The following is a 288,358-nucleotide window of genomic DNA, read 5'->3' as shown; positions in this document are numbered from 1 at the left end:
TGCAGCTGGCGTCGCAAGATATTTACAGGCCAGATGTGCTAAAGATTCATATGTCCCTTCATGCTTCATCCAGCATTCCAGAGGACACGCGCCCATGCTGATGACAGGTTCTGCTCAATAACAGTTGAAAGCAGTGCAGACCAATGCATGTTCATTTTCATCATCTGAGTGAGATGCCAGCAGCAGAAGGTTGATTTTCATTTTTGGTGGTTTGAGTTTTGTAGTTTCTGCATTGGAGTGTTGCTCTTTGAATACTTCAGAAAGCATGCTCCTCATCTCGTCCCTCTCAGGTTTCGGACGGCACTCCAGATTCTTAAACCTTGGTTCGAGTGCTGTAGCTATCTTTAGAAATCTTATATTGATACCTTCTTTGCCTTTTGTAAAATCTGTGGTAAAAGTGTTCTTAAAATGAACACCATGTGCTGAGTCATCATCCGAGACTACTATAACATGAAATATAGGGCAGAATGTGTGTAAAACACAGCCAGAGACATACAATTCTCGACCAAAGAGTTCAGTCACAAATTTAATTAATGCATTATTTTTTTAACAAGTGTAATCAGCATGGATGCATGTACTCTGAAATGGTGGTCGAAGCATGAAGGGGCATACGCAATGTTTAGCATATCTGGCATGTAAATACCTTGCAATCTGAACTACAAAAGTCCCATGTGAACGCCTATTCTCACTTTCTGGTGACACTGTAAATAAGAAGTGGGCAGCATTATCTCCTGTAAATGTAAACAAACTTTTTTGTCTTAGCGATTGGTTGAACAAGAAGTAGGACTGAGTGGACTTGCGATTAAAACTGCGATTAATCACAATTAATTTTTTGAGATAACTGCATGAGTTAACTGCGATTAATCGACAGCCCTACTTTTTTCATGTTTTAAACTGTCCCCCTTTACATTTCCAGGTTTTTGTTAGCATTAATGGAAGAAATGATAGTGATGGAAAAATGGTAGTGATAAGTTTAATGCATTCAGAATGTCATAGAGTCCTCCAGTCCTAGAGAATTGATTTGAATCTAGTTTTGGTCATTACTATTTCTTGGCTGATCAGTGTCCTATGTGAAATGGTTGGTCAACTTAGTTCTTAGTGAACAGGTGTCCTAATCGGCAACTTTACCAGCAAAATTATAGCAAAGGAGCCAAGGATTAAATCTCTATGAATAATGAACTGACACCTCACCTGAAGAGGCATGTTTCCCTGTTAAATGTTGAGACCATTTGGATCAATTGAGTATTGTGTGTCCAAGCTATTTAGTAAATACGAATACATTTACAGAGATCATGGCTGATTAATGAATGCTCCACAAACAGAAGAAAGGGATGTTTTAGGAATAGATATTATTTGCAATGAATAATTTGACCACATCTAGTAAATGTGTAATGACTGACACCATTGTGCAATGAGAAATATTAATAATGGGTTCCCTGAAAAGTAAATACCATTTAAACTAAAAACTAAACATTGTTGTGACAAAGTGGTTAGAGGGCTTGGATTTTCCACAATGCTCACCATTGAGCAACCTTTGCTCCCATTGATGTGAATGAGAGTTTTACCATTGATGTGAATGGGAACAGAGCTAGGCAAGCAGTGAGAACTTCTGAAGTGTTCACAATGTCTGAGAATAAAAATCCATTTTCCAAGGAAAGAAGAAAAAGTGAAATTAATATTTTGGATTTAGTATGCTTATAATCTGTCAGAATATTTTTCTAGTTCTTTAGGGTTGCTGACAGCAAAAATCAACAAATGTAGAGAGGTAAAAATACCTAGAATCTCTTTGTATTCTAAGATGTTACTAGATTCATAGATTTTAAGGCCAGAAGTTACCATTATGATGTCTGATCTCCTGTATACCACAAATCCTAGAACTTCCCCAAAATAATTCCTAGAGCAGATATTTTAGAAAAAAAATCCAATCTTGATATTAAAATTGTCAGTGATGGAGAATCCATCACAATCCCAATGTTCCAGTGCTTAATTACTGTCGCCATTAAAAATTATACCTTATTTGCAGTCTGAATTTGCCTCACTTCACCTTATGATCATTGGATCATGTAACATCTTTCTCTGCTAGATTGAAGAACCCATTACTAAATATTTGTTCTATATGCTGATATTTATAGACTGTAATCAAGACATCCCTAAACCTTCTCTTTGTGAAGCTAGAGATAGATTGAGCTCTTTAAGTCTATCACTATAAGCATGTTTCTAATCCTTTAATCATTCTTGTGGCTCTTCTCTGAACCCTTTCCAATTGATCAACATCATTCTGGAATTGTGAGCATCAGAACACAATATTCCAGCAGCAAGTACACCAGTTACAAATACAAAGGTAAAATAACCTCTCTATGATTACTCAAAATTCCCATTTATGCATCCCAGGTTTGCGTTAGTTCTTTTAGCCACAGGTTTGCACTGGGAGCTTATGTTGAGTTGATTATCCACTACAACTGCGAAACCTTTTTCAGAGTCACTGCTTCCAGAGTCCCCCATCCTGTAACTATGGGCTACATTCTTTCATCCTAGATGTAGACATTTACATATAGCCATATTAAAGTGAATATTGTTTGCTTTTGCCCAGTTAACCAAGTGACCCAGATTGTTCTGAATCAGTGACCTGTCCTCTTCATTGTTGAACATTTCACTAATTTTTGTGTCATCAGCAAACACTATCAGTGATAATTTTATATCTTCTTCCAGACCATTGATAAACTTGTTAAATGGCATAGAGCCAAGACCTGATCTCTGTCGGACAGCACTGAAAACAGACCCGCTTCATGATGATTCCCTGTTTTACAGTTACATTTTGAGATCTATCAGTTAGCCAGCACTTAATCCATTTAATATATGCCATTTTTTATATTGTTCTAGTTTTTTAATCAAAATATCATGCAGTACCAAGTCAAATGCCTTACAGAAGTCTAAGTATATTATGTCAACACTAATACCTTTATCAATCAAAGTTGTAATCTCATAAAAATATGTCAGGTTAGTTTGACAAAATCTATTTTCCATAACCCATTTTGATTTGCATTAAGTACATTATTCTCCTGTAGTTCTTCATTAATTGAGACCCTATCAGTCTCTCAGTGATCTTGCTGGGATAAATCTCAGGCTGACAAACAGGTCATCCTGATTTCCCTTTTTAAAAATTGGCACAACATTAGCTTTCTTCTACTCTCCTGGAACTTCCCCAGAGCTCCAAGACTTATTGAAAAAGAAGATTAATAGTTCAGCAAGTTCCTCAGATAGATCTTTTAAAACTTTTGGATGCAAGTTTTCTGGCCCTGCTGATTTTAAAATGTCTAATTTCTGTATCTTCTGTTTAACATCCTCCAGAGTTACTAGTGGAATGAAAAAAGTATTACCATCATAAGTTGACTATATCATTTGTTTTTAGCCCAAATACAGAACAGAAATATTTATTGAACATTTCTGTTTTTTCCCCGTTATTATTGATAGTTCTGGATCAATATAATTGTTAGAATTATTTTCTGTTCCTAATATATTTTAAAAACTCCTTCTTATTGTCTTCAACTTTACTGGTTATAGATTTCTCCTTGTGTCCCTTGGCTTCCCTTATCAATTTTCTACAGTTCTTTAACTTCTGATTTATTGATTACTATCAACTTCCCCTTTCTTCCATTTTTTACAATCATAGCTGCCTTCACTTTCCTGCAAAGTCAGGTTGGTTTTTTTAGTCAGCATAGCCTTCTTCCTTAACTGTGAGGCATCTAGTAACATATTCTTAAATTATTCCCAGTTATGATTACCATTTTTATGATTATTTAAATATTATCCACTTCTAGTAGTAAAGTAGCACACCACCCTGCTTCACCATGTAAATTTTATTCTGCTTAAGTAACAGTAATCTCAGTGTAACATTTAATTCCTTCTCTAACATTTTAGAAAGCTGCACAATTTCATCACAGTGACAATTTTGCAGCATTTTTCTGAACTATAAATACTAAACACTTCTTTGCTATTCTTTTTCCTTAACCATTTATTTTTAAGAGCTGCTACCCTCTAAAATTGGTTAGAACCTGAAAGATGAGGGCCATGAGATGAGTAATTGTGTTCTTTACCATATAATTCTACATTACAAAAACTAAATATTCCAAGTCAGTCATATTTGATTGAATCATAAGGTAAAAACTTCTAATTTTTTTGTTTCTTCTTCTTCTTCTTCAAAAAGTGACTTGAGAAACTGGAACGGGGGAATGAAAAAAACAAACAACTTGTAAGATTTTCTCTAATTCAGTAAGCTCCAGTTGTAATGAATACTTAGGTCTGTCATGCAAGGCAACTCCTAATAGAGTGCATCTAAATATTAAAGCTGGTCAGGACATTTTAAATTATTTTAAATTTCAAGGACAACTGGAAAAAAATCTGTAATTTCCCCCCTTACTTTATTGCCAATTCTTGAGTGGTTCTCTCTCAAAATCTTCAGTTGAAGCTGTTCCATGTGTAGAAATAAATAGTCATTTGAGCTAAGAGTTGGGTCTTCTAACCACTCGTATAAGTGCCCTAACCATCAGGCTACAGAGTCATTCTCGGTCTTGTTCTCTCTCTCTGGCCTAATGACTATTACTGTTGCTTTTTGACCAGTTCTGCAATATACAGCATGCCACTAGTGAAACAGGAATTTTCTAGCCTAAACACTGGAGCTAATGGACAAACTAAAACAGACACAAATGTGCAAAAAAATATTGTCGCATAATGATCTTTTATAGATGAGTGTACATTTGTGTCATAGTGGTAACCTCCCACCAACAACTCTCTCTCATAGTCCAAATGAAATCCCATTGATTTCAAGAACAAGAATTTCATCCCAGTTTTTGAACATATTGTTTTCCTAACTTGTTCATGAAGGACCCTCTCATTTCAATGTTTTTTTTTAAATGTATAAGATCTGAGCAGATAGCACTTGACTGACACTTTTTCTACATAGTGAACATGTTGATTTAGCTGATTACCAACAGGTACAGCAACTGTGTTAGTCAGATATTTCAGCCATACTCCATATCTAGGCAAAACAAAACTGACTCAATGAATAAGAACATGATTTCCATCTATCTTCAAAGACAAGCTAATTCAGCTCTGGTATAGTTTAATATTTCTAGGAAAGTTGATCTTGTAAACCCTTGCAAGTGACAGCTCAAGAAAAGACAAAATTAGCTTGTGTGAGATTATACTAAAAACCTCAGTAAACCTAATGAAAACTGTAGAACAAACGTGAGAATTAGAAAGACTAAAGGTCTTTTGAAGCTGATTTATTGTATCCTCTTGACCCAGTCCTTGCATTAATGTTACTTTTGTGATTTGTAGCGTCTATTAGAACAAAAAAAGAAAGAAAAGCATGATTAGCATCTGTGGCATTAAGAAAATCATCAAAGAGTACAAAGAAATAGAAGAAAGGGAGGAAATGCTGAAGTCTTCAGAGGAAAAAAAAAGTTTTATCTATTTTTCATTTGCTTTCATATTTATGATGAAGTTCTGTCTGCCTGATAGCACTGTAGAATGTTATGTCCTTTCCTGACATTGTAGGTAATCTGTGTTTAAGGGGAAATTATGTTACTAATTCATTTTAAGACTAGGGACCAATCCTGCAGTTCTTTCTCAGGAAAAATATCCAGTGAGTTTAATAGGACTTATTCTGAATAAAGACTTCAGTATAGAAACTGTAGTTATTCAGTAATATTTTAGCTAACTATCCGAAAGGAGAGGGATGATCCTACCATAAAGATCTTCACAATCTACTGTGACATCTCATTTCAGCACTACAGGTGGGTGGCATTTGGGAGAGTACCACCATCTTCCCCCCACACACAGTCAAATGTCACTAGCCCAACATGGTATCAATGTCGTAAGAAGGTGGCAAGCTTAAGGACCCCAGGGTGAAATCGGAACTCCAGGGAGGGGAGGTCATTCCCAAGGAACCTAGCTGAACCACAGGTTCATCCAAACTCTAGTGAGGGAGAACCAAACTTGAAGATCCCAGAGAAGATGTCTGATCATAGTTTGAACATATTCTTTATCTGCTATGAGCAGTATCTTATCTTGGTATCTCAAGTGGGCAAAAAAATCTGTTGTGCCCAGCACTTGGAAGAGTTTCACAAGCTCCATTCCCCAATTCCATCACTGTTTGAAATAGCATGTTTCTGCATTTCTTGGGTACGTATCATGATTGATGAGTCCTTTATTACACAAGTTCTAGTCCCACTCTAATTAGTTGAGGGATCTAGCCCTCTGAATAGTTAAGAACCAAGAGACTTCTTTGCTTTCTGTGGTTGTAGTTAAAAATCACTATTGGCCAACAGTTAATCCAAACGGAGTCTGAGATAGCACCATTTTCCTCTATTTGGAGAATAGTTGTGAGATAACTACTGGCATATGCTGGCTATTTTATAGTAAATATTGTTAACAACATCTACATAGGCATGATTCTCCTCTGTCATTGTAATAGAAGATGTCTGTGTTCACACTAGACTCTATTGTAATAATGTTTGTACAAGGTATGCCTTATGAGTTATTATTTAAAACACTCATAATTTGTTGCTCAATATTGGCTGGTTAAATATGTGTGGCAACATTGTATGTGAAGTTTTAAGATTCCCCTATAAGTTTCCCAAATAGACAGACCTCAGCACATGCCCTGCTCTTCTGAAACTTAATACTTGTTTTCCTCAAGGCAATTGGCTCTCCTCCTGTCCCTCCTGGAGCTCTCTCTCTCTCTCTCTCTCTCTCTTTCTCTCTCTCTCTCTCTCTCTCTCTCTCTCGGCAATCCTTCAGCTTCCCAGTCTTCTTGGGAATTACCTATAATCTTCTTTTGTTCTGGAGCAGTTTTTCCCATTAGTAATTCTTCAGCCTCCAGTCTTCTTAGTCATTGCCTCTACTCCTGTGTCTCTGGAATGACCTGGGCCTGGCTTATATTGACACCAGACCACTTACACACCCAGCAGCCTTGAAAAGGGTAATTAATTGGAGTCTCATAGACTCATAGACATTAAGGTCAGAAGGGATCATTATGATTATCTAGTCTGACCTCCTGCACAACGCAGGCCACAGAATCTCATCCACCCACTCCTACAATAAACCTCTCACCTATGTCTGAGCTACTGAAGTCCTCAAATCATGGTTTAAAGACTTTGAGGTGCAAAAAGAATCCTTCAGCAAGTGACCCATGCCCCATGCTGCAGAGGAAGGAGAAAAAACCCCAGGGCCTCTTCCAATCTGCCCTGGAGGAAAATTCCTTCCCCACCCCAAATATGGCGATCAGCTGAACCCTGAGCATGTGGGTAAAATTCACCAGCCAGACACCCAGTAAATAATTCTCTGTAGTAACTCAGATTCCCACCTTGTCTAACATCCCATCACAGGCCATTGGGCCTATTTACCATGAATAGTTAAAGATCAATTAATTACCAATATCATATTATCCCATCATACCATCTCCTCCAGAAACGTAATGAGTTTAATCTTGAAGCCAGATAGATCTTTTGCTCCCACTGCTTCCCTTGGAAGGCTATTCCAGAACTTTACTCCTCTGATGGTTAAAAACCTTCGTCTAATTTCAAGTCTAAACTTCCTGATGGCCAGTTTATATCCATTTGTTCTTGTGTCCACATTGAGCTTAAATAATTCCTCTCCCTCCCTAGTATTATCAGCTGGTTGGTTATGTTTTGTTTGCTTGGTTCACTGTTTTTTCTCCTCCATGTGACAGTTCCCACTGTCACAGTACCAAGTGTAATTCAGACAGAGGAGACGAAAGGCTGCCCAGGAACCAGTTTCAGGTCCCTGATCTCGTGCTGCCTGGCCCAAAGTAAGCTGCTGAGCACCAACTCTAACTTATGCCACTGGTGTAAGATCCTTATGCAGTGGAAAACTGGGTGTAACAGTTCTGATTCTCTCTGTTATGCCCCTCCCTACACCCACGATAACATGCCATCTCCGTTCCCTTATGCCAGGGATAGAAGGCAACAGCTGGAACAGGAGGTGGCACTTCCACCAGTTTTATGTCAGTTGGAGTTTCCTTTAGCAAAATTCTCTGCTGGCAAGTTCAGTGAGAATATCATTCATTAGAAGAGCCCATTCTCCAGGAGTGCACAATTTCAGTAATGCCAGGGTAAAGGCCTAAATTGCTTACCTTCAAGTTTTCTCCCAATACTGTATCATGAATTGTGATCACCGTTTTCTTTAAATAACACCAGTGACCCAGTATCCCCAAGACGCAAGAATGAATGCCATAACCAGATTCTTTGCTTGAAAAAGTTCTGCCTGTAAGTTTTTAGTCTATTCAATTTTAATTTCATGGCATGTTTCTTACTTTTTTATCTGTGTTAAAGGCCTAATTCACAATTAATAAGACCAAAAAAAGATTGCTTTTCAAGTTAATCCCCACAAGAAATGTGGTTGTGTGACTGAAACGTTCTCTTGATAAAGCCATATTTAACCATTCTGTTTGTTGTAAGACTGACTATACTATCTGTGACAAAATGATATTTTAAAATAAAATTAATTAGAATATTACTAGGAAAATTCTGTCAATCAGACAGTTTTAATTTCTAGGGGATTCTGACTTGTTATAAACCTTCTGTCATGTTCAGCTCTCTGTTTGCTTTGTTTTTTTAAACAACAACAACAAAATAATTTTGTCTAACATTAAAACAATTAACAAAAGATAGTAGTGGCTTTTAGATACTGCCAGTTTTTAGAGTACATCAGTGTATGTTCTTCTAATTTCAATCTGCCCCCTGCTTGAGAGAGACTTGATGACATGTCAGTGTCCTGCACTGGCATCAGGAAAGGGAAAAATATAAAAAAAATCTAATATGTCTTTAAAAGTCATATTCATCTAAACTGTGATCAAAAACACTACAATTTCTTCTTTATAATCAGACAATTATTTCGTGACACCACTGAAAGGACAGAGTGGGGGGAAATAAGGGCTTTTCTTTTTAGCCCATCTAGTCTGACAGATACTTTCCACAACCAAGTAAAACAGATAATGCAGTTGTTCTGGGAAACAAATAAAAATGAATAATAGTCTTTATTTATTACATACATTTGGAGAATGTCCATCACCATGGTACCATTTGCCAATGTCATATATTTTTAGAAGATTTTGTATTTTCTGCACTTAGGAAAAAAACAAGCAGCTTGCTTTTACACTTACGTCAAGCTTCCCTGTGAATACTTCTCAATAGATGGACTTTACGTAACCCATTTTATTTGTGTATGCAGAACTTTTCAGAAGTAATGGCAAATATAAACTGTGTTGGTTATCTTCTAAGGATAACCGGGATAATTGATATATGTCCTTGACTATATAAAATACTATGAATAATTTCTGCAGGTTTCTGGCATAATTGGTACATATGTCTTCATGACCTTCAAAATAGTTTAAAAAATCAGACAAGGAAAAGGGATGAAATATTTGTACTAATTTGGGGAATTTTCTCCGCGTAAACAAGGAGTGTATAAATATACTCTGAGGTTAGCTCATAATCTTTGGATAAGTGAAAATTTGAGCTGCAAGCCTTCTCCCTGAATTAGATAATATATTAACCCTTTCTGTTTGTGCTGATCTATCTTTTACTAATAAACAACAGTTCAGCTGAGTTATTTGATGTCGTATCCATCAATAATCTAAACTGAATCCTCTTACAGTATCAAGGCACAAAATGTACTAAAGTTTGTGCCTGTAAATTCACAAATAGAGGGAAACAAGCAATGAGAACTAGAAGTGTTGCTAAATTATGAAAGTAAATTATAGTAGGCAAAACTGGAACATGGTGGAATGATTCTCATAAATAGAATATGAGAACATGTGGGTTCAGTTTATACAGGAGAGATAGAATAGTAAGAAAAGGTGGAGGAGTGGTTATATGTCAAAAATGTTCACAATTCCAGGGAGCCACAGTTAAGTGATGAAAAGAGTGATTGTGAAATCTCATGATATCCATTCACCTCTCAAATAATCCCCATAGTGGAGTATTGGAGGAAGCTCCATTGCCTGCAACACTTAAAACTCCTGAAGAGAACACTAGAACATGTACCAGAGAGAATAGTCCTACAGTAAAGGAAGGAGGAAAAGCTACTTAGCAGACCTTTTCAGTTCTAAATTCAATGGCTAGGGTGCTGACTATAACCCTACTGAATTCACGGTTTTAGTGAGTACCATCTCTAAACTTTGTTTAAATAAATATCCCTCATTTCGAACGATTGACATGACCTTGAGCAGTGAACAGGTGAAGGAAAAAATAATTCATTAACTTGCAAAGTACATTAGCAAACTTTATCTACCATCAAAGATTCAATCCAGGAAAGCATTTTCTAAAGTCAATGGGATTAAAAAGTGTTTGGTATTGAACAGATTCTGCAAGGGAAGTCAGTAATTGAGTGTTAGGTCCCCATTTTTTAAAATTACATTTTACTTCTTCAGTGATTAATAAACCATTTCATTAAATGACTCATGACTGGAGTACTCTCATAGATGGATATAAACTTTTCAGGAAGGACAGGCAGAGCAGAAAAGGTGGGGGAGTTGCATTGTATGTAAGAGAGCAGTATGACTACTCAGAGATCCAGTATGAAACTGCAAAAAAAACTGAGAGTCTCTGGATTAAGTTTAGAAGTGTGAGCAACAAGGGTGATGTCGTGGTAGGAGTCTGCTATAGACCACCAGACCAGGGGGATGAGGTGGACAAGGCTTTCTTCAGGCAACTAATGGAAGTTACTAGATTGCAGGCCCTGGTTCTCATGGGGGACTTCAATCACCCTGATATCTGCTGGGAGAGCAATACCGCAGTGAACAGACAATCCATGAAGTTTCTGGAAAGTGTAGGGGACAATTTTCTGTTCCAAGTGCTGGAGGAACCGACTAGGGGCAGAGCTCTTCTTGACCTGCTGCTCATAAACTGGGAAGAAGTAGTCGGGGAAGCAAAAGTGGAGGAGAACCTGGGAGGCAGTGACCATGAGATGGTCGAGTTCAGGATCCTGCACAAGGAAGAAAAGAGAGCAGCAGAATATGGACTCTGGACTTCAGAAAAGCAGACTTTGACTCCCTCAGGGAACTGATGGGCAGGATCCCCTGGGAGAATAACATGAGGGGGAAAGGAGTCCAGGAGAGCTGGCTGTATTTTAAAGAATCCTTATTGAGGTTGCAAGAACAAACCATCCCAATGTGTAGAAACAATAGTAAATATGGCAGGTGACCAGCTTGGCTTAACAGTGAAATCCTCGCTGGTCTTAAAAACAAAACAAAAAAAGCTTACAAGAAGTGGAAGATTGGACAGATGACCAGGGAGGAGAATAAAAATATTGCTCAGGCCTGCAGGAGTGAAATCAGGGAGGCCAAATCACACTTGGAGTTATAGCTAGCAAGGGATGTTAAGAGTAACAAGAAAGGTTTCTACAGGTATGTTAGCAACAAGAGGAAGGTCAAGGAAAGTGTGGGCCCCTTACTGAATGAGGGAGGCAACCTAGTGACAGAGGATTTGGAAAAGGCCAATGTACTCAATGATTTTTTGCCTTTGTCTTTACGAACAAGGTCAGCCCCCAGACTACTGCACTGGGCAGCACAGTATGGGGAGGAGGTGACCACCCCTCTGTGGAAAAAGAAGTGGTTCGGGACTATTTAGAAAAACTGGATGAGCACAAGTCCATGGTACTGGATGCACTGCATCCGAGGGAGTTGGCAGATGTTATTGCAGAGCCATTGGCCATTATCTTTGAAAACTCATGGCAATCGGGGGAGGTCCTGATGACTGGAAAAAGGCTAATGTAGTGCCCATCTTTAAAAAAGGGAAGGAGGAGGATCTGGGGAACTACAGGTCAGTCAGCCTCACCTCAGTCCTGGAAAAATCATGGAGCACATTCTCAAGGAATCAATTCTGAAGCACTTAGAGGAGAGGAAAGTGATCAGGAACAGTTAGCATGGATTCACCAAGGGCAAGTCATGCCTGACTAACCAAATTGCCTTCTATGATGAGATAACTGGCTCTGTGGATGAGGGGAAAGCAGTGGACATGTTATTCCTTCGCTTTGGCAAAGCTTTTGATACGGTCTCCCACAGTATTCCTGTCAGCAAGTTAAAGAAGTATGGGCTGGATGAATGGACTATAAGGTAGGCAGAAAGCTGGCTAGATCATCGGGCTTAACGGGTAGTGATCAATGGCTCCATGTCTAGTTGGCAGCCGATATCAAGAAGAGTGCCCCAAGGGTTGGTCCTGTGGCCAGTTTTGTTCAATATCTTCATTAATGATCTGGAGTATGGCGTGGATTGTACCCTCAGCAAGTTTGCAGATGACACTAAACTGGGAGGAGTGGTAGATATGTTGGAGGGTAGGGATAGGATACAGAGGGACCTAGAGATATTTGAGGATTGGGCCAAAAGAAATCTGATGAGGTTCAACAAGGACAAGTGCAGAGTCCTGCACTTAGGACAGAAGAATCCCATGCACTGCTACAGACTAGGGACTGAGTGGCTAGGCAGCAGTTCTGCAGAAAAAGACCTAGGGATTACAGTGGATGAGAAGCTGGATATGAGTCAACAGTGTGCCCTTGTTGCCAAGAAGGCTAACGGCATTTTGGGCTGTATAAGTAGGAGCACTGTCATCAGACAGAGGGATGTGATCATTCCCCTCTATTCGGCATTGATGAGGCCGCATCCAGAGTACTATGTCCAGTTTTGGGCCCCACACTACAAGAAGGATGTGGAAAAATTGGAAAGAGTCCAGTGCAGGGCAACAAAAATTATTAGCGGGCTGGAGTACATGACTTATGAGGAGAGGCTGCGGGAACTGGAATTATTTAGCCTGCAGAAGAGAAGAATGAGGGGGGATTTGATAGCTGCTTTCAACTACCTGAAAGGGGGTTCCAAAGAGGATGGATCTAGACTGTTCTCAGTAGTAGCAGATGATGGAACAAGGAGTAATGGTCTCAAGTTGCAGTGGGGGAGATTTAGGTTGGATATTAGGAAAAACTTTTTCACTAGGAGGGTGGTGAAGCACTGTACGGGGTTATCTAGGGAGGTGGTGGAATCTCCTTCCTTCGAAGTTTTTAAGGTCAGGCTTGACAAAGCTCTGGCTGAGATGATTTAGTTGGGGACTGGTCCTGCTTTGTGCAGGGGGTTGGACTAGTTGACCTCCTGAGGTCCCTTCCAACCCTGATATTCTATGATTCTATGAATTGATCAGAAGCGTCCAATAATGAACAAAAAAATAATTCCTGCCAGCTAAATTTTTGCTATCAAAATAGCAGACTAGTCCATCCACCTTTCTTTAAAAAAATCTTGTGCCATTAAAATACAGCAACAACAAGAAAAAAACACAACAACATTGTTTTCACATGCCAGCTGTTAGGGGACATCAGTTGAGTATAATGATTTTCAGGTGTCATAAGCACTGGGACATGCTGAGGAAAATCAGGTTTATCTTTAAAACTGGCATTTAGGGGGCTTTACTACTCTATAGGGAACATAAGAATGGCCATACTGGGTCAGACCAAAGGTCCATCCAGCCCAGTATCCTGTCCACCGACAGTGGCCAATGCCAGGTGCCCCAGAGGGAGTGAACCTAACAAGCAATGGTCAAGTGATCCCTCTCCTGCCATTTATCTCCACCCTCCAACAAACAGAGGCTAGGGACACCATTCCTTATCCATCCTGGCTAATAGCCATTAATGGACTTAACCTCCATGAATTTATCCAGTTCTCTTTTAAACCCTGTTTTAGTCCCTTCACAGGCTCCTCACGCAAGGAGTTCCACAGGTTGACTGTGTGCTGAGTGAAGAAGAACTTCGTTTTATTTGTTTAAAACCTGCTACCCATTAATTTCATTTGGTGGCCCCTAGTTCTTATATTATGGGAAGTTCTTCACAGTCTGATTTGGTCTTAACTATCTTGAGCAGTCTAGTATCATCTGCAAACTTTGCCACCTCACTGTTTATGATGAATAGGAAACTGAGGATCTGGAATAAAAGTTTTGGGAGAGGAAGTAATAAAGAAATAGGAAAAGAAAAAGAAAAAAAGGAATAAAAATAACTTTAAGGTTAGTATGTGTTTTATTTTATTAATATTTCTACATTGTGAATTATATTTGTGGGAAAAAGAGGAGATGGATGGAAAATGTTGGTTTTAGTTGTTGAAAATCTATTGTGAGCCCTTGATAGAACTGTGTCTTATCTGAAGACATGTTAAGACCCAGCCTTGATTATTAGATGGAAAGAGAGAGGGAAATATTCTAATTCCAATATCCAATTCATATGAAGATTTTTTTGACTAAGTGGTACAACTGTTGAAGCTGTGTCTGACTCTCAGATTGTCTTCTCTCCGATTATGGAAGAATGGGTTCAATTTATTTCTGCAACTTCTTCCAATTATCCTTCACTTAGTTATGTCTTTCACAAATCAAAATGGAATAGATAGACTCTTTCCTCCTACATCTCCCTCCTAAAAACTCACTTCTTCAGTTTTGCTTACAAGAAGTGCATTCATCTGGCAAAAGTTGATGATGAGAAGGTGAAATGTAAGAATAGGAAGAAACACAACTCCAGACCTCCGTCTGAGTTATCATCTGCCCTTATTAATGTAAATCTGTTTTACGGTCATCCCTCCCGTATAACTTACAGTTAATGAAAGGTAACCCAATGCTATGAAGATATAAAGTGCTATAACAGTGCAAATTATTATTATTAAATTCCAGTGGTCCAGTTGTGTAACATTTACTCAGAGTAGTGGGCAAATATGAGAATTCTATGGGGCTGCTTGTGTGAGTGAGAGATCACCAGAGTGAGTAAGGGTTGCAAAATGGGAGCTGGGTCATCATACCCACATTGTATGAATAGGTTTCAGAATAACAGCCATGTTAGTCTGTATTCGCAAAAAGAAAAGGAGTCCTTGTGGCGCCTTAGAAACTAACCAATTTATGAGCCGATGAAGTGAGCTGAAGCTCACAAATGCTTATGCTCAAATAAATTGGTTAGTCTCTAAGGTGCCACAAGTACTCCTTTTCTTTTAGTGTATGAATAGGGATTTTTCCCTGGTCCAAAAGCTGGTACACAGAACTTAATGTCTACATTCCCCACAGTTTGGACTATGGGGTAGTGAATAGCAGTGTACACCAAAATGCTGCTCTGTAACTCCCCCATGTTGATGTTGTGGGCAACAAACTAAAATGTCCCTAGTTTGCTTTAATGTAATTGATTATATTTTAGTTCTCACCTGCAGAGTATACATGGGGGAGTTACAAAAAAGCACTCTGATATGCACTGCTGTTCACACCCCAGTAGTCTCAACTGTGGGGCAGTTTAGCAAACCTTAGACTTCCTAGTCCAGATCTGTTGACTTCAATGGAGCTATGCTGATTTACAACAGCTAAGGGTCTGGCTCCCTGCTTGCCAGGTCAGAGAGAGCACAGCAAAGAGTCTTACAGCTGACCCTGCTTGCAAAAGGAGGTGTTTAAAATTCAGAGCATGAGGACTGAGCTTTCAAAGAAGCTAGGTCTATGAAGACAGTGGATCTGAATGAGGATACTTTAGTTTCATGACACTAGAGGGCACCATCAAATACACAGGTCTCAAAAGACAGTTAACTTTAAAATTTTAACTTTAAAATATTTGTCTTCACCTCTGAAGTGGTGAAAACCAATTGCCTAAAAATGTTATAAGATGTCCAGTTGAGACATTCATGAATCACAGACACCTCATATAAATAAGGGGCTATTGGTATTATTAAAACAAATTGCCAGCTGTTTGACAAAGAGTTCTGACTACTCAATTCACAGCGTAATGAATCAGAGGAAACTGCTCCCCTGCCTTCACCATCCCCTCTATCAGCTCAATTTTAAGTCAATACAACTTTTTTTATGGATTACTTCATTAAAAATAATAGGCAGATTTTTGTGGAGCCAAAGTTGATGTTAGCTTTTTTAAAAAAAATATTGTGCACTCTTGCAGTTTAAGCCATCTGTCTTCCAATCTGGGTAGGATAGACAGAGACTGCATTTAAAGTATAAACTAGAGCAAGAAAAAGTAAAGCAGTCAAAGAGAACTATCCATACATGTTATTTTCTCTTTTTTTGTAATTTTGCAAATTCTGTTAATCTAAAATGATCAGGTTCTGACTTAAGTCCTTAATTTGGATGCCTCTGTTCCTATTAGGAGCTTTGAAAATTTCAGCCGGTACATACACACAAACACAAATTTTCAAAAGTGACTAGAAGTTTTAGAGTCCCTCAGATTTTGGGTACTCAACTCGAGACACTTTATATAGTCTTGATTTTCAGACTATGATTAGCAGCCACCCTCTGGAAATCAGGCCTCAAAACTGACGTACCTAAAATCAACAGATACTTTGACAAATTGGACTATGGAGTATACTTAATGTAATTACAGTAGTTACAGTTTAAAATTTTTCTTTTATTTTTTTACAGGTAGTTAACTCTTAACAATATAATTCCTGAAAACAGAGGTAAACAACACTTAGGGTTTCTCTTCACTACTGGAGTAAGTCGACCTAAGTTGCACTACACCAGCTACGTGAATAATGTAGCTGGATACGACATAGCTTAGGTCAACTTACCCCAGTGACTTCACTGTGCTGCGTCGATGGGAGATGCTCTCCAGTCAACTTCCCTTATTCTTCTCAGAGAGGTGGAGTACTAGAGTCTACCGGAGAGTGTTCTGCCGTCAGTTTAGTGGGTCTTCACTAGACCCGCTAAATTGACAGCTGCTGCATCGACTGCAGCAGCGTTGATCTCCCCAGTAGTGAAGACAAGCCCTTAGTGTAGATTAAAGGACATTATGATACAAACACTGAGCCATAATTCACATTTTCCAGAACTAAACTTTTATGAAACAGAACCAAAGCATATGTCCCCATGACTATTTGGTGTCACTGGAAAGAGTCTTTTAAAATAAATATTGCACTTCAGTTTTTGCAGCCCAAACAATGACATTGTGTGGATAAAATTGGCAAAGAGCCTGACATTAATGGAAATTGACTAGTATCTTGCCAGTTGAAAACAATGCAAAGATGCAATCAAGACATAAATGGTGAAAAGTAGCAACTTTTATTTTTTGTTTGTTTTTATAAAAGGCATCATTTCTGGCATAATTAAGAAGGAGGTTATTTAAAAATATATTGGCCTCCTCCTCCACTTATACCACTTCTGTGCAGGGCAACATCAATGAAGCGATTTCCATATAATAGCAGTGAAATGTTTTTAAACCTGACAGTGTCCCATTAGTGCCACTGGACTGTGCTGGTGTGGTAAAATGAACTGAGAAAGACTATTCAGTATTGACATTGTAAAGGCATTTTGTATTTCTGTGTTGCCTGTGTTCTTTAAAAGATATTTGTGTTCGATTTCCTTTTTTCATGAGTCACAGAGGCCATGCATTAACAATGAGTTGAAAATGGGGTCAGCTTCAGAGGTCACTATTTTATTAATGAGAACACTAAGAAAAATATGGTATAAAGCACATAATGGTTGTGTATTTGTGATAAACCTATGAACCATACAAATTGATTTATGATTAATTGCATTTTGGTTTCTAGAGCTCAGTTTCAAGAATCAAATAGTCTCAAAAATGTGTAAATTGTATTCATCTTAAAATGCTATTTTGATTAATAAGAATCCATAGAAGGGGTAGTGAAAAGCTGCTGTGTCTGAGAAGTTGCATGGAACATGTCATAAATACAAAAGGAAGGCTAACCACCTTTAAATCCCTCCTGGCCAGATGAAAAAAAACCCTTTCACCTGTAAAGGGTTAAGAAGCTAGGATAACCTCGCTGGCACCTGACCAAAATGGCCAATGAGGAGACGAGATACTTTCAAAGCTGGGGGGGGGGGGGAAACAAAGGGTTCTCTCTGTCTGTGTGTTTTTTTTTTGTTTTGTTTTTCTTTGTTTTTTGCCGGGACCAGAGCAGGAATGCAGGTCAGAACTCCTGTAAAGGACTAATATGCTTAGGTGGTTTTTCATGCAGGTCCCCACATCTGTACCCTAGAGTTCAGAGTGGGGAAGGAACCTTGACATGGTGGCAGAGCAGTGGGATTAACTTGAAATCATTTTGAGATCAATTTGAGATTTTTTGAACCAGAAGCACAGATTTTAAAAGAGGACATTTTTTTTTTCCCTTTGGGCTGCTGGAAAGCAGGTTTTAAGCTGAAAGCAGTTAGAGGTTTTTTTTTTGTCTCTGCCTGGGGTCCAGAGCAGAGACAAAGAGGAATTGTCTTTTGTGAGCTGGAGTTTTCTCTACCTAAAGGCAGGGTAGTAAACCTCCTGCAGGGAAATTCATAAGTCTTCACAGACCTGAAGGTGATTTTTTTTTTTTTACCTAAGAGCAACTAGAGGGGTTTTCTGTCTATTTTGCTGGAGACAAAGGTGTTAGGGTTTTTTTTATTATTATTATTTTTCTGTAGGCCTGACAATCACTGTCAGAACACAGGAATCCAGTTACAGCACAACCTATATGTATATATATATTTTGACAAGCCAAGTTTTTTGATTGTTTGTTTGTTTTATTTCTAACTCTTGGGTGTAAATTTAGTTAAAAACAGAGAGGCTAACATGACAGAAACCAAGGCACAACACAAACTGGAGTTAACCGGACTGGAGGCAGCAAAAGAGGCAGAAAAATCCCAAGAGGCTGCCCACAGGAGAGCTATGGAGGCAAAGGACAAAGAAATGGAGGCAAAGGACAAAGCAATAGAGGCAGAAAAATCCCAAGAGGCTGCCCACAGGAGAGCTATGGAGGCAAGGGAAAAAGAACTGGAGGAGAAGGAAAAAGAGAGGAAGCATGCACTGGAGATGGAGAAGGTAAGGGCTGAGCAGAATCTACTGGATAACCCTAACAATCCTTCCCCAACAATCCACAAATGGAAGTGACTATGTCCACAGTATAATGAATCCAGTGATATTGCTGAATATTTTCTCACCTTTGAGAGACTGTGCACTCTCTCTAAAATTTCTGAAGCTCACAAGATGACCACATTGGTCACAAAATTGACTGGAAGAGCTCTGGACATATTCAATAAGATGCCTGTTGATGAGGCTTCTGATGATAATAAGTTCAAGGATTTGGTTTTAAAGCAATTTCAAATTACATCTGAAATGTACAGAGTAAAATTTTGAACACTTAAGAGAGGGTCTGGACTAAGTAATGTGGCTGATCTAAACCAGATGAAGGATCTGTTAGATAAATGGGTCCAAGGAAGGGGTATCACTAGTTTTAACGGAATGTGTGATTTGATAGCTTAGGAGCAATTCCTGAATATGTTCAAGGAGGAAATAAAACAGTGTTTATGGGAAAAGGAAATGGACTCAGCAAAAAGTCTTACTTCTTATGTTGTTCGATATGAGCAGTCCCAGACCACCAGAGAGGTGGGGCAAGCTGGAACAAAATGGGTGGAGGGAGGAGAGAGGAACAACCCTGGTCGCAGTTGGATTGGGTACCAGAAGGAACACCCTCAGACCACACCCTACTACCGGGGGCAGTCCAAGGCCCCAGCTACACACCAAGGAATACTCCAGACACCTTATCGTCCTGTCACACCGTTTTCCAGCAGCCCACCTCGCCCAGTGATCCGTCAACTGGGCGATGTTTTAAATGTAATGTGCCAGGGCATGTGAAGGCCAATTTCCCCAAGAACCCCAACAGATTACAGTTCATTGCACTGGAATCACACTAGAGGTCCTCAGGCCCAGATACCTCCCAGATACCCTTGGAGTGGAGGGAAACTGAGTGTGGGTGGAAAGAAGGTCACCGCATGGAGGGACACCGGAGTGCAAGAAAGGCTATCCATGCTTCCTTAGTGGACCCCAATTTAATCAACCCAGAGGTCCAAGTGACAATTCAACCTTTCAAGTCCAACTCTTTCAATTTGCCTACAGCCAAGTTGCCTGTCCAGTACAAGGGCTGGTCAGGAACGTGGACTTTTGCAGTCTATGATGATTATCCCATCCCCATGCTGTTGGGGGAAGACTTGGCCAATCATGTGAAGCTAGCCAAGAGGGTGGGAATCGTCACCTGCAGATAGCCTAAGCAAGCCGTCATGCCTAGCTGTGTTCTGGAAACTTCTACCAGGACCCGGTCACAGGTGATGAACCCGGAACCCAGGCCAACCTCTGCAACAGCGGTAGTGGCTCCAGTCCCAGAGACCCAGACAGAGCCAGTCCCAGAACCAGAACCGGCGGAACAACCAGCACCAGACCCATTGCCAGCACTGAATCCAGTACTTGCAACCCCAACACCAGAGGGCCCCACTGAACCTGAACCGGCAGTAGCCGATAACCCTACACAAGAGACTCAGCCAGAGCCTGAAATGCAACATAGTGCACCAGTGGTGAGTGGTTCACAGTCAACAGAAACAACACCATCCCCTACATCGCTTCCAGAGGGACCAAGCCTAGGTCCACAGTCCAATGAGGAACTGATGTCTCCAGCATCAAGGGGACAGTTCCAGACCGAACAGGAAGCAGATGAAAGCCTCCAGAGAGCTTGGACGGCAGCACGGAGCAACCCACCGCCTCTCAGCTCTTCTAATCGATCCAGGTTTGTTGTAGAAAGAGGACTTTTATACAAGGAAACACTTTCTCGTGGACACCAGGAAGACTGGCATCCTCAGAGACAGTTGGCAGTCCAACTAAGTACCGGGTAAAGCTCTTGAGCTTGGCCCACGATCATCCTAGTGGCCATGCTGTGGTGAACAGGACCAAAGACCGTTTGGGGAGGTCATTCCACTGGGAGGGAATGGGCAAGGATGTTTCTACCTATGTTATGGATTGTGAGGTATGCCAAAGAGTGGGAAAACCCCAAGACCAGGTCAAAGCCCCTCTCCAGCCACTCCCCATAATTGAAGTTCCATTTCAGCGAGTAGCTGTGGATATTCTGTGTCCTTTTCCGAAAAAGACACCCAGAGGAAAGCAGTACATACTGGCTTTTATGGATTTTATCACCCGATGGCTGGAAGCAGTAGCTCTAAACAACACCAGGTCTAAAAGTGTGTACCAGGCACTAGCAGACATTTTTGCCAGGGTAGGTTGGCCCTCCAACATCCTCACAGATGCAGGGACTAATTTCCTGGCAGGAACTATGGAAAGCCTTTGGGAAGCTCATGGGGTGAATCACTTGGTTTCCACCCCTTACCATCATTAAACAAATGGCCTGGTGGAGAAATTTAATGGGACTTTGGGAATGTAAATTTGTAAATGAGCACTCCAATGATTGCTGCAGCAGTTGCTCTTTGCCTACAGAGCTGTATCACATCCCAGTTTAGGGTTTTCACCATTTGAACTTGTATATGGCTGTGAGATTAAGGGCCTTTACAGTTGGTGAAGCAGCAATGGGAGGGGTTACACCTTCTCCAGGAACTAACATTCTGGACTTTGTAACCCACCTACAACACACCCTCTGAACCTCTTTAGCCCTTGCTAAAGAAAACCTAAAGGATGCTCAAAAAGAGCAACAAGCCTGGTATGATAAACATGTCAGAGAGCGTTCCTTCAAATTGGGGGAACAGGTCATGGTCTAAAAGGCGCTCCAGGCCCATAAAATGGAAGCATCGTGGGAAGGGCCATTCACGGTCCAGGAGTGCCTGAGAGCTGTTAATTATCTCATAGCCTTCCCCATCTCCAACCGAAAGCCTAAGGTGTACCATATGAATTCTCTAAAGCCCTTTTATTCCAGAGAATTAAGGGTTTGTCAGTTTACAGCCCAGGGAAAAGATGACGCTGAGTTGCCTGAAGATGTCTACTACAAAGGGAAATGTGCTGGTGGTGTGGAAGAGGTGAACCTCTCCATGACCTTTGGGCATATGCAGCAACAGCAGATCAAGGAACTGTGCACTAGCTATGTGCCAACATTCTCAGCAACCCCAGGACTGACTGAACGGGCATACCACTCCATTGACACAGGTAACGCTCACCCAATTAAAGTCCAACCTTACTGGGTGTCTCCTCAAGCTAAAACTGCTATAGAATGGGAGATCCAGGATATGCTACAGATGGGGGTAATCCACCCCTCTAGCAGTGCATGGGCATCTCCAGTTGTTCTAGTTCCCAAACCAGATGGGGAGATACGTTTTTGTGTGGACTATCATAAGCTAAATGCTGTCACTCGCCCAGACAACTATCCAATGCCATGCACAGATGAACTATTAAAGGAACTGGGACAGGCCCAGTTCATCTCTACCTTGGACTTAACCAAGGGGTACTGGCAGGTACCGCTAGATGAATCTGCCAAGGAAAGGTCAGCCTTCACCACACATGTCGGGCTGTAAGAATTTAATGTACTCCCTTTCGGGCTGTGGAATGCACCCACCACCTTCCAAAGACTTGTAGATGGTCTCCTAGTGGGATTAGGAGAATATGCAGTTGCCTACCTTGATGATGTGGCCATATTTTTGAATTCCTGGGCAGAACACCTGGAACATCTACAAAAAGTCTTTGAGCGCATAAGGTAGGCAGGACTAACTGTTAAGGCTAAGAAGTGTCAAATAGGCCTGAACAGAGTGACTTACCTTAGACACCAGGTGGGTCAAGGAACTATACAGGCCAAAGTGGATGCTATCCAAAAGTGGCCTGTCCCAAAGTCAAAGAAACAGGTCCAATCCTTCTTAGGCTTGGTCGGTTATTACAGGCGATTTGTACTGCAATACAGCCAAATCGCTGCCCCACTGACAGACCTAACCAAAAAGAAACAGCCAAATGCTGTTCAGTGGACCGAAGAGTGTCAGAAGACCTTTAACCAGCTTAAAGCAACACTCATGTCTGACCCTGTGCTAAGGGCCCCAAACTTTGACAAACCGTTCCTAGTAACCACAGATGTGTCTGAGCGTTGTGTGGGAGCAGTTTTAATGCAGGAAGGACCGGATCAAGAATTCCACCCTGTCGTGTTTCTCAGCAAGAAGCTGTCTGAGAGGGAAAGCAACTGGTCAGTCAGTGAAAAAGAATGTTACGCTATTGTCTATGCTCTGGAAAAGCTAAGCATACATTTGGGGATGGCGTTTCCACCTGCAAACCGCCCATGCTGCGCTACAGTGGCTTCATACCGCCACGGGAAATAACAAAAAACTTATTTGGTGGATTTTAGCTTTCCAAAATTTTGATTTCAACATACAACACATCTCAGGAGCTTCTGACAAAGTGGCTGATGCACACTCCCATGAAAGTTTCCCAGAATCAATTGGTTAAAATCATCCTTGAGATGTGGAAAATATTGTTAGTCTTTATATACTTGCTAGTATATTTAGAGGTGCATGTGTCTTATTAACTCTGTTTTCTCCTAGAGCTCCAGGAAGAAATCACAGCCAGCATTTCACCCTATTTGTGATTTGGGGGGAGGGTCATAAATATAAAGGGAAGGCTAACCACTTTTAAATCCCTCCTGGGCAGAGGAAAAAACCCTTTCATCTGTAAAGGGTTAAGAAGCTAAAGATAATCTCGCTGGCACCTGACCAAAATGACCAATGAGGAGACAAAATACTTTCAAAGCTGGAGGGGGGTGGGGAAACAAAGGGCTGTGTGTGTGTGTGTGTGTGTTTTGCTGGGATCAGAGCAGGAATGCAGGTTAGAACTCCTGTAAAGGGCTAATTAGCTTAGGTGTTTTTTCATGCAGGTCCCCACATCTGTACCCTAGAGTTCAAAGTGGGGAAGGAACCTCGACAGGACAATATTGCATTTCAGTCATCTTCTGCATTTACACAGGCTACACCTTCACTATTACAGCTCTTTGTTAGGGTGCAGCCCGTCCCCCCCACTCACAGCTGGACATCTTTTCTAGCTGAAGCTTGGGGTTACTGAGGTAATGGACTCATCTCCACATCACTCTTTTGGTTTAACACAAATATATAACATATTCTTGACTACTACCAAGAGATTTCCACAAGCACAAACTGAAGTCAGTGATAAAGCTTCCATAGATTTAATTAGGAGCAGAGTTAAGTCAATGCTGAGCACATTTGAAAATCCCACTTTAAGTGAGATGAGACAAGAGTAAATCTCAAAAGCACACAAAGGGAGTTAGATTTTCAAAGGTATTTAGGCGTTAAAGATACAAATATGTGTCTAATGGAATTTTCAAAAACCTCCCAGTGGGAGTTAGGTGGTTTGAATATCCCATAAAGAATCTATGTGCATTTCTAGGTCACTACATAACTTTAAAATCTGACCTGAATTGTCTCTTCCAAAGGTGCAGCACTGTAAACTGTGAGATTTTGAAGGCAGTTCAAAAACCCTGAAAGCCTGGATATGAGGTCAAAGGTTTATAGTTAGTCAGGATTAGGCATAAACTGCTGTTTCTTATATAAGATAACAAAGCAACCTTACCACCTGCCCTAGGAAGAAGATGAGGAGATGTTAGCGGGACTTTGAGGAGTTTCATTCCCCATACAAGTAAGACACCCATTACTATATAGCCCCAAATATGTATATTACAATACACGTAATGCACAATTTTAAGGGTCTTTACTTGATATGGAAGCTTGTTCTGCCAGGGTTTCCTGTTCTGTTTTTTCTTTTTCTCTTGAAAATATTTTTTTCTTATGACTACATCAATCTTCATTTGGATCTGACTAAATCAAAAATTTCTTCTGATTTGAAATATGTACGTTCAAAACTTGGAGGGTTCCTGCATTCCAAGAGTTTCAGTCTAGGGCCATGAATAACACAGAATCATGGAACTGGAAGGGACATTGAGAGGTCATCTAGTCCAGTCCCCTGCACTCAAGGCAGGACTAAGTGTTTTCTAGACCATCCCTGATAGGTGTTTGTCCAACCTGTTCTTAAAAATCCCCAGAGATGGAGATTCCACAACCTTTCTAGGCAGTTTATTCCAGTGCTTAACTACTCTGACAGGATTTTTTTCCTAATGTCCAAACTAAACCGCCCTTGCTGCAATTGAAGCCCATTGCTTCCTGTCCTATCCTCATAGGTTAAGAACAATTTTTCTCCCTCCTCCTTGTAACAACCTTTTGTGTACTTGAAAACGGTTATTATATCCCCTCTCAGTCTTCTCTTCTCCAGACTGAACAAACCCATTTTTTTTTCAATCTTCCCTCATAGGTCATATTTTCTAGACCTTAAATAATTTTTGTTGCTCTTCCCTGGACTTTCTCCAATTTGTCCTCATCTTTCCTGAAATGTGGTGCCCAGAACTGGACACAATACTCCAGTTAAGGCCTAATCAGCGTGGAGTAGAGCAGAAGAATTACTTCTCATGTCTTGCTTAAAATACTCCTGCTAATACATTCCAGAATGATGTTTGCTTTTTTTGCAACAGTGTACACTGTTGACTCATATTTAGCTTGTGATCCACTATGACCCCCAGATACCTTTCCACAGTACTTCTTCCTAGGCAGTCATTTCCCATTTTGTATGTGTGCAACTGATTTTTCCTTCCTAAGTGGAGTACTTTGCATTTGTCCTTATTAAATTTCATCCTATTTACTTCAGACTATTTCTCCAGTTTGTCCGGATCATTTTGAATTTTAATCCTATCCTCCAAAGCACTTGCAACCGCTCCTAGCTTGGTATTGTCTGCAAACTTTATAAATGTACTCTCTATGTTACTGTCTAAATCATTGATGAAGCTATTGAACAGAACAGGATCCAGAACCAATCCCTGTGGGACCCCACTTATTATCCCGTTCCAGCATGACTGTGAACCACTGATAACTACTCTCTGGGAATGATTTTCCAACCAGTTATGAACCCACCTTACAGTAGCTCCATCTAGGCTGTATTTCCCTAGTTCGTTTATGAGAAGGTCATGCAAGACAGTATCAAGAGACTTACTAAAGTCAAGATATACCACATCTACCGCTTCCCCCTGATCCACAAGTCTTGTTACCCTGTCAAAGAAAGCGATCAGCTATCAGCATGGATTCACCACGGGAAAGTCATGCCTGACTAATCTAATTGCCTTCTATGAGGAGATAGCTGGTTCTGTGGATGAAGGGAAAGCAGTGGACTTGTTATTGCTTGACTTTAGCAAAGCTTTTGACATGGTCTCCCACAGTATTCTTGTCAGCAAGTTAAAGAAGTATGGGCTGGATGGATGCACTACAAGGTGGGTAGAAAGTTGGCTAGATTGTCGGGCTCAACGGATAGTGATCAATGGCTCCAAGTCTATTTGGCAGCCGGTATCTAGCGGAGTGCTCCAAGGGTCGGTCCTGGGGCTGGTTTTGTTCAATATCTTCATTAATGATCTGGAGGATGGTGTGGATTGCACCCTCAGCAAGTTTGCGGATGACACTAAACTGGGAGGAGTGGTAGATACGCTGGAGGGTAGGGATAGGCTACAGAGGGATCTAGACAAATTGGAGGATTGGGCCAAAAGAAATCTGATGAGGTTCAACAAGGACAAGTGCAGAGTCCTGCACTTAGGACGGAAGAATCCAATGCACCGCTACAGACTAGGGACCGAATGGCTAGGCAGCAGTTCTGCAGAGAAGGACCTAGGGGTGACAGTGTACGAGAAGCTGGATATGAGTCAACACTATGCCGTTGTTGCCAAGAAGGCCAATGGCATTTTGGGGTGTATAAGTAGGGGCATTGCCAGCAGATCGAGGGACGTGATTGTTCCCCTCTATTCGACATTGGTGAAGCCTCATCTGGAGTACTATGTCCTGTTTTGGGCCCCACACTACAAGAAGGACGTGGATAAATTGGAGAGAGTCCAGCGGAGGGCAACAAAAATGATTAGGGGTCTGGAACACATGAGTTATGAGGAGAGGCTGAGAGAACTGGGATTGTTTAGTCTACGGAAGAGAAGAATGAGGGGGGATTTGATAGCTGCTTTCAACTACCTGAAAGTTGGATCCAAAGAGGATGGATCTAGACTGTTCTCAGTGATAGCAAATGACAGGACAAGGAGTAATGGTCTCAAGTTTCAGTGGGGGAGATTTAGGTTGAATATTAGGAAAAAAATTTTCACTAGGAGGGTGGTGAAACACTGGAATGTGTTACCTAGGGAGGTGGTGGAATCCCCTTCCTTAGAAGTTTTTAAGGTCAGGCTTGACAAAGCCCTGGCTGGGATGATTTAGTTGGGGATTGGTGTTGCTGTGGGCAGGGAGTTGGACTAGATGACCTCCTGAGGTTCCTTCGAACACTGATATTCTATGATTCTATGATGGTTTGACATGATTTGTTCTTGACAAATCCATGCTGACTGTTGCATATCACCTCATTATCTTCTAGGTGTTTGCAAATTGATTTCTTAATTATCTGCTTCATTATCTTTCCGGGTACAGAAGTTAAGCTGACGGGTCTGTAATTCCCTGGGTTGTCCTTGTTTCCCTTTTTATAGATGGGCACTATATTTGCCCTTTTCCAGTCTTCTGGAATATCTTCCATGACTTTTCAAAGATAATCGCTAATGGCTCAGATATCGCCTCAGTCAGATCCTTCAGTATTCTAGGATGCATTTCATCAGGCCCTGGTGATTTGAAGACATCTAATTTAAGTAATATGCCACCTTAGCTTCACTTTAGTTAAGTTTTATGTGCTGGGATGCTCAATGGAGTAGGTTTCCAAAACCCAAACCAGATAACTAGAATAATATATTTTCAAATACCTTTACAATTATGTGTCATTTTTGTGAGAGTGGGAATTTGCATTGATCACTAAAAAACAATGAGTTACAACACTGACCACAAATTCACCTATGAGAAGAATTTCAGAAAAGCCACAATACCTTGCAGCTAGAGATACAACTGAGCTGTTTGTATTAAAACAAAATAAGATATTTTTTCAACCGGTTACATCAATCAAGTATCAATAAGACGCAAGTCCTTTTTCTGTTTTTGTTATTTTAATAATAATTTTCCAATTTGTAGTGTCATCAATCAAGATGCAGTCAACCTGAATATTGTTTCCAGTAGCATGTAGTGCTATGGCATGAGGTGCCTTAAGTTTGTAATATTTAAGCATGAAGTTGCAGTCCCTTCCAAACTAAAGGCTATAATCTCTTGTCAAGGATTCCTGAATATAGTTTTTAAATATACAGCAAATATTCACCATGTGCCAGCAGAGCTGTGGAAGTGATTCTGAATTTTCTTCTTTCAGACCGGAGGACTTGGATATGACAAGGCTTTCTAGATAGATCCACATTCCTAAATATGGGGCATGTTCAAACTAGCACCTCATATATCACTGTAATTCGTAGTAAAATAGGAAAATTGTGAAATACGCATAAAACTTTCCTGAAAAAGAAGAGAATGGAGACAGATAGTAAATTATATCAACAGGTTGATGCCTTAAGTCGATTCACTTTGTGTGACTATATTTATGACTACAGATGCTGCAAAGAAAGAAAATGTAAGATCACATCAAGGAGCTGAAATAATAATTTCCTCTTCAAAGAAACGCATGGACTTTTACATTGTTGAGCAGACACAATGATGGCATTGGGGAAGAGATACATTAATTTACCAGAAGTGTCAGAGGAATACATTTTTTTAAAAAAATGCCATAGCTGTCCTTTAAACAAACAACTAGGCCTATGATAACAGCTGCTTCTCAAATGAAAGTCATCTGGGATAGTGAAGCACCCAATGTTTACTCCAGCTGGTCCTTATGTGTTCTCCTATTGGATTTTGAATGTTATGATTCCTGATGTCAGATTTTTGTCCATTTATTCTTTTTGCGTAGAGAATAAATGGACACAAAAACTGGTAGGAGAACACTTCAACCTCTCTGGCCACTCAATAAAAAAATTAAGGGTGGCAATTTTGCAATGGAAAACCTTCAAAAACAGACTCCAACGAGAAACTGCTGAGCTTGAACTAATATGCAAACTAGATACCATTAACTTGGCTTTGAATAGAGACTGGGAGTGACTGGGTCATTACACATATTGAATCTATTTCCCTGTGTTAAGAATCCTCACACCTTCTTGTCAACTGTCTAAATGAGCCATCTTGATTATCACTACATAAGTTTTTTTCTCCAGCTGATAATAGTCCATCTTAATTAACTAGCCTCTTACTGTTTGTATGGCAACTTCCGCCTTCTCTGTATGTATATATGTCTTCTTACTCTATGTTCCATTCTATGCATCCGATGAAGTGGGCTGTAGCCCATGAAAGCTTATGCTCTAATAAATTTGTTAGTCTCTAAGGTGCCACAAGTACTCTTGTTCTTTTTAATCAAACTGAATTTCAAATAAGACATCTTCTCTAGAGGTTAAACCAGAAGACTGGAAGTCAAGAAATCTTGACTCTATTCCCAATTCTGCCACAAAACCAAATGTAATTATATGGGTTCATAGTTCATTTGTACATCTGAACTAAAGTGAGACTGTTATTCAAAGTTAGATATTTTGAAGCATTCAATTGTCATACAACAGTAATTAATTTAGAGATTGCCATTGAAAAGAAAATATGGAGAAATAGTGTGTAACCAAAAATGCATGTTTTACAAGAAGCGGAAGTACCAAACATGGTGTGTACCTGTGTGAGACAAAGTCTTGGAAAGAAATTAGAAGAGATACAGAAAAGTTTTGCCTTTTTATTGCTTTGAACTATCTTCCTATAGTTTGGGAATATGAAGGGATGTAAGAATTGCAGTGAAAGCAATAAGATAAGGAGTGGCTTTGACACTTCAAAAGGGAATAGAAATACTGTGTGCTGGATCAGTTAGTTTAAGCAAGCGCTCGTATTTAGTAGGGAAAGTATTTTATTTTGTTACTTCAAATATTTGATACCATGGCTGAAATGTGGCATGCAGAGGAGTGCCATGACTTCATCACATTGATTTAGTAACAGTTTTTACCAGTTATGACATTAATTATTAGAAAATGAGATGATCACAATAAGATTGAAAGCCCCTTAGTACAGGGACCATCTTTTTTGTTCTGTGTTTGTACAGCACCTAGCACAATGGGGTCCTGGTCCATGATTAGGGCTCCTAGACATTAAGGTAATACAAATAAATAATAAAAATAATAGTTAAACATAAGGAAAATGGAGTGACTAGTATCAGATTTATAACAAGGCACTGTGTAACCCTTACATTTATAAGTGTTTCATCCTCTGAGGTACCGAGTGCCTCCACCATCAGTGGAAGCCAAGAGGGCTGAACACCTCACAGGAGGTCCTAGAATAAGCCTTCCAGTTATGATATTAATGTCTGTGAATGGTTTGCTGATCTCCTCAGAAATGTTTGCATCTATCAGCTCAACAGTTATATGTTGTGTATATAATGCATGTGCAATATTCAGAATATATGAAATGTGCCATATAGAGTTCATATTTTTCACTAAAATGCTTGTTCATATTTCATACTCCTTCTTCATATTGATTTAGGGCCAGACTGTTCCCTTTACTCATAAATATTCCCAGTAATGTCAATGAGGCTATTTTGGGAGTAAAGTGTACTCAACATATGGTTATCAGAATCTGGCCAAAGTAACTCTCTTCTCTTTAATCAGGGTATAGAACCCTTGCTGATGTTAATGAAGGTTTGGGATGTGGAAGATGAAAAGAATTTCAAAGTCTGTGGAGTGTTCAGCACTAGCTTGTCTGTAGACAGCTTTCAAATTTCCCATGGCTATTTATTTATTTAAATGAATTATAGTTCACACAAATCTCTTACCATTGTTAGTGGGAAATTTGCATCTCGTTCACTGCTCATGATGTTGAAAATATACTGCTTTGTCTTTGGCTCAAAGATGCCTAGTGAAACCAAAAAACAATCAAATTAGTGTAATGAAAGGAAAGTAGATAGTTTCTTTAACTACTGTGGAGCCTTCAGGAAATTTGGTGAATGCCCAGGAAAGAGGCACCTGTATTACCCAAAGGACACAGACTGAATGTCTGAAAATTCCACTGAAGTTTCATGCATGCCAAAAGAATGTCAACGTCTCTGAATGTACATCACACATGACACTTAGGGGACTAAACTACTGAACCCTATTGCATCACTAAAATGTAAGATGATGGGATGATTACAAAAGATAAAGAAGTAACTGTATATATGAACTGCTGTGAGATTCCTGTGGAAATAGCTATAGCATCCACATTAATAACACCAAATTAATTAGTTATGATCACTATTAAAGTGAATACCAAATGTAATGATAATAATGGACACTTAAAATGAAATAGAGACATAATAAAATAAGAAGTCCCAACATTATGATTTCATGTGGTATTCATCTTAGTAGTAATTATCACAATGAATTAATTTGATATTTCAATGGTTGTAACATGTATACTTTCAGAGGAGATCCAGTATAATTTTCAATAAAGTGTCTTTTCTGTTGCTGTCCAATTTTGTCTACACCCAACAGAAAACATACAATTCAGCTGTAAATAGATGATTACAAGAAAGAGGTGAATATGTGAAAAAATAGATGATTATCCAATGTGGAGCCTGGCAAAGTGCGGAAAGGGACAGTTAGGACTGGTCTACACTATGACGTTACGTCAAATTTAGTCGTGTTAGATCAATTTTATAATGAATGCGTCTCCTACGCAGGACGAGATGCTGAGGCTAATGGGGGAGCAAACGGACATGATGAGGCGTCTGCTGCAGGAAAGGCAACTAGACTACAGACCCCTGCTGCAGCCACTGTTGGACCACCTCACCAAGTTCCATATCCTCCTCACCCAGATGCCCAAGAATGCAGGAGTGGGGAGGCTCCGGGCACCCTGCCACTCAACTCCAGGAGATGGTCCAAGCAACAGAAGGTGTCATTCAAACAGCTTTGATTTGTAGTGTGGCTACAATAAGCAATGTGGTCTTTGTCTTTCCCTCCTCCACCACCCCATCCCATTATCAAACCCTTCGTACACCCAGGCTTCCTTTTATTAGTCAGCATTGCCAGTGATCTCAAGGTTTTTTTTTTTAATAAATAAAGAGTGAATGGATTCAGAACAATAGGGACTTTATTTCCTGTGCCAACTGTGGTCAAAGGGGGGAGGATGATTGACTTACAAGGAAGTACATTCATCAAAGGGGGCAGCTTTGCATTAAGGACAAACACACACAACTGTCACACTGTAGTCTGGTCAGTCATGAAGCTGTTTTTCAAAGCCTCTCTGATGTGCAGCACACCTCAGTGTCCTCTTCTAATTGCCCTGGTGTCTGGCTGTTCAAAACTGGCCACCAGGCAATCTGCCTCAACCTTCCACCCTGCCATAAATGTCTCCCCCTTATGCTCACAGATATTATGGAGCACCCAGCAAGCAGCAACAATGGGAATATTGCTTTTGCTGAGGTCTAACCTACTCAGCAACCTGTGCCAGTGCCCTTTTAAATGCCCAAAGGCACATTTTACCAGCTGTCTGCATTTGCTCAGCCTATAGTTGAACTTCTCCTTGCTGCTGTCCAGGCTGCCTGTGTACAGCTTCATAAGCCATGGGAGCAAGGGGTAGGCTGGGTCCACAAGGATAAATATTGGCATTTCAACATCCCCAACAGTAATTTTCCAGTCTGGGAAGAAAGTCCCTTCTTGCAGCTTTCTGAACAGCCCTGAGTTCCAAAAGATGTGAGCGTCACGTGCACCTTTCCCCACCATCCCATGTTGATGTCTGTGAAATGGCTCTTGTGAGCCACCAGTGCTTGCAACACCATTGAGAAGTACCCCTTGCAGTTTATGTACTCTTTGGCAAGGTGGTCCGGTGCCAAGATAGGGATATGCATTCTGTCTATTACCCCACCACAGCAAAGCCATCCACTATGGCCTGCACATTTCCCAGAGTCACTACCCTTCTTAACAGAATGGTATTGATTGCCCTGGCTACTTGGATCACAGCAGCCCCCACCCTAGTTTTGCCCACTCCGAACTGATTCCCAACTGACTGGTAGCAGTCAGGCATTGCAAGCTTCCACAGGGCTATCGCCACTTGCTTCTCAGCTGTCAGGGCAGGTCTCATTTTGGTATTCCTGTGCTTCAGGGCGGAAAGCAACTCACAAAGTTCCATGAAAGTGGCCTTATGCATGTGAAATTTTAACAGCCACTGGGAATCAACCCATACCTGTGACACTATGCAGTCCAGAATCTGCATTCCACAGTATCAACATGCCCCAATGCTGCCATTATATCCCAATTGCCACATCCCATGCTTTCAGGAACGTCTGTGTCCATGTCCTCCTCACAATCTTCCTCGTGCTGGCAGCTCCTAGCTAGGCTTTACACATACTGCAGGATAATGTGTGAGGTGTTTGCAATGCTCACAAAAGCAGTGTACAGCTGAGGGGGCTCCATGCTTGCTGTGCTATGGTGCCTGCCAGGATAACTCAGGAAAAAAAGGCGCAAAATGATTGTTTGCCATTGCTTCCAAGGAGGGAGGGAGGAGGGGAGACTTACGACATGTACCCAAAACCACCCACGACAATGGGCAGAAGGGACTGTGGGATAGCTACGCACAGTGCACCACTCCGTGAGTCAATGCTAGCCATGGCATTGACGACGCATTCCACTGACCTAATGTGCTTAGTGGGGACATGCACAATCGACTGTATAAAATCGGTTGCTAAAGATCGACGTCTATAAAATTAACCTAACTTTGTAGTGTAGACATACCAAGCTCCACTAAAGAGTGTTGTTATTTACACAAAAGATACCCCTGCTTAGTCCCTGTCTGACCAGCATCACTCCGTTGGAAGGCGCAACAACCATGTACTACAGTGAGCTGTTGCAACTGAAAGGAGAGAAAGTATCAGACAAGAAAAAAGCAGTTTGGTATGGATGTTGGGGGGGGAGGGGGATAAATTATGCAAAAAAGTATTAGATCAACCAATGAAGAGATCTTAAAAATATTACTTAACTAAAATATTAATATATTATTTTGTTTTTCATGGGAAAAAGCTGGTCTAAAAACCCTGTGAGTGATTCATAGGGGATAAAATTCATCCGTTGTACAGCTGGCGGTTACAGAGTATATGTACCAATTAAGGATGAAATCCTGGTCCCACTGAAGTCTATGGCAAAACCCCATTGATTTCATTTGAGACAGGATTTGACTCTAAATCCCTAAAAAGAAAAGGAGTACTTGTGGCACCTTAGAGACTAACCAATTTATTTGAGCATAAGCTTTCGTGAGCTACAGCTCACTTCATCGGATGCATGCAGTGGAAAATACAGTGGAGAGATTTTATATACACAGAGAACATGAAACAATGTGTGTTACCATACACACTGTAACAAGAGTGATCAGGTAAGGTAAGCTATTACCAGCAGGACAGTGGGGGCGGGGTGGGGGGTGGGACCTTTTGTAGTGATAATCAAGGTGGGCCATTTCCTGCAGTTGACAAGAACTTGTGAGGAACAGTGGGGGGGGGGGGATAAACAAGAGGAAATAGTTTTACTTTGTGTAATGACACATCCACTCCCAGTCTTTATTCAAGCCTAAATTAATTGTATTCAGTTTGCAAATTAATTCCAATTCAGCAGTCTCTTGTTGGAGTCTGTTTTTGAAGTTTTTTTGTTGAAGAATTGCTACTTTTCTTTTTGTGGATACAGATTAACACAGCTGCTCCTCTAAATCCCTAAAGTAGTACTTAAACGTGACTTAAGTAGTATATAAGCCTTAAAAATTATGCAGGGACCAAATCTGCTAGATTTTGATTATCCTCAACTCCCATGGAAGGGAATTAATCTGATTTTTTGAAGAACATGGCGGGGGGGAGGAAGGGGGTAAACTGTTACCATGGTTCTTAAAACCCAAAGCAGCAAGTCCAATATATTCCCTTCTCAAAAGGTAGAAGAGGGTGGCAGTACCCACTGGCTCATCTGTCAGGGGACTTGTAATTGTCAGAATTTTATGCCAGGTCCAGTATGTCATTAGGCTGGAAAAGAAAAGGAAAAACCACTGCTACGATTTGGAACACCAAAATCGCTAAAATAGGGTGTAGGGCCAAATTCAAGATTCCATGTCAGTGGGGGACCAGCCAAATAATATTTCCCACCAGTGCTGTGCTAAGTCCTGGCCAATAGCCATTTAATTTCAATGGTGTTATGATGCATGGTAACCATGATTCTGCACCCTTCCTGTTTGGCAGTGCAGCTGGTTCTGCAAATCAGGGCGCAGAAGCAATGTTTGTAAAACACTTAAATTCATTCCACAGGGTACAAGTTGTACAGTAGAGTACAAAGTATGTATCACTTTTAACTGATTATATTTCAGTTCAGGCACTTAAAATTCAAAATCACATCCCTGAATCACTACAACATGACAAAAACATTAACTAAATAAGTCATAAAACACAATTAATTATCAAATACTACCACCATGGGACAATGACTTCTAACACAAACACATCCCTTTCCTGCATACACAGCTGACTTTTTTTCAGTGAGAATATCAAACATATATCTTTAGATCCCTCTGGTATTAACATAAAAACATTAATCTCTTTCTTGAAAATTTTGTCCTCATACACACACACCCTAAATTTTCATGGGCAACACTCTGAAATATGTCAATGGTTCTTCATTATTGGTTCTCTTTATATTCCCAGGAGTGATGATCAGCAGAATACATAACCATTTTTTTTATTAACTGGATTCCCATGGGTACCACCAGATATATATCAATAATTAGACTGGGGTGTACAGTTACTACTTATGCCCATAGAACCATTTGATCTTTATGTAGTGCAATGTTTACCAATTTCTACTATGCCAATTTTTATCTTCCCCATTTTGGAACACTTTCCCCCTGCAGCTGTTTATTTCCAAAAGGCAAATTTCCTTGCCTGCCTTCAAATTATTTGAATAACTAACTGCTGACTCATTTTCTGGCTGGTGTACAGGCTAATGCAAAGGACACTTTCCCTTGTATTGTTTCCATCATCCCTGCTAGAAGTAACAAATTCTGTTCACCTTGTTGTAGCCACATTGGCAGTATTTAAGAAATCAATTGTTTTGCCCCGTTCCTAATTTTGGCAAAGATCCATTAATGGGCTTTCCCCATTTCTGTAGTACATTTACTGTCCTGGGTTTCTTTGATCCATTCTAGGGGTTTCATTTCCCTTATATCCCCAGTACGCACATGACAAGGTTCATTGGCACAGTTCCCTAACTCAAAAATTTTTGGCCAGAGGGAATAGTCATTGTACTGGGACTTGATTCCCAGATTTGAAGCAGGTGAGGCTCATTAAATCCCACTGACATCCTCATGTCAATGTCCCTTCCTGGCTGCCAAGCAAATCCAATAACCTTCAGTATTTTACATTGGGGTTGTGTTAGGGCAGCTATATCTTTACTGGGCCTTTACTGTACTGTTCCTTATAGTACACAGAAGATATTGTGGTAGCATCCCTTTTCTTAAATTTAATTCTATACAACACCCTAGTGCCTTCAGCTGACTTACATGCCATAGGTTGATTAAGACTTGCCAATTATTACCGGCTACTATTTGGCAACCAATGTTATAACATACCCTTTTATATTTGATAATTCTACTTGTGCTTAAATGTTTTGTCTTTATCCTTTCATTGCCACCAACAGATAAAATATGCATAGGATGCAAGGTTTATCTTTAAACCTACTTCCACCACCTGTTAACAGACTGATGTTCCTTGGCCTCTGCCCTTCTGCAACATTTGTTTCAAATCAAAGTGCTCACTGATTCTTTTCTTCCCAAAGCAGTATTCCCCTTTTTAAACACCCATTACAACAATACTAGCAACAAGACACAAAGAAAAAAATTTCTACCCCCTTTGGAGGGGGCAGATTAATGCTTAAAATACCCCTTCCTTTTACAAATCTCCTTGCTGACTGCAGGCAAAACAGAGGAATTACCTCCATACTTTCATGAGGTGGTATATCTCAGTGTCCTTTTTTATACAACAAACCAGGTTTGTAATGTTTTCTCTGCTGTGCCATGTTTTAAGGTTATTTACAAGTAGTAGCTGAAAAGCATCATTACCATATAACTTAACATGAGGTATGTTTCCAGTTACCATTTCTAGCATGCTTAAAGCTTTCCCCCCAAAATCATACACATTATACATTGTTACAAGGTTACTCGTTAACATTACATTTATCCCAATGTTTAATATTAACAACAACATTAGCATCAAATCTATTACAAGTATTTATTACAATATCTTCTTTTATTTCGATAATTTGTCTCTGGCACCAATACGTTCAATACTCTTAGAACCCTTGCATAGGCTTTCAATTTAATTATATTCTTGGGGGTTTGGTGAAATAAAGAGGTAGGAGTGTCATGCATATGAGCAGAACCCTTTTATATCTGTCTCCAGATTTCAGCACTGCGCATACACAACTTGTCACGGTTCCTCCCCCACTCTGAACTCTAGGGTACAGATGTGGGGACCTGCATGAAAAACCTCCTAAGCTTATCTTTACCAGCTTAGGTCAAAACTTCCCCAAGGTACAAAATATTACCCCCGTTATCCTTGGACTGGCCGCTACCACCACCAAACTAATACTGGTTACTGGGGAAGAGCTGTTTGGACGCGTCCTTCCCCCCAAAATACTTCCCAAAACCTTGCACCCCACTTCCTGGACAAGGTTTGGTAAAAAGCCTCACCAATTTGCCTAGGTGACTACAGACCCAGACCCTTGGATCTTAAGAACAATGAACAATCCTCCCAACACTTGCACCCCCCCTTTCCTGGGAAATGTTGGATAAAAAGCCTCACCAATTTGCATAGGTGACCACAGACCCAAACCCTTGGATCTGAGAACAATGGAAAAGCATTCAGTGTTTTACAAGAAGACTTTTAATAAAAAAATAGAAGTAAATAGAAATAAAGAAATCCCCCCTGTAAAATCAAGATGGTAGATATCTTACAGGGTAATTAGATTCAAAAACATAGAGAACCCCTCTAGGCAAAACCTTAAGTTACAAAAAAGATACACAGACAGAAATAGTTATTCTATTCAGCACAATTAATTTTCTCAGCCATTTAAAGAAATCATAATCTAACACATACCTAGCTAGATTACTTACTAAAAGTTCTAAGACTCCATTCCTGTTCTGTCCCCGGCCAAGACGACTACAGACAGACACAGACCCTTTGTTTCTCTCCCTCCTCCCAGCTTTTGAAAGTATCTTGTCTCCTCATTGGTCATTTTGGTCAGGTGCCAGCGAGGTTACCTTTAGCTTCTTAACCCTTTACAGGTGAGAGGAGCTTTCCCCTGGCCAGGAGGGATTTCAAAGGGGTTTACCCTTCCCTTTATATTTATGACACAACTATTTTCCCTAACTAGGGTTAACCTGTCCCTCTCAGTATCAGGACTGATTTGTTTCCCACCTTCCTTTCCTGGAGTGTTCAAATCTGAGTCTTTGGGTTTCAAGTAGTTTGCTTGCTGACTAAGTATATCCATTATCTGCAGCAACTTTGTGCTACAATAGATGAGCAGATTTTTCCCTCCCCTGTCAGCTAGATAATTTGCATCAACACAGATGCTTTCTAGCTTGCTTGCACCAGCACAGAGACTGGACTCTGTCTTAAAAGGGACACAATCAATTTCCACCAGAGTTCTGATTATTTTCCATTTTCAACTACTGCTTCCAAAACACAGAGCGATCTGAAAAAAGAAAACAACCTATCATGGCTCCTGTTGGAACCCTAATGGGATTTTAATTAAATAGCATGATATGTTTGCATTTCTTTTACACATTCTACATGATACACTCCATGTTTCATGGAAAAAAAATGCACATTTCTTCTATCAGAGGGGTAGATCTGTTCGCCTGTATCCACACAAAAAAAGAGGAGTCCAGTGGCACCTTAAAGACTAACAGATTTATTTGGGCATAAGCTTTTGTGGGTAAAAAAACCCACTTCAGATGCATGGAGTGAAAATTACAGATACAGGCATAAATATATATTGGCACATGAAAAGAGGGGAGTTACCTTACAAGTGGAGAACCAAGGTTGAAGGCCATTTCAGTCAGGGTGGATGTGGTCCACTCCCAATAATTGATGAGGAAATGTCAATACCAAGAGAGGGAAAATTGCTTCTGTAGTGAGCCAGCCACTCCCAGTCCCTATTCAAGCCCAAATTGATGATGTTAAGATTGCAAATGAATTGTAGCTCTGAAGTTTCTCTTTGAAGTCTCTTTTCAAAGGTTTTTTTTTGTTAAAGAATGGCTACTTTTAAGTCTGTTGTTGAATGTCCAGGGAGATTGAAGTTTTCTCCTACTGGATTTCATATGTCACCACTCCTGATGTCTGATTTGTGTCCATTTATTCTTTTACGTAGAGACTGTCCGATTTGGCTAGTGAATGTGGCAGAGGGGCATTGCTGGCACATGATGGCATATATCACATTAGTATAAATGAGCCCCTGATGGTGTGGGTGATGTGGTTGGGGCCTATGATGTTGGCCAGTGGTATTCTGTCATTTTCCTTGTTGGGTCTGTCCTGTAGTAGGTGACTTCTGGGTACCTGTCTCACTCTGTAAATCTGTTTCCTCACTTCCCCAGGTGGGTATTGTAGTTTTAAGAATGCTTGATAAAGATCTTGTAGGTGTTTGTCTCGGTCTGAAAAGCAGTCTCTGTTATTGTCCTTGTTGAACCTCAAATTCCTTTTGGCCCAATCCTCCAATTTGTCTATGTCATTCTGGACCCAATCCCTACCCTCCAGTGTCTACCATATTCCCCAGGTCAGTGTCACCTGCAAAATTCCTGAGGGTGAAATTAATTCAATCATCCAGATCATTAATAAAGATGTTGAACAAAACCAGCCCCAGGACCGACCCCTGGGACCCTTCGCTTGATACCAGCTGCCACTTAGACATCAAGCTGTTGATCACTACCTGTTAAGCCTGACTATCTAGCCAGCTTTCTATCCACCTTATAGCCCATTCATCCAATCCATACTTCTTTAACTTGCGGGCAAGAATACTGTGGGAGACAGTATCAAAAGCTTTGCTAAAGTCCAGATATATCACATCCACTGTGTGACAGATTTCTGTTACCAATCTGCCTGAGGCATCAGGTGATCAGACTGAGGCCACAGGATCATTAAGGGAGGAGATGACAGAACACACCAAGTGTCTAAGTTTTAAAGATTTATTGATAAAATAATAAAACAGCAGAGAGTGATGGGTGCTCCCCACATCACTCAGAGGAAGGAAGAAAGTGTTAGTGCCCCAAGCCCTAACCCACTTTCATACTGACACCCACACTACCCGAGGCTGGCCAGGCCTGGGTGTAACATAAGAAGAAGAGGGGAGGGGTGGACGGGAGTTCTGTCCTGTGCGCACAGGTCATCCAGGGTTCGCTGCCAATCTCCGAATTGGTCCAGCTCTCAGGAGGGTTTTAAGTCCTGGGCTCCTTTGGAGGCGTTCCATTCCACAACCTCTGTTCCTGGTGCTCTTTGTGCTAGTCTAAACCGGCTTTCTGTGGTCTTCTCCACTTTCCCAAAACACAAAGGCTCCAGGGACGCAAAGTTCTGCTCCCCCCTTGTCGTCTCACCAGTGTTTTCCATCTCTGCATCCCCGGTTCAGTGTACTTTCTGGTTTCTCATGGCTGGCTGTGGCTGGGTGAGAATTTTTTGTCTAGTGCCATGACCTTGGACTGGGGCCAGTGTCTTATTGTCGGACTGAGCCCTGCAGTGTTGAGTTAACCAATTCTTTGCTCTCTTTCTCCTTCCCCCTTTGGCCTTCCGCAGCCTGCAAAAGAATCTTCCTCTCCCCACTCACACCTTAGACCCTCCCCAAAATGCTTTGCAATGCTTGCAACAACATTAGCAACAAGAAGTGCTGATCTGCCTTCCCCAAGGGGAACCCCTGAGGTTGTGACAACTGCTTTCCCCATATCCACAGAGCCAGTTATCTCATCATAGAAGGCAATCAGGTTGGTCAGGCTTGACTTGCCCTTGGTGAATCCATGTTGACTGTTCCTGATCACCTTCCTCTCCTCCGAGTGCTTCAAAATGGATTCCTTGAGGACCTGCTCCATGATTTTGACAGGGACTGAAGTGAGGCTGACCAGTCTGTAATTCTCTTTCTTCCCTTTTTAAAAGATGGGCACTATGTTTTCCTTTTTCAAATTGTCCGGGACCTCCCCCGATCACCACAAATTTTCAAAGATAATGGCCAATGGCTCTGTAATCACATCCACCAACTCCCTCAGCACCCTTGTATGCATCAGATCTGGACCCATGGACTTGTGCATGTCTGGCTTTCTAAATAGTCCTTAACCTGTTCTTTCACCACTGAGGGCTGCTCACCTCCTCCACATACTGTGCTGCCCATTGCAGCAGTCTGGGAGCTGACCTTCTCTGTGAAGACCAAGACAAAAAAAAAAAAAAAGCATTGAGTACTTCAGCTTTTTCCACATCCTGTCACTATGTTGCCTCCCCCATTCAGTAAGGGTCCCACCTTTCCCTGACTACTTCTTGTTGCTAACATACCTGTAGAAACCCTTCTTGTTACCCTTCACATTCCTTGCTAGCTGCAACTCCTATTGTGCCTTGACATTTCTGATTACACCCCTGCATGCTCTAGTAAAATTTTTATACTCCTCCCAAGTCATCTCTCCAAATTTCCATTTCTTCTAAGCTTCCTTTTTGAGTTCAAGCTCACCGAAGATTTCACTGTTAAGACAAGCTGTGCCAATGTCTGCCCAGGCGCTCCTGACCGACCTTACCGAGGCAGCCAGGAGCACCTCGGACATGACGAGGATGGCTACCAGTCGTATTGCACCGTCTGCTGCCACAAGGCAATGGGTTGCTGCTGCTGTGTAGCAATGCACTACCGCATCTGCCAACACCCGGGAGACATACTGTGAGAGTCACCACTGTGAGAAACAGTTCCCAGCTGTTGGGAAAACCGGTTTCTCTGCTTGCTTGCTGTGAGTATCATCTTCCTCGTCCCCAAAACCTGCTTCCGTGTTGCCTCCATCTCCACTGAAGGAGTCAAACAACACAGCTGGGGTACTGGTGGCTGAACCACCTAAAATGGCATGCAGCTTATCATAGAAGCAGTATGTTTGCGGCTCTGACCCGGAGCAGCTGTTTGCCTCTCTGGTAGGCTTGCCTCAGCTCCTTAAGTTTCACGCGGCACTGCTTCGGGTCCCTGTTATGGCCTCTGTCCTTCATGCCCTGGGAGATTTTGACAAAGGTTTTGGCATTACGAAAACTGGAAGGGAATTCTGATAGTACGGATTCCTCTCCCCATACAGTGATCAGATCCTGTACCTCCCATTGGGTCCATGCTGGAGCTCTTTTGTGATTCTGGGACTCCATCATGGTCACCTCTGCTGATGAGCTCTGCATGGTCACCTCTGCTAATGAGCTCTGCACTCACCTGCAGCTTGCCACGCTGGCCAAACAGGAAATTGAAATTCAAAAGTTCGCGGGCCTTTTCCTGTCTACCTGGCCAGTGCATCTGAGTTGAGAGTGCTATCCAGAGCGGTCACAATGGAGCACTCTGGGATAGCTTTTGGAAGCCAATACCGGCTAATTGCATCCACAATACACCAAATTTGACCCAGCCAGGCCGATTTCAGTGCTAGTCCCCTTGTCGGGGGTGGAGTAAGGAAATCGATTTTAAGAGTCCTTTAAGTTGAAAAAAAAGGGCTTTGTCATGTGGACGGGTGCAGGGTTAAATCGATTTAACGCTGCTAAATTTGACCTCAACTCCTAGTGTAGACCAGGGCTTAGTAGTTCTGCTATTTCACATTTGAATTCCTTCAGAACTCTTGGGAGAATACCATCTGGTCCTGGTGACTTATTGCTGTTTAATTGATCGTTTTGTTCCAAAACCTCCTCTAATGATACCTCAATCTGGGACAGTTCCTCAGATCTTTTACCTAAAAACAATGGCTCAGGTTTGGGAATCTCTCACATCCACAGCCATGAAGACAGATGCAAAGAATTCATTTAGTTTCTCTGCAATGGCCTTCTCGTCCATGAGTGCTTCTTTAGCACCTTGATCGTCCAGTGTCCCCACTGGTTGTTTAGCAGGCTTTCTGCTTCTGATGTACTTAAAAAGAAATTGCTATTAATTTTTGAGTCTTTAGCTAACTGTTCCTCAAATTCTTTTTTATCAGTCCTATATTTTTACACTTCATTTGCCAGTGTTTATGCTCCTTTCTATTTTCCTCACTAGAATTTAACTTCCACTTTTTAACGGACACTTTTTTGCCTCTCACTGCTTCTTTTTCTTTGTTGTTTAGCCACGGTGGCTCTTATTTGGTTCTCTTACTATGTTTTTGCTGTTTTTAATTTGGGGTATACATTTAAGTTAGGCCTCTATTATGGTGTCTTTAAAAAGTTTCCATGCAGCTTGCAGAGATGTCACTTTTGGCACTGTTCCCTTTAATTTCTGTTTAACCTATTCATTTTTGTGTAGTTCCCCTGTAATTCCAGGATTGGAATTTATCAATAAATTAACTCATGAACTACAACATGGGCGCTTTTAGGGAGCAACCCCACTCCACCATCTTTTTCCTTTAAGATCTCCCCATACAAATCTACAAGAAGAATTTATGTTAGTCTTATGTGCAGCTATAATACAAAACAAACATCAGATAGATATTTTACTGCCAGCTATCAGTAGAGAGTCTCTAATCTGTACACTAAATACATTATTTTGATACACACAGATGCTAAGAGCCTCTCTTTCTCCCTTAGGAGTCGTGAAAACTTCACTCTTATTTAACATAATAAAATATTGCTACCTCCTCACTTTCCACATTGGTTTCTCAGCTGGCAACTATTCCAGTAATCACACAGGCAAGATTCTGGAGCTAGACATACAATTAAATATAGTTTGACTTAACTAAGCTGTATGGTCATCATGGGCTTAATTCAGATTTTGTCTAAGCAAGAACAACTCCTGTTGACTTCATTATTTCCCATTACACCAGGAACAAATTTGGTCAGAATTCATCTGAAAAGCAGAAATCTGTCCTAATATACAATTCTGGGGTTACAGATAAAGGCCTCACATTAAGCACCACATAATTCACACTGAAGCCCTTACAACAGAATGTTTTTTCCTCTTTGTTTTAAGAGGGAATCTGTAAAAAAAAAGATAGAAACCAAAACAGTATTTGTATGTAACTATTGCTATCTGATTGTCTAACATAGAATAGGACTGTTATCTAAGCCAGGCAGAAAACTTTCAGTAAAATACAATAAACAATTGTCACTCCACTGTATCTACATTTTACCAACAAACTGTGTAAGTTTACATCATCTATTTGTGACTGGTCAGAATGTTTAACTAGCATATCCTGATGGAAACAGAAATGAGCCAATTAAACAACCATCTTAATGATCAGAGATTTACAGGGATATATTTTGCTGGCATACCCTTTTATTCCATAAACTGCTATAAAAATGTCACGTAAAGAGAAGCTGTGAGACATTGTTCAGTTAAAATAAATGTTTAAAATCATTTGATTATTAAAACTGAAAAAAATATCAAATTTTCTTTTCAGCATTACAATGGTTTTCATCCACAAGGACCCCTCTTCTATACCAGGACATCTGAAATGTCCCTCTTATCTGGATGGGATCCTATTGGGACACCCCCCCTCCCCCATTCTGATTCAATAATTTGAGAAAGGCAATGTAGGCCAGGATCCCCCAGTTTGAGAACCTATGAATTAGTATGTTGCAGTTTTACTTAGTTTCTCTCAAACAACAGACTTGAATAGAAACAGACAGACAAGTTGAGTGAAGTAATATCTTTATTTGACCAACTTCCACTGGTTAAATAGGCAAACTTTCAAGCTACACAGTGTTCTCATTCAGGTCAATAGAAATAGACTAACTCGTAGCAAAACAAAAGCAGTATTTGCTAGTCAATATCATTTTCATAACCCTACCAGCTACACAATGTTGCTATATCTGACTTGTTGTCCTTGTAAGGAAAATTTTATTTCCAAATAAAAGTTGTAAATGTTACTTGGTTTTGCAGTTTGGGGTTTTTGTTTTGTTTTTAAGTAATGGAAACATTTTAACTTCAGGTTTTATAGATACTTACTTTTAAAGCCTAAATTTTGGACCCAGTTATGAATAGACTCATTGGAATATTTTAACACATCATTCTCATTTAGAACAGGGAAATAAAAATGAACTGAACAAAGGGTCACAAAGCAGGAAACGTATTTTGGCAAACTGTAAAGCTTTCTAATTAATTACAATGAATAGGCTTTTGGACAACACTAGTTTACCATTTAAGCAGACTAGGTGAGCCATTTAGCCCTTGTTAAAAGTAATTGAATGTATTGTGCTGATTCTGTTTCTTAGCAATTGTCCCAGTTAAGCAGGCATTGTATTTATCAGGATGCCAATTAAAGGTTAAAACCTAGTCCTAATGAAAATCAGTGGGTGCTTTTCAATTCAACCAACATTTTGTCCTAAGTGAATTGTACTGTGCTAGATATAGTGAAATTGAAAAATATTACCTCACAATCAACAGATCCTGTTTTTTAAAATAAAAATCTAAAATCTCTAAATATGAAAATGGTCTCTTAATTTGAGGCCATGACAAAATACTGATATTGATTTGAGTGTAGGTATGAACATGGGTACTCACTTGTTATTTTATTCATATTTAAGTTCAGAGCCATCACAATTTGGAAGATTCAGATAACCCTTGTGTCCTTGATTTTAGTTACTGAGGGAGAAAAGGAAAGATTTTGGCAACAATGGGATAAAATTATTGTCTTGGTGTCAAACAAAAGCATATAGAACTCTTATCCTTTTCATGACTCTACCCCTATATTTTCTACTTAAAGACTCAAACCTCTGATCGTTTTACACCGAGGTTTATTTCTTATAGGCTATACATGGGTTGACAGTGTCATCTTCTATTAGCATGGATCTCCACACATATGCAGATAGTCCTAATTCTGAAAATAGCACAGCAGCTATGATTAGGTTGCCCTAAATGTCCATCCTTGGGTCTGTTCTCCAGGCATGGGGGCAAGAGATCCCCCAAACACTTACCTCGCCTCTCTTCAACAATCTCTTCTCCACTGTCTCTATGGCTAAGGATCTAATACTGACAAGTCTCACTGGGGCTAACTACTCCAAGTTGTTCCTGGATCACTGAAGGTCATGCAGTCAATGCCACTTATGCTTTGCCTGCAGTGTGAGTGAACAAAGATCTTCTCTGCCAAGTACACTTGCTATATGCAGTACAAAGCTTTTCAGCTTGTAGATAATTAAGCAATTACAAATTAAACAAACACAAAGGAAATAAGCAAGAAAATAAAATCAATGTAATTAACATTGAGAACTGATTCTCGACCAAGGAACTAAAAGGGAACATAATGAACAGTTGAAAAGAGTCAATAGGTGGCAGGCAAATGCCACATTTTCTACAAAATGTCATACATTTGTAATTAACGCGGTTTTAATTATGAGCTACTGTATACTTTGCAATAACAAGAAATTCCTTTAAAATGTACAGAACTAAAGATGGTTGATAAAGTTATCTTAATATATTGATCAGCAAACTCAAAAAGCACTTTTTACATTGGTTTTGTAATTAATGAGTGGCATGTTGCAAAAATAGGCTTTTAGATAGCTCAATTTGACAGAAGTGATATAGTAATCATCATATTAATGGGGGGGAGCAAAATTTGACAGAAGTGATATAGTAATCATCATATTAATGGGGGGGGAGCAAAATACCCCAAGCACTGATTTGTTTATTGCATTTATTTATTCTTGGTGCTGTGAGTAGCATATGTCTAGTTTGCCCCCAAAAGAAAATGGAAATGATTTGCTGCAAAGGGGATAACATTAGAGATTTGCTAAAGAGTTAATTCATATAATATAATACTTAGGGCCAAATTCTGCCATTCACCTGGAAAGAGGCCTAATAGCCCCTCCTCCCAACATGGGTGCTCAGATGTGATACGAAAATATTTGTATTCTGTTGAAATTAGGCACCTACTCAATGCATTCCTAATCTATGCATGTAGAGGCCATTGCTGGTTTAGGGAGGATAGGAACATCCATACAAGGAATGTAATAACCGTAGGCCATGTATATTTATATTTATTTATACATACCTACATAGGAAAAACAATGGATCAAGTTTCATGGAAATTCATGACACATTTTTATTGTTTTTTTCCCCTCTTTATTTTTATGTTACAATTTCCTGCCCTGAAGTTACACACATGACAATATTTTCCTTTGAATTTCACTGGTGGATTTTAATTCCCTAAAGCTTCAATGAGAAGCACAGGGGTCTGCCTTTGTGTTTCTTATTGGAGGATGAGGCCAAAGGGAAAGAAATATAATTGAAAAAATATCTTCCCAGCCACATACTCTGTCCCAGAACACACAAATACAGTTACAGAATGGGGTTCTGATAACATTTGTGTTACAGACACTGGAAAGAATGAAAAATTAGCCTATTTGGTTCATCATTAACAAGACATTCAGCTAAAAGCCTACGTTTCTATTGCCCTGCTGTCTGGCAAGCTGCCTAAATAAAAACCCTGTTTAAGCAAATTAATGTTTTAAGAAAAAGTGATATACAGAACAAAAGAAAATGCTTAACTAAGTAGTACCAGACTCTGGCTCTTACTTTGCCCTTCAGACAAAAGCTTGTATCATTTGGCAATTTTCCCACTTTTAACATGAATGTATTTCTTTCAACATGATCTTTCTGGGTATCCAAATTGCAGCATTTCCAAAGTATTGCAGAATATACTCTGTCTCATCTAATTTCTAGTTCTAAATTGGAGACCAAATTCAACTTGAAATGAGAGAGTGGGTAAATATCACTTGCGGCCTCTTTTACTACACTGTTCAAAGTTAAAAAAATCCAGTTGAAAGAGGAGGTGCTTGTGTCTCTCTTATAACTTATAGCCCAGTTGTTGGAGAACTCCCCTGGGATGTGGGAGACCCAGATTCAATTGCTCTTTGCCTGACATGGAAAAAAGAATGCAAACAGGGTTCTCCTACCTTCCAGGAAAAAACCTTCAGCAATGGGCTATGGCATATTCTGAGTTCATAGAATCATAGAATATCACGGTTGGAAGGGATCTCAGGAGGTCATCTAGTCCAACCCCCTGCTCAAAGCAGGACCAATCCCCAATTAAATCATCCCAGCCAGGGCTTTGTCAAGCCTGACCTTAAAAACCTCTAAGGAAGGAGATTCTACCACCTCCCTAGGTAACACATTCCAGTGTTTCACCACCCTCCTAGTGAAAAAGTTTTTCCTAATATCCAACCTAAACCTCCCCCACTGCAACTTGAGACCATTACTCCTTGTCCTGTCATCTTCTACCACTGAGAATAGTCTAGAACCGTCCTCTCTGGAACCACCTCTCAGGTAGTTGAAAGCAGCTATCAAATCCCCCTCATTCTTCTCTTCTGCAGACTAAACAATCCCAGCTCCCTCAGCCTCTCCTCATAAATCATGTGTTCCAGACCCCTAATCATTTTTGTTGCCCTTTGCTGGACTCTCTCCAATTTTTCCACATCCTTCTTGTAGTGTGGGGCCCAAAACTGGACACAGTACTCCAGATGAGGCCTCACCAATGTCGAATAGAGGGGGATGATCATGTCCCTCGATCTGCTGGCTATGCCCCTACTTATACATCCCAAAATGCCACTGGCCTTCTTGACAACAGGGGCATACTGACTCATATCCAGCTTCTCGTCCACTGTAACCCCTTGGTCCTTTTCCGCAGAACTGCTGCCTAGCCATTCGGTCCCTAGTCTGTAGCAGTGCATTGGATTCTTCTGTCCTAAGTGCAGGACCCTGCACTTATCCTTGTTGAACCTCAGATTTCTTTTGGCCCAATCCTCCAATTTTTCAAGGTCCCTCTGTATACTATTCCTACCTGCCACCGTATCTACCACTCCTCCTAGTTTAGTATCATCCTCAAATTTGCTGAGAGTGCAATCCACACCATCCTCCAGATCATTTATGAAGATATTGAAAAAAAACTGGCCCCAGGACCGATCCTTGGGGCACTCCACTTGATACCGGCTGCCATCTAGACATGTAGCCATTGATCACTATCTGTTGAGCCCAACAATCTAGCCAACTTTCTACCCACCTTATAGTGCATTCATCCAGCCCATACTTCTTTAACTTGCTGACAAGAATACTATGAGAGACCGTGTCAAAAACGTTGCTAAAGTCAAGAAACAATACATCCACTGCTTTCCCTTCATCCACAGAACCAGTAATCTCATCATAGAAGGTAATTAGATTAGTCAGGCATGACCTTCCCTTGGTGAATCCATGCTGGCTATTCCTGATCACTTTCCTCTCATCTAAGTGCTTCAGGATTGATTCCTTGAGGACCTGCTCCATGATTTTTCTGGGGACTGAGGTGAGGCAGACTGGCCTGTAGTTCCCAGGATCCTCCTTCTTCCCTTTTTTAAAGATGGGCACTACATTAGCCTTTTTCCGGTCATCCGGGACTTCTTGGGGGCTCTCTCACCCTCTCCTGTTAAAGCTGTTCCTCTTTGTATAAATAAAGAAATAGTTATTGAAGCAGGGGCTGAACATTGGGTCTCCCACATCCCAGGGGAGTGCTCTACTTACCAGTCTACCAAGAGATTCTCAAGCTTGCTCTTTCCACTTTGCACTTTGCTTCTTTGCACTTTGCTTCTCTTTTGAGGACTGCTTCCTATACTGCCTCTGTCAGGCTCCTTCTCCACCATCCTCTGGGCATGCCCTTTCCTCTGGAACAAGCTCCTGACTCTCCCTAGTGTCAGAGAGAATGACTACAGACCACCTCATCCCTGCAATATCTTTCTGCCCTCAGCTAGCTGGCTTTATACAAGCCCTTTCTGTACTGTCCAGATTAGCTTCATCCTTTAATTGATCCACATAGTTCCCAGGCTCTTCCTCCCGATGCACCTTAAGCAGTTAATTTGACACCTAGCCACCTTAACCCCTTCAGGGGCTGGTGTGCGGCGAACACCTCATCACACTTCCCCATTCACTATTCCACACATGAGATAACCAGATAATGGTGTTTCTTGTTTTGCACTAGTGGTATAGAATTGTATTTTTGTGCTGAATGATGTTCCTAAATAGTGTGAAGTAGCGGTCAGCTGCAGTTAGCAGAGTCAATTTAATTCCTCACCGAGTACGGCTACTGAGCTTGAGATGAGAGAGTGGGTAAATATCACTTTAGGGTGTAGTAACGGAGGCCTACAATGTATGAGGAGTTATTATTTAAGAACTGTCCAGGTATTAGGCCTTTTAGAAAAAACAGAACAGAGAGCTAAGCGAATAAACTCATTGTATAACTGCTAGATTTCTTCAGTAGTCTGAGGAAACTCAGAGTTGCAACAGTCTTGTACAAAAGTGTACCACTGGTGCAGCTAAAGTGAATTTCCCTTTTCCCCTCTCTGTGAATTAAAAATAAATGTCAAACATTAAAATATGATATGATGGTCCACATAGAGTAATAAAATAGGGACGTGGATGGAATCTCATATTATACTTAAAATGTGGATAAAAGGGAAGTCAACTGGTTTGTAAATTTTGTAATATGGTAATTTTTATAATTAATTTTCTTAAAGAAACAATAAAAAATCACTTACTACAGTTTGTGTGTGTTATCAAATACCACACATTTCACAAGATATCCAATAAAATTATGCAACTATGCAGCTTACCAACTTGTCAAAGCTGCAAGACCAGACAATACAAAATCAGACAATGTTCCACAGACATAACATCTTGGGGGAGCAGGTGGAAAAACAAAACTCCACACAAACAAAATAGACTGACAAAAATAGACAAAAAAAAAAGAGGAGGGACTGAAAGGAGGGAGAGGAGGGGATGGGGAGAGGAAGTGAAGAGATCAAGTGGAATGGAAGTCTTACATGACTTGAGATCTCAGCATGCTTTATCCAAGTGTATCAAGAAACAAGGTCCAAATAAATATAGTTGCTCTCGAGATCAATAAGCTATAATTTATTTCACTCCTCTCTCAGATGAGTCCAAATATCACTGCTCTATTCTAGGCATAAGCTTGCTCCTCCTTTTTTATAAAATCATGCTGTGACACTCCATACCTTGGGGAACACCCTGCATCCCCATATTCATCCTTCTAAAATGATTGTGTGGTATCCAATGCTAAGTTTGTAACATCGGGTGTCTTCAGAAGGCTCATGTTGCACTAAGCATTGCTATAGTTATGTTATAGGTTGTCATTTCATGTATATAGTTATGAGGCTGAAAATCTGTCCTCATGGCTTAAAACAAGCCCAGGCAAAACTCTCCAAGAGGAGAGGGGCAGTTCACACCTCATCAGGGCATGTATGGGACAAACCCAGCCCAGCCTCACAGAAACAAAAGATACTGGCCTAAGCAGCAATAAATGATCTGTTGGACTCTGCAGTGAGTCACCCCCCTTACCATGGTCAGTTTGGGACTACAACGAGGTAATGCTTACCTGACTCTGAAGGAGACGGGTCAAAGCCAAGAAGGAAGAAAGAACATGATAAAGGGAGAGATGTTTGCCATGCTCTCTCTCTTCATCCTTCATCTACAGACACCACCACCAAGCGACTGAAACACTGATCAAAGGGGAGAGCCTGGCTGAAGGGCAACCAGCAAGCCTGTGGTGAGAAGCATTTAAGTTTGTAAGGGCATTGAAAGTTAAGATCTTAGAATGTGTTTTGCTTTTATTTCATTTGACCAATCTGACTTCTTGTGCTTTGACTTATAATCACTTAAAAAATCTATCTTTGTTGTTAATAAATTCATTTGTTTATTCTACCTGAATCAGTGTGTTTGTTTTGAAGCGTGTCAGAGACTCCCCTTGTGAAAACAAGCCTGGTACACATCAATTTCTGTGTTAAATTGATGAACTCATACAATCTTGCAGCATCCAACAGGCATAACTGGACACTGCAAGCCTGAGGTTCTTAGGGTTGTGTCTGGGACCAGAGATATTGGCTAGTGTCATTCAGTTGCACAATCCAAGTAGCGGCTGGCCAAAAGTGCTCACTCATGTAGCTGGGAGAAGCTTACATGCTAGAGGCTGTGCTTGAACAGCCCAGGAGTGGGGGTTCTCACAGCAGAGCAGGGTAAGGCTGGCTCCCAGAGTCAATGATTGGAGTTATCTAGCAGATCACTGGTTCAGATAACACCAGGGGAATGTCACACATGCCCTTAGTAATCATTATGTCACTGAAGAACCAAAGTTTTTGTGGTTGTGTTAAATGCAGTATAGTAGGTACATATACTAGGATATATTTTTCAGCTGAGGTTTGGTTACTAAAGCCACTATTTTTACCCTTGTTTTCACCTATTTTCACAATTGCCTGATTGTTGCAAGTCCTATAGTATATGCATTAAGGCTCCTTTATATAAAGTACAGCACCAAACAAACATCAGAAGAGAAGGCCCCTCATATTGCACAACTCTTGTGATGTCCAATGCATTTGAATAGAATTTTTTGCTTTATCACACCTAGCCTGAGAGCCAAAGAAGCATCTTTAGCATTCTGTTATATGCTCAGGGTGAAGGCGTCATGTCTTGGGAGACAAGATTAGGGAGGTAAATGACTAGAAACAGAATGTCTATACTAGCTAAAATAAGGGTGAACACCCAGGGAACCATTTACAAGGGGCAAGATCACAATGGATAAGAGATCCTGGAATGTAAAATGAAGAACAGAGTAAGTCATACATGGACAGTGGGTGGACAGAATGTGCTGTGCAAGGATTGGTTCCTACAAAGTGACCAAGCCAATCCTAAAATGTGTTATGCAAAGTATAGAAGATGTGATGTAATGTGTAAATGTCTATAAAGGAAGAGGTTTGTGTGTAACTTTGGACGTATGGTACACACTCTACCCACCCCCTATGATTGAGTCTGATCATCTTAGCTTAGCTTTGTTGTATGCCATATGAAGGAACCTGAGGGATGAGACTGGAGTTGGTCAAAATTCCAGACCAATGTAATTCCTCTTCATTAATAAAATATGTACAGTGAGATTTTATGAAGCAGTTGCAAGGTTGCCAGTAGCTCTGGGGCCTCTGGCAATCCTAGAGCACTAGGATACAATTGATACATTAGCACATGTTTTAGTTGTAAGTACTGCCACTCTCTTGAGGGTGGCAGGTCATATGGTGTTAGAAAAGAGACACAGCTGTCATATCTGACTACTTGGGAAATCCATATGATGCCTTGGCTCAGTCACTTCTTTCTAAAATTATGGTTTACCCCCACCCCAGTTTGCAAGTTTGGCAAGGATGAAAGTGATACCTCTTAGCTAGACTAGCCCAAACATGTTAATGCAACCAGCACTCTAGGGAACTTCTTTTTCTCCATCGGATAAAAGAAAATGCGAAGACCTGCAAGGGGAATTGGCTACATTAACATCTGTTTAGTTTTCACCTTTGTGGGTATACCTGTGTTACCATGCTGGAACCAATTTGACATCTCTGACATCATAAAAGTGTTAGTAATTTTGTATGTCTGGGAGCCTAATCCCCATGCCCCCTCTCAGCTATAGAGAACTGGAGTTTTTAAAGTTATATAGTTATGGACATTGACCTGGGTCCCACAAGAAGGCTCTGATAATGTTATTAAATAAAAAGATAGTTATATACACATAGTCCATGTAGAAGATGGAGAGGCCTAGGCAAAATATTCATTTTTATTGTATTAGCCTTTCTCCACAGGCTTAGGGAGAGGGAATGCCACCTATTTGTATAACTAGTTATTTAAGTAAAGGTGTGACATATGGGGGGAGGGATAGCTCAGTGGTTTGAACGTTGGCTTGCTAAACCCGGGGTTGTGAGTTCAATCCTTGAAGGAACCATTTAGGGATCTGGCGCAAAAATTGGGGATTGGTCCTGCTTTGAGCAGAGGGTTGGACTAGATGACCTCCTGAGGTCCCTTCCAACCCTGATATTTTATGGCTAGAAAGGGTTAAACATCATGCAAAATAACCCACAGAAGACATGTGGGGACATAATGTTTTTGTTTTTTGTATTTACATATGTATGAGTGCGGTAGACAATGTAATCAACAGTCCCAGTCTATACTGCTTTCTGATAATTTAGAGGTCAAAAGAACATCCTATCATGTAAGTGAATTATAAACATGGGATATCTCAATATTCATCTCTTTGAAATGTAGTGTGAATGGTGGTGGAACAAGCAAATTACTTTATATCAATTCATATAGCTTAGTACCAGTGATGGAATTCCTTCAAAGTCATCCTAATTACCCTTTATTCCCTGAGAAATTCCAACTTGTCAAGAGACATGAAATTGTATAAAAGATCCTTGGGTCCTGATTCTGTCATCTCAGATTTCCTTAGACTTCATTAGGGGAGGTTTGAGTCGAAAGATTGAGGTCCCAGTATGCTAATATACCCTGAATATGAGACTTAGACATTGGACTATAAACTATGAACTATTTCTGAAAGAACTCTTTGCAGCCACAAAGCTCACCATCTCTGCAATGAATCTGCAACAAAATGAATTAAACTCATGTCTGTATTTATATTGGTCTTTCAACCATACTTCCTCTTTTGTTTAATACATTTTCGTTTAGTTAATAAGAATTGGCTGTAGCATATATTTGGGTAAGATCTGAAACATTCATTAACCTGGGAGGTAATGTGTCCCATCCTTTGGGACTGGTAGAACCTCTTATTTTATATGATGAAATAAGATTTGCAGAAATCATCATATTTAACATGGGTACCCGGATAGAGGCTGGAAGCTGGATCACTGTATTGTTTGGACTTCTGAGTAACCAGAAGGTAATAAAGAAGCTGTTTCATGCTGGCTTGGTAAATCTAAATACTGGAATATCCACCAGCTTTATGGGAATTGTCTGCCCCATTCTTTGCAGTTACACCTACAAGATCTCTATCAAGCATTCTTACAACTACAATACCCACCTGCTGAAGTGAAGAAACAAATTGACAGAGCCAGAAGAGTACCCAGAAGTCACCTACTACAGGACAGGCCCAACAAAGATAATAACAGAACGTCACTAGCCATCACCTTCAGCCCCCAACTAAAACCTCTCCAATGCATCATCAAGGATCTACAACCTATCCTGAAGGATGACCCAACACTCTCAGATCTTGGGAGACAGGCCAGTCCTTCCCTACAGACAGCCCCCCAACCTGAAGCTAATACTCACCAGCAGCCACACACCACACAACAGAACCACTAACCCAGGAACCTATCTTTGCAACAAAACCTGTTGCCAGCTGTGTCCACATATCTATTCAGGGGACACCATGATAGGGCCTAATCACGTCAGCCACACTATCAGAGGCTCATTCACCTGCATATCTACCAATGTGATATACGCCATCATGTGCCAGCAATGCCCCTCTGACATGTACATTGGTCAAACTGGACAGTCTCTACGTAAAAGAATAAATGGACACAAATCAGATGTCAAGAATTATAACATTCATAAGCCAGTCGGAGAACACTTCAATCTCTTTGGTCACTTGATTACAGACCTAAAGGTCTCAATATTACAACAAATAGACTTTAAAAACAGACTCCAACAAGAGACTGCTGAATTGGAATTAATTTGCAAACTGGATACAATTAACTTCGGCTTGAATAGAGACTGGGAGTGGATGTGTCATTACACAAAGTAAAACTATTTCTCCATGTTTATTTCCCCACCCCCACTGCTCCTCAGACGTTCCTGTTAACTGCTGGCAATGGCCCACCTTGATTATCACTACAAAAGGTTTTCTCCCCCCCCCACGCCCCGCTCTCCCGCTGGTAATAGCTCATCTTAAGTGATCGCTGTCCTTACAATGACAGGTTTCAGAATAGCAGCCATGTTAGTTTGTATTTGCAAAAAGAAAAGGAGTACTAGTGGCACCTTAGAGACTAACCAATTTATTTGAGCATAAGCTTTCGTGAGCTACAGCTCACTTCATCGGATGCATAAAAGTGGAAAATGCAGTGAGGATATTTTTATGTACACAGACCATGAAAAAATGGGTGTTTATCCATTATCTGCTTTATGGACACTTGATCACAAAGTGGAGTAATCAGAAGTGTAGCTGTTTGAATAATAACGCACAGACTCAGTTCAGACATACATACCAAGGTCCCACCATTGTGGTTAAAACAAGAACTGAAATGGAAAATTTATACAGCTGTCCTGGGCTGCTGGAGAATGGCAGTTCTTGAAGTGACTTTGCATTGTATAATGGTCTGTTAAAATAATTTTTAAGAGCATCAAAGAACATGAAGAAATTTTGTATAAATTATATGAACTTTAAGTTGGACATTTCAGCAGCTGGCAGAATGTTGATAAAGAAACTGCAGCTTGAGAAAGCATAATTGCAAAGTTGACTAAGGGATGGACTGCAAAGTGGCTCATGGAATCCAACTTGGGAATGTGAGTTGCAGACTGGACAAAACCTGCTGGTGTTTAAGGTATGTCCCAAGATAGGTCATAGATGTTGGTACACCTAACTTGTTTTATACAAGCTGGCATGAAAAGATGCACAAAGAGATTGGACAATTTCAGCCCCTTTGGCAAGAATTCAAAAAGCTGATGTCTTATTCCCTGATTGGATAGTGAGAGAGGATGATTCTCATTTTGACTGGACATGTCTAATCTTTGGAAGTAGTATGGATCACCATCTAATTGGTTCATGCCAGCATCTCCAAGAAAGGAACCAAGTTAGGCCATTTTTTCCTATTTCTCCTGGGTGATCTGTCTCCTTCAGTACAGTGCTTAGTAAAAGCTGAAGATCCCTGGAAGGGAAAAGACTGAGGTCCTTTCCTGGTCATCTGGGAGTCTTCCTGGTGACATTAAGTACCTATCTCAAGTAGCCACCTTTAACTCACTTTCTATTTTCCAGCAATTTGGGTCTCCCAATTGCACACCATGAAAATACTATAGTTGTGTCCACCTTTTGCTTCATTTGTGGTTGTGTTGTCAACTCCTGCTATGAAGAATAACTGAGCTGAAAACTGATGTCTGAGTAAAAATCTGGTGATAAGTAACAGATACTTTCTCTGGAGTAAGAACCAAAATTGAAAACTATAGAGCCTTTGGGAAGGAGACCTTGGTGAATTGGCATGTAAATAATTGACCAAATTGTCTTGTGATCTAGCTTTGGCTTGTTTTTCCTCTGTTGTGTTAGCAACACCGGAGCTGATAATCAACTGGCACAAGTAAGGCCCTATTCTGAGGAACTCAGTCAAAAATCAAAACAAAGTCACCTTCCCAAGACAGTGATTGAGTATAAGTATTGATTTATATTGTGGTTTTGTGATTTGATTCAGAAAACCTGAATGGTGTTGTCACGGGTCAGGCCCATGGTCGTGCCTGCGCACTCCAGCCAGGGCTGCACAGTTTAGCGGTTGGGTCAAACTCTGCCCCCAGGCTCAGGGCTGTACAGCCTAGCGGCCAGAGTCAGTTACTGTCAGGATGGGCCACCACCTCAGGGTGGGTGGTGGCCAGCATAGGGAGACCCAGGCCCTTTCTCTTCACCAGATCCCAACCCAGGGCCCTGTCAGTGGTGAGGTTGCCTGCCACCAGCTCAGCGGGGATCTGGCCAAAACACGCTGAGCTAGCCTCCGGTTGTCAAACCAACTCACCGCAAAGACTCTCTAGGTTACTTCCTCCCTTCTTCTCCACATCTCATGGCTCCCTAGTTCCTTCTCCCTCAGTCACGTCCAGTTCCTGGGGCTTGAGGGTTGCTGTCAGCTGGCTGGCCTCCACATCATGAAGTAGCATGGCCCTTCAGCATGAGCTAGCAGCCCACCTCCTTCCCCTACAGCTATCTGCCCAGACTGGGCCAGGCTGCTCCCTCTTATACTGGTGTTGCACTTTGACCATGTCCAGTAGGGCTGTGGGGGCGTGGCTTCCTCAGCTCACAGTGAGGGGTTAACCACTGCAGTCCCAGTGTGGGGCATGCATGCCCCGTCACAGGTGTTATCAGGCAAAATTCTAGTTTGTTAGCCAAAGCGTAGTCCAATACTATGTTTGCCTTCTTATATCCTACATTGTTAGTTGCTGTGGTTAAGAATATTTAATAAAATGCTATACAACTAAATTCAACTCTTGAGTCCTTTATTTAAGTAAGCTATCAAAATGAAAAGAACCCTAAGAAAGGTGCTAAGGGTAATCAGTTAATCAGTTGCTTAATTAAGGTTTGTTTTATACCCTATCTTTCTTACAGCATGCCTTTGGATTGGGCCCAGCATGCAAGATAAGCATTAGGATATTGAGATTGAGGCATTTTGCACATATTGAGAGGCTGAAAGTTAGGTACCAAGTTAGAGCAAAAAATTAGGCATAGAGTGAACATAGACAGCTACAGTGTTAGGCAGCAGCCAAGCAGGGGGGTTGTGGATTGCAGTGACATCTAAACTCATTTGTGGATATGGGACTCAGTGTGGTATGAAGCCCATACAACATTATAGAAGAAGCAGCAGCAGCTAATACAGTTAAAGTCATGGAAACATTTCTATTATAATCCCCGGATTTCAATAACATACCTTTCTCAAATTTTCACTCCTCAGGTTGAACTGGAATTTTTTGAACGTTTGAACAAGATTGTGTAGAATTCTCTTTTGATAGGGCACAATCCTGCAAAGTGACATGCACTTTGGCCGCAATCCAAGTTTAATTTGAGCATGTGAGTAGTCCCACTCACTTAATTCGACTACTTGCATGTTCATACAAGTGCTTTGCTGGATCAGGGCCAGAATATTCAGCATCTTGCAGGACTGCATTTTTAATCTGCTAGTCCCAGTCAATTTCTCAAAGGAGGCGTTTCCATTGACAACTATATTTAAAGAATAACAGATTTGTTTCACTGAGCACGACTGTGAATGTGCCATTTAATCTAACCTCTTGATCTATAATCTGTAACTCAGAAATCTACGTGCAGTCCATCATGGAGCCTCAAAAGCTCACACATCCCCGACAATTCCAGAATTGTTTGGCACCTCTACAACCCAGACAGTTCTTTTCTATTTCTAATGGCCTGCATTGACTCAGCTTTAATCAGAGTCAGTTTATGCTATTAATCATCTGACCTAGTTCTGATTTAATCAGAATACATTAACAACTTCTCTTTGGTAAAAATGAGGATTGTGTTATAAGACCAAACTGAACATTTTTTCCTTGTAAATCTTTCATAGTCCTTAATATTATGCTGCTCTCTTTCTTCACTAGCTAAACCTGTACTGCCGCACTGTACTGGGATTTGATTTTCTAAAGATAAAATTAATTAAATATAATCAGCATTAGCAGCCTCTGTTCAAAAAGGGATCAATCGGAAATTGTTTTCACACTTCCTTACAATGGTTAGCTGAGACAAAGTATTCTCTGTTAGGCTTACATTCAATTGTGCTTGCACTGTTTGAATCACAACTCATTTAAGGGCAACAGTTTTGAAATGTATTCCATCATCAGTGGCTAAAACAGGCATTGTGAAAGAAGGTTGCTGATTTGTCATAAAAGATTTGAACTGTTTGGGTGTCTGGTGCTACCTGCACCTCAGCTCAGGCTTAATCATATCCATCAAAGGCGAAATATAGAGTGATTAACACATAGTTTAATTATTTTTAACCTCCAGATTTAAATGTTAGAGATCATAGGAGCCAAACTCCACAAATATGGGGCTGTTTTTAAATCTGTACACGGCTGACTTGACAGGCAACCAGCAACCTAAATCTACAAGTTGAGATTTCACTACAAGCAGCTGCTGCCTGCTGCTACTAGTAGTCATTCTGATAGAGGGATGAAGAAAGATGTGGAGATCAAGGAGTTAGGTGTAATGTTTATAATAAATATCATATGACCTCAGTGTGATATTATACTCCCTGAATGTATAGAGTTAATCAAAGGAGGCTGATGGTGGAAGCGAACAAGAACCAAAACAAGGGCAGAGATAAGGGGCTATCACAGGGAATACCAAAGTCCTTGGGCAAACAGCTGGGAAGCTGTTAGAAGGAAATAACCCCCTACCTGGTTTCTAGGGGTCTGGTAAAGCTTACTCTTCCTAATTCCAACCTGGGATCAAAGAGTATTTAAAAAACCTTAAATATGCTAGCCTAGACTGCAAAGGGGGATGTTAGGGTTGTCAGTAGACTTAAGCTGACACAGACTGAGTTATATACAGAAAGAATTCTGCAGAAGTGCAATTTGTTTGGCCAGTTCAGAGATGGAGGTAATGCGGCGGTGTGCCACTTGCAAAGCTTGCAAGAAAAGGATACGGTAAGTTAAGACCCAGGAATATGGGACTCTGTTGTTTTAACCCATTTTCCTAAATGGTGTGTTCCCTTTGGCAAGGAACATGTACTTTGAAGAAGCTGTTCGTGAGTCATTTTAATCAGCCACTGTTCCAGGCTCCTGAAGTAAAAAGACTTACAGGTGCCAAACCCAATAGGTCCTGTTCTGTTAACACAGTGTGGAAACAGGGGCCTTGTTGTGTTAACATGGTGTGAAAACAGGGAGGCTGTACAGAAAATTGGTCTATGAGTATTTCTTCCCTGAACAGTTAGCCTGGGTGATTGGCACTCAGATCTGAACATTCACTTTAGCCTAGGCTGAGTGTGAGTGTTCCTACAGCACAGCTTCTACCCACAATATTGTGTCTTCACTGTTTCTTCACTTTCCCATGTGTATCTGAGGTCATATCCTCTGGGTCTTTGTGTGTAGAGGTTCTAGGATTCTTTTCCAGGCAGCTGAGCCATTGTGGGAGAACTTGTCCGTCCTTCAGGGTGGAATTGTGGAAAAGGCATTGGGGGACTATCAGCACTCAAGTAACACTACCTGTGTTCTCACTACAAAATGCATGGATTCCAGCCCAATTTAAAGTGGAACTCAGGCTGTAATACTTTCTCTCAGGTCAGGCTTAAAGTACTCCAATCCTGGATCAGATTTGTCATAAAAGATTTGAACTGTTTGGATGTCTGGTGGGTTAAAAGTGCAGTGACCATAACATGTGCGGTGAACATAACATAAGGAGAGCCATACTGGGTTAGAGCAATAGTTCATCTAACCCAGTATCCTGATCATGTTAAGTAATTTGTGTTTTAAAAATTCCATATAGATAGATTCCAGTTCTGTGCTTAAATAAATGCCGTCTCATTTACTAAATCATCCCAACTGTGAAAGGTCAAATTCTGTCCTGACTTGCAGTTCATGGAACATAATCGAGTTCTCTGAAGTTAAATAGAGTAACTCAGGGAAGAATCTGGCCCTACAACACCACATAGAAAAGGAAAGTGTTGTGGTGTAGTAGGTAGGGGATCAGGACACTTTGGTTCTATTGCCTGTTCTGTATCAGAACTGCAGTGTGGCCTCAAATAATCGATTTCACCTCTCTGTGCACTTGTTTCCAGTCACTCTTTGTCTTGTCTATTTAGACTGTAAGCTCTTTGGGAAAAGGACTACCTCTCAATGTGTGTTTGTACACAATGGAGCTCCAGTCTTAGTTGGACCCTCTTGGCAATACCAGAAAATAGATTATTATCTGCAAACTAGTCTTAATTAATAAACAAATCATTGATTGAATTAAGAATCATAAAAAAAACCCCTGAAAGCATGAAGGTACTGTGATTTTGAAAAAGGCCTAGAAAACCTGCTTTATATTTTGTACTTATTTCATTTTCTGGTTCCTCCCAAGAAACAGCTACACAAGTCTACCATGAACCTCAACTTCCTCTTCTGATCAGACAGAGCCTACAACAATGGGAAAAGGGGGGTAAAATATGGCTACCAGCTGGTATAAAATCCACAGTCACATTGACTTCAGTGGAAATACGAAATTTACACTGACTCTCCATCCTTCACTACCCACCCCCAAGACTATGGCTCACTAATAGGATTGCTGCATATAAGAAAAATATGCTTAAAACAGGAAACTTAAGAATCCCACAACACTTCAGATTCCTTTTGTATATGTTTTCTTTTTTCTCCAACAGGCAGAGAAATGGGTGAAAAGGGCTAGTACTTGCATCACTGTGGACCACCAGAATATTACATAGGTTTTCCTGGATAATCTATTGATCTGTTACCTACTGAAGGTACATAATGGACTGAGTACATTAAATCCTTCCAGATTTGTTCTGGTACCACCTATACTGGTATCTCATTCCCATGATATATGAGCAAAGAACTCCCATTTTTGATTCATAATGTTTTAAAGGTGAATTTTGTGACAATTCCTTTTTTCCCTGTACATGTTTAATAGCTTCTAATAACACTGCATCCTGCTTCTGTAGTGCTGGCAAGTCAGTCACTATCTCTGTAATGCTGCCTGCTGTGCTGACCGCTGACATAGACAGAGTTTCTGCAGTATTTACTGGAGGAATCATGGTGCTTATGATTATGTGTGAAAATGTCCATTTCTTGTCCTCTTGTGCACCTTGTTTCACCAGAGAATCAGCAACATAATTTTTCAGGCGAAAAGAAGTTGTTTTACTATGACTTTTCACCTTAAAAACAAAGGGAGGGGAAAAAGGGGTTATGCAAGGGAAGCAATGTAAGAAAGTAGTGAGGCATAAGCCAAAGGAGATCCGTCAGAGGATACAAAGTTGTGAGAATGCCAAAAAGAAAGAAATTCTGTAAGAGCATTACAGGCCCATGCAGAATCAGATAGGAAAAGCAACTGTAAATCAGAGGTAGCAAAACGTTCCAATGCACATGTGTCAAGGTTCCTTCCCCACTCTGAACTCTAGGGTACAGATGTGGAGACCTGCATGAAAAGCCCCCTAAGCTTATTTTTACCAGCTTAGGTTAAAACTTCCCCAAGGTACAAACTATTTTTCCTTTTGTCCCTGGACTTTATTGCTGCCACCACCAAGCATCTAACAAATATATAACAGGGAAAGAGCCCGCTTGGAAACAGTCTTTCCCCCTAAAATCCTCCCAAACCCTACACCCCCTTTCTTGGGGAAGGCTTGATAAATATCTTCACCAATTTGCATAGGTGAACACAGACCCAAACCCTTGGATCTTAAGAACAAGGAAAAAACAATCAGGTTCTTAAAAGAAGAATTATAATTAAAGAAAAAGCAAAAGAATCACTTCTGTAAAATCAGGATGGTAAATGCCTCACAGGGTAATCAGATTCAAAACATAGAGAATCCCTCTAGCAAAACCTAAAGTTACAAAAAGACACAAAAACAGGAATATACATTCCATTCAGCACAACTTATTTTATCAGCCATTTAAACAAAACAGAATCTAACACATATCTAACTAGATTGCTTATTAGCCCTTTACAGGAGTTCTGACCTGCATTCCTGCTGTGGTCCTGGCAAAAACAGAGAGACAGAGAGAACCCTTTGTTCCCCCCCCCCCCCCAGCTTTGAAAGTATCTTGTCTCCTCATTGATCATTTTGGTCAGCTGCCATAGAGGTTATCCTAGCTTCTTAACCCTTTACAGGTGAAAGGGTTTTTTCCTCTGGCCAGGAGGGATTTAAAGGTGGTTAGCCTTCCCTGTATATTTATGACAACATGTCATAGCAGTGAGTTCAGCATATTACACTGAGTGGGGTGTACATGAAAAAGAAAAAGAAAGTGATGGAGAAAAAATGTAGAGGCTGAAACCAGTAAAAGGTTTCCCATCTTTGTAGAATCCATCTGTGAAAGTACACAGGAATGACGATGTGTCAGAGGAAGGAGGTAATGGTTTGAAAAACTGGTGTATAGAAAAGTTTGGTGTCAGCATAGGACACTTGTGAGGGACACCATCATACAAAAGTGCAAAAGGGAGAGGTGAAGGTGTAGACAAAGGGGGAAGAGTTATGTCCTTGTCCTGCAACAGCAGTGACCAGTGAGCTAATCTAGCGTTAGAGACCTGTCCATCCTTGAATGATCGGAAAGAAGAAATTTAGTTGATGTGTGTGTTGTATGTATAATTATGGAAGAGAGACCAATTAAAAAGATAAAATGTTTGATTGCCCAATAAGTAGTTAATAAGTTACATTCACATACAGAATACTTGGGTTCCACTGGTGAAAGTACTTTAGAAGCAAAAGCAATAGGCCTTCTTTTGTCATGGATTTCTTGAGAAAGACAGTGGAGAGCTCTGTTTCTCTTGTGGCAACTTCCAAATAAAAAGGTTTGGTCTGGTCAGGTGTTGCCAGAACTGGAGCCAAGGCTACAGTTTGTTTCAAAGCAGTAACTGCCTTTGTATGTTCCTCTGCCCAGCACCATTGCACTCCCTTTTGAAGAAGGTGGTACAAAGCAGCAGTGACTGATGCAAAATCAGGTATGAAATCTCTATGGTAGCCAGTAAGAACTAGAAGAGATCTTAAGTTAGATGCACTAGTAGGTAGATGCAAACACAAAATTAGGTCTACTTTTTGTTGAGATTGTGTTTATCCTTCCTTAGAAAGAGTAATTCCTAAAAAGGAAACTGACTGAGTGAACAGGTGAGTTTTGGTTGGATTATACTTTAGCAGTTATAGCAGTTTCAGTAGTCCATCTAGCAGCTTGAGATGCTCATCTTGGGTAATTGTAGCAAGGCAAAGTCACCAACATACTGAACAAGATTAGATGGTTTAGAAAAAGGTAACAGTGCACATTTAATTTGCCTATGAAAAATAGAAGGAGAATTTTGAAGTCCCGGGGGGCAAAGATTCCATGTAAATTGTTGCCCTTCAAAGGTAAAAGCCAGTTTATATTGACATTTGGGATCCAATCTCCATTAAAAATATCTAAAACAGAGAACCACTGTGTATCTGGAGAAAAAGATTTCAGCAAATCAGGTGTTATGGCTACATGCAGAGTAACCTGATTCAGTTTGCAATAATCAGTTGTGAGTCTCCAAAACCCACCAGGTTTAACCACTGGCCAAATCGGAGAGTTATTTGTGGAAGTGCAGGAGCAGAGGACACCCTGCTGTGCCAAAGAAACAATAGTTTCTGCAGTAAATGGTTTTGCTTCCTCTGGGTAAAGATATTGGCATTGAGGGGGTGGATCTGGCCCTGTAATTGTTACAGTAACTGCCATCCTGCCACAATCATGTTTGTGTTCAGCAAAAGCTGAAGCATTTGATTCCACGAAAGGTTCCAGAATAGCCCTCGAAGGATGAGTCTCATAAATTACTGATAAATTATATTGTGCAGGTTTCTTAATCATAGCAATTGCATGTGAATCAGGAATGACAATTGGATTAGTTCCACAAAAAGATCCAGTAACAGCACAGGACAAGTGATTAGTAAAATCAACTATGCACCCATATTGAACCATAAAATCACAGCCAAGTATATTTTGAGGTTCAGGCAAACAAGTAAGTGCAAACGCATGCATTTGTTGCATTGGTTCCTATAAGGACAGGCAGTGTCACAGAAAGAGTAGAAGATACAGAATTACTAGCAAAAGTTTCCAAAGCTAAAGGCTTACCAGAAGAAAAGGAAGACACAGAAGGGTTTATTTAGTGCAAAAGATAAATGGAGGCTTAGGTGTCAATTAGAATACTTAATTGGCAGCCTCTTGCCAAAGCTAACACACAAAGGTGACCACAACTATGCAGCTGCAAGTGGCACAAAACTTTACATGAGGCCTGACATCCTCATTGTGAAGAAGACAGTTCTGGAGAAGCAGGGGGTGTTGTCTGTGCTGCTCCTGGGGCTTCATTTGTTTGGTTGTGAATTGTAGTCACTGCATCAATTTGATTATGCAGCCTACTTTCTTTCTTTCTAAGATGTTGATAAGGATCTAGAGGATATATCTTCTGATCCTCCTGATGCAGTGCATGGGATGCATACTGTGTATATTGAGGGGTGTTATAATTTTCTCCCGTGCCTACTCTTTGGTATGGTGCGGGGTTTCATGACCAAGAGGATGATCAATAAGAGTATTTTCCTCTGTCTGTACCCTGAGCATAGTTAAATCATTCCCTGGTTTTATTACACACAGCTGAATTCCATCCAGGGAAATTTTTCTGCTTTTCCTTAAAACCTTGAGTTTGGAGTCTCCTCCTGCTCACGTTTAACCCTTCGGCTCCTTCCACTTTTATTATGTTTGCAGCGGTTTTATTTTTCCCTGCTTCAGCCTTACTGGCCGTGATACTTTGGTTTGCTCTGACCATTAAACCAAAACTTCATTTAGGGAGTGTCTGTTTTTTCTGCTAATTCCATTTTATTTTTGATCCCAGCACTATAATTATTAACCAGCACATTTACATACTGGGGGTCCTGATGCCAATTAACAGTATCATTTATCTTATTCATTTGCCATGCAGAGGACAGCCTCTCATGATAATTTGTAGGATGTTCCCCTGGTGACTGTTTGATATTTGCCACCAGAACAACCCCCGTTTGTCCAGGATTTAAAATTCCCTGTAACTGCATTAAAGTTTTATCAAAGCCCTTTTGGCCAGTTCTAAAACTGTCTGGAAGCACAGTCCATGCTTCCTTGTCAACTGTCATCTGCAATTTTTTAATCAGATCTTCCTGAGTTAAATCATGTAGCTCCTTTTGTTGTTTAATTCTACTCACACGCAGAGAGATAGAATTCCCTTTTTCATATGACCCAGAAGTTGAGCTAAAAATGTAAGTGTTTTAATATTAGTAACAGTCCCTGACTTTTCAGTTTTAGTAAAAGTCTCTAATCTATTTAATTTAGTGTTGGAGGACGACCCTAGTGGCTGCCAAGGCTCTGTCTCCTCTTCCTCAGATTCTGTTTCTTGAGCTTCTTCCTCAGATTTCCCCCCTGAATCAATCAAACTCTGATGACCTGGGGTGGCTGTTTGTTTAGACTGTCTTCTTGTTCTCCCTGCTGCTACAGGAATCTTAACCCTTTCACCACATGCTCTCTCTCACCTCATCTACTCACTGATCTACATACGCATAACCGTACTCCTGACAATCCCAATAAACATAATCTCCTGGGCCTGAATACAGAGGTGCTCTGGGTGGCAGATGATCTGGTCTTAAAGCTGCTATCTGCCCCCTGAAAGCTGTGACCTGTTCCTTTAAATCCTTCTCTCTCAACTTACACTGACTGTGATCTTTCACCATGAGTCTTCCTGCTGCAACCTGTCTCTGCACTATCCTACATGCACTTTTGAAATCCTCAGCTTGCAATTTCCACCTTAATTTCTCCTTTCTCTCCTGACTGATTTATTCCTGGAAGTACCCACTTTTATCCTTTGCCTCCTGCAAATTACAAGACAAGGATGTGTTTAAACCACTGACACCATCCAGTTGTTTTACTTCCTTGTTTTGCTCCTTTTTTGCCTCCATATATCATATTTCAATTCCTTCATTTTCTCCTTCATTTTAATAACCATATTATTTAAAGCCATGAAAGTTACATACAGACATTGTATAGCCATGCATTTTAACTGTTTCTCTTTCCCTTTTCTACCTTTCCTCTCTGTCTCTTCTTCTATCAACTGACACACATATTTCCAAGGATCACGTTCATCAGTTGCTTTTAGTGCAAATAAGTGGTTCTTTGTTCAATAACATAGTTTATTATAAAATTCTCTAGGACAGTCCCCTTGTCAGCCCAACATTTTTCTTATTTAACCGATTTCAAGATTTTATCTTAAACTTTATTATTTTCCGCAGGTACCTTTTACTGCAGAGTGCCTGAATGCGCTATGCATTCAGGCATTAGAACAGTAGAAAAACCCCTCTGTGAGCTGTTCCTTGCCTTTTACCAGAAAACAGAGGTCGCTATCCCAGGTAACCTGGATCCAATTGATACCGTTATTGACAATCACGTCTTGGTCACCAATTTGTTGCGTGTCTGAGTTAACGACTCGAGATTGTCGACATAACAGGCTCAATTGAAATGATTTAATCTAAGGTTATTAGTCAGAGATTAGTACAGCACTATATAGAATTCAGAAATAAATAGATCTATTACCACCCTTTGTTGTCAGACTAGGAGCTGGATATGTGTCTTTCCTGCATCTGGAAGAGACGCACAGTTTTCATTCCCTCAACCTATGTTTTCCTATCACTACAATTATATGGGGTTTCAGTCAAAGGAAACCTAGTTGCCAAGAATTTCTCCCAGAAACTTATGTTTTGATGTCAATTCTATACCGTCTCATGTGACTCATGTGACAAGGCATGATTATTTACAGCTGAGAGGACTAACAATTCTTCAAGTTAATATCTCTCAGTAGGTCTATCTTACTCCACAATCATTCTTCCATGTTGATTTCCCCAATAGAAAACATCTGCTACAACAATAATTTCTTATTAGTTTTCCAAGATTAGATACAGCATAATAAATAAATTCCTGAATAGGGTTACTTATTGGTCAAGACCAGTGTTCTAGGCCTTAAAAATCAGACATACTCTTTGTTGAAGATAAATATTCTAAAGAATAGTTACTATCTATAAATCAAATATACAGAAGGTAAGAACTAAAGGTATTACTGTTTACTAACAGGTACTAACAGACACCATGTAACAATCTTGGGGTTCCTTAAATAACAAACCAGTGAATGAAAAAGGCATAAAACTTTAATAAAAAAACCTAGAGCGCTTCTGTAGTGAGTTGCTGCACACAGCCTTGTGGTGTCCCCAATCCCCACCTCCAGGGCACATCTCCAAATTCCTATGTGCAGAATACTGTCTCTTATGAGGAAGCATCTCTAAATTATAATTTTCTACAAACATACCTCTATAGGACTCATGCATTAAGATGTGGAGGTTCCTACTGAGACTCCCATTGCCAATGATATATTCAGGGTTGTGGAATTATATGAATGACTTTGGATATACCCATTCCTAGTAAAAGGAAATCATACACCTGGTAGAAACTGGCTCCTCTTTTTGTCTGTATTACACTAAACATGATGGGTACCTTTATTTGATTGGGCCATGTGGACAACAGTAATTTAAATATTAAATAATTATTTCAACATAACCAATAGAAATGCGGAGAGCGTGAACAAGTATACATAACAATCACAGATATTCCAGGAGAGACTGAGACAGAGAGTAGGCAAGAAAAAAAAATCTCCATTGTATCTAATTGAGCTGTCAGCTCACAAAGTGATATTGTTTTATAGCATGACATGACATAATTCATAACTACTTCTAACATAGGATGATAGAAGAATTACAAAATGACATAAGACATTGCTGGCAAATTAAAGGGAAAAAGACTTCACTGAAAGACCATTGATTAACTAGGAAAGCATAAGAAAAGTTAGCTGGATACATAAGGGGAAGTACTTATAATAAGGCTAAATATGACAGTTATCAGACTTCTCCTTGCTATATCAAGGACCATATGTACCGCTAGGTGAATATTACAAGAAAGCGTATGTGAACATTCGTTCAAATAATAAATGTGATTTCACGTTGACAATAGTAACAGCCTTCTTAGTAGCTCTCTATGCAAAATTGAATGAACAAATATTTGTTTACCCAACTGTTTGAAGAGAAGAGTTGTTATGGATATGGTACATGTGTCTGATGAGTATTCACATATAGATGTTTAGTGGTCATCTTGAACACTATTTCAGGGGTTTGCCAGGGCCTGTCAAAGACGCAGGCGAGGAGCATCTTTGGCGCCTGCTCCCATGTGTTAAACTTTTGAATACATTATTTTTTATTGCATTTGTAGCCCATTTTATGGCTTTGATACACAATTTGCATTTGTGATTTATCCCTGTCATATAAGACAATATATTTGCTAGGATCTGTAAATTTATATTTCTTCAAGACATAATAAGCAAATAAAAAATCATTTCCTCTAAGTTTATAGAAACTTTTTAATTTTAATAAGAACTGAAATGTTCTAACATTAAGATATTGAATGGTACATAAACATTGGGACAATATTAAATAGTGTTTCAGTAGGTGACAGACTTAGAATGTTAACCCTGGTCCTTTAGTTCAAAAGGTTGCTATTCTTGCCTTTGCCCTCACGAACTGAAGCACAGCATCAGAGGATCCAAAGATTGGCCAATGGTATTTAAAGTGATAAAACAGCAAGCAACATCAGTCTCTCATCAGCCATCATTGATCAAAGAGCCTGAGCTTCGAAAAGCTACACTCATCACTCGTAACTGTGATTGGCAGTGTGTGCAGAATTCTCAAAACTATCCCCACATTAGGAAAAGTGTCCTTCAGCTCTGCATCATGAATGAATTGGAGAACTTAGAATAGAGATTGCTTCCTGTGTGGCAAAATGTGATGGATGTTGTCCAATTCGACAAAGATGGCTTTATCATTGATGTCCCAAAATTCCCCATAAGTAACTGTCCAGTGAAGGTCCGGGCAATTGTTCAAGAGTTTAGGGAATTTATTTTTCTCCATTGGACAAAAAGAGAAACCAAAGAGACTTGCAAAGAGAATTGGATACATTAACATCTGTTCAGTTTCCACCTTTGTGAGTATAAGGCTTTCCACATGCTGGAACCAATTTGACATCTGTGACATGATAAAAGGGTTAGTAATTTTGTATGTCTGGGAGCTCAACCTCCACACCCCCTCTGAGCTACAGGGAGCTGCAGTTTTTAAAGTGATAGTCATGGGCAGTTTTCCTGACAGAGTTCCATACACTGCTGGTTGCATGAGGGTTTTTGGGCTAGTCTAGCTAAGAGCTACCATTTCCATTCTCACCAAACTTGCATATGGAGTAGGGGGGATTATAATTTGGAAGAATTGGCAGAGCAAGGACATCATATGGATTTCCCAAGTAGTCAGAGATGAAAGCTTTGTCTTTTTTCTAACACTAAACTAACAATATGACCTACCACTCTAAAGGGAGTGGCAATACTTACAACTAAAACATGTGCTAATCTATCATCCTAGGGTGCCCCAGGACTGCCAGAGGCCCCAGATCTACTGGCAACTTTGGAACTGCTTCATAAACTCTCCTGGCCCATGCCCACTATGCATATTTTATGAATGAAGAGGAATTTCATTGGTCTGGAGTTTTCCGAAAACATGGGTGTTGTGATTCCCTCAGAGAACTTTTTCCACTTGGTTCCCCAAGAATTCAGTCCGATTCCAGTCTTGTCCCTCAGGTTCCTTTATTTGTCATACAGCAAAGCTAAACTGAGGTTTCAGACTTTTGCATAGAGGGTGGGTAGAGGATGTACCACGCATCCAAAGTTACACAGCAAACCTCTTCCTTTATATACATTTACACATTACATTGCATCTACTATACATTGCATCACATGTTTTAGGAATGGTTTAATCACTTTGTAGGAACCAATCCCTGTTCAGCACGTTTTCTGTCCCCCAACTGTCCATGTATGACTTACTTTGTTCTTCATTTTATATTCCAGGCTTATTTTATCCATTGTGATCTTATCCATTGTATATGGTTCCCTGAGTGTTTGCCCTTATTTTAGCTAGTACAGGCATTCTGTTTCCAGTCTGCTGATCCATTTACCTCCTAATCCTCTCTGCCAAGACATGAAGCCTCCACCCTGAGCATATCACAGACTGCTAAACATGCTTATGTGGCTTTCAGGCTATACCTGCTACAGCAAAAGATTATATTCAAATGTATTGGGCATTACAGAAGTTGTGCAAGATGGTGAGACCTTGTAATCTGATGTTAGTTGGTGCTCTACTAAAAAAAAAAAAAGAGACTTAATGCATATACTGTGGGACTCTCCAATCAGGCAGGTGTGGAAATAGGTGTACACAGGAGTGAAAATAGGGCTTGGCTTCAGCAACCAAACCACAGATTCTGGCAACCAGAGGTTAGGGGCACTTCAGAGCATGATTTTACATCTCTGCCCCTCCTGACTAATAGCCATTGATGGACCTATCCTCCATGAACTTATCTAGTTCTTTTTTCAACCCTGTTATAGTTTTGGCCTTCACAACATCCTCTGGCAAAGAGTTCCACAGGTTGACTGTGTGCTAAGTGAAGAAATCCTTCCTTTTGTTTGTTTTATACCTGCTGCCTACTAATTTCATTTGGTGACCCCTAGTTCTTTTGTTATGAGAGGACCAAATAACACTTCCTTTTTTCCTATCTATTTTGCCCCTTACTGCAAAGTAGATTGCAATTGAGGTTTTTGCTTTCTATACTGAGCTACTAAAGGCTTCTTTCGGGGGAGGAGGGCATCTTTTATTTTCTATGGGGGAAAACAGACAGTAATATGAAGAGCAAAAATCTATGTCAGGCTTGACAAAGCCCTGGCTGGGATGATTTAGTTGGGAATTGGTCCTGCTTTGAGCAGGGGGTTGGACTAGATGACCTTCTGGGGTCCCTTCCAACCCTGATATTCTATGATTCTATGATATTCTGGAATCTTAGAGAGTCATCAAACATTATGTGTTAAGCATGGCCAAAAGAAGTAACAATATTTGTTTTATATTGCTATGTAGATAGGGGTTCCATAGATATCTCTGGCATCTCATTAAATATGTCCTTTATTAGTCACTACTTACCCAGTATAAGTCCTAAAACACAAGTACACTTTCAAAATTACACATTAAATCAAGGTTCACAATATTGCAGCTAGGCTCTCACTTCACTTGTGTTCATTTTTATATTTCACTGACTGACTGGCGATGCTCCACCCCTTATATTTATGCGAGGACATGGCTGACAACATTCTGGGAGATTCGAGGAAAATGTAGTTCTCTGATAGTCTGGAAGGTTCCAGAAGATTCTACAAATATACTGAACATTTTAGGAGGTTAGTGAAAAAAGAATCCACATATGGAATACCTAAAACATTTTACTTTCCCTTTTGTCACTAACAACAAAAACAGCACCCTGAGCCTGGTGCCCCCCAAGCCTAGCTCCCCTTGCTGTGGCCTGGGTTTGCTGCCACTAAATCTGGTGGTGGAGTTAGCAGTCAACTAGTAAGTGTGCAGAAAGAATATCATGTGAGTAAGTTGGCTAAGCAGAGTAGATAGCAGCAAATACTCAAAGCAGTAGTTGCAATTAGTATTCTATTCTGACAGCAGGTATCACCTTACTCTGTGAGTTATCCCACTGGAGACTATTTGCATAAGGATGATTGTATTGTATTCTGAATAAATTGTTCTTGAGACTGGTGTGAAATCAATAATATAGAGAAACAGGTTAGGTTATCTAGTTCATTCCATGGCCAGTACAGGTTTTTTTGCTACAGGATATTTTCTAATTATTGTCTAGTGTCACTAGGTGTATCACACATTGTCTGTGCATGCAACCAGAAGTGCATTGGCCTCTTTTTCTGCTATATGCATTGCAAACTCATACCAAATTACTTAACTACTTGCAAGCATAGATCTCTTTTGATATTATTGCTTTCCAAGTGTCCTCTGAAAATCTGGATATCTGGATTGTGTTGTGCATATGTATTTACTTGAACTATTGTCAAACAGGCTTTCGTCAATCAACACACAGGCTAATTGCAGCAATTGTCAGGTACTGCCAAGCAACAGCTATTATCAGAAAGGGATCCTATAGATAGAAGTATGACTTTATATTTGTATGTAATGAAAATGCAGCTCTGAACTCAGTGACAAGAATAATTTATATCAAAAAAAGCCAAAGAAGACATACCGGAAACTTGGATATATCATGTATACTATGTATATATAGAAAATGCTGTTGGGTCTAATAATGTTTCACCTATCAATTGTACTCTAGATATAGTTCCTAAGCTCTGGAATTATGTACATATGTCATTAGGAACATCTGACCTAATTTTCAGAGGGGCTGAACAACCACAGCTCCCTTTGATACTAATGGAAGCTTTAAGTGCTCACCACAACACTTTAAAAAAACCACGCCATTTTTACTTAGATGAATAAATATGGATTTTATGTGCCTTTGGGCACCTAATGTTGAGCTATCTAACAAAGAAAAGACAAGCAGCACTGGGACTATCAAACATACAGAGCCAAACAAATCACAGTTTCTTCCAAAGTAATGATGTTCATTCAAATAAATAACAGGGCTCAGTGAATTCTCAGAAAAGCTTTCTCCATAAACACACAAAAATGGGAAGTAGGTAAATATGAATGGCATTTTGGGCTGTATAAGAAGGGGCATTGCCAGCAGATAGAGGGACGTGATTGTTCCCCTCTATTCAAGATTAATGAGGCCTCATCTGGAATACTGTGTCCAGTTTTGGGCCCCACACTACAAGAAGGATGTGAAAAAATTGGAAAGCATCCAGCAGAGGACAACAAAATTGATTAGGGGTCTGGAACACATGACTTATGAGGAGAGGCTGAGGGAACTGGGATTGTTTAGTCTGCAGAAGAGAAGAATGAGGGGGGATTTGATAGCTGCTTTCAACTACCTGAGAGGTGGTTCCAAATAGGATGGTTCTAGACTATTCTCAGTGGTAGCAGATGACAGAACAAGGATTAATGGTCTCAAGTTGCAGTGGGGGAGGTTTAGGTTGGATATTAGGAAAAGCTTTTTCACTAGGAGGTGGTGAAGCACTGGAATGCCTTAACTAGGGAGGTGGTGGAATCTCCTTGCTTTGAAGTTTTTAAGGTCAGGCTTGAGAAAGCCCTGGCTGGGATGATTTACTTGGGGATTGGTCCTGCTTTGAGCAGGGGGTTGGACTAGATGACCTCCTGAGGTCCCTTCTGACCCTGATATTCTATGATTCTATGAAGGAGTGGTATAGATGAGATTCAAAGCTTTTACTTTTCATTGGATTCTATTTTTTATATTTTGCTGATTATTATAAGGTCACCTCTCAGGAATCATCACAGTTGTTTACAAAACATTATCATTCAGGGGATCATTAAATGCTTCAGTGATGCACTGACATATAGGAAAGACAATTGAAAATGGAAGAATTCTGCTCTCAGAGTAGTGTTATAAAAGGCATAGAGAGATAAAAACTGATGCCCTGACTTAGTCTATTATTCAGATTCACCTCCCAATGAAGGCAAAGTACTTCAGAATTTGTTCTACAGCGTTTATATAACCAATAAACATGCAAAAGTTAAACATTCTATACCAACCATTTCATTCCTAGTATCCAGCTTATGAATACTGAAATCAGAAACTGAGGGATTGTGTAAGGTCATATGTATAACCTCTCTCGATTTGTGGCCACAACTCTGGAAGAGCAGGGGAAAAAATTACCTTCAGAACATCCTTACACTGAGCATACTGCATGCTGGATCAAGCTGAGAAGAATTTAGTGGATTTGGCTGGATACTGTGCAGATATGTTCAATAGAGTTATAATTATGTACTTCACTGATTGTTTGTCACTGATTTGATTTAAAGTGCAGCCAGTAACCAGGGGCTCATGCAATCATTTCTATTACAGCAATCTGAAACCATCTTTGACATAGAATTGTTCAGGTCTTTGTAAAACGAGAATATAGGCAACAAGAGTGAGAACTATTCAAGATGCATAAAAATCTGCTGCTTCACTAACTTAAGGCTCTTTCCTTGTTCCAAAAACTATATGTGATCTTTTACAAATAATGAGAGACTGTAGAAATCTGACAAATTTCACAAAGGAATTGATGTGCTAATTCTACCAAAATTGCTCCGTTTATTGTCTTCATCCATTTGTTTAATGCAACTTAGGGTGACATAATGGAAAGACAAAACCATTCATAGACAGAGTGCATCTATTTGCTATCTCCATCCTTAGTCCATTTAGTCATGCAGTTTTGATCATAGTTCATCTGGACAATTTGCTAATGAGGTGGAGAATAGTGAGATAATGCAAATAATACACATTTAAAAGTTACTATTTATTTAACTGAACACATAGAGTATTATACATTTATGGTTAAAGCATAATTTATGAGTCCTTTGTAATTAGAATAATATATATTCCAGATTGTTTTGTTTAATATATTACTTTGAAGAAATTGTGCAAACAGTGACAATCAGTGAGATAGTTCATCTTGTGCATGACTCCTATTGAGCTGAGCTACTGGGAATGACAAACATTTACTGTTATCAGCAAAGAAACCTATCAGCAGCAGTTAAGAACTCATGATAAAAGCAGAATTTCTGGCACCTCAGGTTTCCCATTTTAACACTATGGTGGAACCACTACTGCTGCAGAATCAATGATGTGCCCAAGTCTCTCATCTGTAGGTCCTCTTCCCGTGCCTGTACCTATACTCCTTGCTTTTCACAGAAAAGGGCTTGTTATAAAGAAGGACAACATAAAAATATAGTCAGCTGAGGATCTGACACTTTATTCATAAGATAAGTGGGTGTAAACACTTATCAGGAGAGGAGTTCCTAAACACATTGCAACTAGTAAGTGATAATGAAAAACCTGTGTGATTGAGGAGATTAGTTAATATATCCCTAAAAAGTGTTCAAATCATGCTGTCTAAATTGTATTGTGAATAAAGTACAAAATAGCAATGTGGTGTCTTCACACCTTCCTGAGTTTTCAGTCAGTTCAGCCATGATTATAATTTGTAACGATGAGAGGTTGATTTTTGCTATAGCTGAGAATTTCATAATATAAAGCTAATCATTCATGGACTGTTTTCTTAAAAGAAAAAGGCATCAGAAAAGGGGGAGTGTAAGAAGACACCATTATTGATCTTCCATGTTAAAATTAAAATTACACCAAGGTCTCTCTTATTTTTAACTGCGTATCTTGTCAATCTACTCTCTAAAAAAGACTGCAAGTCAAAGGAGGACATGGATGGGGAGAAGAATATAGAAGGAAATCAAAGTAGAGGAATAGATACCCGGGATTCTGGGTGTGAAACTCAGTGACAATGGAGAAGTAGTGCTCCTTGACCAGGAAGATGGCAAAGCTGAAGCAGAAATAATGAGTGAAACCTCAGACACAAAAGGTACAGCCATCTATATTAGGAAAGAATGAATCTGGCACATCATTCAACAGCAAACTAATGAACAGAGTTGGCATTTATGAGGCCATAATTAGGCTACAAAGTGAAGTTCATCTCTCTCTTGGTGGTACGATTGTTTCAGTCTAGCTGCTTGCATATTTAACAAGGAAACAGTGCACTGATTTGCATGTTAAATGCTTTTTCTCTCCACCTAAGGCATAGAGACCTGATGCATTCTGAAAATAAAGTCTTAGATTCATTATACAGTAAAAACTGCCAAAAACCCCTTAATTCTGTGATTTCTGTGGATTTTCTGCTCCTGTGAGTCTCTACAACTCCTGCTCATCCATCAGCCAATGGTCACAATGAAATAGCCTCAATAATGTAATGAGGAGAGAGATGGACTCTTGCTAAATCCGTCATTTTATTAAATCAGGCATGTTCAATTACAAGCACAAAAAATTATGGGTAAATGAATGCCAAATACGAGTACATAGTGACAATTATTGAATATACATCTCACTATTAAGCATATAGTTGGGCATGAGAGGGGAGGAAAGAAAACCAGCGAGAAAGGGCTAAGAGAAGAAGGATCTCTGATGTGTTAGGGCTGGTCTACACTACCACTTAAACCGATGTAATTTACTTCACTCAGGGGTGTGAAAAAGACCTGCCCCCTTAGCGATGTAAGTTACACTGTCCTAAACACTGTCCACGGGCACGATGTAGTCGGAGAGCACCTTCCGTTGACATAGCTTCCACCTCTAGCAGAGGTGGACTAAAGAGGACAGAGCAAGTCAGAATGAAAGTAGGGACACAGGTCCACCTTTCCCACCAACTTGCGGAGCTCTTTGAGAGTGGTGAATGGGACATGCTTGCATGCAGTGCTGGGGTGAGCTGAGGCAGAATTTTGGACACATTGTGCAGTAGTCTTCCAGAGGAATCTGATCGCTGTGTGTCTCTTATATATCCTGTTTAACATAGCTGCTGGTGCTTGGGGGAAAATCATTTGCATCTTGCTTTCAAACAAAATAAGTCATACTAATACTAGTTGAAGTTTTCCATCAAAATGTTCTCGATGGATTAAGGCTATTCTACTAAATAGAAATTTTTGCCCTCCCAAATCAATATTTGTCAAAATGTTTTGGATTTTTTTTAATGAAAAACATTGTTTTGTGCAATCAAAGCCAAACTATTTTAAAAACTGATTTTTTTTTTTTTTTTTTTACAAAATCCCCTCAAAATCGAAATTTTCATTGTAGCTCAGGAGAAAAGGTATCAGTTATATTTAGGATATAGAGATGAAATATAGGTATTAATTAAAGTTGTAACACTGGCTTACGGTCCTGAGGCCTGCAAAATATTTATCTTAGCCAAATTAGGCCTTCAGATTTAGCATAAATTAGCATAAGTAAATTAATAATAAACCTGCTGAGTTTGTCTGTATGTTTTTGATATGCTGATGTTTTGAAAAGAACTGCTGAGTTTGGATAATAATGTCTACCAAAGATAGTAGACAGCATAAGATGACCGTTGGTAGCAGGGGTGAAATATTAGAGACTTCCTTAAGGCCTGTTACTATGGTGACAAGGTGACATAAATGTTAATGAGTACAAGGAGAATTAATGAGTTAGCCTATGAAAAATGGGGCATCCCAAATATATTGGGTATATAAGTTCAAATAAGGAAAATGTATGATCCCCACTGTCCATCAGAGTATCACATTATAAAAGCTATATCCTTGTCTGCAAGTCTTGGTTGCGGGGGGCTGGCCCAGCCTCCGATCATTTTTTTTTTTGCCCTCCGTTGGACAATTGCCAATTTGTCCATATCGTTTCTGTAGGGCCCCAAAACTGGATGCAATATTCCAGATGTGACCTCACCCATGCCAAACAGAGGGGAATGATCATTTCCTTCGATCTTCTGGCAAAGCTCCTACTAATTCAGCCTAATATGCCATTAGCCTTCTTGGCAACAAGGGCACACTGCTGACTCATATCCAACTTCTCATCCACTGTAATCCCCAGGTCGTTTTCTGCAGAACTGCTGCATAGCCAGTCAGTGCCCTGACTGTAGTGGTGCGAGGGATTTTTCCGTCTTTCCGTCCTAAATGCAGGACTCTGCACTTGTCCTTGTTGAAACTCATCCAATTTCTTTTGGCCCAATCCTCCAATTTGTCTAGGTCACTCTGGGCCCTACCCCTATCCTCCCACATATCTACCTCTCCCCCTAGCATAGTGTCATCTGTGAACTTGCTGAGGGTGCAATCTATCCTATCGTCCAGATCATTAATAAAGATGTTGAACAAAACCGGCCCCAGGACTGACCCCTGAGGCACTCCACTTGATATCGGCTGCCAACTAGACATCGAGCCACTGATCACTACCTGTTGAACTCAACAACTTATCCAACTTTCTATCCACCTGATAGTCCATTCATCCAATCTGTACTTTTTTAACTTGCTGGCAAAAATACTGTGGGAGACCATATCAAAAGCTTTGCTAAAGTCCAGATATATCATATCCACCGCCGATTCCCTCAGCACCCTCAGATGCATTAGAACTGGACCCATGGACTTGTGCATGTCCAGCTTTTCTAAACAGTCTTTAACCTATTCTTTCACCAATGAGGGCTGCTCACCTCCTCCCCATACTGTGTTGCCCAGGACAGCAGTGTGGAAGCTGACCTTGTCTGAGAAGACCGAGGCAAAAAAAGCATTGAGTACTTCAGCTTTTTCCAAATCATCTGTCACTAGGTTGTCTCCCCATTCATTAAGGGTCCCACACTTTCCCTGACTTTTTTTCTGGTTGCTAACATACCTGTAGAAACCCTTCTTGTTACTCTTCACGTCCCTTGCTAGCTGCAACTCCAGTTCTATTTTGGCCTTCCTGTTTACACCCCTGCATGGTCAAGCAATATTTTTATACTCCCTAGTCATCTGAAAAAGTTTCCACTTCTTGTAAGCTTACTTTTTGCGTTTAAGCTCTCTGATGATCTCATTGTTAAGCCAACCTGGTCACCTGCCATATTTCTATTCTTTCTGCTCATTGGGATGGTTTGTTTCTCCACCCTCAATAAGGCTTCTTTAAAATACAGCCAGCTTTCCTGGACTCCTTTCCCTCTCATATTAGCCTCCCAGGGTATCCTGCCCATAAGATCCCTAAGGGAGTCAAAGTCTACTTTTCGGAAATCCAGGGGCCGTATTTTGCTACTCTCTTTTCTTCCTTTTGTGAAGATCCTGAACTCAACCATCTCATTGTCACTGCTGCCCAGGTGGCCACCCATTTCTACTTCCCCTACCAATTCTTCCCTGTCTGTGAGCAGCAGGTCAAGAGGACAATGGCCTCTGGTTGGTTCCTCCAGTAGTTGCACCAGGAAGTTGTCCCCAACACTCTCCAAAATCTTCCTGGATTGTCTGTGCAATTCTGTATTGCTCTCCCAGCAGATGTGAGGGTGACTGAAGTTCCCCATTAGAACCAGTGCCTGTGTTCTGGAAACTGCAATTAATTGTCCGAAGAAAGCCTCATCTACCTTATCCTCGTGGTCTGGTGGTCTATAGCACACGCCCACCACAACATCACCCTTGTTGCTCTCGGTTCGAAACTTAACCCAAAGACTCTCGACAGGCTTTTCTCCAGTTTCATGGAGCTCTGAGCAATCATACTGCTGTCTTACATACAGTGCAATCCTCCACCTTTCCTCCCCTGCTTGCCTTCCTGAACAGTTTATACCCATCGATGATAGGAAGTCCTGGCAAAGTCAAGGAATTATGATGTGATTGGAATAACAGAGATTGGTGGGATAACTCACATGGCTGGAGTACTGTCATGGATGGATATAAGCTGTTCAGGAAGGACAGACAGGGCAGAAAAGGTGGGGGAGTTGCACTGTATGTAAGAGAGCAGTATGACTGCTCAGAGCTCAAGTGTGAAACTGCAGAAAAACCTGAGAGTCTCTGGATTAAGTTTAGAAGTGTGAGCAACAAGGGTGATGTCGTGGTGGGAATCTACTATAGACCACCGGACCAGGGGGATGAGGTGGACGAGGCTTTCTTCCGGCAACTCGCAGAAGTTACTAGATCACATGCCCTGGTTCTCATGGGAGACTAAAATCACCCTGATATCTGCTGGGAGAGCAATACAGCGGTGCACAGACAATCCAGAAAGTTTTTGGAAAACGTAGGGGACAATTTCCTGGTGCAAGTGCTGGAGGAACCAACTAGAGGCAGAGCTCTTCTTGACCTGCTGCTCACAAACTGGGAAGAATTAGTAGGGGAAGCAAAAGTGGATGGGAACCTGGGAGGCAGTGACCATGAGATGGTCAAGTTAAGGATCCTGACACAAGGAAGAAAGGAAAGCAGCAGAATACGGACCCTGGACTTCAGAAAAGCAGACTTTGATGCCCTCAGGGAACTAATGGGCAAGATCCCCTGGGAGAATAACATGAGGGGGAAAGGAGTCCAGGAGAGTTGGCTGTATTTTAAAGAATCCTTATTGAGGTTACAGGGACAAACCTTCCCCATGTGTAGAAAGAATAGTAAATATGGCAGGCAACCAGCTTGGCTTAACAGTAAAATCCTTGATGATCTTAAATACAAAAAAGAAGCTTACAAGAAGTGGAAGATTGGACAAATGACCAGGGAGGAGTATAAAAAATATTGCTTGGGGATGCAGGAGTGAAATCAGGAAGGCCAAATCACAGCTGGAGTTGCAGCTAGCAAGAGATGTTAAGAGTAACAAGAAGGGTTTCTTCAGGTATGTTGGCAACAAGAAGAAAGGCAAGGAAAGTGTGGGCCCCTTACTGAATGAGGGAGGCAACCTAGTGACAGAGGATGTGGAAAAAGCTAATGTACTCAATGCTTTTTTTGCCTCTGTCTTTCTTGAACAAGGTCAGCTCCCAGACTACTGCACTGGGCAGCACAGCCTAGGGAGGAGGTCACCAGCCCTCTGTGGAGAAAGAAGTGGTTCAGGACTATTTAGAAAAGCTGGACGTGCACAAGTCCATGGGGCCGGTCGAGTTGCATCCGAGAGTGCTAAAGGAGTTGGCGGATGTGATTGCAGAGCCATTGGCCATTATCTTTGAAAACTCATGGCGATAGGGGGAAGTCCTGGACGACTGGAAAAAGGCTAATGTAGTGCCCATCTTTTAAAAAGGGAAGAAGGAGGATCCTGGGAACTACAAGCCAGTCAGCCTCACCTCAGTCCCCAGAAAAATCATGGAGCACGTCCTCAAGGAATCAATTCTGAAGCACTTAAAGGAGAGGAAAGTGATCAGGAACAGTCAGCATGGATTCACCAAGGGCAAGTCATGCCTGACTAATCTAATTGCCTTCTATGATGAGATAACTGGTTCTGTGGATGAAGGGAAAGCAGTAGACGTGTTGTTCATTGACTTTAGCAAAGCTTTTGACACTGTCTCCCACAGTATTCTTGCCAGCAAGTTAAAGAAGTATGGTCTGGATGAATGGACTATAAGGTGGATAGAAAGCTGGCTAGATTGTCGGGCTCAATGGGTAGTGATCAATGGCTCTATGTCTAGTTGGCAGCGGGTATCAAGTGGAGTGCCCCAGGGGTCGGTCCTGGGGCCGGTTTTGTTCAATATCTTAATAAATGATCTGGAGGACGGTATGGATTGCACCCTCAGCAAGTTTGCAGATGACACTAAACTGGGAGGAGAGGTAGATACGCTGGAGGGTAGTGATAGGATACTGAGGAACCTAGACAAATTGGAGGATTGGGCCAAAAGAAATCTGATGAGGTTCAACAAGGACAAGTGCAGAGTCCTGCACTTAGGACGGAAGAATCCCACGCACTGCTACAGACTAGGGACTGAATGGATCGGCAGCAGTTCTGCAGAAAAGGATGTAGGGGTTACAGTGGACGAGAAGCTGGATATAAGTCAACAGTGTGCCATTGTTGCAAAGAAGGTCAATGGCATTTTGGAATGTATAAGTAGGGGCATTGCCAGCAGATCGAGGGACAAGATCATTCCCCTCTATTCGACACTGGTGAGGCCTCATCTGGAGTACTGTGTCCAGTTTTGGGCCCCACACTACAAGAAGGATGTGAAAAAATTGGAAAGAGTCCATCAGAGGGCAACCAAAATGATTAGGGGACTGGAACACATGAGTTATGAGGAGAGGCTGAGGGAACTGGGGATGTTTAGTCTATGGAAGAGAAGAATGAGGGGGGATTTGATAGCTGTTTTCAACTACCTGAAAGGTGGATCCAAAGAGGATGGATCTAGACTGTTCTCAGTGGTAGCAGATGACAGAACAAGGAGTAATGGTCTCAAGTTGCAGTGGGGGAGGTTTAGGTTGGATATTAGGAAAACCTTTTTCACTAGGAGGGTGGTGAAACACTGGAATGCGTTACCTAGGGAGGTGGTGGAATCTCCTTCCTTAGAAGTTTTTAAGGTCAGGCTTGACAAAGCCCTGGCTGGGATGATTTTAATTGGGGATCAGTCCTGCTTTGAGCAGGGGATTGGACTAGATGACCTCCTGAGGTCCCTTCCAACCCTGATATTCTATGATTCTATGATACTCCAGTCATGTGAGCTACCCCACCAAGTCTCTGTTATTTCAATCACATCATAGTTCTTTGACTATGCCAAGATTTCCAATTCTTCCTGCTTGTTTCCCAGGCTTCTTGCATTTGTGTACAGGCACCTAATATAACTAGCCTATTGCCCTTCTTTCTCAGTATGAATAAGGAGCCTCTCCCCCCGACCCCTCGTTGCAGCCTCTGCCTTGTGTTTCCTCCCAGTATCCCACTTCCCCACTTCCCTCAGGGCTTAGGTTTCTGTCCCCCAGTTTGAATATTTCACAGTGAGTGTACATTAAATTCAGGACTTTATAAATTGTCTAAAATAACCAGATAGAGCTATTTTCTTTAATATGAAAACTTTGGTGAAATCTGAATTTATTTCTGAAACAGGAACATTGGACCAAACCCTGACAGAATAGTGTAAAGCATCAATCAGCTCATCATGTCATGGTCTCATATGCAATTTCACAGTCTGACTACATAAGAGATAATGTAAGAGAAAGCAATACAAAATATTCATACTGAGCTCCTGTTAATTTGTAATTTAACTACTCAATTAACATTCTTGGATTTCTGCAAAGTCAAAGTTTTAAATAGTTCACAGCATACACAAACACTGCAACGTGCATTAATTAGAGTCTTCGCTGTTCCATATGAAAGGAGTTTTTAAAATTGTAAGTTTCTATTCTCCCTCTTTTTGTGATATAGTATTTCACAGTGTGAGCCATAGTTCATTCCTTAAGATTTATTTTATAGGCCTCAGAGTGTAATCTTATAAGAAGGATAAGGACACAACGCAGCATAGCTTGGGGGGAGTGATAGAACAAGAGTGCAGACACCTTCCCTCTATCTTGCACTAATCTGTGCTACACCTGTACAGCTGGTACAGTTTAAAAGAACTCTTGAGGGGTTGTTATGGCACCTGTGGATCATTGTGACAGAGGATATCTTTGAGTTAATTTGCTTGAAGGAGATAATGCAGAAGCTGCAGTATTTAATCATGGAGTAAACTACTATTCAGCATGATAAGTGGATCAGAATATGGCCTTATGTGGTATGGTTACTATCCTTAGTCATACACACACATTCAGATTGCTCTGCTATCTATTTATCTGTGCTACTTATATGCCCCCCCCACACCGTAGTATATGTGCACCTCACCATCTTTAATGTATCTATCCTCCCAATGACCTTGTGAGGTAGGGACATGTTATTTTCCCTGTTTTACAGGTGGGGAACTAAAATACAGACCACCAGCTTTTCAAAGATATTTAGGCATGTAAAGATGCAAATTGATGCCTAGTGGGATTTTCAGATGCGCCTAGTCACCTAGGTATCATGGAAGTTATGTGCCTTGGCGCTTCTGAAAATGTCATTAGGTACTTATCTACATCTTCAGACACCTAAATATCTTTGAAATTGTGGCCCAGAGTAACTTGCCAAGTTCACGCAGGAAGTCTGTGATAAAGCAGGGAATTGAAACTGTATGACTACTTTTAGGAAATGATTAACAAACGGAAACAATGAGGAGTCCGGTTGCACCTTAAAGACTAACAGATTTATTTGGGCATAAGCTTTCATGGGTAAAAACCCCACTTCTTCAGATGCATGGAGTGAAAATTACAGATACAGGCATAAATATATATTGGCATATGAAAAGAGGGGAGTTACCTTACAAGTGGAGAACCAATGTTGAAGGCCAATTCAGTCAGGGTGGATGTGGTCCACTCCCAATAATTGATGAGGAAGTGTCAATACCAAAAGAGGGAAAATTGCTTTTGTAGTGAGCCAGCCACTCCCAGTCCCCATTCAAGCCCAAATTGATGGTGTTAAGTTTGCAAATGAATTGTAGCTCTGAAGTTTCTCTTTGAAGTCTCTTTTCGACGGGTTTTTTTTTTTTTTGTTGAAGAATGGCTACTTTTAAGTCTGTTGTTGAATGTCCAGGGAGATTGAAGTTTTCTCCTACTGGCTTTCATATGTTACCACTCCTGATGTCTGATTTGTGCCCATTTATCCTTTTACATAGAGACTGTCTGGTTTGGCCAGTGTACATGGCAGAGGGGTATTGCTGGCACATGATGGCATATATCACATTAGTAGATGTGCAGGTGAATGAGCCCCTGATGCTGTGGTTGGGTCCTATGATGGTGTTGTTAGAGTAGATATAGTATAGGGGACAGAGAAGGCAACGGGGTTTGTTACAGGGATTGATTTATAGGTTAGTGTTTCTGTACTGTGGTGTGTAGTTGCTGATGAGTATTTGTTTCAGGTTGCAGGGCTGTCTGAAAGTGAGGATTGGCCTGCCTCCCAAGGCCTGTGAGCCTGGGGGATTGTTTTCCAGGATAGGTTGTAGATTGTTGATGCTGTGCTGGAGAGGTTTTACCTGGGGCTGTATGTGATGGCCAGTTGTGTTCTGTTATTTTTCTTTTTGAGTCTGTCCTGTAGTAGGTGCCATCCGGGTACCCATCTCACTCTATCAATCTGTTTCCTCACTTCCCCAGGTGGGTATTGTAGTTTTAGGAATGCTTGATAGAGATCTTGTAGGTGTTTGTCTCTGTGTGAGGGATTGGAGCAAATGCAGTTGTATCTTAGGGCTTGGCTGTAGACAATTGATCATGTGATGTATCCTGGATGGAAGTTGGAGGCACGTAGATAAGTAAAGCCATCAGTAGGTTTCCGGTATAGGGTGGTGTTTATGTGACCATCACTTATTTGCACTGTAGTGTCCAGGAAGTGGTTCTCTTGTGTGGACTTGCCCAGGATGAGGTTGATGGTGGGGTGGAAATTGTTGCAATCCAGGTGAAATTCTTCAAGGGCCTCCTTCCCGTGGGACCATATTGAAGGTGTCATCAATGTAGCATAAGTAGAGGAGGGGCGCTAAGGGATGAAAGCTGAGGAAGCATTATTCTAAGTCAGCCATAAAAATGTTGGCATACTGTGGGGCCATGTGCAGTGCTGCTGACTTGAAGGTATAAGTTGTCCCCAAATCTGAAATGGTTGTGGATGAGGACAAAGTCACAAAGCTCAGCCAACAGGGGTGCTGTGCCCTCATCAGGGATACTGTTCCTGACAGCTTGTAGTCCACCCTTGTGTGGAATATTGGTGTAAAGAGCTTCTACATCCATGGTGGCCAGGATGGTGTTTTCAGGAAGATCACCAATGATTTGTAGTTTCCTCAAGAAGTTGGTGGTGTCTCAAAGATTGCTAGGAGTGCTGGTAGCATAGGGTCTGAGGAGAGAGTCCAAATAGCCAGATAATCCTGCCGTAAGAGTGCTAATGCCTGAGATGATGGGGCATCCAGGATTTCCTGGTTTGTGGATCTTGGGTAGCAGATAGAATACCCCTGGTCAGGGCTTTAGGGGTGCGTCTGTGTAGATTTGTTCCCGCGCCGTAGCAGGGAGTTTCTTGAACAGATAGTGTAATTTCTTTTTGTACTGCTCAGTAGGATCGGAGGATAGTGTCCTGTAGAATGTGGTGTTGGAGAGTTGCCTGGCAGCCTCCTGTTTATAATCTGACCTGTTCACAATGACTACAGCACCTCCTTTGTCAGTCCCTTTGATTATAATGTAAGAGTTGTTTCTGAGGCTATGGATGGCGTTGCATTCTGTACATTCAGGATATGGGGCAAGTGATGCTGTTTGTTCACAATTTCAGCCTGTGCACATCTGCAGAAGCACTCTATGTAGAAGTCCAATCTGTCATTTTGACGATCAGGAGGAGTCCACACAGAATTCTTCTTTCTGTAGTGTTGGTAGGAGGGTTCCTGGAAGTCAGTGCTCTGTTCAGTGGTGTGTTGAAAATATTCCTTGAGTCTTAGATGGCAAAATGGGGTTCCAGATCACCGCAGAACTGTATCATGTGCCAGGGAGTGGTGAGGCAGAAAGAGAGTCCCTGAGATAGGACAGGCTCTTGTGCTGGAGAAGAGAAAAATTCTGGGATGCTTATTACCAGAAATTCATTTAGTCACAGATTTTCAGCTTCAGTTGCAGTGTAAGTGGGTTGATTAATGGTATACTTAAATTCTTTGTTCTGGTAACTGTCATCCACTCCAGACTTCTGGCAAACAGAGGATAGGAACACCTCATTGCATGGTTTTGCATTCCTGCGCATTCTGGCTAATAGCCTGTCATAAATATAAAGGAAAAGGAAACACCTTTAAATCCCTCCTGGTCAGAGGAAAAACCCTTTCACCTGTAAAGGGTTAAGAAGCTAAAACAACAGGCTGGCACCTGAGCAAAAGGACCAATGAAGAGACAAGATACTTTCAAAGCTGGAGGTGGGGGAAACAAAGGGTTCTCTCTGTCTGTGTTGTTTTTTGCCGGGACCAGAGCAGGAATGCAGGTCAGAACTCCTGTAAAGAGTTAATAAGCAATCTACTTAGATATGCGTTAGATTCTGTTTTGTTTAAATGGCTAATAAAATAAGTTGTGCTGAATGGAATGTATATTCCTGTTTTTGTGTCTTTTTGTAACTTAAAGTTTTGCCTAGAGGGATTCTCTATGTTTTGAATCTGATTACCCTGTGAGGCATTTACCATCCTGATTCTACAGAGGTGATTCTTTTACTTTTTCTTTAATTGAAATTATTCTTTTAAGAACCTGATTGTTTTTTCCTTGTTTTTAAGATCCAAGGGTTTGGGTCTGTGTTCTCCTATGCAAACTGGTGAGGATGTGTATCAAGCCTTCCTCAGGTGTAGGGCTTGGGGGGATTTGGGGGGGAAAGACGTTTCCAAGTGGGCTCTTTCCCTGTTATATATTTGTTAGACGCTTGGTGGTGGTAGCAATAAAGTCCAGGGACAAAAGGCAAAATAGTTTGTACCTTGGGGAAGTTTTAACCTAAGCTGGTAAAAATAAGCTTAGGGTTTTTTTCATGCAGGTCCCCACATCTGTACCCTAGAGTTCAGAGTGGGGAAGGAACCTTGACATAGCCATTGATGGACTTAATCTCCATGAAAATATCTCGTTATTTTGAACCCTGTTATAGTTTTGGCCTTCACAGCATCCTCTGGAAAAGAGTTCCATGGGTTAACTGCATTGTGTGAAGAAATATTTCCTTTTGTTTTAAACTTGCTGCCTATTAATTTAATTTTGTGGCCCCTAGTTCTTGTGTTATGAGAAAGAGTAAATAGCACTTCGTTATTTACTTTATCTACACCAGTCATTACTTTATAGACTTCTAGCATATCCCCCCTTAGTCGTCTCTTTTCCAAGGTGAAAAGTCCGATTTTTATTAACCTCTCCTCATATGGAAGCTGTTCCTTACCCCTAATTATTTCTGTTGCCCTTTTCTGTACCTTTTCCAATTCCAATATATTTTTTTGAGATGGGGCGACCACATCTGCACACAGTATTCAAGACATGGGTATACCATGGATTTATGTATAGGCAATATGGTATTTTCTGTCTTTTTATTTATCACTTTTCTAATGATTCCCAGCATTCTGTTCACTTTTTTTGACTGCTGCTGCACATTGAGTGGATGTTTTCAGAGAACTCTCTACAATGACTCCAAGATTTCTTTCTTGAGTGGTAACAGCTAATTTAGACCCCATCATTTTATGTGTATAGTTGGGCTCATGCTTTCCACTGCATTACCTTACATTTATCAATATTGAATTTCATCTGCAATTTTGTTGCCCAGTCACCCAGTTTTGTGAGATCCCTTTGTAACTCTTCGCAGTCTACTTTGGACGTAATGATGTTGAGTAGTTTTCTATCATTTGCAAATTATGCCACCTCACTGTTTACCTGTTTTGCCAAATCATTTTCCAGAAACCTTCCTATTGAAACCTTTGTTGAAACTGATACGTGTCTGCAAATCATTTCAACTTTGATGAAATCACATATTTCAATGAAACTACACTTAGTCAAAAATGGTCTCACCAGCTCCAGAAAGCACACCAAGAGCAACCTTCCATGATTTGCCGTGACAACTGTAACTTTTCTGCTGGAAGGAACCTCTGAAGGAGTCTGTGTCATCATCACTCATTTCCCTAAACACACCGTAGCCTCCATTGGACTTCTGGAATTTGAATACAGGCAGGAGTGGTTGCAGCAGCAGAGTGCACATGGCTGCATTACATTAACAGGTCTACCCATATTTTATAGCTAAAATGTTATAAAATGGTGTATCAGCAAACACACTAACAGTGTATAACTGATATTCAAGCAATTAGCACATGAAATGAAACAATGTGGACAAAAGACAGGTCCCCAAGTGTTTAACATTTCTTGCAAAAGTTACACAAAAAGTAGTGAGACAATCAAATGACAACTTGCAAAAAGGAAAGATTTTGAAATCTTATTTTGTTCTTTGTATCACTCCATTTTGCAACCAAAAAACATGGAAAATCCAAACACTGCTCCATGTTAATAGTCCATATAGTCTTTGTTTTTTGCCATTTCAGTCAGATTTTTATAAAATAAATGTTTAAAGCCTCCATAGAGCTGAAGACATCTGACCCATCTTTAAATATGGTGTCATGATACCTCCACATCATGGTTTGACATTATTTTACCTTTAAGACATAGTAATAAGACATTTATCCATAAGACATAGGAAACACTTACTAACTATAAGGATACTTAAGCACTTGAACAGGTTACCTGGAGAGGTCGTGTAATCCCTGTCACTGGGAGGTTTTTAAGAACAGCTTAGACAAAAACCTGTTAGAGATGGTCTAACTGTACTTACTCTTGCTTCTGTGCAAGAGGATGCACCAGATGACCTCTAAAGGTCCTTTCCAGCCCTACATTTTTGTCATTTTATAATTTTGCTCAACTCATTGATAACTATTATTAATATTTCTATTTTGGGAGGTTATCTGCCTCATAATTTGAGCTTTGAATTAATAAATTAAGATTCTGAAGTGTCACCAACATAAATAATTCATTATTGCCATCGTTGGTTTTCATGTTAGCAAATCTTGGTTTCACGTAAGAAGTAAAATCTTGTAATGGTGAAAACTTAAGAAAACCATTAGAAAGTCCATTAAGTTCAATAAAGTTAACCTCTAATTTGCAGAACATCAGTTAATATTTCATTATTTTCTAATATTTATTCAATACCCGAATCACACTACCCAGGAGAAAGATAGTATGTCACATATTGCAGCTACAACACTAAACGAGGGGTCAGAATGCGAAGGTATAGTTCCATGGAGACATATTGAAGAGTTGGCTCATTGTACTACAAGTGCTGACACTAAAGACAGTGCTATAAATGGCTCATTATTCTAAACTAAGTGTCCTTTATGCATTTAGTGGGTATTATTATATATTAATTAAAACTAATTTTTAACAGCCTGCTTGCCAAAGGGAAACCATTTTATTTTTGGATAGACTATTATTATTATTATTATTTTATTATTGTTGGTCTTTGTGGTAAGGCATAGGCAAGTAGATTATATGCAAGGGCTCATACATTTTTATGACTACTTTGCAAGGCTGCTAAATTAATATGTTTAGTGATACAAAACTTGTTGCATATTCCAATCAATAATCTTGGGGCGAGCTACTCACCCAGCATACATCAATATAGCTTCACTGAAGACAATGTACCTATGTAGATACTCTCCAGCTGACTATCTGGGCCTCTGTTGGTAGGACAATCACTTGTTGCCATTTGCCATTGCAGTCTTGGTGGAAGTGAATCTGTGACTGTTTCTAGAAAGAACCAGAATCATCATTCAGTCAGATCTCGGAGAAATACAGCACCCCTCAGAATTAGCTTACAGGGTTGAATAGCAAATGAAGCTCACAAAGTTGGTTGGATCACTTTATGCATAATCTTAAACATAAACATATAATTAAAAGGAGTGTCAGAAAATTGCACATTTCTTCATTCTGTTTTTAGTGTTTTAGGATGACCCAACAAGACAGCAATACATTTCTGTCCATTGTGAAGGCTATTTTCACATCTAGAAGATCTTGAAATGTCATTTTCTTTTTAAATAAAAGCAAATTCCAGTCCTGTGGGTCCTGGGGTACATAGTCCCCAAGGACATGCTTTTTTCACAATGCTCCAGAAACATTCTGACAGATTTAGTATTCTTTAAGAATTTATGAGTCACTTGATGACATTCACTAAAAAAACTATTTATTACTATTTTTGTATTTTAAACACTTATTCAAGCTATACAGATATATAAAACTATTATTACTTTTCACCAGTGTGTGGAAAACTTGTTTACAATATATATGAATTTGTAATTATGAAATATACACTGACTTTTCATATTGTACTTTAAACCACTTTAAAATACTCATTTCCTGATGCTAAGTATAAATAATTAACCAATTATACATAAGTAGTAATTTCAGTGCTGTTTAATTCTTCACTTTAAATACTATTCTTCTAATAGGTTTTAAATATTTTATTGTGTTAAGTAGAACAAAGTTTTCATAGAACAATCTTTCCCCTGCCCACAGGGCATTGAGTTTCTCTAATTAGCTCAGCAGTTTTATAATATGAGATTTATAAAAATATTTGTCCTTGCCTCATATTTACCACCATATTTTCTTTCATATTTGTTTCAACTTTCTAATTGTTTTCTCCCACAGGCTACTTTTTTGCCAATTTCTCTTCCTTTAATTGAGCACCATCTATCCTTTGGCAGGGGACCGATGGAAAAAAAAATTATGAAATCATGTCATTAAAAGCTGCCTCTTAATTATAGCTGGGTGAATATTTTTTTTTTCAGTTTGGCCACCAAACAATAAAATAAAAGGAAAATATTTGGTTTGAATCCAAAAATGTTTGGAATTCGTAAGCAAATTGGAAAATTCCTTTTCAACAGTGCTGTATCCTTTAACCCAGTGATTAGAGCACTTCCCTGGGATGTGGGACTCCTCAGTTTGAATCCCTCCTCTGGAGAAGGTGTTACCCGGGGTTCTTTCAACCCAAAGCTCTTGGTGACTTTTACTCTGTGAGAGGTGGTGTCAGGAAATAAATCAGGGGAGACACGGCCGTCCGACCAATTAGATGGCTGGCACAAACAGGACAACACAAGAGTGCTTTCACTTAAAGCTAAACTTAGTCTCAAGCACCTATACGCACATCCGCAACAGGTTAGTAAAACACCCTCAACCCTTGATAATTACCAAAGATGAGTGTGACTCTCGAGTGGCACAGCGGCAGCCCGTCTGCCAGTGGGAAACACAAGATGCATCCAGAGAGAGAATCCAGTCCTGAAGAGTCCCACTACCTCAAACTTTTCCCTCTTATTTATACATTAGTAATAGAAGACATGTCCCTTAAAGCAAACTTGTTGAGTAAGCAGTTTCAATGGTCAAGCGAGAGGTTCCTTCTGATTATCGATTAACCAGATGTGGGTTTTTCCAGAGTTTGCAGACTTGAGGCCCCAATAGACATTCCTGGGGAACATCCTGCTCTTCTAAGATGCATGTATCAGCAATGTCAACACAATTCTTATCAGGAAGGATGTGTGGTCAAGCTGCCCTCTCTGTAGCACCCAACCCCCCCGCCCCTCCTGCCTTGGTTAAACTAAGACTGCTGAATGGCCAATTTACAGCCTGCTGACTTGGATGTTTTTAGCAATAAGCCATAGTTGTTTTAGGCACTTTACTGGTTTGCCAAAGTCTCCCCATACAAAGGGACTTGAATTTATAGCTCCTGTCCCCAGCTAAGAATCATGACCATTAGGCAGGGGTGAAAATAACGTAAAGGACTTACCGATACTCCAGAGTCCTGATGAGGGGGCGGGGCCTCAGCCGGAAGAGGTGGGGCCTTTAAATACCCAGGCACTTTAAATCAGGATTTAAAGAGCCTGGGGCTAGGGCTGTGGGAGCAGCAGCTGGGAGCCCCGGGCCCTTTAAATCACCCCTGAGCTCCCAGCTGCAGAGGCAACTGAGAGCCCTGGGGTTTGGGGGCGTACCGAATTACTTGCACTTCTGCCACTAGGCCTACTTTCAGGTCACTTGTTCTCTCATTCCTGTTGAAGTTGTTGTAGTTTATATAAATACTTCAATATTCAGTGGGCCTAGCCCTGTCTCTTCCCGACCCTAGATCCTTATTACAGTCTGCATTTCTCAGGTTGCTTATCCCAGTCTTAGTCTACTTGCTTTCCCAGTCTGATGCCTCTCCCCACCCCCAGGATTCTATCTGATCTGTCTCTTTCACCACACTGGTCTCCAGCTGCCCAAACCCCACTGGCTCTCATCTAATCTCAGTGCTCTGCCCTTGCCACAGTCTCTCTGCACTGTTCTACTCCACACCACAGCTCTTCATCAGACCTTTTCCCCTCCTTCCTCATTCCCCACTAGTGCTCAGTCTTTCCCCCACCCACTGGCTTCCAGTGAGGTCATGATGAGAAACAGGTACATATCTCCATTGTGGGTGGCCTTCCCTGTGCAGTGGAAGTTCCATGTATTAATCTCTGGCCACTTTCAACCCTAATTAATCCCAGTGTTCATCTGCATAGACCTGTTCTTGGAACCAGCCAAGGAATAACCACAAACAAAGGGTGAAGTAGAACAGTACTGAGGGTTTATTTATTGCTTCTGTTATTTGCACAATTATACTCACACACACAATTATACTCAACACTCATTCATGCTGGTAGACTGCAGGTGCGGATGTTGGTTTCGATTTCACAGGTGGCTGAAGATGGCCAGGTTACAGCTGCCCAGAGATTGGCTGCATGATAACAAGAGTCCCTGAAGTCCCTTCGGATCCATGGGACAGCTCTACTGCTTCCAGTCCGGTCCCGAGTTTAGCATGCTGTTACATTTCCTTGTTGGCACCTCTCCTGGCTGCCCATCTCAAGATTTATGAAAGTAATGAATAAGATAACACCATGGTTCTATAAAAGGTGATATTTGCTTCTTTGTTTTGCCATTGGCTGTCACATTCACTCTGCCACTCATTCCTTACATTAATTGCATGAATACAATGGTAATATAGAGCAATGCAGCTTTAAGCAAGCATCTATCATTGGGGAGCTTCCACTGCTTGTGGCTTTGTAACAGCATAACAGGAAACTGTGCAGACTGCACTCAAAAGAGCAAATGTCCTCTCTCAGTCTTCTCTTCTCCAGAAGAGAAACCCATTTTTTTCACTCTTCCCTCATAGGTCATATTTTCTAGACCTTTAATCATATTTGTTGCTCTTCCCTGGGCTTTCTCCAATTTGTCCTCATCTTTCCTGAAATGTGGCACCCAAAACTGGACACAATACTCCAGTTGAGGCCTAATCAGCATGGAGTAGAGTGAAAGAATTACTTCTCATGTCTTGCTTACAATACTCCTGCTAATATATCCCAGGATGATGTTTGCTTTTTTTGCAACAGTGTTACACTGTTGACTCATATTTAGCTTGTGATCCACTATGACCCCCAGATCCCTTTCCACCGTACTCTTTCCTAGGCAGTCATTTCCCATTTTGTATGTGTGCAAATGATTGTTCCTCCCTAAGTGGAATACTTTGCTTTTCTGCTTATTGAATTCCATCCTATTTACTTCAGATGATTTCTCCAATTTGTTGACATCATTTTGAATTTTAATCCTATCCTCCAAAGTACTTGCAACCCCTCCCAGGTTGGTATTATCTGCAAACTTTATAAGTGTACTCTCAATGCCATTATCTAAATGATTGATGAAGATATTGAACAGAACCAGACCCAGAACTGGTCCCTGTGGAATCCCACTTGATATGCCCTTCCAGCTTGACAGCGAACCACTGATAACTATTCTCTGGGAATGGTTTCCCAACCAGTTATGCACACACATTATAGTAGCTCTGTCTAGGTTGTATTTCCCTAGTTTGTTTATGAGAAGGTCATGCAAGACAGTATGAAAAGCCTTACTAACGTCAAGAAATATATCTACCACTGTCCCCCTATCCACAAGGCTTATTACCCTGTCAAGGAAAGATATAGTATTGGTTTGACATGATTTGTTCTTGACAAATCCATGCTGACTGTTACTTATCACCTTATTATCTTCTAGGTGTTTGTAAATTGATTTCTTAATTATTTGCTCCATTCTGGGTACTAATGTTAAGCTGACTGGTCTTAATTCTCCAGTTTGTCCTTATTCCCTGTTTTATAGATTGGCACCATATTTGCCCTTTTCCAGGCCTATGGAATCTCTCTCGTCTTCCATGACTTTTCAAATTGGTAATTGGTATAATAATTGGTAATGCCTCAGATATCACCTCAATCACCTCATTGGGTATTCTAGGATGTATTTCATCAGGCCATGGTGGTTTGAAGACATCTAATTTCTCTAAGTAATTTTTAACTTTGTCTTTCCCTATTTTAGCCTCTGCTCCTACCTCATTTTAACTGGCATTCACTATGTTAGACATCCAATTGCTACTAACCTTTTTGATGAAAATTGAAACAAAAAAGTCATTTAACACTTCTGCCATTTCAACATTTTATTTTATTGTTCCCTCCTCCGCATTGAGTAATAAGCTTACCCTGTCCTGGGTCTTCCTCTTGCTTCTAATATATTTGTATAATGTTTTATTGTTACCCTTTATGTCTCTAGCTAGTTTAATCTCATTTTGTGCCTTGGCCTGTCTAATTTTGTCCCTACATACTTGTGTTATTTGTTTATATTCATCCTTTTTAATTTGGCCTAGTTTCCACTTTTTTTAGGACTCTTTTTTTAAGTTTCAGATAACTGAATATCTCCTGGTTAAGCTAGGATGATCTCTTGCCATACTTCCTATCTTTCCTCTGCAATGGGATAGTTTGCTCTTGTTCCCTTAACAATATCTCTGAAAAACTGCCAACTGTCTTCAGTTGTTTTTTCCCCGTAGACTTTCTTCCCATGGGATCTTACCTACCAACTCTGTGAGTCTGCTAAAGTCTGACTTCTTGAAATCCATTATCTTTATTGTTCTGTTTTCCCTCCTACCATTTCTTAGAATCGTGAACTCTATCATTTCAAGATCACTTTCACCCAAGCTGCCTTCCACTTTCAAATTCTCAACCAGTTTCTCCCTATTTGTCAAAATCAAATCTAGAATATCTTCTCTCCTAGTAGCTTTCTCAACCTTCTGAAATAAAAAATTGTCTCCAATACATTTCAGTACATTATCATCATTGGATAATCTGGCCCTGCTGTGTTATTTTCCCAACAGATGTTGGGTAGTTGAAGTCCCCAATCACCGCCGAGTCCAGTACTTTGGATGATATTGTGAGTTGTTTTAAAAAATCCTCATCCACTCATTCCTAGTTAGGTGATATGTAAAAGACCCCTACCATGACATCACACTTGTTTTTTATTCCTTTTCCTTACCCACAGACTTTCAACAAGGCTGTCTCCTATTCTGATTTCAACTTCAGTACAAGTGTACATATAAGGACACCTCCTCCGTTCTTTCCCTGCCTGTCCTTCCTGAGCATGCTGTACCCTTCTATACCAATATTCCAGTTGTGTATTTTCTCATCAAGTCTCTGTGATGCCAACTGTGCCATAGTTGTTTTTATTAACTGGCATTTCTAGTTCTTCCTACTTATTTCCCATACGTCTCACATTAGTATACAGACATCTAAGATATGGATTTGATTCCCCACTATATTATCTTGTCTCTCTCTTATCTCCACTATAATGGCCCATGCTTCCCCCAGATGCTGAACCTTCTGCCAGGTCTCCATGTTTTTGACTTACCTGTAGGTTTTGGTCTCCTGACCCCATCAAACCTAGTTTAAAGCCCTCCTCAGTTGGTTAGCCAATCTGTATCGAAATATACTCTTCCCCTTCCTTGATAGGTGGACCCCATCTCTGCTTAGCAGTCCTTCTTCCTGGAACAATATTCCATAGTGAAGGAAGCCAAAGCCCATCTGGCAATATCATCTTCACAGCCAGGCATTCACATGCAGGGTGCATCTTTCTCTGCCTGGGCCTCTAACCTTGAAAAGAAGGATTGAAGAAAACACCCCCTGTGCCCCCAGCTCCTTTACCCTTACTCCAAGACCCCTGTAGTCACTTCTAATCTGATCAGAGTCATGCCTTGCAGTAGCATTAGTTGCTACATGGATGAGTAGCACGGGGTAGTAGTCAGCGGACCAGATTATCCTTGACAATCCCTCCATAATATCTCAGATAGCAAATGGTTTGTTTGAATTCTAAGGCCAGAACATTGTTTTTTAACTTTTGAGTGACCTATGTTCAGGAGTTTCATGTGACCAAATATTTGGGCTGTACTTTGTTATGGCTGGTGCCTCCAAGTCTGTGGGAAAATAGATGTCTATGGAAAAGTCCTCTCAAACTACAGAAATATAGTATAAACAGGACTGGGTGATTATAAGATGGCCCTGGGTGATTATAAGATGGCCCCATGATTTAGTTATGATCTTTCATTGGAAGGAGGTACTTGGTTTGCAGATGTTTTCTGTAATGAATAAAATAAGGATCCATTGAAATATGTTTATGTTAATAAGAACTGCCAGCTGTCACAGCTGTCAGTAATAGTGACTGGACTAGAATTCCTTGTGTCTTATCAATCATGTAAGATAAAGATACCATAAAGGAAATTCAATAAGTAATTAATTTAAACAAAAATGTCATAATAAAGTAAAATTACCATAGTAAAGTTAATTGTGGGAAAGTATTTTCCCTCCAAAGTGGAGTTTTTGTCTCATGACCTATAAGAAGATAGGTTTTGGAAGTTAGATTGGGAATGACCACTCTCAACATTCCACCAGGTACAGAGGAGGGAACCTTGTTTTCACCATCTACAGGGAGTGGTAAAGTATGTCTCCTTTCTGTATTCTGTATAGTGCTGTACACAGCTCTCATTGTTCATCTTTGATTGAATAATTCCATTTGATCTTATGAGCCCGCAGCTCCCAATTGGCTGTTCGCGGCCAATGGGAGCTGCAGGAAGTGGTGTCCAGCATGTCCCTGCGGCCCACAGCTTCCAGCAGTTGCCATTGGCCAGGAATGGTGAACTGCGGCCACTGTGAGCTGGGGGAGCCATGCCTGCGGACGGTCAGTGTCAGCACAATGTCTCGTGGCCTGCCAGCGGATTACCCTGATGGGCCACATACGTTATGGATTCTACCATATCTATATATATACCTATCTAATAATGGCATACTGGTTCAAAACACTTACCCATACACATGAATAGGCATGTAATTCAGCAATTTTCAGCATGCTTAGGCTGCTCTTGTACTACATTAAAAGATTTTGTTGGACATCCGTAGAGCTGTGTCTATGAGCATGCTTAGTCAATTACACTGGACTCATTACAAGAAATATAGCAGAGAAATATTTCTAAGGTTTTCCTATATACAATTCATATTTAAGTTTGAATCAATGTTTCCACATTCAAGTATATTTTGCCCTTGGATGTTAATGCAGGTGGATTCCATTTAAAACCAATGAAAGCCATTCATGTGCCTTTCAGGGCACAATTTGCTACAGTTGTGAGCACCTGGCAATATGGTAAAGGCTTGAGAGGTTTTATTTTCTACCTGCAAGCCAGGGGCTTCAATCTGATAGTGGTGTTTCATACTGATATAGTTGTGATGCACAGACATTATCATTAACAAGGTGAACTACAGCATGGTTGGGAGCTGTGCAGGTTTTTTATTTTTATTTGTTTACTTTTTACATTTTGTTTAGTTTATGCATACTCAGCAGCTTATTGTGTCAGAGTGGCATTTGCAGTTGCAGCATCTGTGGCTGTGTGTTTGAATCTGACTTGGCTCTGCCTCTTACAACATTGTGTGATAGTGACACAGAGATCCCGGGAGAACTAAAAATGTTTTGTTTACAAGAAAAGTGTCATTCAACTTGTGACCTTCTGTCAAATCAGCTGAATTTGAAAACAATAATGAAATAGTAATAAAATGATAATATAAATTAATTAAATAAATAAATGGGGGACCCTCTCCTTGAAAATGTTCCCATCTCCCTAAGCCTCAGAATCAGTTTCAAACCCAAGACAGAATCCTGTCAGATCCAAACACTCCACCCACAGTTGTAGCCACTGCAGATGAAATTGCCACTGTGACAAAGAAGCTGCCTGGTAAGGGGGGAAAAAGTAACTTTATTATAACCACTGAAATTAAATTAACTAGTGCTACTTTACTGATAGACCCATATCCGAACCCTAGCTCTAATCCAATTTTGCCACAAGGATCTTTCATAATGAGAGGCAAATGCAAATTTCTAAGCATCCGAAATCCTATCATCCAAAACATTTGGAAAGTTCAGCTATGGATTTTGAAAGACCAGGTTTGTGAGTGTTTGGATTGGCTTTTTGGATCCACTCATTATAGAGATACAGGATCAGATTTACCAGTTTGCTTTTTTTAAATGTTCCTTCATCTCTCTCCAGTGGAAAGAAGTGTGAGAAAGTGTGACTCTTTCCATTTAAAAAAAAATTGTCTGTCATTTTTTTGTTTTAAAATGTTGTAAAAAAGCCTCAGCCTCAGTAAAAGTGACATTTTTCTCTAAAAATTAATTGCTATAGACAGCTCACGGTTAGACTTTTTCTGAGTTGGAGCTTACATAAGAACATAAGAACGGCCATACTGGGTCAGACCAAAGGTCCATTTAACCCGGTATCCTGTTTTCCAACAATGGCCAATGAGAGGTGCACCAGACAGAATGAACAGAACAAGTAATCATCAAGTGATCCATTCCCTGTAAACCATTCCCAGATTCTGGCAAACAGAGGCTAGGGACACTATACCTACCCATCCTGGCTAATAGTCATTAATGGACCTATCCTTCATGAATTTATTTAGTTCTTTTTTGAACCCTTTTATAGTCTTGGCCTCCACAACATCCTCTGGCAAAGAGTTCCACATGTTGACTGTGCACTGTGTGAAGAGATACTTCCTTTTGTTTGTTTTAAACCTACTGCCTATTTATTTAATTTCATGGCCCCTAGTTCTTGTGTTATAAGAAGGATTAAATAACACTTCCTTATTTACTTTCTCTACACCAGTCATGATTTTACAGACTTCTATTATATCCCCCTTAGTTGTCACTTTTCCAGAATAAGAAGTCCATCAAATTTAGATGCCAGGTTTTATTTCTATTTTGAAGCCTATCTCCACTGAATAATTGAAAACTTTCCCAGGTCTTTCAATTTTTAAAAAGAAGACCAATTAAATGACTTGCAGTATACATGCCTGTGATACAATGGAAGGTTATATATATACAAACAGTTTTCTTTGTGCAGCATGGATTTGACACATTTTCCGTACTTCCAACTCCAAGTTTCCAAAAATTATGACTACCCCCCCCAGCATCATGATATTCAATTTAAAAAAACATGAGGGTTTTTAAAAATAATTTATTTCTCTTTTGCTTTTTCAGACTTTAGTGTGCACTCAGTGTGTCACAGTTTCACAACTTTTTTGCTCAACCATAATAGCTAGATACTCTATGTTTTTATGAAAACTGAGATTACCATGTAATCACGTTACTTCAGGAACTGTGCTTTAAGAAAAATCACCATATATAATGAGACGTGTGTAACAGATGGCCTTCCCCTTTAAAGGCCAAGAGGCTCAGTGATAAGCAATCCTGTGTAATTAGCCACATCCTTCAAAGATTCCAGGGCCAGAAGGGACCATCATGGCCATCTAGTGTGACCTCCTGTGTAACACAGGTCATGGAACTCCCCCCAAAATAGTTCCTCAGGCATACCTTTTAAATCAAGATTATATGTTTTTTCTAAAAGATGTCAGTGATGCAGAATCCACCACAACTCTTGGTAAATAGTTCCTATGGTTAATTACTCTCACTGGTGAAAAATTACACCTTATTTCCAGTCTGAATATGTCTAACTACAACTTTCAGAGTATGGATTGTTTTATACCTTTCTCTGCTACAATGAAGAATCCATTAACAAATACTTGTTTCCCACGTAGAGTAGGTACATATAGACTAATCAAATCTTCCCTTAGTTAAGCGAAATAGATTCAAGGAGCTCAATTTATCACTAGAAGGGATATTTTCTAATCTTTTATTCATTCTTGTGGGTCTTCTCTGAAACCTTATCAATATCCTTCTTGAATTGTGGGCACCAGAACTGGACACAGTATTTCAGCAGCAGTCACATCAGTGCCAAATAAGATAAAATAACATCTACTCCAACCCAAGATTCCCCTGTTCATGCATCCAGGGATCACATCAGCCTTAGGGGACATGGAGAAATGTTCAGGAAGGCATGGGAGGCCTGGCTCTCTCACATGGTGGGCGGGGAGGGAGCACCACCCAACCTCGCTTTGCCCCTAGCTCTTCTCAGCCCCTGGCTCCCAGCTTCAGCCCCAGGCTCCTGGCCCAGTTACAGCTCCACACTCATCTGTGGCCACAGCTGTTGGTCCTGACCACAGCCTGGTAATAGTGCCACTCCCAGTCCCACTCCCAGCCACAGCCTCCTGCCCCCAGCCATGGTTCCTGGCTCCCAGTCCAGTCATGGCTCCATCCCCAGCCTCAGCCCCCAACTGCAGGCCCGCTCCCAGCCATAGCTCTGGCTGTTGCAATGGTGCCCTTTCCAGCCCTGGCTTCCAACTGCATTTCCTGGGGGTAGGCATACTGGGGTAAGGGGAGAGGCATAACATAGAAAGTTTGGAGACCCACTACATTAGCCTTTTTGGCCACAGCATCACATTGGCAGCTCATGTACAGCTGATTATCCCACCACAACCTTCAATCTTGTTCAGAGTCACTGCTTTCCAAGATAGTGTCCCCCATCCTATAACTATGGCCTACATTCCTTGTTCCTAAATGTATACATTCACATTTAGCTTTCTGAAAACATATATTGTGCCCACCTTATCAAGCAATCAAGATTGCTCTGAATCAGTGAACAGTCCTCTTTATTTACCACTCACTCAATCTTTGTGTCATCTGCAAACTTTATCTGTGATTGTCATAAATATAAAGGGAAGGGTAAACACCTTTAAAATCCCTCCTGGCCAGAGGAAAAACCCTTTCACCTGTAAAGGGTTAAGAAGCTAGGATAACCTCGCTGGCACCTGACCAAAATGACCAATGAGGAGACAAGATACTTTCAAAGCTGGGGGGGGGGGGGGCAGGGAGGAAGAAAAAAAGGCTCTGTATCTGTTTGTGTGATGCTTTTGCTGGGGACAGAACAGGAATGGAGTCTTAGAACTTAGTAAGTAATTTAGCTAGATATGCATTAGATTCTGTTTTTTTAAATGGCTGAGAAAATAAGCTGTGCTGAACGGAACGTATATTCCTGTTTGTGTCTTTTTGTAACTTAAGTTTTTGCCTAGAGGGATTCTCTATGTTTTCAATCTGATTACCCTGTAAGGTATTTACCATCCTGATTTTACAGAGGTGATTCTTTTTACTTTTTCTTCTATTAAATTTCTTCTTTTAAGAATCTGATTGTTTTTTCATTGTTCTTAAGATCCAAGGGTTTGGGTCTGTGTTCACCTATGCAAATTGGTGAGGATTTTTATCAAATCTTCCCCAGGAAAGGGAGTGTAAGGTTTGGGAGGATTTTTGGGGGAAAGATGTTTCCAAACAGGATCTTTCCCAGTTATATATCAATTAGATGTGTGGTGGTAGCAGCGATAAAGTCCAAGGGCAAAAGGTAAAATAGTTTGTACCTTGGGGAAGTTTTAACCTAAGCTGGTAAAAGTAAGCTTAGGAGGTTTTCATGCAGGTCCCCACATCTCTACCCTAGAGTTCAGAGTGGGGAAGGAACCTTGACAGTGATGATGTTAGGTTTTCTTCTAGGTCATTAATAAAAATGTTAAGGAGTGTAGAGCCAAGAACCAATCTCTTCAAGACCCCACTAGTAACACACACACTCAAGTGATGATTTTCCATTTCCAATTACATTTACAGACCCATCAGTTAGCCAGCTTTAAAGCCATGTAATGTATGCCATGTTAATTTTATATCTTTCTAGTTTAATAAAAAAATATTGTAGTCCCAATCTAATGCTTTACAGAAATCTAAAAATATTACATCATCACTATTATCTTTGTGAACCAGACTTGTAATGTCATTAGTTTTCTTCTAGTTTTCTGGAACTTCCAAGACTTATTGATAATCAACATTAATTGTTCCGAATACTTCTTGGCCAACTCTTTCAAAGCTCTTGAATGCAGTTATCTTAATTGTTGATTTAACGAGGTCTACACCTGTGATGTGGTAGGACTTAAAAAGGGAGGAAGCCAGTGAGTTAGGTAATTGCTGTGCAGGAGAGCGGTTAAGCTGGCTTGTGGCTGGAAAGCCAAGGCACAGGAGTGGAGCTAGCACCTGTGTTGAGCACCTGGAACTAGAGGCCAGACTCTGGGGAGACAGTCCTGGGCCAAGAAGAGGAATAGGGAGCTGAAGAGGAGCTCAAGATGGATAAGAGGCTCAAGCTCTGAGAGGCATTAAAGATGTTTTAGTAATATATATATATATTTTGTAGTTCTGAATTCTATTGAGAAGCCCCAGGGAGAAACTCTGGGACTTGCTACTCTGGAAAGAAGTGTGATTTTGTTTGCTCTGTAGTGATTTGGAAGGGCATTGCTGCCCGTGCAGGGGGAGCTGTGCAAAGTGAATTTGAAGACATTAGCTGGGAGGAGCCAGCTTGGGGCCTGTCCAACTGGACTTGAATAGCCCTGGAACTTAAAATTTTAAGTGACCTGGACAAAGGACTGGGCCATCAAAGGCTCAGATGAAGGCAGCCAGCAGTAGCAAGGAATAACAAGTAAAGCCTTACCACCCAGTCACAGAGGATTACAGAAAATGAATTGCTTCTGTTCACATATAGCTTGCTCTGGGGTGGAAGTCTATAACAAAGTTTAGTAAAATCCTGGAAGTTGGACCCAAAATAGACTATATACAGCATTGTGTGGGGTCATAAAATCCTCTCCTTTTTTCCTTCAATATGACTCTTGTTTAATTAATTTGGGATTGCAAAACAATATCCAAAGACATTTCATAAGGTAATGTAGGGTACGTCATAGGTTCTGTAACTAGCAGTGCTGGGGGTGCAGCAGCAACCGCTGGTCTGAAGTGGTTTCCCTCATTACAGGGTTTACAGTTTTGTTTCATGTCTCTCAGCATCCCCACTATAAAAATTGCTCCAGCACCTATGGGGTACGTGGATGCAGGCATTCTGGGTCTTGGTGAAACTATCCCTCTATTGTCATACCTTACAACACACATACAGCGGTGGGGATGACAACACAGAGATAAATGAAACATTTAATGACCTATGTAGTACACTCCATTTACCAAACGTCAATGTCTCATCCTAGGATATTTGTCCAAAATTCTCTTTCTGTAGCTTTTGAATTAATAACACTATCTAATTTTCTAACATTGGTAACATTAGTATATTTCATAAGAAAAAACCTTGACTTATATTTCAGAGGGTTTTTTTTCAGAAATGATGATGACAGTTTATTTGAATTGTGGTAATCCCTAAACTATTCCACTTCTCATGGCACAGAAAGCTTGTATGTATCAACTGCACTATTTTTATTTAAACATTACATGTGATAGGGACCCATAACAGGCTTCAGCCTGCACTTTTCTTCTGCCCCTTGTTGTGATGACTGGGTACACAAATTTACTTAAGTGCGAGTTTATCTAGGGGAAAGTGGATAAAAGTTTATGAAATATTCCAATCATACAATGATAAATGATCATGGGAAAAGGTACAAAAGTGAGACAGGGCGAACTAATTCAAACAAAAAGGACTAACGCTGCAATTCAAGAATTGTGTTAAGATCACGTTTGGTAAACAAGAGAAATGTGGGGCCAGACATCTGACTGGACACCAAAAGTCCAGTTACCTGAATAATCACCCACAACTGGCTTCCGTTCTGTCACCGGGAGGGCAGGAAGAGTAGTTGCTACTGGAGCTGGAAGAGCACTAGGGAACTGCCTGTCTCTGGCAGAGAGATACCAGCAGCTGGTGCCCAGAAGGAGGGATCCTGAAGTGTGCTGCGTTTGAAGAGCAGGGCCAGTGGCTGGGCTCATAGTCTGGACCCCCTTCTCAGCCTCCTTTGTGTCCCGCTCCGAGGTGCATCCTACTCCAATCCACCCCTGGAGCGCAGCTCTCCTTCCCCATCCTGCCCCAGTAACCCACCCCCAGAGCTTGGCTCTCCCTTGAATGTCCTGCCCCAATCACCCCTCCACTCTTGCAGCCCTGCTCAGCTAGCAGGGGGAGGGAGGAGAGATCAGCGAGTGATGGGGGGAGGGCCTCAAGGGAAAAAGCAGAGCAAGGAGGGGCCTTAAGGGTAAGAGGCAGAGAAGGAACAGAACCTCAGGGGGAAGAGGTGGAGCAGGGAGCAGGGGAGGTTCCGGTGCTCAGTGTCTGGTTTTTACAAATTAGAACGTTGACCACCCTTTATCTGACTGCCACCCCCACCATCTACTGAGACCCTGGGATCCCTGTGACACTGCTGGGCCGTTGTCACTCCAATCTGGAGGGTATTCCTGGCCACCACCACCTCTACTGGCTATGGCAAAATCTCAAACATCTTTCTTTCCTCCCCACCCACTGTGTGTCCTTTGGCTTCCCTACCTTATTTCTTTTTTTTTCCTTTTCCCCTTTTTACTTTCTGTCCAAAAAGAGTCTGTTTTAGTCAGCCAAGGCTGAATTATTTGGCAACAATGCTGTAAGCTTGTGGCCAGAAAGGCAGCTAAAAACAATGCCCAAAACAACTCAATGCTGGTGCAAATTTGCAAGGTCTTGGAGTGGCTGATAAGACTGTGTTCTGTGTCTGTGTTTTTCCAGCAGTGAGTTTGAAGTGAGAGTCAAAACCAGAGACAGAAGCTGCACTTTTTACGTTTGATATTCTTTTCTCTTCCCCTTTAGTGGGTGTTTCCTTCTAGGAAACAAGATTGGACATTAACAACCAAGAAAAGCTCCAGCCCATCAACTAACTTTTTTTCTTTTCCCGCAGTAAAGGACAGTTATTACCATCTTAGATACCATCTAAAAGACTCTCAAACAAAAGAGTTTTCCTTATAAAAAACGCTCTCCAATTAAAGGGAATGGTAAAAAGGGATGTCATTTAAACAAAAGCCCCACTTAATACTTTACATTTCAAATGCTTAATATTTTTTTCTATCTCTTTAATAAAAGGTTAAACAAATTAATGGTATGTTTGCCATTGTTTAATACTGTTTAATGTTGGAGAATTCCAGGGTCATGTTAATACCTTTGACACTTTGGGCCCATGTATTACATCCAACTTAATACAACACCTCTGCAGGCCAGAGTCCCAACTGCCAAAAATAGAAGACAACCTTTGGTTCTCAAAAAGAAAAGGAGTACTTGAGGCACCTTAGAGACTAACCAATTTATCTGAGCATAAGCTTTTGTGAGCTACAGCTCACTTCATCGGATGCACACTGTGGAAAGGGTAGAAGATCTTTTATACACACAAAGCATGAAAAAATACCTCCCCCCACCCCACTCTCCTGCTGGTAATAGCTTATCTAAAGTGATCACTCTCCTTACAATGTGTATGATAATCAAGGTGGGCCATTTCCAGCACAAATCCAGGGTTTAACAAGAATATCTGAGTGGGGTGGGGAGGTAGGAGAAAACAAGGGGAAATAGGTTACCTTGCATAATGACTTAGCCACTCCCAGTCTCTGTTCAAGCCAAAGTTAATTGTATCCAATTTGCAAATGAATTCCAATTCAACAGTTTCTCGCTGGAGTCTGGAAACTACAATCCATGGGTGATCTTCCTGATAACACCATCCTGGCCACTATGGATGTAGAAGCCCTCTACACCAACATTCCACACAAAGATGGACTACAAGCCGTCAAGAACACTATCCCCGATAATGTCACGGCTAAGCTGGTGGCTGAAATTTGTGACTTTGTCCTTACCCATAACTATTTTACATTTGTGGACAATGTATACCTTCAGATCAGCGGCACTGCTATGGGTACCCGCATGGCCCCACAGTATGCCAACATTTTTATAGCTGACTTAGAACAACGCTTCCTCAGCTCTCGTCCCCTAACGCCCTGACTCTACTTGCGCTATATTGATGACATCTTCATCATCTGGACCCATGGAAAAGAAGCCCTTGAGGAATTCCACCCTGATTTCAACAATTTCCTTCCCACCATCAACCACAGCCTGGACCAGTCCACACAAGAGATCCACTTCCTGGACACTACAGTGCTAATAAACGATGGTCACATAAACACCACCCTATACGGGAAACCTACTGACCGCTATTCCTACCTACATGCCTCCAGCTTTCACCCAGACCACACCACACAATCCATCATCTACAGCCAAGCTCTGCGATACAACCGCAATTGCTCCAACCCCTCAGACAAAGACAAACACCTACAAGATCTCTATCAAGCATTCTTACAACTACAGTACCCACCTGCGAAAGTGAAGAAACAGATTGATAGAGCCAGAAGAGTTCCCAGAAGTCACCTACTACAGGACAGGCCCAACAACCAAAATAACAGAACACCACTAGCCGTCACCTTCAGCCCCCAACTAAAACCCCTCCAACCCATTATTAAGGTTCTACAACCTATCCTGAAGGATGACCCTACACTCTCACAAATCTTGGGAGACAGGCCAGTCCTTGCCTACAGACAGCCCCCCAACCTGAAGCAAATACTCACCAGCAACCACATACCACACAACAGAATGACTAACCCAGGAACCTATCCTTGCAACAAACCCCTTGCCAACTGTGCCCACATATCTATTCAGGGGACACCTTCACAGGGCCTAATAACATCAGCCACACTATCAGAGGCTCATTCAGCTGCACATCCACCAATGTGATATATGCCATCATGTGCCAGCAATGCCCCTCTGCCATGTACATTGGTCAAACTGGACAATCTCTACGTAAAAGAATAAATGGACACAAATCAGATGTCAAGAATTATAACATTCATAAACCAGTCGGAGAACACTTCAATCTCTCTGGTCACGTGATTACAGACATGAAGGTCGCTATCTTAAAACAAAAAAACTTCAAATCCAGAGTCCAGCGAGAAACTGCTCTATTGGAATTCATTTGCAAATTGGATACCATTAACTTAGGCTTGAATAGAGACTGGGAGTGGCTAAGTCATTATGCAAGGTAACCTATTTCCCCTTGTTTTCTCCTAGCTCCCCACCCCCCTCAGATATTCTTGTTAAACCCTGGATTTGTGCTGGAAATGGCCCACCTTGATTATCATACACATTGTAAGGAGAGTGATCACTTTAGATAAGCTATTACCAGCAGGAGAGTGGGGTGGGGGGAGGTATTTTTTCATGCTTTGTGTGTATAAAAGATCTTCTACCCTTTCCACAGTATGCATCCGATGAAGTGAGCTGTAGCTCACGAAAGCTTATGCTCAAATAAATTGGTTAGTCTCTAAGGTGCCACAAGTACTCCTTTTCTTTTTGTGAATACAGACTAACATGGCTGTTACTCTGAAACCTTTGGTTCTGTAGCCACCATCACATCCTTACATAGCAATTCCAGTGCCGAAGAATCCAAGGGAAGGAACAGGACCACATTGTGCTAGACACTAAAAAAAAAAAATTAAAAAGCTAGGTCAAAAATAAAATAATAGTTTTTTACAAATCCGATTTTTCAGGGATCTGCTTCATTTTTTAATGTTTGAGGTTGACAGTACTGAATTTTATACTTAGATCATTCTTTAGAAAAGAATGGGCACAGAGGTGAAGGATACTAAGGAGAAAACATCAGTCCAGAGTAAGAATCCCAGAGACGTTAGGTATATAAAGTGTTCAATAGAAAAAAGAAAGTATTGTCAAAATCGTTTGATCCTTCTTTCAAAGGGTAAAACTAATGGCATGTTAGCACTAGAAGAGTGGGAGTCAGCTACTGCTAACATTCACTTGAACTGCAAGAAGTATCTTGCTTTGCTAAACCCTCATTTTGTGAAGGGTCATCAAGATAAAGATTTTGTTCAATCACTCTCTGGACAATAATACAAAGAGTTCCTTTTAAATTTGTAAAGAAACTGTTTGATAGTTTAGGCAGTATGATGTAAAATGACCTGAATATGAAATGATGTCTCCAAACACTGAAGAATCACCTTCACAACAACAATATTCTGAAAAGCTTTCCCATTTTATGCTAGTTAATCTCCTGAAGGTATAACCAAGGATTTAAGAGGGAGAAAAAAAATGTTGCTCTAATAGATTTACTATATTACTGAGATGAACGTAAATTAAAAGCCTTGATTTGAACACTCATGTTTGACACTTTGAGTTCAAATGGGATTCCTGGTCCATGACTGTGGTTCCTACATATAATAACTAAAAACAATAATTTCCACTTTCAGCTATTTCACACACCATAATGAAATGCCACCTATGGAGAGATTCAGGACCCTAATCTCACAGGTCACAAATAAAAATCTCGGTTGGAGTGAATTCCTACAGCACTAGTGTGATCTTAATGGAGCTGTTTCAGATTACACAGCTGGAGAAACTGCCCCCACATGTCTGGGATGTTAGCATAATCTTGAATTTAAAAAAAGGACAAAATACAAAATACATAGAAAAGTATGTTTTGGAGTGTGTGAGGTGAGTGGGCATGTAAAGAAAGTTGAAAGCGAGGGAAGAGAAAATGCAAAGCATGATCTAGATACCATGTACTTTGGGGCCTAAGTTCATCTTTCACATTTGTTTGGGACAAGTTTTGAAGACATTACCGAGGCAAAACTCTTCTTAATGTCACTTTTCACCCATACCTCAGGGTATGTCTACGCTAGAAATGTAGATCGACCTATAGTAGGTCGACTTGTTGCCACAGCAGTAATTACTGCAATGATTGATGTCCACACTTCCCTCCTTGTGCAGTGTGGGCAGTTAAGAGCCCAGTCTTTCAGCTCCGCTGGCAGCTTTAACCTAATGTCTTAACACTGTAAATGGAGAATGATATCTCTACACAGACACTGTATAGCCCTACCTACACCAACATAAGCCTCATGCCTCTTGTGGAGGTGGAATTATTACGTCAATGTAGTAGGGCACTTACATAGGCAGAAGGGAAGGCTGCTTTATGTCAACCAGTGTAGTGTAGACCAGCCCTTAGTTTGCTTTCCTCATTGAGGCTAATTTTAGCAATACAAATGCAAGCTGCATTACTGAGATTGCCTCCACATCACAGGGAGAAAAGCTGGGGAACAGGCACACTAGAGGATGTAAGCAAGCAGGAAACATTTGACTGGGCTTTTATCAGTTTGCACTAGAAAAAAAGTATGCAATCAGATAGTTCCTGAAGTTTGTCTCCCAGTGCCCTGTTGTTTTGAGGGTAATTCACAGCCTATTAAAGGGAAGACTTTCATTAACTTCAAAGGACACTGGCTCAGTTCCTGTTTCAAAATAGCTATGCACTGATCCTTAAATCATAGAACCATAGAAGATTAGGGTTGGAAGAGACCTCAGGAGGTCATCTAGTCCAACCCCCTGCTCAAAGCAAGACCAACCCCAAATAAATCATCCTAGCCAGGGCTTTGAGAAGCTGGGCCTTAAAAACCTCTCAGAATGGAGATTCCACCATCTCCCTAGGTAACCCATTCCAGTGCTTCATCACACTCCTAGTGAAATAGTTTTTCCTAATATCCAACCTAGAGGCTATTTCATTATTATTTATATATTTGTGCTACAATAGTGCCTGGAGGACTCAGTGAAGCTGAGGCCCTTTTGTGCTAGGCCCTGTACAAACATAGCAATTTCTCAGCTGGTGTAACGTATATTAGTGAGAAACTATTATAAAACTTTCCATATTAGCATCAAGTCTTAACACATTTACCATATTCTCACCTAATGTCTTAACACTGTAAATGAAGGATAATATTTCTTCCTGATAATATTAAACAGTGAAAGGCACAATCTCCTCTCCCACACATCTTCAGAAGCAACAGCAACTGGGGAATTGAGATCCTGTATTCATATTTTCCCACACACAGGTCTAATGAACATTTTTCAATTAACAAAATTGACAAACAAGAATCTTTCATTTTCTAAAGAGACTCAAAAGATTTTAAGATTGATCTTGAAGCATCATGCTATGACATGATACTCATGACATTAGCCAGTCCACAGCCACTAATACAGGCAGGGACCTTTTCACATTTTATAGGAATGCCAACTTTTAGATGCTTAATTGAAATTCTGGCTATAGACTACTACCACTGAACTTTTCCCCCCCATTAAAATGAAGCTGAAATTTTGTTTTGAATTAAAATGATATTTCAGTTACATTGATAAGTGGCACCTTAGAGACTAACCAATTTATTTGAGCATAAGATTTCGTGAGTTACAGCTCACTTCATCGGATGTAGCTGTAGCTCACGAAAGCTTAAGCTCAAATAAATTGGTTAGTCTCTAAGGTGCCACAAGTACTCCTTTTCTTTTTGCGAATACAGACTAACATTGATAAGTGATTATATGACCTCCAGTGGTCTGTTAGAATATCCCCAGCTATTTATTTCCTAGAGATTTCCCAAGGGAAAACTAGACATTGAGCATTATATAGAATACAAATGACTGAAAATGGCATATATACCATACTGCACAATATTCTAATAATATGTATGAAATCTTTCAGTCCTTGAAATTAAAGACCTAACCCAAAGGGACAGAAAAAGCAATAAATTTGTATTTATTTATTTTTTGTGTTCTAAACAAGAGGGAGTGTCATTCTTCCTTCATTTTGTACTTTCCTCTGACATCAATGAAAACTCAGCACATAGTGGTTAGGAAGGGAACTGTAACTCTTAAAACACAATATTTTGAAAGGACAGGCATAGTGTTTAATATTTAGAGGTGTAATGCAGGTGTTCTGCTTTTGCAGAATGGCGAGTAAAGTTAATGAAAAGTCCTGGAGAGGTATACAACAGCCAAGTAATTAGCATTCTAAAAAAATATAAGAGATATTACATATTAAGTATACATCTTCTCTAAGGGATATGCAGAGTATATGTTAACTATAATGCTTGTGTAAACTGATAGAGAATCTGATTTTACAGTGCAGATAATAAAATAACTGGACAATGTTGGTTGCACTGAGTAACTACCAGTAAGTAATATACAGTGGTCACCACTAAAAAGTCAGTATTTGTCAACAGCTACCACCCAGTATTGTACCTATACCAGGGCTTAGAAATTACTCTGGTATCTCTGATGTCACAGTATAGTTTCACAAAGCACCTGGGTTATTGGTGAAATAGTGAGATTATTATTGTTTCAATTCGTTTAATTATGTAATTGTACATCATAAAAATAATACTTAGTTCTTACATTCACTCAGATCACAGGATGGGACAGTCTGCCATACAGATTTGTACTGTTGTGATTGTCTGTTTTACATTTTTAAGTTATTGAGGTGTGATGTGTATCTTTTGTTTAAACTACATTCAGTAAAGAAAAAAAATAGATCTCATCAAAGCAAGCTCCTGACAGGTTAGAAAGATAGACAAATATTCTTAGATGAAGATACACATATTCTGGCTACTCAGCAATTAGGTCTCTGGAGCCAGATCCAAAACCAACTGAAGATGAGAGTCTTAACTTCAACTGGCTTTGTATCAGGCCATCATTATTGACTTAAGGTGTGTATGGAATTTAGTTTACCTGGGTAGTATGTGTAAATCTGAGGCATATATATTTTCTTACATGGGCTGAAATAAAAGGCCTAATCCATCAAGCTGGCCACAGGTGGCATTTCCATTTGAGCCAATGGGAGTTCTCTGTACAGAGGGCTCACAGATTTAATTTAAATAAGCGAAATGTACAGACACGGATATTATTTAATAAATGTACTCGTCAAATCTTCTAACTGTGATTATGATATCTTTAAATTAAAGCTATTTTGTGTTGTTTATGTAGAGGACCCTGATTCGCTGTTGTTACATTTATGTACTCATTCCTATTCAGCAAGAGCCTGATGCAAAGTACACAGAACTCAGTGGAAGTCTTTCACTGGCTTTGAATCAAGCTGCAAAGCACTCAAGCACATGCTTAACTTTTACTGTCCCAATCTTGCAAAAACCTATGCATATCCTGCTGTAAGCATATGACTAATGCCATTTTTTTTACAAGTCCATTCACATGGTTAAAACTAAGCATGTGTGTTTACAGGATAGGGACCTTCAGGAACTTTAGTGGAACTTAAACTCATGTTTAAGAGCTGTGCTGAATAGAAATAGTCATATGCTAAAAGAAAAGGAGTACTTGTGGCACCTTAGAGACTAACCAATTTATTTGAGCATGAGCTTTCGTGAGCTACAGCTCACTTCATCAGATGTTTACCGTGGAAACTGCAGCAGACTTTATATACACACAGAAATCATGAAACAATACCTCCTCCCACCCCACTGTCCTGCTGGTAATAGCTTATCTAAAGTGATCAACAGGTGGGCCATTTCCAGCACAAATCCAGGTTTTCTCACCCTCCACCCCCCCACACAAATTCACTCTCCTGCTGGTGCTAGCCCATCCAAAGTGACAACTCTTAACATAATCAAGTCGGGCTATTTCCTGCATAGATCAAGGTTTTCTCACATCCCCCCGCCCCCATACACACACAAACTCACTCTCCTGCTGGTAATAGCTCATCTAAACTGACCATTCTCCAGGTTTAAATCCAAGTTAAACCAGAACATCTGGGGGGGGGGGGTAGGAAAAAACAAGAGGAAACAGGCTTTTTTTTGTTTTTTCCTACCCCCTCCCCCCCCCCAGATGTTCTGGTTTAACTTGGATTTAAACCTGGAGAATGGTCAGTTTAGATGAGCTATTACCAGCAGGAGAGTGAGTTTGTGTGTGTATGGGGGCGGGGGGATGTGAGAAAACCTTGATCTATGCAGGAAATAGCCCGACTTGATTATGTTAAGAGTTGTCACTTTGGATGGGCTAGCACCAGCAGGAGAGTGAATTTGTGTGGGGGGGTGGAGGGTGAGAAAACCTGGATTTGTGCTGGAAATGGCCCACCTGTTGATCACTTTAGATAAGCTATTACCAGCAGGACAGTGGGGTGGGAGGAGGTATTGTTTCATGATTTCTGTGTGTATATAAAGTCTGCTGCAGTTTCCACGGTAAACATCTGATGAAGTGAGCTGTAGCTCACGAAAGCTCATGCTCAAATAAATTGGTTAGTCTCTAAGGTGCCACAAGTACTCCTTTTCTTTTTGCGAATACAGACTAACACGGCTGTTCCTCTGAAACCTGTCATATGCTAAAGTGCTTTGCTGACCTGGGACCTAAATGAGAGCAATATATTCCTTAGTGTAAGAAACAATCATACACACCACTTTTCGTTCCTTATTTAACTATTTAAGTAGAAAACAGTTCATAATGTAATTGATTTAAGTAGCAAAGAAAATTACTTCATAAAGACAGCAATGGCTTTATTAGAACTCCAGTCCTGAAAGCTTTGTTCAATTCATTTCCAAACAAAGAGTAGATTAGGTAATATCTATAGCAGTCTTATCAGCCTTGCTTTAATGCAAGTTAAGCTCTTCTGCAAATGAAACCATTCCAAGCAAATGATGCAGAATAACTCTTAATCTTTTCACTACTCAATTCTTCTGAGCCAGTGATTTGAAACAAATGTAGGTTATACACAAATAAACTCTTGCATACCGCTTCACATAATGACACTGTATAATAAATGTTTTGTGCTATCCTAATTGTAAGTATAAGGGAAGAAGCTTTTAGGAAATCGAATTACAGTTTCTGAAGGACAATGAATTTTGAGATTGCTATTTTCATGTAATCAGTGTGCTGTTAATAAGTAACATTAAATTTATAATTTCAAATATGAAAATGCAGTTTGTACAGAAAGGTAACATTTGGTACTTTGTAGGAAACATTTTTCCCCACTTAATTCTAACACCAGAGGAACATAAAATGGAAATAATTTATTTGTTCTGCAAATCAGAGATGATTGAGATATGTGGAAAGCTCCAGTTTACTGAGCATCTCTCCAGAATACAAAATTTGTTTCTCACATCAGTTGTTGTTGAGAGTTATAGAAATATTTTTAGGAATATTTATGGCAATCCTTCACTGTTTATGATACACTCTGAGAACTTGCTAACCTATATTAAGACTGAGGCAAACATTTTCAAAAGAGACAACTGATTTGGGGTACCTCAAGTTTTGGTAGCCTAATAACTTTATCTTGATTTTCAGAGGTGCTCAGGAGCCATAGGTCCCACTGACTTCAAATGCAGGAGTGGGTGCTCAGAATTACTGAAACGTGATTCAAGATAACTCTCAAGTTGGGCACCAAAGACTCAGTGGATTGGAAACACAGTGGTTGGAAACACAGAACTCTATTTTGCTCCTCCAAGTTGAAGGCTCTCTTTCTACACTAATCAGCAGGTTCCCTCCCTTTATCTCCAAAGCCATCATTAATCTCCTCTCCTCTCTGAATATTAGAGCTGGTTGCAAATTTTCTGACAAAACATGTTAATGAGAAAATGCCGATACATCAAAATCAAAACTGTTTATGGAAACGGAGTGATTTCAAAAAATATTCCAGTTTGAAAAAAAATGTTTTAGTTTGTTTTCTTTTACATAAAATCCAGGCAAAATGTCCTTCCTCGGAGTATGATAAGTTGCCCTGGTGAAGGCCATTCCACCTGAAACATCAGAAGATATGGATTTTATGTAAAGAAAAATATAAGTAGCTGTTTCAATGAGAGAACTACTTCAGGCCTGGATGATTAACAGAGAGGAGCAGAGAGACAGAAAACAGAAGAAGGCAGCATTTTATTTGAAACTGGAGAAGCATTGGGAACCTTTTCTACTATTGTCTGTAAAAACACATAGACTACAAACATTAATGTATTATAAGCAAAGGGCATTGTAGTAAAGTTGCTGCCCCAACACTTCCTCTTCTTGCTGGAGGTAGCATTGCAGCCCTTTGCCTCAGTTTTCTTCCTCTCTCCCCACCATCATTTGGCCTATTTAAGCTGCAGGAATGTCCTGATCTTCCAGCAAGACCACTTTATAGAGTCCTGCCCATTCCCAGGCTACAGAGTCCTTCACCAAATTAACATATACAAACCCCAAAACTTCAGCCCAGCTTGCAGCCCCGTCATTGTAGGCATGCCTGTGTGCTTTACACTGTCCTTCTGAGCCTCAGTCCACCTCACAGTCCAGGGGCTGGTGCACCCTTTCCCTTACTCAGTGGTTCAGGCAGGCTCCAGCCTATCTAATCTTCTCTTTCTCCTTTTCAGCCTTCCTTCAGGCTCCTTCTCGGGGGCCAAGGCAGGTTTTGACTCTGACTCTTGCTCCCCTCTGTCACTGTGCCTCAGTGGGTCACAGCTGAGGATACCCAATTCTGGACAAACTGCTGAGAAACAGGGAAGACTCACCCCAAACTGGTGGTTATTCTGTCATTAGATTATACTAAACCAGGGGTGGGAAAACTTTTTGGCTCGAGGGCCACATCAGGGTTGTGGAATGGTATGGAGGGCGGGGGAGGGCTGTGCCTCCCCATACACCCTGGCCCCCATCCACACTATCTGCCCCCTCTCACTTCCCGCCCCGATTGCTCTCCTCAGATCCCCCGATCCATCGAACCCCCCCTGCTCCTTGTCCCCTAACTTTCCCCTCCCGGGACCCCCATCCCTAACTGGCTGGTCCCTCAGGACTCCATCCCCTATCCACACCCACCCTGCTCCCTCCCCCCCCCCTTCTGGGACCCCCTGGGACCCCACCCCCTATCCTGCCTCCCCCTGCTCCCTGTCTCCTGACCACCCCCACACACACATCCACGCCATCCAGCCGCCCCATGTCCCCTGACTGCCCCCTGGGACCTCCTGCCCCTTATCCAACTCCTCCTTCCACCACCCCCTTACCAGGCCGCTCAAAGCAGCAGGGCAGGCTTATTGGAAAGCCTGGGAGGTGGGTGGGCACAAGCCATGCTGCCAGGCAGGAGCGGCAGGCCAGAGCTCTGCCCATACACTGGCGTGGCTGCAGGGGAGGGGAGACAGCGGGGGAGGGGCTGAGGGCTAGCCTCCCCAGCCAGGAGCTCAGTGGCCCGGCAGGACGGGCCTGCGGGCCAGATGTGGCCCGCGGACCGTAGTTTGCCCATGTCTGTACTAAACCAAGAACAAAAGTAAACATCTGTCTCACCACACCGGTTAACAGGAAGTCAAAAATGCAGTCTCCTTAGCCATTCCAGCCCTTGTCTCACCGCCCAAACACTGGACTCTATGATGAGTGATTACTGAAAACCAATTTAATCAAACATAGGTTTCTTCTAATACCAAGAAATCAGCCACATAGTGAGGTCAATATATAACTCAGCTCTTACCCAACAATCACGCTGATGCCAATCCTTTAGTAACTAAAAACTAAATGTTTAATAATGAAAGAAAAGAATAAGAGAGTTATACATGGTTAATAGATCATATATATACAAATAATTGCAAAGTCCTTATATCACGTTTGTAGCAGTGATTTAATAGACTGCTGGCTTGTAAAGTCTCTCTGGTAACTTCCAACAGATTGGAAGACTCAGTCCATAGTTCAAAAGGTCCTTTTAGGTGTAAATCCACAGAGAATCAGTGCAGGAAAGAGGCAAAATGGAGATATTTCAGGCATCTTTTATAACCTTTGCTATGTGCCTGGAAATCCTTTGCCTCTGTTTGTGGAAAGTTACTGCCTTAAGATGGAGTCCAGGATCACATGAATATAGCACTTGTCCTTACATGCTTTGCTGACTCACAGGGCAACCATTGCCCATATTCTTGCTGAGGCATCCACAGGAAGAGCTATCTGAGTGGTAAGGCAACGCCCATCTTTTCATGTACTGTGTATATATATATATATACCTGCTACTGTATTTCCACTCCATCCATCTGTTGAAGTGGATTCTAGCTCATGAAATCTTATGCCCAAATAAATTTGTTAGTCTCTAAGGTGCCACAAGGACTTCTCATTGTTTTTGCTGATACACACTAACACGGCTACCACTCTGAAACCTGAGTGGAATGAGTTTCTTCTGTAGCCCATTGTTTAAGCTAAGTGTACTTCATGGGCCATCACTACATAGCCGTCTGGCCTTAATGCAAATTTTACCTGCTGGATGTTACCCACGAATACAACACACACACATATATATGTATATATGCCATACATAGCCAATATTCATAACTTCAGATGCAAAAATGATACATGCATATAAACAAGATAATCCTACTTAGCAAATCATAACTTTTCTCTTGCCACGTTGCATGACATACATTGTAAAAGATGTGTTGCAATTGTATGACAATGCCAAAATCTATTATATAAATGGTCAGATTCAATCAGACAACATCACACCTTCCCATGGGCATTTCCTCCCCTCAGCTAGGCTCACCCAGTTCTTTATAAAACTTAGCCCTGTTGTCCCCCAGCTGGACTTTATTTCTAGTTAGACTTGGCTCAAAATTCAGGTGTGATCAGGCCAGTTAATTGGCCTCTCAGACCCATATGAACCTTTTCCCAGAGTTTACGACCCATAACAGATTCATGGCTACAAAAGCTAGTAAGCCCGTCCACCCACTCTCCTGTATGGCCTCCTCAGAATTTGGCTCCAGGTGTGTAGGGCTAATCTCTCCTGAGTAGCAGGACAGCACAGCCACGTGCTACTACTTATACAGGGAAGATTGTAAATATGAAGTTTAGCTCTTCCATTTAAAACTTCCTGCATCAAGCACATTGATTTATGGTTTTTCTAGAGAATCAATGTTTTGAGTGATAGCCAGTCAGATGGCAAAAATAATTTTATTCAGTTTATGTGTTGGTGTGTGTATTATGTATTTATTAAATTGGTTTCATTCCCTTCTCATGCCTTTTATACATACTCCCATTCAAGGCCAATCAGAGGGGGTGGGAGTGAGGGGGGCAGGAGGACTGTTTGGCCTGAGCCTCAAGCTCAAAGGGGGCCTCAAATTTAGACACTTGTACATTTTTTGGCAAATAAGAGATGTGATTTGGTAAAAGACATATATTTTTTGCACAGAAAAAGGCTCGAAAAGCATTTGTTAAAAATATTCAAATTATGTCTCTCTCTTTTTTTGGTGCCTTATTTTTATTATGGTTAGGGGCCTCGAAAGCTGGAAGTGGTGCAGGCCTCTCTGGACCTCTGAGAGGGCCTGCTCCCATTACACATGACACAGGTAACCAGTTGTGTACCTGATGCAAGTATCAGCTAGGTCCACTAGCATCTGAGTCCCAGCTAACTGCTGGACAGATCACAATGGGATTCAAGTATCATGCCCTTAAAAGTAAGGCTGCTCTAAGTCCTACAAGGTGAGTTAAACAAATTGAAAAATCCAATGCTATCTTCAGTTGAACCAATTATGTTTTTACTCATGTGTAAAACTCAAACCTGCAGCCTCTGAGTTTCTCCTGGCCATTTGCCATGCGTGTGATGCACGTAAATAATCCTGCCACATGGTCAGCCCATTGAAACTCAGGATTACGAGTGGAGAAATTGAATGTCATAAGTCACTCAAACATTTTGTTATGCATCCTGACCATTACTGCTATTAGAATCTGAATCATTTACATCCCACTATGTAATAGAAATTCTTCCCGAAGCCTCAAAAAAATAGTTTGAATGAGAAAACTGGGAATTACCTATGTGGGGATAGAAGTAGAGGAAAAAAATGAGGAAGGACAGACTGATGGTTCTGCAAAATAGTGAATAATTACATGATGTATGTTATGAGAAACACTGGTAGCTTAGTTTGAGTCATGCTCAAAAAGTATAACTGAGGTTAACATTCAGTATTCTGGCTGCATCTATATTGCATATGATACCTCAGGAGCAGGGTTTTATACACGATAAATGAGCATCAGTTCCAATATAGATAGATAGATAGATAGATAGATAGATAGATAGATACTCTGCTCAGATTTTCTTCAGTGGAGCACAAAGTAGGGAGTGGGAGCTAATTGTACCTTTCTGTACCTCTGCCCAAGACTTGGCCTGTGCACAGTTTAATGCAGCTTGGGTGCGGCTCTAAAGTGCACCAGCTGACAGTGACTCCTAAGGGACTGTCCACCAGCTAAGCATAGTAGGAGCACAATGCTCTCCAGCCAATACTAGTCCCCAGTACTACTTTGGTTGTGACATCTTGTGCTCCAGAGGTTCTAGGGAGGTAGATGTAGTAGCTGGCACCGTAGGAGCAGCAAAAAGGAGATGAGCAGAGCAAGGGACAAAGCTGATAGCGTTTACTATAAAGACTGAGTCAATTCTTAGATCTTTATTTTGCTTATATATATATATATGTAGATTACATGGAAAATCACTCTACTTGCTCTTTTTTCTACAACACATTTCCACAGAAATCCATTCTATGCATGCTTAGGGACATATTTAGTCACTGCAATGTAAATTGAAGACAACTGGACCACATACAATGAAATTCTTTTAGGACTGTGGATTTTTACATCTGGAAGTAATATTCACTGAAACACTGCTGTCATGCTTCTGTTTGTATTCATATCCTTATGAACAGCAGCAAGAATGATCAGTACCTATAAGCATTATCACTGCTTCAGTTCCCCATAACAATCTGATTATTGCTGGCTCAAACTATTGAAAAAACTCAGAAACAGAATTATTTATTTATTTTGCTGTTTGCTGTTTCAGGTAAAGTGGCAGAAAATGTATCATTTGATATAGCTCATTTCATGACACATTAACGCACCAAATACATCTGATACACAATATTTTATAATTAATAATGTGTTTTCTTCCCATTGTCCAATATTTCTTAGGCTTGCTATTTCCTTTGTGCTATATTTTTGATAAGCAGAGCTGACCTTTGAGATTCATAAAACCAGCTGTGATAGCCCTAGCCCTGATTGAGTTGATCTCAGCTCTCTCACTCCTCCCCGCCTCCAAAGCTTCATGAGGAGGGCCCTACCAAAATCATAGTCCATTTTGGTCAATTTCACAGTCAGCGGATTTTATAAATCATTAATTTCATGATTTCAGCTATTTAAATCTGAAATTTCACAGTGTTGTAACTGTAGGGGTCCTGACTGAAGGGAGCTTTAGCGGGGGGTCACAAGGTTATTGTAGGAGGGTCACAATATTACCATCCTTCTGTGCTGCTATTCGCCTACAGAGCTGGGCAGCCAGAGAATGGTGGCTGCTAGCTGAGAGCCCAGCTCTGATTGCAGTACCACTGCCAGCAGCAGCACAGAAGTAAGGCAGTACAGATGGCATGGTATGGTATTGCGACCCTTATTTCTGAGCTGCTACCTTCAGAGCTGTGCCCTTGGCCAGCAACTGCCACTCTCCAGCTGCCCAGCTCTGTAGGCGAATAGCAGCACAGAAGAAATGTGCATTTCTGTGCCGCCGCTGGCAGTGGTGCTACCTTCATGGCTGGGCTCCCAGCTGGCAACCAGCGCTCTAAGGCTGTCCAGCTCTGAAGGCAGCGCAGAAGTAAGGGTGGCAATACTGTGACCCCCCTACAATAACCTTGTGACTCCGCCTCCCCTTTTTGAGTCAGCACCCCCAGTTTTGGAAACTCTGGTCTTCCTCACAAAATATGTATAATATAGGGTAAAAGTACACAAAAGATCAGATTTCATGTGGGGAGACCAGATTTCACAGTCCATGAGGTGTTTTTCGCAGCCGTGAATTTGGTAGGCCCTACTCATGCAGATAGCCTGGGAAATGCACACACATGCAAACCAATCACTTGACTTCACTGGTTGTCACTAATTTAGTTTAAAGATCATTGCTTATTCATGACACCTTCTCTACACTCATCTGGGGCTGTCCCTTTAAATCCACCGAGCAGCCTGACTTCTAACACACAGCAACTTGATCCCATTACACTGGGTGTTTGACCCCTTCTTCTGTTTTGTGGTCCAGTTCAGGTCCAATTTAAGATCCTGAATTTGATTTTCCAGATCATTAATCGGTTGAACCTCAAATATATCATTAACCCTCTTATCAGGGCCACAAATTGACAATGTCTTATATGGTAAAACTTAAAGTTATTGGGCAAAGCTGGACAAAGGAATTATTTATTCAATAATTTATACCAATGTATTCAACAGTTGAGAAAAAAAATAATTCATCAGATAAATTATTGATTGCCTGTTACACAGCCATCCACAGAGCTGGTTGCAAAATGAAAAACAAATAATATATATTTTGGGAATTAATTATTAAAAGAAACATTGCCAGCATTCTATGGAAATAATTCAGTTGATCATTCTCTCAGGCAATCTCATCAGCTAATGCATAGGCATGGACGTGGAAATGCCATGTGTCACACTACCTTCAGAACTAAGTGTGATGCCCACCCTTGTTTACATAAGTATTTATATGATAACCACCCTGAAGATGGAAAATGAGAAAAAGCATGCAAGTAAGCAAACAATAACAAACAAAATATCAGTGTTTCAAAAGACAAAATAGAGAATTTAGAGTTTCTGATAATTTGGTTGATATTAGAGTTTTTGGTATGCTCTCATGCAGTGGTTCTCAAAGCCGGTCCACCGCTTGTTCAGGGAAAGCCCGTGGTGTGCTGGACCAGTTTGTTTACCTGCCACGACCTCAGGTTTGGCTGATTGCAGCTCCCACTGGCCGCCGTTTGCTGCTCCAGGCCAATGGGGGCTGCAGGAAGTGGCACGGGCCAAGGGACGTATGTATACAGTCTCTGTATGTATATAAAGTCTGCTGCAGTTTCCACGGTATGCATCCGATGAAGTGAGCTGTAGCTCACGAAAGCTCATGCTCAAATAAATTGGTTAGTCTCTAAGGTGCCACAAGTACTCCTTTTCTTTTTGCGAATACAGACTAACACGGCTGTTACTCTGAAACCTGCTCTAATGGATACATTATGAACACTAGATTAGATTAGATTTAGATTAGATTAGAGCCAGGGAATATTTATACATTGAAAATCTTCACCCCATCTGAAGAACCACATAGACAGTGGAAATTCCACCTCCAGAGGAACAACATGTTAATTTAAAATCCAGATCTTCTCAAATTTACATGGGTATAAATCCAGAGTTACAAATGTAATTTTACTCTATATTTAGACCAGTACAAAAGAGGAAAACCTGACCTATAGTTCTTTGCTATATTTCTGACTCAACTATAAATCAAAGTTTTATTCTTTAAAAACTTATCTATTAACCAATCAAACAAATAACACAAAAATATCTGCAGTGACATTCAGATTCTAGTGGCCAAGTAGTAACTGCAGAAATGATGGAATCACAAAAGAATTAAACTCATTAAACAAATGTGTGTAGTAATAGGTCAGGGAAGTGAGGAGGATTTACTCATTCGCCAAACATTATTCTTCCTATGACATTATGCTGAGTTTAGTTTAAATACTGAGATAAACTAGAAGTAAAATAGATTAGATAGAATTTTACATTCTATTTCTATTTGATTTGGAAAATATTGTATATTATTTGTAACTTAACAAAAGATAAAAAGAAGGGAAAAAATGATCAAGCAGATAGATTGGTCTTGAATATTTAAATATATCATTTGTTATTAGAGAAACTTTAATGTCTAATTATCATCATCTCATTGCACATGGTTCTCTCACACAACAAATATGGTAATACTATTTGCATTTAAGACCTTCAATTATTATAATCAATTGTGGGGGAGGGGGGCAGGAAACAGTTTTTATTGTCTGAATGAGTGGAATGAGTAGGGGCTAGATTCTCTACTCTCCCTGCTGTGAATCGTGAGTAACTTCAGCGAAGTCAATGGAGTTTGGCTGGAGAACAACCAGGCCTGTTGTTTGCAAAGTGTTATTCTTGTTAGGCTTTGAAATCTGATCTCACACTGTGATGGTGGACATCAGGAGTTACGCCCCTCACCCTCAGTGAAGTCCCTAAAGTTACACCAATGTGAAAATGGTGTGGCTCAGATCAGAAGCAGACCTTTATACTGAAAATATTAAGACTTCAAAATCAATCAACTATTTCAGATTCTTCTATTATGATGTTACCTACAAAATATGTTTGCCATAGATAAATGATAGATTTAAACTCATTAAAATTACATTGGCTACCCCTAAGGCCAGACTGCATATAATTTTCAGTGTTCATTATTTATACACTGATAAGGGTAAAAATGACTGTGTAAAATTTCTTCAGGCTTGCAGGCATATCTGGGGTGAATGTTATAATGTTATAATGATAGGATAATCAAAATGTTAATAAAATAAAACTGGATAAAATATCAATTATTAAGTGAAAAATCATTAAATGAAACCACGCTGGCTGATTTCAGAAGAATCTGTGTAAATGTAAACAATGTTAAATATACTATGATTATTCTAAGAAGTATATTTTCCCAAAGGTACCAAAAATTTCCAATAGATGTTCATGCAAAATACCAATCATTCTATGGTGTTTAAAAATTATGACAGATCTACAGGCTGTAAGTCTAAGATCTTCTAAAGGGAGCATATGAGTTGACTGAAATAACTCAGGAGGATTTGGTCCAACATACAGAAAATGAAACTAGATAATAAAATGAGACTGGATGGTAGAACATGAAGCTAGATTTTAGAATAACGCTGGAATATAAAAAAGTACACAATGGAAAAACTGAATATAGAACACGCTGTGGAATGGTGTGTTCATACTGTACCAGGAGACTTTGGCAAACCAGTAAAGTGCCTGAAACCACTATGGCTTATTGCTAAAAGCAGCCAAGTCAGCAGGCTTAGTGTAAAGGGACTGTTGCCCCCTTACTAACATTTAGTGGGGTGTTTTAGTTGCTAGCTCCCAGTACTAAAAAGGGGGAAGGGTCTATGGGGAATCAGGACCCTGAGACTGACAATCCCCCAGGAACAATGGGGAGAGGCCAATGCTCCAGGTTAGCCTGAATGACAGGGTGGGCAGGCTAATCAGGGAGTCAGGAGGCCAGGGAGATCCCATCCTCCGTGTGAGCTGGGTTTGTCTGGGTCAGACAGAGTGGGGCTGAGATAAAGAGAAAGCAGGGGCCCAAACTAAGCTGGGGAGCAGAGCTGTGCCAGATCCAGAGGGACCAGAAAAGCTGCCCAGAGAGAGCAGACCCTGTCCTGGGAGCAGAGCTGCAGCAACCAGAGCCAGAGGGGCCAGAAAAGCAGCCCAGGAAGCAGGTCAGTGCTGGGAGCAGAGTCACAGAAGCAGCCAGCAGAGCAGACCTGTCCTGGGAGCAGAGCTGGTGCAACCAGAGGGGCCAAAGAAGCAGCCCAGGGAGCTGGAGGCAGAGCAGCAGCAGCAGTGCAGAGACAGAGTGGTGGAGCTGGGGCTGGAGCAGTCTGGAGCTGGGTGCGGTGAGCAGCTCGGGAGAGTGAGAAGGACCCTGGGCAGCGGGCCCAGCACAGGGAGACGCCTCAGCCAAGAGGCTCTGCAGACCAGGCTTGGATCGTAACCCTGACAGGGCGGGGGCGCCACTGGGAAGAAGGGTCCTACCACTTAGAGCCTGATAGCATGTGGCCACCACCAGAGTAAGTGTCCAACCCACAGCATCCCTGCAGCCCAGCCAGGGCCTGAGAAGGAGGCTGGGACTTACAAGAAACAGACTGTGAACTGCCCTGACATTCCAGAGACACTGTTTGTAATGTTCCCTGCCACAGAGCAGGTTGATGTGTTTTCTTTAACCTTTTCCATTTTTCCTTATTCTTTTTAAAATTAATTGTTGATTAAATAACTTGCATTTGCTTTAAATTGTATGTAATGATCAGTGGGTCAGAGAAGTGCCCAGTGCAGAGAGAGTAACCCGGAGTGGGGACATCTTAGCCCCTGGCCTAGGTGACCACAGCACGGTTGGGGTTCGAGCCCCCCAGGAATCCTGGGCTCAGCCTTGTTGGGGTTACGAGGACTCTGCCAGACAGGAGAGTGGAAGGGGAGTCCTCAAGGGCAGGAAGGCCACTGGGTAAAGGAAGTGGGAGCGAGGACTCGGATCCTTTTGCTAGCCCACTTCACCGGGGTAGGGCAGAAGCCAGGAAAGTTCCCCACAGTAGCAGGACTATTCCCCCGCTTACATTAGTTTAACCAGGGCAGGAGAGGAGGAGGGGTTTTGGGTGCCACAGAAGGGGCAGCTTGACCCCGCATCCTTCCTGATAAGAATTGTGTTGAAGTTGCTGATACATGCATCTTAGAAGAGTAGGATGTGCCCCAGGAATGTCTGTTGGGGCCTCAAGACTGCAAACTCTGGAAAAACCCACACCTGGTTAATCGATAATCAGAAGAAACCTCTCGTTTGACCATTGAAAATGCTTACTTAACAAGTTTGCTTTAGGGACATGTCATTCTATTACTAATGTATAAATAAGGGGGAAAAGTTTGAGGTAGGGGGACTCTTCAGGACTGGACTCTCTCTCTGGATGCATCTTGTGTTTCCCACCGGCAGAGGGGCTGCCGCTGTGCCACTCAAGAGTCACACTCATCTTTGGTAATTATCAAGGGTTGAGGGTGTTTTACTAACCTGTTGCAGACGTGTGTATAGGTGCTTGAGACTAAGTAAAGTTTAGCTTTAAGTGAAAGCACTCTTGTGTTGTCCTGTTTGTGCCAGCCATCTAATCGGTCGGACGGCCGTGTCTCCCCTGATTTATTTCCTGACACCACCTCGCACAGAGTAAAAGTTACCAAGAGCTTGGGCTGAAAGAACCCGTGTAACAATATGTATTGTAAAACTGAAGCAGCTGGAGATGATGTTAATGGCCTTCAGTGAATTCAAGACAACAGTATGAAAAATGTAGGGCAATGTTTTGTTTGTAATACAACAAAATGTCATATTTGCATTAGTGTATGATCTTTTGCATGATTACTGTTGAAATATCGTACTGTGTATCCTATACTGACCTGACACAAGATGTGCAATTGTAGCTGCTGATAGTATTTGTTTGGAACATGCTACCCTGTCACTGAGTTTTTGATCTCACTGGAAAATGTTCTGATGATTCACTGATGGAGATGGTAGTGCCTTTTTAGAAAGACGAATTAGGAGGTCTAAGCAAATATGAGGTAGGGGCTGCTCAGCCTAGGAAAAAGGCTTGATCTGAACTTTATATCACTTCTCCTTTCTTTCTTAATCACCCCAGTAAATGGATGATTTTGACCCCTAAAAAATGCATAAATTTGTTTCAGAGCATTTTGGGCAAATCACCCGTCTACAGGGTATGATAGGGTCTACCCCACACTCACCCTGCAGGGTTTAATGTGGGCCAGATGAGCCAATTAAACCAATTTTACTGCTAATGAAGGAGGCTCAACTGGGCAGGAATAGGCAGAGCCTGGCAGGAGCTGCCAGGAAAAGGCAGATATTCCTAGGAGAAAGGGAGGAGTGAGTGGAGACTGCAGGCTGCAGTTACTCAGTGGGAAGAAGTTTTGGGAACTGGTAGGCCCAGGAAGAAAAGGGGAACAGCCCAGGGACAGACTAATGAGGCCAGAGAGAAAAGGCCCAGACTGCTGAGCTGAGAGTTCTTGGGCTGGAACCAGAAGAAGAGGCTTGGCCCGGGTTCCCCTACCAGCCACTGTGTGAGTGGCACTGAGGCAATGAGCAAGAAGACTGCCTCAGACTATTGAGGAGCTAAACCTCTCCCGGAAGTAGGGAATGAGGCTGGAGGGCTGAACCATGATGTAGCTCATGAAAGCTTATGCTCAAATAAGCTTATGCTCAGGTAGTAGAGGGAATCAGGCATTAATGATTTAATGAAGACAGATATTAATATTCAAAAAAGTTAATAAAATTAATACAAATTGTCAACTTCACATGTCAGTGTATACAAGGTAAATATCCTTAACTCAAACTCTAATAAGTTCTCAAGCAGCATTTTTCTTATTTTACCAATGTGTAAATTTTGAATATTATTGATGGAAGTATTTTTTTTCCGTTAGTTTCTGTTTTTATGGTGCAACCAATGTTTACCAACGTTTACCAGTATAAATCTAATCCTTCCAAACCGACAGGTAAGTAATATCCCCTAAAATGAAAGATACTCTTTAAAATAAGGAATAAATCATCAGTCTGGCTGTGTCTAGGACATGTTTTCCAGTAAAAGTGCTCTTCAAACAAGTGGAGACTTAGCAGTTCATAAATTCAACTGGGAAGTGATATTCACTAAAGGGAAGATCTTGAGAGAGGGGCTGAACATGAGGTAACAGCTTGGAGAGCCAGATTACCCAGGACACACTTATACTGGAGGCACATCTGTTATAGGCAGTTGATTTGTTATGATAATGTATGCTTTTAATCATTTTGTAAATATGCCTAGAGGCAATGCAATGGATACATAGTTACAAACACAAAAATAAATTAATGTGGGTGTGGAAACAGAAATTTAGTCTGTCCTCCAGTTTTTTGGGCACTCAACCATGTATTCTTTTTTGCAGCCAAAACCCTCGTTTAAGGCACTGAGATTTTTGCATACACTGTGAATGAGGGATCAGCTATCATTTTGGTATAACTAACATAAGTTTCACTATTCTTGAATATGTGACTGACCTAATTCTTTAAGTGTTGCTAATGTATCCAAATACACTTGTTTTTTCTTTACTCTAATGAAATGTATTCATATATTTACATAATGGACACAAAGAAGGATCATAGAATCATAGAATATCAGGGTTGGAAGGGACCCCAGAAGGTCATCTAGTCCAACCCCCTGCTCAAAGCAGGACCAATTCCCAGTTAAATCATCCCAGCCAGGGCTTTGTCAAGCCTGACCTTAAAAACCTCTAAGGAAGGAGATTCTACCACCTCCCTAGGTAACGCATTCCAGTGTTTCACCACTCTCTTAGTGAAAATTTTTTTCCTAATATCCAATCTAAACCTCCCCCACTGCAACTTGACCTAATATCCAATCTAAACCTCCCCCACTGCAACTTGATAATTTGCTTAAGTCAGATCCTGATATTGTGCTGGCTAGATTTTCAACAGTTATGGTTATAATTATTTTAGCATTGCTTTATACTAGGGCTGGCAAGTGATTAAAATTAATTTTTATTAATTGTGGTTAATAATAATAGAATAATAATAATTATTATTTAATAGAATATCATTTATTTAAATATTTTTGGATGTTTTCTACATTTTCAAGTATATAGATTTTAATTACAACACAGAATACAAAGTGTACAGTACTCACTTTACATTTATTTTGATTACAAATATTTGCACTATAAAACAAAATAAATAATATTTTTCAATTCATCTAATACAAGTACTGTAGTGCAATCTCTTTACCATGAAAGTTGAACTTACAAATATAGACTTATGTACAAAAAATAACTGCATTCAACAATAAAATAATGTAAAACTTTGGAGCCTACAAATCCACTCAGTCCTACTTCAGCTAATGGCTCAGACAAACAAGTTTGGTTACAATTTGAAGGAGATAATGCTGCCTGCTTCTTATTTACAATGTCATGTGAAAGTGAGGGAAGGCATTCACATAGCACTGTTGTATCTGGCATCGTAAGATATTTACGCGCCAGATGTGGTAAAGATTCATATGTCCCTTTCTGCTTCAACCACCACTCCAGAGGACATGCATCCAAGCTGATGATGGGTTCTGCTCAATAATGATCCAAAGCAGAGCAGACCAGTGCACATTCATTTTCGTCATCTGAGTCAGATGTCACCAACTGAAGGTTGATTTTTTTTTTTGGTGCTTCGGGTTCTGTAGTTTCCGCATCTGAGTTTTGCTCTTTTAACACTTCTGAAAGCATGCCCCACAGCATGTCCCTCTCAGATTTTGGACAGCACTTCAGATTCTTAAACCTCGGGTCCCGTGCTGTAGCTATTTTTAGAAATCTCACATCGGTACCTTCTTTACGTTTTGTAAATTCAGCTGTGAAAGGTGGTCTTAAACAGAACATGTGCTAGGTCATCATTTGAGACTGCTAATACCTGAAATAGATGGCAGAATGTGGGTAAAACACAGAGAAGGAGACATTCAATTCTTCCCGAAGGAGTTCAGTCACAAATGTCATTAATGCATTATTTTTAACAAGCATCAACATCATGGAAGCATGTCCTCTGGAATGGTGGCCAAAGCCTGAATGGGTATACGAATGGTTAGCATATCTGGCATGTAAATACCTTGCAATGCTGGCTACAAAAGTGTCACCTGAATGCCTGTTCTCACCTTCTGATGACATTGTAAATAAGAAGTGGGCAGCATTATCTCCTGTAAATGTAAACAAACTTGTTTGTCTTAGTGACTGGCTGAACAAGAAGTAGGACTGAGTGAACTTGTAGGCTCTAAAGTTTTACATTGTTTTGTGTTTGAGTGCAGTTATGTAACAAAACAAATCTACATGTGTAAGTTACACTTTCACAATAAGGAGATTGAACTACAGTACTTTTATGAGGAGAATTGAAAGATACTATTTCTTTTATCATTTTTACAGAGCAAATATTTGTAACCAGAAATAATAATATAAAATTGAGCACTGTACACTTTGTATTCTGTCTTGAAATAGAAATCAATATATTTCAAAAATGTAGAAGAACATCCAAAAATATTTAATAAATTTCAATTGGTATTCTATTGTTTAACAGTGCGATTAATTGCAATTAATTTTTTTCGTTAACTCACATGATTAATCAACAACCCTATTATATAATCATTTTGATAAATGTTAACACTAGTGTCGTTTAGCTTAGCTGGATCTGCTTTTTTGAGGTTCAGGTTGTTCAATGAGTCCATAGTCCATTATCCAGAGCTCTTTGACCAAAGATTATACTAGCACTTGGAAAATTGAATAAGACTTGCAATTCTATGTTCAAGTGATTGGCTACTTAATACTGGGAAAATATAGACACATTTTGGAGGGAGCTCAGAAGAGAGAGAGAAAAATAAAAGATTAGATAAATGGAAAGATTGCTTATGCTGAATGTATGAGATGGGAAGCAGATGTCCTTGCATTCATAAATATAGACATAGTTAAAATTTCATTTTAAAGTAAAATGAAATAAATATAATGTTTATATGTATGAAAAGTTGCGAAGAGACTCATTAATATCAAAACCCTTCATTTACATGTTGTTTCATTCTGTGTAATTTCCACTTTAGGCTATTTTCCCAGTGTCTATTGTGTGGCATTAATATTTTGGTAGGTTTTTTTATTATTGCAAATAACATGTTAGATATTTGGTACAGCTTCTGGCTTTCTATTTTCAGCTATTAGTGTGTTTTAATTTTTCCAAAATTTTTGAACTGTTCAATGTTTTTTATGACTGAGAGATTATCTACTGTACTTATGAAATAATTAAAAATAACATAAAAGCTTTCCACTTTTTATTCATGTATTATGTATTTATTTAAAATATGCCTAACGAGGTCAACAATACACTTTTTCCAGGCACTTAGACACTTTTCTGGACCCTTGCTCATAATTGCCAGGCCATTTACATGTGACCTCTGCTCTCAAGTCATAATGTTAATGCATTTTCAGGGTGAAATCAAATTTCTCTTTAATTAGGTGTGAAAATACAAAATCATGTTTTATGCTGAATATAACCTCAGTCCAATTTTTTATATTTTTTTATTTGAATGGTAGAATTACTGTGCAGAATCATTAAAAATATTTTAGTAAGAATTCTATGCATCACATATAATGCCAATGGAATTTCAAAAGGTCCATGTCATCAAGTACCTGCTTTTATTTTGACTGGGTTGAAAAAGCAATAGAGAGAGAAAGCTACTGAATTTATAAGACAAGTTGGAACACCAATGATAGCTCTTAAATTACCATTTCATGGGGCAATCCTGTCTCCCTAATTTGAGTTTGGATCTTGTCTTCTCATATGGAACGGAACTCAACACCTGAGCAAAATTCTTCCCCCTTTTTTGGAATCTGAGGAGGTCCCTGAAGTTCATTTATCTTTGCAGGGGGAGGATACAATGAACTGAAAAAGGAATGCATAAGCTGAAGCTGGAATGGGGAGATTTCCTTTTGCATTCCTTACTGATCCCAAACTTCATGGAGTTTAAGTGGAAGAGATGATGTAGCCTTTTCTCTCTCTCTCTCTCTGCAGGACAGCTGTGTCCAGGGAGCAAACAGTGGGGTAGGGGAGGTTGTTAGGGCCCATAACTGCAGCAGAGGCATAGTTTTTCAATGTGGAAGGGGATCTGCATAGTTTCTAGATGGGCCATTTCTATAGGGAACTATTTCTACCCCACAACAGAAGAACATAGGGAAATTCTACAAAGTGGTCCTTTGAGTTTTCGATGCTCTGAGCTCCCACTGGTTTTTACCAGGGTAGTTGGCAATCTGGCTGTATATGATTATTTTCTCAATATTCTCCTAATAGTCTGACAGTCTTGATGATCAGCACCAATCAGAGACTGAAATTAAATGTAAATGTAAAAGCAAATTTAAGTTATATCCTGAGCTTGTGAGCAATGTCGCCTAATTGAATGTGTTATGGGTTTTACCATTAAAGAAAAAATGTATATCTGGTATTCTCTTTTTGACACAGGTATCTTTTTGAGGACCAGGCCACCACCATCTTGAACCTACAAAGTTTTGCCCATAGGTGGATTCCTGCAGCTGAAAATTAAGCATCTGCCTGACAGTCTTTCAGTGTCTGAAAACCCTTCTACTATAATGTATTAAAGCAGTGGTGGGCAATCCAGGGTAATCCAAAGCAGGGTAATCGCTAGAGGGCCACAAGACTGTTTGTTTACATTGACTGTACAGGCACAGCTCCCTGCAGCTCCCAGTGGCCGTGGTTCACCATTCCTGGCCAAGGGGAGGTGCAGGAAGTGGCAGGACACTGGACGTGCTGGATGCTGCTTTCCGCAGCTCCCATTGGCCGGGAATGGCAAACCATGGCCACTGGGCACTACAGGCGGCTGTGCCTTCGGACAATCAATGTAAACAAACTGTCTTGCTGCCTGTCAGCGGATTACCCACAGGTTGCCCACCACTGTATTAAAGACTGTAGATCACCAGACAGGAGAGAAGCATTAATGAACATGAAATACTAGTTTGCCAAAGGAGGTGTTTATATCCTGCCCATCAATACCTGACAAACTATTGTGGAACTTCAGAAGATGAAACACTTTGTTGATTGCTCCTCCATCCCCATGAAGAGGAGACTTTCAAGTGAATTCCTCTCAACAGCAAAATGTTCAACTCAAAGCAGAAGGAGGGAAGGAATAAAAAAGCCCTAACAAGGAGGAGCTATATCTTTTATGCTGCTTAGACTGCGAGCGGCAAGGATTACTAAGCATAAGCAAAAGATCCCTAGTGCTTTGCCTGAGTTAGCTGTGTAGCATATATAGAGCTTACTTATTATAGAAGCTTCCATTACTTTTTGAAACTTCAGATTGGAACTCATTTGTTTGTGTATATATGTTTACCTATTTTAACCATGTAAATAACTCTCATTTCCTTTTCCCAATTAATAAGTCTATAGTTTATTATAAGACTGGCTACAAGCATTGTTATGTATATGAGAGATCTAAGGTGCACTTGGTCTGGGGTTAGGGACTGGTCCCTTGGGACTGGGAATGACATGAATATTATTGTGATTTTTGGTGTAAGGTACCATCTATTAAGTCAAGTTTGCCTAGGTGACAAGATAGGGCAGAGCACCAAAGGGGGCCATCTGTGACTTCATGATGAAGCTGTTATAATGCCTGAGGGGTTTACTCTTGATACCTGATTGGTGAAATTTAAGGATAGTACACACACTCCACTTGGGATTTGTGCCCTGCCTCTTAAAGGTGCCAAGCAGTTACATATAAATAATGACACTTGGTTGGTAATTATCATTTCATCTGTAGTTCTCAAAAGACTTTATAGAAGTAGGTAAGCTTTATTATCTCCCTTTTCACAAATGGGAAAACTGAGCTACACATTGTTGCAGTGACTTCTTCAAGGCCAGCACAGAGACCAATAGCAAAGCTGGGAAACCCTTTATAAGGACTTAGAATGCAGTGTCCAAATTGTTTTAGTGCATTGAAATGTGCATTGCATTTTTTCAACACAAGACAGGTTGCAGTGAGCCTCTGCTTATTGTGAAGTTGTTCAGTGAAAGAAGATTTCCTTCTAAAAGAAGATTTAAATATACAGCTATGAAAATGAGCATTGACTAAGCTGAAAGGTATTTAAAAGCAGGTTCTCAAGGGTGAAATTTAAGCTGGACTGATTTAAGCTAAATTAATTTAAGCCAGTTGTAGATTGATTTAAGTGTGTCCACACATGAGTTTGTACTGGTTTTACTAAATCAGTTTAAAAAGTTTTTTTTTAAATTGTTTCAATGTTAACATGACAATCAAGTCTAATTTTATGCAAAGCATGCTTAGTTTTTACCATTTCTTACATCGTGCAACGTGCAGTCAACTGATGGGATATAACTCAAGATGTACCACTAAAAGTATACATGACATTACCCAGATATCTTTTGACTCTTCCACCTTTCTCCCAGACTGACAGAAATGCTTGCACCTATGGTGACTGGAGATGACGCATTAGTGCTATTTTAACAAGTCTTGTGCGGCAGAACAACAATGGTTTGGCTGGTACTAGAATAAAATTCCACTGAGAACAGATAGTTTAAAAAGTTCCTGAATAATGACAGGTTTCAGAGTAGCAGCCATGTTAGTCTGTATCCGCAAAAAGAAAAGCAATACTTGTGGCAACTTAGAGACTAACAAATTTACTTGAGCATAAGTTTTCATGAGCTACAGCTCACTTCATCGGGGAGATTTTATATACATAGAGAACATGAAAAAATGGGTGTTACCATACAGACTGTAACAAGAGTGATCAGGTAAGATGAGCTATTACCAGCAGGAGAGCTGGGGGCGGGGGGACCTTTTGTAGTGATAATCAAGGTGGGCCATTTCCAGCTGTTGAAAAGAATGTCTGAGAAATAGTAGGGGGTGGGGGGAAATAAACATGGGGAAATAGTTTTACTCTGTGTAATGATACATCCACTCCCAGTTTTTATTCAAGCCTAAGTTAATTGTATCCAGTTTGTATCCAGTTTAATTCCCATTCAGCAGTCTCTCGTTGGAGTCTGTTTTTGAAGTTTTTTTGTTGAAGAATTGCCACTTTTAGGTCTGTAATCGAGTGACCAAAGAGATTGAAGTGTTCTCCGACTGGTTTTTGAATGTTATAATTCTTGACGTCTGATTTGTGTCCGTTTATTCTTTTACGTAGAGACTGTCTATGTAAAAGACATAGAGACTGGTTTCCCACCCTCCTTCTCAATGGAAAAGCAGCAGGTTAAAGATGGATTCCAGTTTAGGTGACATGATCACATGTCACTGTAAGACTTCATTACCCACTTGCCAGCACACATGTGTACAGGAAGACTTACAAGTAAAACAGAGCCATCTACAGTCAATTGTCCTGGTTCATGGGAGCCATTAAGATTCCAAACCACCATTAATGACCCACACTTTGCATAACTATAAAAGGACCTATTTCTAGTTTCAGTTACAAGAGTGATACATTTATACAAATAGGATGACCACGCTCAGAAGATCATAAGCTTTGTAATGATACCTTACAAGAGACCTTTTGCATATTTTACTTACATTATATTCACACTCATCAGCCTACTTTCATAAAGTCATATAGAGTGCAACATCACAATATTGTGCGTAAGGAAACAAAAAATCTATGAAATCAAAAATCAGTGAACCAAAATCGGTGTGTCAGAAATTAAGCCTAATTGTGGCCCAAAAAAGAAAAAAAAAGCGGGGCTGGGCGGACTGACTATTCCACCTACTTGTTGGGTCCTTAAAGAAAGAGAATTTGGGGAGAAAAATTAGCTACTGGAGTAAGCTTTACCATCATGGCTGCCACCCCCACCATTTTCTGTGACCCCAGACCTTCTTTGTTCTAATCCTGGCAGGTTCAGTTCAGAGACAGGGACCCAGATGACATCACTTCCTCTACTAGCTCCAGCTAAATTCAGAATACCACCTTGATTCTGATTAAATGAAAGTTTCATTTGTCTCATTTAAATTATACTATATTGTTATAGTTACCTGTGGAACTTGTCATGCATGTTATAATTCACTCCAGCTACATGGGGGAAGACAATTGAATCAGAGTTATAGAAAAGACAAGAGAGGATCATCTGAGGGGATCTCCCTTCCTCTTGATATTAGTACATTCAGTAGTTCCTAATAAAACTCCTAGAAATCATGTGTGAACATCAAAGGGAGATTATATCTCTTTATAGATCAGGTTACTAAAGTTGTGATGCATTTCCCATCACAGACAATTTTTAAATCAAGACTGGATGTTTTTCTAAAAGATCTGCTCTAGGAATTATTTTGGGGAAGTTCTATGGCCTATGTTATACAGGAGGTCAGAGTAGATTATCACAATGGTCCCTTCTGGTCTTGCAATCAATGTATCATTTATTTGATAAAAATAGTAGTAAGCATAGAGGAGAAAAGATTCTGCCATGCTAACATATTCTCAAGCTCTTGGCCTCATGCAGTACTCATGTCTTTGGCTGAAGGATGTCACCTGGGAAGCTCAACCATTATGAGGAACTAATCTCAGCAGTACATTCAGTGGATAACCAAATCTACCCAAAGCAGGCAGCTGTTGGTAGCTTTAGTCACAAGTTCAGTTATGAATGTACTGAACTTATATTTGTCCACATCTGAGGGGAAGAATGTTTTATTGAAACAAAAATAAATACATCAACTATTATTGAAATCTAAAATTAGAAGCAGCCGACAGAGGCCTACCTCTCTAAAACAGTTTCATTTTGTTTATTGATTGAGACATCAGCTGGTTAAGCTCAGATCTGGTTTATTAAATCAGGTTGTCTTGTCTAAAGAAATGACAGCATGTTAGACAAAGGTCATACATACCAAAATAGCCTGGGGTACCCATTCTGCCCACCCACACTGGTCAGTATTATAACAGCTTCAATGGACTTTTATAGACAAGATGTTTATCCCATATTATAATGTGTGATTAGCAATGTGATGGTTCTGTTTAATCCCTGGCAAAAGTCAATATTGTTAAAAATGGCTTATCTATTCTGTTTGCTCTAAATTTCCAGCATAACAAAGTAGTATAACAGTTTAATCCAGAGCCTAGCATGGGTTTAAAACAAGAGTTTTAATGAATCAGACATTACAGTTACCTTTCTAATCAATATTTCCTATGCACCTGCAAGACAAGCTATGTTCCTCATACACTCCTTTCTTATGGTTTGTTATAATCAGAATTAAGCACAAAACATGTTTTTTTTACAAGATATTGCCAATTATATGTTTTTAAATAGCTATGAGTTAAGTTTCCACTTAACTTACAGTTTAGTGTCTATTTGCTAATAACTCTATCATCCTTTTTTTCCCTAGAATTACTTTTTTGCAAAACTTTATGGGCATTCTTTAGCATAGCCATGATAAATGTGTAGGTTTTATGCCTTACTTGTGAAAACATGGGATGTCATTATTTCATTACTTCCTTTGTTTGAATCTTCAAACTGTTTGTAGATGTGTTGCTGTTGTCTCTCAAGTTGTAACTAATTTTCTGGTCACATTAAGAATGTAGCTGCTGTAAGACCTGTAAAGAGGGGATTGTCACAATTATCCATGGTCCAGCTTTTTTAATAACAGGCCTGGGATGCAGGGTTGTCATCACCTCTGGCAAAAAATGGAAACGTTACCCGTAGAAAGTAGCAAGAGAAATTATAAATGTTTCCTTGACGTACATTTTTAGACAAGTACATAAATACAAAGGGCGAGATTATCAGTGTAAACCAGCCTAGCTCAGTAATTGGCTTCAGGTATGGCCTTGAAGTGTTTCTTAAGAACCCCCCTTTAGATCAGTTTGTTCATATATGTATAATGTAATATATGTATAATGAAATATCTATCTATCTATATTTCTCAAAGTAGCTCAGGGTTAATGAAACTGGTACTGAGAACTTCATTCTTTCATTGTACATGTGCACACCTGTTCATCTATTGACGTCACTTCAGTATTTTCTCAGCAGCAAAAAGTAATACCCTTGTGTACCAATTGTTCTCCATTTTGCAAGAAAACTAACTTTTCTTCTTGGTTTATATACAAATAAATAGTAAATGCAAAACTAAGTGCTTAAATCACTTTTGAAATGGGACATAGACTCCTATATCTTTTAGCTGCTAATGCTTCTTTAGCTTCATAATAATAAAAAGGAATGTTTTCTTTTTTCCACAGAAAGTGGAAGCAACTTATGTTCTAGAAGCCACAGAAGCTGGATTTGGTACTGCTACAGTGACAAACTAATTTTCTTGCTCACAAATCTTCTTGAATTTCGTACAATTCAAGTTTAGTAAATGTTCATGGCCCATATTTATGGGAAGCAAGCTAATACCCATTTAACATATGGAAATCATAGATTCATAGATTAATGGATTCCAATGCCATTGTGATCATCTAGTGTGACCTTGTCTATAACACAGATCATAGAACTTCTCCAAAATAATTCCTGGGGCAGGTATTTTAGTAAAACTTCCAATCTCAATTTAAAAAAAAAAAGTCAGTGATAGACAATCCAACACCACCCTTGGTAAGTTGTTCCAGTGGTTAATCACTCTCACCATAAAAAAAGTATGCCTTATTTCCTGTCTGAATTTGTCAAGCTTCAGCTTCAGCCATTGGCTTATGTTATAACTTTCTCTGATAGATTGAAGAGTCCATTATTAAATATTTGGTCCCCATATGGATTCTTATAGACTGTAATCAAGTCACCCCTTAACCTCCTCTTTGTTCAATAAAATATATTGAGCCTATGTGTGTACCACTACAAGGCATGTTTCCTAATCCTTTCATTATTTTCATAGTTGTTCTCTGAACCTCTCCAATTAATCAACATTCTTCTTGAATTGTGCACAGAAGAATTATACACACTATTCCAGCAGCAGCCACACCAGTGCCAAATACAGACAAAAAATAACTTCTACTCCTACGCCTGAGTTTCCCCGGTTGTACTTGGATGTTATATTAATAGACATGATGCAATGATTAGTCAAATTACATAATTAAAGTTGCTCTAAGAAAAGACATCTCCAGTGACTTGACTTGATTTACCCAGCACCCTGATCAACAGCTTGGAAATCTCATTCAAGGACAGGTTGAATGATCTGCCCAAGGTCACACACTGAGATCACACAGCAGCATAGCCAGAAATAGAACCCAGAAGTTGTCTTCCAGCCCACTGCTCTTCAACACACTGTCTCCTGAATAAATCTAAGAGTTCAAACTGCTTAAATTTCTGATGGCAATGTTTCATGGCAAAACTATGTATTAAACGGCAGAAAGAAAGACACCGAGACACAATATGAGACTTCATATCTCCTCTCAGACACACTTGCACAATTCTGATTTTACTTCAGCTGTGTATATGGCTGTAGCTGAAATCCGTTCATTAAAAACATCTTAAATATAGTAAAAGAGCAAGAAATGTTAATTTAAGAGATATTAACTAATCAATGTTTACTTCAGTAAATTTTTCAGCACCGCTACCCTACCGGAAAAAAGACCAACAATTCTAATTGTTTTCTTTCCAGAAATAAATGCCACAACAGTCTGTCACAAGAACAGCCATGATAACAAATTATCTTTTATGCTACTTTTAAAAATGCATTGCAAATAAGTGCCTTAATCTACATGTTGATTTAAGATAAAATAGACAATGCATTAATCACTAATGTTTATCTGGCTGAAACAAGGTTTGTAACTATCCTTAAAAGACAAATTGGAAAATGGTTTTTGTTTTGTTTTTGTCCCCTGGGAGAGGGGGATTATTATTTCTGTTGGAAAAAGTGACGTAAAATGCATTTTTATAATGCTGTCTATTAAAATATTCAGTGAGTGCCTCAAATTGTTAATAGCTATGAATTAAGGAATCAAACAATATCCGGCTGTCTTTAAAAAAAATTTCCCTTTCTACAAATATACAATTAAAAATCTTTAAGACTACAAATATATTAAACATAGAACCATACTTGAGCAATGTATTCCTATTAAGTTATTCAATGTATTCCTAGATGCTATCAAATCAAAATACTCAGTTCTACTAGAATTAATAACAGAACAATATTCTTCAGTATGCAGTGAAGAGATTTTATGAAACATACACTTTCTATGTTTACCACAAGATGTCCTCCTAACTTTGACAAATTCAATTTTCTTGAATTTAAAAGATTACTACCATGATTGTACTCTCATACTTATAAATTGTCAGATTGTATATTTAATTGTTTAAAATGGCTTAACAGATATTTTTATCTGTATTTCTCTTGTGTTTTCTGCATGTGGATTCCAATTAACTGTAAGCTTTCCCCCAAAACTATGATGGTTTTAATAGAGAAAAATAAAAACGAATTCATTAAGCATTTAATATACGTTTTGTTTGATTTAATCACTGGTCAAGACACATTCAGCTGGGCTGAAATTAGAAAGAGCAAATAATAGCTTTGCACAGAACAATATTTAACAAAGACAACTATTTTGTTGAGTTGTCTAAAAGGAGAGATAATACCTTGTTTCTGAAATGGATTTAATAATAAAATGAGAAAGAAGAAGCTTTTATTTTTAAGTAGTTAAATAATACAATCTGTTGCCATTGATATGAAATGCGGCTATTTCTTAGGACATTTTCAAACACTTCTCATTAGCATAAAACAACATTTTTGAATAAATAAGCTATTTTGGAGCAAGGGATCTTTGGCATTCCCCTTATACCTAATTTTAATCCTCCTTGTATCACTTCCTTTGTAGATTTAGAATCATGTCAAACCTCCCTTTGGCCACACCTGGCTCATTGTGACTCCATCAATACACTCTAACAATCAGCCAGCAAATGGGTAGTTTGAGACTGTTACATGGCACTCTGTCCTCTTACCCATTTGCTGAATATACTGTCTCTAAACTATTCAATGAAGCTGTCCTGAATAAATATGTGGGTCAGTCTAGAAATATGTGGACAATTATATTTTAAAAACATCAGAAATTGTGTGCTATTAGCAGATCTAAAATCAGAAAAAAAAGCTACCTTTTACTAAGAAGCTTTACCATGTCTAATCCACAAGGATTCTGCTCCTATTTTCTTTTTTTTAATTTAAAAATGCATCCTTCCCTTCTCAAGAATGAGTCCAAGAGCTGGTCAAAAATTGATTACTTTTTCTTTGTGTGTGTGTTTGGGGGTGGCGGGGGAGATTTGACAAAAAATGAGGCCTTTTTCTACTACAGAATGTTTGGAATTTTAAAGTTTTCAACCAGTTCTATTGAGAACTTTCATACTGACCACTCTCATAGCAGAATGTTAATGACAAAAACCAGTGAAAGGAAATAGTGCTTTCCTAGATTAAATAGACAGTGGTACGTTTAGGGCAGGGCAACTGCACCTGTATTCTCCCTCTGTGGTCCAGCAAGGGCCTCCACTTTTAGGCTTCTGGCTCTTCTGCTATTACCTCTCTCTTGCTCCCTCCTGAACAAGGTTTTTCCAGGATTCACAGTTTCCTGCCTACATTGTGAGTTCCCCAGGAAGTCAGACTGTTGAAGCAGGCCTGCTTTGTTTTCTCCTCAAAGGCTATAAACAGTATAACTGTCCAAAGTTATATGGTGAAACACAACTTTTTCTAAGCAAGCACATTTATTCTTAAAGTGAGAGGATTATGGAAAAAAAGCATATAAAATAAAAGACTCTTTAGCAAGGTCTGTGGTAGGAGTCAATCCTTAAAGCCCCACACAAGGGGTATTATGTGGTTACAAGTTCACAACATCTTTTTGCTCAGAAGAACACCATGAATCTGTGGACAGCAATAAATATCCAGTCGTGCCTATTAACCTATCCACAATTTTCTTAGTTCAAATTCTAAACCAATAAATCTTAATTTTACAGGCAAAGCTGGTAGCGCCTCTATAGTTAAGGTACATGACACACACTATAAGACTCTATTTTTAGTTGCTTGTATTTTTGCCAAACTTTAACTATTTGGGCTGAAATTTTCCATAATGTGTCTCCCTCAGGCTATTTTTTTCAAAGTTTAAGCAAAAATGGTTCAGTTAATTCCAAGAATGGGATTACAGTGAGAACAACATATTTTTGTTTAAAAAAAAAAACCTTTAAAAAAAATCCTTACAGCCATTTTATGGAGAAGCTCTAGCAACTCCATGCTTTGAAGCAGGGATTTGAATTTATCATGGGGGTTGCCCTGGGGTCAGATCCTCAACTTGTGTAAATTGTCTTTTCACCAGCAATATATGAAGTGAAGAACTACTGCCCATTCACAGATAGAGTGCATTTCTCAGTTCCCTAGTACTTCAAGTTAAGTGAATCAATTTTAGTAGAATACGAGTTCAGGGAAAGAGGCTTAACTCTTTCATTGGTTTCAGTGGACCATCTGACATTCAGGTGGCATGCTTTTTCCCCCTAGTTCTGAGACAGTCTCAGAATTCTATGAACTAGTATTGCAAAATGTGTCTCTTTGGCCACTCTTAGTCCATTCTCACCTCTATCTTTGCTAAAATTCAAAGCTTATTCATCCACCCAGATAACCAGGTATCACAAGATGGTTCTTGTCCTCTGTATGCTAACTCTGTTTCAAAGAGCAAGAAAAAGGATAATCTAGTGGCACTAGTTCTGGTGCTTAGTATTTTAATATTTTACATAGGGCAATGATAGGTTTTAGTTTTTTCTTGATTTGGATAAATGGATAAATAAATAAATAAAAAATAAATAAATGAATAAATAACAGATCTAAGCAACACCTTACAATTTATGAAAGGTGTTTTCCAAAAAATAAATCTGGTTATTGTGAGGCTTAAACTCCATCTCTCTTTGTGAAAAAGTTACAGCAATAATCTCTCATGTTGACATACAACAGCTCTACACTACAAACACTCAGAGCTGTACCATGAGAGGAATAACACCATGTCCCAGAGCAGAACACATTTGACTCCTTTATTTATCAGGAATATTATGGTACAGTTCCATATCTTCACATGACACATTTGCTGTCTGTGTGTTACTAATGCATAATGCTGGCTTCATAAGAGGTCTGAGTACTGGGAATCTGGTAATAATCTTTCTTAAACTAGTTGAATGTTTCATGATACTTCTTATAGAGGCAGCTAGAAACCAGAACAAGATATCCTGTTCTAATCTCCTACTAGTACTCAGTTGAATTTTGGATTTTAAAAATTTGGATTGAGATAAGATTTGGCTAGTCCAGATCCTGGTAAGCATTTGATAATTTACAAAAATAAAACTGATCAGCTAATTTTATAATTTGTATTAGACTCCATGAGGAAGCTCAGAAGTTGCCAGGTGAGCTCCAAATGTGGGCAGAACTCAGTCCAGACAAAAGAACAAAGTTTCTGCCCTTCTTCTGGGCAGGCCTCGACTTCAGGATTCCTGTGGAGTCCCAGCTGAAATTTAAAGATGGCCTCCCTCAAGAGAATCTCTGAGTAAGTAACACAGTATTGACATCACTACCATCTTGCCTAGTGATAAGTGCCCACTACACGGTACCTACCCCTTACGGCACAGTGTGTGTGTATGGAAATTGTGGCCATGGAAGTGAAATCTATCACTACCTTAATTTAAATATATCTGAACTGCAAGATAACAGACAAAATGAAACATTGCAAAGTTTAGGGAAATACGTTTTTCATTTCATTTAAATTAAATTGAAATCCCTTTCTTATATCAGCTCCCTACCTTACTCTGATGTAGTCTTGTTCAAAATAATTTTGAAAATTCATATTTTCATGTATTTTCCATATATGATTTATTGAAGGGAAATTTTGCTATTCCCAGCAGGAAAGCACAGTTTAGCACTGTAAATATAACCAAGGCAAATAGTCATTCAATGGAAGGTCACCAATTCTTCTAGTGCTAAACTCATACTTATAGTAAAACTGTAAAAAATGTCAAAATTCTGTGAAATTTCACCATTTTTGTAATGTGATAACAGTCATTCATTGGTTGAAGCACCCCTTTTCATGGCAACAATAGCTGTTTGAAGTGTTGCCGTATTTGCCAAAATGTAATTCAAAGAATGTTATAGTATGAGATAAGAGAATCCATAATCAAGCACCATAAAGATTTTAACAATATGAGTGTGGGTTGACCACTTTAATCATGAGTGGTGAAGCCGGGAGTGAATTATGTGGGTCAGCTCAAATAAGGGTCTGTGAATCTTTATACCACGCCATCATATTTTCTCTATATGCCATACATGGTACAGAAAAGCTATGGTAGAATGTGAGGGAGGAAAGTATTATCCTTAGTTCAAGAGACTGGGCATGTACATATCATCATTTGAATGATCATATAGGGGCTTTAGTGGAAATTAGGAGTCATGGGTATTATTAGTCATTATTACTACTATTTGTTACCGCTGTAATAGTAATGCCTGGAAGCCCTAACTGAGAGTGAGACCCCATTGTGGTAGGTACTGTATAAACACGTAGTGAGACAGACAAAATGTGGGAGAAAAGATATGCTTCTCTCCCCTTCTCTTCTTCCCCTTTCCCCCATTTTAAGGATAGGAGAATTGAGAGAGAGAAGACTTGATCCAAAGAATGCTTAAGTCGATAATTTTTCAGGGTGCACGTGCATCAGACTGTAAGTAACATGACCAAAAGAATGCAGGAAATCTGTGGGAAAGCCAGGAATTAAACCCAGATCTGAAGTCCCATTTCAGTATCTTAGTTAAAAGACCATCCTTTCTCTCAGTATTCAAAGCTAATGTTTGGCCATACTGAATTGTTGGAGCATCCAGAAATTAGAATATTCCAAAGGATTGTGGAAGACTAACACATAAGCATACAAGGATTCTATGCCATGATGAATTTCCCAATAGCAATGGACACTGTAGTTGGTACATATATCCCTCTGAGGGGAAGACAAGCAGACAATTAATCATATAGAAATAGAAAACATACCTCTCCCACAAACACAATGGGATAATGCAACACAAATATGGTGTTCATGGCTGTGGTGGCTCAATATCCAGGGTCATGCCATAACTCCTGTGCCTAGCTATTACCCACTTCAACATTTACCAGATTTTCAATCTGGTCCCCAGCCTCTCCTTTCTTCTGGCACAGAGAGTACATGTCCAGGAGCTCCTCTTCATGGGTCTGGGAGAAGTAATTTTGCATGGTACCACTTCCTGGGGCTTTGTAATCAGGCTTCCTTTTGTGCTCACTACCACCCTCTCCCCCTCTTATAAATCTAGGTTCCTTAGATACCAATAGCCCAACTCCCAATGCACAGTCCTCACAGAGAGCCATAAAAACCTCGAACATATCATAAAATAGTTTTTCTATAACTAAAAATGTCAGACTTTAAAGTCTATCAACTTAGAATCTTCCAGAGCTAGATCAAGAGATGCATGCCCCATAGGGAAGTGGAGAATCTCTCCTTTCTAATGGTAAAAAGTTCTTGTTTTCTGTCTCAGTGGTCTACAACTTTAACATAATGACACCTCTATGTCTAGTAAAGCTGAATATTGATGAATTTGGGTCTAGTGGAACAGTAATTCTACATTTGGAGGAAAGATAACACTTATTTGTGCTCGGTTGACTAAAAAAAAAAAAAGAACTGTTTGGATCTATAGAGAGGACCCTTGGAGAGGATCTCTTCTCCCCTTCCTCTTCAGGGGTTTTATGAATCTTAATTCATTAGAGCCAAATTCTGCCCTCAAATATTTATGTGCAATGCTATTGATTTGACTTGAACATCATTATCTGATGGCAGAATGTGTTTGTAATGTGCAAAGTATTAATACTTTTCCAATCTTACAGAAAACCAAAGTGCTCTCTGTGGATCATAGAGATATGCAGAAAAAGCATGGCATTGAGAACTTAAATGTTAGACAGGCAGGCAAAAATTTTCTGTGGGGAAGCATTTTTTTAATATACTTTTGCTAAAACCCAGTACTTCTGCATGGGGTAAGCAGAACTTACCACACTTATTCACTCTACCTTGCCCCTTTAATTTTTTTGTTTGTTCTCTTGATTTTTTATTTTGTTTAATGTTGAGGGGTTTTTTATAGTCTTTTAGGTAAGGATGCCTTAAATGTTATCAAGGGCTTGTCTACAGGGTCAGTTAGTGCGCAGCAAGCTGGGATATAAATCTTCAGCTCTCTAGCCTGCTGCACACTAATTTGCCTTGAGCACCTTGCTACCATACACTAAAAGTTCTGTGGTGCCCTTTGACTCATGTTTCAAACAGCAGTATGTCAAAATGCACTCAAGAACTTTTAGTGCACAGCAGCAGGTTCCACGCCGACAGTTAGTATGGGGCAGGCTAGAATGTTGTACATTCAAGTCCTGATTTAACACACACTAAGTCTCCATGTGAAAAAGCCCCAAAGCTACCAGATGAGAAAAAAATGCATAGGACTAAATTCAGCTGAGAGTCTAAGCTGGTGTAACCTACAAACTTAGGCTACTACAAAAAACATGCTAGCTAACACATGTTAAAATACTTGTGTAGACAATGCAGTTGTATTTGTAAAATATTAGATGGTAAAGGTAAACCCAAATGGGGGAACTGAGCGTATAACTCAGCTCAGCCACGTGTTAAAACTACATCTGCCTTCTTTGCACTATTGTTTGCAGTGTTGTGGTAGTTGTGCTGGTCCCACGATATGAGACAGACAAGGTGGGTGAGGTAATATCTTATATTGGACCAACTTAAGTTGGTGAAAGATGCAAGCTCCATGGAGCTCTTCTTCAGGTCTGGAAATTTAACATGTGTTTTAAAATACATTCTCTCTTTCTAGTCATGAGAAGTCCTTAGATCCATGTCCTGGGCTCTGTGTTCACCTCAACCAGCTAACATGTATTAAAATACAACTTGCTATGTCTACACTAGAGTTTTTAAATTTAGTTAAAATGTATTCATAGATATTAAGGTCTGAAGGGACCATTATGATCATTTAGTCTGACCTCCTGCACAACGCAGGCCACAGAATCTCACCCACCCACTCCTGCGAAAAACCTCTCACCTATGTCTGAGCTATTGAAGTCCTCAAATTGTGGTTTAAAGACTTCAATGAGCAGAGAATCCTCCAGCAAGTGACCCGTGCCCCATGCTACAGAGGAAAGCAAAAAACCTCCAGGGCCTCTTCCAATCTGCCCGGGAGGAAAATTCCTTCCCCACCCCAAATATGGCAAATCAGCTAAACCCTAAGCATACGGGCAAGATTCACCGGCCACATACCCAGGAAAGAATTCTCTGTAGTAACTCAGATCCTACCCCATCTAACATCCCATCACAGGCCATTGGGCCTATTTACCATGAATATTTAAAGATCAATTAATTGCCAAAGTCATGTTATCCCATCATACCATCTCCTCCAGAAACTTATCAAGTGTAATCTTAAAGCCAGATAGGTCTTTTGCCCCCGCTGCTTCCCTGGGAAGGCTATTCCAAAACTTCACTCCTCTGATGGTTAGAAACATTTATCTAATTTCAAGTCTAAACTTCCCAATGACCAGTTTATATCCATTTGTTCTTGTGTCCACATTGGTACGGAGCTTAAATAATACCTCTCCCTCTGCAGTATTTATCCCTCTGATATATTTATAGAGAGCAATCATATCTCCCCTCAACCTTCTTTTAGTTAGGCTAAACAAGCTAAGCTCCTTGAGTCTCCTTTCATAAGACAAGTTTTCCATTCCTCGGATCATTCTAGTAGCTCTTCTCTATACCTGTTCCAGTTTGAATTCATCCTTCTTAAATATGGGAGACCAGAACTGCACACAGTATTCCAGGTGAGGTCTCTCCAGTACCTTATATAATGGTACTAACACCTCCTTATCTCTACTGGAAATACCTCGCCTGATGCATCCCAAGACCACATTAGCTTTTTTCATGGCCATATCACATTGGCGGCTCATAGTCATCCTGTGATCAACCAATACTCCAAGGTCCTTCTCCTCCTCCGTTACTTCTAATTGATGCGTCCCCAACTTATAACTAAAATTTTTGTTATTAATCCCTAAATGCATGGCCTTACACTTCTCACTATTAAATTTCATCCTATTACTATTACTCCAGTTTACAAGTTCATCCAAATCTTCCTGTATGATATCCCGGTCTTTCTCTAAATTGGCAATACCTCCCAGCTTTGAATCATCTGCAAACTTTATTAGCAAACTCCCACTCTTTTGTTCTGAGGTCAGTAATAAAAAGATTAAATAAGATTGGTCTCAAAACTGATCCCCGAGGAACTCCACTGATAACCTCCCTCCAGCTTGACAGTTCACCTTTCAGTAGGACCCGCTGCAGTCTCCCCGTTAACCATTTCCTTATCCACTTTCAATTTTCATATTGATCCCCATCTTTTCCAATTTAACTAATCATTCCCCATGTGGCACGGTATCAAATGCCTTACTGAAATCTACGTAAATTAGATCCACTGAGTTTCCTTTGTCTAAAAAATCTGTTACTTTCTCAAAGAAGGAGTTCAGGTTGGTTTGGCACGATCTCCCTTTTGTAAAACCATGTTGTATTTTGTCCCATTTACCATTGACTTCAATGTCCTTAACTACTTTCTCCTTCAAAATTTTTGTCCAAGACCTTGCATACTACAGATGTCAAACTAACAGGCCTGTAGTTACCTGGATCACTTTTTTTTTTCTTTCTTAAAAATAGGAACTATGTTAGCAATTCTCCAATCATACGGAACAACCCCTGAGTTTACAGACTCATTAAAAATTCTTGCTAATGGGCTTGCAATTTTGTGTGCCAATTCCTTTAATATTCTTGGATGAAGATTATCTGGGCCCCCCGATTTAGTCCCATTAAGCTGTTTGAGTTTCGCTTCTACCTCAGATATGGTAATATCTACCTCCATATCTTCATTCTCATTTGTCATGCTACCATTATCCCTAAGATCCTCTTTAGCCTTATTAAAGGCTGAGGCAAAATATTTGTTTAGATATTGGGCCATGCCTAGATTATCCTTGACCTCCACTCCATCCTCGGTGTTTAGCGGTAACATGTTTTCAAAAATCACACCTGCTAGCCCAGTATGGACAGGCACTAATGCTGGCCTTTAAAGTCATAAATATTGCATGAATATATTAAGGACATAAAAAAAATCTTGGCATGCAAATGCAACACTGTTTTCTTTATACTTACGCAGCATGACCTACGAAACATTCCTCACATACCAGGAGTCTGAGAGATAGTACACAGTATTGTTTTCCATCACATCAAATCAAAGTTGTGCTTGTTATGTCAGTTCTGTGTCCCTAATGGAAGGTATAAAGGTCTCGATTTAATATATTATGCCATTATTATTAATATTATATATAAATTCCAATGTATCATAGTTAGGTCTTGGTTAGGTCTTGGTAAGATAAGGTATGAATAAATCTGAATGTTAGATCACTTAATCTGAATGCCAGGGCCCTGGCCTGCCTCTGCTAGCCAAGAGCACAATTCATAATTCATGACATGTCACATTGTCTATAAATACAAAAAATCATTAATTATAATTAGAACTGTTGGTTAAATTTCATAAATTGATAAATAGTGAATAAGAACATCTTTAATATATTACGGTTCAAAAAAGGTCTACTTATTACCTTTTTGATTAATCTGCCCCATTGAAAGATAACCTTCAAGAACTCAACATAAACTTAATCTAGTTTTGTTCTACTATTTATTAGGTTTTGAAGAAAGAGGATACTGTTTTTTAATTAACTATTCTCTTAATTCCACTGAATAGAGTTTTCTGACTCAGAACTTGCTTTTTGCAAATAAGAATAGTTGGTTATTTCTTTTTTCAATGTGGATTTTGTAAATAATGTTTTTGAAGGTGCGTGGCATCATATTTTATATAAACATCTTAAAAATAATGAATATTTTCCAAAGTACCTGAAAATCAAAAGGAATTGTCCTCCTACATCACTTGGCTGCTTTTGAAAATCTGTCTCAATGGCTACATTTAAGTGATCCTTAGATTGTGACAAAATCATAATAAATATGGAATTCAGTATTAAGACAGACCTTTTGGCTTTAGTTGATCCTGTTTTCTCTTGAAATGTATATTGTACATAACATAATGGACTAGTGATTCAAACTGCCATGGTGCATTAAGGATGGAGTCTCAGTGCAGTGGTACTTTCAGGGAATTTTACCCTGTGAATTTTTAAATGGTGTCACCCACAAGGTAGCAAGCCCATGTGAGTCCTGTGTGTCACTTAGTCTCTTAACATGAATCATAGAATAATCATAGAATAACAGAGTTGGAAGGGAGCTCTGGAGGCCATCTAGTCCAACCCCCAGCCCAGAGCAGGACCAATCCCCAGTAAATCATCCCAGCCAGGGCTTTGTCAAGCCTGACCTTAACAAGCTTCTAAGGAAGGGGATTCCACCACCTCCCTAGGTAACACATTCCAGTGTTTCACCACCCTCTTAATTCAATTTATTTCAATATATATTCACAATTTCAGTAGCACAAAATTAAAAACCCTAAGTACATGTAATTCAAGACCTTTGCTTGTGAATGAGGGGAAGCCTTCTAAAGTGCAGCTCTGATGTTTGGCACCTTCCTATGTCTATCAATAAACCAGAAAACAAATTTCATTTTTTAAAGTAAATTCTTCTATAGAGGACTTGGAAACAAGGTGATTCAACTGGGAGGAGTTATCTGAAGAGATTGCTTCAGAGAAGGCTAGGAAGCTAACCTTGTAAAAATTGTGGGGATGGGGGCCCAGATTTGAGTCTTTTAACTGGGTCTAGAATACCCTTGGCATGGCACTGCTCAGCAGGGTTTGAGTACTCCATGTTTGAGTACTCCATGTTTGCAAAAAATGATATTTGCTTCTGTCACCACCTAACAAGGATCTGACATGTAGATGTATTAATAATAAATTGTACTTTTTCTTACAAAGTGACATGACTTTGTCACATGGGCAGCAGTCAGTGCCTACTGAAACTAACAACTACTATTACACTCCCCAGTTACGGTACCATGTATGAAGGGTTATTTCATCCTTAGAGCAGATAATAGTAATTTGTGCTGCCTGTCTAGTCCTAATGTAAGGAAAAGCAAGGAAAGCAAGGAGCTCATTTACAAGACCTCCTTTCTCCCTGAGCGGCTCAGCAATTCTTCAGCATGTACGGATGCTCTTCTATCCATCCTAGAGATGGATTTTCCATGGATAGATAGGCCTGTTGGATACCCAGAATAAATAGTCTTCCAGGACATACTTGGTCAACAAGGCCTAGATAATGGTATCTGATAGGGGTCTTACAACCACTAGAATCTATCATATAAATATTTAAAATCAAGTTTATCTTCTGTAAATATTCTCTGAGAGAGAGACAGATTTTAAAATGTGGATCACTGTAGATTGTAACAGCTCATTCAGAATGGTTTTGGTCTATATGTAATCCCAATTTATGGACTTTTACTTTATGTACTCTGGTATAAAAAGCATGAGAAGTCCTTAGTATATCAATTTTTCCAAAATGGTAAAACAAAAAATCTGTCTGAAATCAAATACAGGCTGTTATTTCAGTGTAGAAGATACACACACAATTCTCAAACAATCACACATTCTGAGTATATACAACAGAAAATATTACCATAAATAAAGACAGGTTTCACAGTAACAGCTGTGTTAGTCTGTATTCGCAAGGAGAAAAGGAGTACTTGTGGCACCTTAGAGACTAACCAATTTATTTGAGCATAAGCTTTCATGAGCTACAGATCACTTCATCGGATGCATACTGTGGAAAATACAGAGATGTTTTTATACACACAGACCATGAAAAAATGGGTGTTTATCACTACAAAAGGTTTTCTCTCCCCCCCACCCCACTCTCCTGCTGGTAATAGCTTATCTAAAGTGATCACTCTCCTTACAATGTGTATGATAATCAAGGTGGGCCATTTCCAGCATGAATCCAGGGTTTAACAAGAACGTCTGAGATACAGTGGGGGTGGGCGGAAGGAATAAACAAGGCGACATAGGTTACTTTTTATAATGAATCAACCACTCCCAGTCTCTATTCAAGCCTAAATTAATTGTATCCAATTTGCAAATTAATTCCAATTCAGCAGTCTCTCGTTGGAGTCTGTTTTTGAAGTTTTTTTGTTGAAGGATAGTCACTTTGAGATCAGAAATCGAGTGACCAGAGATATTGAAGTGTTCTCTGACTAGTTTATGAATGTCATAATTCTTGACATCTGATTTATGTCCATTTATTCTTTTACGTAGAGACTGTCCAGTTTGACCAATGTACATGGCAGAGGGGCATTGCTGGCACATGATGGCTTATATCACATTGGTAGATGTGCAGGTGAACGAGCTTCTGATAGTGTGACTGATGTTATTAGGCCCTATGATAGTGTCCCCTGAATAGATATGTGGGCACAGTTGGCAATGGGCTTTGTTGCAAGGATAGGTTCCTGGGTTAGTGGTTCTGTTGTGTGGTATGTGATTGCTGGTGAGTATTCACTTCAGGTTGGGGGGCTGTCTGCAGGCAAGGACTGGCCTGTCTCCCAGGATTTGTGAGAGTGTAGGGTCGTCCTTCAGGATAGGTTGTAGATCCTTGATAATGCGTTGGTGGGGTTTTAGTTGGGGGCTGAAGGTGATGGCTAGTGGCATTCTGTTATTTTCTTTGTTAGGCCTGTCCTGTAGTAGGTGACTTCTGGGAACTCTTCTGGCTCTATCAGTCTGTTTCTTCACTTCCACAGGTGGGTATTGTAGTTGTAAGAATGCTTGATAGAGATCTTGTAGGTGTTTGTTTCTGTCCGAGGGGTTGGAGCAAATGCAGTTGTATCGCAGAGCTTGGCTGTAGACAATGGATCATGTGGTGTGGTCAGGGTGAAAGCTGGAGGCATGTAGGTAGGAATAGTGATCAGTAGGTTTCCGGTATAGGGTGATGTTTATGTGACCATCGTTTATTAGCACTGTAGTGTCCAGGAAGTGGATCTCATGTGTGGACTGGTCCAGGCTGTGGTTGATGGTGGGATGGAAATTGTTGAAATCATGGTGGAATTCCTCAAGGGCTTCTTTTCCATGGGTCCAGATGATGAAGATGTCATGAATATAGTGCAAGTAGAGTAGGGGCGTTAGGGGACGAGAGCTGAAGAAGCGTTGTTCTAAGTCAGCCATAAAAATGTGGCATACTGTGGGGCCATGCGGGTACCCATAGCAGTGCCGCTGATTTGAAGGTATACATTGTCCCCAAATGTAAAATAGTTATGGGTAAGGACAAAGTCACAAAGTTCAGCCACCAGGTTAGCCGTGACATTATTAGGGATAGTGTTCTTGACTGCTTGTAGTCCATCTTTGTGTGGAATGTTGGTGTAGAGGGCTTCTACATCCATAGTGTCCAGGATGGTGTTTTCAGGAAGATCACCGATGGATTGTAGTTTCCTCAGGAAGTCAGTGGTGTCTCGAAGGTAGCTGGGAGTGCTGGTAGCGTACGGCCTGAGGAGGGAGTCTACATGGCCAGACAATCCTGCTGTCAGGGTGCCAATGCCTGAGATGATTGGGCGCCCAGGATTTCCAGGTTTATGGATCTTGGGTAGTAGATAGAATATCCCAGGTCGGGGTTCCAGGAGTGTGTCTGTGCGGATTTGATCTTGTGCTTTTTCAGGGAGTTTCTTGAGCAAATGCTATAGTTTCTTTTGGTAACTCTCAGTGGGATCAGAGAGTAATGGCTTGTAGAAAGTGGTATTGGAGAGCTGCTGAGCAGCCTCTTGTTCATATTCTGACCTATTCATGATGACAACAGCACCTCCTTTGTCAGCCTTTTTGATTATGATGTCAGAGTTGTTTCTGAGGCTGTGGATGGCATTGTATTCTGCACAGCTGAGGTTGTGGGGCAAGTGATGCTGCTTTTCCACAATTTCAGCCCGTGCACGTCAGCGGAAGCACTCTATGTAGAAGTCCAGTCTGCTGTCTCAACCTTCAAGAGGAGTCCACCTGGAATCCTTCTTTTTGTAGTGTTGGTAGGGAGGTCTCTGTGGATTAGTATGTTGTTCAGAGGTGTGTTGGAAATATTCCTTGAGTTGGAGATGTCGAAAATAGGATCCTAGGTCACCATAGAACTGTATCATGTTCGTGGGGGTGGAAGGGCAGATGTTTTTATAGATGGAAATGGCCCACCTTGATTATCACACATTGTAAGGAGATTGATCACTTTAGATAAGCTATTACCAGCAGGAGAGTGGGATGGGGGGAGAGAAAATCTTTTGTAGTGATAAACACCCATTTTTTCATGGTCTGTGTGTATAAAAACATCTTCTGTATTTTCCACAGTATGCTGTAGCTCACAAAAGCTTATGTTCAAATAAATTGGTTAGTCTCTAAGGTGCCACAAGTACTCCTTTTCTTTTTTCATAAATAAAGAGTTTAGCAATACAAGTTTAGTATTCAGCAAGAAAATTTGATATTACCACTATAATAATAATACTTAGCATGATTACAGTATATTTAATGTTCAAAAATCTTTACAAATATTAACAATCAAGACCTTCATGATATTAAAAAATGGAAAATAATTATTTAATTATTATACATCTGCATCCCTCCTAGTATATTACTTTTCTCCTGGAAAACATTGTCCTATCTATTGGCTCAGTCCAGAGATGCAGACATGGCTTGACGATAACACAAAGTAAGCAGATAACAAATACTTATCTGTTCCCAATACCATGATTAGGAATAAAGATAATTTTGCTTGCAGACCAAGTTAGAGAAACTGAAATTGAGAGGTTTACTGTTAAAGTGTCAGGCAGCCACGTTTAGGGGTCCTTTCATTAGTGACCCTCCCTACTTCATGCAGAATATCAGAAAATATTAGTAAGAAATACGGATTCTTATGGCCTTAGTTCACAGAGTGAGTTTTCTCATGCAGTACATTTTGGGTGTTAATATATTCCTAGGGCAGATAATATGGTATTTGCAAACCAGAACAAGCTATACCATAAAATACAGGGACAGATTTTTATTTACAGTAAGGCCCCTTTACATCATCCTGGCAGTATAAACAAGCCCTTAAAGTGAGTCCACTGCCAGAGTGACATAAAGGGGCCTTAATTTAAATGACCATCAGGCTTGTTAAACTGTAAGAGTGGCGTACATGTTCTTTAGTGTAAATGAGATTAGTGTCTTCAATGGAACCAGTATCAATTTAGACCAACTGTAGATTGGCCCATTGTATTTTAGTTCAACATAAAATTTGTTTCTGTCTTTTAATTCTGACCAAATAATTTAACAACATAGTAGATTTTAAATTAAAAAAAAAAACGACGTACAAAATAAAGACATTTTTTGCATTCTGAAACTCTACTGATCCTTTTAAGGATTAACCAACAATCACTACTTAGTTTTCTTATCTGTTTACTAAATGTATCTTCTATGTTATGTAACAAGGAATTTGAAACAAAGCTGTGAAAAGCTACATTAAGAATTTAGCAAGGCTTTTTTGAAAATGCCCAAAATAGTTACCCAAAATGTTCCTTCCTGTACTCTTGCAGCCAGTGCCAGGATTATATGGTTCTTCCTATTGCCTAGTGGCTTATGTCTGTTTCCTCACAGCATCAACATGAGGGAAAGGGTTCTGCAAGTCTTTCACTTTTGACTGAATGTTCAGCCAGTAATCCCTCTCCAATTTCACCTCCTTGGAGATCAGAAGTCAAGGGGGGAAGATCCTCATCAGGTGCAAATTGTCACAGCTTCATTGACTTCTAATTATGTATTTTGGTATCAATATATCATTGCCTTCAGTGGAGCTATGACAATTTGCACCTGATGAGGATCTATCCCAGGGTTTTTTTGACATAATTTATCCACTTGAACATTCACCAAATCCAAATCAGGTACCTTATACATTTAGAAAAATTCATTAGAGGGAATGTACAGTGAGGATCACAGAAGGAAAGACAGCTAAAAACATAACATACACTTCACAGAAATCTTGCTAAATATATAAATAAGGGCCAGATTTTAGAGTTATTGCTCACTCTGTTGAGACCTCTTTTCTCACGCTAATAATCTAATTGAAATCAATGGGACTACTCATATAAGTACTCACCAATATCAGCAAACCTCCACAATGATCTCAGGTGAGCAAAAACTTTCTGATACATTATGATACTGTTACATGAAAACTGCATGTAGTAAGCTATATTTGATTTCTCCCACCCATGGATGTGTGTCTAAGAGTATCTGTGGGTTTTGGACTGTCTTCTGTTGTATTAATTTAGATGGAATATGTGGGCAAAAAGTGTTAACATAACCCAGTCACAGTCCGACATTAAACAGTGTTCAATAAGGTCTGGGGCTTAGTATACAGCATATACCATTCATCCTTTTACCTTATATTAAAGATACAGAAAAAGAAGGAAAAAGAGTGAAAGCATTTGAAATACAAAAAAAAGGCTTTCATTTTTACAATATCCCTTTCTCCTTTCCCATTAATAGTAGACAGTCTCTTCGATGGTATCAAAGATGGCAATAACTATCTTTTCACGGAAAAATTAGAAGAAATTTGTTGAGATGGGCTGGAGATGTCATTGCTGCTGTTGTTGTTAACTCCCAATGTTAGAAGAAAAAGCCCCCTTGTTTGACAGTCTCTTCAATGTTATCCAAGATGGTAATAATTGTCATCCCAGGTTGTGTTTAGGATTCATCTTGAGACCTTAGGGGTAGCAATATGTCTGGGTCCTCTCTCTCTGGCCAACTCTGCTCAGAACACCTTTCAGGATCAGGATGATGAAGGCCCAGAGTCCCAGGAAACAGTGTGGGTGGTAGTCATGACGGAGAAGCTTACTCCAGTAGCCTTTGTCTGTTCTTTCCATCTGTTCTTCTTGTTGTTCTTTCTGTACTTTCCCCACAAAATTTCTCTAGTCCAGGGGTTCCCAAACTTGGTTCACATCTTGTTCAGGGTAAGCCCCTGGTGGGCTGCAAGTTGCTTTATTTACCTGGGCGTCCGCAGGTACAGCCATTTGCAACACCTAGTGGCCACAATTCGCCGTTCCCAGACAATCAGAGCTGCGGGAAGTGGTGGCCCGGCCCGCGTCGCTTCCCACAGCTCCCATTGACCGGGAACGGTGAACTGCAGCCACTCAGAGCTCTGAGCAGCCATACCTGCGGACACTCAGGTAAACAAAATGTCTTGCGGCCCTCCAGGGTTTTACCCTGAACAAGCCATGAGCCAAGTATGGGAACTCCTGCTCTAGTCTAAGGACCCAAAAAGGGAGTGATGGGTGGAATAGCCCAGCTCTTCATTATTTTGTCCCATTATGCCTAATCTCCAACAAACTAATTTTGGTGCATTAACTTTCAGCTCCACATTTCCTGTTTTAACAAGTACAATTTCAACACTGTTCTTGAATCATATCAAATTGGCCTTTTTTTTTTTTTTTGACTAAATCAGTTATTCTGCTTCCCTTTCACATCTTTTCCCATCAAGGTTTGTTGTTATAAGTTATTGTAATATCTTAAGAACTTTCACATACTTTTTTATAGTTGAGTTCACAAGTTAGGTAAATTTGTAGGCCCAGTTGCCACAACACTTCTCAGTGAACAATTGCAGTCACAGGGAATCTCAAAATAGTGGGGAACATTAACTACAGAGTCTGCCTAAAACAATTTTGTGTGCGCATCATTTCTTGCCAAAGTTACAAGTTACATTGAATAAGCAATTGATTCTTAGATGGCGTCCTTCCTTGAAACTTGAAGTACACACAGTCATTTTTCCTTACCTGGCTTTATGGGATACACCACCCCTGAAATAATCCCGTTAAAAGATGCCTTTTGTTATCTATTTTCAGGCTGTCCTCTTGTAGACTGGTCTAAAACAGAAAATGTGTATTTCATCCCACCTCAATCCCCAGCTGCTTTGGCATATAGAATTCACAAGGCATTTAAGAAAGAATTGTCTCATACATTTCAGACATCATACATCATGTTTTCAGGAACAGCTATCCTTCACAGACAAACTGTGAGAATACTAAAACTTTCTTACTATGAATCAATCAATCGTAGAGTAGTCACCTGTCATGGTACAATGTACAAACTTTTGTTTGCAGTGGTCATTTCACAGTCTGTCTCTTGAATGATGAGTATTGGGTATTGAATATATCCAAAATACACTTATAATGCTTATCAACTACATGAACAAGATAAATTTAAGGTGACTATATTACTTTATGTTCAAGTCAAGTCAACAAATCAATTATCTTGTCCAAACCGATAGTAGTAAAATTACCCCATAATGTCTCATTGTTTCAATTATTATTCACAACTTCTGATTAAAGAATAAATAATAAGCAACATCTGAAAAAAAGCAAACAAATAAACAAAAAACCACAAGTAAAATACAAAGAGCAATCTCCTAAAATATCACTTAGAATTACACCAAAATACAATATAAAGATAAATATACATTAGTAATAGAATGACATGTCCCTTAAAGAAAATGTGTTAAGCAAGCAGTTCCAATGGTCAAACAAGAGGCTTCCTTCTGATTATTGATTAACCAAGTGTGGGTTTTTCCCAGAGTTTGCAGACCCTGTTAGACACATTCCTGAGGGCACATCCTGCTCTTCTAAGATGCATGTATCAGTAAATTCAACACAATTCTTATCAGGAAGGATGCAGGGTCAAGCTACCCTTTCTGTGGCACCCCAAAACCCCTCCCCTCCTGTATTGGGCTAGCTGAGGCTGCAACATGGCCAATTTACAGCCTGCTGTCTTGGCTGCTTTTAGCAATAAGCTATAGCGGTTTCAGGCACTTTACTGGTTTGCTGACATCTCCTTGTACAAACCCACATCTGATCTAGCACAGCACTTAAGCACATTAATAGTCCCATTCAGTTCAGTTTTCAAAATTGCCTAAGTGGTATGTTTGAAAATGTAACCCATTGTTTTCAAAGTGAAGGTTATGTTTAAGTGTTTTACTGGATCGAGGCCTTCCTCATTCAAAGTTCCCTCTAATTGCTCTTGAATCTCACCAGTTGGTAGAACTACAGCTATTTACAAAAAGAACAGGAGTACTTGTGGCACCTTAGAGACTAACACATTTATTAGAGCATAGAATCATAGAATCATAGAATATCAGGGTTGGAAGGGACCCCAGAAGGTCATCTAGTCCAACCCCCTGCTCAAAGCAGGACCAATTCCCAGTTAAATAATCCCAGCCAGGGCTTTGTCAAGCCTGACCTTAAAAACCTCTAAGGAAGGAGATTCTACCACCTCCCTAGGTAACGCATTCCAGTGTTTCACTACCCTCTTAGTGAAAAAGTTTTTCCTAATATCCAATCTAAATCTCCCCCACTGCAACTTGAGCATAAGCTTTTGTGGGTTATAGCTAATAAATTTGTTAGTCTCTAAGGTGCCACAAGTACTCCAGTTCTTTTTGCGGATACAGATTAACACAGCTGCTACTCTGAAACCTATAGCTATTTAGTAATTCTAATCTTAGTTTATTTATGTTATTCTAAAGTCTTGTGTTATTCTAACTGTATGTTATTCTAAACATACCAAAACATACTTACCTTATACTAAATAATTCAAACTTCTTTATATATGTGGGCCAATATTTGCCAAAGTGAGAGCCTAAAGAGAGGTTCCTAAATCCATATTTAGGCATCCAAATCAATGGTGAAGGAAGTTTGACTGGGCCAGCATTGTGATAGTGCGATACTCAGCTCCTGGAGGGGGAGAGGAAAGGGGAGTGTGCCTTGGGGAGGAGCTTTTTCTGCCTCCCATTGACCAACCAGGAGGGAGGCAGGGAGTTGATTGGTCCTCAGACCTCTTCCCCCTCAATTTAAAGCCTTCCCAAGGCTAACTTTTCATATTCCTGCCTTCAGTGTTGGTGTAGTGAGCTGTATTTCCAGGATGCTGGGGAACTGACCGAAGACCTGTTTTGGAAGCAGGAAGGATTTTTTCCCCATTGAGCCAAATTGGTAGTGATCCAGGGATTTTTAACTTCCTTACCACATCTTGCATGCACAGTTTAGGTTAATAGGGATACGAATAGGAATTTTAATATTAGGAGATAATGTAGAAATGTTTAGTTTGTCACAGCTTGCAACTGGTGTCCATTGTGGACAAAGGTTAAAAGGGTTAAATAAGACCCAGAATATGGCTGGTGGATCTTTTGTCTGTAAGTAGAAAGGGAGATATGAAGTCTTTGCAGATTGAGATCTCCATTGGTACCCTCTGACAGAGAGGAAGATGAGAGGATTCAGAAGTGAGCTGAAGTCCTAGGAGTTAGGCAAAAGAGGGTCTGCATCAAATTGTTGGTTACATGACAGAAGTGCTAAAATCCCACACTGAAATCAAACGGTATGGTATGTGGGAGGGGATGGCAGACAGTACCTCCACACCATGTTAAGTTAACAAAGTTGTAGTTTGTCGCTTATATCCATCCCTGTGTTTGCCTTTCGTTCACCCATGTGTCCTAATCAACAGCCTGTTTTTCAAAAGTGCTGGGAATAGAGCAGAACCCATTGAGTCTCTGCTCTTGAAAAAAAAATATTACTAGACAGGTAAGGTAAAACTTGTTAGTGTAATTAGGGCTGTTGATTAATCAGTTAACTCACATAATTAACTAAAAAAAATGTGATTTAAAAATTAATCATGATTAGTTGAAATTTTAATTGCAGTGCTAAGCAATAGAATAACAATTGAAATGTATTAAATATTTTGGATGTTTTTCTACATTTTCAAATACATTGTTTTCAATTACCACACAGAATACAAACTGTACAGTGCTCACTTTATATTATTATTTTTATTAAAATATTTCAACTGTAAAAATCAAAATAAATAGTATTTTTCAATTCACCTCATACAAGTACTGTAGTGCGATCTCTTTAACGTGAAAGTGCAGCTTTCAAATGTAGATTTTTTTTGTTACATAACTACACTCAAAACCAAAACAATGTAAATCTTTAGAGCCTACAAGTCCACTCAGTCCTACTTCTTATTCAGCCAATCACTAAGACAAACAAGTTTGTTTACATTTATGGGAGATAATGCTGGCCGCTTCTTATTTACAATGTGTGTTTAAGTCATTAAGCTACATTTTCTCAGACTATTGACTATTTACCTTTTTGAAAAGCTCATGTGGACCAATCAGCATACCATCCTCACTTTATATAAAGATGTAATGTGGGGCAATCAGAATACTAATTGTGCTTGATACATCAACTTTTCATACTCCAAAGAGAAAACAAGGCATCTCTTTTGTGTTTTCATATTTGTAACTGCACAGCAGTACTTGAAAGATTTGTTCACAGAACCAATATTATAATTCTTCATATGTAAAAGGTCTTGAGACATATGGGTTCTACATTCAGAATTATAACAGTTCACCCTTTTCTGGAGAGTCTTCTTGTTGCCAACCCCAGTTCTGCAGCTTTTCTAAAGCTTCTGTGGGGACCCCCTGCCTTTCCTCAGAGTGATGCAAATTTCATTACCTCTGTTTTTCTTTCTCAGGTTGAAATTTCTCCATCAACAACTTTATTTCTTTCCAGAAAGGTCTATTCTGAAGTTTTCTTTTCTTTTGTCTTAACATTCTTTGATAATTGTGTGAGCTTTTAAAATTAATTCTGTCATATTAACTCACTTCAGCCCTTTGGGTCTGATCTCAAACCCGTTAGTCAATTTGAGTCTTTCCATTGACTTTCATGGGCTTTGGATCAGGCCCTTGTTCTTTTAACTTGGTTCAACACGAGCACAATGAAATCACTGTATACATCTTGAAATTCAGTATCAGAACGTGTTTATTCTCTCGCATAATCTTATTTGATTATTGTGCTGAAATCATGTGTACTTATTTCTGAGCTGGGTGTCTGTGTACTTCCCATCAAGCAGTTTGAATAGCCTCTGTGGCCACTCAGTTTCTAAGGCACAATTTTGGTTAGATTTGCCTCAAAGACTTTCATTTCACATTGGCTTTTCAACACATACATTCAATGTTTCAGTTAATCTCTGATATAACAGCAAACTTTATTCATTGTCTGTTTATCAATTGGCATTTTTATTTCATATAAAAACACATCAGGAGATTTCATGGCTATGGTCTCCTAGCAACCAAACTGCCTCTAGCTGCATCTCATCATTTCAATGGATCTCTTCCTAGAATGCTTTAAATAGCTTTTAAGTTTCTGTACAGTTTCCAAAAATTAGTCTTTTTTTCTTTATACTGTAGATGTTAATGCATTTCCCAAAATCGCTAGTCTCTACTGAATATCTTGACTTTGTTTTAAATTTTCCCTTCCAGTCCCCATGGACCTCATTTCTATAAGTGCAGCAGAGCAGAATTATCAAGATTGTATGAAAAAGCTGATTCTGGCAAGTCCACTTGATAACATAAAAAACCTGTTAGATTTTATTACAAAACTTGGTTGGTTAGACTACTGCATCATATCAAACGTCACATAATGAAAGAGTCTAAACTTATCAGTACCTAATTTTAGCATAAACCAGGTGTCATAAATGTAAAGGGAAGGGTAAACCCCTTTAAAATCCCTCCTGGCCAGAGGAAAAAATCCTCTCACCTGTAAAGGGTTAAGAAGCTAAAGGTAACCTCACTGGCACCTGACCAAAATGACCAATGAGGAGACAAGATACTTTCAAAAGCTGGGAGGAGGGAGAGAAACAAAAGGGTCTGTGTCTGTTGGTATGCAGCTTTGCTGGGGATAGAACAGGAATGGAGTCTTAGAATTTTAGTAAGTAATCTAGCTAGGTATGCGTTAGATTATGATTTCTTTAAATGGCTGAGAAAAGAATTGTGCTGAATAGAACGACTATTTCTGTCTGTGTGTCTTTTTTGTAACTTAAGGTTTTGCCTAGAGGGATTCTCTGTTTTGAATCTAATTACCCTGTAAGGTACCTACCATCCTGATTTTACAGGGGTGATTCCTTTACTCCTATTTACTTCTATTTCTATTAAAAGTCTTCTTGTAAGAAAACTGAATGCTTTTTCATTGTTCTCAGATCCAAGGGTTTGGGTCTGTGGTCAACTATGCAAATTGGTGAGGATTTTTACCAAACCTTTCCCAGGAAGTGGGGTGCAAGGGTTGGGAGGATTTTGGGGGGAAAGACATGTCCAAACTACATTTCCCAGTAAACCCAGTTAGCGTTTGGTGGTGGCAGTGGTTATTCCAAGGACAAAGGATAAAATTAATTTGTCCCTTGGGGAAATTTTAACCTAAGCTGGTAAAAGTAAGCTTAGTAGGTTTTCATGCAGGTCCCCACATCTGTACCCTAGAGTTCAGAGTGGGGGAGGAACTTTGACACCAGGTCACAAGAATGTCCATGTGTCACAAATTCACCAGCATTTAATGGGTCATAGAAGTTAGCCATTTTTCGATCTGATAACTCATCCTCTTGGAAGCATAGAAACCAGCTTTCCTTTTCTGTATGCCAAGGTTCAGTCCTATAAACAATTGTTATATGTAACATTATTGATAACTGTAAATCGCATCCATGTTTAATGGGTGTAACAATCACATAGATCAATATTGATTAAGACCTAAAAATGGGACCAGACATATTTATATTTTCCACCCAAGATAGGATTTAAGTCAAAGTCTCTTGAGATAAATGACTGTTTGTTATTTGTGAGTGAAAAACACAACTATCATATGTTTCTATTATGAATGGACATATTCCCTTGAGTTTTATTTACCTGTTGCATATATATAAGCCTTTAACCCGGGGTGGGCAAACTATGGCCCACAGGCCACATCCGGCTCCTCCCCTGCAGCGATGCAGCAGCATGTCTTGTGCCTGCCCACCTCCCAGGCTTTGAAATAAGCCTGTCCTGCCGCTCAGAGTGCCAGGGTAAGGGCAAAGGTAAGGGTGAGGGGGGAGGGATAAAGGGCAGGAGGTCCCAGTGGGCAGTCGGGGGCAGTTGGATGGGTCGGAGGTTTGGGGGGGGCAGGGAAAACAGGGAGCAGGTGAGGTTGGATAGGGGTGGGGTTCCAAGGGGTCAGGGGGGACAGGGAGCAGGAGGGGGTGGATAGGTGTGGGATCCCGGGGGGCCTGTCAGGGGGCGGGGGTGTGGATAGGGGATGGGGCACTCAGGGGACAGGGAAAGGGGGGGTTGGACAGGGGGTGAGGTCCTGGGGGGCGGTTGGGTGGGGGTGGGGTCCCAGAATTGGACGGTCAGGGGACAAGGAGCAGGGGGGTTTGGATGGGTCGGAGTTCTGAGGGGGGCAGTCAGGGGGCGGGAAGTGGGAGGGGGCAGATAGGGGGCAGGGGCCAGGCTGTTTGGGGCGGCACACCCTTCCCTACCTGGCCCTCTATACCGTTTCACAACTAGGATGTGGCCCTTGGGCCAAAAAGTTTGCCCACCCCGACTTTAACCCAATATAAATAATACTTTTTTTTTTTTTCTCAAGGGGATGTCATCTGAAGTGGAAGCACGGAATATCATCTTATCTGCTACATATTCTTTCTCATTCTCCTTTATCTGACCTTCATATTTGAGAAACCCAAGATATTATTATGGCTTTTAATCCCTTCGTAAAACCAAATCTGAGAGGACAAGAAAGAGTGTATCAGAGCACTAAAGCAGGGTGGATAAATATGTTAAGGATTCACAGTGGATTGTTTTGTGAATTTGAGCAAATCAGGTTTGTTGCTGAAATGAACAATTAGGCTGAGATCATTTCACATTTTATTTATAGATGTTGATGCTCTGAGGCTTATATATAACTATTAAAAAGCAGCGTTATTATTTTAGCCATTTCTTCCTTTCTAAAACAGTAAAGGTGATTTAGATTTGATGTACAAATATTTGCAAAAAAATCTAAGTTTAAGTATAGTACAAACACCAAAGGCTGCTGTATTTTGTGAAATCCAGATGATTACACTGTACATAAGCGAACATATATTCATGTGGGTAGTCCCATTGAAGTCAAGGATATTAATCACATGATTAAGTGGACACAAACATAATAAAGGCTTTTGCAATTATCACACAGACAGATTCAATGGGTTTTCTCATGGAATAAGGGGCTAATCATTGTGAGTAAAGGTATTGGAAACTGTCTTTGTATGCTCAGTGGTACCTATGAAGAATGCTCTGTGTACCAAGTATCCCATATTGCGGAATTCATTGATAGATAAGGTCTACGGATTTTTGCTGTGATTCTGTAGACTGTTGCATGTGGAGAGACTGCTGCATCCACACAAAACTTCACTGAAGTCAGTGTGGTTCTGCATGGGTGCATAAGTTTACATGCATGCAATGAATTACAGCACTGGGCCTTACTTTAGACAACAACACATACAATCTTGATTCCTCATAATTCCTCATAAATTAGCCTGCTACAGAGATTTTTTTAATCAACAAATACAGCAGTTTCCAGATAGAGTATTTGTTTTCTTTCAATTTGAAACATTGCATCAACATATGGAGACCTAAAAGAAGGGACCCAATCCATACATAACTTTTTAAAAGTTGTTCTTATTTTTCCAGAAAAAAAATAACCTTCTTCTCTCAGTATCACCATAAATTCCATTGCATTACAAGTGAATTTAAATCCTCAGCCTGTTCACCAGTGTGGAGATTTGCTGGAGTTGGCAGGGGAATGGATATCCTCTAGCATTCTTTTCTCCTTATTGAGCTTAGACAAACATGGCTATCCCACTTCTTGAGTCCATGCTCTATGTATGGGAGGCTCAGGGTTTCTTTTGGTTCTCCTCTCCTCATTTTAGAGGGTGATACCAATCCCTGAATTAGGGCTGATGGAACTATTCATACAGTTCCTTTTGCCTGCCCACCCACCTTAATACCTTAGCATTCTGGCTGTGGAATCTTGATTCTGGGTATTTGAGCTTGATTCTCTGTTGAACACTATTCTTTGGACTGAAGAATGACTAAGGGATTGCAAATAAAGGGTAATGATAAATAACAAAGTACTGAGGTGGAGGGAGGAACATAAAGAGGTGCTGCAATGATCTGTATTAATCTTACAAAACATCTTCATTAACTATCATCAGGAAAAGTGGAAAGAAATGAAACAGTAATGATACTATTCACTAAGAGTATCAGAACCTAGAAATTGTAGAAAATTGATATGGGAAGCAGAGGCACACAAGGAGAACCTATGGCCAATAGAGTTCAAGACTATATGTAGGGCATTTTTATAAATATATTAGGGAAAAAAAGAATCCCACCAATGGTATTGATCCATTACTAGATGGAAATGTGAGAAGTATTCATAATAATGCAGAAAAGGTAGAAGTGTTCAATAAATAGTTTTCTTCCTATATTTTGGGGAATAGACACATGATGAAATCATATCATATGATGATACTATTTTCATTCCATTAATGTCTCAGAAGGATCTTAAAAAGCACCTACCAAAATTATTTTTTTTAAATCTGGAGAAATTGCATCAAAGAGTTTTAAAAGAGTTTGCTGGACTATTAATACTGGGTGTCCATAAGTCTTAGAGCACTGGGGAAGTTCTGAAAGAAAGCTAATATTGTGCCATTTTTAAAAAAAGGGTAAATGGGATAACCCTGATAATTATAGGCCTGTCAGTCTGGCATTGATCCTGGGCAAGATAATGCAGTGGTTGATAAGGGATCTGATTAATAAAGATTTAAAAGAGAGTAGTATAATTAATGTCAATCAACATAGAAAATAGAGCCTGTCAAATGAACTTGATATTTTTTTTGACAAGATTACTAGTTTGGTTAATAAAAGTAATAGTGTTGATGTAATATACTTGGATTTTTGTACAACGTTTGACTTGCTATCACATGACATTTTGATTAAAAAACTAGAAAGAATTAAAATTAGCATGGCGCACATTAAATGGATTAAAATCAGGCTCACCGATAGATCTCAAAATATAATTTAAAATGGGGACTCATCATTAAATGGATGTGTTTCTAGCGGGGTCTGCAGGGATCGGTCTTTGGCCTTATGCTATTTAACATTTTTATTTATGACCTGGAAGAAAACATAAAATCATCACTTATAAAGTTTGCAGATGACACAAAAATAGCGTAGTGTTAAGTAATGAAGAGGTCAGGTCATCACTGACTCACAGCAATATGGTTTGCTTGGTAAAACGGGCACAAGCTAACAATATGGTTTTAATACAGCCAAATGTAAATGTATACATTTGGGAAATAAGAATGTGGGACATACTTACATGATGAGGGACTCTATATTGCAAAGCAGGCATTCTTAGCAAGTTTTGAGGGTCATGGTGAATAATCAGCTGAACATGAGCTGCCAGTGCAAGGCAAAAGCCAAAAGAGCTAATGCAGTACTTAGATGAATAAACTGGGGAATCTCAAGTAGGAGAAAAGAGGTTATTTAGCTCTGTATTTGACTTTGGTGCAACTGCTGTTGGAATACGGTGTCCAGCTCTGGTGTCCATAATTCCAGAAGTATTTGATAAATTGTAGAGGATTCAGAGACGAGCCATGAGAATGACTAAAGGATTAGAAAATATGCTTGTAGTGAGTGGTAGATTCAAGGAGCCCAAACTATTTAGCTTAACAAAGAAAAGTTTAAGGGGTGATTTGACTACAGTCTGTAAGGACCTATGCGGGAACCACATATTTAATAATGGGTTCTTCAGTCTATTAGAGAAAGGTATAACATTATCTAATGATTGAAAGTTGAAGGTAGACAAATGCAGGTTGGAAATAAGCTGTAGTTTTTAAACAGAGTAATTAACCATTGGGACAACGTGGATGGTGGTGGTAGTGGAATCTCCTTCACTGACAATTTTAAAAGCAAGACTGGATGTTTTTTCTAAAAGATTTGCTCTAAGTATTATTTTGGGGAGGTTCTGTGGCCAATGTGATACAGGAGTTCAGAGAAGATGATCACAGTGGTCCTTTCTAGCCTTGAAATCTATGAATCTAAGATGTCCAAACTAGGTGTAAAATAGTCCCTAATCCAAAAAGTATTGCAATACACTCTCTTTGCACAAGTGTAAAAGAATACACCAGATCTGGCAGTAGGGAGTCAAGACCAAAATGAATAGTAAGTGGCAATATCTGCTACTAAGATCATACTAGGGGTGCATATGTAGTACTCTGTTTCAAGATACGTATATTATTTCCAAACAGTTCATGTATTAGTAAGACTAGTGTATCTGACACAGTAAAGCAACACTGTTCCGTGCCTGTTTATATCAATGTTCATGTAGAGAAAAAAAGTTATTCAGAATAAAATGACACTCGAATGGGAATGCAGAGAGGTTGCGTACACTGCTGGGAAAGCAGAGTCTGATTATTCCTTCAGTAGAAGTAATTGCTTGAGTTTAAGAATCAAGCAAAGGGTTCCATGGAGCTTCTGGAGTTTGGCAGCCAAGCAAGCAGTCTTTATTTTAATGAATGGAACACTAATAAAGTTAAATAATCCAACATAAGACTTATTTCATGCTGGGTGAGAAATTGTATTGTGGTCTGCACAACACATAAACTCACTTCTCTTAATTAGGAGGCATGCAGTTACAGTTTGGAGACATCTAAACTAAAGGCATAGTCTAGGACAAATTTCTTTAAAATTTCTATTAGAAATGTCCTTCCTATATTCTTAAATCAAAATAGTTTCATTAGAACAATAAACCAAGTTAATTGTTGGTGTCGTCTATGACTTCAAAGGGATCTCACCAAGGATGAATTTGGCCCACTGTCTATACTGGTCATATAAATATATTGATTAAATAATGACAGTTTCACCTTAAAAGGTAAGGGGAAAGTTATTGTTACTGTGATATAGAAATACAACCAAGCCATCATTTAAAAAAAAAAAAAAAGTTCAGACTATTGTGTGGCATTCTGCCAAAGAAAAGGCCTTGAATACCAATTCAATTTGGCATCTGGGAACTCAATTAAAGTAAATAAAAGGATAACACTTTAAATTAAGTGTCCCAAATAAGTATTTAATTTAGATTTAATAATGTAATAAAAGATGGCGGTGAAAAATTAAATGCTTAAAATTGAAGCTCTTGCCATGCTATTTTCATTCTGATATTGAGAAATAAATGGAGGTAGGGGGACAGCTGTTCCCTTTTTAATCTGCTTTCTCTGAATCCCCAGGGAGAGAGCATTGGAATATTTTAGATTGCTAATGTACAACTCACTCATGGAAAAAAGAAAAGAAAAACAGAAAAGAAGATGGCTAAATATTAATGTAGATTATTAGACATATAAATAAATGCTTTGTGCCCCTGAACTCTCCAGAACTGGAATGGAGAAATGGGCAGGTAAAAACCAAAGGAGCAGTATTCATTATAAATGCAAACAGCTATTGAAAGATGATTCATCACCTTTCCCTAATGATTTTCAGGGAATCTAGCTGAAGAGCAATTTGCAAGGTTCATACAGAAATATGAATTTAATAATATTGTCTGGAATGTCATGCTCCAGGTAAGCACCACATTTCACAAGGGAGCCAAATTTGGATCTCTGCTGTGAATAAATGCCAGTGTTTGGGATTTTCCGAAGGTGCATAAGACCTTGTCTAAATGAAAAAGTTGCACTTTTATCAGTTTGTAAAAGAGTTTAAATAAACCAATGAAAATCCCTGTCTGAATACTCTTATTTCAGACTAAGAGTGGTTTATTTCAGTTAGCTCTAGCTGATTGTTAAATCAAACCTAATTTAAACTGAAATAAGATTGTCCACACAGCTTTTTGCACCAACTTTATTAAATCAATTTAAAATCACAACTTTAGTTAAACTGTGTAAAGGCCTTGTGTACAAGGCCTTGTGTACCTAAATCTCATTGAATTTCAATGAGATTTTTGGTGCTTCACTCCCTTATGCTCCTTTGAAAATTTCAGCTAAACACTTTAAAGCAGGATATCAAAAGTTAGGCATCTAGATCAGAATCAGGCACCTAAACAAGTGGCCTTATGTTCAGTTATGTTGAGCTCCCAGAATTCCCTTTGATACCAGTGGGAGTGCTGGGTGCTCAGCACATCCGAATCTAAAACCACTTATTTAGGTACTTAACTTTAGTTACTCTTAACATGTTGTTAGACCATGATCTATGAAATGTCCATGCTCCAAAGAAATGTACTGTTAAGAAACCACCCCAGTACACTTAACATGAAAATATAACAGTAAATCTTTATCCATAATATATTCATTGTGAAGAGCAATTTGCCATCCATTAACACTTTCTAAAGCATTTAGGGCTCTAGCCAAAAAAATGTTTCATTAGCTGCTGCTTCTGGGAGTAGGGGTCAGTTTATCTTAGGTTACTATAAAAAGAAAAGGAGTACTTGTGGCACCTTAGAGACTAACAAATTTATTTGAGCATAAGTTTTCGTGAGCTACAGCTCACTTCATCGGATGCATTCAGTGGAAAATACAGTGGGGAGATTTATATACACAGAGAACATGAAACAATGGGTGTTACCATACACACTGTAACGAGAGCAATCAGGTAAGTTGAGCTATTATTATATGAGGAAAGCGGTGGGGGCGGGGGAACGAAAGCTCATGCTCAAATAAATTAGTTAGTCTGTAAGGTGCCACAAGTCCTCCTTTTCTTTTTGCGGATACAGACTAACACGGCTGCTACTCTGAAACCTGTCTACTATAAGATACTTCTGTCCTACCTAAGAGAGGTGACAAAGGTCCTGGGGAATGTGTTAAAATAGTTTAATTCCGTGGAGAGATGCATTCAAAGAGTAATCATGGGAAAATAAACTTCAGAAATCTAACTTGTAGAATCACATAAACATCAGTCCTCTCTCAGGTCCTATGCAACCACATGCAGTCATGCTTTCTAAGACCACAACAAACCTGTCCTCTCTTCTGTACACTGGCTTCCCACAGAATATCAAGTAAAGTTCAAAGTCTAAGTCCTTATCTTTAAGGAGCTCTATGGTCTGGGTCCAGATTATCTAAAAGATCCTCTAAAGCTCCGAGATGAGGACTATGGTTGATAACTCCACTCCTTAGGCAAAACTGAGCTGTATACCATAAGGTTACAGATCATCAGTGCAGGAGACAGAACTTGCTTGAAGGCCAGTCCACGACTGCAGAAAAAACTCCTACAGGAATTAAGGATCGCCAAAACCTTCGGTGGCAAGTACAAGATGCACTTCTTCAGTTTTGCCTTCTCTAATATAAACAAATAGAAGCATGTGCATATTACAGAAGAAACCCGACAAAAACAAAACACCTCATAACTGTGAGTAGCATGGAAGTGAACCACATGTGACAGATGTCAGTCATATCACTGAATGCATGACTGGAAAGCAATCAGATCCTCTGATGGGGAAAGGAGTATAAGGACCTATATAGAACAGAATATAATGGGTGTTTATCATACATATTGTAAGGAGAGTGATCACTTAAGGTGAGCTATTACCACCAGGAGAGTGGGGTGGGGGGAGAGAAAACCTTTTGAAGTGATAATCAAGGTGGGCCATTTCCAGCACATTTCCAGGAGTTAACAAGAATGTCTGAGGAAACAGTGGAGGGGGGGAGGAATAAACAAGGAGAAATAGCTTTACTTTGTATGATGACTCAACCACTCCCAGTCTCTATTCAAGCCTAAGTTAATTGTATCAAATTTGCAAATTAGTTCCAATTCAGCAGTCTCTCGTTGGAGTCTGTTTTCGAAGTTTTTTTGTTGAAGAAGAGTCACTTTTAGATCAGAAATCTAAATAAAAAAACTTTGAAAACAGACTCCAACGAGAGACTGCTGAATTGGAATTAATTTGCAAATTGGATACAGTTAACTTAGGCTTGAATAGAGACTGGGAGTGGTTGAGTCATTATACAAAGTAAAACTATTTCCTCTTGTTTATTCCTCCCCTCCTTTCCCCCCCCCCCCCACTGTTCCTCAGACGTTCTTGTTTACTCCTGGAAATGTGGTGATTATCACTTCAAAAGCTTTTCTCTCCCCCCACCCCACTCTCCTGCTGGTAATAGCTCATCTTAAGTGATCACTCTCCTTACAATATGTATGATAAACACCAATTTTTTCATGGTCTGTGTGTATATAAATCTCCTCACTGTATTTTCCACTTTATGCATCTGATGAAGTGAGCTGTAGCTCACGAAAGCTTATGCTCAAATAAATTGATTAGTCTCTAAGGTGCCACAAGTACTCCTTTTCTTTTTGTAATAAGAATGTTATCCATGGTGACTTTGACAATGGCTCTTTGAAACTGCTGAAGAAACACCACTCATTAAAATGCTCTTTTGAAATAAACAGTATTAAATGAGATGAAATTATGAACTAGAAAGATTAATTTTGTTCTTCTCTGTTTTCTATATATATATGCAGAGGACACCAATATTTTTAATGATGCATGTCAAAGGAGGGAAGGGGGATAAAGTGAAGCAAAATTGTATTAAGCTGAACCTGTCAACAGCAAATGTACTAATAAAATGAAAATTATTATTGCAGACTACCTTTGGATCCTGGTCTCATCAAGCTCTCATACTCTATCTTTTTAGACAAACATACTTAGATTAAGGTAAGGATATATATAAAAAAGAATGTGTTTCCAAAATCCCTCCATAAGACATGTCACTGCTCACTATTTCATTTGAAAAATTACCATTCTTTCTTTATGCAAGGTCACTTAAACTCCCAACTGACAAATGGGTTGAGTTTTCAGAAGGACATAGGGGATATAATGTAATAAGCTAATAAGCTATATATGAGCATCTAACATGCCTAAGTGTTCAATTCACGAGTGGTGAAATGGCCTTTTTAAAATGATTCAGCATCTTGTAAATTATTTAACAATCAAGTTGGCTTCATTCCATTTAATCATCCAAATTTGAAGCAGAAGGAAACTGGTCAATGAAAAAATAGGTAACTTATTCTGTTAGGGTTCTGATACTTTTCTCATAATACAAAATTGATAACCCAAATATTATATTTTCATTTAAACATCACAGTGGCAGTAATTTAAATATATTTTGGCCTGAAATTCAGCTGCTGAGATTTAAATGTATCATAAAATGATATCGTGAAAAGTTGCGAGTTGAATCTGTCCTTCACATTTCAGAATGTGTGCCTGCAGCAGTCCTCCAGCAATGAACAGGGCCCTGTTTGTGCTCGAGAGAAAGCCACATTTTGTAAGCTGACTGAGTTACATTAGCTTAGGTTCATATGACAAGTTACATTTTTCTGCACACTAGCATAAGAAATATTTTGACACGTAAATGCTTATGGTTCACAAAATCTTTTTTATCAACCTCATCAATAACTCAATGTCCTCAGAATATTTTTGACCAAATCCCCCAAAGTGGCTGCTTTTTCTAATGCAGTGTGTGTCACAGGGGCCTAATGCAGCCCATGGCATCCTGAAATGCAACCCACAGCAACTTTATCTCTGTAACTGCAGGGTGATGACAAAGCTAACACACTGTAGCTTTTTGCTGCTGTTGAACTAAGACAACATGCTATTTATTTATATCTATCAAGAAAGACAAAAGTTGAAGCAAATATTGTAGCTATGTGCATTTGTTTTTGCTGTTTATAATTAAGAATACAGATATAAAAATTAGATGTGGGCATCCACTTGTAAAAACGTACGAGTGTGCACCTTCCTATCATAACATACTTTCAGAAACACAGCTGAAATCACATCAAAACTTTTCTGTTTATCATTTTAGGTATTCTTCAGAAACAAACTTAAGATAAGATCATAGCATAAGTACAAATGTATTTATAATCACATGGATAATATAAAAGTGTTCTGCAAACATTTGACAAACAAAGAATAAATATGGTAAATTCACTCTATTGTTATGAGTGGGGTCACATTAATTTTTATTGGGATTTGCCACTTTATTGATGAATTGTTAATTCTGAAAGTTTTACAGATCTTAGCACAAATGATCATGCATCTGAAAATTCATCCAGGAAGTTTATTTTTTATTTTTCATTCACCCATTTAAGAAGTCCTGGTTTTCCAATCACGCAAAAGAAACAAATTTAGTTGGTGCAAATCATTGTAGCTCCATTGACTCCAACAGAGATACACCCATTTACACCAGTTGAGAATCTGGCCCCGTGTGACTTACAAGACAAGTCACACCCCATGGACAGCAACTAGTCAAAGTGAACCTGACTGGGTCTCAAATGATTTTCCAGAAATACTGTCGCAATGCTTGTGTTTGTCTTGAGTATTCTAGAAATCTAAATAACTACAAATAAAAAACTTAGCTGATGAACTATGTATTTGTTTTTAGGCTTGACTAGATGTTGGCTTTCTGTTTTTATCTCAAGTGAGCAACAGCGTGCTTCAATGGATTAGGAATAAAATTAATTGTATAAAAAAGAATATTGAAGTTGGTTTACTTTGTCTTGGCTTCTTCCCTCTGCCCCTCCCCATCAGTCATCCTGACAGGTGTCTTAAAATGTTGCTTATAAAAATAATTATGAAAATAAACTTGAGATTCTGAAAGAAAGAAAAAAACCTCCTTAACTGTTCCAGGAGTTAATGTTTATTTGGGATAAGCTTTGCAAGAATGATTTCTTCAGAAATTAAATAATCAAAATTAGCATTTTGCCTTATTTTGTGTTGTTATGGAAAATAAAACACCATTTATTTACTAGCCCCTTTTGTAAAACTGTAGGTTTTTTATGTTAAGTTTTCACTCTATCCCTCTTCATAGTAGATAACACAACTTACTAATGGTCTGGAATAATAAGGGTTAGATACTTTCCACACAAAGAAATTACCCAGTAAGACCCACCTGTGGCTGTTGTTTGGAAACAAATGAGCAGTGAATGGGACTTGAAGGTAAACAAATAATAAGGAATAATGATTTATAATTAAGCTTCTAAAAAGGGACACAAGTCCTGCTTGTCTTACTCACAGGGGGAGTTACACTGATTTATTAAGTATGCAAATATCAGAGAAGTAGCTGAGCTATTTTTAGTGTTGTTATAAACTAGTAGGAGCAGGATGGCAGGTAAGAGGAACCTTGACAGGTAAGCAGGTTAGGAAGAGCATTTACATTCAGTCTCAGTATTGCACCTGTGGTGCACAGTATGTAGTTATGTAACTCATGGTTTTGTCTTCTGACACTTTATATTTCTAGAAATCTAGACACAAGCTCAGGGCTACATCAATCCACTGGTGCCAAGACACCGTAAACACATGGTATCCAGGAAACAAAAAATTCTCTTTGCCATCCCAAGCAATATGCTCCTGTGAAGCCCTATGACACATTCACCCAGCCATCTTGGCATAAAGGGGTAGAATTTTGCCTGAAGAAAGATTCATGATATTTATGATATTGCTTGATCCAGCAGAGTCCCAACTATTTCTCCTGCTATTAGGTTTTCTTGAATTGATATTATTGCATGGGAGTATCAGAGATAAATTTTAGAAACATTTTAATTCTGAGCATCACAGTTCACTATAGGCCAGATTCAGTTCTGCAATAAATGGGCCAATGTCTCATTAGGCAAGCTCTATCCTCCTGATGCACTCAAAGTGAGGTTGAGTGCATTTGTATTGATTGATTGATTGATTGATTTTAATATAAGATATTTATACAGCACCTAGTATAAAGGGTCTATGATGAAGGTCCTACAATAATATAGATAATGTATAATAATAATCAGACCATGATCATGCCTATTTTATAAACACTATATTGATTATTTAGAAAATCTCACATTTTTAAAGTGTTTTGCAAAGTTAAGTAGGGCATACACTCTAGGAATCAATAGATTAAGAATCTACAAAATAGCAATGGCAGTGCAAAGATTCAATCTCTGAATCGGAGAACTCTGCTGAAGGCTGCTATTTCCATTCCTGTTCCCATGGAAACAAATCTTGGATCACCAAAAATGTGGTAAGAAGTTCATAAAGCATTAGCATTTCAAGTGAGCTGTTGTCAAGAATAACACTATCGTCAGCCTATATTGCCTCAGACTTAATTCATTATAGCATTCCATACACTGTAAAGTTTCCAATAAGCTAGAAATTAGGATGTCCTTCCCCCGCATCCCCCCTCCCCCTCGGCTTGTAAACAGCAGAAAAAACTTGCATTCATCCTCGAAAAGATCTGGCCCAATAGAGAATTTTTTTAAAAGTAATGCACAGTGGTTTTAAGCCTGATCCTGAAATGTTTACACACACACAAGTATTCTTTATTCCCATGTAAAAGGAATACTAAGGTTTTGTAGGATCAGGCCTATAAATGTTGTTTGTATTGCACCAAAGTGGTAAAGACAGAAAAAAACAGGAAAGTGTTTGAAATAATTTGTATTTATGATGCCACCATCTCTCCATGGATTAGGCTTAATGACTCATAGCACTATTATCTCTTATATGGTCTACTCCAGCATAGGAGATCCTGCAAATTTTCACTATTGGGATTTTTGCCACATTTTCCAGGCAGTGGAGTAAGCTTGGTATGTCCCCCATGCCAGCTCTCTTAACAAGTATCTGGGGATAAGTTCTCCAAAACAGTAGTCTTCAGAAATCAACAGGGGCTAAGCCCCCTGGCAAAATGCAAGATACATTTGACCAAGCTTTTCCACATTCATTAAATAATACTATCATAGTTCTGTGTTGGGCCAGGTAAAGAAACAAAGGGTTTCATACTCAGACACACTGTGCACCAAGATGTCCCACAGCAGTCAGTAAGAGCTGCAGGTAAGCTTGGTGCCTCTAAAAATGAATCACTGTAAAGTGAATGGTTATTGGGTTAAAAAAATACAGATTTGTCAAGCTGTCTGAGCCCATGGTGATGATCACAATAGAAGAAGTTAGATAGATATGTAAACAGCTCCAGATCTCTGCCTTAGCAAGTACTTGCAGAAACAACACCATTGCCTGTTGCTCCCAGACTCTCCTTCAGAGCTTGTCCTAGGGTTCAGAAATAGGTAAACTAATGCACACAATATCAAGATTAAGTTATAAAAGTCATGAAAAGTCATGAGAAATAAGCCATGGGAAGAGACTATCACTCCTCACTTGCCCAGCTGACAAAGTAGATCCCAGTTCCCCAGAAAGGGGATCCCATGGAACAAGAGGAATGATGCCACCAGGTGCTTCCACCATTTCTGTATCAGTCCTAACCACCAAGCATGACCAGTGTCTTCTGCCACTGGATAGGAACAACAAGGCTCCAAGTTTGTATGTGAGTGCTGCCTCTGTGTCATTGACTGTCCTTTATTCCTACTCCTTCTGTTCGTCCAAACCCATCAGATCCCTTCCATGATAATTAGCATCTTCTGTGTGATATGGAGCAAGCTTGCTCCAGCTTTAGTTATTTAGTTTAGGCAGGGGATAGCCACCCCATATGCCAGGATCTGAGTGTGGAGTTTAAACAATAATTACCAGGGTGTCTTGCTTATTTACTCAGAGACTTTCAAATGTCATAGGTAAAAAATATTATCAAGGCAACCCCAGATGGGCTGGCACAACAAAGCAGCAGAGGCAACCCATTTGCCTAACACCCAGAACTACATGGCTGAGTGACAGGCCAAATACATGATCTTACAACAGGACTTTGATGTGTTTGGGATAGGATTATGAGCCAGTGACCCAGTAGTTGGAAACAGCAGACCAAAAAGCAGTTTGGCTGGAGCTACTGACTACAGAGCTCTTTTTGCTGAAAGTCCCACAAGTAGGGCTGCACATGTTGTGAACTTTGTTGATGCTTTTGCTGTTAATTCATTGTTGCCTAAGGCAACAGTAGGAATGCTGTCCATATGGTAAATAAAAATAAACTAGGAAATAATACTGTAGGGGAGTAACCACATGTTTTCCTCCAAAGATGGAATTAGCCCACTCAAGTTGTCCAAACCTTAATCTACTGAAGCCAGGACAATGAAATAATGTATTGTTACTTCCTCTGTAACTGCAAGGTCCGTAACTGTGAGGTCTAGGGAAACTCAGCATGGAGAACAGAAATGTATCTTTATGGTATGCCAACCCACAAACATCAGTTATATGCAACATCTAGGAATGGTCCACTATTCGTTCACCTTTCTCTCCTTCACTGAAAGTGTCAAACCCTCCAAGAGTGAAGGTAGAAATAACAATAACTAAGTAACATGAGTCAGATCATCCATATGGAGGCTCTGAGCACTATGAAGGAACATATGTGCACATTATTCCAGCCAAACCAATTTCCTGCTCAGCCAGACTGAAAGGGTAGAGAATGTAATTATAACTCAGAATTAGGAGAATTAGGAGTAGTAGCTCAGAAATGGAGGCTCTGGTAGGGGATTAAGGGATAGCTCCCTCTGCCCCACCCCTGTTCCTTCCAAATCCTGTGGGTGATAGTCAGAAAATGTTCTGGCCTCTGGCTGATTAGTCTAGTTGGCAGATTCTGTCTCCAATACTTCCAGAGCAGATATGGAGAGATTTATGTGTATTGTTGCTGATCTCTTCATAGTAAATGTCATATTCCATTTGTTTGGAGGAAGAGAAAAGCCACTAGAATGAATATATTTTCAGGTCTGGAACATTATGCTTACTTTTAATGTGAGCCAGCAAAGAGAAAGCACCTTTTTTGGCTGTTTCTTTATAACATAATATGAAAATATTGGCCTGGGAGCCTTTGCCCATTGAAAGGACTGAAAGGAAAGCACATCTTTGTATAGTTCACCTCTGAGGGCTGAACAACAGTGCCATTTGTACAAGCCTTTTGTAAGGGGAGGTATGGCGCCATTAAGATGGCACAGTTTACTCCCTCATTCTCCTCATCTGCTTCCACTCTCTTCCAGCACATTCAAGGAAATTTGTACACCCCCCCACCAGAGGGAGTGCAGACAGAACAGTTCCTACTACCTGTTCCTTGTCCCTGTACACCTGTGCAAGGGCAGACACCATCTAGCCCACAGAGTTTCTCCAAAATCTTTTATTTAGGGGTTAGAGTTGGTCTCCCTTTGGAATATATTATGGCTCTGCTTGCAAGGTCTGTGGATCCTGGAGGATCTGCAAGGCTCCAGTTCTAGAGCCCACTGGTCCAAATTCCTGCTTCCTGCCTTTGAGTCCCAGGAGCAGCAAAACTTCCAGAGATTCCTAAGATGATAGTTCCTCTAAGGCTCCCTATTTAAGAGGAATGTGGGAGGTTTCTTAGCTTCAGAGAGATCTCTGCTGTTGGCTGTATCATTTGCTGTAGCATCTTGTTTCTAGGCCTTGGGGTGGGACAGATGTGTGTCTCCAAGATCCAACACCTTCCCAGGCACAGATCCATAAACTGGGGATTACTGATGGGACACAAGTGCTGCAGAGTCAGGCGACAATCCCCAGAGCTCCATGTGGGATGGGTCACATCTGTGCATGGACATGCATGGACTGTGGAACCCTTTGTAAGTATGTCAGCTACCTATTCAAATTGCTGTATTTTACTTTCCCATTGATGAAGTCGGGTGCCTGAGTATTGGGGAAATAATTTGGTACAGGGTTTTATTAAATTAAAAAAGGGAATTAAGGAATAAAGTAAACAATTAGTTTGTTGTATCACTACCCAGTCAGGGAAAAAAGAACTTCACTGTGGGAAACAAAAGAACAGACAATAAAGATGGATGAGAGTAATTTATGAGTCCATGTCCAAATCTCCTGATATGATCTTACAACAGTGGATGGTACTCATGTAATCTATGGGCTGCCATCCCATAATCAGCTACTCCCAATTGAACTAATTAATCTATGTTTGGAAAATGCAGTGACTAAAATCTTAACTGCCACTTTTGATTTGGATCACTAATGGAGTGGCATGATTTATTGCCAGACTAGCAGCGCGATGACATTTGACTCAAACACAATCCAGAGAGTGATCCCAAGCATTTCTGAGTAGAGTACACAGTCCTCTATTGTGTGGCAGAATTCTTCTGACTTGGATTTTTTGTTTCTTTTGTGAAACTTGCCCTTCATGTGTTCTTCCTCAGCAAATGATTTAATCAATGTATTGATTTATATTATTAAAAGAAAAAAGAGGACAAGCCGACTCCCCCTCCTTCCCTGAAATAGCACTCATGTCACATATCAGAACTGTCAGGAAAAGAAAACACATTTAAAATGAACTGAGTTGCACTTATTTGTACTAGCATTGATTTTGGTCTGTTTTAGCCAACACTAAATTTTCTATCATCTGCAGAACAAAAACAGATCCTGCAAACACTTACCTGCTTACTTTATTTTATTGTTGTTAGTAACCATTACAGTTATGTGTGTGCATAAGAGTATGTGGGGTAGGGACCTCAGGGTGAGATTTTCAAAAATGCCTAATGGAGTTAAGTACCATTAAAGTTACTTTTGAAAAGTCTCATCTTTTGTTTTTATTTTGAAGTTGAGACAAAAATAGAATGAGAGAGAAAATTCAGCTCTGACTTTCAGTTGGGATCGGCCATCTCACTCTTTTAGACACTTTTAAAGACATACCCTAAGCTGTCTTGAAAAGGCACAACAATCTTGTAATGTAGTTATAATGTATATAATAAATAAAATAAAGGAAATAATTAGAAAATATGCAGGGATTTTCATTCCAAGGTCCAATCCTGTGTACACTTACACATGCTTAACTCTACTAGCATGAGTAGTCCCAACTATTACACAACCTCAATCAGACTGTTTGCAATGTCATGCTTTAATTCCTCAATACAGTTATTTATAACTTTCAAAAATAATATGCTTTTGAGCTGAAATTTTCCATGCTTCCTAAAGATTTTAAACCAAATTTTGACTTAGGCAAGCATGGAAATAAAAATATTTTCCCTATAACTCAAAATATATTTGGAAGTAAAATCACTGTTTACTTATACCAAATTATGAAAGAGTTGCTGATTTTTCCTCCAAAAACCTTTTCTTACTCTGTTGTGTTTTGACAATGCTGTTTATCCAGGACTAGGATTTTAGGGAAAGCAAAAATTTAACAAAATACACAGTGAGGTTTCTTGTTAAATGCAAATCTTTTCCTGTTCCACAAAACAAAGAGAATGTTGGGTTTTTTTTGTTTGTTTTGTTTGTTTTTTTTGTTTTTGGGGTTTTTTTTGCAGATTCTCTACATTCAGAAGTAATATGTCTGTAAAAACAAATGCCCAGGAAGCTATGTAAGCCTATCATTCTTTTAATGACCTACAACCTCATCCTTTTTCCCCCTAAATGAAACAACTATTTAAGACAAACACAGTAAAAGACTAAAGTGACAAATCCACTAAAGTGAGAAGGAAAAGATGAGGTGTCACTGTATTACAGTATTATTACTAGTAGTAATATTATTGTAGGTTCTAAGGACCGACTAAGAATGGTACTCCATTGTGGCAGGCACTGTATAAACACAGAAAAATAGACAGTCCCTGCCACACGAAGCTTACAATCTAATTAGACAAGACAATTGGTTTATGTCTCACATATAAAGGATTGAATAAGAAAAGTTTTGTAGCTTTGATTGAACATGGACATTTCAAGACATAATTACCATTGTTTCTTATCGTTGCCACAGAGGCTAGACTTTAAAATAATTTATTTTCTTTTATTTTAAATTATTATTCATGTCATGCCCATTATATTTTGTCTTCTGCTAATATTGCACTGTCAACAGGCATTGTGAAGGATAACAATCAGGAACTTTCTCTCGATAGACTGAGATGAAGCAGATTAATTAGAATGCTGTTTGCAATGTCCAGCAAGCAGCAGCAGCATAGGGTACCAGAGAGACTCCTGAATTAGTTATATCAGTCAGCTGTTCTTCATTTTACTCTATCTCCAGGCTTTTACTGAAAACCTATATTTTGCCTATTCCCTCACCAACCAGATTATGGAGTAGCTGGTGCTAAACAGCCTGAACTACTAGTTAAAGTTATGGGTCTCATTTAATCTCCGAGAGGCTGACAGGTGAACAGAGGAGGAGTTTCTATTCTATATCTGTTCTTATAGTGCACACGTCACCTTAGGATCTGAGTGCCTACAGAGCTCACCTCTATTGTTGGCTGCAGCTCCATTCTGGAGGGAGAAACCTAAAGTGAAAGAATAAATAGAGAGCCAGTGGAAAAGTGAAGGGTGAGTGAAAGGAGTATATGTGTGTATGGGTATTTGTTAGGGAGAGTGGAGGTGTGAAGAAAGAGACGAAAATATGAAAGGAGAAAAGGAGGGAATAGGAATGGGAATGGTGATTGCAGGAGACACTTGGCTGAGGTGGAGGAGATAGAGAGAAAAAACAGAGACAGACTGGGAAGAGTCAGTGTGCTCAGAAAACTGGTTCTATGTGCTGCTCTCTTCAGAGATCAGAATACCCTGTCCTGGAAGTTACAAAGTTTTCAGACAAATATGATTTTCAGGTTGAGAGTATCCCTTTAAGAAGCTGAATTCTTAAAGCTGAATTCTTATTGTCTCCTATATTCTCTATTAATATTCCAGCTTTATTTTTCATCAGCTTTAGTGTGCTGAGATGGTTACTTTTCTAAAGTGAATAGAGACATATGGTACATGCTACACACACAAAGAGTTTGATTGCTCATAGGTGTAACCATGCTGATTCTGGTGGAACTCAACTGAGAGTGCCAATTCAGGACAAATGGCTAAAAGCAGAACAGGAGTACTTGAGGCACCTTAGAGACTAACAAATTTATCTGAGCATAAGCTTTCATGGGCTACAGCCCACTTCATCGGATGCATAGAATGGAACATTTAGTAAGAAGAAATATATATATACAGAGAATATGAAAATGTGGAGTAAGAGGCTAATTAATTAAGATGAGCTATTATCAGCAGGAGCAAAAAACTTTTATAATGATAATCAAGGTGGCCCATTTAGACAGTTGTGAGGATACTTAGCATGGGGAAATAGATTCAATATGTGTAATGACCCAGCCACTCCCAGTCTCTATTCAAACCCAAGTTAATGGTATCTCGTTTGCATGTTAATTCAAGCTCAGCAGTTTCTCATTGGAGTCTGTTTTTGAAGCTTTTCTGTTGCAAAATTGCCACCTTTAAATCTGTTACTGAGTGGCAAGAGAGGTTGAAGTGTTCTCCTACCTGTTTTTGAATGTTATGATTCCTGATGTCAGATTTGTGTCCATTTATTCTTTTTCATAGAGACTGTCTGGTTTGGCCAATGTACATGTCAGAGGGGCATTCCTGGCACATGATGGCATATACACCTCTACCCCGGTATAACGCTGTCCTCAGGAGCCAAAAAATCTTACTGTGTTATAGGTGAAACTGCGTTATATTGAACTTGCTGATGATCCGCCGGAGCCCCCCAGAGTGTCCCCCTTTACTGCATTCTATTCAAATTTGTGTTATATCGGGTTGTGTTATATCGGGTTGTGTTATATCGGGGTAGAGGTGTATCACATTGGTAGATGTGCAGGTGAACGAGCCCCTGATGGTGTGGCTAATGTGATTAGGTTCTATGACAGTGTCACTTGAATAAATATGTGGACAGAGTTGGCATCGGGCTTTGTTGCAAGGATAGGTTCCTGAGTTAGTGTTTTTGTTCTGTGCTGTGTAGTTGCTGGAGCGAATTTGCTTCAGTTTGGGGGGCTATCTGTAAGCGAGGACTGGCCTGTCTCCCAAGATCTGTGAGAGTGAGGGTTCATTTTTCAGGATAGGTTGTAGATCTTTGATGATGCGCTGGAGAGGTTTTAGTTGGAAGCTGAAGGTACAGCTAGTTGCGTTCTGTTATTTTCTTTGTTGGGCCTATCCTGTAGTAGGTGACTTCTGGGTACTCTTCTGGCTCTGTCAATCTGTTTCTTCACTTCCGCAGGTATATCTATTGTAGTTTTAAAAATGCTTGATAGAGATCTTGTAGGTGTTTGTCTCTGTTTGAGGGATTGGAGCAAATGCAGTTGTATCTTAGAGCTTGGCTGTAGACAATGGATCATGTGGTGTGTCCTGGACGGAAGCTGGAGAAGGCATGTATGTAAGTATATTGGTCAGTAGGTTTCCGGTATAGGGTGGTGTTTATTTGACCATCGCTTAATAGCACAGTAGTGTCCAGGAAATGGACCGCTTGTGTGGATTGGTCTAGGCTGCGGTTGATGGGATGGAAATTGTTGAAATCATGGTGGAATTCCTCAAGGGCTTCTTTTCCATGGTCCTGACGATGAAGACGTCATCAATGTAGCGCAAGTTGAGTAGGGGCATTAGGGGATGAGAGCTGAGGAAGTGTTGTTCTAAGTCAGCCATAAAAATGTTGGCATACTGTGGGGCCATGCAAGTACCCATAGCAGTGCCACTGACTTGAAGGTACATATTGTCCCCAAATGTGAAATAGCTGTGGGTGAGGATAAAGTCACAAAGGTCAGCCACCAGGTTTGCTGTGGCATTATCGGGGATACTGTTCCTGATAGCTTGTAGTTCATCTTTGTGTGGAAAGTTGGTGTAGAGGGCTTCTACATCCATAGTGACCATGATGGTGTTTTCTGGAAGATCACCGATAGATTGTAGTTTTCTCAGGAAGTAAGTGGTGTCTCGAAGATAGCTGGGAGTGCTGGTAGCGTAGGGCCTGAAGAGAGAGTCCACATAGCCAGACAATCCTGCTGTTAGGGTGCCAATGCCTGAGATGATGGGGCGTCCAGGATTTCCAGGTTTGTGGATCTTGGATACCAAATAGAATACCCCTGGTTGGGATTCTAGACATGTGTCTGCCCAGATCTGTTCCTGTGCTTTTTCAAGGAGTTTCTTGAGCAGATGGTATAGTTTTTTTTTTGGCAATCCTCAGTGGGATCAGAGGATAATGGCCTGTAGAATATGGAGTTAGAGAGCTGCCTAGCAGCCTCTTGTTCATATTCCAACTTATTCATGATGACAACAGCACTTCCTTTGTCAGACTTTTTGATTATGATGTCAGAGTTGTTCCTGAGGCTGTTGATGGCAAGGCTGGGTTTTTTTCACCTCTAAGGCAAACCAAACCAGCCAAACAGAGAGGACTTTGGTTTTATCCACTGGCTAACCACAAGTCACACAAGCAATTCCCTTAGAAACTCCAGTTTTCCAGTATCACCACCAGTGCCACTCTTTATGGGAACAAATGGTTATGAAAACCAATACCCCAGTAAAAGAAGAAAGGTTCTCCTGGTCCCAGAGGACCAAGCCCCAGACCTAAGTCAATATACAAATCAGATCTTACTCACAAATTACGCTGTTGCCAATTCTTTAGAATCTAAAATCTAAAGATTTATTCATAAAAGGAAAAAGATATACATGAGACCCAGAATTGGTTAAATGGAATCAATTACATACGGTAATAACAAAGTTCTTGGTTCAGGCTTGTGGCAGTGCTGAAACAAACTGCAGGTTCAAATCAAGTCTCTGGAGTACATCCACAGCTGGGATGGGTCATTCAGTCTTTTGTTCAGAGCTTCAGTTTGTAGCAAGATTCCTCCAGAGGTCAGAAGCAGGATTGAAGACAAGATGGAGGGGTTTCCAGGGCCTTTTATATTCTTTGCCATGGAAGGACACCCCTTTGTTCTTACTGTGGAAAATCACAGCAGCAAGATGGAGTCTGGAGTCACATGGGCAAGTCACATGTCCATGCTGACGCCATTGTTTACATGTTAGTCTGAACATTCCCAGGAAAGCTCAGATGTGGATTGGCGTCTCCCAAAGTTCATTGTCAGTTAAGTGTTTCTTGATTGGGCACTTACTGAGAATAGTCCCTTCTCAAGAAGCTGACCAAATGCTTCACTGAGGCTACTTAGAATCAAAACACATTGAGAGACACATACATAACCAATATTTATCTCTTCAACTACAAAATGATACACACATACAGATAGCATAATCGTAACCAGCAAATCATAACCTTTTCATAGACACCTCACACAACAACCTATGTCCAATATTTGCTGCAAATACATAACAGTGGTCGCAACAATGATCTATATGGTCACAGTTTATGTCAATAAGGTCACAGCTGGTGGGATGTGAGACATTTTGTTTATGTTGACCATCTGCAGGCACAGCCCTCCACAGCTTCCAGTTGCCATGGTTCACAGTTCCCAGCCAATGGGAGCTACAGAAAGCAGTGACCAGCAGGTCCCTGCAGCCCACGCCTTCTTTATTTAAACTCCTCCTGGTAGCCTGGCCTCTTTTATTTTACTCCTGGTAAGTTTCACTGCTCCTACCTTCCCATCAGGAGGAAAAGTCAGCTAAACTGTTTTTTAAGCTTCCAGTTCATCCATTGTCCCACATGTTCACATCTTAAATAGATGAATTAAGTCCCAACCACCTTATATTGTATCTATTTGTTGTGCACCTGCTACATGACTTGTCAGCAATGGTGGATCCTTCTACATATAGACAGTCATGATACAGTAGTTTTCATAATATAACTTCAATAAAAAATAATAAATTATTTATACATAGCCCCAGGGTATCACAACTTGCCTTCTCACAAGTCCCTAGTCTGTGTATGAAACTAAAAAAACTTTATTAAGGGGGAAAAGGAACACAGAATGAATTTGGATAACATAACCACAATACCAGGATTACCAACTCAGGAAAAATAGTTAGGCATCAACAAGAACAGCTCAATTAAGTCATCTGCTTAATGAGCAATTGGTGGTTGAAAAAATAAATAAGATGTTAGGCTGTGTTAAGAAAGAGAGAGAAAATACTGAGAACATTATAATACTGTTATATAAACAAAGATTCTGGCTTATATTGACTGTTGTTTTCAGTCTTGGGCACCATTGTTCATAAAGGATGAAGCAGAATATTTTTTTAAATGTGCAGATGAAATGAATAGAAATTTTCATAAGAAATAAGGTGAGATTAAAATTAATAGGACTATTTAGTTTAGAAAGGAGATGGGTAATAGATAGATAGATGGATTCAAAATGCACATTCTGCTGGAATGGAATAATTGGTGAACTGATATTTTTAGTGAAGGACGTACATTATCCTATGTGTAATGCCGTATCTTTATCTCCAAATTGGTTTGGTTTATCTTTACCTCTAGGATTGTATTCATGTAATTAGATGGAACAAAAAACCAAGAACATTTATCTTAGAATTACAAAGTCTATGGAATATTATTAGTTGAACAAAAAGATAAATGGCTTATGTACTATACTCTAGTTTTTACCATATAATAGGCTACAGTAAAAGTTCTGAACGGAACCCTAAAACTCAGAATGGATTGTTTTTATATATGTGTAGCTCCCAGTGGATATTAATAGTCCAGAATTTGAATTCTAGTTTTGATATTAATTTTCTAATGATTCTAAGCATGTATTTCAAACACCTACGGTGTAGCCTATTGAGAGAACACAAAGTTCTGCAGAAACATATGTCTGGCCGAGGATATCAGGAAAGGCTTGTATCATTTTCATTAAGCTTTCTATCGCAAAACACTGTTTTTCTTTCACAGCATATTATGTTTTCACCTAAACAAATCTAATGACAGACCTTATAAAGAGATTGTCCTCTTGGGTTAGGTAAAATTTAGTAAAACTCTTTTAAGGGACCCACCCTTTCACTACAAATCTGGTTAACGGAGACTTGGAGGACTTGTGTTAAATTTTGCTTAAACTACTGTTTAAACATTTATATTAGCTTTCCTCCTCCCCACCCCCGCCACACCTTTGATTAGCAACAAAGTCATTAAAGCTATACTCTGATGAATAGTCTTTTCCCAGCTGTCTAAACTGCAGTATGAAAATATTTAGGTTAGAAATTCTGTGTGTGTATCTAAATTGGTATAGTGTTTATTCACAGGTTAGTACCCAACTGGCTCTATTACACAGATTAAATCCAATCATCAAGGCATTACCAACATTGTCTAAACAAAAAATTTAAAAAAAACAACAAAATGACAGGACCAAGCAAGCCACTATCAAATTAAATCCAAATTTATAAATATAGACCTATGAACTTGTTCTGCTTATGTGAAACGAGGGCAAAGATTATCTTTATAGTCATTGCAAATTCTTATATGATTTTCCACAAACTCTGGGGATATATTGTAGTAAGAATAGAAAACTCTCTAAGATGTATCTCTCAGTACTACTATGTGTAATAGAAAAGTAAAAAGTTGTAGACTGGAACATTATAATAATTAATTATCCTACTATGAAGCAAAAAAATAATCCTTTTCTACTTAAAGAGAACAAAATGGGCCATTGCGGTTCAGGATTCCAGGAAATATCTTCCAGAAAACTAGCCAAGGAATTCAAATCTAGAGTCTTCCATATTGAAGACATAAGCCTGTAACTCTGTAACATCTGAAGGTCAAAGTTTCTCCTTATTGAGAAAAAAAATCTTTCGAGTTTGTTCCAGTCTTCCTTAAGAGCGTCTGCTCATCATTAACAATGAAAGATGTATTATAATTTCAAGGATTGCTGAAATAGGGGACATGATGATAGCTGTGAATGGAGCTCAGACATGAGGCATGGCCTACTTTGTGCTCATAACTCTTCTGGTAATTTTCAGTGAATAGGATATTACTCCTCACTGTCTTTCCTGAACTGGTGTGGTAGCAGCACTATATGTGCTTTTCAACAGCTACTGTACCACTTTTTACCAAAAGGAGGTTGCATTTCAGTGATAATTGAAGAAATCCCTGCAATACTATGTAGCTTTTATTTACTACTTTTCATCAGGAGATCTCAAAGTGCTTTACAAACAGCAATATCATTATCCCCATTTTACAGATAGGGAAACTGAGAGACAGAAGGGTGAAGTGACTGTCCAAAGGTTTCAGAGTAGCAGCATTGTTAGTCTGTATCCACAAAAAGAACAGGAGTACTTGTGGCACTTTAGAGACTAACAAATTTATTTGAGCATAAGCTTTTATGGGCCACAACCCACTTCATCAGATGCATAGAATGGAACATATAGTAAGAAGATATATATACATACAGAGAACATGAAAAGGTGGAAGTTGCCATACCAACTGTAAGAGGCTGATAATAGCTCATCTTAAATAATTAGCCTCTTAGAGTTGGTATGGCAACTTCCACCTTTTCATATTCTCTATACGTGTATATATATCTTCTTACTATATGTTCCATTCTATGCATCTGATGAAGTGGGCTGTGGCCCATAAAAGCTTATGCTCAAATAAATTTGTTAGTCTCTAAGGTGCCACAAGTACTCCTGTTCTTTTGACTGTCCAAAATCACCTAACAGCTGAGCCAAGAATAGAACACAGGTATTCCAAGTCCCAGGCTAGCAGTCTATCTATTAGGCCTTACTGCCTTACAAGGAAGTTATGAGGGTTAGCTGGCTGATGATTTTTAAAATCCTTTGACTTTCTCAGCTAAAAAATATTACAGAAGTGCAAAGAATAGTATTGTTGTTATTTTATTTTAAAACATAATGGTTGAAAAGCAGTTATTTCCTTTACTTACCTGTTAACCCTGTTAAAACCTGAGTTAAGAATTTTGATTTCCCTTTACATAAGCTAATAAAATCACTAATGTCTACACTACTTTATTGCACTTACAAAAACTAAGGTCAATGTATAAAAATATGTCCCTTAAAAATTGTATTGTTTTCTAAGGTGGACAGGAATGCAATGAACAGAGAACATTAAAAAAATCCATTATAATAATAATAGCACCAAAACAAACATAAACTGATATTGATAATCTCACAGAAAATCAAATACATACATGAATTTACTTTTACTTTAATTGTGCCAATTTCTGTTCCAAACTAGTAACTACTGTGGTATTATTTCATATTTGTTTTCTGAGTTAGAGCCTATAAAGGGTAAGCACCTGGATTTCCCCCATATATTAAATGGGCCCTAGTCTTCGGTTTTCTGCTCAGTTTTATCTGAACTTGTAAGCACTTTCCCCCCTTCAATTGTTTTAATCATATTGCATATTTCTGGCTCCTTCTCAGAAGCATTAATTACAACCATGAACAATCCACAGAGAAATGTTACCAACTGAAAGAATTATCTGTCAGTGTACTTTAAAAAATATAACGATAAGATCTATTCTAAAATAAGAGCAACTGGGCTGGAATCCAAAACACATGAGATCATTCCTTTAGACCTCCTTTTTAATACTGAAGATATAAGTGAGAGAATACAAAGCAATCCATCATACCCTAGCTGCAACTATTACACTATTAGTGGAAGAGACATTCTATTATGTTGAATGGAATTTCATGTTTTATTCACTGAAATTATTATTAATTGTTAATTATTATTATTATTTGGTCAAAAATTTACTAATCTAATATCATATTTCTAAAGTAACAATATACTGCAACAGAGTAGCATATTTGTAACTAAACACATACAGTAGCTGCTTATGCCAAGTTCTGGCAAAAATCTTTAGCTGCACAAAAGTGAAAATATTTACTTTTATCTTTACAGAAATATCTGGTAAAATTGTCATCTTTCTCTGCTTACATTCATCCTGGTACTTGAACCTGTTAATTACAGTAAAGTATGATTATGCCTTTGCACTAATATTTGTTTGGGGTTTATTAAAACTTGCATTGACCTGACTCTTTCACATTGGAACTGAGCCTTGATGGTCGATGCTTAAAACCATTCCTCTGTAATGTTATTATGACATTCAGTGAAAGAATATTTACATTCATAAAGTCATGTTCCTAAGCATATTATCAAGTCTATAAAATTATTCAATATAATATGAACGTTCATGAATATTAGAAGAATCAAGAAAAAATAAACTTCTGAAACCTTAAAAATAAAACCTTAAAAATAGTCATGAATATGCCATCACAGCTGTAAAAAAATTGGGGAATCTCTGTACAATTTATGTATGCCAATTTGATTTTATGAACTGTCTATATCTTTATGACTGTTTTTACTGTGTTCTTACCCCATACTCCATGTGGCATGGACACAGGCAAGGGGGTCGGGTGAGGAGGGCAATATGTGTCCATGAATGGGGTGGTTGTTAAAGAGTAACAGCACCTGAATAGATTTTACCTCGGCAGAAAAAAGGAGTAACTGTATCCGAGATAAAACCAACTTTTTCCCCAACTTCTGTGTAGCGTTTGAAGGAATGGAATTTCCCTAAGAGAAGAAAGTTTGGTACAGCACTTTAAAGACACAGAGACTGGGTGGGTCAGACAGAAAAAGGAAGCTTGATGAGGAAGAGGAACAAGGGTTTGGAGAGAAGAGGACTTTGTGGGGCCAGACAAGACTGAAGGAGAGAGAGAGAGGAGAAACTATGAGCTGCTGGAGGCGGATCCTGGACACTACAGGACTTTGACCAAGTCCCAAAAGCTCTAAAGAGTTCGGAACTGAGACAGGGAAAGGTATATAGATGTTTTATTGTTTGTACCTAGATCTCTAGTACTATCTAAAGTAGAGAAATTGGGGGGGTATTTTTAGAAATTCCTTTTGCAAAACCTATGTCAGTTTTCTTCAACTATTACATGTCTGAGAAGAGGTAATCTCTAAACTGGAGCACGCAAAGGTTGGAGCTCTGCGAAGGGATGTGCTGAAGCATCCGGGGAACCAGGCATTAGACTCAGGGCCTGCAGTTGGACTGTGCGGTTCTCAGCTGTCAGAAGGCAGTGCTAGAAAGATAATCTGTACCCCAAGATTGTGTTGAGAAATCCAGAGCCAGAGGTGATGCCTGGACTCTGCTCAGACTCAGAAAAGCTTAAAAGCACATGGGTCCAATATGTTGAACCTAAACACACCAGCTTGGTGAGTGTCCAGAAAGAGGAGGTTGGCCAGTGTTGTGACAAGGGTTTATGAAAATGTGTTACCATAACAAATAGTTCATGAACATCTGTAAGACTGTCCTGAAAAACATCTAGTTTTTCACAGTATAATTAAAAAACATTCAGAATATCTTCCTCTCTCTAGACACACTAATATTTTTTTACAACTAAACTGTAAAGTTTATACTGTAAAATTTTAGCACAGGATGAGTAATTGGTTGCATTAAGACTAGAAATTTTAGCAAGGGTCTACACTAATCCACTCTGTGGATGAGCTAGGTTTGTGGCAGCAACCCTCAAGGATTCACAACTCTCAATTACTGTTCCCTTCTTTTCAAGATAGAGAAATCCCTTGGTGATGAGCAGTTGAACAGGAGATCTATCACAGAGACATTGTGCCACTGATCATTGCCTGAACCCAATGAAAAATGAGAGACAAAGGATAATATTAAGAACACTAACTTAATTAAAAGAATAAACATTAATACAAATGTGTCATTCAAAATCAGAAGTTTTCACAAGATAACAAGTCAGTAAGCAAAGGAGATATTTAATTTGGCCGAGACTATGGTACATTACTGTTTTATAAAATATGGTCGTTTTGAAATGGTCTTTTGGATTCTATTAAACTCCTCCTTAATTATAAAAGTTCTTAATGCCATGTATGTGAAAAATCCCTTTTTAAAAATTCATTTATGAAAGAGGACAGATGGCACTAAATTGTAGCTATGGATGCTTCACAGTTGAGTAATCCACCAATTCATAGCAAATTTAGCAAATGTAAGACCAAGTCTTGTAGTCCTTACTCATTTTTTTACAAAATTCTGATTCAGGCAAGGATCAAAATTCATGAACTGAAAAATAACTGGGTAATTATTTTAGGATTCAAACTAAGTAAGAATAAATCTTTGTGTGTGAAAGATAGATTGAGAGAGCCTATGTTTTTTTGCTGCTGGGTAGCAGAAAAGTATCCTACCATTTAAGTGCATATGAAATAATATTCTTGCTGAATTGCATTGTGAGTTGTAGTGACAAGGTGTTTCAAATAAATATGTCATATACATATATGTCAGGTTTTCAGAATAATATTCTCTCAGTTACACCAATACAACGTGCATTGAAGTCACTGGGATTGTACAGATGTACCTGAGAGAGAAATTTTGCCCTTATGTCATGGTAGCAAAACTCTGAAATATCTCTCTGATTTGCATTGTACAGCAAACATAAAGCAGCTGAACATTTTCCTCTCGCTCCTTTAAGCATTAGCTTTTAAATAATAATATGGTGATAAATAAAATTATGAAAAAGGGTTAAAAAAGAGACATGGTAAAGTGTGCAGATGATACTTAATTATTCAGGATATTGAACTCCAAAGCTGACTGCAAAAAGTTACAAAGGGATTGCACAAAAATTGGGTGACTGGGCAAAAATGTCAGATGAAATTCAATGTTGATGAGTGCAAAGTAATGAACATTGGAAAATGTAATCCCAACTATACATAAAAAATGATGGGTTCTAAATTAGTTTTTACCACTCAAAAAAGAGGTCTTGGAGTCATCATGAATAGTTTCCTGAAAACATCTTCTCAATGTGCAGCTACAGTCAAAGCAGCTAACAGAATGTCAGGAACCATTACAAAAGATAAGATAAGATAGAAAATATCATAATGCCACTATATACATCTGTGGTACACCCACACCTTGAATATTGTATGCAGTTCTGGTCACCCCATCTCAAAAAAATGGAAAAAGTACAAAGAAGGGCAATACAAATTATTAGGGATATGGAACAGTGTCAATATAAAGAGAAGTTAAAAAGACTGGGACTCTTCAACTTAGAAATGAAATGGCTAATGAGGGATATTATAGATATTATGAATAGTGTGGAGAACATGAATAAGGAAGTGTTATTTACCCCTCCACATAACACAGTAGCCACAGTCACCCAGTGAAATGAGTAGGCAGCAGATTTTAAACAAATATAAGGAAATACTTCTTCACAGAAAAGCATAATCAACCTGTGGAACTTGTTGCCAGGGGATGTTGTGAAGACCAAAAAGTATCTCTGGGTTCAAAAAAAGAATTAGATGAATTCATGGAGGATAGGTCAGACAAAAGCTATTAGCCAAGATGGTCAGGGAAGGAGCCCCATGCTCTAGCTGTCCCTAAATCTTCAACTGCCAGAAGCTGGAACTGAACAACATGAGGATGGATCCCTCAATATTTATCCTGTTCTGTTTATTTCCTTTGAAGCATCTGGCACCAGCCACTATTGGAAGACAGAATATTGGGCTAGATGGATCCTTGGTCTGACCCAGTCTGGCCATTTTTATGTTTTTATGATGTTGGCTGTCACAGTATTTTATCAGTAATTTGAAGTTCATACTTTTGACAAATTTTGACATTCACATTTCCCCAGTGTTTGAGGCCCACAGCATTCCGTGCTGGGTTAGATGCCACTCATGTGACCACTGACACACTGGGGACAGAACCAGGAACTTCCAGGGATGGAAACATGAGCTGCTTAAGCTGGCATAGATGCTATACTCAACTATCTGTACTGGGGAAACACTCCTTTGTTCCAAGACACACAAACTTTTCCAGAGAGCTTTGCCCCATCACCACTAATCACAACTAACAATGTTATTTTCTTTAATGTTATATTTTAAGCTTTTGATTATACAATCAGGACTCTAAAACCAAAATGTGACTATATTGAATGGTTACATTGATAACTGGGAGGAATTTGAATAGAAAGACTATTATCCTCAACAAGCGGTTAGTAAAATATGTAAACACAGATTCTAATTTGAATATTATTCAAGATATTTTGGTCCTTCTCATGCTAATATTGAAGGTATGCCAAAGTCCCCATCAGCTTCAGGGGAACAGAAGTAGGTTCATGGAAGAGGCAGACGTCTGCATGAAACTTATGATGTTGACAGACTTCTAGGGTTGAGAAGTCTGAGAGCTAAGAGTTTAGAGAGTGTGACACAGCCAAAGGACTGTGTCCTGAAGAGGATGCTGTATTTATTGGGACAACTCGCTTCCTGGAGCAGAAGTGACAGCAGTGAGACATCACCAGATGAGGGCACACTGGAGAACTAAAACTTTAATTCCCAGGACAGCGAGCAGGAGGCTCCACAGTGGTGAGTCGCGTCCCATCACACCTTGTTTATCAGTTCTTCCCAAAATAACTTTCTTGTGTTTGTACTCCATTTATAAATATTAAAAATCCATTCTCCATATCATGCATATCTTTGAATATGGTAACAACAACCAACCACTTTACCCATTAATCTTTATATTGTTCCTCAATAGGCAACTTTTCACTCTAAGAGCACAATCTAATAGTTACTGAAGTCAATAGAAAGACTTTTATTGACTTCAGGTTTCAGAGTAGCAGCCGTGTTAGTCTGTATCCGTAAAAAGTGCCACAAGTACTCCTTTTCTTTTTATTGACTTCACTTAACCTTGGACTAAACTCATCTAATCACCATTTGGAATTGTATGAGAATGTTCTTATGTAGTTTTAAATATTACAGTTCTGGTGAAATGATGTGGTTCCATATTGTTGAATGTGTCTCTCAGAAGGATAGCGTTCATTATGATTTCCTGTATGACATAATCTACTGCAGGTAATTTCTTTCTTCCAATTATTATCATGGTTAACCATCCAGTATGGGAGTAAGCAAAGCCAAATGTCTTTAATATCATAATCTGCAATCAGTAAATATCCAACTAGCAATATATAAATCAATTTTTCATACTATAGACATTTAAAAAATTTTCTCCAGTTTTTTTTTCTCTAACATTTTATCATCTCATCTTTTTATGTATGTAGGACGAAATTCTCTAGGCAATCCAGTTTATCTGAATGCGTGCTGGCTGTTCTCTGACTGCAAAATTATTGTGACCCATGTAGCACATCTAATAATATTTCAAGGCATATGTGTTCTTGTGAAATTATACATTAAGTTCCTTAACTATCAGAGGCAATGTTTTTTTCCTGTAAATAGTTCTAGTTAAAGTATATGTATTATTGTTATGTAGTGCTAAAATGTGAGGGGGAAATAGCCTTGTGATTAAGGTACAAGACAGGGATTTACTCAGGAGATTTAAGCTGAAATCCATGCTCTGCGCCAGACTCCTGTGTGACCCCCTGGTCAAGTGACTTCATTTCCTTGTGTCTCAGTTCTCCCCCTGTATAATGGAGCTAATGATACCTTCTTTGTCTCCTTTTTGTACTTAGACTTGTAGGGCAAGGACTTCTTCTTACGACTTGTTTTTACAGTACAGTACCAGCACAATGGTACTCTCCTATCAGAGAGGCCCTCTAGGAACTACAGTAGTACAACTGATAAAAATAATGGGTAAATAATACATACTACTTTTATATGTAATAAAATTAAGCCTTGTAAACATCATCCTTTAATTCATTTTTCCTTTAATTAAACAGTCATGCAATGTTTGAACACATTTCATTCTCTCATCAAAGTTACATCTGGTTGTTTTCAAAGAATTTCTGTACAGCTTGAAACAACTCAGGTCTGTAATTACACGGAGCAGTAAAGGACCACTGCCTCTTGTCTCATTCTCTATGTCAGTTAATGCCTGTGTCTTGAATATTATGTTAAGCAGTGTCCAAATTGTGAATATAAAACAATGGGAGCATATTAAAGCGCTGCACTTCATTCCCAAAGTAGGTTGCCATGCTGGGAATATGTCCACTTTGCCCCCCAAAAATAACAGTAATTGCAGCTATTTAAAGATTTCAACTCTGCTATATTCTAGAGAGGTGTTTGGGATTTATTAGTAGATTGTCAGAAATCCCTGTTAATTTGTTTCCTAATGACTCTCTGGACAAGTAGCGTGTTCTCATCCAATCAGTGAATGTATAAGTATCTGATTTGCTGGCTTAATCCTTTCAATTTGATGAAGGAATTACTGAGAATAATTGTTTGTAGTCTCTTGTGCTATGCTTTTGTATGAGTCTCCGAAGTACATGCCTATTTTATTTTTTAAACAGAGGAAATTCCACCATTAGAGAGTGAGTCGAAGAGACTACAGCAAATCCGAAAGGGAGAATGAATGTGACTTGTCTCAAAACTTCATTACTTCAGTTTTATGTTGGTGTAAACTCCATTAATTCATTTAGTATAAAACTGGAGAAACACAGGCATTCTCCATCTTGCCAGCTTCTCTGAGGAAGCTCATAGTAGGAAGGTGATATGGAGGGGGGGTGTTCAGCTATTGTGACCTACACTGGATGTGCCGTGTTTGTCTTTCTTCCACAGGACAGAAGCAACTTTGTCTGTACAAAGTGCAAGCTACTATCCATATTGGAAGAGAAGATTGAAGGTCTGGAGCAACAGATATCGACCCTGCTTAGCCTATGAGAATCTGATTTTTGTCAGGATTTCCTGGACAAAAGTCAGGATATGCTTCTACGGGCACAAAGCTCTAAAGATTTAGAGCAGGTTGCACAGCGGAGCCAAGAGGCCAGTGAAGAAGCTTGGCAACATGTGACCTCCAGAAGAAGAAGGGGGAATGTCCGGATACCAGCAACGCAGACACAGGTAAGTAACCATTTTCATGTTCTCTCCACAGGTACCATTGCGAAGAGTGGACCAGATGATACGTCTGGGGGGAGAAAGCAGAAGGAGACTCCGCTGGTTGGAAGGCATGAGATGCGATGTCCTGAGTTCGGGGGTTCCACGACCACCACTCCCAAGAGAAGGAGGTGGGTGGTGGTGGTTGGGGACTCTCTCCTCAGGGGAACTGAGTCATCTATCCGCCACCCTGACCGGGAAAACAGAGCAGTCTGCTGCTTGCCAGGGGCTAAGACTCGCGATGTGATGGAGAGACTGCCGAGACTCATCAAGCCCTCGGATCGCTACCCTTCCTGCTTCTCCACGTGGGCACCAATGATACTGCCAAGAATGACCTTGAGCGGATCACTGTGGACTACGTGGCTCTGGGAAGAAGGATAAAGGAGTTTGAGGTGCAAGTGGTGTTCTCGTCCATCCTCCCTGTGGAAGGAAAAGGCCAGGGTAGGGACCGTCGAATCGTTGAAGTCAACGAATGGCTACGCAGGTGGTGTCAGAGAGAAGGCTTTGGATTCTTTGACCATGGGGTGGTGTTCCATGAAGGAGGAGTGCTGGACAGAGACGGGCTCCACCTAACAAAGAGAGGGAAGCGCATCTTTGCGAGCAAGCTGGCTAACCTAGTGAGGAGGGCTTTAAACTAGGTTCACCGGGGGAAGGAGACCAAAACCATGAGGTAAGTGGGCAAGCAGGATACTGGGAGGAAGCACAGGCAGGAATGTCTGTGAGGGGTGGGCTCCTACCTCATACTGAGAATGAGGGGCAATCAGCAGGTTATCTCAAGTGCCTATATACAAATGCATAAAACCTTGGAAACAAGCAGGGAGAACTGGAGGTCCTGGTGAAGGCAAGGAATTATGACGTGATTGGAATAACAGAGACTTGGTGGGATAACTCACATGACTGGAGTACTGTCATGGATGGATATAAACTGTTCAGGAAGGACAGGCAGAGCAGAAAAGATGGGGGAGTAGCTCTGTATATAAGGGAGCAGTATGACTGCTCAGAGCTCCCTCTATGAAACTGCAGAAAAACCTGAGTGTCTCTGGATTAAGTTTAGAAGCGTGAGCAACAAGGGTGATGTCGTGGTGGGAGTCTGCTATAGACCACCAGACCAGGGGGATGAGGCGGATGAGGCTTTCTTCTGGCAACTCACAGAAGCTACTAGATCGCATGCCCTGGCTCTCATGGGCGACTTTAATCATCCTGATATCTGCTGGGAGAGCACTACAGCAGTGCACAGACAATCCAGGAAGTTTTTGGAAAATTACCCTGTAAGTCATCTACCATCCTGATTTTACAGAGGGGATTTCTTTACTTCTATTTACTCCTATTTCTATTAAAAGTCTTCTTGTAAGAAAACTGAATGCTTTTTCATTGTTCTCAGATCCAAGGGTTTGGGTCTGTGGTCACCTATGCAAATTGGTGAGGCTTTTTACCAAACCTTGTCCAGGAAGTGGGGTGCAAGGTTTTGGGAAGTATTTGGGGAGAAAGACGTTTCCAAACAGCTCTTCCCCAGTAACCAGTATTTGTTTGGTGGTGGTAGCGGCCAATCCAAGGACAAAGGGTGGAATATTTTGTACCTTGGGGAAGTTTTGACCTAAGCTGGTAAAGATAAGCTTAGGAGGTTTTCATGCAGGTCTCCACATCTGTACCCTAGCGTTCAGAGTGGGGGAGGAATTTTGACACCATCTTTGAAAAAGGGAAGAAGGAGGATCCTGGGAACTACAGGCCAGTCAGCCTCACCTCAGTCCCCGGAAAAATCATGGAGCAGGTCCTCAAGGAATCAATCCTGAAGCACTTACACGAGAGGAAAGTGATCAGGAACAGTCAGCATGGATTCACCAAGGGAAGGTCATGGCTGACTAATCTAATCGCCTTCTATGATGAGATTACTGGTTCTGTGGATGAAGGGAAAGCAGCGGATGTATTGTTTCTTGACTTTAGCAAAGCTTTTGACACGGTCTCCCACAGTATTCTTGTCAGCAAGCTAAAGAAGTATGGGCTGGATGAATGCACTATAAGGTGGGTAGAAAGTTGGCTAGATTGTCGGGCTCAACGGGTAGTGATCAATGGCTCCATGTCTAGATGGCAGCCGGTATCAAGTGGAGTGCCCCAAGGGTCGGTCCTGGGGCCGGTTTTTTTCAATATCTTCATAAACGATCTGGAGGATGGTGTGGATTGCACCCTCAGCAAATTTGCGGATGATACTAAACTAGGAGGAGTGGTAGATACAGTGGCAGGTAGGGATAGGATACAGAGGAACCTAGACAAATTGGAGGATTGGGCCAAAAGAAATCTGATGAGGTTCAACAAGGATAAGTGCAGGGTCCTGCACTTAGGACGGAAGAATCCAATGCACCGCTACAGACTAGGGACCGAATGTCTAGGCAGCAGTTCTGCGGAAAAGGACCTAGGGATGATAGTGGACGAGAAGCTGGATATGAGTCAACAGTGTGCCCTTGTTGCCAAGAAGGCCAATGGCATTTTGGGATGTATAAGTAGGGGCATAGCGAGCAGATCGAGGGACGTGATCGTTCCCCTCTATTCGACATTGGTGAGGCCTCATCGGGAGTACTGTGTCCAGTTTTGGGCCCCACACTACAAGAAGGATGTGGATAAATTGGAGAGAGTCCAGCGAAGGGCAACAAAAATGATTAGGGGACTGGAACACATGACTTATGAGGAGAGGCTGAGGGAACTGGGATTGTTTAGTCTGCAGAAGAGAAGAATGAGGGGAGATTTGATAGCTGCTTTCAACTACCTGAGAGGTGGTTCCAAAGAGGATGGTTCTAGACTATTCTCTGTGGCAGAAGATGACAGGACAAGGAGTAATGGTCTCAAGTTGCAGTGTGGGAGGTTTAGGTTGGATATTAGGAAAAACTTTTTTCGCTAGGAGGGTGGTGAAACACTGGAATGTGTTACCTAGGGAGGTGGTAGAATCTCCTTCCTTAGAAGTTTTCAAGGTCAGGCTTGACAAAGCCCTGGCTGGGATGATTTAGTTGGGGATTGGTCCTGCTTTGAGCAGGGGGTTGGACTAGATGACCTCCTGAGGTCCCTTCCAACCCTGATATTCTATGATTCTATGATTCTATGCAAGTGCAGGCTTCGTTGTAGGTGAAGACCATCCTAGATATGACAGGCTGTCAAGATTTTAAACCTAAATCACATTTTTGGGTAAATTCAAACCAGAATCTACAAGCCAACCTCTAAGAGAGTATGAACCTCTACCAAATTAAAATGGCAAAATATGTACCGAACTAAATTTCTTACAGGTGTAGCTATGACTTAATTTATGTTGTTATGTGAATATTGCATACACTGTAAACCATAGAATATAATTTGCTCATTGATTATCAGAAAATAACATTGCTAAAAACAAAACACTTTCCCTATCTGCAAAACAATAACTCAAATCCATTCAAAAGTGCTTGAATTGGTGGGTAGAATCTCATTAATCTAGAACATAAATACATTGTATAAGAATACTTATATTGCAAATAAAATATTAATGTTCCTGAATGGCTCTCCAAATACAGTGAAATAAGAAAATGGAATTATAATAGAAGATAGTGTTTTAAAAGGTATGCAAAGATTCTGATTTACAAGGCCTGCTCTGCTGGCTATTAAATACATAGCTCCCATTATTTTTAAATAAGAACGGCCATACTGAGTAAGATCAAAGGTCCATATAGCCCAGTATCCTGTCTTCTGACAGTGGCCAATACCAGCTTCCCCAGAGGGAATGAACAGAAAAGGTAATCTTTAAAAATGGGAAGAAGGAGAATCCAAGGAACTACAGATGAGTCAGCCTCACCTCAGTCTCCGGAAAATTCATGGAGTAGGTCCTCAAGGAATCCATTTTGAAGCACTTGGAGCAGAGAAAGGTGATCAGGAACAGTCAACATGGATTCACCAATGGCAAGTCGTGGCTGACAAACCTGATTGCCTTCTATGATGAGATAACTTGCTTTGAGTATATGGGAAAAGCGGTGGATGTGACATATCTTGACTTTAGCAAAGCTTTTGATATGGTCTCCCACAGTATTCTTGCCAACAAGTTAAAGAAGTATGGATTGGATGAATGAACTATAAGGTGCATAGAAAGCTGGCTAGATTGTCGGACTCAATGCGTAGTGACCAACGGCTCGATGTCTAGCTGGCAACCGGTATCAAACAAAGTGCCCCAGGAGTCGGTTCTGGGGTCTGTTTTGTTCAACATCTTAATTAATGATCTGGATGATGGACTGGATTGCCCCTTCAGCAAGTTCATGGATGACACTAATCTGGGGGCAGAGGAGATATGCTGGAGGGTAGGGATAGGGTCCAGAGTGACCTAGACATATTGGAGGGTTGAGCTAAAAGAAATCTTATGAGGTTCAACAAAGACAAGTGCAGAGTTCTGCACTTAGGACAGAAGAATCCTGTGCACTGCTACAGGCTGGGGAACGACTGGATAAGCAGTAGTTCTGAATCTGGAGCATTGCTTCCAGTTTTGGGGCCCCCACGACAGAAAGGACATGGACAAATTGGAGACAGTCCAGCGGAGGACAACAAAAATGATTAGGGGGCTGAGGCACATGACTTATGAGGAGACACTGAAGGAACTGGGCTTATTTAATGTGCAGAAGAGAAAAGTGAGGGGGGATTTGATAGCAGCCTTCAACTACCCGAAGGGGGGTTCCAAAGAGGATAGAGCTAGGCTGGTCTCAGTGGTGGCAGATGACAGAACAAGGAGCAATTGTCTCAAGTTGCAGTGGGGGAGGTCTACATTGGATATTAGGAAAAACTATTTCACTAGGAGGCTGGTGAAGCACTGGAAAGGGTTACCTAGGGAGCCCACAAAGCCCTGGGACAAAGTCCTGGCTGGGATGATTTAGTTGTGGATTGGTCCTGCTTTGAGCAGGGGGTTGGACTCGATGACCTCCTGAGGTCCCTTCCAACCCTGATATTCTATGATTTTATGGCAGAATCTCTATCCTTAGAGGTTTTTAAGGCCCGGCTTGACAAAGCCCTGGCTGGAATGATATAGTTGGGGTTGGTTCTGCTCTCAGCAGAGGGTTGGACTAGATGATGTCCTGAGGTCTCTTCCAACCCTAATCTTCTATGGTTCTATGGTCCTCCACCATGTACGCATGTATCATTTATCTACTTTAAGGAACATATCACTAAGCCATTTGTAAAGTATTGGTAATAACAGCTGTTAGTGGTTCACCTGTTACCCAGATATTGAAGGTCATATGGTAACACTCACTGAGGCCTAATCTTTTAGGATTAGTTTAGTTGAGAGTAAGAAAATAGATTCAAGGGTAAAATAATTAAGACACAGAGAAACCTAGAACAGTAGAATTTGCCATGTAATAGCAATTTGTTCTCAAAGAACACCATAAGCAAGTAAACTAAACAGTCATATGCACAAGAGAGCCTTACTGAGCTTATTGAATAACATGCAAGGGAATATAACTTGTACAGTACATAAGCTCACATCTACTGGATATATTTGGTATTTTTAATAGTGTAAATAACTTTTCTATCACAAAATAATTGTGTTAATTGGAAAGCAGGATCTAGATATTCAGAATGATAGCAATGCCTGAGAAAACTCACCAGTCAATTAATGAATGAATCATGCTCAACTGTAACAAATAATCAAGTGAGCTTTTATAACAAATGGAACTATTTAAGTCTTCAATGATTTGGTTTGTAAATTTAAAAGGCATTTGCAGCACAACATCCAAAATATCAAAGCCATCAATTCTGTGGTTAATTATATACAGTATTTCTTATAGAAAAAGGGCAAATATCTTAATACATGCTTTTTAAACGAGAACATCCATAAGTGTTTGCAGGATCCAGGCTTAGGGTTATGACAGAACTGGACATTAAAGTCCTTTGGTTACCGACAATACAGCAGGGTCACTGGAAATGTAATCTTTTGTAGACATTCCCCTGGCAACTCACCCATATTCCTAATCAACAGAAACAACTTCTAAGGGCAACTTCTGTCTCCATGCCTGTTCAATTGTAGGCCTGTCACTAGAGCTGGTTGACATTTTTATAGTTTATTCTCAGAAAAAAATGCTATTTTGGACAACCCAAAAATATTCATGAATTTGACATGAATTTCCTGAACACTTTTGGCAAAAAATAATCTACATGTCACATATGTCATTCAAAAACACCTGAGGGAGGAAGAGACCTTCTTATACCTATTATTCACATGGTTAGAACACTCAGCTGGGATGTGGAAAACCAGTGTTTAATTTCCTCACTTTGCCAAAGAAAGGACTAGCTCTTGGGTCTCCTAGAGGGGAGGCAAGTACCCTAACCACCAGGTTGTAGATTCATTCTCATCCTCTGTTGCTAATCCACTGACTATTCACTGCAATTTATAGTAATTAAAAATGACAATGAATATTCATTAGGCCTGGGAAAGAGTTCTTATGTTGCCTTCAAATCAAATGCTGGAGACCATGTCCTGAATCCTATTTTCACTATATATGTACTCAAGCTCAACATTTAGATCCAGTTCCAACCCTAAACTTCAGGTGATCTTACATCTGGAGGTTTGGATCAAGCTTCTCTCTCATTACTATGTGTAGAAACTCATGATACAATGACAAGTAAATTTTTTATCTGCTGGTTTCAATTCAGATTCACTCAGATAGTAAGCTGGAAGAGAATTTTTGAAGGAAAACTGACTGATTTTCATCTTGGTCACAACATAATCTGCTTGCAGAGAAGTGAATGAAAGCTAGCTGTAATTCTTGCAGTAATTTGAGAAAAATCACATCTCAAAAAAAGGCAAAAAAAAAAAGAGAGAGGGTGAAAAAAAAGAACAATAGATATATTATGATGCAAATACTAGAGCACCACTAACTGAACTAGAGGTGTGACTGGAGAACAGATTAAGATAGTTAGAATTTTTTTCCTGATGATCTACACAGAATAAAATGGCTTTGGTTTGATTCAACTGTTAAATTTTACAAATAGCGACAATTTTGAAATGTCAATATTTTTTATTCAGATCTTCTGATCTTCATTATTGTTTTCAGAATGGTATGGTTTATCAGAATTATGCTGCTGTGGACAAAAAGAAGGTGGAGGACCGAATGGCATCAGATGTTTCACTCACCCTCAGGCTGTAGCTCAGCAAACACTAAAGATTAATATAATTAAGCTCACCTACAGTATTTTGTTCTAGTTCAAACGCTGATGCAAAATAATGGTTCTTTAGCTAAATGTTACCCACAAAAAATCATATAGAACTATGCCAGAGACTTCTATTCTAGTGAAGTCTTTACAGTACACTGTTTCAGAGTACCTAAGGGTGTGAAAAACAGATTAATAAGTTTCTTAACTTTTATACTATTCATAGCAATATATAATCAATGGTGGTCAAAGTGAGCAAGAGTTTTGAAATATCAGAATACTAATTTTTGCTCACATTAAAAATAACAGAATAAAAATTAAGTCAAGGGCTTAAAGGGACTGATGTTTCTGACTTTCAAAATGTTTTAGTAAACACTGGATTGAACAAATCATTTACCACATATAAAGATGTATAACTAATTTCCATATCAAATGTATTTTGAAGGGGAATCTTTTCCCTGGCATAGAAGGTTAAGGATGGTAGAATTGCATCTTTCCTACACCAGTTGTACACTGGAGTTACACTTGACCCTCATCAATGCACATGTGAATCAGGAAAACCATGTGAAGTATTTTTCCACAATCTATAAGGAGTACTTGTGGCACCTTAGAGACTAACCAATTTATTTGAGCAAAGCTTATGCTCAAATAAATTGGTTAGTCTCTAAGGTGCCACAAGTACTCCTTTTCTTTTTGTGAATACAGACTAACACGGCTGTTACTCTGAAATCCACAATCTATGTTGTTCTTTCAAAACCATTGTGATAGATCTCATTGCTCTAAGTACTCCAGTGTAAGACACATCCTAATAAATCTTTAAGATAAAAACATACTGCAGTAGCAACATATTTGATTTCTTATCTCAGTGCCTCAGAAGTACTGCTCAAAAATAAACAACTTTTTTAAACATTCTCGAAGAAATAAGTTATGTTATCTGGGAGAAAGCTTTGTTCAAGGATCATCAGTTTGTTTAAATAAACTCATTAAAAGATCATGATTCAACAAATTGCTCATAGATTTCTGTTTATGTTAGGTGGTGTGCTGGTGCAAAGATTCCATTTTAAACATATTAGACTCAGTACTAGCAGCAGATATGCATTAGCTATTAGGAAAAATAAAAACAAATCATCTTTAAACTGGTGTTATGGCTGATGGCCATAATGTTGGATAACCTTTTTCTTTATTCACAGAATAGATACAGCACACAGCCCTGACAGCACAACTCATCCTTAATCCAGGTTAATCCCTTCTAAGCCCCATTCATTCTGTGACCACTATGGCAGCTGGCAATAGAGATGTCAATGGGTTCCAGGCTTGGTCATGATTCTAGTGGTACAAATATTTGTCCATTAAGAATTGCACAACTCATTTCAAACATCATAGGTTCTGTGGGCTGGAGCACACACAGAAAAAAAATTGTGGGTGCTTAGCACCCACCGGCAGCCAGCTCCCCCCTCACTCATGGTACCTCCCACCTGCCTGTGGCCCCACCGATCAACTCCTCCCCTCTCTCCAAGTGCCTCCTGGTCACCATGATCAGCTGTTCTGCGGCACGCAGGAGGCATTGGGAGGGAGGGACCAGAGCAGGGATGGGGCATGCTCAGGAGAGGGGGCAGAAAGATGTGGGGTGGGTCCTTGAGGGAAGGGGTGGGGTGGGGGAGGGGCCAGGAAGAGGTGGGGTGAGGGTGGGGGTTTGGGGGTAGGGTCTGGGGCTGAGCGGGGGCTGAGCACCCCCAGGGAGAATTGGAAGCCAGTGCCTGTGTCACAGATAACTTTTAGTCACTGCTGACACTATGGCCTCTGTTGTGCAGCAAGTTAGATCAGACCACCATAATAAAATTTAAAATTAATGAATCTATTAAATTAAAGACCAGATTTTCAGAAGTGATCTTTAATGGTGGCAGCACAATTTTATTGATGTCTATCTGTCTCATCAATTTTATTGATGTCTATGGCATTTTGGGATGTATAAGTAGGGGCATAGCAAGCAGATCAAGGGACGTGATCGTTCCCCTCTATTCGACATTGGTGAGGCCTCATCTGGAGTACTGTGTCCAGTTTTGGGCCCCGCACTACAAGAAGGATGTGGATAAATTGGAGAGAGTCCAGCGAGGGGCAACAAAAATGATTAGGGGTCTGGAACACATGACTTATGAGGAGAGGCTGACGGATCTGGGATTGTTTAGTCTGCAGAAGAGAAGAATGAGGGGGGATTTGATAGCTGCTTTCAACTACCTGAGAGGTGGTTCCAGAGAGGATGGTTCTAGACTATTCTCAGTGGTAGAAGAGGACAGGACAAGGAGTAATGGTCTCAAGTTGCAGTGGGGGAGGTTTAGGTTGGATAATAGGAAAAACTTCTTCACTAGGAGGGTGGTGAAACACTGTAAGGGGTTACCTAGGGAGGTGATGGAATCTCCTTCCTTAGAAGTTTTCAAGGTCAGGCTTGAGAAAGCCCTGGCTGGGATGATTTAGTTGGGGAATGGTCCTGCTTTGAGCAGGGGGTTGGACTAGATGACCTCCTGAGGTCCCTTCCAACCCTGATATTCTATGATTCTATCTTGAGGTATCAAAGCTCCTTGCACAGCAAGTCAGTGGCAGAGCTATGTTTAGAACAGAGGTCTCCTGACTCCAGCTAGTATGTTCTAACACTATTGCCTTTTCATTTCTCCGTTGCCATTGAAAACTTCTAAGGTCCCACACGACAATGACCATATTCTGCCTGAGAAGGGCTAACCATGACACACTTTGTGCCTGAGATCTTGCATCCAACCATTCTAAAGGCCTAGATCTACTGCTATACATAAACTCCACTGAACTTAGCCATTGTGGAAACACTTAGTAGAAATACTTAGTAAATTGCCCAGTGCTGAACTGGAATATGCTATCATTTGATTTCTGAACGAAATTACATAACTAAAAGGGGTAACAGAGCAAGATGTATGGCTCAAAAAGGTCCCTAGATAGATGATAGAGCATGGAGGTGACATTAATGAAGTTATTAGATTCCAACAGTGAACGCAGAGAGTGAAAACCATGTGTCTGAAACTTTCAACCTATAATGTGTTTACTTATTGGTTGTCAAAGAATTTCAATGTCACATTGCTATAAGGTATTTGAAGTGAAATAATATTCTGGAGTCTGAATTTTCTGAACAATCACTATGCATAATTAAGTAACATTTTTTCATATGTATTCCAAATTAAAGCAATTTAAATTTCCCTGTGACCAATTAGCTATTTCCATAAATTGTGGCAAAACACTTGAGATCAATAGGTCATTAGCTGGTTCTCCTCACTTTTTCAGCTTCTTTCTTTATATTTCTAAGATAATGTGTTGTATCATCTGAGTGTGCTGATTCACATTAGGTTATGAGTATTGCATACGAAAGTTCACTCTAAAGTAATGCAATAATACAAAGCATATACAGCAGTCCCTCAGAACACAAACTAAAACAATACTAAAATAAAAACAAATTGATTGGAAGGTGGGCAAATCTGCAAATTTTAGCCTTAGATTCTGCTGTTAACTACAAAATTTAGAAAAAATTACAGAATCTAACTTCCTTTTCTCTCTTCATCTCCCTCCCAGTTCCATGGATAGTCCACCAAAGAAAACTATTGTCTTGATCAGCCATTTTCCTTATCAAGTGTGCTCAAAGGATGTAGTTTAGGGATCTATTCCTGTGAGGTGGTGAGCTTCATCAACTCCAAATGAAGTCAATGAGAGCTGAGAGCTTGTGGGGCCAGATTCTATAATGTATAAAGGCAACCAAAGATGCAGCGAGAAGATACGTAGTGGGATTTACAAAAATACTTAGATGGCTATCTGCATCTTTAGATGCCTAAGTATCAGAGCTGGTCAAAATTCAAAATTTTTATCCTGGGGGAAACTCTGAGATTTCAAAACAAGGATTTATCCCAAACTGGGAGGAAAGTCAAAATCTCAGAATATTTGTGAAATATTTTGTTTTGACCATATCAAAATGTTTCATTTTGACTATCATTTTGGCTTTTATATTTTTAAATATTATTATAACTTACAAGTTTAAATGAAACATTTTGATTATTTCCAGAAAAAAAATTGACCAAATCGATATTGGTAAACCAAGTGCCACAGGCATTAGCTAAGAACTGACAAACTCATAGCTGGAAACCAAACAAGCTCACCTGCACACTAGTTTTGTTAAAAATAGATTGTTAATCTTATAAGAATGTATTTAGTGTTTAAACTCTATGAAATGCTTGTAAGTTGTTGCATGCATGAATCTCACCTGTAACGTCTGTATTACATGCTACAAGGAAATATATACATTTTGCTTTATAATTTTGAAAATGTTTGCTCTGAATTTGGACAGGCCTGGGACTCATGTCCCCCTAACCCATTCAGGAGGCCTATCAAAATTAAATGGGTCATTAAAGAACATTGAAACACAAAGGATTGGTGAATGGCCTTATCACACCTTGGAAATGATATGTGCATGGGAACTTGTCTCATACACTGGAAGACTAAATGAAAAAGATAAAACAGGGTTACAAGAGACTGTTAGTTACAAGAGACTGCTTATTCCTTCACCCACTTACTTCCCTGGTCCTTCTCGCATGAACAGAGAGCAACAATACCCGAAGTCCAAAGGTGCAAACAGTTCGATGTTTATTGTGGTGAACTTCCAGCAAACATGATTCCAGTTTCCTTCCTTAGTATCCTCCTTCCCGGCTCTGACACCACAGAGCCTTACACCTGTGTCCCTGTTCCCATTCCTGCCCTTAGCAAAACATGATTCCAATTTCCTTACCCCCATTCTCTGTTCCCATCTCCCCCACCCACACACCCATCCCTTAAGGTTAACCTGTCCCCCTTATTTTCAGGCTTGACTTGGTTTTTTCACCTCCCTTTCCTGGAGGGCCATAATCTGAGTCTTCTAGTAGCTTTCAGAGTAACAGCCATGTTAGTCTGTATTCGCAAAAAGAAAAGGAGTACTTGTGGCACCTTAGAGACTAACAAATTTATTTGAGCATAAGCTTTCGTGAGCTACAGCCCACTTCATCAGATGCATCATTTCATCGGTAAGACTCATTTCATCGGTAAGACTGTTATAGTGATCCAGGAGTTCACATTTGTTCTTGAGTTGTGAAATTTTATTATAGAACACATCATCAGTTTGGGGTGTCTGCCCTGTTTCTGATGGCCTGCCCTGAGGTAGGCACTGCTGGTTGTGAGTCACCCCAGACATCATGACAGATATGTTACACAACGCATTTTGATTTTGTTGAATCAGTTGTCTGAAAAATTCTGACCACATCTACTACATGCCTTTAAAAACGTGGTCTGCAGCTCTTTCAGACTCAGGCCTTACAGACTGGGCTTTTCTGTCGATACTGTAGGAAAACAACTAGCAGTATTCTCTTGGTGAACTGCTTCATATTATAGCACAGCATAATCTTGGACAGCACTGTAACCCTAACCTTTAGTATGCACAGATAAGACTGGATACTCTTTCTCAAAGTTGTATCTCAGTTGGACTCTGTTTTTTCTGCTTGTACTGAGTGTTCAACAGAAAACACACTAAACATTCTTTTCCTCTTATTTTTTTCCTGAAATAAGTGCATTTCCATGTATAGATCTAAATACAAATCAAATGAAAATTAAATATTAGCCATTGTATACATTCAAGCATAATCTTTCTCCATAGCTTAAAACCAGTGGGCAAGATATGCCCTTTCATTATAATAGCAAAAATTGCAGGAACCTCCTTCATTTCAGTGTAGATATACCTACTCAGTATACATCTACATTTGTTCAGATGAGAGTCTGACCCTATGTTTAAAAGTAAATTCTTGCTAAAACCTACCCTCGTTGAGGTCTGGTAACTGTCATTAACTTTCACATAGGTAACACTGGGAGAGTTTCTGGATGGCACAGTAAAGAAGGAATTAGGTGGAATGATGGAGTGGGAGAACAACATCAGAAAAGACATCCTGAAGTAGGGTCTGAACAGTCATTTAGGTAAAATCTAACATTTCCTTTATTGATTCTGATAAATAGAACCAGAATACACACCAACCAAAATACAATCCAGAAGTTATCAGAGCATTACATTTGAATAACCAAGTCTCAGAGAATGAGGAGGGCTTTAAACTAGGTTCTATGGGGGATGGAGACCTAAGCCCTGAGGAAAGTGGGGAAGTGGAATACTGGGAGGAAACACAAGAAAGAGGGTGCAACAGGGAAGGCCTTCGGATTCATACTGACAAAGTAGGACAATCAGCTAATTATCTTAGGTGCCTGTACATAAATGCAAGAAGCCTGGGAAACAAACAGGAAGAATTGGAAGTCCTGGCACAGTCAAGGAACTATGATGTGATTGGAATAACAGAGACTTGGTAGAGTAACTCAAATGACTGGAGCACTGTCATGGATGGGAAAAACTGTTCAGGAAGGACAGACAGGGGAGTAAAGTTAGAGAAATTGCACTGTATGTAAGAGAGCAGTATGATTGCTCAGAGCTCCAGTATGAAACTGGAGAAAAGCCTGTTGAGAGTCTTTGAGTTAAGTTTAGAGGCAAGAACAACAAGGGTGATGTCATAGTGGCCATCTGCTATAGACCACCAGACGAGGAGGATGAGGTAGATGAGGCTTTCTTCGGACAGCTAACTGAAGTTTCCAGATCACAGGCCTTGGTTCTCATGGGGGGCTTCAACCTCTCTGACATCTCCTGGGAGAGTAATACAGCAATACACAGACAATCCAGGAAGTTTTTGGAGAGTGTTGGGGACAACTTCCTGGTACAAGTGCAGGAGGAACCAAATAGGGGCTGGGCTCCTCTTGACCTGCTGCTCACAAACAGGGAAGAATTGGTAGGGGAAGTTGTCATAAATATAAAGGGAAGGGTAAAACCCTTTAAAATCCCTCCTGGCCAGAGGAAAAATCCTCTCACCTGTAAAGGGTTAAGAAGCTAAAGGTAACCTTGCTGGCACCTGACCAAAATGACCAATGAGGAGACAAGATAGTTTCAAAAGCTGGGAGGAGGGAGAGAAACAAAGGGTCTGTGTCTGTCGGTACGCTGCTTTTGCCGGGGATAGAACAGGAATGGAGTCTTAGAACTTTTAGTAAGTAATCTAGCTAGGTATGGGTTAGATTATGATTTCTTTAAATGGCTGAGAAAGGAATTGTGCTGAATAGAATGACTATTTCTGTCTGTGTGTCTTTTTTGTAACTTAAGGTTTTGCCTAGAGGGATTCTCTGTTTTGAATCCAATTACCCTGTAAGGTATCTACCATCCTGATTTTACAGAGGTGATTCCTTTACCTCTATTTATTTCTATTTCTATTAAAAGTCTTCTTTTAAGAAAACTGAATGCTTTTTCATTGTTCTCAGATCCAAGGGTTTGGGTCTGTGGTCACCTATGCAAATTGGTGAGGATTTTTACTAAACCTTTCCCAGGAAGTGGGGTGCAAGAGTTGGGAGGATTTTGGGGGGAAAGACGTGTCCAAACTAAATTTCCAGTAAACCCAGTTAGAGTTTGGTGGTGGCAGTGGATATTCCAAGGACAAAGGATAAAATTAATTTGTCCCTTGGGGAAATTTTAACCTAAGCTGGTAAAAGTAAGCTTAGGAGGTTTCCATGCAGGTTCCCACATCTGTACCCTAGAGTTCAGAGTGGGGGAGGAACCTTGACAGAAGTAGAAGTAGGTCGCAACCTGGGCAGCAGTGACCATGAGATGGTCGAGTTCAGGATCCTGACAAAAGGAAAAAGGGAGAGCAGCAGAATATGGACCCTGGACTTCAGAAAAGCAGAGTTTGACTCCCCCAGGGAACTGATGGGCAGGATCCCCTGGGAGAATAACATGATGTCAAAAGGAGTCCAGGAGAGCTGGCTGTATTTTAAAGAATTCTTATTGAGGTTACAGGGACAAACCATCCCAATGTGTAGAAAGAATAGAAAATATGGCAGGCGACCAGCTTGGCTTAACAGCAAAATCTTTGATGAGCTTAAACACAAAAAGGAAGCTTATAACATGTGGAAACTTGGTCAGATGACTAGGGAGGAGTATAAAAATATTGCTCGAGCATGCAAGGGTGTAGTCAGGAAGGCCAAAGCACAATTAGAGTTGCAGCTAACAAGGGATGTGAAGGGTAACAGGAAGGTTTTCTACTGGTATATTAGCAACAAGAAGAAGGTCAGGGAAAGTGTGGGATTCCTACTGATTGAGTGAGGAAATCTAGTGACAGATGATGTGGAAAAAGCTGAAGTACTCGATGCTTTTTTCGTCTCGGTCTTTGCAGACAAGGTCAGCTCCCAGACTGCTGCAGCACAGTATGTGGAGGAGGTGAGCAGCCCTCAGTGGTGAAAGAACAGGTTAAGGACTATTTAGAAAAGCTGGACATGCACAAGTCCATGGGTCCAGATCTAATGCATCCGAGGGTGCTGAGGGAGTTGGCGGATGTGATTGCAGAGCTATTGGCCATTATCTGAGCAGCGGGGAACAGCAGAGCAGCACACAACAGGAGTTTGCCTGGGATTGGTGAGTATCCGAGTGCATGTTTGCTGAGTAAGTATCCGAGTGTGTGTTTGCTGGGAGGGCAGTGTGAAAGCCTGAGCGAGTGCCTGATTGGGTGGTAGCCTGCAGGGGGCGGGCATTGGGGCTGTCTGTTTGTTTGTTTCAGGGAAGCCTGGCTGTTTAAAAATAGCCAGAGCTCAGCGAACCAGCTGACCAGCGGGGAACAGCAGAGCAGCACACAGCAGGAGTTTGCCTGCGAGTTCGCCAGGAGTGAGCCCAGTGAGGCTTACATCTTGCCAACTTCTCTGAGGAAGCTCATAGTAGGAAGGTGATATGGAAGGGGGGCGTTCAGCTGTTGTGACCTGCACTGGATGTGCCATGTTTGTCTTTCTTCCACAGGACAGAAGCAACCTTGTCTGTACAAAGTGCAAGCTGGTCTCCATACTGGAAGAGAAGATTGAAGGTCTAGAGCAACAGATAACGACCCTGCGCTGCATACGAGAATCTGAGGATTTTCTGTACAAAAGTCAGGATATGCTTCTACGGGCACAAAGCTCTAAAGATTTAGAGCAGGTTGCACAGCGGAGCCAAGAGGCCAGTGAAGAAGCTTGGCAACATGTGACCTCCAGAAGAAGAAGGGGGAATGTCCGGGTTCCAGTAACGCAGACACAGGTAACTAACCGCTTTCATGTTCTCTCCACAGGTACCATTGTGGAGAGTGGACCAGATGATACGTCTGGGGGGAGAAAGCAGAAGGAGACTCCACTGATTGGAAGGCATGAGATGCACTGTCCTGAGGTTGGGGGTTCCACGACCACCACTCCCAAGAGAAGGAGGCGGGTGGTGGTGGTCAGGGACTCTCTCCTCAGGGGGACTGAGTCATCTATCTGCTGCCCTGACCGGGAAAACAGAGCAGTCTGCTGCTTGCCAGGGGCTAAGATTCGCGATGTGACGGAGAGACTGCCGAGACTCATCAAGCCCTCGGATCGCTACCCTTTCCTGCTTCTCCACGTGGGCACCAATGATATTGCCAAGAATGACCTTGAGAGGATCACTGCGGACTACGTGGCTCTGGGAAGAAGGATAAAGGAGTTTGAGGTGCAAGTGGTGTTCTCGTCCATCCTTCCCATGGAAGGAAAAGGCCAGGGTAGGGACTGTCGAATCGTGGAAGTCAACGAATGGCTACGCAGGTGGTGTCAGAGAGAAGGCTTTGGATTCTCTGACCATGGGGTGGTGTTCCATGAAGGAGGAGTGCTGGGCAGAGACGGGCTCCATCTTACGAAGAGAGGGAAACGCATCTTTGCGAGCAGGCTGGCTAACCTAGTGAGGAGGGCTTTAAACTAGGTTCACCGGGGAAAGGAGACCAAAGCCCTGAGGTAAGTGGGAATGTGGGATACCAGAAGGAAGTACAGGCAGGAACGTCTGTGAGGGGAGGCCTCCTGCCTCATACTGAGAATGAGGGGCGATCAGCAGGTTATCTCAAGTGCTTATATACGAATGCACAAAGTCTTGGAAACAAGCAGGGAGAACTGGAGGTCCTGGTGATATCAAGGAATTATGACGTGACTGGAATGACAGAGACTTGGTGGGATAACTCACACAACTGGAGAACTGTCATGGATGGTTATAAACTGTTCAGGAAGGACAGGCAGGGCAGAAAAGATGGGGGAGTAGCACTGTATGTAAGGGAGCAGTATGACTGCTCAGAGCTCCGGTATGAAACTGCAGAAAAACCTGAGGGTCTCTGGATTAAGTTTAGAAGTGTGAGGAACAAGAGTGATGTAGTGGTGGGAGCCTGCTATTGACCACCGGACCAGGGGGATGAGGTGGATGAGGCTTTCTTCCGGCAACTCACAGAAGCTACTAGATCGCACGCCCTGGTTTACATGGGTGACTTTAATTTTCCTGATATCTGCTGGGAGAGCAATACAGCGGTGCACAGACAATCCAGAAAGTTTTTGGAAAGCATAGGGGACAATTTCCTGGTGCAAGTGCTAGAGGAGCCAACTAGGGGGAGAGCTTTTCTTGACCTGCTGCTCACAAACAGGGAAGAATTAGTGGGGGAAGCAAAAGTGGATGGGAATCTGGGAGGCAGTGACCATGAGTTGGTTGAGTTCAGGATCCTGACACAAGGAAGAAAGGTAAGCAGCAGGATACGGACCCTGGACTTCAGGAAAGCAGACTTCGACTCCCTCAGGGAACAGATGGTTAGGATCCCCTGGGGGACTAACATGAAGGGGAAAGGAGTCCAGGAAAGCTGGCTGTATTTCAAGGAATCCCTGTTGAGGTTACAGGGACAAACCATCCCGATGAGTCGAAAGAATAGTAAATATGGCAGGCGACCAGCTTGGCTTAACGGTGAAATCCTAGCGGATCTTAAACATAAAAAAGAAGCTTACAAGAAGTGGAAGGTTGGACATATGACCGGGGAAGAGTATAAAAATATTGCTCGGGCATGTAGGAATGAAATCAGGAGGGCCAAATCGCACCTGGAGCTGCAGCTAGCAGGAGATGTCAAGAGTAACAAGAAGGGTTTCTTCAGGTATGTTGGCAACAAGAAGAAAGCCAAAGAAAGTGTGAGCCCCTTACTGAATGAGGGAGGCAACCTAGTGACAGAGAATGTGGAGAAAGCTAATGTACTCAATGCTTTTTTTGCCTTTGTCTTCACTAACAAGGTCAGCTCCCAGACTGCTGCGCTGGGCATCACAGCATGGGGAGTAGATGGCCATCCCTCTGTGGAGAAAGAGGTGGTTAGGGACTATTTAGAAAAGCTGGACGTGCACAAGTCCATGGGGCCGGTCGAGTTGCATCCGAGTGTGCTAAAGGAATTGGCGGCTGTGATTGCAGAGCCATTGGCCATTATCTCGTGGCGAACGGGGGAAGTCTCAGATGACTGGAAAAAGGCTAATGTAGTGCCAATCTTTTAAAAAGGGAAGAAGGAGGATCCTGGGAACTACAGGCCAGTCAGCCTCACCTCAGTCCCCAGAAAAATCACGGAGCAGGTCCTCAAAGAATCAATCCTGAAGCACTTAGATGAGAGGAAAGTGATCAGGAACAGTCAGCATGGATTCACCAAGGGAAGGTCATGCCTGACTAATCTAATCACCTTCTATGATGAGATTACTGGTTCTGTGGATGAAGGGAAAGCAGTGGATGTATTGTTTCTTGACTTTAGCAAAGCTTTTGACATGATGTCCCACAGTATTCTTGTCAGCAAGTTAACGAAGTATTGCCTGGATGAATGCACTATAAGGTGGGTAGAAAGTTGGCTAGATTGTCGGGCTCAATGGGTAGTGATCAATGGCTCCATGTCTAGTTGGCAGCCGGTGTCAAGTGGAGTGCCCCAGGGGTCGGTCCTGGGGCTGGTTTTATTCAATATCTTCATAAATGATCTGGAGGATGGTGTGGATTGCACTCTCAGCAAATTTGCGGATGAAACTAAACTAGGAGGAGTGGTAGATATGCTGGAGGGCAGGGATAGGATACTGAGGGACCTAGACAAATTGGAGGATTGCACCAAAAGAAATCTGATGAGGTTCAATATGGATAAGTGTAGGGTCCTGCACTTAGGACGGAAGAACCCAATGCACAGCTACAGACTAGGGACCGAATGTCTAGGCAGCAGTTCTGCGGAAAAGGACCTAGGGGTGACAGTGGACAAGAAGCTGGATAAGAGTCAGCAGTGTGCCCTTTTTTCCAAGAAGGCCAATGGCATTTTGGGATGTATAAGTAGGGGCATAGCCAGCAGATCGAGGGACGTGATCGTTCCCCTCTTTTCGACACTGGTGAGGCCTCATCTGGAGTACTGTGTCCAGTTTTGGGCCCCACACTACAAGAAGGATGTGGATAAATTGGAGAGAGAACAGTGAAGGGCAACAAAAATGATTAGAGGTCTGGAACACATGACTTATGAGGAGAGGCTGAGGGAGCTGGGATTGTTTAGTCTGCAGAAGAGAAGAATGAGGGGGGATTTGATAGCTGCTTTCAACTACCTGAGAGGTGGTTCCAGAGAGGATGGTTCTAGACTATTCTCAGTGGTAGAAGAGGACAGGACAAGGAGTAATGGTCTCAAGTAGCAGTGGGGGAGGTTTAGGTTGGATATTAGGAAAAACTTCTTCACTAGGAGGGTGGTGAAACACTGGAATGCGTTACCTAGGGAGGTGATAGAATCTCCTTCCTTAGAAGTTTTTAAGGTCAGGCTTGACAAAGCCCTGGCTGGGATGATTTAATTGGGGATTGGTCCTGCTTTGAGCAGGGGGTTGGACTAGGTGACCTCCTGAGGTCCCTTCCAATCCTGATATTCTATGATTCTATGATCTTTGAAAACTCTTGGTGTTTGGGGAGGTCCCGGACAATTAGAAAAAGGAAAACATAGTGCCTATATTTAAAAAGGGAAGAAGAAGAATCCAGGGAACTACAGACCAGTCAACCTCACCTCAGTCCCCAGAGAATTCATGGAGCAAGTCCTCAAGGAATCCATTTTGAAGCACTTGGAAGAGAGAAAAGTGATCAGGAACATTCAGCATGGATTCACCAAGGACAAATCATGCCTGACCAACCTGATTGCCTTCTATGATGACATAACTGGCTCTGTGGATATGGGGAAAGTGGTGACCATGACATATCTTGACTTTAGCAAAGTTTTTGATATGGTCTCCCACAGTATTCTTGCCACCAAGTTAAAGAAGTATGGACTGGATGAATGGACTATAAAGGGCATAGAAAGCTGGCTAGATCATTGGCTCAATGGGTAGTGATCAACAGCTTGATGTCTAGTTGGCAGCTGGTATCAAGCGGAGTGCCCCAGGGGTCTGTCCTGGGGCTGGTTTTGTTCAACATCTTCATTAATGATCTGCATGATGGGATGGACTTCACCCTCATCAAGTTCAAGGGTGACACTAAGCTGAAGGGAAAGGTAGATACACTGGAGGGTAGGGATATGGGCCAGAGTGACCTAGACAAATTGGAGGATTGGACTAAAAAGTTCTGACGAGGTTCAACAAGGACAAGTGCAGAGTCCTGCACTTAGGATGGAAGAATCCCATGCACTGCTATAGGCTGGGAACCAACTCGCTAAGTGGCACTTTGAGAGAAAAGAATCTGGGGACTACAGTGGATGAGAAGCTGGATAAGAGTCAACAGTATGCCCTTATTGCCAAAAAGGCTAATGCAATATTGGGCTCAATTAAAAGGAGCAGTGCCAGCAGATCGAGGGAAGTGATTATTCTCCTCTATTTGGCACTGGTGAGGCCACATCTGGAGTATTGCATCTAGTTTTGGGCTCTCCATGACAGAAAGTATGTGGACAAATTGGAGAGAGTCCAGTGAAGGGCAGCAAAAATGATTAGGGGGCTGGTGCACATGACTTATGAGGAGAGGTTGAGGGGACTGGTCTTAATTAGACTGTAAAAGAGAAGAGTGTGTGTGGGGGGGATTTGACAGCACCTTCAACTACCTGAAGGGGGGTTCCAAAGAGGATGGAGGTTGGCTGTTCTCAGTGATGGCACATGACAGAACAAGGAGCAATGGTTTCAAATTGCAGTGAGGGAGGCCTAAGTTGGATACTAGGAAATACTATTTCACTAGGAGTGTGGTGAAGCACTGGAATAGGTTACTTAGGAAGGTGGTGGAAACTCCATCCTTAGAGATTTTTAAGGCCAGGCTTGACAAATTCCTGGCTGGAATGATTTAGTTTGGGTTGGTCCTGCTTTGAACAGAGAGTTGGACTAGATGACCTCCTGAGGTCTCTTCCAACTCTATTGTTCTATGATTCTACGAGACAGTATTAGGAGTGGTTGCCTTAATAAGCTAACCTGCCTTCATCATTAGTGGCCCTTGATGACACTACCTGTTTCCCAGGTATGGGTATTTGGGCTATAATCACCAAATATATAAACTAAACCTTGAGGGAAGTAGGAGAAGAAAGTGACCACACAGATCCCAAGTACCATCTTCAGATACTTTAGTTTGAGGGAGACACCCCTCCAAACCGCAATAGGTTTCTGAAGAAGAATAAAATCCCTTATAGAAAATTTTATTTTCAGTTATTTCTTCCTGGCGACTATTGATAGTTCTCTATTACTAATAATTCTGGGGGTCTGGAAATAGGGCATCAGTGTTTAGAAGATCTCCTTCAGACTCAGTGAACATCGAAATATTATGAAATCCAGACAACATAATATTTATTTTTAACAAATTTTACCTCAGTAGAATTGTGCAGGGATCCATTCAGTCTAATATATATGTTTTCCAAACTTTTAAAACATCCTAATATTAGTTACCTTTCAAAATATCTTTGCTTTGCTCTGATAAATCTTAGAAAACAGGTAAAGCTTTGCTAAAAGTAATTGAGTAGGTCTGATGATGATTGATGTTTATATGAATATAATGCAGGAGGCTCTCTTAGTCTGCAGTAAACATATTTTCATGCTATTTAGCCATTGGGCCAGATGCTCACACACAATGAGAATAGGTTTGTATTACTTCAGTGATATAAAGCTCATCTAAAGACAGTGGATCCAGATTTACCTTGTTTAGGGGAAATCTTTGGTAGTGCAGATCCTTTATAGCAGCTGCCTGATCACCCCAACCCAAGCATCTGGCACAAAGGCTACGACAGCCAAAAGGTTATGTTTGGGATATATCAATTCACAGCTGTTTCCATGAGTCTTTCAGGCCATTGTCAACTGCAGTAAATTAGAGTACCCTCAGGTTGTTCTAAGTTATGCCAGGGGTTGGATTAGTATGCGGTCACCCTAGAACTGGGTGTTCATAAAAGAAATCTCTCCCCACCCCAGTGGAGAGTACTTCTCAACTACAACTAAGAATCCAGTCCTTGTGCCAATGATACTAAAACCAGTGAATCAATGATTTCAATGTTATGGTCACAAGGTGTTACCCAAGATAGTCTGAACATGAAATTAAGTCAGCACATTAACGTCACATATTGCAATATGCAGCAAACAATACGCCTTTGAATCCTTCTGTTTCAGCAATATCTCCCCAAATCATATATAGTCCCTTTAATTTGCAATATTTCTTATTATAAAGATGTCTCCTGTGCACTTGGGAGCTCTGTCCTTGACTACGCCTCTACAGTTTTCCTTTCTCAGTTCTCTCAGAAATATTCCAAAACCAAATTTGCTAATAAGTGTTTGCCAAGTCTGAACTTAATCATGAAACCATTTCCCATTCCATCTGCAGCAAGATGGCATTCTGATATTTTGAAAAGTTAAACAAGATGATTTATAGTGATAGTATTCTAATATATTCACATGCTGTTCAGAGTTATTCAATATATGGCCTAACAACGTCTTCATAAAAAGAGATATAATTGAATAAACAAATATTTTTAGCTACGGCAGCAGAAATGCTCCTTACTTTCAGGTGGTAGAGATACTTTCTGAGGTAAGTTTAATGTAATGACTAAAATAACATTTGCTTTACATGTACATTATTTTCTAATGGTGAAATGCCTTCTTAATGCTGAAATTTAAGACTGCTGCTGCTATTGATAATTAAAACTATGATGTTGTCATGTGGATTTATAATAAAAGTCATAGACAGGACATGGGCAATAAATAATAAAGCATGGGAGCCCCATGGTGTGAGGCTGACAGCCTGAGCCCCACGACCCTGGGCTGACATCCTAAACCCCACCACCCAGGGCTAAAGTCATGGTGGTCACCTAAAATCATGGATTCCATGACCTCTGCGAGCGATTCATAGCCTTATTAATTGTAAATAGACCTCCTCTTCAGAGAGGAGAATAGGTTTTGTGTTGGTAGTCCTGTAAAACACTGAGTTCTACTCTTTGGACCATATGTTCACTTCAAATACACCAGTGACAATGAGGGACCAGGGTGCGGGCAGTCAGGCCAAATGATTAGAATCAGTAACCTAGAACCAGAGCCACAAATCAAGCCAAAGGCGGGGTGTAGGCACAAGGACATGCAGTGAGGCAGGAAAGCAGGAACCAGGAACAAGACAGGAATCTGGGATGAGGATGGGAGGAACAGGCTGGGAGGCAGGGCTCAGGGAGCTGGCAAATAGGCCACATCCACCTAGTCACTCAGACAACTTCCTGTGGTTTTTCGATTTAAGTAGGGTGTCCCAGCCAATTGGTGGAGCTGGACTTCCCCCCCAATCAGGAGCTTTGTGAGTGGAGTTCTTTGTGAGTACAGCTTTTAATCCCCTTTTCTGGGGTCTCAGTGAGCTGCTGTGTGGGAGCTGTACTCTGGGTTTGAGGCCTGCGATCCCTCGTGTGTAATTCCATAAAGATGAATAGAGTTATGGCACTGTAAATGAGGTCAGCCTCTGGATCCTTATACTTTCTATAAGGAGAATGGAAAGTGCAGTGTGGAAATGCAGAGATATGGCTGGAGGCTTAGTTATAACAAAAAGACAGTAATAAAACAAGACCCTGGAAACATTTTATAATTCATACTGACACTACAAACGAAGAGCTAAATACTGACCTTGATCAGCATGCACAAGTCTCATTGACAACTATAAGCATTCTCTTGTGGACTCAGAGTGGCATATGCCCCTCGGTATGTTTATATTTTTACTATATAGTACACTGAGCTTAAAAGTCCACATAATTTATAATACGGTGGACAGGGAATTGCAAATGAATGATGACTGGTCAGATGCAACAGTGATGAGATCCATACTATTTATATAGACACATGGGACTTACCTTACCAGAGGAAAATATACTAGAACAAGTCACAATTGAAAACAAATTAGATGATGTTATCATAACTCTTCTATTTGAGCACACCATAAAACCACCAGACTGCTTTCAGGGCATTTGACAGTCTCAGCTAGTGATGGACTAGTTGTTGGGGAATTGGGTCTAGTTGGCTAAGCAACCAAGTATTCCACTCCATGCACCAGTCTTCCGTGAAATGAATCTACAAGATTCAATTCTCAAAGCTTGTCATAAACCCAAGCCCTGCAAAGTTTGAACAATTCTATTAATTGTACATTCTTAGTTTTATCATTTTCATGTTAATTTTATCTCCAAGTCTGATTAGTATGGATACTTCCACCTAATTTACATTTGTTCCATTTAATTATTATACTTTACAATAGAACTATTAGCAAGTTCTGACAATCATGTAATTTCTATTGATATGCATATTAGCTTCAAGTTGTTTAGGAAGCACTTCCACAAGATGTCTAAGTAAGGATATTTGGTGTATTTTTCTCAAATCTTTGACTCAATGTTTCTATTTTTATGTTTCCATCTCTAGGCTTGATGAATCATTCCTTTATATTGCATCATGCTTCATTAAACCATGTCATATCATATTAATGATGCAATGCAATGTAACATGACAGAGAATTTTGTTACAAACTGTTATAAGAACAGTGTTAGGCAGAAAACATTTAGTACTTATAAGATAGCAGCCCTAAAATATACACTGTCCCTACGTGTCTGAACCAACCAGGATGCAAAATGATATGTTATCACAATCCGGATAGTTTCCTCGGTAATAGTTGTTGGAACAGGAAATATGAGAGACTTATATGCCATTATCTTGCTAAATAGAATGTGAAATCTACTCTGGTATTCTGAAAGAAATTAGATTCAATGTTCACCATTTGAACAAACTAATTAAATACACTTGTCTACACTTGAAATGTTACATTGGCACAGCTGTAGCTCTTTACCTGTGCCACTGTAACACTTCAGTGTAGACACTCACTACAGCAACAGGAGAAGTTTTCCCATAGGCATAGAGGATCCATCACAAGAGGCAGTAGTTAGGTTGACAGAAGAATTTTTGTTTTCAACTAGCGCTGTCTACACTGGGGATTAGGTCGACTTAACTGCCTTGCTCAGGGTTTTCAATTTTTCCCTGGATGGACTTAACTTTTGAGTGTAGACCTGGCCTTGTATCAGGTTTAGAAAATAGAAAGTGGAATTGGAAAAAATTAAGAACATATCAATAAGAACCAGAAATTTGATGTACATGAGATTATGAATGGAGGTGGCACTTTGCGTTTTCACTTGCTATACTGTGAAAAATCCATAAATTCAGAGGTGCAAAATTATGCAAAGCAAAGTTGGGGAACAAATTCACCACTCTGGAAGAGCTTTATCAGTAAAGTGCAAACTCCACTAAAAAGGGGCAAACACAAATCAACTGAAAAGAAAAAAAGTGTCTTCTACAAAACAAATTGTATCATGTATAATAATTCATTAAAACACACCATGCTGAAGAAACTTAAACAGTGCATGAGAAACACAAATATTTAGGATAAACACTTGTCTAACAATTGGAAGTGCCAGATCAAAAGTAGTAAAAATAAACCTATTTAACAACAAAAAATATCAGATTTACTATTATAAAATGATATGTTCCTGTAATAGTGAAGTAAGAAACAAATATAAAAGTGAACCAATTGCTAAAAAGTTGTTTAGTTTCTTTGAGTTGCACATACTGTAAAAATATTTGGTGATATAATCAGGTATTCACTGTAAAAATATTTGGTGATATAATCAGGTATTCATTGTTAATGTATTTGATATCCCACTTTCTGTATGAGCACTTTACACAAAAACTCCAGTGTGATGATAACTTTTTAATTATTGTCTTTTTGTATCTATGTGAGTTGAAAACTCATTAAATTGGAAAACAGAGAACACTAGCCTGAGCATTTTGGCTGAGGTGATGAGGCTGTGAATTGAGGAATACACACTGTACAAAATATCTTTAAATGGTGTTGTACTTATAAGGTAGGAAGCCTTCCTGATTCAAATGTTAAATTTTGGCTTATGGTATGCTGCAGATAATTCCTTAGACAGCCAAGTGTGCCACAAACTACCAAACAAGGAACTCAGGCCAGGTCTACACTAAAAAGTTAGGTTGACCCAGCTATGTGACTTATGGATGTGAAAAAGCATGCCTGAGTGACAAAATTGAGCCAACCTAATACTGGTGTAGATAGTGCTAGGTTGATGGAAAAATTCTTCCGTTGACCTAGTTATAGACTCCTGGGGAGGTGGATTAACTATGCCAATGGGAGAACTCCTCTCATCAGCATTGAAGCTGTGCCACTGTAGTGTTTCAAATATAAACAAGCTCTTACAATTATCACAGTTCAAAACAAAAATAATAAGAAAAAAAATCAATAAAGGGAAACATTTTTTCTTCCCTGTTTGGATATGACAGACAGATGGAGGAAAAATTCAATACATAAATAAGTGTTGGTTCTTGGAATGGAGAGGAGTTTATCAAGAGAAAAAGTGCACAGAAGTTTGCATTGGTAGGTAGATGGCTTTTTGTGTGTGTGTGTTCAGTTACATGCTTTATATCTGGATCACTTGTGAGTATTCTTTACACATATTAATACCATTCAAGTCAAGGGTTTGCAGAATAGATGTATAGACTCCGATTTTAAATGTTTTATTTATTTCCTTAGATTTGATATAAAAAAATGTTCATGCAATAATCTGAAATACCCAGACAATAGTTAAACTTACAATAACCACCTAGGAGCATTAACAGTAATTTACAAATACAATAGGCCCTGGATTTTATGAGCACCAGTCCTACAAACCATTTTTCTCCTGGAAAAAAAAGCGATGAAGAACCAAATGACATCTCTTCGTATTATGATGCTTTCAATGGATTGGAAATTACTTTGCAATGATTTGAAGGTTTAGAAGAAAAAAGTGATTAAGTTCTCCAGAGGCAATTTAGGCACTGTATCTTGTGGAATTTTGAAATGTTCTTATGAATTCCTCATCCCCCAATTAGTATGTAAAATAAAGATGCTGTTGCAAATTAACTGCACCGTCAAATAGCCTTAAATAATTAAATGGAGGTAACAACAGAGGTTACAACTGAGCTCACCGAGTAGACAATAAAAATAGAGTAACTCCATAGAAGGCTTTTTGCCCCCAAACAAAACCAGAATGTATCCTTAGAAATAAATGGCTTTTGCAGTGTGCCCAGAAGCTCACGACATTCAAGCTATTTCATATCAAAGTAGTGAGCAAGTTCCAGGCTACCAGAACCCTTAAGCCAGTCTTTGCTTTCACCCAGTCCTGGGGCCAACTGAATGCACAGCTGCCCTAACATATCAGAGACTTAGACCCATAGTTTGTTACATAAGCAGTTTCAGAGAGACCAAAAACTCTAAAAGGATCCTTCCTTACCGATCTATTATATTGTGCAACATATTCATAAATGATCTGAAAAAGGAAGTGAATACTGAGGGGGCAAAATTTGCAGACAATACTAAATTAATCAAGATAATTAAGTCCAAAGCTAACTGCAAAGGGTTGCAAAGGGATCTCACAAAACGTGGATGCCTAGCAAAAAAATGGCAGATAAAATTCAGTGTTGATAAATGCAAATTAATGTATATTTGAAAAATATAAAATCCCAACTGAACTTATAAAACGCTGGGATCCAAATTAGCTGTTACCACTCAAGAAAGCGATCTTGGAGTCGTTGTATATAGTTCTCTGAAAAATCTAATCAGTGTGCAGTAGCACTCAAAAAAAACTAACACAATGTTAGGAACAAAATAGATAATGAAATAGAAAATATCATAATGCAACGATATAAATCCATGATACACCCACACCTTGAACAGTGCATGCATTCTGGTCACCCCAACTCAAAAATTGGAAAAGGTACAGATAAGGTAAAAAAAATTGATTAGGGTTATGGAACAACTTCCATACTAGCAGAGATTAAAGAAGACTGAGGATGTTTAGTTTAGGGAAAGAGTCAGTAAGGGGGAATATGCTAAATGTCTATACAATTATGAATGGTGTGGAGAAAGTGAATAGGGAAGTGTTTTATTTACCTCTTCACATAACACAAAAGCAGGGGTCACCTGATGAAATTAATAGGCAGCAGGATTAAAACAAACAAAAGGAAGTACTTCATACAACACACAGTTAACCTGTGCAAGTCATTGCCATAGGACCTTGTGAAGGCCAAAAATAATAAACAACAATTAAATAAGTTCATTGAGGACTGGTCCATCAATAGCTATTAGCCAAGGTGGTCAGAGACACAATCCCATGCTCCGGGTGTCTCTAAACCTCCAAATGACAGAATATGGGACTGAATGGTAGAGGATGGATCGCCCAAAATTGCTATGTTTTGAAACATCTGGCACTGGCCATGGTCAGAAAACAGGACACAAATACAACCTAATACAGCTGTTCTTATTTTCTAAGTTCTCAGTTTATATAAACTGATATAGCATAGTTGAAATTGGTGGAATTACATCAGCCTACACAAACTGAGGAACTTTTCCAGAAGACTTTAAAATATGGGGCTAGCATCTTACATATTTATTTTTGAAGTCTTCTGAACTTATGAAAATATGGGCAAAATTTCGTGTTTCAGATATTCCCAAAGATAAATATTTTAATTAATCCATTACCATCAAAATATCTTACATAGTTCTGTAGGAGGACAGAAGTCCATTGTTAACTTAATTAACTTTAAAGAGTTCAATAATGATGTTCTATAAGTAAAATACACTGCATAGACACTTTTGTAATGAAATGTCCCTCTTCCAATCTTAAAGAATACTGACTTGTTTAAAACAGACAAAGTCAGCTGGAGCAAAAAACAGCATGCAGAGTACATATAATTTATTTTTGTACAAGTATTACAAATTACTTTTCAGAAGAGAAAGAATGAAAAGAGAACATTTTGAAGGGCTGGGTACAGAAAAAAAAAATTAGTTCCAAGATGGAGTAGAATAAAAGAGAAGATGACATTCTAAACTAGTATGGATTCAAATAAGTATCCCTGAAGATTAGTTAGTGTAAGGGAAGAAGAAAAAGATGCACTGATTAGATAAAGGAAAATATATTATTACGTATATCATACAGACACACAAAAAGATAACCTTTTAAGGTGAGATTTGAAGCTAGGAATTGGCTCAGTAGTGTGAAAGGAATGAAAGGATTCAGTAGCAAGTAGATAGTGTTGCCCCTTTGCTAAGTAGTAGCAGTTTTGTGGCCTGGAAGGTCAGTTTCCCATTGGAGCAGAAATTGGTGACATGGATCCAGGTGTTTCTTAGTATAATTGTTTTATTTACAAAATGTCCACAAGTCCTTTTACATTTAACAGACACCTCCCTTTTACAGAAATGTTATGTAAGCCTGCATTGCCTTTCTACAAAAAGCAGCTGTCATGGGCTGTTGTCTCTCTCTAGGATCACATGCCAATCTAAATTACTTAATCAACAGCTTTCTCTTCTTGCCCCAGTCCCTGAGTTTTACACTTGGGAAACCCTTCTAGAACAAAGCTCCTCCTCTGTGAACCTTCATTCAGCATCACTCTTTGGGAATGAAACACTCTGGGACCACATGTCCCTGGGTATGAACTTTATTTTTGTAAAGCTGCTTTGAAATATAATGCAATTGCCAATTTTTAACTGCCAGACTAAGCCCTGGTCTACACTAGGATGTTAGGTCGAATTTAGCAGCGTTAAATCGATGTAAACCTGCACCCGTCCACACAATGAAGCCCTTTATTTCGACTTAAAGGGCTCTTAAAATCTATTTCCTTACTCCACCCCTGACAAATGGATTAGCGCTTAAATCGACGTTGCTGGCTCGAATTTGGGGTACTGTGGACACAATTTGATGGTATTGGCCTCCGTGAGCTATCCCAGAGTGCTCCATTATGACCGCTCTGGACAGCACTCTCAACTCAGATGCACTGGCCAGGTAGACAGGAAAAGAACCGCGAACTTTTGAATCTCATTTCCTGTTTGGCCAGCGTGGCAAGCTGCAGGTGACCATGCAGAGCTCATCAGCAGAGGTGACCATGATGGAGTCCCAGAATCGCAAAAGAGCTCCAGCATGGACCGAACGGGAGGTACGGGATCTGATCGTTGTTTGGGGAGAGGAATCCGTGCTATCAGAACTCCGTTCAAGTTTTCGAAATGCCAAAACCTTTGTCGCTATCTTAAAACAAAAAAACTTCAAATCCAGACTCCAGCGAGAAACTGCTGAATTGGAATTCATTTGCAAATTGGATACTATCAATTTAGGCTTAAATAGAGACTTGGAGTGGCTAAGTCATTATGCAAGGTATCCTGTTTCCTCTTGTTTTTTCCTACCCCCGCCCCCCAGATGTTCTGGTTTAACTTGGATTTTAACTTGAAGAGTGGTCAGTTTGGATGAGCTATTACCAGCAGGAGAGTGAGTTTGTGTGTGTATGGGGGTGGGGGGGATGTGAGAACCTGGATTTATGCAGGAAATAGCCCAGCTTGATTGTCATGCACATTGTGTAAAGAGTTGTCACTTTGGATGGGCTATCACCAGCAGGAGAGTGAATTTGTGTGGGGGGGTGGAGGGTGAGAAAACCTGGATTTGTGCTGGAAATCACTTTAGATAAGCTATTACCAGCAGGACAGTGGGGTGGGAATAGGTATTGTTTCATATTCTCTGTGTATATATAAAGCCTGCTGCAGTTTCCACGATATGCATCTGAGGAAGTGAGCTGTAGCTCACGAAAGCTTATGCTCTAATAAATTGGTTAGTCTCTAAGGTGCCACAAGTCCTCCTTTTCTTTTTGCAAAACCTTTGTGAAAATCTCCCAGGGCATGAAGGACAGAGGCCATAACAGGGACCCGAAGCAGTGCCGCGTGAAACTGAAGGAGCTGAGGCAAGCCTACCAGAAAACCAGAGAGGCGAACAGCCGCTCTGGGTCAGAGCCCCAAACATGCCGCTTCTATGATGAGCTGCATGCCATTTTAGGGGGTTCAGCCACCACTACCCCAGCCGTGTTGTTTGACTCCTTCAATGGAGATGGAGGCAATACGGAAGCAGGTTTTGGGGACGAAGAAGATGATGATGAGGAGGAGGTTGTAGATAGCTCACAGCAAACAAGCGGAGAAACCGGTTTTCCCGACAGCCAGGAACTGTTTCTCACCCTGGACCTGGAGCCAGTACCCCCCGAACCCACCCAAGGCTGCCTCCTGGACCCAGCAGGCGGAGAAGGGACCTCTGGTGAGTGTACCTTTTAAAATACTATACATGGTTTAAAAGCAAGCATGTGAAAGGATTACTTTGCCCTGGCATTCGCGGTTCTCCTAGATGTAGTCCTAAAGCCTTTGCAAAAGGTTTCTGGGGAGGGCAGCCTTATTGCGTCCTTCATGGTAGGACACTTTACCACTCCAGGCCAGTAACACATACTCGGGAATCATTGTAGAACAAAGCATTGCAGTGTATGTTTGCTGGCATTCAAACAACATCCGTTCTTTATCTCTCTGTGTTATCCTCAGGAGAGTGAGATCTAATTCATGGTCACCTGGTTGAAATAGAGTGCTTTTCTTCAGGGGACACTCAGAGGAGCCCATTCCTGCTGGGCTGTTTGCCTGTGGCTAAACAGAAATGTGCCCCGCTGTTAGCCACAGGGTGGGGGGAATGTTGAGGGAGTAGTCACGCGGTGGGAGGAGGCAAAATGCGACCTTGTAACGAAAGCACATGTGCTATGTATGTAATGTTAACAGCAAGGTTTACCCTGAAAGAGTGTAGCCACTGTTTTATAAAATGTGTCTTTTTAAATACCGCTGTCCCTTTTTTTTTCTCCACCAGCTGCATGTGTTTCAATGATCACAGGATCTTCTCCTTCCCAGAGGCTAGTGAAGCTTAGAAAGAAAAAAAAACGAACTCGCGATGAAATGTTCTCCGAGCTCATGCTGTCCTCCCACACTGACAGAGCACAGACGAATGCGTGGAGGCAAATAATGTCAGAGTGCAGAAAAGCACAAAATGACCGGGAGGAGAGGTGGCGGGCTGAAGAGAGTAAGTGGCGGGCTGAAGAGAGTAAGTGGCCGGCTGAAGACAGGGCTGAAGCTCAAATGTGGCGGCAGCGTGATGAGAGGAGGCAGGATTCAATGATGAGGCTGCTGCAGGACCAAACCAGTATGCTCCAGTGTATGGTTGAGCTGCAGCAAAGGCAGCTGGAGCACAGACTGCCACTTCCGCTCCTGTGTAACCAACCACCCTCCTCCCCAAGTTCCATAGCCTCCACACCCAGACACCCAAGAACGCGGTGGGGGGGCCTCCGGCCAACCAGCCACTCCACCACAGAGGATTGCCCAAAAAAAAGAAGGCTGGCATTCAATAAATTTTAAAGTTGTAAACTTTTAAAGTGCTGTGCTTAAAGTGCTGTGTGGCATTTTCCTTCCCTCCTCCACCACCCCTCCTGGGCTACCTTGGTAGTCATCCCCCTATTTGTGTGATGAATGAATAAAGAATGCATGAATGTGAAGCAACAATGACTTTATTGCCTCTGCAAGCGGTGATTGAAGGGAGGAGGGGCGGGTGGTTAGCTTACAGGGAAGTAGAGTGAACCAAGGGGCGGAGGGTTTCATCAAGGAGAAACAAACAGAACTTTCACACCGTAGCCTGGCCAGTCATGAAACTGGTTTTCAAAGCTTCTCTGATGCGTACCGCGCCCTCCTGTGCTCTTCTAACCGCCCTGGTGTCTGGCTGTGCGTAACCAGCAACCAGGCGATTTGCCTCAACCTCCCACCCCGCCATAAACGTCTCCCCCTTACTCTCACAGATATTGTGGAGCACACAGCAAGCAGTAATAACAGTGGGAATACTGGTTTTGCTGAGGTCTAAGCGAGTCAGTAAACTGCGCCAGCGCACCTTTAAACGTTCAAATGCACATTCTACCACCATTCTGCACTTGCTCAGCCTGTAGTTGAACAGCTCCTGACTACTGTCCAGGCTGCCTGTGTATGGCTTCATGAGCCATGGCATTAAGGGGTAGGCTGGGTCCCCAAGGATACATATAGGCATTTCAACATCCCCAACAGTTATTTTCTAGTCTGGGAATAAAGTCCCTTCCTGCAGCTTTTGAAACAGACCAGAGTTCCTGAAGATGCGAGCATCATGCACCTTTCCCGGCCATCCCACGTTGATGTTGGTGAAACGTCCCTCGTGATCCACCAGAGCTTGCAGCACTATCGAAAAGTACCCCTTGCGGTTTATGTACTCGGCGGCTTGGTGCTCCGGTGCCAAGATAGGGATATGGGTTCCGTCTATAGCCCCACCACAGTTAGGGAATCCCATTGCAGCAAAGCCATCCACTATGACCTGCACATTTCCCAGGGTCACTACCCTTGATATCAGCAGATCTTTGATTGTGTGGGCTACTTGCATCACAGCAACCCCCACAGTAGATTTGCCCACTCCAAATTGATTCCCAACTGACCGGTCGCTGTCTGGCGTTGCAAGCTTCCACAGGGCTATCGCCACTCGCTTCTCAACTGTAAGGGCTGCTCTCATCTTGGTATTCATGCGCTTCAGGGCCGGGGAAAGCAAGTCACAAAGTTCCATGAAAGTGCCCTTACGCATGCGAAAGTTTTGCAGCCACTGGGAATCGTCCCAGACCTGCAACACTATGCGGTCCCACCAATCTGTGCTTGTTTCCCGAGCCCAGAATCGGCGTTCCACAGCATGAACCTGCCCCATCAGCACCATGATGCATGCATTGGCAGGGCCCATGCTTTCAGAGAAATCTGTGTCCATGTCCTGATCACTCACGTGACCGCGCTGACGTCGCCTCCTCACCCGGTATCGCTTTGCCAGGTTCTGGTGCTGCATATACTGCTGGATAATGCGTGTGGTGTTTAATGTGCTCCTAATTGCCAAAGTGAGCTAAGCGGCCTCCATGCTTGCCTTGGTATGGCGTCCGCACAGAAAAAAGGCGCGGAACGATTGTCTGCCGTTGCTCTGACGGAGGGAGGGGCGACTGACGACACGGCTTACAGGGTTGGCTTTAGGGAGCTAAAATCAACAAAGGGGGTGCCTGTACATCAAGGAGTATTTCAGGAAGGACTTCACAGAGGGTTCCAATAAGAAATGGTGCACCTAAGTTATCGTTCTTATTGGAACAAGGAGGTTAGCCTGGCCTCTGATTGATACATGGCTAGATTTACCTCGCTGCACCTTCTCTGTGAGTGACTGCAGTGTGATCTAGAGGAATGAGTCCCCTAGACAGGGGAGGAGGCAAATTAGTACAAAACAAATCTCGTCTATTTCTTGTTCTGACCCACTCCATCTATCTTTTACATCTTTGGCTGGCAGCAGACGGTGCAGAAGGACTGCATGCCATCCACATCTCATGGCTGCTCGGCAGAAGATGGTACAGTACGACTGCTAGCCATCTTCATCTCTTGCCTGCCTGGCAGAAGATGGTACAGTACGACTGCTAGCAGTCCGTATCGCCTGCCCGCTCACCATAAGACGGTTCAATAGGACTGACTGCAGGACTAAAGAGAATGACCTGGTCAGGTCACTCCAAATTTAGTCCCTGCGCCCATGTCTGCCCAGGCGCTCCCAGCCGACGTGGCCAGGAGCACCTCGGACACGACGAGGACGACTACCAATCGTATTGCACCGTCTGCTGCCAGAAGGCAATGAGTTGCTGCTACTGTGCAGCAAAGCCGTACCACATCTGCCAGCACCCAGGAGACATAGGGTGACGGTTACCTGAGCGGGCTCCATGCTTGCAGTGGTATGGCGTCTGCACAGGTAACTCAGGAAAAAAGGCGCGAAACGATTGTCTGCCCTTGCTTTCACGGAGGGAGGGAGGGAACGGGGGCCTGACGATATGTACCCAGAACCACCCGCGACAATGTTTTTGCCCCATCAGGCATTGGGATCTCAACCCAGAATTCCAATGGGCAGCGGAGACTGCGGGAACTGTGGGATAGCTACCCACAGTGCAACGCTCCGGAAGTCGACTCTAGCCTCCGTACTGTGGAAGTGCTCCGCCGAGTTAATGCACTTAATGCACTTAGAGCATTTTCTGTGGGGACACACACACTTGAATATATAAAACCGATTTCTAAAAAAACCGACTTCTATAAATTCGACCTTATTCCGTAGTGTAGACATACCCTTAGTGTATGTTTTCACTTTAAAATGCTACGGAAGAACAGCTGCAGTACCATAGACACACCACTGTGGCACTTCAGTGTAGACACTCACTAAAGAGACAGGAGGTTTTCTCCCATCTGTGTAGTTAATCCACCTCCCTGATTGATAGTAACTAGGTTGATGGAAGAATTCTTCTGTCAGCCTAGCGTTGGTGTCAGTCTACACCAGGGGTGAGGTCAGCATAGCTAAGTCTCTCAGGAGTGTGGATTTTTTACAGTCCTGAGAGATGTAGTATGCCGATTTAAGTTTTCAGCGTAGACCAGACCTGAGTACCGGTAGGTTGTTTTAACCCACAGTTTCCTTAATGAAGGTCTGGATGATAGTATATCAATGACTCAGATGGGCAAGCCATTAGCACCTTTTTTGGAAAGCAGCCATGCCAGTGAGGGAAAGACACCCCACTGTCCCCAATTATGGAGGAAGACAAAGGAAGGACAGAAAAGAAATTAAGACTCAGGAGATGTGAGTGAGTGAGCTAGACAGTAAGTGCTTATGATCTCAATGAGATAAGGGTGCAATTTGTCCATAGAAAGTTTACAGACAGGAAGGGCAATTTTTGAGATGGATAGGAATCCAATGAAGGTGACAGAGAACAAGGTTGACCTGATCTTGCTTCCTGAAGTGAGGAAGTAGTCTCGCCAAAACGTCTGTCCTGGTTCCCCAGAGAGTATGGGTTAAATTTAGCTCTGATGTAAGTGGATGGAACTCCACTGAATTTATTTACACACGGGTCTAGAAAATTCTAGTGCAATGCCATAGAATTCAGTCATGGGAAGGAATGTGTGCCCGTGGCCTGTCACTTCAGTGGAGCAGCACCATATGGTGTATTTGGGGAGGGAGGGAGGGACAGGCAAGGTTGCTGAATGTCACTGTAGTATAGATTAGTACTTATCCTGAGAGTGAGCGGAAAATCTGAAGCAGCTGAGGAATTCACCAACCTGTGATCTCAAATAAGCAGAACGTTGGATCGTATGACCAAGTAGGGATGGAGGGTGGGGGGAAAGTGTGGTACACGGTGAGCAGGTGAGAGGTAAAGAGCTGAGAAGGAAGAGCAAGGGGACATTGGAGGAAGTTACAACAGAGAAACTGTTCGGATGTGGGATGTGGGAGGTATTTTTGAAGGATGAAGATGATCCCCAATTTATTTGGGATATTAGAAATTGTTTTGTGTGGGGTCAGAACCAATTTGTTCAGGACTGAGGGGTAAGTTGCTTGATTTACACCCACAGCCTACTACTTGTTTGGGGCATTAGCCACCATTGCTATTTAAAAAGAAAAATACAATAAATTAGACAAAACACTGAAAAAGAATAGACTTCAACAGGGGCAGGATCATATATTAATTTGAGAGAGATGGATGCTAGTAGTATTTATGAATGATGTTGCCTCCCTCTGTCAGAAAAGTGACCAAAAACCATTCATCTAGAGACACAAACAAATAAATATGTTACTGAAAGAAACTGCTTATACCTTGAGCATTTAACACTCCTGGACATCCAAGGGAGATATGAGAACAAAAAAATAAGATTGGATTTTGGAAGTAATTCACTTCTCATGTGCTTCCCAGCTTGTTTAAACATGGTTGAACCTAGCAATGGACAAGACCAGGCCCTTTCTATGTACTAGCTAATTAAGCAGATGCACTCAGTTGGGATTCTGCAGCTGACAGCATACACGGTGAACCTTTCAGGCGCCAAGGGCTCTCTGCTGCAGAATTCTTTGCCAACAGAGATCAGAATGAGCTTGACTTGACTGCTTGTAGAAAATGATGTAAGGCATATATTTTTGCATAAGACTTTCCTTAGGAACAAAGGCTCAAGAAAGACAACAAGCATTTTTACATACAATTAATTTTATTATTTAATAAGGAGAAAAAATAACCGACAACCAAAATGTTCCCATTAGGTAATACGTGCAGATTCAAGAAGGGGAAAAAAGAGTGTGTTTCTTAACTTGGTATTTATTACCAAGATATCAGTGACATGGGCACATTAGAAACCTTAGAAAACCCAGAAGTGGACTGATATTGGTTAGTTGTGCCCCTCAGAGCCGCAGTTTGCTAAATACTCCAACTGCCTTTTGGCCAAGCATGAATACTGAGCACAAAGGCTTTTGATGTATACATAAGGAAGCAAAAGGTGCTTATTGAAACACAATCAAAGAAACACCCATGCAAGAGGCTCATGCATTTCGTGCAGGATAAGCATTTGTTTGCCCCTTCAGCCACGCCATTCCAAATAAGGAGATTCACAGATGCCTAAGAGCTTTGAAAACAAAGAATGAAATGCTGGCCCCACTGACGTCAATGGGAGTATTGTCATCAGTTTCAATAGACCCAGAATTTCACTGAGAGGGACCAACAGTTTCTCAGAGATATTCAAAGGGGCAGGAGGCAGCTGAACAATGTTATAGTAACACATTCAGAAATGTACAAGGATAACTTGATATTTGGAAAGATACCAGTTAGTGTCCAAAATAACTTACTTAACAAAGAGACCATATCAACCTAGGCCAGTTCTGACTATAGTATACCAATTTGATCAACAAGAGAAAACACATGCACAGTTAATGTAGATTGAAGAGTTTTCTTGTAATTTAATTTTGTAATAATATTAATTTTCTTATTTGATCTTTAAAAATGGTACTATAAACAATATGATAAAGAGAAAATTTAATGAGTTTATTCTTTGTACTAGTATAACTCCTGGGGGAATTCTGTGCCAAAAATTAAAAATTCTGGACCAAAAAATTAAAAACTCTGGCCACAATATTTTCAAATTCTGTAAAATTCTGTATAATTTGTTAGTCAAAATAATGCAGTAAATTCACTCGGGTTTCAATTATTTCAGTACTGTATTTAAACTACAATACAATGGATGAAAAATAGTAGTGGGGAGCAATGGACGAAATCCCCAAACCCCCTTTCCTAATAGTAATGTAGCTAAGTTTGACTCTTTAATTCTAGTTAATGGGCAACAAATATGCACAGCTGTATGCCTGGGGTTACTTCATAGGCGACTGAAGAGCAAGTGAGGACTGGGAAATCAAACTCAGAATTTATATAGGCTACTGACCATCTCCAGAAAAATCAGTAGCAAACAGTTCATGGAACACATTTTCATAGGAAATGTTTTCAGTGCAAAAATGTAAACAAGTTACAGTCACTAAAGCACATTAATCATTTATAAGGCCATACTGCCCTTTACATAATTCAGGTAATGGAAAGGAGCCTTAAAACTTTTACACCTGTTTTAGATTCCTGGGGGAATTCACAAAGACAATGGGAACAATTCACTAAGGACGCAGGCTGCTACATTCTGCTCTGCCTGAGGGGATAGAGCCTGTCCCACACCTACATCCTCAGAAACACCCTGAAGCCCTGCCCCTCCATGCAGAGCATGCAGAGCATGCTACAACAGCAAGCAAGAGGGACAGAGTGTCTCTCTCTCCCTCTCTCACATGTATGACTGCCCAACTCCTCCCACCCTCGCAGTGATTGATGTCTCAACCAGCTGCTCTGGGTGCCTGAACCAACCTGCCTGCACTGCTGGGGAGGGATGAGTGACCGCTCTTGCAGCTTCCCTTTGCTTCCCTGTCAGAAGTCATTTTCTGCAGGGAAGCAAAGAAGTCTGTGGGGGACATGAATTCTACACACATGAAGAATTACCCCAGGAGTATAGTATGACAAAAAATCACATCTTTCTTTAGTAGACACGACCCAAAACATGACGGGTTTCTCTACTGTATGGTAGTGAATATGGATTGTTTCTGACAAGGTTACCTTGTACTATACTCAGTTTGATCTCTAGCAGAAATGCGCACTGAACACTTTAAAAGAAATATTTAGTGACAAAGTTTACAGTTACAAAATGCAAAGTTGCATCAAAATAAGACAAGTGCTAATAACAACAGATGGGGTTGTTTTGTGGGGAGAGGGGAGGTCTCTGAAGGTAAACTTTGATTGAATGCTTTCAGTTCGATAACACGGTCAGACCTTCAGATGGTGTAAATTGGCATAGCTCTATTTACTTCTTTGAAAGTGCCCCGATTTCTACCAGCTGAGGATCTGGCCATATCTGTTTAATGGCAGTATACTGCTCAGAAAGTGAAAACTCTTGAAAAAGATAGGACAAGTGCTGTTATCTCTCATTCCACAATATATTTTATTTTGCCATTTCTTATTAATTATCTACTTTGGCACACATAATTGCTTTTTTTCATAACTGGCTGGCACAGGTGTTGATTTCATAGACCAGTTAGCACCTTTTATTCTAGGTTGTTGTTGTTGTTTTTTTAAAAACTCTAGGTTATTTTTCTGACATACTCACTAGTTTAAAACTACCTTTAAGAGTCTAGCACAAAACTTAGCACTGAAAATTCACAGGGCACCATAGTGTGACTTGGTACTGTGAACCAGATATGCTAGTATTATTTTAGTATTCCTCTTGAGCAGTACAGAATAAAATAAAAATAATTTATATTAGTTTGACTTTATACACATTTCATAGGGTAAATATGAACTTTGAAAATAAACTTTAAAAATGTCATCTTTTCAAGGGCAATATATATAGCAGTTGCAACCTAATGTGTTTTATTTTCCATATGAGAAAATCACATCACTATTCTGGTGAAACACATGACGCACATATAAATGAAAGAATCATACTTTCATCCTTATCACATTTGTTTTGAAAGAGGGAAAGGAAATGGTGGGGGAAGGGATGAAGGCCGGAGAGATGTTGGTTGGAGAGAGAGTTAAGAATGCTTTTGTGTTGTGATGGCAGAATACAGAATGATGCAGAAAAGTGTCCCCTCAGGAACTGGCTGATTCTGTGAAAAGGGGATGAATACAGCTTACTTACTGGGATGATTTTATTGCACAAAGAGGGATAAATTAAGAAGTTATACATGTGATACACCATCTGCTTCTGTTTTTGTTATTTTCACCACATACATCTGTTTCTATTCAGCTATGGGGCAGTACTTCATCATAATTTGCAGACCAGAATATCACAAAAAGTTCAGTTCTGTTGTCAAAAGAAACTTCTTCCAAATATGTATGAAACCAGCAGAGTCATTATTCAACATCAACCTTTGAAATCAAAACAAGTAGCTAGAATCAAAACTTGTTCCAGTTCCAGATTTTGGAGTTAGTAGTTCGAGATTAGAATCCCCAGATCCAAAGACAGCTTTATGGCTCAGGTCAGATCTACACTGGAAGGGAACTATTTTCTGGTGGTAGCTTGAATGTAACTTAAGTCCGGCAAAAACCAGACCATCTTGTGAGATTTTCACCAATCAAGATGGTGGAAATCTGATGAGATCTGTTGATAAGATGTCATTTCTGCTCTTTTTTAGTGTTCTTGAATGTGAACTCTACTCCTGATTTGCAATCGAACTTGGGAACCTTGCCTAAACCTATTCTGACACTAAATACTACTTTTTGACTCATCTCTATAGTATTTAGAATTAAAATGTCTGAAAATTAGTATTTAAATAAGCAACATACCTGTCCATCAAAGTACATATTGAACTGTGGTTAACCTAATATATTTCATTAGATTAAATTGATTTGATGTAAAATTTGCAATAGCTGCTTATAAGCTTTATATTTTTGTAAGCATGCCTGCTGTGTGTCACTTGGCAGTGTTCACTGTGATAAAGGATGCAGAGAACTTTCACTCTAAGATGTTTTTGCTATCAGGTTCTAATAAACAATTCTAATAGACAGGGAACTGATGTTGCAATTCTTTCTCTGACAAAACACCCATTCACTGGGTGGGGTTCCGCTCACCCAGGCAGGCAGTGGGCTGAGTGGGGCCAGCGGCCGGGACTCCGGCTGGCAGCAGCATGTCAGTAAAAGTCGGCTCGTGTGCCGCCTTTGGCACTCATGCCACAGGTTGCCGACCCCTGTTCTAAACCATAGAATTTTCAGAATTATTATATTGTTTATGGTTTATTTCCAGTAGTATCCATGGAGTACTTTCCAAATTGAAGAAGGAGTGAGCCCTGGCCCCAGAAGTTCACAATCTATGGACTGAGAGGTAACCTAATTTTCTTATTAAGTTACATTTTTACTGTTGTTAATGAGTAATAGGACACCTAAAGTCATAAAATCATATAATAACAAGACTGTAGGGCTGGAAGGGACCTTAAGAAGTAATCCAGACCAGCTCTCTGACAGAGGTAGGACCAAGTAACCCTACACTGTCCCTGGCAAGTGTTTGTCCAACCTGCTCTTAAAAACGTCCGGTGATGGGGATTCCACAATCTTCCTTGCAAGCCTAGTCCAGAGCTAAATTACCGTTGGAGTCAGAAAGTTTTTTTCCTAATATATAACCTAAATCTCCCCCACTTCATTACTTCCTTGTCTACCTTCATTGGACATGGAGAATAATTGATCTCTGTCTTCTTTATAACATTTCTTAACATACTTGAAGACTGTTATCAGGCTCCTCCTTAGTCTTCTTCTCTCAAGACTAAATATCCCAGTTTTTTAGCCTTTCCTCATAAATCAGGTTTTTAAAACTTGTTCTCATTTTTGTTGCTCTCTTCTAGACTCTTTCCAGTTTCTACAGGTCTTTCCTAAAATGTAGCATCCGGAATTACACACAATATTCCAGCTGAGGCCACACTTGTGCTGAGAAAAGCAGGACAATTATCTCCCATGTTATACTTACAACATTTCTGTCAATACACCCCAGAATTATATTAGCTTTTTTACAACTGTGCCATTTTGTCGACTCATATCCAATTTGTGATCCACTATAACCCCAGATCCTTTTCAGCAATACTACCACCTAACCTGTTATCCCCCATTTTGTAGTTGTGTTTGATTTCTTCTTCCTAAGTGAAATATTTTGCACTTGCCTTTACTGAATTTCATCTTATTGAATTCAGACCAATTCTCCAATTTATCAAGATTTTTTTGAGTTCTAATCTTGTCCTCCAATGTTCTTGCAGTACCTCCCAACATGCTGGCATCTACAAATTTATAAGCATACTCACCATTCCATTAACCAAGTAATTCATGAAAAAATAGAATAGTTCCAGACCTATGACACACCCCTGAGACACCCCACTAGATACACATTCCCAATTTGACAATGAGCATTGGATATACAGGCAGAGCAGTATTTTGAGGCTTCCTTTAGACTTCTAATAGGGTTTCTTTGCTGTCAGGTTCTTCCTGAATTGATCTTTGATCTTGATCTTCGGCTTCTTTTTTCATACCAAAATCTACTCCATATCCATGTAACGCTTCTACCAGTTAGAGTAGGCAGCAAGAAGGACCAGGTTCAATATCTAGGGGGTTCCTTTTCAAGAATATGACACAGAACCGGCTCAAGCCACCACCCAGTAACCTGGGAACATTTAACTCTACCCTCTGGGTGCCTCTACAAGGCAATTCTTCCCCCCTTGAAAGCACAGAGTCTGAAGTAGAAAGAGTTTTCTTTAGTAAAAATAACCAAGCATTAATCCGGGAAAACAGCAGAAGCAGTATTCATAAACCTAAAAGCATGAGCAAGACATCCACCCCAGAGTACACTGGGGAGTGTCTTTTGCTTCAGGTTCCTGAGTCCTACACCAAAGTTCCTGTAGTGTGCCCCCATCACCCCACTCACAGTTGTTGTCCCTGGTCAATGCAGACCTAGAGTTCAGAGATGCATCTGTGTGAATTCTCCTCCTGCCATGGTGGGAGGGGGAATAAAAGCCACTTTGCTCACTCCACTTTCCAGTCCCCACCAGCTGCCTGCTTGCTGCCCCCGCTGGCTGCTGCTGCCAGCTGCCTGCTCGCCCCTCCCACCGGCTGCTCTTGCCAGGCGCCTTCTTGCTGCTCCCGCCGACTGCCTTCTCACTGCTCCTGCCAGCCACTCTTGCTAGCCACCTGCTCACTGCTCTCACCAGTTGCTCCTGCTGGCTGCCCGTCAGTCTCCTTTTGCTGATACCTGCCTCTCTGCTGTGACCTCTGCAGGTCAGTCTCTCAGTGATGTTCAGCTCTTAGCAGGCTGGGTAGAAACACAATCCCACCACAAGTGATTTCAGCTCTCAATGATTTTTTTAGCTCCTAGCAGGCTTGGCAGAAACACAGTCCCACCACAACTGATTTAAGCTCTGATTGAGTATTTAAAATAACAAATTTCAGAGGAACAGCCGTGTTAGTCTGTATTCGCAAAAAGAAAAGGAGGACTTGTGGCACCTTAGAGACTAACCAATTTATTTGAGCATGAGCTTTCGTGAGCTACAGCTCACTTCATCAGATGTTGAAATCTAAATATAAAATCTCCTCTCTGTACTATCCTCTTTATGCATCTGATGAAGTGAGCTGTAGCTCACGAAAGCTCATGCTCAAATAAATTGGTTAGTCTCTAAGGTGCCACAAGTCCTCCTTTTAAAATAACAAAGAGGCTCCTAATGAAGCCCATTTAGTACTTTCTTTGAACAATGTAGAGGAACAGGTTAAACCAGACTGGGGACCCTTGGGAAGAGTCCACACTGCCTGGCTGGGTCACTTGTATCCACCCCTCTTACTTTCACAGGGCTCTGGCATTTGAGCCCCTGGCTTAATGAGGTCTTTTCTGCTGAGGGTAACCCCATCATCTGGGACAGGTTAAGCACAGTTCTGCTCCCCTTTATTCATACAATAGTGACAATAACATCAGTAACATCATTTCACTACACCTGTATTCAGTACTAAAGTGATTTGTAAGCCAACAGCTGCCAAAGTGATTACTTTGAGCAACACCGCTCTATCAGCTGGCTATCTAAGCAGAGTAGGTGTGTTCATGTAAATACAAAAAGAAAAGGAGTACTTGTGGCACCTTGGAGACTAACCAATTTATTTGAGCATAAGCTTTTGTGAGCTACAGCTCACTTCATCGGATGCATAAAGAGGATAGTACAGAGAGGAGATTTTATATAAACACAGACCATGAAAAAATACACATTGTAAGGAGAGTGATCACTTAGAATGAGCTATTACCAGCAGGAGAGTGGGGTGGAGGGAGAGAAAACCTTTTGAAGTGATAATCAAGGTGGGCCATTTCCAGCACATTTCCAGGAGTTAACAAGAACATCTGAGGAACAGTGTGTGTGGGGGGGGGGGGAGGGGGAGAGGAATAAACAAGGGGAAATAATTTTACTTAGTATAATGACTCAACCACTCCCAGTCTCTATTCAAGCATAAGTTAATTGTATCCAATTTGCAAATTAATTTCAATTCAGCAGTCTCTCATTGGAGTCTGTTTTCAAAGTTTTTTTGTTGAAGGATAGTCACTTTGAGATCAGAAATCGAGTGACCAGAGAGATTGAAGTGTTCTCCGACTGGTTTATGAACGTTATAATTCTTGACAACTGATTTGTGTCCATTTATTCTTTTACGTAGAGACTGTCCAGTTTGACCAATGTACATGGCAGAGGGGCATTGCTGGCACATGATGGTATATATCACATTGGTAGATGTGCAGGTGAATGAGGTGATTAGGCCTAATCACATCAGACACACTATCAGAGACTCATTCACCTGCACATCTACCAATGTGATATATGCCATCAGGTGCCACAAGTACTCCTTTTCTTTTTGCAAATACAGACTAACACGGCTGCTACTCTGAAACATGTAAATACAGTTTGCTCCTGAAGTCTATCACCCTCCCAGCTAGCTGTCGGGAGAATTTATTCAGACCCTGCTTATACTCACCTGTTTTTTATAGTCCTGGATCTTTTGTAGCACTCTTTTAGAAACTTATCCAAAATTTTGTTCCATGCTTTTAGACTGAATTAAGATGTGTCTCCTTTAGTAAAGGAGCTCCAGGGACCAGTTTTTGTCATGGCAATGTGAAATACCAGGTAATAATTTTTAACTCTTTTATATATTGTAGATTTTGCTTGTGCTTCAACACTTCTTGTGACTTTGAGAACTCCATACTCACACATTGAAAATAAAGGCCCTATTTTGTTGATCTACTTTAAGAGACTGTTCGGTCCTATAGGATTCCAGAGCTCTCTGGAGCTGACTCTGAATAGAAGAATTGACAACCTTTTTTTTTTTTTAATATTATTTCACACTGCTATGGCATCTATGCCCCCTCCCTGATAAGTATAAAGACAGGTCATACCAAGGTGAGCTTGATTTACCTGTAGCAAACGAAACGTGTTGTGAAAGGAAGTTAGAAGTAGTCAGCTGTAAATCAAATTGTCTACCCCATGGCAACTCTTATGCTAGTCTTTTGTTAGGGATTAAGGTCCAGATTTTTAAAGGAAGTTAGGCACTACAGTGCTTTGAAAATCCCACTAGATACCTTTCTGTATCTTTAGGTGCATAAACATCTTAAAAAATCTAGCCCTAAAATCCTTTTTCTCTGCCATAGCATATATGAAGAGCCATCCAGCAGAAGTGTTCCTAGAATTTGTCCATGTGATCAACCCAGAGTGAAGCCAGTGGTGTTCAGAGTCTCCTGTCTGCCATAATCTAAGGCCGATCAAGTAGATTTGTGGCCTGGTTTTCAGAAGTGCTGAACATTCACCACTGTCATGTAAACCAATAGAAGCTACCAGTATAACATATAGTATTATGTTATACTATATATAGTATTATGTTATTAGTAGAATAACATAGTATTCACCACGTTATAGATCAGACCATAGGTTTAGTTCAGTTTCATAGGATCTGCGGTACTGTATTAGTATCAAGCCAGGAGGGGAAAAAATACTTGGTCTTCTCTAATTTTCATTCAGGGTCCTATTTATTTGTTCTAGATGCAGTGGGAGAGACCTACTCAACCACCTGTTTAGTGAATCCATGCACTTCTTGGGGACCAATATGAACACTGATAATTTACAGTATTATGAAATATGAGCATTACCTTTATTTCAAAATAGACAGAGAGATGCAAATGCAAAATAAGTTGAGAAGTCTCTGCATTTGTCTAATCCAGAGTTCTCTCTACCTCCACAAAAGTCAAACGCTCAGTCCAAATCCAGATTATTTTATGCTTTACACTTATTGAAGCATATATATTTATGCTGAATGACCTGTTTTGGTTTGATGAAAACAAAAACACAACAATGAATTAAAGTAATGTCCTCATGAAAGAGCAAGAAAGTGCATATTGTACAGGTCCTCTGTAACATGTGTCCACAATGCAACAGGTGCATCTGTAAAGAGGAAGAATCCTTAGTAATCAAAAGATGCAGTATATTTAAAAAAAAAAGGAGTAACAGTTACATAGCTACAGAAAATACAGGCCTTACTAGTGAAAGCTCTTTACAGCAAGAATTATTCAACTCCGCCACTGGCCATAAACAGGATTCATTAAATTGTCATTAATCTGGAATATGTCTACTGAGTGGATCTTTGTAGAGAATATGGTTCTTTCCTTCCTAGGTTCTACAGGGGTGATATAAGATGACATCTGTTTCAGGACATCTATACAGTAAGGTGATCAGTGAAGATGAAGCAAAGGAAGGAGATTCCTGGGATTCTTGTAGTGGTAGTTGTGAGAAAATATTATTAACAGAATTATCTGTTGTCTTGACTTTAATCTTCTTCAGGGCCAATTGAAACCATACTGGTTCGATTAACCTCTGAGAGCAGGTCAGTAAAATAGATTGTCCATCCTGGCTTGACGCAAGATGGTAGTTTTGAAGCCATGACAAAGATATAAACACTATCCCTGCCACTTCCAGTGTCATCCCCAAAACAAGATCCAGGAATTTGCTGAGTCTGTCCAGGATTAGAAGAGGAAGTGATGATATATCATACAAGTAATCTCACATTTTGTTGTTTCTGGAGGCTGAGCACACTGCACATGCCTGTGGCTCCTTGCTTCTCTCTATTGTCTCTCACTAGCAATGTATGTGCAACTCTCCCATACCCCTCTATTTCAGGAACACACTGTACCCCCACTTTTCCTCTCCCTCATGTCAGGGGCTCTTTGTGTCACCCATTTCTCTCACTCTCCCATGTCAGGGGCTCTGTGTGCATCCCCATATTTCCCATTATAGGATCTCATATTCTTTTCCCTATGCCAAGAGAACTTTGTATAACCTCATTCCCCCTATTCCTTCCTTCTCCAGTACTCTTCTCCCTCAACCAACATGGGTTCTGCTTGATCACCCATTCCTTACTTCCATGGGCTCTTTATTCCCCCATTTCACCCAAGCTAGGATCCACCTTTGTTCTCCTCCTTTCAGGGACTGTGTTTGGCCCTATTTTCCCCTTCCACCCCATGCACACCATACTAAGGTCCCCTATTCATTCCCTACCCCATGCCAGCTCTTCTTTCTGACATCCTGTTTGCCCTTTATCCATGCCGGGGACCTTTGTGCCCTTCCATTCCCCTTTTCCCCTATGCTGGGATGCCCCATTCTCCCCCTTATGCCAAGAGCTCACTTTGGGGAAGAAAGCTACCAGAGGTTCCACTGGGATAGTGTTTAGGGTATGCTATAGACCCCTCAGGATCCAATTTGGATATGGATAGAGGCTTTTTTAAAATATCTTTAATTTAATAAATACTAATAGGGAATTGTGTGATTATGGGAGACTTCAATTTCCCAGCTACAGTTTGGAGGACACGAGCTACTAATAATGGTAGAGCCCAGATTTTCCTGAATATGATAGCTGACAGATTTCCTCACCAAATAGTTACCAAACCAAATGAGGTGATGCCATTTTAGATTTAGAACTGGTGAGTAGTGATGACCTAATAGAAGAACTAATTGTAGGGGACAACCTTGGGCAGAGTGATCATAAGCTAATTAAATTTAAACTAAATGGAAGGATAAATCAAATTAGGTCTGTAATTAGAGTTATTGATTTCAAAAGGGCATTAAAAATAAGGCAATTAGTTAGGGAAGTGGACTGGACTGAAAAACTAAAAAAGTGGTTCTCAACTGGGGGTCTGCAAGCCCTGTCAAGGGCTGAAAACCGGTGCCCCAAGTCCCGGTACCCCCATACCCCCGTGGGGCTGAAGCTGGGAGTGGTGCAGGGCTGAAGCTGGGAGCCCTGGTGACCCCCCCACCACCACCCACGCTAAAGCTGGGAGCAGAAGGTAAGAGCTACCCGAGTGGAAGACCCAGTTCCAGGGCTGGTAGAGCTCTTGGGGAGCAGCCACCACAAGTGGGAACCCTCCTGGCACACAGCCCCTAGCTGTCCCCTCCCTGCACCCTGAGCTACCCCCTGCCTGCACACAGCCCCTAGCTACTACTTACCTACATCCTGAGCTACCTCTGGGCTCGCACACAACCCCTAACTACCCCCCTACCTGCACCCTGAGTGGTTTTCAAACTTTTTGAGCTGAGTCCCTCTTTTGAGTTATATATATATATTTTGCATCTCCCCAATACCCAGACAGGCTGAGTGGCCTGCTGAGGTGAGTCAGGAGTGGAGATGGCACTCCTGCTCTGAGCCCTGCCAGCCCTTGCCCCCATTCCCCCAAAAAAGTCAAACTATGTCTATACCCAAGGGTCCCAGAGTCCCAAGTTCCCACCCCCTGCTGGGCCCTGGAATTTTTATAGCATCTTAAGGGAGACCTTAGAAAGAAAAATGTTGAGAATTCCTAAACTAAAGGATCTGACACGGAGGAGACTTGAAATTACTTTAAGTTGAATTTGTAAAAGCTATCACAAGCAAGGGGAGGAAAAAATCATAGGAAAGGGTTGCAGAGAAAATTGGATGAGCAATCATTTCAAACAGGCTATTAAGAGAAAGCAGAAAGCCTACAAGAAATGGAAGATGGGATGGATCAGCTACGGAAGCTACCTCTTGGAGGTCAGAAAGTGTAGGGAAAAATGAAAACTGTCAAAAGTCAAGCAGAGGTGGCCCTTGCAAAGGAAATTAATGCCAATAGCAAGAATTTCTATTGCATGTAAATAAAGACAATCTCGGCATGGCACAACACCTAAATAAATACTTTGCCTCAATTTTAATAAGGGGAGGCTGGGATAATGGCAGGATGCCTAATGGAAATGAGGATATAGAAGTAGAAACGACCACACCTGAGCTAGAATCATAGAATCATAGAATATCAGGGTTGGAAGGGTCCTCAGGAGGTCATCTAGTCCAACCCCCTTCTCAAAGCAGGACCAACCAAACTAAATCATCCCAGCCAGGCGTTAAAAACCTCTAAGGAAGGAGATTCCACCACCTCCCTTTCCATAAGTGTATAACAAAATAAGTCACAGGAGAGGTATCTTTGTATCAGCTGAGGGAACAGTATCCTGTTATGTTGACTGAGCCTTTATATTGTCACTGGCATACATCCACAAAATTCTGCACCAAACAAATAAAAATTCTGCACCAAAAAATTAAATATTCTGTACACAATATTTTAAAATCCTGCAAAAGTTTGCATATTTTATTTGTCAAAATAACACAATATAATCATGCCAGTTTCAATTATTTTGGCAACTTGTTTCAAAATACCTGTCAACAACTATGCCTGTAACAATACAAACAACAAAAAAGATTCCTTTTTTTTTTTACAAATAGATTTCTGATTAGGCATATTAATACATAACTTTGAGTAATAATTCATTTAAACAACAGTACAAAAGTGTATTTTTGTCATCCCTTAGAAGCACTGCAAAGACTTGGGGAAGTCAGGGGTAACGGAGGAGCTGAGGGTGAGGGAAGCAATTGCTGGGACAGAGCCTGGGAGTAAGCCTGGAGGTTTGTTGGGTGTGGGTGGGAGAAGTATGGAATAGGGTTTTTTGGTGGGAGAGGATTGTTAGGGAGTTGGGGACCCTCCCCCCGTGCAGACCCAGTCTGGCACATCTGATCCTGTCATCATGTGTCCCTGCATCTTCCTCCCTTTCATCCCCAGGTGTCCCTGCACCTCTGCCGCCCATCCCCATGCATCCATACATGAATTCTCAGCATGCACTTGAGCCCTGATCAGCTAAGTGTCAGCTCTGCCATGGGAGCATAAAGGAGAGTAAAGGAAGCATGGAGGTGTGACAAACACTTTGCATAGAGAGCTGATAGTTCTGCCTTGTAGTTAAAGATGCCTGGTGCTTCCCATTATAAGACCTTTTCTTCAGTTGCTTATAACTTTGCCAAACTTTAATTGCTTGACCTGAAATTTTCCATGCTATTTGCCTAAGGTTGCCTGGGCAACCTTAATTCATCCTGCTTGTGCATATTCATTACGATACCATCTCCAATTACATGATTATATACTATTTTTTTCCACAGGACCCTGAAGAATTGTAAGTAAATCATGTAGAACACCAGAAGTTATTGCTTAACCATTTTCTTTCCACCTGGAGTCAGTGTTTGACTTTCTCTAATCCTTACAGCTCTGGAACTCCCATATAATTATCCTCCTGCCTTTAACGGGCTGCTTTGAGACAAAAAAATGTAAATAGCGAGAGCAGTATTTTATATTGTCAATCAATAAAACCATATAATCCAAATAGCTATGCATATCCTTGTTTTTATGCCTTGGAGACATTAAAGGTTTCGGAGAGGATGAATGGGGAGTTGTTTTTACTGAGAGTACTATCAGGAGTACCTTTCAAAGTAATCAGATGGAATTAAGGAAAGGTCTTTCGAGACTGAAAATCAGAAAAAAATAAGTGAATATATTTTGATTGAAAAAAATAGCCTGTGGAATCACATGTACTTGTCTTGCATTAGATTATGTGCTCTTTGGAACAGACATTGTGTCTCCCTATGTGTTTGTGTAGCCCTTAGCACAGCAGAGCTCTGATCCTGACTAGAGCCACCAGGTGCTATCCAATACAATGCATAACATTTGGGGGTGGAGGGAACAGAAGAACACTTCATAAAAAATAAATATGAAATGAAGTTAAAAACAAGTTCCAGAAATAATATGAAAAAGGGATAGGATATAATAGCTGAACAAAAGCAAGCATATGGCAAAGAGTACATCGAGAATGAGACCTTGTTAATACCTGTTATAGTATATGAATGTCTGGACTGAAACATCTGTTAACTATGCTAACTTTTTAGAATTTGCTCCTTTCTATAGAATTTTTAAATTATCTTTCTATTCTGAGGCATATGTCTATATATCTATATACATCTATACAACAGTATGAAGGTGTGGGATATGAACAACTGATACATTTTGAAGAAATATGTTAATGAATTTATTGCAACCACTGACTTATTTACCAGTTTCTTTGAGGAGGGTAGTGAGGCCAAATCATAGTAAAGTTAACTATGGGAGTATAAACATTAGCTCTGATTCTCTACTATATTGCATATTGTGTAGTCATTTGTACTTACCCCAATTAGTGGTGAAATCCGACCAAATTATAGGGGGAGGCTGGACAGGGAAAGAGGTAGAATTAAGATATCTTTTTGAATATATAATTTGATATTTTACATATGTGTGTTTATAAAATATGTTGATTGAACTCTGAATGTATCAAAATATTGCTCTACATTCCAATTTTTGTGTCTTCCCTAACTGCTAATTTCCATACTCTTAATTGCTTAGCAGTCTTTCTACACACACACACACTCTGTTTCTTGTTATGCATACATAGTAGCAATCTTAAAGTTCAAATTGTTGTTACTTTAACATAGGTATTTACAAGCTTAATGCTATTTCAATATATTTTGAAAACCCTTTTCTTACATTTATATCAAAAGTATGCCAGCAGTACATTTCCATACTCTTATTTGTAGGGGCACATTTATATTCATTCCTGTAGCATATCAGAATAAAACAGAGTTAAATAACCTTCCTTTAAAGCCAGTATTTGGCAAATTTTTCAAATGAACATTTTTGAAAGGGACCAAAAACATGTGACAACCATGCCTGTGTTACCCAGAGTTTTCAGAACCCAAAGCAGTGGTAACTTTACTGTTTCTCTCTTGGCAGTGTAAGGAATAAATCAATGGGAATACAGCGCATTCTGTCTGATAAATGATTGATGCAAGCAAGTGTGCTCTTATCTAAAACCAGTATTTATTAGATTTTAAGCAGACACGCACGCACATACTCAGTAGGTTTAGGACATCCCAGATATAGTTACCTATAGTCTCAGATGGTTTTTAGTGATCACCAGCTGGACTTCCAGGGGCCTTCTTACCATCCCACTGATGGGGAGTTTAGAGGTCAGCTTCTTTCCCAGAGAAAAGCTGCCTTGGACTGCTCTGCGGTATTTACCTAATCTTTTATAGTTAACTCTAACAAGACACATTACCTATAGTGATTCTTAGTGGGTCAACATAATAACGTCTACTGGGTCACCAATTCTCCTAATTTCAACAAATTACTCATTATCTCAAAACGTTTAGTATTACTAGTCATAACAATAATATGCCAGGGACACCTAAAACCAAGGTCACTGTTCACTCACTCTATTCCATAACTTTCTATCCCATCCTCCCATTCTGATTAGCAAACTACAGGTATGAAGTTGTCTGGCCTTGTCTCACAAAGGCCTAAGATTATTCTTCACTATGTGGTATTTGGTTTTCAGCTGGCAGTGGCTGAACATACAAAAAGGCTGACTTCAGTACTGTCAAGTTCTGGGGTTCATGCAGGAATGTCAAATTCTGGGGTAACACCAGCACTTTGAAAGCTACATTCATTTATTACATATAATTTGAATTTGGGTCCAAGTCATCACTGCCTGGCCTCCTCTTCATTGTTCTGTACCAAATATATGTTGGAATGATTCCCCATAAATAGCTGCAAAGGGATGCATGAGAGAAAAATCCTCTGAATCCATCTGCAGTCTACCATTGCAGAGAGTGATCATTACCACTCCAATATTTCCAGTCTCCACCTTCAAAGATACAATAAGTAATGTATTAGTTTCCCTTCAATCCTGGATCTCTCCCAAAGTAGTATGCTCTTTACTAGTCATTCACAAGGCTGACCTTAAAATTTCCATTTAAGATAGTTTTCCAAAGTATTCATGCCATGCCAGAAATATTGACACTAATACATTAAGTTACTACAGTAGCTTATCAAACATCACAGATGTAAAGTCTTTCACAGAAATAATTCCAAGATGCTTAATAAAAAACATGATATAGATAGGCTGGTAGACTGATATCTGAAAGTTACCTAGGACACCAGCTATAGGTGCACAACTATAAACTGAGGATTAATTTAGTTAGGGACATAAAGGGTAACAAAAAACATTCTAAAAATACATTAGAAGCAAGAGGAAGACCAAGTACAGGAGAGGCCTGTTATTCAATGCAGGGAGGAGGGGAAGAGAAATGGGACAATAACAGAAAATATGGAAATAGCAGACGGGCTAAATACATTTTTTTATTCAGTTTTGACCAAAAGGTTTAGTAGCAATTGGACATCTAACTTTATGAATGTCAGTGAAAATGAGGTAGGATAAGAGGATAAAATACGGAAAGAACAAGTTAAAAATTATTGAGATAACTTAGATGTTTTCAAGTCACCAGGGCCTGATGAAATACATCCTCGAATACTCAAAGTGCTCACTGAGGAGATATCTGATCTGTTAGCTATTTTCTTTGAAAAATCATATAAGATGGGTGAGAGTCCAGAGGACTGGAAAAGGAAAAATATAGTGCCAATCTATAAAAAGGGGAATAAGGACAACCCAGGGAATTACATACCAGTCAGCTTAACTTCAGTACCTGGAAAGATAATGGAGCATATAATTAAGCAATCAATTTGAAAACACCATGAAGATAATAAGATGAAAAGTAAGGGTCAACCTGGATTTGTCAAGAACAAATCCTCTCAAACCAACTAAATAGCATTCTTTAGCAGGGTAACAAGCCTCGTGTTACAGGGGTACAGGGGAAGCAGTAGATGTGGTATATCTTGACTTTAGTAAGGTTTTTGATAGGTCTTGCATGTTCTTCTCATAAATAAACTAGGGAAATACAACTTAGATCGAGCTGCTAGAAGGTGGGTGCATAATCCACTCCCAGACAGTAAAAAGAAAAGGAGTACTTGTGGCACCTTAGAGACTAACCAATTTATTTGAGCATGAGCTTTCGTGAGCTATAGCTCACGAAAGCTCATGCTCAAATAAATTGGTTAGTCTCTAAGGTGCCGCCACAAGTACTCCTTTTCTTTTTGAGAATACAGACTAACACAGCTGTTACTCTGATCCCAGACAGTAGTTATCTGTGGTTCACCATCAAGCTGGAAGAGGATATAAAGTGGCATCCAGCAGGTATCAGTTCTGGGTCTGGTTCTGTTCAATACCTTCATCAATTATTTATATAATGGCATAGAGAGTACAATTATAAAGTTTGCAGATGATACCCAGCTGGGAGGCATTTCAAGTACTTGGAAGGATAGGATTAAAATTCAAAATGATCTGGACAAACCAGAGAAATGATCTGAAGTAAATAGAATTAAATTCAATAGGGACAAATGCAAAGTACTCCACTTAGGGAGGAACAACCAGTTGCACAGACAGAAAATGGGAACTGACTGCCTAGGAAGGAATACTGGAAAGGGATCTGGGGATCATAGTGTATCACAGGCTAAATATGAGTCAACAGTGTAACACTCTGCAAAAAAGGAAACATTATTCTGGCCTGTATTATCAGGGGTGTTGTAAGCAAGACACAAGAAGTAATTATTCCACTTTATTCTGCACTGATGGTCCTCAACTGGAGTATTGTGTCCAGTTCTGGGTGCCACATTTCAGGAAGGATGTGAACAAATTAGAGAAAATCCAGAGAAGAGCAACAAAAATTATTAAAGGTGTAGAAAACATGACCTATGAGGGAAGATTGAAAAAAATGGGTTTGTTGAGTCTGGAGAAGAGAAGACTGAGGGGGGACATGCTAACAGTTTTCAAGTACATAAACTCGTGTTACAAGGAGGAGGGAGAAACAATATTCTCTTTAGCCTCTGAGGGTAGGACAAGAAGCAATGGGCTTAAATTGCAGCAATGGCAGTTTAGGTTGGACATTAGGAAAACTTCCTAACTGTCAGGGTGGTTAAGTACTGGAATAAATTGTCTAGAGAGGTTGTGGAATCTCCAGCATTGGAGATTTTTAATAGCAGGTTAAACAAATACTTGTCAGGATTGATCTAGATAATTCTTAGACCTGCCTTGAGTGCAGGGGACTGGACTAGAAAACCCCTGAGGTCCTTTTCAGTCCTATAATGTTATGGTTCTAATGCCTCTTAATAGTCTACAGGAAGAGAAGTGTTTCTGTTTAGCTGGGTAACATTTTATAGTAGAGTCCTTTCTTCTATTCAAGAGGATGTCCCACATGGCTGAGGAGCATACTCCTTCTAAAGAGAATGCCCATCCAAATACCATGACCTGATGTCTGCACTGGGTCAAAAGCTCAGGAAACATCAGGATGACAATTGGTGGGTGAGATGACATGTTCTGGAGGTTGTGGAACCATAACTCTCAGGACCAGAAGGGGTGATCAGGATGACTATTTTCCAGTCTCATTGGATCTTGTGTAGTTCTCACAGAATGAGTGGTCATGGAGGGAAAACATAGTTGAGCTGGCCCAGAACATGGTGAGAGTGGATGAATGGAAGAAAGAACTCGCATGCCTTTGTTACTGCTCAAAGTTCGAGGACACTGATATGCATCTTGCAGTGTCCACCTCTTGTGGGGTCCACCTCCTTTGTGTGGTCTGGTTGTCCATACCTTAGTAGAGACGCGTTGGTAATGATCATTTTGTCTGGGGAAAATGGGAAAAAGGGACACCTTTACATGGTAAAGATTTGTCCACCACGGAGTGGGGAAGACAGTACCCTGGCAGAAACTGTGAGCAGAAGCTTCATAGGATGATCACTTGGTGGGTATACTGACTATAGCCATGCCTGAAGACAAAGAAGGTGGAGTCTCATGAATGGAGTGACGTAGGTGCAGAAGGCCAAAATAGGGACAGGTATGTCTTGACCATTACTCAAGGGCTTGTGATGCAAGCTATGTTTTCTTTATAGTCTGAAACCTGCCTGTGAGCAGATAAGCCCTTGAGGTGATAGAGTTCAAGGTTGCCTGACTGTGTGGGGGTGACGAAGGACTTTTCAATATTTATTCTGATGGCCAGTGAGGAGAGGAGGCAGAGCATCATAGAGGTCAAAGTGCGGGCCTCTTGGCAGTATCTGGTGGCAAGAAGCCATTCCTCAAGGTATTGAAATACAACGAGGACATAACATCTGATACGAGTGCCCACCACCGAAAATACTTTGATAAATATCCTGGGGGCAGTAGCTATGCCAAAGGGTATTGCTCTGTATTGGAAATAGTTGGGTCCCACCATAAACCTGAGAAAGTGTCTGTGAGTGTGATGAATGTTGAAGAGAAAGTAAGCATCCTTTATATCCAGAGCCATGGACCACATGCATTTTCCTAGGAACAAATTATCGCTGCCAAGGTGACCATGTGAAATATGAGTTTCGGGATGAAGTGGTTGAGGTGACAAAGGTCAAGGATTGGTGTACATCCTCCCTACTTCTTGGGTATCAGGACGTAGGTCAAGTAAAACCCTAGTCATTGATACTGTAGAGCAGGGATCGGCAGTCATTGGCACATGGCCCACCAGGGTAAGCCCCCTGGTGGGCCGGGCTGGGCTGGTTTGTTTACCTGTCACATCCACAGGTTTGGCTGATTGCAGCTCCCACTGGCTGCAGTTTGCCGCTCTAGGCCAATGGTGGCTGCAGGAAGTGGCGCGGGCCGAGGAATGTGCTGGCCGCCACTTCCCGCAGCCCCCATTGGCCTGGAGAGGTGAACTTCAGACAGTGGGAGTTCCGATCAGCCAAACCTGTGGACGTAGCAGGTAAACAAATTGGCCTGGCCCTCCAGGGGACTTACCCTGGCGGGCCGCATGCCAAATGTTGCCGATCCCTGCTGTAGAGCAATGCATTCTGTTGCTTCCTTTTGCACTAAGGAGATCACCTATTGGGTGAGAATATTGGTGTGAGACTGCTCCCCAAAGGGGGGCAGGGAGTGGAGTTTTGGAGGAGTTAGCATTACAAACACGAGCATATAGTGATAATGGATGATGTTCAACATCCATGTGTCCGTTGTTATCGCACTCAAGGTGTCAAAAAAGAAGCTAGACAACCTCCAAATGGAGTAGTAGGGTCATGGGTTGTTAGGCTTATTGGTTTGTGGCTCTCGAGCTCATGACAAAAATATTTCCTGGATGTGAATTAGGATTAAGATGTCAAGGCCAGCGCAGGAGGCAGGAAAATGGGACATTTGAACCTTTTGATTTTTTGAGGTAGTTCATATGGTCTTTGGTGGTGAAAGCATTGGGATCTATACTGCAGTGTGGTTGAGTGGCAATGAAACTTCCTTTTTGGGGCAAATGTATAGAGGACCTAGAGTCATTCAGGTTGTGTATGGACTCATCTGTCTTCTCATTGAAGAGGTGAGATTCATCAAAGGGGAGGTCATTGATGGTGTTCTGGACTTCCCTGGGGAATCCTGATGAATGGATCCAAGACTCCCTTTCCATGATGATGGCCAAAGCCATAGACCTAGAGAATGTATTGGTTGTATCAACTGCAGATGGAAGTCAGTTTTGGCTATTAATTTACCTTTCTTAATGAGAGCTTGGAGACAGGTATGATCCTGGTGTGGAACTGTTGGTGAATTCCTCAAATTTAGCATAATTAAGGAAATCATATTTAGCCAATAGCACTTGGTAACTGACTATTCTGAATTGTAAAATGGACGATGAGAAAATCTTCTTGAGAAAATATGCACTTATGCTTGCTAGGTCTGTTGCCTTTAACAGTTTTGAAAGTGGTAACTGAAAGCAAAGCTTGAAAGAAATTTTTGTTTTCCTCTGCTTGTCATCCATCTCTGAAAGTACTGGAGGATGCAGGGAGAGGCTTGGGGAGAGGGATGGAGCTCTACAGAAGTGTCTTGTGTTTCCATCTCTCATCAGGATAAACTGTAAGAGTGTTTTAAAGTTTTTTCCACCCTTCTCTTGGCACCCATCACTGAAACCCTGAGGTGCATGTGTGGATGGGTGTGTTTGAGTTCGGGGAAAGAGAAGGAGCTGGCTCTAAGGGAATCCCTTTTGTACTTGTGTACTGCCCTGACCACAGCATAAGCACACACCCTAGCATGTAACATTCTTCTCCATAACTATAATGTTATTGGTGTTAACCTGGAAATCACTCCCAACATGCCAAATAGGGAACCACATAGCAATAATAATAAACATGATGGCTGTGCCTCACTGGGCTATAGATTGGTGCCCTGGCCCTGGTCTGGTTTCTCTCCAGGCTCTCTCTCCAGGCTCATCTCCTGAACCATACCTAAACAGGTTCTCGTGCAGAAAAAGAGACCGAGGGGAGGGTATTTTCCATACACACACACGCACACACACACACACAAAGCAGGATGTTTCACTATTCCTCAAGTGAGAAGTAGAAGTGCTGATGGTGCATGTTTCCATCCACACACTAAATGCCTCCAGAAGGCAGAGTCTGTGGGCTAGAGGGCATTTTCGCCAACCCTGCTGGATAGTACATATAACTGTGGCTTGTAGGAAATACTAGATCCATACCAATGTTGAAAAAGGGATGTTTGTGGTGGTAGAGCATAGCAATACTTCTGCAATCCACTGTATTTTGCCCCAGAATCTAAACTCTCATTGAAGCAAAAACAACAACAACAACAAAAAACCACCACCACCACCAACAAAAAAGAAGTTGCTAACTTTTCTGGTTATTAAATAAGCCTTGAAAATGTGAACCAAGTACAACTGATGCTTGAGTTTGCAGAAAGTCTGTAACAAGAGCTCAGAAATTTGAACTGCCCTGTTCGACTTACTTATTAATGCTTTAAATGGCAGCTATATTACTGCTTTCCAAAGCATGGAAGAAAAGCAAGTGAAATCATAATATGGTCTGCACAATGTACCATGAGTAAGATTTCATTTTGTCATCCCAGGGGATAGTGCTTTGGGGAGTACCACATCTCTTTCTCATTCTAGAGACAGCTAAGTGAGGCATAGAAGCAATTTGGGATGTGGTAAGCATATCAGCAGGCTGTTTTTCTCATATAATCAACAATGAAATATTGAATAAAGATGACAACTTAAATAGCACAGTTAAATCTGAAACAGTGAAATTGCTTATAAATGAGACACACCATAAGCAAACAGAAGCAGTCATACAAAGAAAATGGTCAAAGATATAAATACATTTCTTACTTGGTGATTTAGGATCTGATTCTCATTTACAGTAAGGCCACTTTAAACTGCTCTAGCTATGTAAAGGGAGACTTAAAATGGAGATAAGACCCCTATTGCACTGCCAGAGCAGTGTAATGTCGCCTTAGTGTAAGTAAGTGTCAGGCCCATCTGGTCAGATCTTGTTCCATCCACTGAAGTCTACAGGATTTTTGCATAATGAGCAGACCAGAGATCAAATGTTAACATACACAATCAGTGCATACGATAAAATCACTTTGTGAAAGGAAATTAGAATTTGTGATGGGCAGCACTCCGGTACTAGTTTAATAGGAATGGAAGCGGAAATAGAACAAATTACTGAAAGGAAGCAAAAAAGCAGTAAAATTCAGAACATTAACTTGGTAATTTGAGTTCTCTTTTCATCCATTATGACCTTTTCTAGACATTTGGAGCTTCCAGGTGGAATTGTCATCTGGAGAGAATATAAATCATCCTCTCTAATGGAGCCTATTTCTGTCAAATAGAGAAAATTAATATTATTTTCTTAGCTGTAATCATGTAAATATAAAGCTTCGTTAAACACATAATGAATACCAAAAAGGTAAAGAAGGCTCAGCATAGTAAAAAAACAACTGATGGAAGAGCAAAGGTTTGAGACTGAGGTTTGAGACCACTGACAAAGATATTAGGCCAACAACAGTGTAGAAGCGAATACATTCTCCGATGAAAGCACTGAATCTGTCTCTTTGGGCCCCCATTTAGGCTATGCAATTAAAACATTAGGCAGAATATTTTGATTATAAGCACAGGAAAGAGATTACTTTGTAAAGATCACATCCCCTTGAGATGTCGGAAAACAAAATTTAATTAAAAAGTATCACAATTAGGTAATCAATAGTCACAGCCACCAAAGGTCTTGTTGTGATGAGTAGGCAGGCTATACTTAACCACAAGAGTCTTAAAATCTCCACAAGGTGGAAAAAAATCTCACTAGATTGCTTGCGCTCAGTTATTTCTTTCACTGAACAAAAAGACTTCAACATTCTCTTAAAGAAGAAAAATCCAGTAAAATAAACCGAGTAGCCAAATACTTACTTGTCATATTTTAGATATAAACAGAAAATTCATTTCCAGTCAGGAGAGATCCATTCCGCTTGCATTTCTTATTCTCAGAGAAATAGTGTATGACTCCTATGACCCTTTTCAGAAATACCAATTAATAATGGTGAATCTCACCTGCTTTGAATATATGCATGATGGTGCATTTATCACCTCCCTCAGTATCTCATACCACAACTCAAATATATTTCTCTTAGTATCTAGTCTAAAGTTTTTTCTTCTATATGTTTTATGGATTGTGATCATATTCTCCCTCAGTCTTCTTTTCTCTAGATCAGGATTTCCCAAACTTGGTTCATGACTTGTTCAGGGTAAGCCTCTGGTGGGCCATGAGATGCTTTGTTTACTTGAAAGTCTGCAGGTACGGCCGCTCGTAGCTCCTAGTGGCTGCTGTTCGCCGTTCCCGGCCAATGGGGGCTGCGGGAAGCAGTGCGGGCTGGGCCACCGCTTCCCACAGCTCCCATTGGCCAGGAACAGCTAACAGTGGCCCCTGGGAGCTGTGAGTGGCTGTACCTGTGGATGCTCAGGTAAAAAAAGTATCTCGTGGCCCGCCAGGGGCTTACCCTAATCAAGCCACGAACCAAGTTTGGGAAGCCCTGCTCTAGACTATAGAAATATAGATTCTGCAATGTTTCTTCATACAATATTTGTTTCTTTTGTTTATTTGCTCTATAACCTTATTAAATCAGACACGAAAACTGCACACAATATTCCAAGGCTATATTTTATTGCCTAGTTTTGCATGAAATCCCGTTATGAATTCAGCCTACACAACTTTCAACTCTACATGGCCAGTGGTCAACTATTTATCCTGTTGGATGGTGATCTGCAAATTAACAGGCATTGCTCTTCCATTTAGCTTTCTCAGTCCCACAAACCCCATACAGAGCATCACCTAGCATGGAAGTATTAGTCCTGAAAGGGGAGGGGAAAAAAACGGGATGCATTTAGACTTTCAGATTTAAATTCATTCAGCTGGTTTGTTCTTGAATATGGCTGCAAGACATATTTATCTTCAGCCATTCAGTAATAGAGTTTACGGAATGAAATGATCTTTTCTTTCCCCTAAACTGGTTGTGAGGATACCAGTTCCATTTACTTTCTCCAGGTAACCAGACTTTCTTATTACAAACTCAAATCAAATCACTTCCTGGCTATATTTTTGTGTATACCCTAGAGTTCACCTAATCATAACTCCGATAAAGGGCATGCCTGTTTATGTAGGATGATTGCCAGGAACAGATTTAGTACAATAAATTTCAATGTCTCTAACCAAAGGCTATAAGTCAATGTATTGGGTATGCCTTAAGTCCTCTGAGACCCTGGTCACACTGGTAGTAGCTAACAGGGTGAAACTGGTGTTTGCTACTGTGAGCTTGCCACTGCTTCTCTCCTCTGTTACAATTTCAGAATGAATCACATTTATCAAAATCCAGTTTATAAATGTTTTCATTTTTGATACATTGCTTACTCTTAAAGTAATTCCTGAAACAAAAAAATGAAACTGCCTGCAGATATGGAAGCACAATACATTTGTTGGCAGGTCAAGGATAGGTGGCTGGACTATGGGCCTCTCTAGCAGATGTTATGGAGCTAATATAGAGACAAGAAGGAGTTCTGATCTGCTTTCAGTAGGCTCTTCCTGCTCAGATTTACAGCAGACACAAACTAGTGGAATACTAAGGCTGTGTCTACACTACACAGGTTTGGCCACAAAAAGCAGGTTTTGTTGACAAAACAGTGGAGGTGTACACACTGCTATGCTCCTCCCGCTGATTTAACTCTCCTGCTACACAGACATAATAAAACAATCTGAACGTGAGGCACAGACCTTTTTGCAACATAGTTAGAGTGATGCAGTGCCAGTGTAGACGCTGCTTTGCTTATGTCATCCTAAGAGGCCTCCAGGAGTTCTCTCACAATGCCCATCATGACCGCTCACATCGCATCTTCCCAGCTGACCATTTTGGCTCCCTGCAGCAAACGTGCTCCCACCTGGAGTACACCAGAGTTGTTTGAGCTGCTGAGTCTGTGGGGAGAGGAAGCTGTGCAGTCACAGTTCCGCTCCAGCAATAAGAACTTTTGATATCTACACGCAGCAGTGCCATGCTAAAATCAAGGCGCTGAGGCAGGTGTACCAGAAGGCAAGGGAGGCCAATAGTCGGTCTGGTATGTCACCAAACACATGGCGCTTCCACAAGGAGCTGCATGCCATTCTTGGCAGAAGTCCTACCTAATTTGCCAAGAGTCCTGTGGATACTTCCAGGGGCTGGAGGCAGTGGTCAGTGGAGTGAACCCCAAGGACAAAGTGGTGGATAAGGAAGTTGAGTTGGATGAGGATGGGGGACAGGCAACAGGGATGTCTGGTGGCATGATGAGTTTGGACCTCTTTTTAACTCTGGGGAGGTCTAGCCAGTCCCAGCACTCTGGTTCTGGCACTTCTGATGCAGGAGATGGGAGCTCCAGTAAGTGCTCATTGTGCTTTGATAGTGCAGGGAGACATGAGGTAAAGTTCAGCTTCCCCTGCCCCCTCCCCCCCCCCGCCCCCATGTAGTAAAGGGATAGAAATAGCCAACACTAGCACTGTTTGCATCTGCTTCTCATTCCCCTGTGCAGCTCGGCAGAGGGAGCAAAGTTTGTTGAGGCACGCTGGGATATCCTGGGAATCCTCCATAGAGTTCTCTAGGAAACTGCCCTGAAGGTACTCTGTAATCCTTTGTTGAAAGTTCCTTGGGAGGGCAGCCTTGGTTCTTCCCCTGTGGTAGGAAACTTTGCCGCACCAATCACTCCACCACAGTCTAACCAGTCCTGCTAGCAAAGCACGGGCGAACACAGTCCTGGGGAAGGAAACACAGATAAGTGTGTACATGCATTTTTCTGTACAGTGTTTAAATGCAAAGATGGTGTTCATCCCATGTTAACAAGGCATATGTATCAACTTCTCATTGTTTTACTTGTACCTAGAAGAGGTAGTGGTACAACATGCAGAGTTATTATCTGCTTTTCATTCCCCTGTAGGATTAGCTGGGGAGATTGATGGCATGCAGAGCAGTTTGTTGATGTACATCGGGATGTCCTGTCTATCCTCCTGAGAGATCTTGATGAAACTTTCATGGAGGTACTCTGCAGTCCTCTCCCGAAGGGTTCTAAGAATGGCCACTTTATTTCTTCCTCAGTATGTCATTTTCCCATGTCACTCCATGCTGAGTTTAGCTGGCACCATTGTAGTAAACAAGCTAGTGGCATACAGGCTGTCTTTGGAACACCAGCAACAACTCTGTTCTCTGTACCTTTGTGTCCCTCAGGAATGAGATATCAACTAAAATCACCATGCCTGTGGAAAATGGTGCTAATTTTCCCCACCTTCGGGCTCACCAGATTGGCAGTTGGTTGATGGCTACAGCTACTAGAAAGGAGGGAGTACCATGGCCTAGACCAAACAGTAGAGCTGAGCTGTAATGGAGGGGAACTCACACTAAGATTCAGTTCACCTCTAGCACAGTACTGAGCAGCACTGCAACACTGAACATGCGCCAATATCTTTAAAGCACAAGTGGATGTTACCATTTTTTATGAAAATGGGTCTTCTGATATTACATGCTATTCTTTAAGCCCCAGCTCCTGAATTCAAATAATTACATGAGAATCAAAGCTGGAAGGGAAAAAAAAAAGTTTCCAGCCCTTATGGTTGAGCAGAAAAGCTTCAAAATGTGACTTCAGTGCACCATAGAAGCTCAGAAACTATAAGTAAACATATTCCAACTTGTTATTAGTTCATGATTTTTAACATAATTGTGATTTTTTGTGCCTGACTCATGAATTTTGAATGCTTGGGGATGCAATACTGCCTTTGTAAGCACTTATCCAGATCCTAAATTAAGAATAATATTTTTTGGCATACAAATTATATACCTAATCTGTGCCAACAGAGCAATAGCCTGTCTAAGCACACAATCCAGAGGTAAGAACATTCCCTTTGAGCTCAATATGGTGTAATTTCTGCAGTCTAAGCATGATAATTTAGGCCCCCGTACTGTGAAGACTTGTGATGTGCTTAACTTTAAGCGGTCTGAGTGTCTGCACTGAGTTCAGTGAGACTACTCACAACATGCAAAGTAGTGCACATGAATAAGTCTTTGCAGGACTGGGCCTTAATTATTAACTGACTGTATCAGAAAATACTATATTTCTCCAGTAAAACAGGATGTATCTATTCTCTCCTAACTATCCATTAACCTAAAAGGATATTGGAGAGGAAAAAAAATCTGGAAAAAGTGAATATGTCAAAAATAATCAGATATTATTTTCATTATCCAGCTAACTGAGATGTTGACTGAGATCTTCAAAATTTAGGGTTAAAATAATGTTTACACTCTTGTAAACTAAAATGTGTTGAACTAGCGGGTGCAGATTGTGGAGTTCTCAATAAAACTGCTAGCAGCATGTCAATTTATTTTTAATAACCTAATAAACTTTTGTGGATGACTCTCTTTGTGTTTTTACAGTGTTATCTGGTATTAAAATATAAATGTAGAACCAAAGAGAATATGTAATAAAAATAACAGAAGAGTGGATAGTATTGAAATCTGTAGTGAGGCATGAAATCTTACACCTCTTGGTGACCTGTTTGAACCTCAAGCCCAGGTTGGCAGTTACAGGCTTTTACAATCACATGGCTGTTCCGTGGTCTCTGTAAAATGAGTTGGTGATAGCAAGGAGTCCAGTTCCTGCTGGGTAGGTGTCTCTGTCCAAAACCCACAATCATAATTCAAATTAATTGGCAGTCTCTATAATGACACCAAGGGTAGAATAGGCCTGGAGAATGCACCACCCTCTCACTCTTATAGAAAACCACCGATGAGGCAGTGTAGGAAAGACTGCACTGCCAGTTCCTAACTGTATGCAATATTGGCCAAATAGTGATCTTATGACACCAATCACACTAGAATTCATTAACATTGTTATTGATTTACACTGCAGAATTGAAAAGGCACTACCTTAGGTTCTAGGAACCTTTGCCATAGACTAAAAACAATCACATAACAAGTGATATCCAGTGCTGAATATTATAACATAAATTCCAATCAGTAACAAATTATACTAACCGAGTCTGAAGCAAGCCAAGGCCCAAACCGGAGTCAGCACATACCACATATGCATGGCTTGAAGACAGAAAATACTCCGCATGTGTAATCAGGACTTTTGGGGATTTTTATAGAATTACTTATTTGCCTCTCAATTTTTATTTTTTTTTGAGTTAAACATGATCCCATGGTCTCTCCAATGAATGATCTAGAAGCCAATAACATCCAGGAAGTAACAGCAGGAACAGGAAACAAGTTTGCCTTATAGGCACTTCCCACACTGAGTCTGAGGAAGGGGGTGCAGTAAGTTACCGGGGGCTCCAGAAAGTATTGTGCTTGAGAGAAGCAACATGTCTCCCTTAGCTCCTGTCAAAGTCTGGGAGTCCCTCTGCTGCTGTATTCCAGAGAGGTACGGTATATTCTTCTCTCCAAATCTGGTCAGCTCTGTTTGTTGGGCCAGGAGGGGATAGGAGGTGCTTGTTCTGGGAACTACCAGCCTCAGATCTTTTGTGTCGAGGAATATCTTGTTCAAAACTTCTTATAGTAACTAGAGTAGGATCATGAGATTGCATTGATGCAATTACTAATTGATTAAGGTATTAGTGTGAGTAAGTCTGGCAGACTCTTAACATAAGGTATGTTTGGAGACTGGTGTTAGGATATAGATAGTCAGGCCTGTCTGTAAAGGCCTATACTCTAATAATTTAGGTGTATTCTTATCACTTAGCTCATCATAGAGGTATAAAAGAAAGAATCAAAATCACTGTCTGACTGTATAAGGCCTTTTCTCACAGTGACAGTCTGAGGCCCTGTTCTTAGGCTGAGATCTCTGGCTAAGCGACAGAGGCAGCCATAAGCTGGGAAGTGAACGGTCCCATCCTCACATTCCAACCTAGTCACATTGAAAGAAGGTGCTATTGGGCTGTTACGAATACAATCCTGTCCTGATAATGCCCATCACCTCCAGAGAAATGGAAGTGCCTTGAAGATGTAAAAGGAAACTTTTAAAAGTTTGATAGCATCCTTTCTGGCAAGAACTCACTTATCAATAGCTGGGATGTGAAATCTTCACTTCTGTATTGTTTTGTCATTATAGTTCCCATTTTGCTATTGTTTGTCTGTATAATCTCTGTCTGGTTCTGTGATTGTTCCTGTCTGCTGTATAATTAATTTTGCTGGGTGTAAACTAATTAAGGTGGTGGGATATAATTGATTACATAATCATGTTACAGTATGTTAGGATTGGTTAGTTAAATTTCAGGAAAATGATTGGTTAAGGTATAGCTAAGCGGAACTCAAGTTTTACTATATAGTCTGCAGTCAATCAGGAAGTGGGTGAGTGTGGGGCTGTGAAATGGGAACTAGGAATGTGGGTGGGGAAATTGAATCATGTTTTGCTAAAGGGGGAAATGGGAACAGAGAATGGGGATGGGGAAATTGGAATCATGTTTGGCTAAGGGCAGGAATGGGAACAGGGACACAGGTGTAAGCCTCTGTGGTGTCAGAGCTGGGAATGGGGACACTAAGGAAGGAAACTGGAATCATGCTTGCTGGAAGTTCACCCCAATAAACATCGACTTGTTTGCACCTTTGGACTTTGGGTATTGTTGCTCTCTGTTCATGCGAGAAGGACCAGGGAAGTAAGTGGGTGAAGGAATAAGCCCCCTAACAACTGGAGTTAAGGAGTTAATGCAAGAGACAGATGTAGAGCAGCACAGAGTTAGTCCAGATTGATTTTATACTTGATATATGCAGGATGAGTTAGTTTCTTCTAAAAAGAGCAAGATGAGTGAAAAATATATCTGAAAGCAAATCGGAAGGTGAGAGGAGGTCATTGGTTGCAAAGAATTTCACAGTCCACTCAGAACTCAGACAGATTTATCCAGCTTTGTTTCAAGGCTGAAATTATTGTGACCCTAAGAACCGACAACTGCCAACTGATAAAGGGGGTTACAAGAATATTCTGATCCTAGTATGTAAATTCTGGTTCACCAAATAATATCACATGAGATCTTAAATGAAAAACAGGGTCAGGCTGGTCATTAATATCATCGTCAAAGGTATGTTCCGATACTATGTAAAAAGTTATGCCTGTATGGTAAAAATATGTTCTTGAAATCTGCATTGAGGCAGAGTTGACAGACAAGTTTCTTCCAGACAAAGGAAGTTTATGGACCTGTCTGTTAGTACTCATGTAAAGTAAGTATTGTAAGGTAACACAATGGGGAGTCATTTACGTACAAAGTCAACAGGAGGGTGTGAAATCAACAGGAAAAAAAATGAAGGGGGTTCCTCTGTCTCTGAGGATAGACCATGAAGTATGGGGTCATAAGAAGAAGACAGGGAAACACCCCTTTAGACTCTTGGGAACAAATCAGGCAGGATTACACTCTTGGAAGTGGGATCACAACCAGCCTTGGTTGTAAATGCTGAAAAATGACTTTTAGTGAGATAAGACTGCTTTAGACAGGAGGTTAATCTGTTAAGTTTAACTCTAGAAAGGGTGTATTGATTTTGTTTTATACGTAACGCTTCTGCTTCCATTATCCTTACTCACTACCTCTTAAATCTTCATCTTTGATAATAAACTTACGATTGTTTTCATTATAAATATATCTCAGTACTGTGGTATTGATCAGGAGCTGAACCTGAGCTGAATCATTCAAGCTGGTGTGTACACTTGGGGACAGCAGCCCAGGTGTTATTGTGAGTGCTCAGTAGATAAGGGGCTGAACATTACAGGAGGATGCTTCAAAGGGGCTTGGGAACTGAGGTACACCAGCTGTTAACCTGCAAGGGAAAGTAAGATCTGGCATAGCCCAGAAGAGATTGTTTGGGTGGCTACTAGACTGGAGGAGTCCAGGAGGTGACACCTAGTTAAGCACAAATTAGTCTTCCTCTCATGGGAGGCAGGTGACTCACAGTCTTGCGCTCCCTGAGAACAATTATAGACAGCAGTTAAAAATGGAGGGACTAAGCCAAAGAAAATCTACATATTTCCTCTATTCTTGTGGAGTCAGAAGGACTCAGCGAGCAGGAGCGAAAGAGAAACCTCTTATTGCTATGATTTAAATATTAATGTCCTTTTGTAACCTTAAAAATAAAGTTTAGATCACATTTCTAATTCCTTAAGGAAAATAATAAAGAAAAGAAGCCATTTGTCAGTGTCCTTTCTGAAAATGCAAGAAAAAGCAACATTGAAACTGGATTTAACTTTGTTGTCGCCTTCTATGAGGAACATACTTGGAAAAATATTATTGATTTTGTTATTGATATTGAATTTCTAGAGATAGCGTGCTAAATTTGATCTCAACAATTTAGAGGCATTTTTATTTCTTTATACTCCACTTATAATACACATAATTGAATCATCACTTTTTTCTTCTCCTAGACTCAGCTACCATACGTTAATAAACAACAATAGAAAATGGAAAATTAAATGCTAAAAATAATAGAATAGGAAGTGATATAACAAATAGGAAAGGACAGAAGTGAATACAAACATTAGATCGAAAAATGAAACTGGCTACTGAGAGTCAGAAGGCAAACAGGGAATAGGAATATAAAAAAGCAAAGCAAAACAAAACAAAATGACACAATCTTACCTTGCACATCCCCCGCGCCATCTTTCATTCCACTTGTATTTTATCAAGCTAGGACCAGTTTGTATGGGACCTTTCTGTGCATATGTGGAGGGAATACAAAAGGAGCCTCCTATTATCAGAATCACCAACTGGCCAAATGAGACATGAGTAGATGCATGCTGGAGCAGGGGCTGCTGGCTAACATGGAAATGGGTACAGGACAGGACAGGAGCAATAGCCAGCATGACGAGCAGTCAGTCAGAACAACTAGGCAATGGGAGTGCTCCCAAGCAGGTAGGGCATTTGCAAGACTGGAGGGACTGCTTCCATTAGGAGCCTGTCTACCTGCCTTGGGATCACCTGAGTGGGTCCTCGCCTGTGGATTGGCTGAACCCTGGTTGAATGTCATGGGCCCTATCATACAAACTGCAGGTAATTGCCTCTTGTGACTGCTCAGACCATAAGCCCGGACTTCCTGATTTCCCAGGGGGTACTTGACCCCTTGTTCATCCCAGGCCAATCCCCACTCCATCCCTTCCCCCAAACACCCACCTTGTCCTGCCTCTTCCTGCCCCTGATCTACCTCTTATGTCCCATTCTTCCCGCTCCTCGAGGGTGCCCCATAGATGACTGTTGCCTCCGCATATTGTTGGGGGTATGATCTAAAGGGAAAGTCACATATCCCCCCTGGCCAATGGCCCCCACTCCCAGGCGGGGGCCACTGCACTCTTTCCACCACATGTTGCTTGCGAGGGGGTGCTCTGTCCTCCTGCTGTGCCTGGCTCTCTGGCATGTTCCGCCTTTCTCCCTGGTGGGAAGGAGCTTGGGCAGGGAGTGGGAAGGAGCCACTTCTAATGCAGGCCCCTCCTGGTTGCTGCTCTGCAGCCTGGCAGCTACCTGAGAGAACCTGGCTGGGGAGTGACTTATGCTCCTCGTCCCTGGGCTTGCCTGCCAGGGACCACTGCTGAGTAAGCCAGAACATGCCAGGGCAAGGTGGAGGGGGGAGGCGGAGCTCCAGCTCTCTTGCCCCGGGTCCCTGGCACCAGTGCCCAGTCAGGGAGTGGAAGCCGCCTCCCCAGCCAGCCTCTCAGGTAGCCTCCAGCCCACCATGCTGCCGAGCAGCGTCCAATTGCACAGAAGGGTTTGGTACCTCCCTTTCCACTCCCCAGCATCTGGGGAAGTCTCCCCGATGCATTGCCCCGCCCTGCCTTTGCCCACTTCTTCCTGCCCCTCCTCCTCTTGCCTCTTCCTGTCCCCCGCTCCTCCTCAGCACCTCCTGCACACTGCTACACAGCTGATCATGGAGGCACTAGTAGGGAGAGAAAGGAGCTGATTGGTGGGGCCCGCTGCAGGTGGGAGGGGCTGCCGGTGGGTGCTGAGCACCCACTATTTTCTTTCTGTGGGTGCTCCAGGCCCAGAGCACCCATGGAGTCAGTGCTTATGCCTCAGACTATATGTCTCAGGGATGACTCGTCAGGCTTTAGCAGGCACAGGCTCAGAGGTAACTCAGGGATAGGTCAGCACACCGACATTGCATGGCTGATTTATGGGCCTGTAACTATTGGCTTCCTTGTGCTGCTCCCTCTGCATGTGTGTTTCCAGTGCTTCAGAAGTGGTGGAGATTTGCAAGGAGGACAGAGGGACATAACCCTGCTCTCCTCCCCCCATACCGACTTGCAAGCGGGCTGTTTTTATTATGGGGAGCAAGCAACCCTAATTGTACAGCTTCGTGACTTGCTCGTCCTCTTCAATAGGCAGTGGATGGATATAGGGAGTGTGCTTCTGAAGCACAGTTTTCAAAGGGAAATCTACCAGGCAGTAGTCTCACAGAGTGTTCCTTCCAATGGGTCATTCCGTTGAAGGGGGGCTTTATAGATGTAGGTGAGGAATTCAGGATTTCCTCCTTGATTAATAAAACCCTAAAACTAGTTTTCAAAAATTGTAACCACTGTGACAATTATGGCCACCTCACCTAGTCACGTTTATAGCAGACCAGAGAATTTCATCCAGTGATTCCTCTGCCAAGTTAAGCAAACCTGTGGTGGAACCAGAGAAGATTTTTTTATAAAACTATCCAATCTCTAGATACCAGTGGTTCTCAACCCACAGCCTGCGGGCGGCATGTGGTCCAATCCGCACACAGCTATGGCCCAGCTGTGTGCTAAAAAAAAGGCAAAATTGGCCTCTCTGGTATGGCAGGGGGTGGGGCTGGCTGAGGGGGACGCAGCGTCTTGCAGCCTTCACCAGCGCTCCTGTGAACAGGAGGCTGGTGAATGCCACAGGGGGTGGGGGGAATGGGTCTGTGGGTAGGTTTGGTGGGGTTCTGGGCAGTGGTATGGTGGGGGGTGCTTGGAACAAGGGGTTTGCTGGGGTGCTGCAGCACCCCCAAGTTTTAGGTGGGATTCCACTCCTGGGCCCCCTTCTCGGGTCCTGGCTGCTGGCCCGTACTGGGTGCTCTGCTGCTGGCCTGGTGCCGGGGGTCCCAGATACCCATCTCTGCACGGCAGCACTCAGGGTCCAGATCCGGCAGCTACCTGGCCCTGCATGGCGTTTTGAGGCCCCGTGAGCCGGCCCAGGGCTCCGCTACTGGCCCCACTCTGGTGGAGGCACTGGGCACAGGTGCCTGTGGGTGGTTTTGGGGGTGGGCACTGTGGTCCTCAACCTGCAGCCCACGTAAGACATTGTGGGCCACTTATGTGGCCCAAAATGATAAACAGGTTGAGAACCACGGCTATACACAGACCCAAGCAATGGTAAGTGTACAACGTCTCTTTATAAGCCATTCCAGTGCTTAGTAAACCACACCACTTACATTTTATTTCCAATTTGAAATTTGATGTCTTGAATTTCCAACCACAACTTTGTCTGCCAGGTTAAAGAGACCTTTAGCACCTTCTCTGTATGTAGGTATTTATAGACAGTAGTTAAATTAGAGTCTCTTCAGTACATTAGATCGATTGTAAATGTTTTATGTTTGTCTAAGCCAATGGTAGTAAATACTTATTTGGTATATATGCATTTATTTTGAACTGTTATTTATTTGCTAGCATGTAACATTTTATTTACTTATCTATTTACCATATAGATCAAATATTGTCAGCATGGGTACCAGTAGTGGGCAACCTGCGGTGCGAACTGCAGCCACTGGGAGCTGCGGGCGGCCATGCCTGCGGACGGTCAATGTAAACAAACTGTCTCGTGGCCCACCAGCGGATTACCCTGCCAGGCTGCGTGTGGCCCGTGGACCGCAGGTTGCCCACTATTAATGGATACCATTATAATCTTGCTGTCCCATTTGAAGATCAGAATAGTGTGTCTTGGCTTTCAGAGTATATCTATACAGTGCCTTACAAAATATTGTCTCATTTTTTATAACAATGAACCATCTATCCAAATGCATCTTGTAATTACTTAGAGTTACTCAACTATCATCTCTAGTGCTACCTGACAGTATAAAAATTTGGGACTTATAAATCAATGTGCTGGTTACAGAAAAAGTCAAATCTGACTGCAGAAGATAAATAACCTATTTTGATTTTCTTGTCCTTGTGATACCTTGCTTATGTCGTCTTGTTTTTTTTACAGCACTGAATATAAATATTTCAATAAAGTTTCATTTCAGTATACACTGTAATCTGATTATAATTTCAATATTGAAACTTTAAAATTGTTGAAACTTCAGGGTTATTTTCTTATTAAATACAAGGTCTTTCTATTATTGTTTCTTTTTAGTTTATGACAGATTCCATCAACTTTTCTGGGTGATGATTGATCTGTACGCTCTATGTGCTGTCTTGATTGTCAGATACGTAGTTTTATTAGGATTGACTTGTCAGCCATGAGACGTCATCTGTCTCAATGTCTGGAAAATAAAATCAGTTTATTTTTTTCGGGTACTGAAGCACAACTATTTTGTAGCAGAAATTAAATTAAATGATCCCTTGATCAACATCTCATCTTAGCCTCATCCAAGCAAAGGTACAGTGAATTTTTAACTTCTGACATTTGTAATACAACTTGACAGGTATATGTATTCTTGGATAGACTTTAAAAGATACATGCTATAATATAGGAAGACAATGTAAATGATGATGCTATAATCAGAATAATATTTTGTTCTACAGTTCAGACAGATATTGTTCCATTATTACTCATTAGAGTATGTTTAACCCCTTTCCCCCAGACTCCACATTCTATTTTGTCCATGATAATTAATAGATTATATTGGTCATATATCCACTCCTATTTAAAATCTGAGCACTGATACATTAAAAGTCTGATTCTCTACTCCAGTGACTTCAACAGTGTTATAATAGCATATAACTGCTACAGCAGAATAGTGAATCAGGCCATACAACATTAAATTGGCTGAAGTTTGTTTTAATTGATTTCAGTAAGATTTTTCCAAAAGATTTTGAAGGCCTTCATTTAAAGATAGGTGGGTGGGATTGGATATTTTTCACTGAAGGTGAACACTGAATAAAATTTAAGATAAGCATAATTTGCACTTTATTGCTACTGTAAAAGTTGGATCTTGAAAAGATGCCTGTCTTTTAGGTTTCAGAGTAGCAGCTGTGTTAGTCTGAATGTACAAAAAGAACAGGAGTACTTGTGGCACCTTAAAAACTAAAAATTTTATTAGAGCATAAGCTTTCGTGGGCTACAGCCCACTTCATCGGATGCATAGAATGGAACATATAGCAAGAACATTATATATATATACATACAGAGAAGGTGGAAGTTACCATACAAACTGTAAAAGTCTAATTAGTTAAGATGAGCTATTATCAGCAGGAGAAAAAAACTTTTGTAGTGATAATCAAGATGGCCCATTTAGACAGTTGACAAGAAGGTGAGAGAATACTTAACATAGGGAAATAGATTCAATATGTGGCTGGGTCATTACACTTATCTTGATTAATCAGCCTCTGATGGTTTGTATGGCAACTTCTACCTTCTCTGTATATATATATATATATATATAATCTTCATACTATATGTTCCATTCTATGCATCCAATGAAGTGGGCTGTCTTTTAGGATACTCTGAGTAATTGAAATAGACCTCACATAATTCAGACATTTAGTTCTAAAATGGTTTTGCATGTTCCAACAGAGACAACTTAAAGGTATAATTCAGCAGTATATCCTTGTTAAGGGAATGTAAAGCATCCTGAAAATAAGTGACTTATGCTGAAATGTATATGGGATAATGCAGATAAGGACAGATATGAGCTTTTTATTACCTTCAAAAAGTAGTAAAAATCAAATTAAAAACAAAACCAAAATGATAAAATGAACATAACTGTCATGAATATAGTCACCTAAGACAAATGACACCATAGATTTAGAGCTCAGATACTTATTCCACATTAAATTATTTTGTGACATTTAAATACAGAGGGATAAAGTTAGTCCAGTCCTTGATCCCACTTATAATCTTTTATCCAAACCATTTGAATATAACTTAAGCTACCTTAAAAAACCCTTATGGTTTAAAACCTGCAAGAAAGATTCACCACTGAATAATGGCTGGGGGGGATAGGGTGACCAGACAACTTTGGGGGCCGGACATAACAAAAATTGAAAAATGCATTGGCTGATGAAGATTTACACTGATGAAGATTTAGTGATGAAGATTTAGCTGAGAATGTGGCCCATAATTTCAATTAGTTTTTTTTTCTTCTTATAGATAAAGGGTTACATTCTGAAATGTGTCCAATTGACTTAGTAGTCTAATTCCCATGGAAAGTCAATGGGACATAGGCTCTTAAATCAATTAGGTTCCTTTTAAAAATTTACATAATATATCAACATAGAATTAAATATCATTATTTATTCTGTTATACAATTATTTCCTTTTATCAGAGACATTATGTGTAAGTATATCTAGATATTTGCCTTTGTATTAGGCAGTGCCAAAAGGTGAAATGAGCTAAAATACTGGATACACTACATTATATGCTGTAGCATTGTACACGGTCTGATTTGCTGGGATTGCAACAGAAGAAACACCTGCAACAGTGTTTTAACCATCTCTATGACCATGTCCATATGCGATCTCTATGTTTTCACAACTGGTAAATTTACCTCCATGTAGAGGGCTTGTACAAGATCTATGCAATGCTTAAGCTATTAGCATAGTTTTAACTGAGACTAGTGTAGTGGATAGCTCTTGTAGATCCTCAGCTGGTATAAACTGGCATAGGTTCATTTAAGTTAATTGAACTCTGCCAATTTACACCAGCTGAGGATCTGGCCCTGATTCACCACATAGGTGCAGGACGAGGCCAGAGATTAACACCTGTTTAGTAAGCCCAGTACTATTTCTCCCCACATATCACTACACAGAAAGATAGAAGGGGCTAGAGGGAAAGCAGTTAACTTTTCTGTGGATTCTCTGTGGTGAGAATGCACATCACCCTGCCCACCTTCTTCCTACTCTGTCCTCACACAGGGGTATTGTAATTGGTACTGAATTATACTTGGATTAATGGTTCAACAGTGTGCCATGAACTAGCTTTCTATTAATTTCTAAGTGGAGTTTAAGGTGTTGGTTTTGACCTATAGAGCTCTAAGGGCCAGATCCTCAAGGGTATTTAAATTTTAAAGGGGAGTTAGATGCCTAAATGACTCAGGATCTAGGTCTAAATGCCTTGAAACCTATCTAAAAACAAAAGTGTTTTTGCCAGTAGAGATAGGTATGGATTTGAGATATATGGCAGAACATTCTTTCTGAAAGCCCCTGGGTTATGAGGATTTGGGAATCATGGAACCTTCTACTTCACAGAGCAACTGTGTCCACAGTCCCCAGTGCCCCTGTGAGGTAACATAACTTTCATATAACAATTTCATATTTAATATAATTAAATCGGTAAGGATTTCACTTGAAGAAGTTGCTGCTTACTTGGCATGCTTCAGGTTTTGGATTCAGCCCTCTTGTGTATAACTGCCTACTGCAAAATATTAAACAGAATGTCAGCAATTATGAACAGTCCAGAATTACACCAGATAGTTGCACAACTCTTTGCTTTAGTAAGTTGTTCTTGTTAGGTATTTCCACACACAAGGGTAACCATGTAAATTTATCCTGAACTATAAATTACTATTTTAGATTAATAGAAACAACAAATCAACAAAGAACAGAAATAAAATCTTCACGAGAGAACACAGCAGGTTTTCCTTTGCAGCATGTTGCATCACCTTTACCTCAATATCACAGCTATCCCTTCTGACAGGCCAAAGGTGCAGTATAGAGAAGGAAAGTTACATAGTTATACAGTACACACTACAGTATTGTATGTTAAGTAGGTCAATGAATATTATCACCTGGTTCTCCTGTCCCTTTTGACCACACCTTTAGTGTCTACATTGCTTTTTCTTCTTCCCCAGTGTCTTTTGTTCTGTCTTCCCCAATCAGCATCCTACAGGGCTCTGTCCTTCATCTCATCTTTCTTTAGATCCAATCAGTGGACCACCTCATTTCTCTCATGGCTTCAGTTATCTGGTTCAAACCAAAACCAAACATCCATTGATGACTCCCAAATCTCTCCTCTTCCACCCACTTTGCCGCCCTTCCAATCCCTCATTAGCAGCAGATTCTTTGGACACCAAGGAGGTAATATCAACAACCAGTTCAAATTCAACACAAATAAAATTGATCTCTAGCTATATTTCCACCGCAAACCATATTTGCTTCTTTCCTTTATTTTCTATTGATAACTGCACCATCCTTCAGCAACCAAACTTGCATCCTATACATGATTAAAGCAGGCCCTCGGCTCACATGGTTAAAGCACATGAATAAGTCTTTGTAGGATAGAAGCCTTCATGTAATATTCAACTCCTTTCCTCCCACACCTAGACTGTTTCTAAATCCTCATATTTTCTTTGTCATACCTCGAAAATCCAATCCTCCCAATCATTCCTATTGAAAAAATGTGACCAATGGCCTAATCATTTATCAACTTGATTTCTTAAACCTCCTTTCTCTTGCCCCTCCCACTTTCACATTGTTTCCTTCAAATCTACTCCGATATGTTGCTGCTAAAATCTTCCTTGTCTTTCACTCCAACCATCCACACACCCCAGAGGATTTTTTGTTTCTAATTGACTTCCATACACATTTGAACTCCTCATCCTCACCTTCAGGGCCCATCTTACCCTGCCTCCCCTCCACCCCCGCATGCACACATTTTTTTGTTTCCTGTCACCCCCTCCTTGTGTCTTACTCTCAGCTAATATGGTGCTCTTCATGATCTCTTCATTTTTCTCCCACAAAGTAGCACCACACCTTATAATAAACTAATATTTAGTACCACTTTGAAATCAGTCTTACACTGATGGACTGTAGTGTGGAAACGTGTGTAAAAAACCTTTGCTTTCTCATTTTACTCTTCATAGAGGCTGGAAATAATTCCAGTCCTTGTGCTCAGTTATAATCTTTTCTTCTCTCTATTGCACCAATTTTACAGTGTGAGAGGAGACTCAGGCCAAGGAAGTTGAAGGACTTGGTCTCCCTCTCCCTTACTGGAGTCCTTGTACCAACTAGAGAATAATATTGAAAAACTGAGGGGCGAGGGGAGGCGGGCTAATCAAAGAAATGCGATTAAAATGTTAAAAGGACAGTGGGTATGAGTTATGAAGAGATTGTAGGTGCTCCATATGTAAAAGTAAGGATAGGAGAACACCATGCAAATGCCTTCCCATCAATCGTCACAGCATCTGAAAATGGTAAAACAAGGGTTAGTGGCCAAATTTTGAATTTGGTAAAAGTAAAGTTTAGGCATTAGTAAAAGATTCTAAGCATTAGGTATTTCAGTAGACTCTAAAAGGAGATGGTGTAGGTATGTACTGAAGAATCAGTTAGGTAGGTTATTCCTGTGTATAACGGAAAGAAATGCCCACAGTGTAAGGATCAGATATGACGACTTGTGAGAGATTTTTTCTGGACCAACCTTTAAAAGCAATCAGTTCTAAAGTGCTTCTGCATGCATAAAATTTACAATATCATATATGTTTCCATGACAAACTGCACCATCAATCACTGAAGGCTGGGTTTTGACACCTTTGCTCATATTCAGTAGCATCTACCCTCACAAATGATTTCAGAGCAAAGTACTACTCAGTGGGAGTAAGGATATTAGAATCGGGCCCTGAGTCAGGATTCAGCTGTGACCAACTTTATTATTATTATTAAATCTTTATTAAAAATATTGATTGTGCACTAAAGGCATATTTAGACAGTTAACTCAAAATTCTATTGAAGAAAAAATTATGCAGTACCTTGGTTGAGTATTCATGGGAATTATTTCATAATTATATACAATGAAATTAAAAATCCATGTTAATCAAGATTAGTGAGTTAATTAAAAACTGATAATATTAAGGTAAATTAAAAGTTCGAGGCAACTTTAGTAAAGTATTCAGGGATAATTAGTTGACAAAACTTTTGGCGGTTTTCTCATAATGTCATTTTCCACAGTGTAATTTACACAGCTCAAGCTGAAAGGTACATGGTAAATCAAGGTCCACTAAAGCAAATCCCAAATGAAAACCCCATTTGTTTTTTCTATCAGTTAGACATGCCAGATAAAACAAAACTAGTACGAAAGGTTCAGGACAAGATTTTAAAAAATGAAACAGGCACCTAACCTTAGAATTGTAAGTTCACCTGCAGTGGGAGCTTTCCAAGCGCCTAACTGTAGGAGCTTTGTTTAAAAAAAAACAAACAAACTTGGTCACTTAATTTTACTGTACAGTGATTTAAGTCTATCTTGCAAGAGGTTTTCTTCTGAAATGACTGCCTAAACTCCCTGACTGTGGGGTGAATCCAGATCTCGTTACTGAGATAGTGAGCTAAAACTCCTATTGACTTCTTTGGGTGTCAGTTATTTTGATTCAGGGAGGCATGATCCATGTGGGCTCAATTCAGTGCACAAGAACGTGTCACAGTAAGCCCTGGTCTACACTAGGACTTTAGGTCAAATTTAGCAGCATTAAATCGATGTAAACCTGCACCCGTCCACACGATGAAGCCCTTTATTTCGACTTAAAGGGCTCTTAAAATCGATTTCCTTACTCCACCCCTGACAAGTGGATTAGCGCTTAAATTGGCCTTGCCGGCTCAAATTTGGGGTACTGTGGACACAATTCGATGGTATTGGCCTCCGGGAGCTATCCCAGAGTGCTCCATTGTGACCGCTCTGGACAGCACTCTCAACTCAGATGCACTGGCCAGGTAGACAGGAAAAGAACCGTGGACTTTTAAATCTCATTTCCTGTTTGGCCAGCGTGCCAAGCTGCAGGTGACCATGCAGAGCTCATCAGCAGAGGTGACCATGATGGAGTCCCAGAATCGCAAAAGAGCTCCAGCATGGACCGAACGGGAGGTACGGGATCTGATCACTGTTTGGGGAGAGGAATCCGTGATATCAGAACTCCGTTCCAGTTTTCGAAATGCCAAAACCTTTGTGAAAATCTCCCAGGGCATGAAGGACAGAGGCCATAACAGGGACCCGAAGCAGTGCCGCGTGAAACTGAAGGAGCTGAGGCAAGCCTACCAGAAAACCAGAGAGGCGAACGGCCGCTCCGGGTCAGAGCCCCAAACATGCCGCTTCTATGATGAGCTGCATGCCATTTTAGGGGGTTCAGCCACCACTACCCCAGCCGTGTTGTTTGACTCCTTCAATGGAGATGGAGGCAATACGGAAGCAGGTTTTGGGGATGAAGAAGATGATGATGATGATGAGGTTGTAGATAGCTCACAGCAAGCAAGCGGAGAAACCGGTTTTCCCGACAGCCAGGAACTGTTTCTCACCCTGGACCTGGATCCAGTACCCCCCGAACCCACCCAAGGCTGCCTCCTGGACCCAGCAGGCGGAGAAGGGACCTCTGGTGAGTGTACCTTTTAAAATACTATACATGGTTTAAAAGCAAGCATGTGAAAGGATTACTTTGCCCTGGCATTCGCGGTTCTCCTAGATGTACTCCTAAAGCCTTTGCAAAAGGTTTCTGGGGAGGGCAGCCTTATTGCATCCTTCATGGTAGGACACTTTACCACTCCAGGCCAGTAACACGTACTCGGGAATCATTGTAGAACAAAGCATTGCAGTGTATATTTGCTAGCATTCAAACAACATCCATTCTTTATCTCTCTGTTATCCTCAGGAGAGTGAGATATAATTCATGGTCACCTGGTTGAAATAGAGTGCTTTTCTTCAGGGGACACTCAGAGGAGCCCATTCCTGCTGGGCTGTTTGCCTGTGGCTAAACAGAAATGTTCCCTGCTGTTAGCCACAGGGAGGGGGGAAGGTTGAGGGGGTAGCCACGCGGTGGGGGGAGGCAAAATGCGACCTTGTAACGAAAGCACATGTGCTATGTATGTAATGTTAACAGCAAGGTTTACCCTGAAAGAGTGTAGCCACTGTTTTATAAAATGTGTCTTTTTAAATACCGCTGTCCCTTTTTTTTTCTCCACCAGCTGCATGTGTTTCAATGATCACAGGATCTTCTCCTTCCCAGAGGCTAGTGAAGCTTAGAAAGAAAGAAAAAAACGCACTCGTGATGAAATGTTCTCCAAGCTCATGCTGTCCTCCCACACTGACAGAGCACAGACGAATGCGTGGAGGCAAATAATGTCAGAGTGCAGGAAAGCACAAAATGACCGGGAGGAGAGGTGGCGGGCTGAAGAGAGTAAGTGGCAGGCTGAAGAGAGTGCTGAAGCTCAAATGTGGTGGCAGCGTGATGAGAGGAGGCAGGATTCAATACTGAGGCTGCTGGAGGACCAAACCAGTATGCTCCAGTGCATGGTTGAGCTGCAGCAAAGGCAGCTGGAGCACAGACTGCCATTACAGCCCCTGTGTAACCAACTGCCCTCCTCCCCAAGTTCCATAGCGTCCACACCCAGATGCCCAAGAACGCGGTGGGGGGGCCTCCGGCCAACCAGCCACTCCACCACAGAGGATTGCCCCCAAAAAAAGAAGGCTGTCATTCAATAAATTTTAAAGTTGTAAACTTTTAAAGTGCTGTGCTTAAAGTGCTGTGTGGCATTTTCCTTCCCTCCTCCACCACCCCTCCTGGGCTACCTTGGTAGTCATCCCCTATTTGTGTGATGAATGAATAAAGAATGCATGAATGTGAAGCAACAATGACTTTATTGCCTCTGCAAGCGGTGATTGAAGGGAGGAGGGGCAGGTGGTTAGCTTACAGGGAAGTAGAGTGAACCAAGGGACGGGGGGTTTCATCAAGGAGAAACAAACAGAACTTTCACACCGTAGCCTGGCCAGTCATGAAACTGGTTTTCAAAGCTTCTCTGATGCGTACTGCGCCCTCCTGTGCTCTTCTAACCACCCTGGTGTCTGGCTGCGCATAACCAGCATGCCTCAACCTCCCACCCCGCCATAAACGTCTCCCCCTTACTCTCACAGATATTGTGGAGCACACAGCAAGTAGTAATAACAGTGGGAATATTGGTTTCACTGAGGTCTAAGCGAGTCAGTAAACTGCGCCAGCGTGCCTTTAAACGTCCAAATGCACATTCTACCACCATTCTGCACTTGCTCAGCCTGTAGTTGAACAGCTCCTGACTACTGTCCAGGCTGCCTGTGTACGGCTTCATGAGCCATGGCATTAAGGGGTAGGCTGGGTCCCCAAGGATACATATAGGCATTTCAACATCCCCAACAGTTATTTTCTGGTCTGGGAATAAAGTCCCTTCCTGCAGCTTTTGAAACAGACCAGAGTTCCTGAAGATGTGAGCGTCATGTACCTTTCCCGGCCATCCCACGTTGATGTTGGTGAAACGTCCCTTGTGATCCACCAGAGCTTGCAGCACTATCGAAAAGTACCCCTTGCAGTTTATGTACTCGACGGCTTGGTGCTCCGGTGCCAAGATAGGGATATGGGTTCCGTCTATGGCCCCACCACGTTAGGGAATTCCATTGCAGCAAAGCCATCCACTATGACCTGCACATTTCCCAGGGTCACTACCCTTGATATCAGGAGATCTTTGATTGCGAGGGCTACTTGCATCACAGCAGCCCCCACAGTAGATTTGCCCACTCCAAATTGATTCCCAACTGACCGGTAGCTGTCTGGCGTTGCAAGCTTCCACAGGGCTATCGCCACTCGCTTCTCAACTGTGAGGGCTGCTCTCATCTTGGTATTCTTGCGCTTCAGGGCAGGGGAAAGCAAGTCACAAAGTTCCATGAAAGTGCCCTTACACATGCAAAAGTTTCGCAGCCACTGGGAATCGTCCCAGACCTGCAACACTGTGCGGTGCCACCAGTCTGTGCTTGTTTCCCGAGCCCAAAATCGGCGTTCCACAGCATGATCCTGCCCCATAGCACCATGATGCATGCATTGTCAGGGCCCATGCTTTCAGAGAAATCTGTGTCCATGTCCTGATCACTCACGTGACCGCGCTGACGTCGCCTCCTCGCCCGGTATCGCTTTGCCAGTTTCTGGTGCTACGTATACTACTGGATAATGCGTGTGGTGTTTAATGTGCTCCTAATTGCCAAAGTGAGCTGAGCGGCCTCCATGTTTGCCTTGATATGGCGTCCGCACAGAAAAAAGGCGCGGAATGATTGTCTGCCGTTGCTCTGACGGAGGGAGGGGCTTCTGACGACACGGCTTACAGGGTTGGCTTCAGGGAGCTAAAATCAACAAAGGGGGTGTCTTTACATCAAGGAGTATTTCAGGCAGGACTTCACAGAGGGTTCCAATAATAAATGGTGCACCTAAGTTATTGTTCTTATTGGAACAAGGAGGTTAGCCTGGCCTCTGATTGATACATGGCTAGATTTACCTCGCTTCACCTTCTCTGTGAGTGAGTGCAGTGTGACCTAGAGGAATGAGTCCCCTAGACAGGGGAGGAGGCAAATGAGTACAAAACAAATCTGGTCTATTTCTTGTTTTGATCCACCCCATCTATCTTTTACATCTTTGGCTGGCAGCAGACGGTGCAGAAGGACTGCATGCCATCCACATCTCATGGCTGCTTGGCAGAAGATGGTACAGTACGACTGCTAGCCATCCTCATCTCTTGCCTGCCTGGCAGAAGATGGTACAATATGACTGCTCACCATATCGCCTGCCTGCTCACCATAAGATGGTTCAATAGGACTGACTGCAGGACTAAAGAGAATGACCTGGTCAAGTCACTCCAAATTTAGCCCCTGCGCCCATGTCTGCCCAGGCGCTCCCAGCCGCCGTGGCCAGGAGCACCTCGCACACGACGAGGGCGACTACCAGTCATACTGCACCGTCTGCTGCCAGAAGGCAATGGGTTGCTGCTACTGTGTAGCAAAGCCGTACCGCGTCTGCCAGCACCCAGGAGACATACGGTGACGGTTACCTGAGCGGGCTCCCTGCTTGCCGTGGTATGGCGTCTGCACAGGTAACTCAGGAAAAAAGGCGCGGAACGATTGTCTGCCCTTGCTTTCATGGAGGGAGGGAGGGAGGGAACGGGGGACTGACGATACGTACCCAGAACCACCCGCGACAATGTTTTAGCCCCAACAGGCATTGGGATCTCAACCCAGAATTCCAATGGGCAGCGGAGGCTGCAGGAACTGTGGGATAGCTATCCACAGTGCAACGCTCCGGAAGTCGACTCTAGCCTCGGTACTGTTGAAGCACTCCGCCGAGTTAATGCTCTTAATGCACTTAGAGCATTTTCTGTGGGGACACACACACTCGAATATATAAAACCGATTTCTAAAAAAACGACTTCTATAAATTCGACCTTATTCCGTAGAGTAGACATACCCTATGTGGATATATTCCCTTTGAAATTCAATATCTCATCCCAGTGAGATGAAAAATCTTTCTTTTTAAAATCCTGAAGGTAAGCAGATCTACACATAAAGAATAAAATATTTTTCACCCTCTTGTGGAAAAAAATGTGAAAGATACTCTAAGAAAACCACTTATTTTTTCCCTGTTAAATGCCTAAGATTTTCATACAGCTTCAGTTTCTAACAATGCTTTATGTGGCCAAACAAAGTATCAAGTTATGCTTTTTGTGAAGACAAATGATGTATACTAGGGAAAAATGGTTTGGAGGAAGAATATTTTTAAATTATCATGATTATTTTGTTTGGATATAATAGAAACTAGTAATGAACAAAAACTGGAAAAATAAGACATTTGCACATATAGACCCATACTTGAATAAAGATTTTAAGGTAATGAAACATCCAGTAATCCCTGTTCTTCCATTTATTTATTTATTTTTTCCAGTTTCCACCTGGAACCAGGATAGGATTCTGGGGCTTGATTCATGACTCTGTGATTCCAGTTTTATGCAGGTGTAATGCCACTGAAATCAACTGAGTTCACCCCACTAAAATTGAAGTGACACAATCTTGAACCAGGCCTCAGAAATACTGAGATACCATAAGAGGAGGGTTTTGAAAGATTTCTGACCCAGTGTTTGGGATTGTTCATGTACAAATGTACATTTTTGGATGTTTATTCAAACCAAAACCAAATTAATATTATAAAGTTTTCCAGACAGAGGTGGAGACATTAAGCAGTAGAATTGCCTACAGATAAAGACTCCACTAATCCCAAGGGTTCATTAAATGTCACACCGATTATAATGTAGCTCAGGTTTTTCATTGAAATTCTAACAGATACTGCAGATGTGATACAATTTACAAGATACAGATCATAATAGAAAAATCTGAATTATATAAATTGCTGTTGCTTACTTTTCTGGTTTACAAATTTGGTAAAATGTAAAGCTAGTAAATACAATGTGATTTCCTGCTCCTTCCACCTGAATATACCAGCTCTCTAGTAACTGTAGGGGGAAAAGACTTTCGCTTTTGAAAAGGTTCAGTATAAAATTGTTATTTTAGTTAAAGTAACTGATTTTTGTCCCACGTATATGAAATCTTGCCTGTCTCATAGAATATAGCAGCTTTCAACAAAAAATAAGTAACCCAGTTGCTATCCAAAAGTTTCAGAGGCAATTCTCAATTTTTTGGCAGAGCTCTCTGAACTTTTAAAGAAATATTGCACACATTTTGGATTTGCGTGTCTTCCAGATGTTTAATGTGCTTCTGATAAGGCAGATTATCTATGTCAATCCATGAATGAGATTATAGATGAAAACATAATAATATTCCACCAACTGTTACACATGTATTTAATATTTTCAGAATTTTTTTTAAGAGGAGGCAGCAAATGGTTTTATGATTGTAAACACATATGGCCTTTAATTGTAGATCAAACCAGAAATAGTCAATGTGGCTTCAGTAGGTACTGCTCAAAGTTCTGAAATACAGAAAACAATAATATAAATGGAAAAGGGGAGGTGACCAAATCAGAATAGAGGTAGTTACTCAAGAGTTTCAGGAAAAAAAGAAGAGTGAATTAATACTAGCCAAAGGGAACAAGGAGAGTTTTATAAAAAGAAAAGGGAGATAGGACTGTTAATAAATGAACAGAGGGAAGCAAATGATGAGGATTCAAAAATATCTGACCTACTGAACTCTTTTAAATCTGTCTCCTATGAGAAAATGAAACTAGTTTTGCATAAATAAGTAGTGGGTGTGATACTGGTAAACAAAGTGATGCTCTGTCCAAGGTCATAGATGTTCGCTAAGAACTGACAAACTCATAGCCAGAAACCAAACTGGCTCACCTATATGTTAGTTTTGTTCAAAATAGATACAGTCAACTGGACACCATATGGAACCAGAAGTAATCAGACAGCAGTGGAGAAAAAAAAAACAGCAAATACTGTACTTTAGGGGTCTTCAACCTTTTTCTTTCTGTGCCTCTCCCACTCCAACATACTCTAAAATCTCCTGGGCTTGGCAGGGGGGAGAGAAGGGACTCAGAGCTTCAGCCACGAGGGGTTGGGGCTGAAGCCATAGGATCGGGGGGTCAGGACTCTGGGTGGTGCGTGGGAGGCTTGGGTCTTCTGACCCTTGGGAGCACCAGGGGAAGCACTGGAGCTTGGGACTTCAACCCCGTGGCTCCATTTCCAGCTTCAGCCCCACAGAGGGTGCCAGGCCTTAGGGCTTTACATATAGGAGGAGCGCTAATGCTCTCTGTGGTTCTGCTTCTGGTTTCAGCCCCAGTGCGCCACACGTAGCTAAAGCCCTGACCCGGGTCCTGACCCAGTACACACCCTCCCTGACTGAGCCCCAGAGCCCTGGTGCCCCCCACGGGACTGAAACCAGGATTGGAGATGCAGGGCTGAAGCCCTGAGCCCCAGCACTCCCTCTGAATCTACAGCCCTTAGTCGTGGTGCTCCTGCGGGGCAGAAGCCCTGAGCCCATCTGCCCCAAGCCCTAACCCCCCGCTCCATTTGTGTCTGCAGCCCCAACCCTCCTCCCCTTTGGCTGAAGTCCATATTATCTTGTTCAGAGTTATGAACATTTCAGAGTTACAAACAACCTCCATTCCTGAGATAACCATAACTATGAGGTTTCACTGTGTTCGTCTTATAAGAAAGTATTTAGTGTTTAGACTATGAAATGTTTATCAATTGCTTCATGCATTAATCTCACTTGTAATGTCTGTATTCCATGCAATAGGCCAATATGTAAGATTTGATTTATAACTTTGAAATTGTTTACTCTGTACTTGGGAATCATCCTACCTTCTATCCCCCTCTTCCTACCAGTCAGGAGGCCTATCAAGATTAAACAGGTCATTAAGGAACATTGAGACAGAAAGGACTGTTGAATGATCCTATCACACCTTGGAAATCCTGCAAGCAGAGGTGAAAGTAAGCCAGTACGCCCCAGTACGGCATACCGGCAAGAGCCGATGTGCCGTACCGGGACCGGCTTTCCCAGATGGCAATTTAAAGCCCTGGAGTAGTGGTGGCGGGGCTCTGGCAGAGATTTAAAGGGCCCTGGAGCTCCAGCCGCCGCTAGCGCCCTGGCCCTTTAAATCCCCGCTGGAGCCCTGCTGCCGAAGCCCTAGGGTAGCACAACCAGGCTCCGGAGGGATTTTAAAGGACCAGGGCAGTAGCGGCTGTTGGAGCCCCAAGCCCTTTAAATCTCCCCCTGAGCCCTGCTGCCAAAGCCCTGGGGTAGCGGCGGCGGGGCTCCAATGGGGATTTAAAGGGCCCCGGGGCTCCAGCCCCCGCTACTGCCCTGGGGCCCTTTAAATTCCCACCTGAGCCCTGCTGCCCAAGCCCTGGGGTAGTGGTGGCGGGGCTCCGGCGAGGATTTAAAGGACTCCGGAGCTCCAGCCGCTGCTACCGCCCCGGCCCTTTAAATCCCTGTCGGAGCCTTGCCTGAGCCCTGGGGTACTGGCGGCAGGGCTCCAGTGGGCATTAAAGGGCCCCGGGGCTACAGCTCCCGCTACTGCCCTGGGGCCCTTTAAATTGCTGCCAGAGCCCCATCCCAGGGCTTGGGCAGCAGGGCTCAGGCGGGGATTTAAAGGGGTCAGCTGCTACCACAGCGGAGCCCCAGGCTCTTTAAAGCTCTGCCAGAGCCCAGAGCCCTGGGGTAGCGGTGGCAGCCGGGAGCCCAGGGCTCCTCAGTGATTTAAAGGGCCTGGGGCTCTGCTGCGGTAGCGGCAGCTGGAGCCCTGGGCCCTTTAAATCACCCCCGAGTCCCAGGGCTCCCAGCCGCCTCTGCAGCTGGTAACTCGGGGATGATTTAAAGGGCTGGGGGCTCCCAGCCGCCACTACTGCAGCTGGATCCCCAGCCCTTTGAATCAAGATTTAAAGGGCCTGGGGATTTATGGCCCTGCCTCTTCCAGTTGAGGCCACAGCCCCTGATCAGGACTCCGGTGCACCGATAAGTCCTTTAACTTACTTTCACCCCTGCCTGCAAGGGAGCTCATCTCAGGGACTGGGCAGCTAAATCTAAAAGACAAAACAGGGTCACAAGTAATTTTTTAATCTTTTTGCTGTTTGAATTCTCACAGGGCCAGAGACAGTAAGCTAAAGCAGAGACACCCTCCTACTCCCCCTGGTCAGCCTGGGCCCATCCCGATAGACATTTTGAACAGACATATTATTTCACCTCTGTTATCTTTAGGAATCATAGATGCAGGGCCGGCTCTACCTTTTTTGCTGCCCCAAGCGGCGAAGCAAAGAGAAAAAAGAAAGCGGCCGCCAAAGTGCTGCCAAGAATCCAAGTGCCGCCCCAAGAGCATCCGGAGCGCCGCCCCTTCAGATTTGCTGGCCCAGTCACCTGCTTCCTTAGCTGGTGCCTAGAGCCAGCCCAGCATAGATGGTAACTCGTTTGTGTATATATATTGGTTTGCTTCAACCTATAAATAACTCTCTAATTTCTTTTTCCTAGTTTATAAATTTTACGTTGTTTTTTACTGGATTGGCTACAGGTGTTGTCTTCGGTATGTATGAGCAAAGGGATCAGTTGATCTGGGGAAGGTGACTAGTCTCTTGGAACTGGAAGTAACATGAATATTTTGTGATTTTCTTTGTGTGTGTTTGTGTGTGTGTGTGTGTGACCATTTATTACTAAGTCCACCTTGCTGGGTGGCAAGATAGACTGGCAACCCTAAGGGAACTGTGTGTGATTCCATGGTAAGACTGTTACAATGATCCAGGAGTTCACATTTGTTACTGGATTGGTGAAATCTAATCATATAATATACCGCCAGTTTGGGGTGTCTGTCCTGTTTTTGATAGACTGCCTTGAGGCAGGTACACACAAACGTGAGCCACTCCAGACAGTGTAACAATGGAGAAGACTTCATAAGAGAGCAGTTGATAAGGAGCAATGTGGTAAGCTCATTGTCTTCTTGAAACAGAATTCAGAGGCCAGATATTCAGTTAGCAGAGTTCTGGTTCCCTACTGACACGAAGTTGATTCCAATTCATTGTGGTCAGTTCCATTGGGATGCAGGAGTCAAAGATTCCAGGTTTGGAGCCTCTCTCACCTGAACAAAGAAGACCTCAAATATAGTACCCTTGCTCTATTTGTGCACCTTAGGATCCAGTACCAAGTCTGAATCCACTGAGCAGGATGACCCACTTTCCCCATGGAATGACTCTCATTAATTTCTTCACTCAAATACCCTTTCTCATTTATGCAGTTACATAACTTGTTCAACATACTTCCTATGAATAGAACATAAAGAAATTCACCATTGCACAACTGATTAATTTATGAAAATGACCTGAAGCATATACAAATTAACGATATGTCAGACAGGAACATCCTCTTTCCTTTTTCATCTATAGAAGGAACCAGAGAGCTTCTGGTCACAGGAGCTCCTATCCCTTATACTCTCTGATTAGTTCAGGGTGCAAAATTGCACAAGTCACTAATATGTGTCCTTTATCCTGTTGGTATCCAGGAGGTGAGCAGGCTTCTGCCCGCCCACTACTAAAGGACTTCCCCCCAACCTAATGTTCCTCTGGTTCCTCCCCCCTGCCTTTATCCAAGGCATCTACAAAAGAATATTAGAAATGGGATTGGTGAGACACACATAGCCCTGGTCTACACTAGGACTTTAGGTCGAATTTAGCAGCGTTAAATCAATGTAAACCTGCACCTGTCCACATGATGAAGCCCTTTATTTTGACTTAAAGGGCTCTTAAAATCGATTTCCTTACTTCACGCCTGACAAGTGGTTTAGCGCTTAAATCGGCCTTGCTGGGTCGAATTTGGGTTACTGTGGACACAATTTGACGGTATTGGCCTCCGGGAGCTATCCCAGAGTGCTCCATTGTGACTGCTCTGGACAGCACTCTCAACTCAGATGCACAATTGTTTGCCGTTGCTCTGATGCAGGGAGGGGTGACTGACGACACGGCTTACAGGGTTGGCTTACAGGGAGTTAAAATCAACAAAGGGGGTGGCTTTACATCAAGGAGAGTTTCCGGCAGGACTTCACAGAGGGTTCCAATAAGAAATGGTGCACCTAAGTTTTTGTTCTTATTGGAACAAGGAGGTTAGTCTGGCCTCTGATTGATACATGGCTAGATTTACCTCTCTGCACCTTCTCTGTGAGTGACTGCAGTGTGACCTAGAGGAATGAGTCCCCTAGACGAGGGGCAGGGTTTGCAAATGAGTACAAAACAAATCTGATCTATTTCTTGTTTTGATACACTCCATCTATCTTTTACATCTTTGGCTGGCAGCAGACGGTGCAGAAGGACTTCATGCCGTCCACATCTCATGGCTGCTCGGCAGAAGATGGTACAGTAGGACTGCTAGCCATCCTCATCTCTTGCCTGCCTGGCAGAAGATGATGCAATAGGACTGCTAGCAATCCGTATCACCTGACTGCTCACCATAAGATGGTTCAATCGGACTGACTGCAGGACTAAAAAGAATGACCTGATCCAGTCACTCCAAATGTAGTTCCTGCGCCCATGCCTGCCCAGGCGCTCCTGATCGACCTCACAGAGGCGACCAGGAGCACGTCGGACATGACGATGATGGCTACCAGTCCTATTGCACCGTCTGCTGCCACAAGGCAATGGGTTGTTGCTGCTGTGTAGCAATGCAGTACCGCGTCTGCCAGCACCCAGGAGACATACGGTGACAGTGAGCTGAGCGGGCTCCATGCTTGCCGTGG

Source organism: Lepidochelys kempii, chromosome 1 (genome assembly GCF_965140285.1).
Source record: "Lepidochelys kempii isolate rLepKem1 chromosome 1, rLepKem1.hap1, whole genome shotgun sequence".
In the NCBI taxonomy this organism is placed as follows: domain Eukaryota; kingdom Metazoa; phylum Chordata; order Testudines; family Cheloniidae; genus Lepidochelys; species Lepidochelys kempii.
This window is presented reverse-complemented; position numbering follows the sequence as displayed.